The sequence below is a fragment of the Sturnus vulgaris genome, chromosome 29, assembly GCF_052056855.1.
Source record: "Sturnus vulgaris isolate bStuVul1 chromosome 29, bStuVul1.hap1, whole genome shotgun sequence".
Classification (NCBI taxonomy): domain Eukaryota; kingdom Metazoa; phylum Chordata; class Aves; order Passeriformes; family Sturnidae; genus Sturnus; species Sturnus vulgaris.
In genome coordinates, this window is record NC_142271.1 from 377910 (window position 1) to 639341 (window position 261432).

Sequence of the window (261432 nt, forward strand, 5' to 3'; positions counted from 1 at the left end):
GGCCTTCGCCAGCTCGCAGAGGTGGTGGATGCTTCCAAAATTTATCCCCACCAGGACACGTGCCTCTGATTCAACCAGAATGCTGCCTCCTCATCCGGGTTATCAGGGAATTGCTAGTCCAGGAGTAATTTTTCTGGCTAATTTTGAGTGGGTGAGAAAGCATTTGTGCTTCTCGGAGGAGAGGACAGTGTGTTTGTTTGCGCACAGGGCTTGTTCCCAGGACAAATTTCCTCTTGGCACAAAGGAAAAGGGGTTTTCCCCTCGAGTTTAGAGGAACACGCTTGCTTCCTGAAAATTTGCGCCACCTTAGGAAAACAGCTGCTGCTTTCAGCCTGAAGAAAATCCCCGAAATTCTTTGATTTTATGCTCATAAACACAATTTCCCCCCGGCTTTCTCCCTTTAAGGCAAGTCTCTGACTGCTATCCCGCCTCGATAACGCCGTGATTCCGCCCAGGCGGCTTCTGTGCGGGAGTGAAAGCGCCGTGTTCCAGCCACAAAACCTCCCGCTCCCGAGGAAACACTGTCCCTTTGTGCCATCGCACAATCCAGCAAACCTTGCGTTGCTGAGAGAGGTTGAACTTTTGAATATTCCCACTGAAAGCTTCTTTCTGCGGGAATCCGACCGCCCATGGGGACAACAAATGGGCGCATTGTGGGGATCCTGGGGGCCACTGACCATCGCGCTTCCCCCGCTCTCCGTCATGCTGCTCTGTGGCCGCTGCCAAAGTCATTTCGCTTCCCTGACCAGCCCCAGGGAGTTTTGTGTTTGGCTGTTTTGCCCTCCTTGATGTCCCGGTACTGCTGAAATACGCGCTGGAATTCGGCTTTCTGCAGGCACGGTGTGCTCAGATTGCAAACATCCCGTGGATATTTGGAGCGGGAGGGGAGCGTCGGGAATGTCCCCTCATCGCCCTGGGACCGGGGTGTCCTCATCGCTGGGACCCTGCTTGCATCTCATCTTCCTCCTCCTCCTCCAGGCTTGCAGCCCTCGCCTGACCCCGGTGCATCTTCCCTCCTTCCCCATCCCCTCGCTGGGTACCGGGGAGCTCAGGTGCCGTGTGAGCTGTTCCCGTCCTGCCCGTCGCACCCAGGCTGGGACCGGGGCTTACGAACGGAGGATGGAGTGCAGTCACAGCATCCCTGGCAGGGAGGCCACCGAGGGCAGCCCGAGGATGGTGGGGAGCACAACGCCCTCTTTTTAGCCTTTCCCGTGTCGGGGAGTTTCTCCCACTGGATGGCGGCATTAGAGCAAAGAAATCTCTCCGGGAGAGGGGACCTCCACTGGAGAGACTTTATCCTCCTGGTTTTCTGGCTCCCGAGAGGTCTGTGCTCGGGCTGAGGATGTGTGGGTTCAGCACGCTCCTGTTTGCACCGTTCCTGCTACTGATGCTTAGCTCTCTGCCCTGTTCTGTTCTCCATGGTCCCTCCCAGCACCCCAAAACAGGGTGCCATGGAACATCTTTCCCTGTGGGTGCAGAAGGACCTGCTGGGGGCTCAGCTGGGACACTCTGAGCCACGACCAAGAGCAAAGCAGACCCAGGGGGCAAGGAAAAGAGATGTCAGCCCTCATGGTACACCAGAATCACAGCTTCTTAGCAAGGCACATCCCTTATTAGCCCAAAGTCCTCCATGTTCCAATTGCTGGGGTGCAGAGACCCTCCATGTCAAAGTCACACCCAAAAATGGCCCATTTTTGCATGGAAAAAGATTTGGGCCCAAGTATTCCATAGTGGTTGAAGAGGAGGGTCCAAAGCTCCCAAGCACTGGAAAACAAAGCAAATCTGGCGACTTTTCCTTGCACCTCATGGTTTTAACCCCAAATATTTCAATCCACCTTTGGGTTTTCGTTGGGCAGAGGGGCCTGCGTGGTGCTGGGTGGGCAGGGAAGGTTCGTGCTGGTCTGCAGCCCCTTTGTAAATACAGTGCAGGGCAAGTGCTCTGAGGCTGTTTTCTGGCCAGGGGACATCTCAGCTTACAGGCTGCCAGCTGGGCTGGCATTGCTGTTGGCACATGGGCAACCACACATCACAGAATCACAAGAACCGCTGAGCTGGGAGGCACTCTCAGGGATCATCCAGTCCAACCCCTGTCCTGCACAGACACCCCAACAATCCCACCCTGTGCCTGAGGGTGTTGTCCAAACACTCCTGGAGCTCTGGCAGCCTCGGGGCCGTGTTCATTTCCTGGGGAGCCTGGGCAGTGCCCAGCACCCTCTGGGGGAAAAACCTTTTCCTGGTTTCAAACCTAACCCTTCCCTGACACAGCTTCATGTTGCTTTTGCTGAATTATTTTCCCTGCACTGTGAGGACAGTCCCATACAGCATCACAGGTGGGAGCTGTCCCACAATGCCAATAAGCAGGAACATTTTTAGTATCAGCCTGTGTTGCTTTTGCACTTGACCTTGGCAGCTTTATATTTTGTAGTATTTCCATAGGGAACAGGAGCTCAGCTACATGGACACTGTCCTTCTGACAAGAAATTTTTTCTGCTCTCCCTGATACAAACAGTAATGACCTTCTGTGACCAACACAAATCTTTCTGAGAACTCGGTGGCAGAAGCTCTAAGCCTGAAATAAATCAGGGTGTTCACTCAAACAGCACAGATGGAAGAACAGCAGCAATCAGGGTTTCAGTCCTACATTCCACCAGAACTTTGGTGAAATACTGCTCTGGACTGAACTGGTTTCCTCTGTGGCATTCTCAACAGAAACAGCTGCATCCAAACTACAAAATGGCCTGGAGAGAGTTGAGCCACAGAACTCTCAGGTGTAGCATGGGATTTTCCCTAGGACCTCCTGTGATGACCCAGTGATTTATCCTGGCTTAAAATACCATCTCCAGGATATTTTGTTCTTGGGAAGGTATTTCAGGGGTTGATCACCTGCAGGATGCAGAGCCTGTGGTGATTTTCCATTGGAATGCACCTGGTTGGGGCTCCCAGATACTTGATGCCCCTTTTCCTGCTCATTTCCAAGGGCTTCTCCCTTCTCTTTGTCTCACAGGCTGAATGAACCCTCAGCTGAGCTTGAGAAATCTGTGGCATATCTGGAAGCACCAGGATTCCACCTCATGGGTAACTTTTAAATCCTGGGCATTCTTAACCTGAAGCACTGTGGAAAGCCCAGTGCTGGGGACACTGGGGACTCTGGGGACTCTAGGGACACTGGGGAGGAAGGGGTGGGGTGATGGTGCTGCAGGTCATGGTGACTTGTCCCAGAGAGCACAGGATGATGCTGGAAAGGGTTGGGGCAACTGGTGGGAGATGGGTTTGATAAAGTAAGGGAGGAAACTGGGAATTTTCCAAGGTAGTCTGGAAAGGGAAAGGCAAAGAAATCAGAGGGTCAGTCCTGCTCTTTGGGAGTACAGGGTGAGAATCCATAGGAATGGGTTGCAGGACCCCACAACCACTGCTGGCCACGGACCTTATCCCATCTTCTTCAAAAAGCAAGGATTTGCAGCTTGGTGCAATCCCTGGGAGCTGGAGGGTGTGAGGTGAGGAAGACTCCCCCAGTTACACTGGCAGGGTTCCAACCCACGACCCCAAAGCAAGCTTTAAGATTTGCTAATCTCAAAATATTGTTGGCACTCAGAGCAGTGATTTACTGCGTGTTTTGCCACAGCAAGTACTTTCCAAAAGGCCATGCTAAGTTTACACTGAAGCTGCTGGGATCAGATAACTGGTCCTGGCAGCTCCCTCCTTGTCCCCCCCCCATCCCTCCTGGTTGCTGTGCTGGGGTGCAAAAGGACAGCACAGCTTCTCCTGCACCCCACAAGAAGAGCAGGCACAAGCAGCATTTAAAAAAGGACCAGCAAAGGTGTTTTTCCTTGTGCAGGTGGTGGGATGGGACTGGGTCATACCCCTGGCTTGCAGTAAGATGTGAACTTTTGGAGAGTCCTAATGCTTTACTTTGAAGTTGCTGTGCCAGGGACAGAAAAGAGCCATCCCTGGTGCCCAGCCTGGCCACGTCCACCTCCCCAAGGCTTTGAAGGTTGTGAAAATAAATCAGCTTCTCACCTTCAGCACCAGCCAGGGCAGGCAAAAGCCCTGCACGTCGCTTGGCATTCCTGTAACGTTTGAGCACCCCAAGAGATCCCAAGGGCTTTACAGGTGCTGGGCTGCAATGACACCTCCGGCCAGCACTGCCCAGTGGGATCCTGGGGCATTTCCAGCCTGCACAAAGGATGGGCTCCCTCAGTGTGTCAGCTGTGTCACAGAGCAAGGGGTGGGTCCCTGCATTCAGCTCACTGTGCCATGGAATCCCAGACTGGTTTGGGTGGGAAAGGACCTAGCCCAGGTTGCTCCAAGCCCTGTCCAACCTGGCCTTGGACACTGCCAGGGATGGGGCAGCCACAGCTGCTCTGGGCAACCTGGGCCAGGCCTCAGCACCCTCGCAGGGAACAATTCCTTCCCAATATCCCATCTAACCCTGCCTTCTGGCAGCAGGAAACCATTCCCTCTTGTCCTGTCAGACCCTTGTCCAAAGTCCCTCTCCAGCTCTGTTGGAGCTCCTTTAGGCTCTGGAAGGGGCTCTAGGGCTCTTCCCAGAGCCTTCACTTCTCCAAGCTGAACACCCCCATCTCTCCCGGCCTGGCTCCAGAGCAGAGGGGCTCCAGACCCTGGAGCAGCTCCGTGACCTCCTCTGGACTCGCTCCAGCAGCTCCACATCCTTCCTGTGCTGGAAGCCCAGGGCTGGAGGCAGCTCTGCAATCAGGGGAGGTCTCACCTGAATGGGGCAGAGGGGCAGAATTCCCCTTCCCCTGCTACCCATGCTGGGGCAGATCAGCCCAGTTGGCTCAGGGCATTTCTGAGACCCAGCACACACGGCTGGGGCACATTGAGCACCAACACTCCAAGCCCTTCTCCCAGGGCTGCTCTCAGATCTTGTGTGACTGAGAATTTCTCATCCTTTTTAAGAGTCAGCACTTGGGAGGCAGAAGAATCCTCATCTCTTCCTTTTGTCTCTGGATCCCTTGGGATCCTTGCCACCTCCTAACCCCCAGGAGATAGGTAATAGCCAAAGCCACCTCCAGCCTCATTCCTGGCTCTCACTGTCCGTGGTCATGTCCAACGGGAGGTTTTGGCCTTTCCCTGCAAATATCCAAGTGTCTCTTTGGCGTTGACTTGCTCATGGATAAGGAGGATGAGATTAGAGCATATTCCATGGCAGATTATTGGATCAACAGATCAACCCCCTTTTGTTCTCTGAGCATGTCTTGGCCCAGCTGCTCTGGAGGTGCTTTGGGGAAAAGCCTCCCCCAGGGATGGCACAGGGCTGTCACACTGTGCTGAATGGGGACAGGGCAGGGAGCAGCTCCTTGGTGACCTGACTGTGGCACTCAAACTCCTGCATCTAAAACAGGACTGGGCCACAGATGGCTCTGGGGACACCAGGGTCTCCAAGGACCAGGTATTTCCAAAGCTTGGCTGAGAGGATTTCACTATCTGGAGGATTTTGGCAGGACCCAGCATGGATTGAGTGTCCTCATGATGCTCCCTGGTGGCAGCAAGGAAAGAATGCAGCTGGGCCCTGTTGGACAACCCGAACTGGTGTGTATTACAAATTTACTGGGACCTGGTAGAAGTCACTGGGATTTGGGGATGCTCCAAACCTTCTCATAGCCCCTCTGACCCAGCAAACTCTCCAGGGAGGGGTACACTGTGGGGAAGTCCTCAAATAAAGGTGTTTGGATTAGAGAGGGTTGTGGAGTGGGCCCAGGACATGCTGTCCCAGCAAGGGAGCAGATCCTATTTCCTTCCAAGAATCCTGGGAAGTGACAGCCCTTCCCAAGCACCCTGGACACAGCAAGGTGCAGGCAGCCCTTGTGGCCACCACCACACTGGCCTCAAGGACTTCCTTGTGATATCACTGCCCCATCTAAAACATGGCTGGTCCCAGTAGCACCAGCGTCCCTGGGGCTGGGGCAGGTATGGCTGCAGGACATCCTGTTGGTCCTACCTGCTCTCAGGGTACCAGCTGAACAGGGATACTCCAGGATGGAGCTTGGCAGAGTCCTGCAAGGACCAGGAGTGGGTTGAAGAGAGCAGGGGGGAAGAGGGGATGGGGAGAGCACGGGGAAGGTGAGGGTGCCAGTGAAAACATGTAAGGCAAGTAAAGGAGGTGTTGGATGTGACAAAATATGGGAAGAGCTGGGAGGGGAAGTGGGAATACCAGTATTGGTCCTACAAGAGGGACTAGGTGGGAGCAATGGCCTTGAAGACACTCAAGGTGGCCTTAAGTTCTTGATGGAGGTACGAGTACCTGATGAAGGGGATGCTGAAGGTAAAATGAGACCAGGAGTGTCTAACCCTGGGCTGTTACTGGCCAATGTCATGGCCTGGCAGGGGTTTCAGTCCCTCAAAGTCTTTAGGGCAGGGCTGGACACCCTCCTGAGGACTGGCAGTGCCTGGTCCTGCCTGGGACTGCAGGTGAGGAAATGAGCAAAGCAGGCTCTGAGAAGCGGTGCCTCTCCTTGTTCAGAGCAAACACTGAGCTCCCTGCTGGTCCTAATCCATACTGAAATTTGCCCTTGGTGCTGGTGGAACCTGGGGCTGAGCTGTTCCCCTGCTTTCTCCCAGCTCCTTGCTCAGTAGAGAGAAGCAGCTGGTGTGGCTTTGGCCTCTGTATGCAAATGTTCAGAATAAACTAGCAAAGGAGCTTTGAAAGAATTCAGGCCTTCCTGAGCTCCTGGTTTTAATGAAGAAGGAAAACCCGAGTTGCTAATTGCAGCTTCTCCCTGCCACAGAGCAGGGCCAGACAGGGCAGGTGGTGACAGAGCCTTATTGGCGCCTCCAGCTGCTGTCCCCGAGGCTTGCTAGAGGTGACCCTGGGCAGACTGAAGAGACTGGGGCTGACACAGCCCTGTCCCTGCGGGCTCTCTGTCCTAGGTGAGCTCCTGCTGGCAGCCCCAGAAGTAGGGCAGGGCTGGAAAAAACCCATCCCCAGGCAGAGCAGTGGCCCAGGACTGGCATTGCTCCTGGGCACACGGGAGATGACAGCTGTGGTGCCAAGGTGCGTGAGGGTTCCTGCTGGCCCGGCACGCTCAGCCCCAGCTGGCCCTGGGTGCAGCTGCTGTAGGTCATTGCCCTGGAGCTCCTGCCCTGCAGCTCCAGCTCAGGCTGTGCTGTCCCCTCTTACTGTGACTGTAATTGTGGTGGCCCCACAGGTGGCCTTGGGGAAACCATTTTGGCTGTGGGCAGCAGCTGGTGTCTCTCTGTGATGGTTTTTCCACTGCAGTGCTCTTGCAGGCTGGAGGGAACACGGAGCTCCCAGCAAGTCATGGGGCAAAATCAGGACATCTCTGCATGGGTTTTCCTATTTTTCTACCCCATCCATCTTGGAGGAGAATTATTCCATTACAGCCCCAAAATAACCGCCCAAAAGTTGGTTCTGGGTGTTTGCATCGCCTGCCTGCATCTGGCAGCTCCTGATCCTAGCAGAGAGAGTGCAGGTCTGGGCACTCACCCTGCTGCTCTGTAAGCTGATGTTGGGGGACCTGGAATTGGGTGAACCCTGACTGATCGTGGAATTAGACAATCAATTAGGTTGGAAAAGACCCTTAAGATCATCGAATCCAACCCTTAACCCAGGACTGCCCAAGGCCACCACTAACCCGTGTCCTCATGTGCAGCATCCACATGGCTCTTACATCTTTCCGGGGCTGGGGACTCCACCACTGCCCTAGGCAGCTTGTGTCAGGGCTGGACAACTCTTTCCCTGAAGAAGGGGTTACTGGAGAGTCAGTGAATCAAACTGGTGCTGCTGAGTGCTTCTGGGGTGAACTGGGCTGCACCCAGTGACAGGGATAACTCTGGAGCCCGTGGCTGTTAGGACCGTGTACCAGTGCCCACCAAGGGATGTTCTCCAGGCAAGAGATGCTCGTCAGCACCTCAGAGATGCTCCTGTTGATGTCTCTTTATTACCTGGTTGTGTTTTCTGGACCAGACAAAGATATTTTAAAATAATACTTGCTTAGAATTCCTGCCCTGGGTTACACCTGGACAGGCCCTTTCCTGGGGGGCTTTGGGAGGGGGAGTTGGGGCCATGTTCCAGCTCAGGCCTGGAGCCCTTGCTTGCAGTCATTGCTTTGGGATGAAGTAAGTGTCTGCTTGTGTGTGACAGACAAATGGAAATCTTGCCTGGTCCCAGCCCACCTGCTGCCTGCCCCGGCTGCTTGACTCAGTGCTCTGCGAATATCACAGTGACAGCAAGGCTGGAAATGCTGCTGGGAGCCAGAGCTGGAGTCAGGAGCAGGGATGTGGGATATGGGATACGGGATATGGGAGGTGGTAGGTAGGGCATTGCTTACCTAAATGCCCTGCTGCTGTTTGTGGTTGACCACTGTGTGCTTTCCAGACGAGCTTCCTGGCTTTCTGGAGATCTGAGTTAACCCTGGAAAGGGGACAGGCAAGGGCAGGAACACCAGTTGAATGGAGGGCACAGACTCACACAGGAATCAGCTCCAGTAACCACCAGCAAGAGCCCCCCTGAAGGGGCTTGGGTACCTCCTTTCTGCTGAAATCCAGGGCATTTGGGCATTTTTCTGGCCTTCTGTGATGTCTCCCAAGGAGTCACAGTCCACACGATGTATGCAGGGCTGTATGTGGCCAAAGGGTGATGGGGATGGTTACTTCTCTGTCCTGTTGGGTGATTTTGAATTTATCTCACTGGGGTTGGCAGTGGGGACCGTGTCACTCCTGGGTATCCCCTGGTACAGACTGTGGGTGACTCTCCTTGTTGACACCCATGCTGACCCCCTGGCGCTCTCTCTGCCCTAGCCAAACCCATGGTTGTGCCAAGGACCAGATGACACCATTCCCAGATTCTGCATGGCCCAGGTGTGGATTCCACCTGCTGCTTTCACAGTCCTGCTGGGGTGCAAAGACCCCACCACGATCTCCAGAGATGTTCATGGGGACAGAGACAAGAGGGGATGAGCACAGAGGTTGTGGCAGGTTCAGGGAGCCCTTCCCACCCTGATGACAGGAGCTCCTTGTTTATTCCAGGCCTTTGGCATCTCCCCTTTGCTTTATGATGCACAAGTGGGAAGGTCTCACCACCTCCTGTCTAATCCTGGAGCCCTGGTTAGGGGTTTCTCCTAATCTCTGGAAGCCTCCAGGATTTGCCCCAGCTGTCAGAGGCATCTTCCATCTCCCCGCACTGACACATCAGCTGTCGTGGTGGGGAAGGTTCCCGAGGCTTCTCCCATTCCCCCTGGCAAGGGGTCTGCTTTCCTGAACTGGGAGTTTGGGTGGATGGGCTGATCTGATGGCTCGGGGGAATAAATTCATGTTTTTGCAATGGGATCCTGTCAAACAAACACAGCTGGAAAATGATCGACCAATGATCGATGCATCATCAGGGGGATTTGGAATAACAGTGGCATGAGGAGGATCTGATCCTTTTAGGCATGAACGATACTCCCCTTATTTAGACCTTTACTCACTTGCAAAATAAGTAAGGAAATGTATCAGTGACTCGGTGGGCTGAAATGTGGGTCAAAACCAATTTATGAAAATATCAGCTTTTTGTAAGAAGAGATTTTTTTCTCACTGGAAAACAGGGATAACCTGAATTTCAGGTAAATCCTGAAATACTTATAGTTTCAGGCAAAAATGTGCTGATATTTAAATTATCACTAAAGTTTTAATATTTAACCCTCCCAGCTGCCTGCAGGAACAGCCCCCTCCATGTGAGTTTCATTGCCATCACCAGACTAGTTTGAGCTCCTTCACTCAAAACTGCGGGCTGTCCTGTCCTGGCTGGTGAAATCACCCCCTGGCAGCAGTTTCTCTGTCCCCGTTGCGAATCCACAAGTGAAGCCATAGTGGTGGGTAAGGAAACATCGACTCCTGCCTCTGGAGCCTGTGGGAAACCCCCCAGAACAGGGACAGCTTCCCGTGGTGTCTTTGCCATCGACAGAGCAGCTCCTCAGTGTTTCCCTGCTGGGGTTTGCTCAACACTCACAGCATGCCCAATGTGTGAATAAACAAGATGCCAATAAACTCTAGTAATGTGTCCCAGATACCAGTGGGTGATAAACCACATTGATTCAATTGCTCGTCACCTATTAGTCACCCCTGAGTCAACAGAGCAAAAGCATCCAAACGTCATGGAGCAGGTTGACAGACCCAAGTCTCTTTCAGATTGAGAACTACAAGTGAAATTATTGCATCAATGTTCTTTATTTTTCCTGGGAAAAGTATTTCATTTTCAGCTGCACTTCCCCAAACTGAAATCAGAGAGAAACCTGAGTGCTCATTTCCCTCTGAACTGGAGTTTTGGTGTTGAGTTATTTTTCTATCTGAGCTCTTTAAATTGCTTTTCTTAACATATAATCAAAACAAGCCCATTTTTTTGCAATGAAGTGGGTTTTTTTTGGTTCAGATTAGACATCATGATTGAGAAAGACATAAGGAAGATGCCTGAGCAGATGTTTGTGGGAATCTGGAACTGACCACCTGTGAGCTGATGGAAAGAGTCATCAAGGCAAGGCCATCTGAAGGGGTCAAGTGGAGGAGTCAAGGAAGGGCCAAGGTTATCCAGGGCAGGATGAAATCCTGGTGGGATAAGGTGTGGAGAAACCAGAGCTTCTCCAGTTGGCCCCTGGGAGCCAAAGACAGCTGGAGCAGGATGGACGGATGATCCTCTCCAGCCCTTCCTTGCCATGCAGGACTTGTCCTCTCTCTAGCTGGAGCAGCTGCAAGGAATTTTCTGGTTCATGTCTGGCTTGGCAATTGTGAGCCACTCCAAGGTACTCAGGGCAGGAAAGGAACTGCCAGCACCCATCCATGCAGGCAGCAGAAATGCCTCGGAGCCCCATATCACTGTCTCCTGCCTCAAGGGCCTCATGCCTCAGGTATTCCGAGGATATTTTGGGTAAGGTGGAACTTTTATTAGTCACATTCCTCCTCACTGAGGAAGTAATCAAGGAACACCTGGGTTATCATATCGTTTGGAGCAAACATCAACATCATGTCATGGTATCCTGGCTTTGTCCAGCTGCCAAATAACCAGGAGAGAAAAAATATCCCTCCTGGAGCAGGAGGGTCATGCTGCTCCAGCTGGGGTGCATCCCTCAGGCTCTTTTTTGGGATGTCACCATCCATTTAAAGACCAGCCTGGCAATGGGGTTTTGCTCCTTCTTCTCTCCCTCCCATTCCTGGGTGACCACAGCTCCCCCTACCTGGAAAACCAGCCCCTTGTTAGCAAAGCTGGGATCATCTGGCCCTGGAAGAGAACATGCCTCATGCTCTGGAGGTCTCGGAGATGCCTCTTGACCCTGATACCCACGTCTGGATGTGTTTCCTGGGGACCACAGAACTGTGTGGCAGTGGACCAGCAGGCAGAAGAGCCAGGCTTGCTTGGCTGCTCCATAGCAGCATCCCTGGAGACAGAGATTAACTGGGAAATGAGGCAAACACTCCCTCAACCCAAATTGCATGGAGATTAGGGATACAGAGACACTTCTAGTAGTGTCTCATGCACAGCATGAGGGCAAGCAAGGGAACAGGAGCAAGCAGGGGCGAGTGGTTTATGACCCATAGGATTTATGGGGTTTTCCTGGGTCAGTGGGGGGATTTGGGGTGAATCTGAGTTTGGGGGTAACAGTAGGGTGGCTGGTCATGAGTTCTGGAGTGAACATGGATGGTTGATTGGGAAAAACAGAGGCTGGAGAATATGGCAAGGGGCTGGCAAGTGATTTGTCTTCCCCAGAAATGTGGGTTAGAGGTATGGGCAGCTGAGTTGACCCAGATGAGCCCAAAGGTTATCTTCCAACCTCTTCCACCCAAGTGGGATTGAGGATGAGGCTGAGGAAGGGCAGAGGGACCCGAGGGGCCTGGGGTTACAGGGACTGTGGGAGGACATGAGGAGGAGCAGGTGGGTTGGGGGGTCAATGCAGGATTAACAGGGAGGGCTGGGCTGGGGTGGGGTGTTAATGCAGGGGCTAAGGAAGGCAAGGGGGATGAGGGGGTCCAGGGAGAGTCTGTGGTAACTGGGAAGCAGTGGGTGGCTGAGGAGGTGACAGTGGGGGTGGGGAAGCCCTTAGCCAGAGGGGTGCTGGTGCTGGACACAGGAGCCAAGTCCCCAAAGAAAGGTGACCTGGCCCTGGCCTACTCAGTTCTGAGTGAGCCCAGGGGGGCTGCTAGGGGGGCCGGGCCCATATGCTGCCATCCCATAGGAGGGGGCAGCTGGGGCTGCTGAATGTGCAGGTCCCGGGTGGCTATTCCTGGCAGTCCCGCCTGCGCAGGCAGATTGGTTTGCACGGAGGTGACAAGTGCCAGCGAAAACCTATAAAAGTCACCCAGCCCCTGCTTTGGCTCAGTGACCTGGTTCCCCCCTCCCAGCACGGCCGTCTCGGAGCAGAGACCATTGATCCAGAGTGGAGACACCTGGTCCTGAGCCGGGACCTCAACCTCAGAGTCCAGACCCCAGATCCTGAGGAGAAATCTTTTGTCTGGAGCAGGAACCCCAAAACAGAGCAGAGACCCCGGAGCAGAGACGCCAGAACATCCCCTTGTGCAGCCCCTAGGCTTTGCAGTGATGACTGGCAAAACTGCACCTCCAGCCAAAAAAACGGCTCCGGCAGCAGCCAAGAAAAAGGCAGTGCCAGCCCCGAAGGAAGAAGCAGCCCCGAAGGAAGAAGCAGCCCCGAAGAAAGAAGCAGCCCCGAAGGAAGAAGCAGCCCCGAAGGAAGAAGCAGCCCCAGCCCCAGTTACTAAAGAACCCCCAGCCCCTGAGCATCCTCTGGAGCAGTCCCCAGCCCCCACAGACGAATCTGCTCCTGTCCCCACAGAAGCTGGATCAGAAGTGGCTCCAGTGCCTGCAGAAGGTTCCCCAGCTGTCCCAGCTGAACCCCCAGCCCCCGAGCCTGAACCGGAGAAACCAAAGGAAGGTGAGTGGGGAACTCACCTTGGAGTGGGGAGGGGACATAAGCAAGGCTTGGAGGGGGGCATGTGCCAGGGAGAAGGGATAGGGGATGAAGTCATCAAGGATATTTTTGCAGTTGGATAGGGCTGGGGATTAGGTGGGCTAAAGACAGACCTGGAGGTTGAGTGATCCACCGGTGTGCTCTTGGAGTGATCTCCAAGAGCACTCGAGCCCTGCCCTCACCACTGCGGGTTTGTTACAGAGCCACCCAGCTGCCCCTTGTCCTTGGCCGTGGAAGAAGTGAGTGAAAGCTCATTCACACTGACCTGGAAAGCCCCGGAGCAGACAGGCCGGGCAGGCCTGGATGGATATGTGGTGGAGATCTGCAAAGATGGAAGTAGGTTTGGTCTGTCCTGCCTCGCGAGTATGGAGAGATGGTGTATGGCTGTGGGATGGGATGGAGCTGTCTGGAACCCAGCAGAGCATTTCCCCCAGCAACAACTCCCTTTCTTTGCCCAAAGAGATGTATTTTGAATGGTTATTTTTATTTCCATGAAGGAACAGGGCATCCCATTGTCTTCAGACAGTAGTGATGTCTTTAGCAGGGGCTTGGAGCAGGTTTTGAGTCACTGCTATGTCCAGCTCTAGTGTGGAGCAGAGACCAACACACCCTCTGGGGATGGTCTCTGATGAACTCCAGATCTGCAGAGACCTGGGGCTGGGATGGTAAACCAAAAGAACAGGAGGGAAAATATTTGCCCAAAATGAAGCATGGAAGGAATGGGGATAAAATGGGAGGATGAGGAAGGGAAGGGTCCTGAGCATGTATCAGCAGACTTGATTATGTCTGGAAGGAGGGTGGCCCTGGTGGATGGAGGTGGCAGCAATTGCCCAGCAATTGTCCATGGTTCTCCAGTTGTGTTGCTGGATGGTGGAATGGGGTGGGTGGATAAGATTCGTGTTTTGGGCACTCTCTAGAAGCCCTGCTGGGCTTTGGGGTGAGAGTGAAGGGTCTGTGTGGCTGGGAGGATCTGCAAGGGGAGGCTGGGCTGGAGTGGTTTGGGAGACCCAGGTGGCCCATGGACCTCAGGGAACTTGATCCTCAGCTGTTTAGCTTGTGGCACACACGATGGACACATTCTTGGCTGGGAGAGGCTTCCATGGTTGGGCTGGGAGTGGAGAGGTTACCACGACTGGGTGGGATGTGTGAGGAGGCCCCTGCATGGGACAAGGAAAGATGCTGCCATTCCTGGAGGGATTTGTCTGGCAGCCACCCAAAGGGCCCAGTCTGGATGCTCTCCTGGCTTGCTTTGGGTCTGCTGGAGGACAGGAGAACTCCAGCCCCTCTGTCATCACCCAGGGGCCATGGGACTGCTGTATTTGGACTGAAATATGATGAGATTTGAGTGAGGGCTGATTCGAGTAATTCCAGTGGGGAAGGGAAAGAGGATCTGGTGGGATTTGGCTGCTCCAATGCCATCAACAAGAAAACTTTCTTGTTCTGGAGATGCACATGAGAGCTTGGCACCTGGTCACTTTCAGTGCCCGCCTGGGACACCCAGTCCTTGGGGGACTGGAGTGGTTTATTTTCTAAGTGAGAAACACCTTGAGAGGTTTGGCACATGGCAAGGCTATGTTAGCTGGGGCTGGGGGAGGGCCGATCTCTGGGTTGAGTTTGAGACTCTGGGTTGATCTTGAGTGCCTTACAAGCACGAAGAACACTTGGAGACGTCCATCCGGCCAGGGGCAGGTCCTGAGCAGACCTTGCCCAGTGTGGAGGGGTTTGTGGAGACCATGGTGAGCCCCAGTGTTGTCCAGAGGCAGTGAGAGGAGCAGAGTGGCTGGCAGGGAGCTCCAAGGATCTTTCCTTTCAGAAATGCACCTGGTCAGCAGGGAAGTGTTGGCTGGCCCAATGCCTTTTCTTGCTTGCAAATGCCCTCGTGCTCCAGTGCTGAGCTCCTGCCAGCACTTCATACCCCACACTCCTTGGCAGGGGTGGCCAACCTCCCCTCCAAAGTCCCTTTTTCTGCTGGTGCCCCAAATCATTCCATATTTCCAAGGAAGGGATTCTTTGCCTCTGGGTCTCACCTTCTGGGCCTTGATCCTGCTGCTCGGGGTGTGTCTGTCTGTCCATGGCACATCCAGAGTGCTGTGCTGGGTCTGTTGCAGGTTCAGACTGGAAAGCTGTGAACCAGGAGCCCTTTCTTTCCACCCGCTACACGATCCCAAATCTCAGCTCTGGGGACAAGATCCACGTGCGGGTGGTGGCTGTCAGTGCCAGCGGAGCCAGCGTCCCGGCCACCCTGGAGCAGCCAGTGCTCATCAGGGAGATCCTCCGTGAGTACTGCTCCTAGGGCAGAGCTCCTGTGTGAAATCTGTCCCTCCCTGCAGCACGAGCAGCCTCTCACAGGTCACATCCAGCCTTTGACTGATGTTATTCTCAGTGACTGTGTGCAATTCCCTTGGGAAAAGGTTCCTGACCTCACCAATCTTGCTGATGTTGGAGCTTTGGGGGTGAAGGACTCAAAAGGCAGAGCCACATTTTCCCATTTCATGACAAGAGCTCAGAATCCACCTCCCTCTGAGCACGTCTCCTCCCCTTGACCGTGTCACATCCCGAATATGCCACAGCACACATTGGACAGCTTTGTTTATTTAGCTCAGGGAAGTCAAGAGCTGGTTGTCTGGAGCATGGGAACTTTAATCATGCTGAACTCGCTAATGAATGAGTTGCTCCCATACTCAACAAGATTCGCATTCCTCTCGGGGTGCTGCCAATGTGCAGAGGCTGATGCAGAAGGGCAGGGTCAGTTTACACTCAGAAAACAGCAAATACAGACTAATTTTCTCTCTAAAAGGAATTATTAATGCTCAAGTTTTCTTGTTACTTAACACATCAGATTTTTCAGCTGCTTAAAAATAGTAATACTAACAAAAGTTATTTCAGGAACCACCAGCTTTTCATAGGAAAAGGCTTGGAGAAGACTATCAGTCTGTAGAAAGGGTTCTGCAGGGTCCATCTTCTCAGCGTGCTTGGAGGATGTGAATGTGGCTTAGAGGTGGTGGCTGCACCTGTTCACCTCTAACCTCAAAACCATCCCACCAAACCTCATAGAACTGGGAAAACTGGGCTGTGAGGGACTGGCATGAGATGCCAAATGCATAGCTCGTGCTTTCTACAGCCTGTCCCAGGTGTCTGAGCTTTGTCCCAGGCACATGTACAGGTGGAAAACCCGAAGAATGGACAGATGCACACACAACTTGATTCTCTCTCCTCTCCTCTCCTCTCCTCTCCTCTCCTCTCCTCTCCTCTCCTCTCCTCTCCTCTCCTCTCCTCTCCTCTCCTCTCCTCTCCTCTCCTCTCCTCTCCTCTCCTCTCCTCTCCTCTCCTCTCCTCTCCTCTCCTCTCCTCTCCTCTCCTCTCCTCTCCTCTCCTCTCCTCTCCTCTCCTCTCCTCTCCTCTCCTCTCCTCTCCTCTCCTCTCCTCTCCTCTCCTCTCCTCTCCTCTCCTCTCCTCTCCTCTCCTCTCCTCTCCTCTCCCTTGTCCTCCCCTCCCCATCTGTTGCCTCCTGGCCTTCACATTTTCTCTAGCCCTCTATTTTGTACATCACACCAGTTCATTTATAGCACCCCAGAGGATTTTAAATAGCAGCAATCAGACAGCACAGAGCTTAACAACAGGTGGGATGAGTGGGCTTGGGAGGTGGAGAGAGACAAGGAGAAACCAGATGAAGGATCAGTATGTGGGTCATATTTTGCAGGGAACAAGGGCAGGAAAAAGACCTTCCCACCATGGCTTTTTGTCACTGGGGCTTTGTCACTTTGTCTCTGATTTTGGCCAGCCCCGTCTCTCTGAGCGAGGTATGGGGAGCTGGGAAAAACACCCATGAATTAACATAATTAACATTCCTCCCCTGAGGTCAGGTTTCCCTGCCCTGCTGAGACTGATGAGCCCAAGGGGAAGCACCGGGAATGGATCCCTGCAGAAATCGCAGCACGAGCAGAGCAGGGACTGTCTCAGCTGTCAGGAAGGGCCATCTGGGACTGCCAGGCCCATCCCTGCACTCCCCAGCCCTCACAGCTGTTTGGCTCAGGCCTGGTTTATTCTGGCCAGGGCCCCACCCCAGGGTTAAGCTCGTGCACATTTAACCTGGACAGAGACTCCCAGCTCCTTCACAAGGGGCTCCAGAGGGATCCCTGGGTACCACTGAGCTGGCAGAGTTGTATGGCTTCTATTCCTCCCTGGGAAGGGGACATGCTCCTTGGGTATTCTCCAGTGGGGTTTTTGCTTGTCTTTGTTTTGTTTCCTTGGGGATGTTTGCCTTTGTCACAAGCCTTAGGCTTCCACATCTCTGGTATGACCAGGCACCTCCTTGGTATCTCAGTGGCCTGGGCTGCACAGGGAAGGTGGAGGTCAAGCCTTATCCTTGCTGGAAGTTGGGCTGTGTGCCTCTGGAAAGTCAGGGGGAGAAATATTTCCCAACTGGGAGATGCTGTTCCCTGCCTTGTTACCATGTAGGTTGTGTTGTGGCTCTTTTGGTTGAGGCCAGGTTGTCTCCATGGCCTGGCTGTAATCAAGAGGGGTGAATGATCCATTGGGATGCTGCCCTTGGGTTGGTGACTTGGGATCTCAGAGATGGATATCACTGGGTACAGGCAGTGGGATAGTCTAGCACAGCCCTGCAGGGGAGCAGCACTGTCCAGGAGATGAGAGGGAGAAGGTGGCAGTGTTGGGGTGGATTTTCTTGGTGGCCAAGCAGAGGTGTGTATGGGGAGGGTCAGCCAGCTGAGGAATGGGAGTTCCTTTTCTCACAACGTGAACTTCTGGTCCCCAGAGCTCCCGAAAATCCGCATGCCGCGGCACCTGCGGGAGACTTACATCAGGCGTGTGGGGGATGCTGTGAACATCATGATCCCCTTTCAGGTAGGTGGGTGATTTGGGCTTTAATCCACTGGGCATTTCACTCCAGGTTAGCTCCTGAAGATTAGCTTATGGCTCTAGCTGTGCTCCAACATGGCCTGGTCCCTGTGTCTGATGAGCCAAGGGTGGGTGATGGGGTGGGAATCTCTCTCCTGTTCCTGCCCAGATCCCATTTTTCCCCTGCTACATCTTTGTTGATGATGCTGCTGTGGGACAACCCCAAACACATCAGGACATGGGCTGGCTGTTGCTGCTGTCTCAGCCAACAAGTCCAGTTCAGCCCGTGCTCCTGGCCAGGATCTGGCCACATCCCTTGGGACCTCACAGCACAGCACTGGGGTCCCTTGAGGGGACCAGCTGCCTTTGGAAGAGGGCAGCCCTCGGGCTGTGTGATGGCATAGCAATGCTGACACTGCTGGGCTAGGCTGGAGGTTGTCTCCTCAGCCATCTCTGTCATCCTGTCTGGGACATCACCAGAGCATCTCCACCATGGCAGCTGGCTCTGAAACACGTTAAGGGAATGAGATGCCCCTGAGCTGAGGGGCTTGTCCATGCCATGTCTCACAGACAGTTTGGACTCTGTGCTGGCAATGCTCCAGACATGAATTTTCCCCATATGCTGAGTTCAAGCCCTGTTGCTAAGCTGGAGCCTGAGCTCAGCACCTGGGCCATGAGAGCACAGCTCTGCCTTGGCACGTAAAGCTGGGCTTGCTCCATGAGGACCTTGGAGAGCCAGCATATTTCAGCCTCATCCCTGGAGCCTGATGGGTTCCCATTAGTGAGTGTGACAGGAATCAGCTGTAGCTTCTTTCCTGGGGACTGCTGGTTGGGAGAGGTGGCACCGGGGCTGCTGCTGCCAGGACACATTGGGACGCCTCTGCTGGGACCATGTGCCCAATGGCTCCTGACCTGCTTGTTGCTCCAGGGAAAGCCACAGCCTGAGGTGAGCTGGACCAAGGGAGGACAGCCCCTGGACACCAACCGCATCAACATCCGCAACACGGCTCGGGACACCATCTTCTACATCCGCCAGGCCCAGCGCAGCGACTCGGGCAAGTACGAGCTCACTGTGCAGATCAATGGGGCCGAGGACAAGGCTACCCTGGACATCCAGGTGGTTGGTAAGCTGAGCATGTGATCCTGCAGGATCACTCTGGGGCTCATTTCTCCTCCTTGGTTGCGTAGGTCTTGTTTCTGGGTGGGATGTGATGCAACAGCAGCAAGGCAAGGGACTCTGGAATCCCTGTCCCAGGGGGATCCTCAACAGGATCATGCATGTGAACTTCTCTGGTTGGGGATGCAGAGTTTCTTGCCCCTTGCATCTTCTCATCCCTTGTGTGCTGCACCAGGGTGAGAAGAGATTAAAAGCAAGGTCAAAGGATGGTCAAGGTACAGAATATGGAGGGAGCAAACTGGGATGTCACGTGAGGGTGCTTGTGTTTGCAGAGCCACCCGGCCCTCCCCAGAACCTGAAGCTGGTGGATGTGTGGGGCTTTAATGTGGCCCTGGAATGGACCCCCCCCGTGGACAATGGAAACTCTGAGATCAAGGGCTACAGGGTGCAGAAGTCAGACAAGAAGAGTGGGGTGAGCCTGGGCACTCCTGCTGGTGGTGATGCCCTGATGGGAGAGGGACAGCTGCACACCCTGCCTCACCCTACACCTTCTCCATCCTTGTCACAGCCTGCCTTTCCTCACTGCTCTCTTTTTTCCTCCTTTTTTCCTTCCAGAAATGGTTCACGGTGCTGGAGCGCTGCACCCGCACCAGCTGCACCATCTCTGACCTCATCATTGGTAACACGTACTCCTTCCGAGTGTTCTCCGAGAACATCTGTGGGCTCAGTGACAGCGCTGCCGTGGCCTCTGGGGTGGCCTCCATCGAGAAGACAAGTGGGGACACGTCCCTGGCTGAGGGGCTGGGGAGGGTGGTAGCCAAGAGTTGTCCTGATCAGTGGGGCTTCCTTGGAGTTGTGCTGATGCTCCTGGTCCCCAGGACAAGACCAGCAGGGGTGAGGCTGAACACCCCCAAGGCCCAGAGGTCCCCTGTCCCCCACTCTGCACCTCATTTCTCCTTTAGAGAAAGCTTGTCTATGCTCAGCTTTCTAAGAGGAACAAGGCATGGACATCCTTGGGATGAGATGGAAGCAGGAGCTGGGAAGGGTCAGACCAGCCCTGGCTTTGGCCCCACAGCTCAGGGCCAAATCTCAACACCAGCCCTGCCCTCCTTCCATCTGTTTCCATCCTGCTCTCTGGTAGGACAGCGACCTAAGGTCTCTGCCATCCGCAGAGCTTCCCTCTAAGTCATTTCTATGGACTGAGATTTGGGGCTAGAGTGGGAGATCCAGAGTATGCCTGGCCTGGGCCTGACCTGCTGCACACAGGATGTGTCACAGTGGGTTTGGGGTTTGGCATCCTCCCTGTTCCTTGCTACCATGTCGTGACTGGATGAAGAAACAGGGCTGCTCTGAGCTGAGGGCCAGGTCCTTGGGTCAGGCCTGGTGACATCTGGCTTCTTATAAGAGGGAACAGAAGTGGTTTTGGGTACCTTGTGCTGAATTCCTGTGTGGTCAGCCCAGGCTAGAGGTCTGCCTCAGGCTAGAATTAATTATTTCCTTAGAAACCACTTACCAGCCAGAGAAGATCCCCCAGCGAGACATGATGGAGCCTCCAAAGTTCACACAACCCCTGACAGACCGAACGACCACACGGGGCTACAGCACTCACCTCTTCTGCTCTGTCAGGGGCTTCCCCCAGGTCGGTGGCTCCTCCGTGGACAGCATTACCTTGGCCTGGGGACACCAGGGGGTTTTTGCAAGGTGGCTGGAGGTGTCTGGGAGATGGTTGGTGCCATTGGATTAAGGTTGGGTGAGGTTAAGAGGCTGCAGCTGCCATTTGAGTCAAACTGGGGCATGTTTGGGGTGTTTCTGCATGGAGATGGGAGACTGGTCTTAAATCAAGCCATGCCCTGTTCCTTCTGTGCTGGGGGATGAAGGGTGGAGCAGTGGTTAGGGCTCACAAGTGGGAGATTTGGATCTTCAAAATATGTCTGATTGTGAATCCCATCATGGCCACAAACTTCAGTCAGGGCCAAGGCAAAGGCAGAGAGAGGTGGCTGCACTTTGGGGCCAGTTAGATTTCTCATTTCTCTCCCTGCTTTAAACTTTCAGCCTAAAATCATCTGGTTGAAAAATCAGATGGAGATCCGGGAAGATCCCAAATACATAGCACTGATTGACCAGGGTGTGTGCTCCCTGGAAATCCGCAAGCCTGGCCCTTTTGATGGGGGTGTCTACACCTGCAAGGCTGTGAACCCTCTGGGGGAAGCCTCAGTAGACTGCAGACTGGATGTGAAAGGTGAGATTGGTTGAGGGGAAGGAGGAGCAGGAACCTTGTCTGCCTTTTCCAGGTCTCACTTTCCCTGTGCTGTGGTTTGTCCCTGTTTTGTGTTGATCCTGGTTGTGAGGGAGTCTGAGGACACTGGGCAGCCCTGTGGAACTGCACTTGTGGGCTTCTTGGGTTTTATGGTCTTGAAGCATCTTGAAATCACCTTTCCTTATTCATGGGAAATATGGGAAATGGGGAAAAAAAATGGGGAGGAAACCAGAAATGGCAGAGCCAGAGGAGCTGCTGGAGGCCTGGCCCAGCACTGGCTGCCCCTGCTCTTGTCCCAAGCGTGGGGTGTGTGTGTGAACCTCCTCCCCTGCCCCTGGGCTGCTCTGATTTATGTCTCAGGTTCCTGCCCACACTTTCCACTCACATTTCCCTTCCTCAGAAAAGCATGTGGAACAGATCTGCCCTGTGTTGCTCCCCACAGCCCCTCCTCAGCCCCTGGGAGGATCACTGTCTGCACACTGTGTGTGTTCCTATGCTGGCCACGTGTCCTTCAACACTTCTCTTTCCCTTCGTGTTGCTTCTCAGCACACTGGTGCCCCCAGACACGCTCTGCCCCACTTCGCACGTAGGCAGGGTTCCAACCTGGCAACCCCAGCACCCCAGTCTTTGTGGAAGCTCCAGGGTTGTTCGTTTGGCACAGGGTCAGTGCTCAGCTCCATGGGAGCTGCTGCTGGACCCTCCAGCTGGCCCTGGTCCCGTGGCCCCACAGGCACATCCTCAGTGCAGATAGCAGGGGCTTTGTGGAGTCACAGAACAATGGTCTGGGTGGGAAGGGACCTTAGAGCTCATCCAGTCCCACCTCCTGCCATGGGCAGGGACACCTTCCACCAGCCCAGGCTGCTCCAAGCCCCGTCCAGCCTGGCCTTGGACTCTTCCAGGGATGGGGCAGCCACAGTGTCCCTGTGCCAAGGCCTCAACACCCTCACAGGTGAGGAACAATTTCTTCCCAATATCCCATCTAACCCTGCCCTCTGGCAGTGGGAAGCCATTCCCCCTTGTCCTGTCAGTCCCTCTCCAGCTCTCCTGGAGCCCCTTTAGGCTCTGGAAGGGGCTCTGAGGTCTCCCCCAGAGCCTTCTTTTCTCCAGGCTGAATACCCCCATCTCTCCCAGCCTGGCTCCAGAGGGGCTCCAGGCCTTGGGGCAGCTCCGTGGCCTCCTCTGGACTCGCTCCAGCAGCTCCAGGTCCTTCCTGTGCTGGAAGCCCAGGGCTGGAGGCAGCTCTGCAGATGGGGTCTCACCTGAGATGGGCAGAGGGGCAGAATCCCCCCCCGCCCTGCTGCCCACGCTGGGGGATCAGCCCAGTTGGCCATGAAGGATAAGCTGGGCATCGTGCTGGGGACAACAGAGCACCTGGGAGTCACCCAGGCTGGGATCTCAGGGGACACTGGCCAGGAGCATGCAGTGAGGGTGGTGTGTGGGATTGCTTGGAGCCGGTGTGTACAGGGTTGGGATGTGCAGGTGCACATTGGGGTGTGCACAGCGGCACTTTGGGGAGTCAAAAGAGGAGTCAGACAAGGGCAGTTCAGGATGTTTTTGTCTCCTGTGCTCTCCTGCAGTGCCCAAGTGAGGACAGATTGGAGGACAAAACAAAAAGCAAGGTAGGTCTGGGTTGGGACACCAGGATGGAGGGAAGGTGGATCACTTAAGGGGGCTGGAGTGCGCTGAGTGTCCTGGATTAGCCCTTCTCACCTGCTGATGGAGTCCCAGCTCGGGTCTTCCTTGTCTCATGGCTGGAGATGCATGGGTGGGGTGGGATGATGAACCTGAGGGAAACCTCTCCCTTGGTGAGGTGGAGGGAGGGCTGTAAATATGACTGGGTTTGTCTTGCATTAGAACTGTGTCAGGGACATGTTTCTCACCCATCCCTGACCACGGCTCTCTTGGTGCCCTTGCAGGACTCGCATCTTGTTCCTTTTCCCACGTGGATCCTGCAGGTGCCAGGCAGTGGCGGGGCAGGTGCTGATGTCCCTGGCCATGGTCTCTGCTGCCTGCTGGGCTGCCCCTCCTCGGTGCTTTGGGGGGCTGCACCTCAGCCTGCCATGGCATGGCCCTCTCTGAACCTGTCATTACCTGTGACAATGAAACAAACCCAGCGGAGGGGCTTTGGTCCTAATAAAAGCCACCAAACCCTTCTGTATTGTGGGGTTGGCTTGGATGGGGGGATGTGGAGAGGTGCCAGAACTGCTGTGGGGTCACATAAGATCCCACACAACCAAGGGTGGAGGAGGTGGGTTTTGAGCTTGGAAAGGAAGGACCAGCTTTATGAAACACACAGAGAGATTATTGAACCAGAAGGAGCCCAACAAGGAGAAAGAGAATGCAGAAAGATTTCCTCATGGACCAGGGAAACAATTCTGGCTAGGAAAATAGAAAACATCAGTGTTGTGGCATCTTAATGCCTCTTTATTGAAGCACAGATTTTTTATCCACACCAGTGAGGCAGTGATCCAGCCAGGAGCTGTCACCTCCCCACGGTGGGTACAGGGCATGCTGATGTGTTATCCAGAGGAGGGGACTTGTCCCTGTGAGCTGGTGGCTCATGTGCAGGGTCAGTTATCACTTGAGCTCTGGGCCAGCTCCAGGCAAACACTGGGTGTTACCAGAGCCCAGAGGGACCGATGGAACACATGGTTACCCTGGTGGGGTAATCTCTCCACCAGCACTGCCTTCCACTGCCTCCGCCTTGGTCTAGGGGCAGGAGGGTAGGAGCTCTCCCAGCTGCGTGGCAGCTCTGTCATGGGGCCAGATCCACATCCTGCCCATGTCCTGGCTGGCCCTGGCATTGCCAGTGCAGATGCAAATCCAGCCTGGCATCCACAGATCGGAGCCCATCCAACCCTTGGTATCACAAAGAGCAAAGCTGGGCAGTGCCTGTGATTAATCAGACCCCTCTGCACTATCTCTCCTACAGCCCCTCTGCTTTGTCCCCATCTGTCCCCAGGCACCTTCAGCCCAAATTGAAGTCCAGGGAATGTTGCTGTTCCCAGGAGCTCAGCACCATCCACACCAGGGTTGTTTCTACCATCAGAGTGCATTGCTGGATTAATTTTATCCCACTGCTGGTCAGGATGGATTTTTGAGGTGGTTGGTACTGGTGGTAATGCCAGGGAGTAGAGGTTGCAGTCTCAGCTGGCAAGTGGAGAGTTTGTTTTCCTTGACGTACTCATACCCAGCCCGCAACACTGCTGGGGGTGTCCTGTCCCTCTTGGTGTCCCTGGCACCTGGGCACGTGGCCTTGGCCAGTGGGATTCTTTCACAGACAGAGTCTGGAAGCAGGCTGTGAGCTGATCTCCAGGACTCTGTCACGCTGCATACTGTGTCCTTTCCAGGCCCTTATTTCAGTCCTACAGAGCACTGACTGCATTTGTAACCCCACAGGGGACCGAGGTGGGTGACAACCGCTTTTAGTGAGGGCTCCCCAGGAAAGGTCTGGAGAGCACAGAGTGGAAAAATCCTGGATATTATTTTTAATGAAGAAACCATTCGCGTGCCCTTTAATTTATGAGCATCCCAGTCACCAGGTTCCTGGGTAACTTAGCAAGGATCAGGCCAAAGCTTCAGTTCCAGAAAAGCAGCAGAAATAAGATGCAAGTGGGAGTCAGAGCTGGGCAAACAGCAGCACTAATCTGAAGGCAAGGTGCCTCAGCCTAGGGCATCCTCTCTGCTCTAACCTGGGGCTGCAGCATCTTCAGACACCACTGATGTTGGTGCTCCATGAGACCTGAAGCACTTCCCTCTGCCCTGTTCAAGAGATGCTGGCTCTGGCCAGAGCTGGCACAGGACATGGTAAGGTGGGGGCACAGGAGTCACTGCACTGGGCAGAGGAGCCATTGGGCAGATATGGGATGAACCAAAGCCTCACCCTCATGTGAGAGGTTCAGTGCTGGCCCCAGGGCACCTGGTGATGCCTGGGAAGGGGGTAGGGGCTGAAGTCCACGGGGAATTGCTGTTCCCAAATGCTCAGCACCAGCACAGAACCATCTACACCATGGGAAGGTTGGGAGGGTATTCAGGACCCCTCTACTGTGATGAGGACTAAGGGAAGGATTTTCTCCTGTCCCTGCCATTGTTTTTCCGCTCTGCTCCCATTATTCCCAGTGTGGTCTGAGCCAGGAGCCTGGAAATACATCAAGGCCCCTGCAAAATGTGGTTGGCTGAGCCTTTCATCTCCTCTCTTCCTTTCTGCCTTCCTCATCCCTCTGAGCTGAACAGAGCTGGCTGCAGCAGTGGGAGGAAGGGACTCTGGCTGTCCCAATGCCTGTGCTGCACCCTCCCAAAATTGCCAAAAATCACCCATAAATCTCACCCATCCAAGGTCCTTTTCCTCTCTCCACCCCCAGTCTCTGTGGGAACTTGCTGCAGTCACTTTGCCCATTGCTGACGTCCCCTCTGAGGAGCATGACCCTGCTGGGGCAGGGCCAGGGTCACAGAACCTGTGTTTGCAATGGGAGCCTGGTGAACAAGGGATGCTGATAAGAAAAGAATCACAATCCACTCAAATTAACTTTTCCCACCACTGCTTCAGCCCTGGAGGAGATCTTGCTGCAGAGCAGGAACTGGCACTTCCAGCATCCAGAGGGACCAGAGCTGGATGAGGGACAGTCCATCTCCAGCCACCCACTCCTCAAATCTACCCACAGCTGAACTTCAGGGGTGGCAAAGTGCCCTGTGCCAGCATCAGCATCCACATGGTGGATTGTAGCTGTCCCCTACTTGCTCCCAGAGCGGTCCAGGTTCCCCTCTGTCCCCTGGGCTGTGGAGGTGGTTGCATTAACCCACAATATTTGGGTCAAAAGAGTTTGCACAGGGAGGGTGGGAGGGAGCAACATGGGAGGTGTGAGATGAACAGCCTGGGAGAGATTTGCTACTGCTTTTCACAGAAAACAGTCAGGAGAAAGGAGGGAAAATGACTCAAAACCAGAGTAAAGGGAGAGAGAAGACAAGTGGAGAGGACACACTCCCTTGGTGCAGCTCACAAGGGAAGTGGGTGCTGCTGGGACTCATGGGGAGCCATCAGGGAAGCAAAAGCTGTTTCTGCAGAGTTCTCTGGGATTATGCTGAAGGGTTTCACCAATACCTACCTCTGCCTACCTCTCTGGTAGTGCTGAGAGCTGGAGACTGACCCTCTGCTCTGTGAGGTGATGGGTTCACCACCCTGTGGATGCTGGCAATGCCATGGGAAAACATTTCCTATCTGTTCTCATGTCTCACCCCAGCTCACCTCTCCCTGGTTACAGAGGGGAAAGAAAGGGCTTTTAAACTTATTTTCTTCAGAAATCCCACTGCCCTGGACTCTCCTGGTTCTCAGCATCTTCAATCCCACTTTGTCCCACTGCCCAGGTACTCCCATGGCTCCATGGACATGGGGCCAGAGCATGAGGTGCCCCCAGCACCACCAACACCACGGAGCTGAGGGTCTCCATCAATGGCAGGGCACCTCCTGGGTGGTTTGGATCACTGGACTTTATTTGCATGAAGATAAACTCGGAGCTTGTCTGTACAATTTCTCCTTAAGTACTTGTCAATGCTTAAAAAAATGAAAACCAAAAACAAACAGGGAGGAAAAGAAATCCTAAACCAGAAAGGAACAGTGCAGGCTACAATATCCAAACAGTACAATGCTTGTGAATAAATAACCCCCCTGGGTGGCTGTGGGGACTGCAGGGGGCTGCTGAACTCAGAACCCCTCAGGTCCTGGCTACCCCTTCCTGAGACAGCAGGAACAGTGTCTGGGTGGGGACTGGGTGGGCACAGATGCCCCTTTCTGCCCTCTCCCAGTTCCTAGGTGCCTGTCTCGGCTGTGGTGGTGCTGGTGGCGTTTTTGTTGGTTTTGCAGCAGAAGTATTGGTTCCAGATCTGCAGGAAGGCTGTCCGGAACTTTTTGATGCGGAAGGCGTAGACGATGGGGTTCATGGCCGAGTTGCCATGGGTGAGGAAGATGGCGATGTAGGTGAGGATGGGCGGGGTCTGGCAGGACGGGCAGAACAGGGTGATGCAGTTGAGGACGTGCAGAGGCAGCCAGCTGAGTGCAAACAGGAAGAGAACCAGCGCCAAGGACTTGGCGATCTTCAGCTCCTTGCCGTAGTACTTCTGGGGGTCATTGGAACTGGAGGACACCTTCTTGTTGAGCTGCTTGCGGATGAGGTTGAAGACCTCCAGGTAGATGAGCAACATCAGCAGCAGAGGAGGCAGGACCCAGACGAAGAAGTTGAAGTACACCATGTACTCCATGCTGATGACTGTCTCAAACTGGCATGTGATGATAAACTCCATGTGGCTGCTGTTCAGCTCCTGAGTCCTCTGCATCTTGTTGAGGTTGTTCCAGCCAAACAAGGGGGTAAGTCCCACCAGAAAAGAGACTATCCAACAGCAGGTGATGGCCACGCCTGCCCGCCGCGGCGTCACCACGCTCTTGTACCTGTGGGAGAGACAACAGCCACAGGAAGGAGTTAGACATGGGTGGGATGCTCTGCTTGGAGGTTGTGTGGCTCCAGGTGGAGTGGCAGTGGTGGGGTCGCAGCGCCCGTGCTGAGACAGGAGGATGTTCCTCCTTCCCTCCCCTGGAAGTGGGTAACAGCCTGTTCTGAAAATTGTGTTCACAGACTGGTTTCTCTGCCTGTGTCCTGGGATGGCAGAGACCCCAGACACAACCCGTGAGCTCTGGCGGATTGATGTCAAGCCATTAGCACCTGGAATGTGCCTGAGTGTCCAACCCTCATGTCTTGGAAGGAGTTCATATGCTCTGGAGCCCAGCTCCCATCCAAGCACCTGCACCCAGAGCAGCAGGTCACCCTCTCCTCCAGCCACGCACCAACCCTGCCAGCTCACTGTCCCAGACAATTGCCTTGTGCCTGGGGAGGAAATCGCCAGGAAAAGCATCCCATAGGATGTGCTGGGGTGGAGGAAGGATCTGCGGGTGCTAATGGAGCCCTGGGGAAGCTTTGGGCACAGGCTGTTCCTCTCCTAATGTGCTCGGACTGACGAAACCTTCTTTCCTGATGGGCTGATGCCAGGGGCGGGAGCAGGAGGAGGAGGAGGAGAGCTATGTTCTGGCTAGGCTCGGCTCCCTCCCTGATGCCCCTGGGGAGCCACTGGGGCTGGGCTCATCTCTCCAGAGCTCTCCAAGCGGGAAGTGCAGTCTGCTGGATTGATTTTTTTCCCCTGGCCCTCCAAAAAGCTTTTATTTGGAGGCTGAGAAGATTCACAGTCCCAGAGTTATTGCTTTCCACCAATGGGGATTGAACAAATAATGTTTTCCTGACTGTTTGCTGGGTCTCTCAGTGCTTCTGGTGTTAACACAACCATGGGGACCATCTGGAGGTGGCTGGCAAACCTGGATTCCCAATCCTGCTGCTCGGAGGTCCCTGCTGCAGGTCTATAGCCTTTACCTCTGATGGAAATTGAGCATTTTGGGCCTTTTTTATACAGCCAAAGACCCAAACCCACTGTCCCTTCTCAAGACCCCTCTCACGGGCAAGGCATCAAGGTGGGAGCTTGGAGTGGCACAGGCTGGAGGAGAGGACATCAGTCCCTGTGAGTCCAGAGGGTCCAGAGCCATTGGTCCCTGACAGCTTTCCTGAACAGACCTCCTGTGCTCTGGGAAAAGCTCCACATCCTGGTGGCAGCCAGGTCCCGTGGGAAAGAGGTGACAACGTGGGCAGCTGTTTCCGCTGAGATCCAAGGCTGGCTTTGGAGGGTGATTTATTCCTTGTGGAAAGGAGAGAGGGCAGGAGACCCTGAGAAAGGCACAGGGCAGGGAAAACTGGGGCATGGGCTGGGCAAGGGTCAGTGGGAAAGAACCAGCACTGGGGTCAAGTGAAGGGAATGGTGAGGAGGGCCCCAGAGAGCGGAGGATGGCAGAGAGATGCCAGAGACTCCCGTGGGAGTCTCAGGTCCTTGAGGAGGCTGATGTGCCCTCCAGCTCTGACACCCCACTGCCACCTCCCCAGGCTTTAACAGCTTGGGGAGTGACACCAGAAATAGTAACACCAACCCCTTCCCCAGCTCCTTCCTTCTTTGCAACCCCTGCAAGCTGTGTCCCATTTCTCACTCCTGGGAGTTTTCGGGGTCTTCTACTGACTTTGCTGGATGTGCTCCCACTCCAGGTGCTCCCGACCTGCAGAGCTGTGTGGGAGACATTGCCCAACACATAAAGCTGCTGAGCAGCAGTGGTGTCACCGCGGTCCCCAAACATGGTCCCAGACACAGGCTGCACCCCGTCTCACTGCACACCCATCTCTCTCCATGGTCTATATCCATCTTTGCCCCTTGCTGCAGTGGCGCCGTCTGGGAGCAGAACCTGGATCTCCCTGCTCCTCCCATCTCTTTGTCCCACAAGATTTGAGGGGGCACCTGCAGAAGCAGCCAGGGCAAACCTGGACATCATCCTCCACCCTGTGTGTGACATGGTCACAGAAAACTGGGAGAACCAAAAAACCCATAGAAAACAGCCATATCTGGAGCTTGTTACTCCTTCAAGCAACAAGACAAGGGCAGAGGCAGCTGCAGGAAATGTGCTCCCAGGGACCTGTGTCCACTGTCTCCATCAGCCCCACATGGAGAATGACAAAAGCTATAAAATTGCTCCAAGTTCCTTCTCCCTCCAGCCCACCAAGTCCATCCATCCGCTGGGTCTGACCATGGAGCTCTCATGGGGCTCAGCTGCTCCAAAGACCACAATCAAACTTCAATTCCTTTTACACTTTATTTTCCTTGGAGGTGTCCAAGGAATGCCTGCTGTGGCACTCAGTGCTCTGGGCTGGGTGACAAGGTGGAATATTACAGGTTGGAACTGATGTCTCAGAGGCCTTTTCCAAACTAATTGATTCTGTGATTCTGTAAACAGTGGAAGTGCAAGATCCCACCTAATTCTCAACCCTTGCCACATGGTGGGAGGACAGTTAGCAGAGGGACAAGGATAGACCTTGCTGTTCCCTATATTATTCATGGTTATGCCATAAAGAAAAATATTTTCTCATTTGTTTCATTTTGCATTAATATAATAGCGCTGGAGTTTGGGACAGTCTGGGAGGCAGAAGCACTAGAAAATGCTGATAATGGCTCATAGTTAATAAATAATCTTATTATTCTCATCAGCACCAGAGCAATTACCAGCATCATTGCAATTTTATTACTGCTGTTATTTTTATTAACAGCTTCGACTAAAGCATCCATGGTAATCATCACCCCCATTCTCATCCACTTTGGGTTTGTTTCCTCTGCCTGTGGGGGTTTGAGCCTGACTATAATTGGTAGATGTTCCCCTGGCCCTCCCTGAGTGGTGGTTTTTGCACCATCCCTTCCCCACAGAGATGGGCATTGACCCAAGCCCTCCTGGGTGCCAAGTCTAGGAGAAAGGACCAACAACCATCCAGCTTCATCGTGAGATGGGATGGGCAGGAACTGCGGTTGGGAACAAAATTGCCTTTGAGGGTTTGGAAGATAATGCCAAGAGGCAAAATGGCAATTATTGATAGAGCTGTTTGCTCCCCAGGGGAAGGGAGGAGGTGATGGGTGGAGATGGAGGCCAACAAATTGTCCCCAGGGGCTGCACAGAGCTGACAGGGAGACAGGGAACAGCTCTGCAGGGCAAGATGCTGTCTCCAGGAGAGTCTGAGGATGGAGCAGACACTGAGTAGCTTTTTCTCATGGAGATCATAGGATCCAAGAATGGTTTAGTAGGGAAGGGATTTAAATCCCATCTCCTTCCACCTCTGCCATGGGCTGGGGCACCTTCCACTAGCCCAGGTTGCTCCAAGCCCCATCCAACCTGGCCTTGGACATTTTCAGGCAGCCACAGCTGCTCTGGGCACCCTGTGCCAGGGCCTCAGCACCCTCACAGGGAGGAATTTCTTCCCAATATGCCATCTAACCCTGCCTCTGGCAGTGGGAAGCCATTCCCTGTGTCCTGTCCCTCCAGACCTTTATAATGGCCCCTGGCCATCACTCTGAAGACACCATCCACCCTCTTTTCTCTTTGGTCCTCATTCCCAGACTAAATTCAACTTCTCCTGCCACATCTTGATGTGTTCAGACCTCTGCATCCTCTGTGCTGCAGCCCAGGGAGCCCAGCTCAGCCCAGGTCCTGCTCTGGCCCCACCAGCCCTGGGCAGGCAAAGGCCCTGTGACCATTTCTGATATTAGGGCATATCAGATATTAGGTCTGAAAGCACCTGGGGAATAGAGCATTCATTGCTTTCATGGATTTCACCTTTGCCTTGGGGCCTGTTCCTGAGAGAGATGAGGGCTCGTATCCAAGATCCTGACCCAGAGGTCAATCCAAACCAAACGCTCCTCAAACATCTCTTGTTTTGTTTGAAAAAGCTTCAAAGACTCTAGGCCTGGTTTGAATAAAATGTGGAGGTTTTTAGCAGTTCTCTGATTAGTTTTTCTGTCCACAAAACACTTGCTGTTGTCCAGACAGTGCCAAGATGTGGCTTTGCTGGTCTTTGCTCTGGAGAGTTTATTGCAGTGCAATTCCTGGGGAATTAATTCACTAATGAAGACAGACCATTACTAATGAAAAGAAGCTGGAGCCAACGTGGCAGGGGGAAAGGAGGCCAAGCTGACATGAAGCTCATCTGCACAATGAACACAGCAAGACAAAGCAGCCAGACCATGTCTTGATCTAATTGAAAGTCTCTAGACAAAAGTGCTTTGATCTCAGAGGATTTAGATTCCTGCTCCTTCCTCCTGGCTGTATCTTCCCTTCAGATCTTTCAGTGTCTTGGAGGATGCTGGGTGGGAAAACTCAGATTGTTGGTGTTCAAAGCTGCTCAGAAATGAGAGAAATGCAAAGTGCTGTCTGGGATCTGCAAGGGTGAGGTCAGCCACAGCTCAGGGCTGGGAAAAGGGGGTCCCTGGGTACTCACAGAAAGTGCTGCAGAAGGAACTCTGATGGTAGAGCCTTTGTCACCTCTGATCCTGGAAGTGAAAGGTTGGTTCCTTCTTCATAGAATCACAGAATGGTAGCAAATGTGGGTTTGTGGCCACTGGTGGGTGTGTCACCATGTGAGTGGTGGCCTTGGGAGGGACAGAGGTCAACCAACATCAGTCAAAGTTGGTATTTGGATGGGCATTACAGCTTCTTCTTACAAATGCTTGGAATGGAGAGACTGATCCTATCAGCACCTCCTTGGGATACGTGGGGGATTGTCCTGATCCCCAAACCCCAGAATAATAGCTTGACAAAAGCCAGCTGGCAAGTAAAGGCATAAAAAACGAGTCTGGTCTTTGAGGCGAGCCAGAAGAGCACATCCAGCAAGGACATTGGTATTTGTTGGTGCTGGAGCCCCTGTCCTGCACCAAAGTAGCCCAGCAGTCTCCATCAGCACAGCATTTCCAGCCTGACATCTTCATCCTACCACAGAGCCACTTCCCAGTGCTCCAAAGAGACCTGGAGGACCCTGTGTGTGACCCTTCCCAGCACCTCTAGCTGGTTGGTCTGCAAGAGATTTGAGCTGTGGGAGAAAACTGAGAAGTGCCCTGGGACAAGAGGGAGTGGGAAATATGGTGGGAGGGGACAGGCCAGGTGGCTGTGACATGGAATCCTGGCCTCAGGCTCTGCCTTGGGGACCTGATTTAAAAGGAGCTGAGGAGGAAAATCTCTTCCTGGTACCTCACCCATGCCTGTCTGCTCGGGGTGAGGGACAGCTGGATGAGGACAACAGTGGCTTTTCTACAGGTGTCACTTTTGGAGGGTTCCCAGGGCAGGAGAGGCACCAATGGCAAGAGCACCTTTAACCCACCACTCACATGGGTGGGGCTGCATCCCAAATCTCTACCTGGAACCTCTCTGGCAACCACTGAGCCCAGCTCAGGGCTGCCCTGTTCCCATTTACCACCAGTCCAGAGCTGGCACTGGGACAGCCCAGTGGGCTGTGGGTGCCTGCTGCTCCCTGGGCTGTGCTGTGAGGAGAGGAGGGCACAGGACGTCTAAAGCTGAGAAGGAGTCCAGGTCTCTGAGCTGTGATTCCAGAGGTCTCATTGCATGGCTCTCACTGCAGCACTCCTGTTACTCTGCCCTGCAGAGCACTCAAGCACAGCTAGGACCACCCCACTGAGAGAAAGGGAAGGATTTTCTCATCGTGTGGTGTCTTTGCTGTTTGGCCCAGCTCTGAGAGCAGCTGGCACCTTCCTAACCTGGCAGCTCAGCCCACACGTGGTGACCTGGAGCTGCAGACACTCCTGCCTCCCCAGAGAGGACCTGGGCATGAGAAGCCTCTTCTTTGAGGATCTCTGCTCCCTAAACACTTCGGGTTTCCTCCACCGTAGCACAACAAGATGGTTCCACACCAGGAGGTTTCTTCACGCAAACCTCCCCCAAAGCCACCAGGAGAAACCCCAAAAGCATGGGGGAGGGTGGATGTGTGCATCGCACTGCTGACCATTCTGGTCTGCCTGTGTTTAGGGTTTTGGTTTTACCATCCCAAAATGGTGACTCTGTAGGAATCATTCTGCAATGAGTGCCTGCAAAACACAAACAACTCTGGCCAGGCAAAGCATCTGGCAAGACCTCTGGATGTTTGCAATCACCTCTAATAGTCAGAAATTCTCTAATGGATGCTGGTGAGGGTGATTGAGGAGAACAAACTGAGGGTGACTGAGGAGAACAAATTCATGCTGCCAAAATTGACTGGACTTCCCATATACCAAAACCCTGAAGTCCCTAGGGCTTTGATGAGGGCTTCATTCAGTGGTGGGAGAAGCTGGAGCTGGTCACAGTTCCAGCAAATGGCAAGAGAAAAACATAAAAATGGGGCTCTGTGCTTTGGGCTTTGTCAGAGAAGGTTGTGGAGGGACCTGGAGCATTTGCAGGTGTCCTGGGGTCCAAACAGGGAATGCTGCTGCCTTGGTGTGGGTTCAGCTTGCCCCAACACATTTCTCAGGACCTTGGAGGCATCCTGAAATCCTTGAGGACTACGGAGGGATGTGAGCACATCCAAAAGCAGCCCTAGGGACACAAACATCCCCACAAGAAGCTGAAGAAATAAGGCAGAAAAGAGTTTTATGTGCTAAAATGGTTGGAAGGGGGAATGATGCCTCCATGGGGCAGCCTGGCCATTCCAGCTTATCTTCAGCCCAGACTGGCAGTACCAAAATGAGGATCCATCAGGGATGTCCATTCAGATGGCAATTACAGATGTGGGAAAAGGTGACCCCCAGCTCCAGCCGGGGTCAACCCAGAGCCTGGCCACATCTCCCCAACTCTGCCACTGTCCTGATGCCACCAGTCCCAATAGGACCAAACCTCAAAGCACAGCACACACAGAGATCAGCCCATCCTGAGCTTGGCACCTCCTGTGTGGACATCACTCTCAGCGGGTTTTCCTGCTCAGAGCCTCAGGAGGTTTCTCTGCTCACCCATGTCCCCACAGTGCCCAGCTTGTTCTGAGCTAAACCTGCTGTATTTCAGGTTCCAGTGACAGGATTACATCTTTTCCTGCAGAGCCAAGGAGACTTGTCCTATCCCACCTTTGGTCCCTGGAGCCGGGAGCAGCCACAACATCCCACCAGGCTGGCTGAGCTCCCCACACCCCTCCTAGAGCTGGATCCATGCCTCCCTCTGGGTGTCTGTGCCGCTGCACTGCCCCGGCTCTGGCAATGAATCACAGCCTTTGGGAACAAACCGCAGGCTTCCAGTAAGTGCAGAGTTTCTTTCAGATCACTTGCCCAGCTGTCCTCAGCTCAGAGGTGGGGGGTGAGCAACCACAGCAGCTCCACCAAGAACCAGGACCGAGAGCTCCCCTGGAGTATCCGAGAGGCTCCCACCGTGACCAAGTGCTGCAGGGCAAGGGGGAGCACGGGAGGGAAATCTCGGGGAGAGAGGATGGAAAGCACAGACACCTCACACTGACGGATCCTTCCTTCACCCGGTGTGGAGGAGATGTGGCTGCTGTTCAAGGAAGGTGAAGGAGTGCGAGTTACCCACTCTGCTCAGAGAGGATTTTCCTCCATCCTCCAGCAGCATCCCTCACCCCAACAGCCAATATCAATCCTTTCTGCTCAGAAAACTAATCTTGTTCCCAAACTGAGCTTGGTTTTCAGTCTGAGACTGCATCCTGACATGGACTCTATTGCTGCACAAGCAGATTCTCAGCAAGGACCATTCACCCTGTGCTCAGCCCCTCATCCCAAATGTGTGTGTGCAGGTTAAGCAGGGAGCTGGGATGCCCAGGCCATCCAATGCCTGAGGGAAATGACAATTTAGTTTGTGTCTATCAGTGAGCACTGCCCTCCAAACCCAGACAGACCCTCCCAAAAGGAGCTGTGAGACCCCGATGCCATGGGCAGCACCAAGTCCATCCAAGGGTGCCGAGTGGGTGGCTCTGCTCTGGACACACCAGCCTCCTGCTGCCATGTGACAGTGTGAGGGTGCACCCAATGGCCCTGGACAGTGGGGCACAAGTCCCACTGAGCCATAGTTTTGCACCCAGGCAGTTCCCGAGCTCCTGCCCACCTCTACCATGTGTGGTCAGGACCCTCCAGGACCCCTGAATTTTCCTGAACCTCTGGCTTCTTCCTCTAGGATCCTGAGGTAGGTAGGAGGGAAGTGATTTAACACTATTGGCAATGGCTGCAAAATCATGAAACAACTGCAGAATCTCAGAACTGGTGATGTTCTCTAAAAAAATGTGATGCTCTCGTCTTTTGGCTGCTGCTTTCAGGCAACAACATTCTGAGCAAAGCAAAGTGTGAGAAATGCTGCTTTAAAAAAAAAAAAAAAAAGAAGCAGAAGCTGAGATTATTTTATAGCCTCAGGACTTTGGGAATTAGGACACAGAGAGAAGGACAGCTTGGTCCCCAAGAGATGGGGGTGAGGTGAAATCTGCAGAACAGTGTGATGAGCACCATGGACTTGTCTCCAGTGCTGCCCCTGTGCAATATATTTCCTGGACATTTTTAGTGTCTAAACAGTTTTGTTGTCAAAAAGAGGAATTTGCTGTGTGAGCTTCTCCTTAGAGAGGGGTCTGAATCCGAGGGTGGCTCCCACACATCACAGGGATGAGTCGACTGTGTTGTGGGAGCAGCCCCACCTCCAGCAGAAGACAATTTCAGGCAGAGCCACTCAACCCCATGTGCCTCTCTCTCTGGCCAGGTTGGATGGGGCTTGGAGCAACCTGGTCTAGGGAAGGTGTCCCTGCCATGGCAGGGTGTGGAATAGGACGAGCTTTTAGGCCCCTTCCCACCCAAACAATCCCATCATTCTGTGGCAGTGCTGGAGGTGTTTCTCACCCAGTGCTGTAGTAGGATATCAACCTGCTTGGCCAGGAGCCTCAGGTCATCTTCCCTTGCTGTGCTGGGCCATCACTTGTGGATTTGGCCACCTCCAGGGGTGTCACATAACAGCTCTGCCCCTGCCATAGCAATTAGCCAGGAGCTGATTGTCCAGACCCAATTCAGCAGAGTATCTGTGTGATCAGATAAGTGAGGATGAGGTATTGCCTGAGTACAAAGGAGACGGGATAAACAGCAGCTTTTGGCAATCTTCAGTGCAAATCCAGGGCTTGGCTGGATAAAAGTGGCGGGTTTATAATTATTGCTTGTATTGCACTTGATTTTCATATGCATTGCATATTTTGGTTCTTTATGCAAAAGAACCTCTTTGAAATGAGGACTCTGAAAGTCAGCCCTCGAAATTTAGAAGGGAGAGGGAAGAAGGGAGAACGAAGAAAGAAAGTAGCTCTAAAACCCACTTAAAATCCCAAATGTGACAAATGTGGCTCTGAGAAATGGAAATGGGACAGCAGATATAAAGTGCCTGATATGACTGGGCTCCTAGAGCCTCTGTCGCTCAAAGTCCATCCCACAAAACACTGAGCTGCAGAGGGAAACTGGCTGTGCTGGGAGGGAGGTGCCAGCTGAGGAAGTGCCCAGTGCCACCACCCTTCCCTGCTGGTCACCACCACAGTGCCCAGCAAAGGCCAGCTGGGGCTCCAGGGGAGGCTTCCAGCCAGGAGAGTCTGGAAAACATCAAGAACCATTAAAAGGTAGGAGCAGGTCTGGGACCCCAAGGAAAAGGGAAATGAAGAGGGGTCTTGAGAGCTGCTGTTGTTGTTGTATCTGCATTCAAAGAAACATCAAGATCTGCTCCCCAGATAAATGGGAGGCAGGAAACTGGAGATAGAATCTCAATTAAGAGGCACCAAGTAAGCCTCAGAGCAGGGCTGAGGTGGGTCTTTATCTCTCCAATGCAGAAGGACTCATCAGTAAAAAAAGAGATATCCTAAATTACAGTTGGAACAAAATTTTGGTATTGGCTGCCTTTTCATTTCTTGGGTTTTACACTTCTCTTGCTAACCTGACTCCTGATTTTGCAGTCAACAACTAAAATCCTCAGTTTTTTAGGCTGCAACTGCAACTTGTTATTGGATCATAGCACAATTTGTCACTGCAAAGGGAACATTTCCTTTCTTGCACTTAACCCAGTTCAAAGATTAGGACATTCAAGACTGAAAAGTTGGCCAGAGGTTCCCAAAACGAAGGGGGTTTTTTCTCCACCCAATGCCTAGAGGAGAATTAGCTGTGCTGATGAGATCTACTGTTTCAAAACCTCACAGGACACAGTAACCCAAAACAACCAGTCCAGCACCTTCTGTCCAATGCATATTTCCCCTGATGAAAAGATCAATTTCAAATGCAAAAGCAGCTGGATTCATTTAAGTTTTTTGGTTGTTTTTATTTGTGGGTTTTGTTTTTTGGGGGTTTTTTTGTTTTTTTTTTTTGTTTGTTTGTTTGTTTTTGTTTTGGTTTTTTTTTTTTTTTTGGTTGTTGTTGTTGTTTTGGGTTTTTTTTGTTTGTTTGGTTTTTTTGTTTGGTTGGGTTTTTTTGTTTTTGTTTTGTTTTTGGTTTTTTGTTTTTTTTTTTTAATTAATTGGTTATATGTAGTTTCAACTGGTGGAAATAATTTTGGAGGTACCAATTTGGGCTACGGTTTGCTTCAAAACACAAGTCTCCACAAAGCTTAAGTAAAACCTGTGTAATTACCCCCTCCATACATCATAAAGATGGAAGAAGTAACAGTCAGAGGACATGTGTGTAAAGCCATTGGGTTGTTTATCTTGGAATGAATCTGAACAGTAAATCTATATCTCAGTCAGTCAAATGAAATGCCAAATTGGAAGAAAAGGCTCCAGTTAAGACCACAATTAAATGTTCCCTCACCTCTGAGAATCTGTCACCAGGAAAACAAATTAAAAGTGCAAATGCAAAGAAAATCGGAGGTTTATTTGCACTCTGTTTTCTCATTTAGATTAAAAGATTGTTTATTTCCTTGGAAGAAAACTGGGAGGCCTTGTTCCCTGGGAGGAAGCAGCTCTGTATTTCCATCAGGATGGTGGAGAGATCTGAGACCCAAGATCAGGTGTTGCAGTGAAATGCCTCAGTTGGGCCTAATTTACAGCCTGTGCATGTTCCTAATTACTCTGGTCTTAATTCTAGGCAAGGAACAATGGGCAGACACAGGCTAAGGCTGCCCAGGTAGCCTGGCTGGCTCAGGCCATGGAGATGAGGGACATATGGACCAGGATGGAGGTCACGGAGCTGCTCCAAGGGCTGGAGCTCCCTCTGCTTTGGAGCCAGGCTGGGGATGTTCACTTGGAGAAGAGAAGGCTCAGGGGAGACCTCAGAGCCCCTTCCAGTGCCTAGAGGGGCTCCAAGAGAGCTGAAGAGGGACTTCAGACAATGCATAGAGGGAGAGGACAAGAGGAAATGGTTTCCCACTGCCAGAGGGCAAGGCTGGATGGGATATTGGGAAGGAATTGTTCCCTGTGAGGGTGGTGAGGTCCTGGCACAGGCTGCCCAGAGAAGGTGTGGCTGCCCCATGCCTGGAAGTGTCCAAGATCGGGTTGGACAGGGCTTGGAGTAACCTGGGCTAGTGGAAGGTGTCCCTGCCCATGGTAGGGGGCAGAACAGGGTGAGCTCTGAGGTCCCTTCCCACCCAAACCAGTCTGGGATTCTGGGATTCTGTGGAATGCATTTCCCTCTCCCTGAGCCTCAGCAGAGCCAGGGCTGCCTGTGGGTGGGGAGCAGGGCTGGGATGGGGGGGGATCCCCACAAGACCCCCTCATATGTGGGTCACAGAGAGTGGAATGAGATGATCTTTAAGGACCCTTGCAATTCTAACCATTCTAGGATTCCATGATCCCCTGGAAAAAAGGGGTGTCAATGACTGCCCCATCCTCAACCCAAGAAACTTTAACTACAGCATCTCCTGGATTCTGGGATTCCAGGTCTTCTGCTATTGGAGCACTTTGAGCTCCCTCAGAGCAAACAAACCTCCTTGAGCCCATAAAGATCCTGTGTCTCAGCAGTGCTGAATGTGGGGAATGAGCTCTCTGAAATTAGACCCATCTGAGCTACACCCATGCTGGCTCTGCTCAGGCTTTGCCAGGTCCATCTGGACCCAGACCTGAGCCCTTGGCTCTCCCAGTTGGGACCACTCAGTGGAGAATGGAGCCTTCACACCAAGAGAAATGAATGTATTCCACAGGTAAAGGCACTAAGTGTTGTTATCAGAGCAGAAAAGAAAGAGGAATAATTTAATCTGTAGGATTGTGCTAATTCTGGTGATGTCTGAGGCAGCATTTCTCAGCATCAGCCCCTTGCTGTTGTCAGAGAGAGCATCACTCCCTCTGTGAACAGATGGAGAGACTGAGTCGCAGAGGGGATCTGTGATCTGCCAAGATGGACCAAGCTGAATGAGAAAACATCCCTGGTGCCAGGAGCTGGCACTTCACTTCTTTGAAGGAGGCCAAAGAAAATCATCCCCATCTCTGGTTGCAGGGAGAGAAATGGCCTGGAGAAGATGGATAGACAGCCATGGCAGCAGTGTCCCAGCTTTCTGTGCCCTCCATAGGGGAATGATGGAGGGGTGATTTTGCCACCTCAGGCAGGGGTGGGACAGGGGGATGTCACCTCTGTGTCCCCACAGTCCTGCTGGGCATGGCTGATACCTGAGGTCTGTGTGCACAAGCACCAGAGCTGGTGCCAGAACAGCACAGAGGGAGGCTGGGAGGGACACACAGGAAAAGCTGGCGAAGAAATCTCTTGTCCTCCTCCAGCTCCTTTTTGTGATCAGATACTTTGGTACCTGACAAAAACCCAACAAAGCCATCCAAGATTGTAACAGCTGCTGGTCATAGTTGCCTGCTCAGTGCCAGGGGGGCAAAGCCCAGGGAAGGAAGGGATGGGGTAACAATGGGAAATGCAGTGAGAAGGAGGGTGAGGGTGCAAGGGGGAGGTGTTGGGTCCCACAGTGGAGAGAAAGGCAAACCCAGATGCCCCAAATCTTTCCAGTGTCTGATCCTGCTCTGTTCTTTCCTACATCACCAAACATGGCCCTTCCTCCCCTATTTGCCCCCATCACCCATCAGCCCTTAGCCCACAGGACTCTGTAAGGAGGAGGATCTCAGTTTTTCAGGGTTATTTCATCCTCTCTTGCTGGTAGCATCACCAGTGATGTCACCCCTTCCCCCTGCCCTGCCCATCCGGCCACCCTAGGGAACAGCATCTCCATGCAGGGCTAGAGGTGTAGTGGGGGTGGCCAGAGTCCTCAGCTCATTGCTATTCTGCAAGACAACCCGCTGGCTCGGGGGTTTTTGTGGCTGCATTAGAGAGCATCCATTGTTTTTTTCTTGCCACTGGCCACCCTATGCAAGAGCCCCAGCAGCTGAGTGGCTGCACTTCCAGAGCAGGAACTCCCTGCCATGAGCCCAGGAAGTCTTTGGGACAGCACCTTTCCCATTCCATGCCTTGAAAGTTCAGGTCACCTTGGGTGAGAGGTGTCCCAAAAGTGCCACCTTGGGACACTCCTCCCAACCCCCTGGCAGCCCCAGCACTGGGCTCTGCCAGCTCGGCTGCTGTGTCCATCCCTGCTGCTTTTGGCAGGATCACTGTGAAAAATCATTCATTTGTCTTCAGGATAATCTAATGCAGTTGCTTTTAGCTCAGCTGTGCTGGCTGTCATTTCCCCAGGCTGAGACAGTGCTGTTGTCCCCCAGGGGATGAGCCTCTCGAGCTGTCCCCACCCCTCCCAGGAGTCTCTCACTCCTGTGGTCCCCTCCATGCTCCATGTCCTGCTGTTTGCAGAGACCACAGCCCTCCCCACGCTGTGCCTGGGCTTTCCTCACAACCCTGTGGGCAACATCCTTCAGGGGTTTTCCCTGTCCTTCCAGACAGAGGTTTTCTTCCAGCCCATCAGTTCCTCTCAGTCTGAAATTACTCTGGTGTGTGTCACAATGAAACTCATCTCCCAGGTTCTTTCACTGTGGTGCATCTCACACATTTTCCTCTTTTTTCCCCATCCTTCTTTGTTTTGCTATGACCTTTCTCCCCTCTGCCTCCACCTCAGGACACAGACATGCCAATGCACCACTCCAATCCCTTGGATGAGCCATTCCCTGTTGTCAGGCCGATTTTCAAGCACAGTCATTTGGATGCAGGAGCTTCACTGTTCCCATCCCTGATCCTTTGTCCAGCCCTGCCTCTTCTGCCTTGGAGACCCATGGACCTGCATGTCCCAGGCCATGCTGGGACAGGTCTCCTCTGAGCAGATCCCCATGTCCAACAGTCCCTGGTGTTTGGTACAAGCTGCTCTGAGGTATCCCAGACAGGGTCTCACAGAATCAATCTCCCAGATTGGGTCCAGCCTCCCAGGGGTCCCTCCAGATCCGAGTTTGGAAGTGGAGGCTGGTGGGCTTTGTCCCAGCTGTCTCCCACCTGACGTCATGGCCAAAGTTCTATTCCTGGTCAACAGAGCCAATCTGGCTTTTTAGGACACAGTTAAGCTTATTCTGACACCACAAATAGACTAAAAAACCTGGTGTGATTGACCTGGGGGTGTTAGAGGAGCTGAGGCTGGTTTGGCTGTTGGTGGCCACAGGGCACATATCCAACAAGAGCAGGACAGAGGCCACATGCCTGTGCCTTGTCTGGGCAAGGACACAGAGACCAGCCCAGGCCCCAGATCCAGTCAACGGGAAAGGCTCCAAAGTCAAGAGGAGCATCTGAGTCCAGCCTGCACCCCAGAGCAGTTTCTGAGCCCCTCTACACCCCAGAGTGGTGTCTGAGCTCCTCTGCACCTCCATGAGTCACTTATTCCTGCTCCATCACCTGCTCTGGATGATGTGGAGCGAAGGTGAGACCAGAGGTGGGACTGTCTCAGTAAAGGTCAGGCACCTCCCCTGGTTGGAGTCACATTCCTACATCAAATGGATGTAGGAATCATCATCATCATCCATCAAAGGGCTCCTGCATGCTCGGAGCCAGCTCAGCACAGACCATGGTGAGCTGGGCCTGACTCACCCCAACACCCAGCCTGCAGGGCCAGGCTGGGCTGGCAGGGGCTGGGACAGCTGAATCAGCAGCTTTTGCTTTGGCAGAGCCTCCTTCCTGGGGTGTTTTCCTTGTCTCTGTGCCAGCAGCTGCACAGGGCCCTTGTACATCCAGCCCAGAGGGGCATCACTGTCACCTCCACTAACCCAGTGCCCTGGGACACAGCCTGTCACTCCAGGAAAGGGAAATCCATGTCCTGGAAGTGTGGCAGTGTGTCTGGGTGTTCCCAGGCAGTTCTGGGGCCCTACAGCTCATCCATAGGTCTGTACCCCAGACACAGGAGCATCTCTCAGCTCCAGAGAGGGACCTGTCTGTCTGCCCCAGCATGTCTGGGTAGTCCTGGCTGTGGGTGCTCCTCACTTTCTGCTCGATGGGGACCTCATGGACCCTCTATGCTGGCATGGGATGAGGGAACACAGGCTGGTAGTGTAGACGGATTGATGGTACCACACCTGAACCGTGGCTATGGAGGTGGCAGAGATTTGCTGGGTTCCATCCAGACATCCCCACCTGGTTTGGTGTCTATTCCCTTCAGGATATGTTCCTGGGGAGCCACAGAATCACAGAATCCCAGAATGGTTTGGGTGGGAAGAGACCTCAAAACTCATCCCACTCCATCCCCTGCCATGGGCAGGGACACCTTCCACCATCCCAGATTGCTCCAAACCTCAGCCAATCTGGCTTTGGACACTTCCAGGCATAGGGCAGCCACAGCTTCTCTGGGCACCCTGTGCCAGAGCCTCACCACCCTGACAGGGAAGAATTCCTTCTCAGTATTGAACCTAAATTTCCATTCCTTTTCTGTTTGAACCCATTGCATCTTATTTCTGTCCTAAAGTTGAGCCAACCTGGCCTATTTAAGACACATTCTGCCTGTTTTAATACCACAAACGGCTACAAACCCACACTGTGATGCACCCTGGGCTGTGAAAGAATTTCACATGGAAATTCTTGGAATTCGTGGAATTTCATGGAATTACTGCAGGGATCACCAGGACTAGGACTGGATCCTGGAGGAGCCTGTCTCCAGAGCCCTGGGCACAGTCATGGCAGGACTGCAGTGCAGGAACAGAGGCCATGTTGTCCTGGCAAATCTCAGCTTCCACACCTTCCCTGTTCCCAGCCTCCATCCCTCACCCGTGGGATCAATCTGAGCCAGCCATGGTGCAGCTCAATGCCTCAGTTTCCCCATCTGCAGATGTGCTCTTGCTGGGAACACACCCTCAAATTTACTGGGGAAACATTGCCACGGGTCGATGTCCTACCCTGAAAATCAATAGAAATAGGTGAAAAGCACGATGCAAACATTCCCAGAGCAGGGTCTTGGAGTGCAGCAGCACCCAGGTAGTAGTAGTAGGTTTTCATTCATGGTCCTGAAGCACAGCCCTGGCAGACGTGAGCTCTGCTAAGGGACAGATGTGACATTGCTATTGGGGTCAGAGTGATTACAGAGCATGGGGACCACGCCTTGCCCACGCCTGGGATATGCAGGGACCGAGAGGGGGCAGGGTCCTGCTGCTCAGGAAGCCCATACAGGGTCTCTTGACGCCATTCATCTCCTCTTGCCCTTTAATTCAGAGAATTTGGGAGTCTGGAGCATCCCCGCACAGGATTCAGGGCTCTCATCTCCTTCCCTCTGCTCTGCCTGGGATGGAGCCTCCCACACTCAGCTCCTCACTGCATCCTAAACTGACACTCTCAAGCCCCAGCATTTTCCCTGCCATTCCAGGAGCTGGGAATGCTGCTGATATCCCCACTTGCCTCCCTGCAGCCGCATGGCAGAGTCTGGAGCTTTTGGGAGTGACCTGATTTTGTGTCTGCCAGCGAAGGTCTCGTGGCGCCGCTGCAGCAGCTGTGTGAGCTCCCAGCTCCTAATCCAGGCATTCCCTCGCCGAGGGAAGAGCCCTCATGGCTTTGATCCCTGACTTACACTATTCATGGCTGAAAATTATTCTGTGGATCAGAGAGTAGGGCTGAAAACCAGCTCACCTGGGTATTTACAGGTCTTTACCAGGATCTCAGACCAACAGAACCTGCTGGTAAATCCCTGCCCATCTCAAGGGCTCCGTGATTTTGGTGCTACTGGAATTGTGCTTCTGGCACAGCTTGTCTGTGCAGCCAGATCTGGTTGGAGCAGAGCTCGGTGGGAAATGTTGGCTCTGATGTAGCACCCACATGCTGAGCTGGTGCAGTCTGCTGGAAACTGTGGCTTGGAAACAGCCTCAAATCTGCAGACGCCTCCTTGGACTGTAATTCCTGCATTTTAATCTCCATCCTGGGTTCAGAGCTGTCTGTTCCATGGAATTAAGGTCTCCACATATCACTCTTACTTGCTAAAAATATACCTGGAGGAGTACAGCAAGGGATGAAAGAAGAGGTGGCTGCAGACCGACCAGTCCCCAAAATTCCTCCAGGTTAGGGAAAATGGGAGTGTTCTCCTTGGAAATGAAATGTGATCTCTCAGGGACGGGGCCTGTACAGATGGATGGCATCTTTTCACTGACTAATGGAGGTTGAAAGAAAATAGATGAGCTCCAGGGTGAGAGCTCTGAGTCACCTGGATGCTTTTGAAATTCCTCCGAATGTGAAACAGGCCTTGGAAGAGCTGTGGTTTGGCTTGCTCACTGGCCTGGCTGGACAGGAAAATTTCCTGGCACTAAATATTGGGAGTGCTGGAGAGATGTCCCATGGGCCCTTAGATGTTTTGGGAGCTTGGAACTTGGGCCTAACCATCCTAATGTTCTCTTCCTTGCTCATCCCATCGCAGCAGGTGCCCATCGCTCTCCTGCCAAGACCCTCCATGAAATCTTGGTCAAGGAATCATGGAATGGTTTGGTTGGAAGAGACCTCATCTCATTCCACACATGGGCAGGGACACCTTCCACTGTCCCAGGTTGCTCCAAGCCCTGTCCAACCCAGCCTTGGACACTTCTAGGGATGGTGCAGCCACAGCTTCCCTGGGACACCTGGAATGGGGAAAAGCCACCTCAGATGTGTCCAGCTCCACCACCCAGCTGGCTGAGGGCAACAAGACTTCCCAGGCTTCCCATGACTTAGCCCTAACTGGCCCCATGCATGTGGCTCTTGGCAGGACTGGAGAGGAGGTGAAAGAATGCTACAGTCCGGGGAAGAGCCTGAGCTCAGTTAGGAGCCTGGAAAACAGGGAGTCCAGGGGGGAAGTTTCCCCCTTCCCCCTTCCTGTCCACCCAGGAGCTCACATGTTGCCTGCACATCCCCCTCATTCACTGCAGTCCAGGGCTGAGGGATGTTCCTGCCACCCCTGAGCTGTTTTTTCTCACTCCAGATAGGGCACTCCTGAACCACCAAACAATGTCAGCGCTGTCCACAGAGCCACCCCCTAACACTGCTTTTACCTTGGGGTTTCCCCTTGCTGTGCGCCAGCCTCCTGCCCCCCATTTCCTAGAGAGTTCCAACCATTCTGATCTAACTTCCATGGCTCTGCAGCCTCACAGGTGTGCATTCCAAACCTTCAGCCACACCAAAGACTGCTCTCCCTGGTGGGATGCTCCTTGGGATGCTGCAGGGTGGGAAGGGCTGGGAGGATACCCAATGCCCAATACCTCAGGCACAGAGGGTGGAGGTCCTGGCTGTGGACAGAGAGACTCCAACACGAGGGCTCCTGCAAACATCAGATTCCTGCAGGTTTTCCCTTCCTGGCACGTTTTATAGTGTTTGAGGTGAGGTCACAAGGTGAGGACCCCCAGGGACATTCCAAGATAGGCTTGGGCTGCATCCACGCATTCAGCATCCCCAGCCAAGGGGTGGTTTGGCACATCCCAAGGACAGCAGCTCCTTTTGCTATGGCCCTTTCCAAAAGGCCTAAAACACATGTCAGAGCAGAGACAGGACCCCCGAGACAGCAGAGGCTGGTGCTGAAGGAGCTGCATTCCCCCAAAACATCCCTCCAGAACCATCTCCTCCAGCATCCTGCCTCCACCAGGATGCTGAGGGGCCGGTTCCTGCCGGACACCCCCAGCTGGCTGCTTCCCCTCCCTTTGAACTCGTTTCATCTTCCCCAAGCATGGCTGTGAGAGGGAAGTTTGGGCTGGGCTGGGGGACCCCGCTGTGCCCAGATGCGGGGGATCACAGGCTGGGGGTCCTGCTTGGCTGCCAGGCAGAGAGGAAGGATATGAGAGGCGAGGGGGAGTTTTCTACCAGCAAATCTATTTTAGGTGGTTTCCAGCTGTTCCTGTGGGGGCTGGGAAGTGGGGGACCCTCTGCTCTAGCCTGCTCAGTCCAAGTGATGCTCCTGCATCCCTCTAAAGTCAAGGAAAGGCCCCTTGGCGAGGAGGCAGCATCACTCAGGCCCCAGCAGCCAGGAGGGATCATATCCAGGAGTTGGAGCAAAGGGAGAGGGTTTGGTGGGATATCCCAGTCCCTTGACCATGCTGGGTGTGTGCTGGGTAGAGAAGGAAGAACAGGAGGTGCCAACTGAAATCCAAACAAGATCCCTCTCTATCTGATAAAATCTGCCTCCACCTTGCAGGAGGGGCCCGTGTCCCTCTGTGCTTCTGTGTCCACGGGAAGCGATGGATGCTGCTTTTGCATCTCCCACTGCCCTGGAGATACACCCCAAATATCTCAAGGCACCATTTCTTTCAGGAGAAACCCACCTCTGGGGCCACCATATTCCCAGCGTTCCCCCAGGACTCAGGTCTCCAGCAGTTGGGTCCATATGTTTTCTGGACCTGCAGGTTGTCCCCCAAACTCGCAGCCCAAGGGCCAGGGTGCCCATGGGGAGCCTGGAGCTGGAACCAGGCTGCCATGCACCATGTTCCCCATTTCCTGCCATTCTTCCCTGGAAGGAAGGAACAGGCTGCCCAGAGCAGCTGTGGCTGACCCATCGCTAAAAGAGTCCAAGGCCAGGCTGGAAGGAGCTCGGAGCAACCTGGGATAGTGGAAGGGGTCCCTGCCCATGGCAGGGGGTGTTTGTGTTCGCTCACAAACCTTTCAGGAATTCTGTGATTCTGTGAAATGCATTTCCCTCTCCCTGAGCCAGGGCTGCCTGTGGGTGGGGGGCAGGCTTGGAATGTGGGGGATCCCCACAGGACCCCCTCAGCCTCATGTGGGTCACGCTGGTGAGGATCCATCCTGTGCTTGTCTGAGGAATCCTGCTGGCACAGAAATGGGCTGCAGTGAGCACACTGTCCATGCCTGTGCCAGAGGGGATGTCCCTGCTCAGTGTCCTGGCTGCCCTAGGGATGAACCTGGGGCAGATATTCCCCACAACCCCCCCCACCAGCCTGCAAATCTCTGCCCAGATCTGGCTGCCATCACTGCCTGCAGCCCTCTGGGGATGCTTGGAGCTCTCCCAGGCACAGTGGCCACACATGGTCTTCCAGGGCCCTGAGTCCTGCCAGGGGCTTCAGGCTCTCAGCACCCACTTTGCCATTGCTGGATTCAGTGTCACAGTCAGGAAGGACTGTGAGAGCACTGCAAAAATGCTGTCACTGTCATCCTTAGCATCCTGCAACAGGCTGGCAGAAACTCAAGGCATTTCAGATTCGGGGAATATTCCTTAGTGGTGTTTCCTATCCTGTGTGCTATATACAGGGCACTACATCCTCTAAAATCACCACATGTACCAACTGCCAGAAATTCATGAAGTTGTAGGATCTTTAAGGTTGGGAAAGACCTCTGAGATACTTGAGTGCAACCATTAAGTTGATGAGGTTACAAAGCTTTTCAATATTAAAACAGGCTGTGAAAAGACAGAGGGAAATCTCCTGCTGCTGAGTGCTTGGGAACACAATAGGATCACAAAATTCAGGGTGGAAATTGCATGAGAAACGCCCATCCAAACTGTGAACAGTGTAATATTAATATTGCTCCCTGGGATCAGGACAGGAATCTCCCCTAAAAGGCCCATCTTATGCTCCGAGTCAGACAGGGAGTTAAAAATGGACTGGTTTGTTGGGAAAATGCCTGACAGGCTGCACTGCTCCTGTGGAGCCGCAGAACTCACACACCAGAGCCTTCCCTGCATGCAGGGGATGCGTGAAGCCCAAAAAAGCTCCAAGAGCAGTGACAGGGTGGGAATCACTCTGTGACACCAGCGGGCTGGGAGACAGTGACTGGGAAAATCACACCGAGGAAGTCGGGAACAGTCTGTGAAATCATGTGTGGCAGGCAGGGGGTGGGCAGGGATTGGATTTATCCTGCGCCCCCTCCTCTGTCTTGCACTCCTTCTCCAAGCAGCCTCTGCTGGTGGTGGTGGCTGAGGGAAAATCCCAAAGGAACACATCTCTGGCCTGATCCCATGGATCTAGGAACACCGAGCACTCTAGAGAAGCCAGGTGATCCCAACACAGGTGTCTCCTGTCCCTGTCTCCCTGTATGGGAAGGCAATTCCTGCCCCAGGAAGGGCCCTACACCCGCTGGGGTGTGGGCAGCACCAGCACAAGGGGGTTGGTGCCTTTCTGGGGTGTTGGTGCTGTAGAAGGGTCGGGGAACCCTCCAGCGAATTGCCTGAACTTCAAAAGGGTCAGTGGAGTGACACGAGTGCTCAGCTGGGCTGGGCTGCTTTCCAGCAATGCTCCCACATCCGGAACCTTGCGGGGCCCACGAGCCTGGCAAAGGTGTCCCCACAGAGCCAGGGGGTCTCACAGTGAGGGGCTGAGCCTGGCTGTGCTCGGGGGCACCGAGATCGGGTGTCACATCCCCTTCCAGCCCTGCTCACAGCCCCCGGTCCCACCGTGGCACCCAGAAATGCTTCCCCAGCCCAGCACGGCCCCGGCAGGGAGGGAGCAGGGCATAAAAAGGGTTAAATATCTCCTCCTGGAATGGAAGAGTTCGAATAAAGTGCTCAGATAAAGTGTTCCCCTCCTTTACGCCCCGAGGCACTTACCCTGAGCTTGGAATGGCAACAGATACAGAAGGGGAAAAACGGGGAAAGGAGTTAGTTATTTGAGGGGCACCCCATAGCAGGGGTCTCTCCTGGGTGAGGTTGCTCCATGAAACATGCCAGATTGTTACCTCTGGTTCCTCTGACAGAGCTGTGTCCCACAGCAAGCCACCCCTGTGCTCCCCATTGCAAGGGAAAAGCTGGGCTGAAAGCCAAATCTGTCGTCCCCTTTCCTCCTGGAGCACCCGGCTGGGGCTCTCCCATGTGTGGGGACACACTTTGTCCTGGCCACGGGGATCCCGTGAGGGACTGTCCCTCACTATCAGCTAACTGCCACAATGTGATCCCTGCCTGCACATCCAGCACCCCCTGAGCCCCCAAAAGAAGCTGCTGGAGGCTCCAGGACACCCTCCCCCCACATCCCCTCCGCCCAGCCTGCCTCGGTTGCTGCTGCGTGGAGGAAAGTCCTTTCTCCCATTGCTTCTCCTGGAATTTTAGGTTTCCTCACTCCCTCTTAACCTCCACAGCAGAGCTGGTTATGACGCCGTTTCCTACCTGACTGGGATCTTCACCCGCAGGTACCGATCCACGGCGATGGCCAGGAGCGCCAGGATGGAACTCTCCGTGAGGATGAGGACGGGACAGGCCACCATGAGGCAGGTGTAAAACTCGGTCTGGGGTCCGATGTTGATGATGATGGCCAGGGGGATGACCAGAGCCCCCACGGCCACGTCGGCCACCGCCAGCGAGACGATGAAGCAGAAGGTGGCATCCCGCAGTGCCTGGTTCATCTTCACAGCCCAGATGACCAGGATATTGCCCGGCACGGACACCAAAGCGATGAGCACTTCGATGGAGATGTAGGCAGCCTGAAAGGCTGAGATGGGGTGTGCCATGATGCTCCGGTCCGCCCTGCTCCCGTGTGGTTCCTCGGTCACCTGCAAATGCACAGGGAGGCGGTGAGAGAGTGGCATCGCTGACTGAGCTGCGAGCGGGATGGAGCGTGTGCGAGGGGGTGGGAAAAACCCCCTCCCTTCTGTGCCGTCCCCCGGGGCTCCGGGCCCCCCGCCCCTCCCGAGCTCATCCCGCACCCACCTCCATCCCGTAGCGCGACTGCTCCCGGCGCTGAAGAGGGAGCGGGAGCCGCCAGACAGTCCTGGGAGAGCGGCGGAGCCCCGGGAGCCTCTATCGGAGCCCTTCGGGGGAGGGTCTGCAGCGAGATCCCCGCTGGCCCCTGGCTGGATCCCCTCCCTGCAGCCGCCTGAGCCCCGAGCCCCAGCAGCCGCCGCCCGCCCCCTCCCGCCCCCGACCCCTCTCACCTTGTCCTGCAAACCCAGGGCTTGTTTTGGGGCGCCCTCACGGTCGGAGAGGCAGCGCTGTCCTCCCGCAGGGCAAGGCGGGGCTCATGCTGGGGGCGGCCGGGGGACCCCTGCGGGAACCGGGCTGACCGCGGCCGCCGGGGCTGCGCTCGGTCCCCGGTGCCCGGCACCGCTCGGCTCCCGCAGGCGCTGCCCCCCCCGCCAGAGCCGGAGCATCACATGGTGCCGCCTTCCAGCCTTTAAAGAGCGACTGACCCGATTCGGGGCTCGCCAGCACCGGGAAGAACCGGGGGAGAGGGTGGGAGGGGGCCGGGCGGAGGCAGCAGGACCGGGTGGAGCGGAGAGAGGCGACAGCGGAGGGAGCAGCGGAGCCGGTCCCAGCCCCAGCGCTGCCGACACGAGTCGGGCTCCGGTTTTAACGCTAAAACCGGTTTTTGAGGTCGGGTGTGAGCAGAGGATCGGGGCGGGGAGGAGAGGGCGGAGGCAGAGCCTAAGCTGGGGTGGGCGAGGACCCGGCCCGTCCCTGGCACGGGCAGCGCTGCTCGGGACTGTGCCCCAGGACGGCGTCGGGACCCCAAGGCAGACCCGAACGGCCCCAAAGAGCTCTGGTGCTCACCCGGGCTCTGCCTGGCACTGCCTCACCCAAAATCACTGCTGGGGTGGGCGGGGGGTGAGACCCCCAAAGCACTCTTCATCCTTCGAACTGCACTCCCCGGGCTGGGCAGGGGCTGTGTCCCTGGGACAGGGGAAGGGTCTGTCCACACAAGGCGTGGGGAGGAATGGTGGCCCCGAACTGCTGCTGAGACTGGACCAGACGCTCTTTAAGGTTCTAGGAGAAGTTTGGGGGAATATGGTCACCCTCTAATTCCCGTCCACCGGCCAGGCAGTACAGAGAAAATGGGTCTGGGGGCTCGATCTCACTAATGGAGTTCAACCACCCAATCCCTCCAGGGACCCCCGGATGTGCACCAGGCACCTACAAAGCTCATCTTACATAAATCACTTCTCAGGAGTGCGGCTGGTTTATCCAAATGCTTCAAGGAACAGGACCTCAGACATGGGGCAAGGGGACTCTCATGACCCCCATCTGCACCTCTCCCGGTCCTTTCTTCCTCTGGTGAGACTCGGGACTGGAGCTGTCCCTTGCTCTGCTCTGCCTCGTGAGAAATGTCCCAACCCTTGGATCTGCCCCTTGGGGCTGCCCCTCATCCCTCTCTTCATCAGATCCTGCACACTCCATGGCAGAGTGGGACCATCCCAACTCAGGGCTGATTTTCCATCAGCTGCTGTCCCATGGGGTGCCTGCGTTCCCCCTTGGGCAAGTGGCCAGCTAAGAGCTCGGGGTCCCAGCCTCCTAGGGTTGTCTGGAGATGTGGCATTGTGCTGTCTCTGGGCACTGGGCTGTGCCAGCAGCAGGGCGAGGTGAGCTTAGTTTGGTCTGAATGATCTGTTTGCTGTGCAGAGAAAAAAATAAACCGAGGCTCGTGGGCTCCTGTAAACACAGTGCTATTTATGGAGCGTTCACATCCTGCAGCATCTCCTCACACCTCCTCCACTGCAGGGAAAAGTGATGCTCCCTATGGCTGAGCCCCTAAATCCAGAGGTAGGGAGTGGGATGGGGGTGCTCAGGATGGGCTACTAAGAGTGGAAAGAGAATTCCCAGAGAACCCAAAACCCCTCACCCACCACCTTCCCAGGGTGAGTGTCCTTGCAATCAACCTCTGGCTGGGAGCAGGGCAGGAAAACCGGCAGGTTCCTCACAGGAGTGCAATGCGGAAGCAAACGCAGGCAAGGCCTGGCCTAATTGTATGCAAATCACCCAAACGGAGATTAAAACCACTCCTTTTCCTTTGTGGATTTGCAGTTTGTTCTCGCTCCCTGGATTTGTGTCCCTGAATGCTCAATTTTAGCAGCACCCCTAAAAACCCCCATGTTATGCCAAAAATGAGCTGCTGGCTGTGAGCCTGCCAGAGGGGGTTGGAGTTCTCTCACCAGCCCAAGCAAAGTGTCCCAGGACATGGGCAAAGGCTGCAGAGCTTGGATGACCAAATTGATGCAGGTGGTTGCACAGAGCCCATTCCTGACAGACAGGGATCATCTGTTCATTCTCCTGCCACCCAGCTGGGGATGTGTCCAAAGGGTGTCAGGGATTCCTTAGAAACCCATGTAAAAGAATTTTTTGGTGAGCATCAAACACTGGGAAAATTATTTGGGTCTTCCAGGCTCTTTGTGGGGTTTTTAAGGAGAAAATGTCCTGAGACCTGCAATGGGTTGTGAAGATCCCAAACTATTGGATGATGCTGCTATGGATAAATACCCTTGACACACAGGGAGAGATGGGATAAAGTGGGACAAAGAGGGGACATGGTGTGGCTTCCTGCACCAGCTCCTGTGAGCTGGGGACAGGAGCAGCCTGTGGCCATGGCAGGAGGAGATGGTTGGTGTCTGGCTTGATGCCAGCAGGATGCACCCGAGGCTGTGGCATGTCAGGGCTGGCTGATGAGACCAAACCCTGACTGAACCCCCAGGGTTTGGCAGCAGTCAAGAAATGCTTTTCCAGGGAGACAAGTCAGGGTGTGGGGAGTTCATTTCTGCCCATCTTTCTTCAGCTTTTCTCTGGGGTGTGGGTTTCCTCCTCCTGCCTCAGTTTCCCTACACAAAGAGCAGTTCTATGGTGCCATTCTGGGGGATCAGGCTGGAGAAGTTGAGGATTTCTTCCCCTCTTCCATCATGGTGACCATCTCACAGCACTTCTGGTCATGGAAAGGGGCCCCTGTGCTGGTGCCAGCAGCACAGGGATGTGTGCTTAGAGAGCTGATGGCTCGGAGACACATTAACTTGGATGAATGATCCCCTGAGTACCATGGTCTGGTGGGTCCACAAGCATAGCACAAGGCAAAGAAAGAAGCAGCAAACAAAGGGAAACCCTGGAGCTTTTCCAAGGAGGCCTCCACTGTGCTGAGATATTTTGGAGTGATGCTCACCCCATAGTGCAGAGGCCACCATTCTGTGTGTGCCAGTGACACAGAGCCCTGGGCACCTCGCTCAGGACACAGCTGCTCTATGACTTGTGCTCAGATGTCTCTCCCATTTAATGGGATACGTGGCCCTGGGAAGTCGTTTGGGGAGCAAGGAGCCCCAGACTTCTGCAGAGTGGTGCATCCCCATCTGGGCTTGGCAGGAGATGCTCAGCAGCAATGACACAGCACCGAAAATATCCCAGAAGATAATTTAAGTGGGCAAATCCTGGAGAGTGGATGAAGGAAAGGCTGTGGACTGCTTGTTCCCACTGAGCACATCCCACCCCTCTCACTCAGAGCAGGTTGGGAAGGGGGTTGGCAGCACTGCCCGTGTGCTGAGGGGGAAGCTGAGTCCTGGGAGGTGCCTGTGATCCCTCAGCCCTGTGCTGGCACAAGGCTCTGCCTCAGTTCCCTCCAGCCTGGGTAGATGCCACATCCGTGATGCTGCAGATTCTCACAGCAGTCAAATGGATCAGGCCCCACTTGGATCCCTGCCAGATGCCAGCCAGATGTTGCCCACAGGCAGCTGGGTCACTATGCCAGAGTCCTTGGCACAGCAGGATATTGCCAGGCTTTTGTGCTGCCCTGTCAGGGAGGGACTGCTGAGACGTCACTGGGTTGGAAGAGAAAACTGATCCAAGCCCAGGGAGTTCTGGCAGCGCCGTCCCTGGCAGTGCAAGCGGGGTAGGGCAGAGGTCTGTCCAGGGTCCGCGGCCACACCCCAACCCGGGCCCTGTGCCTCGGCACTGCTGCCTCTTCCACACCACTCCGGGGTTATTTTATTCCCCAGGGAGCCTCATGAGTGTTATTGGGCCAGGCTGAGGGCCGGGAGCTTTTTCTGCCGCCGCTTCCAGCCGGCTCTGTGGGGCAGAAGGGGGTTAAACCTCTCCAACCCTGCCAAGAAGTTTCTAGGATGGTTCAAACCCTTCGCCCCCTCTCCAGGGCCACCCCTGGAACAAACCCTGTACTGTTTGGCCTCTTGTTTCAGTTGCAGTAGCCCGTGGAAGGGCAAGATTGTGCCTGCTGCCTCCAGCCCCCCTGTGCCGGTGGGGAGGGAGCCCAGTGCTGTGAGGGCTCTGGAACACCCAGCAGTGATGACAGATTCTTCTGGGGCAAAGACTGGCATGAAACAGTGACTGCTCAGGAAAGAAAAAAAAAAAAAGGCTATGAGGAACGAAAATGTAAAAGGAAAAGTGTGAGTTCCAGTTTGCTACAAGGGCTGAATAGGGGAACCACTTTCCTTGATGGATCTCGGAGATGGTAAAATAATTTTCTGATTGATCTTTGGGGAAATACTGGGGAGGGGATGAAGAGCTGAGTGGGAGTTGTGGCTGGAAGAGCCCAGGGCCACCCCCAGACCAGGGGCTGTGATGGCCTGGGGACACCACAGGGGTGGCGGAAAATGAGGATTTGGGGTGAAGGAGAAAACCGGGATGAAAGAGCGACAGTGAGAAATGTCCAAGGAGGACTGGGCTGAGCTGGATCCGTGTCTCTGAGTGAGGAGGGAGAGGCAGCAAAAAAGAAACCATGGTTGCTGCTCCCCAAGCCCATATCTTTCACTTTAGGATTTTGTCCCATATTTCTATTTTTAAATTCCCTGCTTTTAGCTTCCAGCTGTCACTTACAGCTCTTGGGTTCGCTTTTCCCCCCGCTCAGACTCTTGCAGATTGTAACCATCTCACCACCCTCCAAGAGGAAAGCTCTTCTTCCACCCAGGCCCTGAAGCCTCTGAGCCCTGCTGCTGCCCAAATTATTGTCTTCCAAGCAATTTAAGGCGAATTCTTTTATATCCAGAAATTCATTCAGGACAGCAATTCACTGGGTAGGTTCCCCGTGTTGTAGGAAAAGCTGTTCAAACCCTTCCCACATGCCTAAACCTGCAGATTCCTATGGAAGACGTGGAAAATTCCTTATCGGCACAGGGGATCCACCTCCTGCCCTGTTCCACTTCTCTTCCATCTGGACTCGTTTCCCTCGTGGCCCCAGAGCAGCACAAACACGGAGCAGTCCGAGCGTCCCAGCGGCTCCCCGGGGAATGGCTTGTCCCTTGCAGGGCGGTGAGGCTGCAGGGGACATGTGACACTCCGCAGTGTCACAGCAGCCCCGGGCCGAGCGGGGACACGTTCCCAAAGCTCCGCGCCTTCCTCGGGGACGCGGGGCCAAAGTCCCTGCCACGAGCTCGGAGTGCATCAGCTCCGCTGGACGAGGAGGCTTCTGCTGCCTTTCCACCCCTTCCTGGCAAGGGCTGGGGGATCTGGGGGCAGGGGTCACCCAGCCTCACCCTGCGGAGCCCCGGAGGTCACGCCGTGATGCCCCGGAGCTGCTGCCACAGCGGTGCCGCACGGCCCCGGAGGCTGGAGAGGAGGGAGAAGGGGGATCCATCAGTGCGGCACAGGCCAGGGGGTGTCAGCTGGGCCGCTGCAGTTTTGGGGTGCTGACATCCCCCGTATTGTCTCCGAGCTCTGGGGGAGCAGAGTGGGGGCGAGGGGGAATGCAGGCACCGCATTCCCTTGCTGGGAAAGGCTGGGAAAAGCACGAGGCTGAAGGGCAGAGACCCCAGACAGGCGTTGTGAGGGCAGTAACACCGAATTTCCTCACCATAGAAGCAACCCTTTCCACGAAAAGCCTTGGCTGGAGCAGTGTTTGCCATCCATGCCCGTCTCCTCCATCCAGGTTGGGCACGTGGGGATGGAGCAGGGAAGGAGCCTCCCGATGTGTCCCCATGCGCACAACCTGCTCACCCTTCCCAAAATATTATAGTGGGGCAGGAGCTGGGATGTTGCACCTCTAGGGATCCCCTGGGATTAGAAGGTACCCAGGCACTGGAAACTGGGAAATTGGTAAAGAAGCACAGGGTCCCCTCCTGGGGACAAGGGACCTCCCCAGCCCCAGGGACAACTGGGGCTCCCAGTTTCACATTCCTAAATAAATGCTCTTGAAAGGGAAGAGACCTGCGTGAACTCCAGTGGCTGAGGGGCTCTCCCCTGTTTGTGCAATGGCTCCCCCCAGCCATTGCACTTCCCAAAAGCAATTAAATCCATGGAGCCAAAGGGACCGGGTGGAACATGGGCACTAGGAAAGAGCATCCTCCTCTGAGGGACAGAGGAGAAAGAGGATAAATAGAAAAAGATATTATAATACTACTACTATTACTACTATAACTACTACTACTACTACTAAATTGTTATATTAATAATTATTAATAATATATTGTTTATTATTAATATTGTTTATATTATTTTATATTTCTGCTGCAGAAGAAATAGAGAAGGGAACCCCTCAAATCACACTCCTGTCCCTCCCTATGGGATGAAAGCCAGCTGCTCCCCAAAACAGATTTGGGGGCAAATATGAATGTGTCTGCTACCACTGAGCACAAAAATTCCTTCTCCGGGACAATTTCATCTCCAAATGAGAAGGAGACTGCAAAATAAAGTGTTTCTAGGGAGTCCCCCCACTTCCCTGGAGCCTCCCCTTCCCGGATTAGGATGTTTTGGCCCAAAAGATGAATGAGGGAACTGGGACTGGAGCAGGAACCGCAGGAAGCCAAACCCTGGGAGCTATTTTGGGCCGTCAGGCAGGAAAAGCACCTGTTGGGGTCATTACACCACGGGAAAAAACAATCCTCGAGATTTTCTCCCATAGAGGGGTCGGAAATAAATAGCTGGGATCATCCCTGCTGGAGAACTGGGTCTGGATACAAGGGGAACACCCCACGGGTTTCCAGATCCTGATCCCACCTCTCAGTCCCCAGGGGCCCCACCCTGGATCCTGAGGGGAGAAGGGCGGGTTCCTCCTGAAAAAGGGGGATTCAAAGGGTCTGAGATGCTTTTGGGCTCCGACTCGTCGTGTGCATCCCTAAATCCGGACTCGGCTGTGGATAACCGGGCTGTTGGTGCCCTCTCCTGTCCAGCTGCGGTGGCTGATGGCTCCTGTATCCCTCCTGCCATCCCTCCTGCATCTCTCCTCTATCCCTCCTGCATCTCTCCTCTATCCCTCCTGCATCCCTCCTTCATCCCTTCTGCATCCCTCCTTCATCCCTCCTGCCATCCCTCTTGCCATCCCTCCTGCATCTCTCCTCTATCCCTCCTACATCCCTCCTTCCATCCCTCCTGCCATCCCTCCTGCATCCCTCCTTCATCCCTCCTGCCATCCCTCCTTTATCCCTCCTGCATCCCTCCTTCATCCCTCCTGCCATCCCTCCTTTATCCCTCCTACATTCCTCCTTCATCCCTCCTGCATCTCTCCTCTATCCCTCCTTCATCCCTCCTGCATCCCTCCTGCCATCCCTCCTTCATCCCTCCTTCATCCCTCCTCTATCCCTCCTCACTCCTTCTGCCACTACTCCTACACGGAGCTGGGGACGTTGACCCTCCCTGGTCTCATGGGTCTCTCGGACGACCTGACCAAGGAACGGAGGGTTTATCCTTGGTCACAGCCTCATGGCTTCACAAATTTGCCTTTCAAGGCATTTTTCCTCGCAGGCAGCCAGGGGTTGCATTTCCTCAACAGTGGATTTCATCTCAGCAGTGGCTGAGATGGGTTGGGAGGATTTTGTCCCCCTGAAATGGGGGACGGGGATCATGCCAAAAACACCTACCCCATTTCTAATGACTACACCAAAACCCACCAGGCCTTCTCACCCCTTCCTACTCCATTTCATCCTCCCGGCTCTCCTCACGCCTGCCTATACTCCAGCTCTTTGGGAGCAGGACATCCCCGGGCGGGGCTGGCCCAGGGACCCCCATGGGGTGCAGCTCTGCCCGGCCCCGGGCCGGGATTCTCCTCCACCCCCGGAGCGGTGCCGGCAGCGGTGCTGGAGCGGCGACAGCTGGGAATGCGAGTTTGCTGAGGCTCGGCCCCCGGACAGGGGGGAAATCAGAGGAGGGGGGGGACACGAAAAGGCTCTGCCCCTGCCAGGGGAATTTTCAGGGAGAGGCCCCTCCGGAAGGGCTGGGGCCCCCTCCCTGGGGACTGGCGCGTCCGGCATCACTGCTGGCATGTCAAGAGGGGGAGTCGACTGTCCCTTGTCCCCTGGGGAATCCCACACTGAAGCCACAAAATCGTCACAACTCTCCCTCCCTGTCTCTCTGAGTTACCATGGGGTGCCCTTCGTGAGGACAGAGGAGGGTGGGTGCCACCCCTCCGTGTGCCAAAATTTGCTGTCACTTGGGGTGGGAGTACCACGGGGATAAGCTGATGGTCACCCATCCAGGACACCTGGGCAGTCGCCCAGGTCCCTCCCCACCCTCCCTGATGGTTCTAGGCATCCCGTGTCAGGACTGTCCCGGCCGAGGGACACTCCTGTCCCTAGGTCCCATCCCCAGGCCTCACGCCCTCCTCTGCCTGGACAGCTGTCCCCTCTCAGGGTCAAACAGCCACCACATGTCACTACTGAAACCCTCACATTCATGGGTCTTCCTCTGAAACACCCACCTGTCGTGCGGCCTGCTCCTGCCACAGTGTCACACTCTGGGGAAAACAACCCCTTGTTGACAACCCAAGCCCCCCCGCTCCTCCCTCGGTGACACATGTGGGGACAGCCCAGCCCGTGCCACCACGCACAGAGCAGCAGGGATGCCCCTGGCATGGCACCAGGGGGGGCTCCAGAAGGGAAACCCCACTGTAGGATTCATTAGTGGGGGTCCTGCTGGCTGAATCCCTCCTCCAGCTGTAATTCGGGGCTAGAGACTGTGAAGGGGAAAGGTCACGTCCAGGCCATGGGATTATGGAGCAAGGGAGGCCATGGAGGGGCAGAAGCACAGGAGGTTTAGTGCTGCAGTGGGGAAGAGCATCCCCTGATCAGTGTGGGCAAGGAGGGAGGTCAGGGGACCTAGTGTGGTCCCTGGACTGGGAACCAGCAGACTTGTGGGTCAGGGTACCTGGTTTGGTGACCAAATGGGGATCCTGGTGGGTCAGGGCCCACAGGGTGATTGCAGCAGGGCACCCACTGAAATTCACAGACTGGGCCCAGTGGTTTGGTATGTTGGGGCACCCAGTATTGCCCCCAAACGGGGATCCAATGGACTGGCGACTATTCAGCCAGCAGCACCTCTCTGTCAATCCCTCACCTCCCTCCCACGTCAAACCTGCAAAGACAGTTAATAACCAAAATAAAGCTGCTCTCCAGACAGGTTTTAGACCTCCATCATGACCCCTGATTTCCTGATGGGGAAGCTGGGGCACCTAGATGGGAGTGAGGGGGCCTCAAGGGTGCTGAGCCCCATGGGAGCTCATGTGGGAACAGCCCTGTCCCTCCAGCCCACCAGGGAACTCAAACTGGACGAGTTGGCACTTATGGGTGAGGGAGGGGTTGTCTGCTGGTGCTGTCATCACTGCTGCCATCCCTGCAGGACAGACAGCAGGATATCATCCCCCATCGCTCTCCATGGGCTGGACCCCAAACTAACCCCAAATCCCCAGCAGGACGAGACGTGGATGTGCAAAGCCTCGGGCTGGGGCTGAACGGGGAGGCTCTGCCGAGCGCCATCCCGGCCGAGCAGCTGTCGCCGTCCCAAATCTCCTCGAGCAGGCACGTCGGAAATCCCGGGTGTCGCAGGAGAGGTCCGCTCCACATTCCTCGGCCGAGAGAGGGGACAGGGCCAAGCATCTCCCCGCCGCCTGCAGCTGCTCCCAAATATGTTACGACTTGTCACGGCGGTAGGAAGGGATGTCGGTGAGCCTGGAAAGCGAGAGGGGATATGGGACGGTGGGGTGACCCGTGGGGGTGGGAGGGTAGGTCTGGCTGGAAGTGGCATTTCGGTGATTCTCCTTTCGTGTGCTGAAATCCCAGAGAGAGGATATCTGCTGAGCCCTGGCTTTCCTCCCTTTCTCCCCATTAGTGGGACGGTCTCGGCATCCTGGGTCGTAGATGATGCTTGGGGAATCCAGATCTCTTCACCAGCCCCTAAACACAGGTTTTTCTGCCCTTCCCAGTGGGAGCCGGCCGGCACCATCCCCACCATCGCTTCTCCAGCGTGGGCGGAGAAGCCTGGGGTTCCATGGCCCAGGCAGGGATGTGCAACCCGCGTGTGCAGCTCGGGGCATGGAACAGGACAGGCACTGGTTAAGGCTCTGTGCAGTGAGAGGGAGACTCCTCAGGCTGCAACACTGTCACGTGTATCCCCAAAACTCAGCAAATCCAGGCCATCAGACGTGGTGGGAAAGCAAAACAGCCGAGGCAGCCCCTGGGTGTCTCTCTGTGACCCCGCTCCGTGGACCTGGCCACCGGCTTGCGAAGCTGCCCCGGAGGAGCAAGGACAAACCCTCCTAGCTGGGATTTTCTCAATGGATGGGTATTTTTAGCTCTGGGCTCGTGGCTGCCCTCCCCGCCAGCTGTGTCGGGGTGAGCCGTCCCCGCGAGGCCCCCGCCGGCCGGGGAAAGGTCACTCCGTGACGGATCGCAGCACGTTCTGCCCGCGGCTCACACAGCGTGGCTTTGTGCTGCCTCCCAGCCGCCACCATCCATCACGGCATAACCTGACAGCCGGCAGCAGAGCCCTAATCCCCCCTCGGCTCCCAATTACCCGGACGCAGCCTCGGCCGCCGTGGGCTCCCACGGGATCACGAAAAGCCACCCTCGCCCGTCCCCCACCAGGTGCCTCTGTGGGGCGGGGTGGCCATGGTGGGAGCCTCCCTGTAGCCCAGACACGGGGTCCTTTGATGATGGCTATTGTCACAATGGGATTCAATATCCTTGATTTGATATGCACCAGGATGAGCCTGCTGGACCCACAAACCCCAGACTCCGCCGTGTCCCTCCACCCTGCCTAGGAGGGATCATCCATGGCATGGAGGGGCTGAAGGAGCTGCAGAGCTGCAGTTGGGTGGGCACAGCGTTATCTCTGTTCCCACGTCACTGGATGCGACCCCCAAATGGAGCTGGAGCGAGTGCAGCTGCTGGGGCAGTGCAGCTGCCAGTGGGATCCCTCTTCCCAGTGCCCACCCGACCCTGGCACTGAGTGTCATTTCCTCCCCACCCCCGTGAGCTGCCTTCTGTCTTCCCTGCCCATTCAGCTGTGGGGACACAGTGATCTTGGTGGCCTGTTGGAGCTGGCTTGTCCCACTTCTCCAGCTGGGGACAAGCAGCCAAAGCTGCCCCACCCGTGCTGCCTTTGTTTATGAACTGACAAATGCTTGACTGCTCTCCTGTGCAGGTCAGCCACACGGCCATGGAGCCTGTTATGCCTTCACTCCTGCCATGGGCACCTCTGCGCACCCGAGGGATGAATTCTGCGTCTTCCCAACCCTTTCTGTGCTTTTACTTCAGGCAAGGGCCAAGCTGATGCTCTGATTTCTTTCTTGAGTATGTTGGAGTTTGACTTACTGTAGGGAGCACAGGGGTAATGCTGAGGGTGAACCTCAAGGCTATAGGTCCTGCTTTCCTTAGTGTAGATTTTCACAGATGTTAAAACCATCAGCAAATCCACAGGGCTGGGACCCTGGGAGGGCAGGAATTGGGGTGAGGAGGTGTTGGAAAGCTCCTGGCTCCAAAGAAATCACAAGTAGAAAAGAGCATCATGACAGGTTCCAACAAGGCCAGAAATCAATCCCAAGTGAGCGAGGGTGCTGCTAGCGAGCACAGGGAATGTGCCACAGCACAGCCTCTTCGAGGAGGGGGAATTTGAGGAAGGAAAATCCCTGCAGGGTTGGCCCTGCACTTTGCTGACATTCTTTCCACTGACCGATCCCTCAGCTGGAATCTGGCCTGGAGCAGGAATAGGAGGAGATGGAAGATGGTTTCTGGTGTTCCAGATAGGAAAAAAAACCCCTCTGAATTAAAGACAAAGCAGGAGAGATGTACCCAAGCCATTGGAGTCAGCAGGGAAGGGCTGGGGATGAGTTAAAATCACACTGTTGCTACTGGGTGTGCCTGGGTTTCCCTATCGGGAATGCGTGAGCAGTGTGTCTTTTCTGGGAGAGGCGTGCATCAGGATGGTTTTGGGGCTTTGGTTATCCACAGGTACAGAGGCCAGCACAGGAGAGCAGGTGGGATGAGGCAGTGCCAGCTGGGAGAAGGTCGAGCCCAGCCTGCTGGAACCTGGAGACACATGGGAGAAGGTGTTCTTTGGGTTTGGTGCGTGGGAGAAGCCACGAACATGGATTTTGTAACAAAAATGTAATAAGGGACTTGGCTGGGCACCTTCAAGAAGCCCACTGCAGAGGGAAGTTTGGGCTTGGCTCTGTCCTGCCTGGTCCTACCTGCTCCATTCCTGCGGGACAGGCAGCAGGATCAGCAGCTGGAACCGGGGCTGACGAGCACGGGGACGGGTGTCCACAGAGATGGGACTGGAGCCCGGGGTGCTCCCTGCGTTGGCATATCCCTGTCAGGGCTGGATTCCGAGGCTTCTCCGAGGCTTCAGCACAAGTGGGATCAGTGTAACATGGACCGGCAGGATGGGGCCATGGGGAATAGGGGCGCAGAGCGGGATCGGGAGGCGGGAAGGGCTGGGAAGAGGGCGATGCTGTGCTGGTGTTGGGTCCCATCGCAGGGAAGGCACAGATTTGGGATGCCGTGGGATCCCGTGAGGCAGCGTGAAGGGATGGGGGTGTCCTGGACAGGCACACTGGCCACGAGGCCACCACGGCTCGGCCAAGCCAGCCACCAGCCATAACTGAAGGGACCAGATGACGCAGGAATGCCGGGGGGAAGCGGCACCTCGGGGCTCACACAAAGCCCTTGTTCGGGTCCAGCAGAGCTACCCCGCCGCCGTGCCAGCCCCTGCAGCCCAGCCGGGCCGGGCACTGTAATCCCCGTGGGGAGAGCACATGGAATCAGACGGACAAGTTTTGATGTGAGGCAGCAGCTTAGGGTGGGCTCAGGTTTCCTTTGGGTTTTCTATATTTATCTCCGTGATTTAATGCCAGCGCCGGGGTTTAAATGGCACCAAGCAGTTGGCGCGGGAAGAGGGAGCAGCCGTCCCCGAGCCGCGCACACGTCCCCGAGCCGCCCATGGAGCTCTTCGAGACCAACCCGTACTTCTTCCCGGAGCAGAGGTTTTACGATGGGGAAAACTTTCTGGGCTCCCGCTTGCAGGGCTACGAGCCCGCGGCGTTCCCCGAGCGCGCCGAGGCTGCCCTGTGTGCCGAGGCCAGGGGGGCCCCCGAGGACAAGGAGGCGCTGGCAGAGCACTGTCCTGGGCAGTGCCTGCCCTGGGCCTGCAAGGTGTGCAAGAGGAAATCCGTGTCCATGGACCGGCGGCGCGCCGCCACGCTGCGGGAGAAGCGGCGGCTCAAGAAGGTGAACGAGGCGTTCGAGGCTCTGAAGCGCAGCACGCTCCTGAACCCCAACCAGCGGCTGCCCAAGGTGGAGATCCTGCGCAGCGCCATCCAGTACATCGAGCGGCTCCAGAGCCTGCTCAGCTCACTCAACCAGCAGGAGCGGGACCAGCGGGACCTGCGCTTCCCTCCCCAGCTCGCCGTGAGTGCCCCCAGCTGGCCCCTGGGTACCCAGCCTGTCCCCCGGGTGCGGGGGGTTGGTGCCCCGTGGGGGGACGCTCTATGGGGCTGATGCCGTTTCGGGGTGACACTCTATGGGACAAGGGCCATATGAGACTGATGCTCTGTGGGGACAATGCCCTGTGGAGGTGACTTTCCATGGGGTGATACCTATGGACAATGCTCTGTAAGGGGATGACATTTAGGAGTGATGCTCTATGGGGGTGATGCCTGATGTGGGGTCACCTTGGGTACCATTCTACGGCAGAGATGCTCTATGGGGACAATGCCCTACGGAGGCTATGCCTTATGGGGGTGACACTCTACGGGGTTGATGCCATATGGGAATGACATTCTATGGGGGTGATGTCCTTTCGGGGTGCCATTCTATACGGGCAGCGCTCTACGGGATGATGCTTTAAGGGGTTGATGCCATTTCGGGGTGAAGGCCTTTTGGGGGTGATGCCATAGGGGAGTGATTCTCTATGGGGACATTGCTCTATGGAGGTGATACCCTGTGGGTGTAACCCTGAGCAGAGGCACTGCAGAAGCTTTGGGGCACTGAGTCCTGCTGAGGGAGAGGGCACAGGACCCCAGCTCTGGGGTGAGGCAGATGCTGCCATCTTAGGACACTGGTGGATGTGTGAGTGTGTTGTGCATGGCGGCACGGAGAAAGTGACCCAACCCTGCCGAGTGCTCACATCCCTGTGGGAAAGAGGGCACTGCCACTCTGTCCCTGTGAATGGGTGCCTTGGGGCCATGCATGTGGGTGATAAGCCTGGGCTGGGGAGGGCTGGGAATGGTGAAAAATAAGTAAACAGCATAGAACTAAACTAAATGGAAATATAACATAACATAATGTAACGTAACATAACATTTAACAAAATGTGCTGGTTACACCTGGGGAAGGGCAGAGTTAGAGAGGTTAACACAATATTAAATACTAAATACAAAAATAGAAATACAAATATGAAATATATAAAAAATATAAAGCATAAAATATAAAATAAAATTAACACTCCCTGCTCACACTCAGGCAAAGAAAGGGATGAGAGGGATAGCACAGGAACACCTCTGGTTTCTAGGACCTAAGGGTGGGCACTGGCTTTGGGCACTGGCTGAGGACACTCAGTTGTTGTGTCCTGCCACCACCCCCAGAGAGACAGGACCTGCCACTCCACAAGACTTTGGTCATTTAACCAAGTTTTTGAGAGGTATTTTCATCTGGCCCCTGGTTCCTGTGATGGCTGGGCAGGTGCTTCCCTGCTGCTCTGAGGTATGGATCTGGGAATGCACAGAGAGCTGGAACTACAGCTACAGGTGTAGGGGGAGATGATCAATACAGATGGAATACATAGCTATAGGGCATGTATTGGTATAGGCATTGATCATATTGGTTCTACAGATCTAGAGATCATATAGATAAATTAGATAGAGATGAAATTGATATGGATATGATAGCTCTAGAGATAGATACAAATTACAGATAGATTATATAAATACATATAGATAATATAGACAGTCATAAAGATTATACAGATTATAGATATATAAATGACATACAGGTATATCTTTAGATACAGATTATGGAGATATAGATAATGTAGATGTGGGTGATATAGGTACAGAAATATGTAATGTAGATATGGATATAAATATGACATATACATATGGAGATATAGATAGATATAGATATGGATATAGATATAGTTGCAGATAGATACAGATATATATATATAGGTAGATATAGATATAGATATAGATATAGATATAGATATAGATATAGATATAGATATAGATATAGATATAGATATATGCAGGTACAGACATGGAAGGACTTTATCAGAGGCCCAGAAGAGGGAATCATCCCACATCTCCTTCTGGACTAAAGGATTTAAGGGCTGAATCAGTAGGTATCCAGGTAGTCCAATTTAATGCTGAATAAAGGAATGATAAAAGTATTTAGGCTCCATCCTACATATCTGTGGGACTTCCTAGTATCCACTTTAATGCCAGAATCCACTTGGATACCAGAATCCAGTATCCACTTCCCAGAATCCACTTGGATTTGCAAATGTGCCCAAAACTGTGCTGAGCTGCCCCTTTGTCACTTCTGTTCTGAGCTGCGTCTTCTCCCAGCTGTAGCCAGGGGTTCACATATTGATGCACAAGCCATTATTTTGAGAGAAAAAAAGATCGTTTCTGTAAGAATTTCCTGCTTTAATGGGAAATATGTCCAAATGCTAATTAATTATCCCATACTGCCATGAGCTTGTAGAGCCAAAGTGCCATTCCAGTTTGCTATACAAAGAGTTGGGTTGCTCATATAAATCACGTTTGGGGTTTTACCTGAGCTGACACCCACTCCCAGATAAAGACACGGTCCAAAAAAAGTGAATTCTGAGCTTTGCTGAATAATGTTCTCATTTTTCATGCTGTCAGCTCTTTTCTCTAAAATAACAACTCAGCCCCAAATCCACAAATCAAACAGCCAAAAGCCTTTCCCAATCCCCCTCCTCGGGACTGCCTGAGGGCATCCAGCCCGTGTATTATTTTTAATGAGCCTGGTTAGGGTGATTCTCAACGAAAAGGTGTTTTGCCCAAGGACATTTGCTTGTCTCAGCCCTTTTTCAAAATCAGTGGGGAAAGAGGCACCTTTTTACCTGCAGTGAGCGGGGAGCCCCATTTCTCTGTGGCCAGTGTCCCAAGTAAAGGAGATTTTTCAGCCTTTATGGTAAAGGAAGCACCTGGGCCTGATGGGTCCTGGGGACCTTTGCATGCTGTAGGCTCCTCCAGGTAGGGAGGGGCGTGCTCCCCTCCACAGGGGTGTCATGATGTGGGATGGGTGTTTTGGGGGTGACAGTGGGGTTCGGTGGAGGTGACACACGGTTGCTCGGGGCTCCTGCAGGCAGCCAGCGAGTGCGGATCCGGCAGCTCCTCCTGCAGCCCCGAGTGGAGCAGCCAGCTGGAGTTCGGCACCAACCCCGCAGGTACCTCCCTCCCCTGGGCATCCTCTTCCTCCTCGCCTCCCTGGGGTATCCCAGGCCTCGCTGGGCTCTGCAGGGAGCAGGAACAGCGGGAACACCGCAGCTCCAGAGCAGAGCATCACTGAGCCAACCCCCGCTTCCCCCTGGGCAGGAGATACTTGGAGCAAAGGACAGAAGGAACCTTGTCCTTCTCTCCCCGTCCCACTGCTGCAGAGTGAGGAGCTCAAAAATTACAGCACCTCCTTGGCTCAATGCTCAGCAATTCAGGGTTCTCCCAGCCCTGATTTCACCAAAACACCAACCCTTGGGAGCTGAGAAATTTGGCTGCAGCAGCCGGGGCCGGGGTGCCTTCATCCCCATCAAGGCTTTCATCTGCTGCCATCCCTCGGCTTGACTTTGCTGTCTGTGCTGCTGGGCGTGGCTGGGCAGTGCTGTCCCAGCCCCCCTTCCCTCCCTGCAAGCCCTCGGCAGCTGCTGGTCTTTTTTTCCATGCTTGCCATTATCCCCACCCCTGCCAAATCCACCTGTTATTTTCCCCACAAGACAGAAACTTAAATCTCATTTTCCAGTGGAGATTAAAACCTATAAAGGGTCCAAAAGTTCCATTCCCTGTTGCTCTCTCATCCTTCCCCAGGGTGGGGGCTGGCAGCAAGGTCCCTAGGTCACTCTGGCCATATGGGGGATCATGAGGGTCACAGAATCGTAGAAAAGAATCAACAAATTGTTAGGGGTGCAAAGGATCATCAAATCCAGCCCTCAGCCAGGCTCACCATTAACCTACAACCCGCTGAGAAGAACCAGGAGCCATCTCCAGCACACAGTCCCCATTCCCAGCAATGTCCCTATCCTTGCTCCCCCAGATCCCATTCCCAGCAGTGTCCTCACCCCTCTGTCTCCCCAGATCACCTCCTGGCTGATGAGGCAGCTGAGGAGCGCAACCTGCACTCGCTGTCCTCCATCGTGGAGAACATTGCCGTGGAGGACGTGGCCGTGACATTCCCAGAGGAGCGGGGTCAAAACTGAGCTGGCACAAACCCCAGCAGCTCCTTGAGATGGTAACGGGGTGGGAACGAGATGCCAGAAGGGTCCAGCCACTGGAAATCACATCCACCCCTCCCTCCAGTGTCATGGGCTGACACCACTCGGCTCCCTTCCCACTCCTTGCGGAGCTCCTGCTGGGCTGGAAGAACAGGCAGAGGTGGGATGGGGCAGCACCAGAGTGGCTGCAGGTCCTGGAGGGGCTGCCTGGGGCCAGGTCCTGCTCCCCTGCCCCGCCGGTCATGGGCGGGTTTGGGGCCAATGTGTGTGCTGCCTTCGCTTTGCTGAGTTTTCCAGATGTTCCTTGACCAAGGCCTCTCTCCGGCCGGTGTCCGGTGGTGCCAACCTGGAGCCCGCCTGTCTTTTCTACTGAACGCTGTGTGCAGTTGCCATTTAGGGTTTTTTTTAATTATTATTTTTGCTAACTTATTTGGATTCTTTTTTAAATAAAGGCATTCTTGTTTGGACAGCTTGGGGTTTCTTTTACAGTTGTCCTGCTCTGTGTAGATCTCCCCAGTTCCACAATCCCCAAATCCAGGTTGCAGATTTTCCTATCAGTTAATCCAGCTGGACCTCAGCATAGTCACTCAGCTGGGAACTGGATGTGTCACACTACACTACACTGGTCAGCCCTACGCCGACCAGTGATTTCACTGGTGTTTAACTGGGGTTGAGCCTTGTGCCCCAAAGATCTTGAGGAAGCTAGAGATTAATGATATTTTTAATTTGGGCTCTACAAAGAAGGCTCAAAGCCAGCACTGTTTTAAAATCCTGTTTATTGGAACACACATACATCCTTTCCTGACCCGATCCAGGGTTTGGAGTCCATGCAGTACCAATAATATGACGAAAGAAATAGGGCATCGATATAAAGGGCTCACTGACTCTTCAAATTAAAAAAATATTTAATACTGTATTAGGCAAATGATACACCGAAAAGACGTTGTGACTGTAGAGTCTCTCAGATATTGCACTTCCAGACAGCACATGATAAGTATAAGGTCATTCCAGCCATCAATAAATATCACATCAGAAATAGGGGCCACACAAGGCAAACGTGGCATGAGGAGACGAAGAGATCCTACCCTACGGGGAAGAAATGGGAAGAGTTAAGAGTCTCCTGGACTGACCCCTGCTAGGAGGCAGGAGGGGAGAGCATCTCCTCTGCACCTGGAGGGGAAGGGTGGGCACGTCCTGGGGGCAGAGGGGGGCTCCTGTTGTCACCCCAGGCACCCAAGGAGGGTCCCCTCTCCCGTGGGTGCTGGGCACCATCCCCGTGATCCGTGTGGGGAAGTCCCAGGCACAGTCCCCCCGAACAGGGCACCTGGCAGCACCAAAATCAGCACCTTGCCCGCCCAGCCCTGGGTAAACATTGCCCTCCTCACCTCACACTGGGCCCCCTTTGTCCCACCCAGCACCATCCCTGGCACTGCCCCGGCCCCCCCAAGGGCAGCTCCTTGCCCGGCCTCCCTAGAGGGAGGATTTTCACGAGCCTGAATCTTCCTTGGCTTCAAGTCCTGTGGGCAGCAGCATCCCTGATGCTCAGGGCTTGGGCGAGTCAGTGCAGCCCCGTGGCAGATTGGCAAAATGAACCAGGCAGGAGAGAGGCTTCCAAACTTTGCAGACATTTTGGGGGTGTATGTGCTGCTCCCCAAATTGCACCACGCCAGGATGGCACCCGGAGCACATCCACAGCCCAGCCAGTGTGGGAGAAGTGGGGGACAGGCCACAGCGGGAGCCACAGGAGCCAGGGAAAGCGGGGGGTGCACGAGCAGGAGGGACTGATCCTGTCGGTCCGCAGCAGTGACAGTCTGTGGGTCTGGGCGAAGGAACAGGCAGAGGCTGGGCTCTCGTCCTGGAAGGCAGCCAGCACGTGGTGTACGGACATGGAGATTGCTGAGGAGCAAAGTGGGAAAGGCCCCGTGAGGATGCTGGCTCAGCTCCACCCGTGTATCCACTGGCCCACAAACCCAGATGGAATCAGCACTGGATCCTCCTGGCATAGGGCACAGCAGGATCCCAGGAGCCTCCCTGAAGTGCTTGACTATCCTTCCCTCACCCAAGTGGGAGCCCCATGGGATGGCATCCTGGGGTCCCCAGTGGAGCCATCTGTCCAAGAGTGGACAAACCACAGGTGGTGGGATGCTGAGCATCCCTCCTGCACCATCTCTGTGAGCCTCAGGCAGCAGCAGCTTCCCCACCACTGAGGTCTCCCTAGCCCTCCATGGCCAGGCAAATCTTGGTGAGGGCAGCCCCCTGCCTGGGGGCTGCTGGGACTCCTGCTCTGCCCTCCGTCCCCAGCCAGCTCCAGGGCCTCACACTCACCCAGGGCCTGGCTCCCATCTCACTGACCCTCAGCACGAGTACGTTCGGACCGTGGAGGTCTCCAGCCTTGGGGACCCGGAGGCACCGACTGGAAGGGAACCAAAGAGCAAAGCAATTATTGACTGCTCCAATTAGCCCCCTGCTTTCCCAAATCCTGTGTATTGAGCAGCATCTGTGCACCACAGCCACGTGAAGATAAGGGTCAGTGGAAGAGCCACGTTTGGCCAGCTCGGATGCTCCTGAGGCTCCAGGGTATTTAGGGAATTGCCACTTGCCATCCCTGCTCCTGGGCAGCGAGCACCCTGCTCCCCATCTGGGTGGGATTCTGTCCCAGGTTTCACTGTCCTCAGCCAGGTGGGAACTGCAGCTTCTGGGAATGGGGTGGAAAAGGTCAAACAGAAGCTTGACCCAAACTGCTGTATGGAAAGCTGGGACATTTGAGCAAACTGGAGTCATGAGAAGAGCTGAGCCTGAGGTTTGGAGTTGGAAGGTGAGTGCACAGCTTTTTAATTCTCATTCCACCCTCATTTCTGAGCCTGCTGAAGCCAGGAGCAGCTGCTGCCTTGGGACAGTGAGACCAGGGTGCCTGGTCCAGGGGACAAATTGGGATGACCTGGCTGGAGCTTCTGCCTCCCTACAGCTTTGGAAGGGACCAATACACCTTGAAGAAAGGAGTTACGTGGAGGGGGCAGATCCTGGGACATAAGACAGGACAGTCAGCAGCATGGGCAGCATGGGTGTCCCAGCAGGGCCTGTCAGCCCTGGGAGAGCTCAGGCAAATGGAGCCATTTAATATATCCCTTTGGGGGTGGTTACCAATAGGGAGATTGGAGAAAACTAGCCCAGACTGGGCTCCTGCATTCTGGCAGCCCATGGGTGACATATCTCACTTCATGCCCCAGTCTTGGCCCCTAACTTGTCCTTGTAGTTCATAACCAAGAACTAACAGGTCTGAAGTAACCCTCCCAGAAAAAACATTTCCAGCAGGCCACAACTCCAGGATTACATGGATTGAGCATCTTGGGTGACCAGCAAGCCTCTCCCTCTCCCTCTCCCTCTCCCTCTCCCTCTCCCTCTCCCTCTCCCTCTCCCTCTCCCTCTCCCTCTCCCTCTCCCTCTCCCTCTCCCTCTCCCTCTCCCTCTCCCTCTCCCCCTCCCCCTCCCTCTCCTTCTCCTTCTCTTTCTCCTTCTCCTTCTCCCTCCCTTTCCTCTCCTGGTGGCACATCCTTCCTCACATTCCAAGAATCTGAGCAGGGGTGGGAGAGGACCCTCTGAAGAAGGGCTGACCCACCTTCCGGGGGCATTTTCTTGGCTGGAGCAGCTGGAGGGGGCAGTGGCACGAGGCTGGTGACACGGAAGCCGGCAGGGAGGGTCTCAGCAGAGCCGCTGAGGAGGTTGATGCTGTGCACATCCCGCGGGCGGAAGCGCTTGCGCCAGGACGGCGTCCGACGGAAGGTTTTGTCATCACCCTGCAGGGAACAGCGTGTGACGGGCCTGGGGTCAGTGCCAGCAGCACCTCCTGCCCCTGTGAGACACCAGCTAACAGGGGTATGCCTGTCCTTGGTGGCCAGAGCTAGCGAAGTGTGGGATCAAACTGGGCCAAAGACAGAGGACAGCTTGCTGGGATCCCACGGCATTGGCTTTACCCTTTCCAGCTCATCTGTCTCTTCCCTACAGCCTGCCTGCAATGATGCCTTGGAGACATCAACACAAAAGTCCCAGTAAGACTCCAAGGGATGCTGGGCTCATGACAGAAGAGCTCCAGCCCTCAGAGCACCTCCTCTGGGCTCACTCCAGCAGCTCCAGGTCCTTCCTGTGCTGGAAGCCCAGGGCTGGAGGCAGCTCTGCAGGTGAGGTCTCACCTGAGTGGGGCACAGGGGCAGAATCCCCCCCTGCCCTGCTGCCCACGCTGGGGGATCAGCCCAGCACAGGGGGGTTCTGGGCTGCCAGAGCACGTGGCTGGGGCACGTTGAGCTTCTCATCCATCAACACCCCCATGTCCTTCCCCAGTTACACAGGACTTGGAGAGGTTTGGCACTCACATCATCCAGCCTCCGGTCCGTGCCCAAGGCGAGCAGGTTGTTGAACTCCCTCTCCAGCACTTGTCGAGCCTGCAATTAACCAAAAAATGATGATCCCACATCAATGGGGAACGTGCTTCCAGCCCAAACTTCCATCCCAGGAAAGCCTGAGTGTGACAGAAAGAGCCCCCGTGCCATAGGAGAGCTCTGCTTTGAAAGGCAGAGCTGAGTTGGTGACATTGGTGCAGTCACACCACAGCTACATCGCACACTGGCCACTCTTCTCCAAAATCCCCCAAGGATACTGCTCCTACCTGGGTGTTCTGGGTGGGGATCTGCAGCACAAGGGCCAGGCTGTTGTGGTCAAAGTTCTCATCGAGGGCCAGCAGGGCCCCGTGCACGCCACTCTCCACCAGGTTGTTCCCGTACTCGCGCAGCCCGATGGACTGGATCCAGTGAATGACCTGGTCGTTGGTCCACACCAACACATCTGCATGACAGCAAGGATATGGCTCAGGGCCACCTCACACCACACTCATGGCTCTGAGGAGGTCCGGGGATGTCCTGAGGCCCTTTCCCTTTGCCCCAGGATGATCCTGGGACTCTCCTTCCCAAGTCAGCAGCAAAACCAGGAACTCAAGTGCCACAAACAGCTCAGTTCAATTTACCAAGCTCAAAGCTGAAATAACAGACAGAAAACAACTGTGAAAATTAATCCTAAGAATCCACAGCTGCTGATGTAATTAGGGGCATTATCAATAATGAGATGTAATCCAAACAGCAACCAGATGCACAGGGAATCTCAGGACAGTGACGAGGAAGGGGAGGCTGAGCAAGCTGGAGATGTCCTCCGTAGTGAAAAGGGCAGAGAAGATCATGAGATACTCAGGTTGCATCTTTGTTTTCCCTTCCTCCCTCCTCATGCCTGCCTGGGACCTGCTGATAAAGGCACTTGGAAGAGTAGAAAGGTCCCTCAGGAGAACAGCCCTGTGGGCTCAGAAATAATGGGTTAAAAATAAGAGATACAAGAGAGACCAGCCCTGGGTATCTCCTGGGAGGTTTCTCTTCTCCTGTTCCGGAACTGGACAGGGGGTGCTGACCTTTGATTTCATGTTGCGTCTCCTCTCGCCTCCTCTCGAGTTCTTTGCGGTCGTAGTTGAGCCTCTTGAGGCACATGATGCCGTACTGGAGGCTGGTGCTGCAACAACACCAAGGGACACAAGGGGTCACCCAGCCCTCCAGGACACACAGCTGGGAGGGACCCGAGAAGGGACTCCCCTCTCTGCGTGCTCCCCACATGCCCAAAGGATGCTTCAGACCAGGGATGGGTAAGACACAACCCAAAGCTGGAAAAGGGGGAATGTCCCTCCCTTCCATGGCAATTCCCCACTGCATCAGTTTGAGCCTGCTCCAGCTGCCTGTGAGCACACAGATCCAAACAGTCCTCACGCTTGGGGGCTGCAGAGGGAAGAGGGAACCAGCCCATGGGGGCTGCTTCAGGATGAAGGGCTCATCCCTGGAGGTGACCCTGGCAGGCCCACTGGGCTGCTGGCAGACAGCAGTGGAGCACCAGCTGGGATGAACCTGAAATTTTGCCCATGGTTTGCTTCACAGCCTGGGGAAGGCCTGATCCTCTGCAATTCTGCAGCAAGGAGTGAGGTGAGGGAGAACTTCTGCCCCTAAGACCTGTCCCAGCTCAAGGTGGTGAGTCCAGCCCAGAAGAGCCGTCCAAGGCTGCCCAAGACAGGGGAGAATCCCTCAAATCCCCCCTTCTCTGCTCCATGTGCATGCTGGGGAGCTCCAGGGGCCAGGACTCACCGGTGGAAGCTGTCCACCATCTTCAGGTGCACCCGCAGGTCCTTCTTGGTGAGGTGGTCCAGCATCCGTGCGTCCACCAGGCATTCCATGAAGTAGCTCCGGTACTGGGGCAGGCCCAGGCTGGGCAGCCACTCGTTCCCAATCCACTCATGGTTCATGTCCCCATAGGCCAATGTCTGCACAGAAGCACATGGAGAAACTGGGGAGAACCCAGGGCTTGGTGGAGCTACAGAATCCCAGGGAATCAGTGAGAGCCCAGGAGGGTCACTGTGTCCTGAGGCTAAACCCAGGCCAGAGGACTCAGCCCTGGGTGATACTGAGGGAGCTGGAGGGAACAGTCCTGTTGGCCATGGTCTCATGTCCCCCCAGGAGACAAAGCAGTAGCCAAAAGTAATGGCAAGGGACAACTGGACTTTATGAGCAGCTGCCTCTGGAAAAAGCACGTTCATTGAAAGACAAAACAGCTGAGAAACAGGTTCCAGTGCATTCCCAACCGATTTTTAAGAATATCTACTTTAAGAATCTCTACTTTATGACTTCAAAACAAAACAAAACAAAGGATCACTTTTGGGAAAAAAAATCCATTCACTACCACTGCAAACTGATTTTGGGTCCAAAATGAATTAAAATCCACCAAAAGGAAAGTAAAACATTTGAGAGGGATAAAATCAGAAGAGATGGATCCAAGCAGGACTCTTTCCTCCCACCTTTTTCATAAAAATCATCTGCAGGGACTTGGGGCTACAAAATAGGTGAAAAGTAAATGTGCAGTTGGAATCCTGCCTGCATGCTAGGTGGTCACATAGGTGGGGGTTCTTAACACAGGCTCTGGATCTCACAGAGGAAAAGCCACTGCCTGGAGCAGAGAAGGGCCCAGGAGGACATCCTGTACCTGAGAGATGGCCCAGAGAAGCAGCCACGGGGTGCAGGTAAAGCCTGTAAGGCCTTGGCGAACATCAATGCCCCAAGATACCCTGGGGCGCCCAGCTCTCCCCCGACCACCCCATGCACCGCCCACGGACAAGGGTGGCACAGGGACCTCACCTGTGCCCAGCTGCCTTCCTCTGTGTCCTAGTGTGACACACGCAGCATGTCAACAGAAAGGACAGTGAAGTCAGTACCTGGTGGCCCTGCACTGGGCATGGACCTCACAGGACAGAGGGACACGTTGGAGACAGGGCTCACTCTTATGGCTTGGGGACCTCAGCCTTGTCCCCAGGGTGCTGGGACACCCCGACCCTGCTGGGCCTGGTTCCCACTCGAACTCTAACCAAAAATACAGGATGAAAAAAAGGAAGGAGAAGGAGAAGGAGAAGGAGAAGGAGAAGGAGAAGGAGAAGGAGAAGGAGAAGGAGAAGGAGAAGGAGAAGGAGAAGGAGAAGGAGAAGGAGAAGGAGAAGGAGAAGGAGAAGGAGAAGGAGAAGGAGAAGGAGAAGGAGAAGGAGAAGGAGAAGGAGAAGGAGAAGGAGAAGGAGAAGGAGAAGAAGATAGGATGAGGCTTGGGCTGGAGATGGCACCGACCCTGGAGCTCATTCATGCTCTCTGGGAAAGAGAGAGAGTTCTTAGGTCCCCTCAGGTCAGATGGGTGAAAGAGAATTAAGCTTCAGTACATCTGTCACAACCTGCAGGGGGCTGCCCAAGCCAATTTGCTGATTTTGTAGCTATTCCCTCCTTTGCCAACCTGTGCTGGTTTTCCTCAGTCTCACAGAACCTGCCAAGGTACAGTGGCACATCCCTGCTACTCAAAAAAAGCTTTAATAAAATGTCTATTTCAGAGAACCCCAAACTAGTTTGTACTGGAAGGGACCTTAGAGCTCATCCTATCCATCCATGGGCAGGGACAATTTCCACTATCCCAGTGAGTGCCAACCTGGCCTTGGACACACAATTCCCACACAAATCCAAAATGTTGCCCTGCTCTGACACAGATAGGGGGTGATTAGGTTGTAGAGAAGGGAGTGTGGCTCCATCTCTCCAAAGAAGCCAGAGCTTTTGGGAGCATGGACACACCCCTGCAAGGAACCCCAAGCTGTCAGCCAGTGGCAGGGACACACGGTGGGGACAATACTTGGGTGTGCTGATGTCAGTGGGAGAATTAGACCATGACTGGGTGCAGAATGACTTGGGGATCTCATGTGTCTTGAGATCACTCCTGGGTTTTGTCTTTAACTCCCAAACAGCCAGGCTGCTCTGGAAACCCAGTGAAATCCAGAAGGAAAAAAAATTGATGCAGTTTAAACTATTTTTAGAAATTGCTGGGACATTAAAGGTTGAAAGAAGGTTTCTAAAGAGCTGCAGGAAGCTGGCCAAGAACTAATATGTGAAGGATCCCCCTCACTCTGGGTTAACACACCTGGAGCTACTCGGACCCTGACACCCCGGGGGCTTCCCCCAGCGCCCTGGGGGCTGCCCAACCTCACCGTCTTGGTGGAAGTTGCCATGTTCTCCATCTCCTCATGGGTGACCCAGACATTTCCAGAGGACTGCAGGGAAAAGAGTAGAGGGGTCAGAGCAAACCACCACAGAAATATGGCCTCAGTTCACAACCACCATGGAGTCAAGGAATCACAGAATTATTAAGGTTGAAATATCAAGTCCAACCCTCAACCCAGCACCACCACCATGTCCTCAAGTGCAACATCCGCCATCTTCCAGGGATGGTGACCCCACATTGCCCTGGGCAGCTGTGCCAGGGTCTGACCACCCTTTCCATGAAGAAATTTCTCCTGATATCCAACCTGAACCTGGTACAGCTTGATGCCATTTCCTCCTGTCCTGTCCCTGTTCCCTGGGAGCAGACCCTGACCCCCCCCAGCTGTCAGGGAGTTGTACAGAGCCAGAAGAGCCCCCCTGAGCCTCCTTTTCTCCAGGCTGAGCTCCCCCAGCTCCCTCAGCCACTCCTGGTGCTCCAGACCCTTCCCCAGCTCTGTTCTCTTCCCTGGACATGTTCCAGCCTCTCCAGGTCTCTGTTGTCACAAAGTGCCCAGAACACCCCCAGGATTCCAGGTGTGACCCCAGCAGTGCTAGCACAGGGGATGGGACTGCCCTGGGCCTGCTGGGACAGCCCAGGTGCCCTTGGCTTTTTTGCCCACCTGAGCACACCTGGGCTCACCTGGGCTCCTGTCCAGCCTCTGTTAGCACCATGTTGGAACCAAGCTCAGTTCAGGCTGGCTGAGGATCAGACCACCCTGTCCTTGGAGCCATCCTGGGGACATCCTACATCCTTGCAGCTCAACCTGGTGACACCCCACTGCCTGAGAGGACCCTGGGCTGTCCATGCAACCACAGAGAACAGAGATGACCTTCATTCATCTCCCTTTCCACTTTAGTGTGATGCTCAAAGAGCCTGCAGGCCTGTCCCCATCAGCTATGACCCCAGACACAGTCAGCTGAGGGGGACATAGCAGTCTCCCTTCTGCCAGCTGCAAGTCCACAGATGTGTTTTGGCAGTACTTGGCCACCATTAACCCCTCGAGACCTTTGGGGATCAGCAAAAGACACAATCCCTCCATCCTACCAAAGACAGGCATCTAAGGTTGCTCTGAGCTGCCCCAGGAATTTTAGATGGAGAAGGCTTGTGTTGAAATGATTGGGAAAGAGGCTGTGTGTAACCAAGCTATCCCTGTACATCAGGAATGTTTGGATTTCTGCTCTTTGGATGGAGTTTTATCCTCTCCAGGGCAGCCAGGCCTTGAGTTCTGCTGTTTGCAGGGTTGGCCTCCTGCCCACAACCCCATGTGAGTCATGCCTCCAGCTGGGAATGACCTTTGTGCTGGGGGATGAATGTCCAGCGGTTTGAACACTCCATGAGGGGACACCACCCCTTCCAAGGCCACGATTGTCAAGGGGTCCCAAGGGAAAGGAGGGCAGGGAGCACAGTGCCTGGTCCATGGGGGTCTGGGGTGTGCAGGGAGCACAGTGCCTGGTCCATGGGGGTCTGGCGTGTGCAGGGAGCACAGTGCCTGGTCCACGGGGGTCTGGCGTGTGCAGGGAGCACAGTGCCTGGTCCATGGGGGTCTGGCGTGTGCAGGGAGCACTCACCGTGCGGGAGGTGGGCGGAGCTGAGGGGCTGGTCAGGGACACCATCTCCTGGATGGCCAGGCGCAGCTTGAGGCGGTGCAGGGCGTTGCTGATGCCGATCTCCCGCTGGATCTCGGTGTCCGACAGGGCTGACATGATGGCCCCGCTCTTGACGTTGGCCCGGCACGCGGCCACGTACCAGGCTGGCATCCCCACCCAGAGCTGGGGACAGGAACAGCGGTGACTGCCTGGCACTGCCAGCCTGGCTCCTGCGCCAGGGGCAAGGCCACCCTCTCTAGAGCCCAGTATCGAAGCGAATGTCCATGGGGGATTCTGGGCTTGGTTGTACCTTACAGAGGTGACCCAGCCTCCCTGTGCCTGATGGGCACAGCACAGGGAGGGAGCACCCACAGAGCTTTTCATAGAATCATATTAAGATTGGAAAAGCGCCCTCAGATGAGTTCCAACCACTCCCCCAGCACTGCTACATACACAACTTACCCAAGTCCCAAGTGCCACATCCACACGTTTTGAACACTTCCAGGGATGGTGACCCCACCACTGCCCTGGGCAGTTGCCCAGGGCATGACTATCCTCTCATTGAAAAACTTTTCCCCAATATCCAGCCTGAACCTCTCCTGGCACAGCTTGAGGCAATTTCCTCTCCTCCTGTCCCTTGTTCCTTCAAAGCAGAACCTGACCCCCCCCAGCTGTCCCCTCCTGTCAGGGAGTTGTGCAGAGCCAGAAGGTCCCCCCGAGCCTCCTTTTATCCAGGCTGAGCCCCCCAGCTCCCTCAGCCAGTCCTCATCACACTTGTGCTCAAACCCAAAGCTCTACTAAAACCACAACTCCACAGGCTCTATGAGGGATCCAGGGATCTCCTTTGCTCTCCCAGGATTTGCAGCCATGTGCACGGGCCAAGCATGGTGGGGCATGGTGCTGTGGGGACAGCACGGGGGCAATCCATGTGCACGCACCTCCAGCCAGGACACAACAGTGGGGCCGTCCCAGTGGGCAAAGGGCAACCCTTTCCTCCGAGCCTCTTCCAGGAGCTCGTGCCTGCAGGAACAGAAGCAGGAGAGTGATTTATGGGGGGCTTGTGTGGAAGGGAAAGTTCTTGTTAGGGAACAGACCCTGACAGTAGGAAGCAGCTGGAGACAAAGCTGTGAAGGAAGTAACAAGGCCCAAGGGAGGGTGAAGAAGAGAAGATTTCCCAGCAATTCCTAGTCCTGTGCCATGGCTTCTCAGCAGATCAGTTTCTTGCTGGGGTAGGGAAGGAAGTTCACTCACTTCTTCCGCAGGCGCCGATCCTTCTCAGCCTGAGCCCCCAGCTTGCCCAGTCCCAGGGGGTCCTGGATGCCCCCTTCCACGTCAGTCAGCAGCACTGTTGGGCAAGCAAGACACCCTCAGGTCCATGTGATGTCCCTGGGTCAGCATGACATCCCCCAGGGCCCGTGTGGGCATTTTCACCATCCCCACACAGTGACAGCACAGGAGCTGACAGTGTCCCTTTGCAACCCACCCCTATGGCCCCCCGCATCCCTGGGAAGCCCAAGCAGACCCCCTTCTGCCATCCCTCCTATTTCCAAATCCCAGAATCCCAAAATCACAGAATAGTCCCTTCTGCAGGGGACCCAGAGAGATCATTGAGTCCAACAATGCTCAACATGGAAGCAGTAAAGGACATAGGAATGGAAAACCAGCTCCTACCAAAGGGTTCTGCAAAATCCACGGGGAGGGAAGTACATTTGGGGATATTAAAGATGAGATACATTGACAGGAGGTCACTATCCACACCCCAGCTTTGACAGAGCATTAAGGTGACACCATGCTCAGGCCAGAGAGGCCAAGGGGAGAAAACACCAAGCTCCAACTTCCCTGAGGCTGCCATGGCCCCAACATCCCCAAACCAGCAGGGGTGTCCCTGCCCTCCCAGTCACCCCAAAAGCACCGCAGTGGCAGACAGAGCCAGAGGGTGTGGCACAGACAGGCACAGGGCTGCACACGGACCCTGCCCCGTGGCCCCTTCTCTGCTCAGCTGGATCAAGCGACCCTTCTCTTTCTTCCCAAACAGACGCCCGATGGAGGATTTGATCCCCTTCCTCTTGGAGCCCTTGTGCAAGGAGTCCTGGCTGCTGCTGGGATTGCTGGCCTGGTCCTCCAGTGAACTGGGGATGAAGGAGGGAGAGGAAGAGCTAAGCCTTTAGGTTATTCTTGAGCCTGGCACAAGCCATGGCAAACCCCAGCCTACCTATTCCAGGTAGGCCTCAGGTAAATCCCCAAACGAGACACCAAGGGTCTCCACATACCTCTTGCCATCCTCCTGACTCAGGGCAGGGTGGCCCAGCTTCTCCAGCCGCAGTGTCCTGGGTGAAGACGGTGGAGACGTCTCACACTTGATGGTGGTTTTGTCCTCCCGGCTCTCGTCCCGAGCTGCAGGCGACTGAACAAGCGGAGAGGTCATGAGGGTGGGACGCCAGAGCCCAGCTCCATCCTTGCCCTGCTGCCTGCCTCTCTCTTGCTCCATGGAGGCATGGCCAAAAGAGCCACCAGAGCTCTGGGGCTTTGCCATGCTCCAGGAATGGCCTGAATGAGAGCTCTGGAAATGGTTCCAGATGCCCAAGCGGATGGGGAGGATGTGGCACTATGGCTGAGATCCTGGGAATGGGGGGTGAGAGGATGCACCTCCATGGTCCAGGACAGGGTGTGGGGACAGAAGCTGCTGGCCCTCATCAGAGGGCTCTGAGGAGCACAGATGGGAATGTCCCAAGGACACCCTGTTGCCAGAGGGGACACAATGTTTGAAGACCCGGTGGCTTTCTGAACCTCCCCATGTCCTGCCAGACCCCCCAGGCTGCCGGCGGGAAGAGGTCCAAGCACCTTTTGGGATCCCCATGATCCTCCAGCTGAATCCCTGGGGTCCCCAGCTCCATCCCGCGCCTGCTGCACCCTGACCTGGTATGGACAAAGCCAGGAGCAGGCTGGAAAAAGGGCTTGGACAAAAACCAACGGGATGGGAGCCACTCACTAGCAGTTTCCTCCGGTGCTTCCTCAAGTCGCTGGGCTGATTGCAAGGGGGAAAGCGAGAGAGACACAGAAAGGGGGGCAGTTAATGGAGCACCCCCCCAGAGCAGTCCCGGGGCCAGGCTGCCAGGCTGGAGACAGCAAACACGGGCACCCCGTTGTCCCACACCTCCCCAGGCCTGTGCAGACACCGGGCATCGCTCCCACCTCACAGCCAGCCCCCGCCAGCCCCTCCTGGCTCCTCACCAACGTCATGATCCCCATGCGGTCCAGGTCCTGTGCGGCACTGCGGGAGCTGAGCTTGGGTGTGGAGCGGCCGCTGAGCGGTGGGGACGAGCTGGCCAGGGACAGGGCTGTCAGCGAGGTGGGGATGGAGGCCCTCTTGCACAGCTGGGTGAGGTTCAGGCCCTCCATGCTGCCACTCGTGACCCGCGTCTCCAGCTCCTCTGCGCGGAGCTCCGTGGACTCCTTCTCCTCCTGGATCATCCTGGAGGAGCAGCGGGGCTCAGGGCTCCTGGCTCCCCACCTTCCCACGGACACAGGACTTCTGTCCTGGGGAAAGGCACCTTGGTGCTGTGCCTCAACCCCCGATTTCCAGGAATGGCAGCAAGACTCGTCAGGATCCATAAAAACCAGAGCTGAGACACACCCTGATTCCTCTTAATATCCATGGAGGACTTTTTATAAAATAATGATAGTTTGAAATAATGACCCTCTGAGCCAGCACTGGTGCAGCTGAGCGACAGGGAGACATGGCAGGAAGGACCAAGCCCTGTGGCTGGATGTCCTGGAGCCATTTCCCTGGCTGAAGACACACCAAGACCCCAATTTTAGGCCAGCAGAGCCTCCTGGCTATTTGTTGTCTCCCTGGAGCCATTTCTGCACAAGGCAGTGGTGAGTTTTGGCCATGGTCATACCTGATCTCTTCATTGATGGCATCCAGCTGCTCCTGAAGCATCATGGCCAGTGTCTGGGCATCTGAGTGCCCACCAGGAGAGAGCACATCCATGGAGCTGAACAATGTCTCACGGTCATCCTCGTCCACATCAGAGATGTCGGGGTCGCTGTCAAAGGCGTGAGGCCCCGTGGCCAGGACCCCACTTGCCTGGGCCTGCTCCCAGTCCTGGGGGAACAAGGGCGACAGTCCTAACACAGCATTCCCACATCTCCAAACGCCAGGCTGGTGACCTCCATGCAGGAATCCCATCTCAACATGACCCCAACAGGAAACCTTTCCAATGTTCTCCCATCAATGCACCAAGGGAAGGAAACTGCCCCGTGTCTCCGGATCTGACCCTAATCCCGGGATGCAATGCTGCGGTGCACAGCACTTACCTTGGCTGGCTCCTCTCTCCGGGCACCAAATCGTCCCTTCTGTGCCCGGGCCAACCCTGGAGCTGCCCCGAAGGGCTCGGCTGGGGCATGGACCACAGCTCCCAGCGGGAAGCGCAGGTCGGTGGCACTGCCCATGTGGGACCTGGGAAGAGAGAGCCCTGTGGGGGACTTTGCTCTGTGCAGGACACCCTCAACCCTCAGGCTGCTCCCCTTGTAGCCCAGGCTTCGTGGGACAGAAGAGGAGGAGCTGGAGGAGAAGAGCACTGTGGAATGCCCATCCCAGCGATGTCTGCCTGCTCAGCATGAAAGGATGCAAAACCAGGCTCTGGAAAAAAGTGTCCCATTTCCCTACAGGGGACCTGCAAATGCACTCACAGAATCACTCACAGTATCATTGAATCACAGAACATCCTGAGCTGGAAGGGATCCACAGCAATCGAGTCCAACCCCTGGCCCTGCACAGACACCCCAACAATCCCACCCTGTCCATCCCTGGCAGTGGTGTCCAAACACTCCTGGAGCTCTGGCAGCCTCGGGGCTGTGCCCATTCCCTGGGGAGCCTGGGCAGCGCCCAGCACCCTCTGGGGGAAGAACCTTTCCCTGAGCTCCAGCCTGAGCCTCCCCTGGCACAGCTGCTCCCTGAGTCCTGTCCCTGCTCAGAGAGCAGAGATTGGAGCTGCCCCTTCTGAGGAATCTGCAGCCTCTGGAGACCTTTGACCTCAGGAGACTCCAAATTTTCCCAGAATGTCAGAAGTTCAGCCCTGGGCCCTGCTGGGCTCTCTCCTGCTGCTCCCTCCCCTTCTCTGTGCACCCATGGGGGCACCCAGCCAGTTCTGCCCAAAGCCCCTGCACTGGGGGGCTGCTGTGCAGCCAGGGCAGGACAGTCCCCTCCTGCCCCTCCCTCTCCAGAGCAGCTGGAATCTCTCAACATAACTTGTGTCCTCTCCATCCCCACGTATCCAGCCGGAGCCAGCCAGGGAGCTCTTCTCCTTTTTATGTTTATTCCAACATTTTCATGAGAAAATACCCTGATGAGAATCTCTTCTCCCAGGCAGTGAGTGAGAGGATGAGGGCAAATGGCCTCAAGGGGAGATTCAGGTTGGGTATTGGGAAAACTTTCTTAATGGAAAGGGTGGTCAGGACCCAGCACAGGCTGCCCAGGGCAGTGGTGGAAGTGTTCAAAAAATGGTAGATGTGGCACTTTGTGATGTGATTTAGTGGGAACGTTGGTATTTGCGTGAAGGTTGGACTTGATGACCTTGGAGGACTTTTCCAACCTTAATGACTCTGTGATTTCAATGAATAAAATTCCACTTGAAACATCTCCCAGGTGTGAGGACAGGAGTTGGGATCTCCCAGCAGGAACCAGCTGGGATTTCTTCACCCTCCTCCTCCCTGCCTGCGCTGGTGCTCAGGATCAGGACCTGGTGAGTCCCATACCAGGCAGAGCAGGGCAGCAGCAGGACACGAGGACACTTTGAGCCACTCGTGGTACTCATTCCATGTCTCCACTTTGCCTGGTTCTTCCTCTTGGCCTTGAAAACCCAACCAGGGAGCTGAGCAAAGGGCACAGGGCACAGGGTGATTACTCCCCGCATACAGTGCATTGGAGACTCGAGGTTTGTTTAGTTTAAGGTGAATTTAAGATGACAAAAGCAGCAGCCCCAGGCAGATTGTGGTTTTCCACCATGGTAGGCAGTTTGCAAGGCAGATACAGGCCTGCAGATAAAGCAGCAAGGCAGCAGCATGGCTGGGCCAGCCTGGTGTGTCAAAGGCACAACCCAAATTCCAGGGATTTCAGAGCTGCTGCCAAGCTGCTGCCCAGCTAAAACCAGATAAAAACACCTTAGACAAAAGCTGACATTTCAGCTGGGGGATCATTCTGCAACTCAAGATTTCTGCTGATTTTTCATCTGAGAAATAGAAAAGATCACCAAACTGTCCATCCTGCTCTTACAGACCCATGCAAAGAGGTCCCACACATGCTCCGACGCTGCTCCAGCACTCAGCTCTCTTTGATCCTCACAGGCTCTTCCTCACCCTCCCCATTTCTTCTCTCCATGACAGACACAGGGTCTCCAGGCCTTCTCCTCTCTGCTGACAGACCCAAAGATGGTTACACCAGCTCCTCCCCATCTTTTCCAGCCTTGCTGAGAGGGGAATTTTCTTCACTGGTTGCTCCCACTGATCCCTTGTTGCCTTGAACCCACACTGGAAGAGCTCAGGGCAGGGTGGGATATCCCAGGTGGCTGCAGCAGCAGAACAGGATTGTTGTGCTGTCACCCTCCTTTTCCACTCCTATTTTCCTGGAGCAGCTCTGGGTATCCTGGTCAGTGCCAGAGGCTGTGACTCACCTCTGCTCCTGGTGTCCTGGGCTGGGATGTCCCCATGTCCCAGTGACTTTAAAGGAAAGGGTGTGGGAGGATCATTGCACTGGAGAAAGAAGGGCTTCATTCTCCTTTGCCTGCAACAGCTCCAAAGCAATTCCTCCTTCTGCACCAGCTCATCCCCTGTACTCCACAGGGGAAGTCCTTTGGTGAATATCCAGCCTTCAGAGCAAAGTAAGTCCTAAGCCACTTGTACAGAAAAAGAAACAATTCCCAGTGGTTTCTCACCCTCACAAGAACAAATCTGGGGCCATTCAGTTGGACTGGGCTATTCTCAAGAGTCTTGTGTCCCACCCCAGGACAGATCCATGGTGGGAGAGCACGGCTGGAGCTGACCCTGCTGAAGGGACCCTGCAGCCCAGCACTGAAGCTTAGGGGCACCAGAAACACCCAAAGCCAGCAACACTTTGGGGTCCCCAAAGCCAGGGGTACAGGGGCTTGCCCTGGCACTTACCTGGTGTGCACACTCTCCACAAAGGTCCCACTCCTGGTCTTGAGTTGATCCACCTCCAGCCTCAGCTTGTCGATCTCGTCAGACAAACGCCGCTGTTTGGGGGGATGAGACAGGCAGGTGTTGGGTTTGCTCTGGAGAGCTGCCAGGTTTGGGGTAATCCGCATCCTTGGCTATTGCCACGTTCACATTCCCTTTACAGACCCCCACCCCAGGTTTAAAGCATCTGGGACACATCAGTAAAGAAACAGTTCATGCAGGCGCAGGGATTGAGGGCTCTGGGGAGGGAGGATCAGGACAGACAGACACTGGTGCTCAAGGAATGCTTCTTTGAGAGATGAAGGAAAACAGGTCCCACTTGGTTGTTCTGGTTCTGCTCCAGACTGCACGTGTGTGTTCCCTTGACAAGGGATCAGTAGGGAGGAACCCCCCCAGCCAACCTTGCTGCTGGCCCTGTCCCTCCTGCTCCCAGCCCCATTCCCATGGGGAAGCTGTGCCCACGCCCAGGGCTGGGAGAGGCCAGGGGGAGGCTGCAAATGGACAGGGAGGGAGGGAAGAAGGGATCTTCTGGGCACAGCAGGATCCAGTCTGGGGACAAACAGACTGAGCCAGGGTGGGCAAAGTGTCATGCGAGTCCCTGAGCTCTGCCCTGCCCAGACCTGAGCAGCCACGGCTGGGAAGCACAAGGAATAAGCACACATCCTCCCTGCAGGCAGGGGAAAAGCAGCACCCCGATCCCCCAAACCATGCATGAGACATGCAGCACATTCCAAAAGCTCCCACTGCTCCAAACAGCCACGTCCCTCCAGCCTTCTAGCAAGACCACTAGGGGTTCATGCAGATGATACTGAGATGCTTTATCTGAGAGCAGAGTGTGAAGACCTACGGGGCCTCTTCAAGCTGGGCACGGGGCAGATCTCCCCCCATAGTCTGAGAAAGCCTCAGGGGCCAAGGGGACGTGGCTGCCTGAGCTCTCCTCTATGCACGATTGAAGTCACCCTGGCCTTGCCACTGTCCCCAGTGGGCTCAGGCACGGATGAGTGTGACACGGAGATGGGACCCAACAGGGACCTGACAGGGAACTGACCCGGGGCTCTCGGGGGAGGGGAGTGGCAGCTTCCATCCAGCTACTGCATGGATGAGTGTGTGGCCTCCTGCTGCTGGGTGCTCTGGGATCCCAGCTCCTCCCAAACTTGGGCATTTCAGGAGAAGCAAGTGCCTCTAGCCAGGGGCTGGGAGTGAGGCAATGCCATCACTGGGGAAGGTCCCTGCAGCCACATTTACCTTGTCATGCTGGTGTTCCTCTATCTGTTTTTGGGTATTTTCCAGCTCTTGTAATAATGTATTCTTTAAGAAAAAACAAAGAAAATAAAAGGGAACAAAAACAGGAAAGAAAAAGAGAGACCATTTAGGAAACGGCCGTGTGGGCTACCAGGAATGGCCAGTGTGGAATCCCTGTGTAGTGAACACCTGGAAAAAGCTCCCTGGGCTATTCCTCACCTGCCTGTGCACAGGTCTCCCCTGCAAAGCTCCTGCCTCTCAAGCAGGATGGCCACAGCTCAACTCCTGCCCCACTCTGGGGCTGAACATGGCCATGGAGGGTGATGGGGGATTTGATGTACAGGGCTTGAAGATTAGGAAATACGTCTGAGAGGAGAAAACTCCTCAAGCAGCTGGATCAAGGGAAAAATGTCCCTTACATCTAAGCTGGGAAGTAGGCAGGAGGAAAAGGAGATGTGCTTATAGAATCACAGAATCATGGGACTGTTAAGATTGGAAAAGCCCTTGAAGATTGAGCCCAACCATTTCTCCCAGCACTGGTGTGTTCATAGCTAAACCATGACCCCAAGCATCACATCCACGTTTTTGGAACACTTCCAGGGATGGTGACTCCACCACTGTACTGGGCAGTCTATTCCAGTGCCGTAATTCTTTCCCTGAAATTTTTTTTCCTAATATCTATCAAAACTCTCCCCTGGAGAGTTTGTAACTGCCTGAACCAGTGCTCATTTTTGCTAAGTGCTGGCAGCCAAACAGGATCATTTTTGTGCATGAAAGACTTGGATAAACTCTCAGGGTGGGCCAGTGCTGGCACCAGACTGGGGAACAGGCAATGCTCTTCACAACATGTCACCACTCTGGTCCCTGTTGCTCGCAGGAGTGGGATTTGGACTCGTCCCTGCAGGTTGGGTCCTGGTTTTTATCCAGACAAATCTGCTGACAACTGGACACGCTGGCACAGCCACATTTGGTTGGGGACAGGAGGAGCAGAGCAGTGGGGGAACAGAGCCAGCCCAGGAGGCATCAGCTGGGGGATGCACCTGTGTGCTCCAACTTGCTGAGGGCAGGAACCTCGAGAGAGCTGAATCAGCAAGGCTTGACCTCCCACTGGCACTGTGGGTGGATCTTTGCCTGGAGCCAACTGCTCCCAGTTAATTCCATTCACACCGAGGCAGCCACAGCGTCAGCAGGCTCCTCCAAGGAAACCCAGCTCCCCAGGAGTCAGGTGGGAGATGTTCATGGACACTGCCCTGGCTTGGAGAAGGGAAATCAGTCTGCGCCTGGGGACAGGAAGGTTTTAAGGCAGCACGTGGAGGGATGGGCACTGGGACAAGATGAACACTGCATTTTTTCCTGTAAAATGCAGTCGGGATTTGCTCTGACAGCTGAGCACAGGTGGCATCGGAGCTGCACCAGCGGAGACACAGGAGGTGAGGGGATGGAGCAGGACAAATCCTGCTGCTGCGGGAGGTGGTGGGGAGGGGTCTTCGTGGGTGAGGTGACCGGAGCAGCTCCCTGTGTTCCACCAGCACAGTTGTGTCCTGCATGTTACCATTTCTCCAGCTCTGCACAGGCACTTCCAGCCCTGGGCCGTGGCTGGACGAGGCACAGGGGGCTCTGCCCCGGGCACTACCTTCTCCTCCAAGGCTGCCATCCTCTCCTTGAGGTGCAGCTGCAGCCGCTCGTTGCTCTCGCTCAGCAGCCGGTCCACGGTGTCTGAGAGCCGCTTGTTGTGCTCCTCGTTCATCTTCTCCCGCTGCCGGGCCTGGGACAAACACAGTGACATCAGTGACATCAGTGACATTCGTGTCACACCCAGAGGGGCTCAGTGCCCTCCTGCCATCCTGTGCCTGCTGTGGTGTCAGAGGTGGCACACCAGGCCCAGCTTTTGGGACAAATACACCTCTTACAACACTGATTGGACCCTTTGTTGTGGCTCTGCTGCTCTCTGCTACCTTCCAGCTAGGAATGAACAGGAGAGAAATGGATTTAGGGAGATCATGCCTGCTTGCCCCTGAAGAAAGCTTCTCTTGTGTACCTGCCAGGAATATCCACATTGGGGGCACTTTTCAGACCCCAATGGATACTGAACCTCTGGATTTTCAAATATCTGTCTTAAGGCAAAACATATGGGGGCTTCCCCAGGGGCACATCTGTAATGTCACCTAGATGACCTGAGAAATAGGCATCACAACCTCCTGCATGGACAGCCCAGCCCCTGGCTGAGAAGCACAGAAGCTGAAGAAGGGACTGTGCTGCCCAGCACACAGCAGCTCAGCTTCCCTGCCCTTTTCATCCTGCTGATCCAGGCTCAGGGGAGGAGCTGCTTCCACCTTGCATTTGGTGCCCCAGCTTGCCCCAAGGGGTGATGCTGGGAGGGGAGTGGGTTTGGAATATTAACAGCAAGTCTTGGATGCCTGGGAGAGGGGAAATCACAGCAGAGAGTGCCATGAGCTCCTGTGTGGCTCAAGTTTAAGTGATCCTGGATGGGAAAGGATTAACCAGGCTGTTCTCCCAACCTGCTCCTGAACTGCAATCCAGGTGTGCCCAGGCACCAAGGCAAGGATCAGGACTTACCCTGGCCAGCTCCTGGTTCTTCTCCTCCAGCTGAGTCTCCAGCTGCCGGAGGTGCTCCTCAATGCTCCCGTGCCTCTCTTCTGCCTGGGAAAAGCAGAGCAGCCTTCTCGGATGATGCTCCCAAAGCCATGAGGGCCCTGCTGCATCCTGGTGTCCATCTCGCATCTGAGTTCTTCCTGGGATGCAGGGCTCTCTCCCACTGCCTGCATCCCTGCCAGGGCTCCCTGTGAGCCCAAACCAGCCCTGCTGGCACGGTGACAGGAGCTGGAGGTGCTCTGTGAGGGACTAAACAGCATTCCAGAACCCAGGAAGGGCAGACATGGCCGCATCCATCTCTCCCTTCGGGCCTGTACCCTCCAAAATCCAGCTTGGTGCTTCCTCTTTCTCCTCATCCTAGAGTGGCCTCACCCAAGCCAAAGGGCATCCACACCAACAGGGCCACCCCCGCCTTGGAGAAAGGAGCCGAGGGAAGGGAGCAAACCCCACATGTGCAGGACACATTGAGGTGTCCTTTAAAGGCAGTGTCTTGTCCCTGCCGCAGTGGGGACAGCAGCGAAAGAGAGGTCACAGCTGGGAAGGAGAGTGGGATGCCTCGGGCTGCCAGGGGACAGCCAGACCCAGCTCCTCGCCTGGTCCCAGCACTGCCCTCTGGCTCCAATCCCTGCCCTCCTTCTCCAATCCCTTCCCTTCCGGTCCCTCCGGTCTCGGACATCCCCTCCAGCCCCGGCCCCACCCCTGGCACTTGCCTTGGTGAGCGCAGCAATGCGCTGGGCCAGCTCCGCTTCCACCTCGGGCAACGTCTCTGCCTTTCTCATTGTCTGCTGCAGCTTCTGCTCCGCCAGCTCCAGCAGCTCCTGCAGGTGCCGAGCCTTCTCCTCGCACTGTGGGACAGCAGTGTGACTGCCCGCCATAGCCCACCCCAGCCCCCCCCTTCTGCCCCCCACGTCCCCAGGCCAGGGGGACGCTTTGGGTGCAGTTTCAGTACCTGGCGGTGCAGGGACTCCTTGTTGGCCAACTCATTCTCCAGTTTGTCATTGAGGTCGTGGATGGAAGTGGCCTCTCGCTGGGCTGCCAGATACCGCTTCTCCAGCGTGGTGATCCTCTCCTCCATGTCCTCCTTCTGTGCCAGGGCCTGAGGAAGTGATGGGGCTGTCATATCCTGCTCTGTGACAGCATTTTGGGAATAGCAGGGCTGCCCAGCTCCTTCAAGTCTGGGACACCCCGAGTGCAAGGTGTGTAAAAATGCCCCTTGACATGGGGATGAGGGACAGCAGAATGGGACAGTGGTAGAGTCAAAGAATCACAGGAAAACCTTGTAGAGAGGACACAGGTCACTGCCCCAGGTGTGCAGCACACCTGAGAGCCTGTCTGTAACCTCAGGGAAGTCCTGCTGGTGGACTTGGGGACAATTTCCCAAAGGCAGTGGCCTCCTTTGGAGAATGCCCTGCACGCAACAGGAGTTCCAATCCCTTCCCAGCCCAGTGGAAGCAGCTGTGAGGTCCCTGCCCCAGGCTGGGCAGTCAGGGGGACAGGGACTCACCTCTCGGAGGTCCCTCTGGTACTTGCTGCTCATCTCCTCAGATTTGATCAGATCCTTCCTGGCGGTGCCCAGATCCTCCTCCAGCTCAGCCACGCTGGCAGCCAAGGCAGAGATTCGCTCCTTGGCCTGGACCACTTCAAAATTCTGCTTCTCCAGGAGCTCCTGCAGCTCCACCACCCGCCCGGCCTCATCATCTGGGTGGACAGAGCCATTGGAGAGACGCTGCAAGGCACCAGAGAGGGAGGTGGGTATTGGGATGCTCCAAAGCTCTCAGGCTGTGGCATTGCTTGCAACCACTGAAAGGGGGAAATGTGGCCCTGCAGGGACTCAGTGAGGGAGTGGAAGTGTAGACAAGAGGCTCTGGGACCTCCATCAACAGCCTCCACAAGCCAGGGATGGGGCTTCTTACAGGAATGTTGGAATAGGGATGGTTGAGGGCTTCCCAGAACATCTGGTGGAAGGTGTGCCTGCCCATGGTGGGCGTTGGAACAAGATGGCCTTTAAGGTCTCTTCCCATACAAACCATTCTGTGATCTCTGGGAAGCAGAACCCCTTGGAGCACCCGAGCACTAATTCTTCCCACACAAAAATGGCCTGTATCCACCAGGAAGGGCATTTCCCATGGGGTTGGACCAGGGGAGAGGAAAAGTTTTCAGCACCCTGGAGCCAGCACCAGAGAGGTGGCAGAAATGACAGCCTCAGTGAGCATGGTCAGGGCAGGGGTTTCCAGGCCTCTCACCTTCCAGGGAAGCTTCGGGGCTGTTTCCTTGGGCTCTCTCTCCTCACCCGCCGCTGGCTCCCGGCTGGAGCCTTGCTGCAGAGCTGCCACCTGCATGGGAACAGGGACTCAGCACTGGGACACAGCAGGAGCTGAGGCCAGTCCTGCTGCACCCGGGGCTGCACCAGCTGCCTGCCAGAGTCCTGCTTCAGGCTGGGGGGCACTGGAGGGAGCGGGTGAGGAATAGCTCTGAGCTGGCACTGCTGGGGTCACACCTGGGGGCAACTCTGGGCCCCTCAGTTCGGGAAGGACATGGAGCATGTTCAGGGAAGGGAACAGAGCTGGGGGAGGGTCTGGAGCACCAGGAGCAGCTGAGGAACCTGGTGGGGCTCAGCCTGGAGAAAAGGAGGCTCGGGGGGACCTGGCTCTGCACAACTCCCTGACAGGAGGGGACAGCCAGGGGAGGTTGGGCTCTGCTCCCAGGGAACAGGAACAGGACAAGAAGAAATGGCCTCAAGCTGTGCCAGGGGAGGGTCAAGTTGGACATCAGGAAAAAAATTTTCTCTGAAAGGGTGGTCAGGCCCTGACACAACTACCCGGAGTAGTGATGGAGTCACCATCACTAGAAGTGTTCAAAAAACAAGTGGGCGTGGAACTTCACAATATTGTTCAGGGGACATGGAGGTGTTTGATCAAAGGCTTTTCCAGCCTTGAAAGATTCCATGATTCTAAGAGAGAGGAAGTCAGAGGTGCTGGGAAGGCTCAGCACTGAGGGATGTTTTCCTGGTGAGCCCTGTATCCCAGGGCTCCCTCCCAGCTCATTTCACTGGTTTGCAGCCAGACAGATTCTGAACCCAGTGCAGCAGGAGCAGGGGATAAACACTGGCACTGTGTCCTGCTCTGATAGGGGAGGATGAGAAATGGTCCCTGCAGGAGGAGGGTCCTGTGAGCCTGGGAAATACCTGAGACTTATCCAGGGAACTGGAAAGAGGAGCAAATTTTGGCTGGCAGATGCTGTAGGAATGGCTCCTTCCTTTTGGAAGAAGTGGCTGGGCACAAACTCCAGGAAGGAAAACAGAGTTCATGTCTCTTCAAGAACATTTTATCCCTGAAAGTGTCCAAGGCCAGGTTGGACAGAGCTTGGGGTAATCTGGGATAGTGGAAGGTGTACCTGCCCATGGGAGGGGGTGGAGGGAGATGAGCTTTAGGGTTCCTTCCCACCCAAATGAGTCTGGGATTCTGAGATGACCATGACTGGAGGTTGGGGACAGTGAAGTCCCAACCCCAGGACTCCAGCAGGGAAGAAGATGGGGGATGCAAGATGAGGTACTTGAAGCAGTGTGGTTTGAGTCTCTGCCAAATCAGGACAAATACAAGTCACTCTCAGCCCCCTGGAATGATTCAGATTCAGACTGTTTTTGTCAGTGACATGAATTCCAAACAGCAAACCACAGGGAAATGTCACCTGTGAGACAAATGCTTTTCAGAATCTTTACAAGGTTTCCTTAAATACAGACAAACCTTGAAGTAAACAGCAATTTCAGAACAAAAGCTTTACATCAAACCTGACTGAAAGCAAATACCACAGGAACTCCCAAAGGTAATGGAGAGCATTCCCAGCCCAGCAGGTGTCCAGGTACCTCTTACCTGCCGATGGGCATCCACCAGCTGCTCCTCCAAGGTGGCCACTCGCTCCAAGGCTGCTCGCAGGCGTTCCCTTACCTGCAGGTGAGTGAAACAATGGGAAAGGCTGTTATTTATCCAGGATGAGGATGTCCAGGATTTAGGCATGCTCCCAGGCCTGTTTGTTGGGCTGACAGCCAGGCTCAGGTGGATTCACAGGTTTCGGATCATCCAGCCCATCACAGGTGAAGTGAAATTGTGTTGGAGACAACAGGCTGGGCCAATTCTTAGAGATCTATGGCCAGAATAGCCTGGAGAGGTCTCCTAGCAGAGGAAGGAGATGCCCGTAGTGAATGAATGAGGAGAATAGTGAAGACTGACCCAGGGTGTCAATTGCCACCACCCCGAGAGTGACTGGGGGGAGTTCTCTGTCCCCAACATCCTCAAACCCAGAGGATGCACTGGGCAGCTCCAGCAGTTCCCCAATGCAGCTTTGGGATATCCAAGACTTTCCTGCTGAGGGCCCCCACGTCACCTTAACAACACAAAGTTAAGAAGGGAGGGAGTGGAGGGTCGGGAGAAGGAGCTCTGAGTAGGAGAGGCCCCAGCAGCTTTCCCACCTTTTCATCCAGCGCCTTGTGATGCTCAAAAAGTGACTTGAGTGCCTTGAGCACCTCAACCTCACTGGACACCCCGGATGGCGACTGGGCCTGGCGCTTGACCACGGTCATCCTGAGGGAGCGCTCATGCCGTGACACCAGGCACTCCAGGTGCTCCAGCAGCAGCTGCAGGGAGATCAAAGTGGGGCTGTCACTGCCAGGATGGGCCCAGCAGCCCCTTGTGTCCCATAATGCCAGGACTGAGGGCTGCCAGCAGGGTCTCCAGGCTCACCCGGGTGTTGTTGCGCTCTGCTTTCAGCTCAGAGATCTCCTCCTCCCTCTCCAGGAGCTGCTCCCGGCAGGCGCTGAGCTCCCGTGTCAGCGTGGCAAACTCCTGCAGAGAGCGGGGCAGGCAGTGAGCAGCGACACGGATGGGATGAGCCAGCATTCCAGCCCCACTGCTGGAACTCCAGCACAGCATTTCCCATTCAAACCCAACCAGGGTAATGCTGTGGAGAATGGGGAGAAACCGGTGGAGAGGCACAGCCAGGCCAGGAGGGGATTTTTTCCTGTCTTCCCTCATGCTTTGGACAAGGAGAACACAGCAGCTCAAGATTTCTCCCACTTGGTTTGATGTCCAATGACACAAGAAACTGCTCTACAGCTGCAGAGGTGGTCGATGGCATTTAAAGTATCCCAGTTAAGACCACCAGCATGTTTCTATTCCCACCTTGGAGCATCACGTCAGGCTAAAACTCACCACAAAGCCACAGCCAGTCAGGATGAGTCCCCTGGCCCTCAGCCAGCCTCTGCCGTGGCCTCAGGACTTGGAATCATCCAAAACTTCCTTCCAAAAGAAAAAGGTTGCTGCCTCAGTCCAGCATGTGGAGCCCCAGTGAGCTGCATATGGGGCACCCCCAGGTCCTGAGTCCCAGCTGAGAGAAATGGGGCACAGCAGGAGATATGCCAGCTGCCACCAGCTCTTGCTGCTGCCACCACTCCCTCCAAGGATGTGACAGCCAGCAAGAAAAAGCCATGCCCAGAGCAATGCCAAAGGAGGAATGCTGCACACCCAGTGCATCGCTTGACAGGGGAAAACAGGATGAAAACTAAATCACACTTGTGGCTGTGCGAGAGGGGAAGGGAAACTCGCTTTGAAGTCCCTTGGATGCAGGAGTGTTTCCTTACCCCTAAGAAAAAAACCCAGGCACCTGGGTGAGCCCAGGAGCACCTCCCATTGCTCCCAGTTGCTCTTCAGTAGTGCCAGGCCCAAGTGAGGTTTGGCAGCTGGGATTTCTTAGGGTGAGAAATGCAAATGCGGGAATGCGCCATGAATTCACACCAGATTCAGTGTTGTTGGAAAGAATTTTAAAAGGCAAAGGATTTCAGAAGAAGCTGAGGATTTGATGGAGCATTAACAAACCAAATTTCAAGAGAGGGCTGAGAGCTGTTTTACAGCATGAAGTTCTTTTTCACTTTAATTTTCAGGTTTAGCAAATAAAACCCTTTCAAACCGAAGCAAAGCACTGAGGCTTAGGTTGAACCAAATGCTCTCCTCAGCTCCAAGTGAAACCTACAACAGCTGAAGCTCTGAGAAATCCACAGCTTTTTCATGTTTGCCCCAGTCAGGTTTTCTCCCTCCCCACCCCAAACCTGTCCCACTGGTGGGGTTTGTAGCCTGGGATTTGTGGGGATGGTGGTGGCACTGGTGCAGTTGAGATCCCACAGGGACAGGACCTGAGCAGGTTGCAGTAAGGGGAGTCACTGTCCCCATAAACAGCTGCTTTCCTGCCTGCCACCTGCCTCAGGCCACTGCCACACCGCTGCCCCATATTCCTGCTCCACATCCCTGCTCAGACATCCCTGCTCTAAAATCCCTGCTCTGGCATTGGCCCAGGGCCTGAGGTCTCCAGTTCCTCCCCAGAGCCCCTCCTGCCCCATCTATTCCCCAGGTACCACTCCAGTCCTGCAGTTTTCCCTCTTCCCGTCCCTTCTTAGGGACCACTCCAATCTGGGATCATCCCTGGCCTCATCCCTTCCCCAAGGATCCCTCCAGCACTGGGATCACTCTTCTCCCCACCAGTTCTCCCCCAAATCTGTCAAAACACCCCAAACCTCGTCACCAACCTCTGCCATGCCCCATCCCACACTTGCTCTGGGACCATCCTACAGCCCCCAAAGCACAGGGAACCCCCGGCAGATCCAGCTCCACCGGGACCCAGCTGTGCCAGCCCAGCCCTCCCCAAAGCCGTGCTGTCTCTGGCACTGGGATCCCGCTGGGATGGGGCTGGGGAGGGGGCTGGGGCTGGGGATGGGTTTGGGCGCAGCCCAGCTCAGGCACACACACGTGCCCATTCCGCGGGTTATGCAAGCGCTACCAGCAGCTCCAGAGCATCCCTGCGGATTAGAGCCGGGCTGGGAATGCCTGCGAGCAGAAAGCAGCAGGGAGATGTGCCAGAAAGGTGCCTGTGCATCGCCTCAGATTTAGGGATGTCACTCTCCCAGTCCCTCAACACGCCAGGAGACAGGCGGCACGGCTCCAGGAGCTCGGGAAATGCATCGGGGCAGCCGGGATGGTCCCGGAATATCTTCCAGCAGCCCAAGCTGGAAACGTGGGGGACACATCAGCTCTGGGCTTTTCCAGCACCAGGGCAGGACCCTGCGGATCCAAAGCCTCTGGATCGGCAAAGGTGAAAACTTCTTGCTCTTCCCCGTGGCTGGCAGGGGACAGCGGCTGTGGACAGGGATGCTCTTCCCACTGGAGAGAACAGGGCAGGGCAACGCGGGATGGGTGGGACGAGGCATTAGAGGCAGCAAGAGGACAGGGATGGCCAGTGCTGGGGACAGAAATCACCACTGTGGGGACAGTGATGGCCAGCACTGGGGACAGTGACCACCAGCGGCCAGCCTCATCTCCCCGCATGCCCTCGCTGCGGTGGCCAGGCTGTACAGATGCACTTGCATTCAGGATTTCATCCTGAAAGAGGGGATTAAAAGGGAGCAAATCCTCTGGAGAGAGAGGCAGCCCCTGCTGCGGTCAGCGGGTCACAGCCAGGGGTGGGCACAGCACAGAGCTCCTGCCAGCCCTTCCCTGGGGGTGCTCCTCTCTGAGCCCTCCATCCTGACAGGAACCTGGTTGCATCCTGTGCTCTGTTTCCCACATCCTTTGCCAGGCCTGGAGCACCCCAAGTCAAAAAGCCCTTGATAACTGTACCCCATTGGGGAAAGGCTGCAAAAATGAACATTTACACCAAAAATAGCAACCACCCTGTGGTGAGCCAGGCCAGTAGTGAGGTCAGCCGAGTACACAGGGCCTGAGTATGATGCCGTGGGAATAAAAAATAGGAATAAATCACTCCAGCACCCGCTTGTAGCCACCTCCCCCTCAGCCCTGGCTCTGCCAGATGCCGACTTTGCCACCTTGCTCTGGGTCACTGGCGGGCACCAGGCAAGTTGGGGACCATGACAAGCTGTCCCCAGCTCATGGCTGCAGTGTCACACTGTGGAGTGCAGCCTCCACCCCCACCCACAGGTGTGCAGTGGCCCTCCATCCCAGAGAAGTGGAGATAAAGAGGATCCAGATGATTTTCGTCTGCCCTGGCCATGGCTGGGAGTCTCCCAGGCGAGGCAGAGGCGCCTGCCCAGCTCTGATAAGCTCTGGGACTAAGCAGGGACACCTATAAACAGATTAGAAAGTGAAGGAGAGATGCCTGATCTCCAATCCAATCCTGGGAGTCCCTGGGAGCCCTGCATGAAGCCCAGCAGTTCAGGAATGGGCCAGTTTGGATTAAAACCTCCACCATGCAACTGACTGGGCTCGGCCTCAAGTCCTGGGGTGAGAGGGAGCAGGATGGAGGGAAGGAGCAGGATGGAGGGATGGAGCAGGATGGAGGGAAGGAGCAGGATGGAGGGATAGAGCAGGATGGAGGGATGGGGCAGGATGGAGGGTTGGAGCAGGATGGAGGGATGGAGCAGGATGGAGTGAAGGAGCAGATGGAGGGAAGGAGCAGGATGGAGAGATGCTCTTTTCACTGTCAGAGCAGTGAGGGAGGCCTGGAGCACTATACAAGGTGTTGAAGTGGGAAGCTGTGGACTGGGACTCGAATCTTCAGTCAGCACCAGGCATGTTGAGGGTTTGGGGCTTTCCTCCTTGGCTGCATCAGAGGGAAGGCACAGGGACGAGCTGGGAGGTCAGGAATCAGCAGCATGAAGATGGCTGGAAAAGCATGGAGAGGTTTTAGAAGCTCAGGGGGAGAAGGCTCCAAGGCTGTAGCATGGAAAAGCTGAAATGCCCAAGTCCTCAGCCCAGGGCCTTCTCGTGTCTCTCCCAGTGTCGTCTGCAGCACAGACAGGGGTGCAGCAGGATCACACCACAGCCAGCAGAATTCCCTGTTTGTGGCAGGAGCATGGCTGCTGCTCCAATGCACCCGAGCCTGGGGACAAACTGGCTCCAGCTATAGGATTAACTGCATGTTAAAGCCCCTAATTGGAGTGATTGCTCCTGACAGAAGTGGCAGGGGATGTGTGGGAGGATGCCCATGCCAAGAAATCACCACTGCTGACTCAGCACAAGAGGAGGAGTCCCACCCATCATCTGACACCATCACCCCACTTCCCCTTCTGTCCCAGGAGTGGAGCAGAATGAAGAGAAAGCCCCAAATCAGAGACGAGGGGATAAACATAACCCCAGCAGTTGTAGCATGGGATTACACTGATTAAACCCTGCCGGGTAAACCCAGGGCTTCAACCATCACCCACCCCCAGCACTGGGCACCAGCACCTCTTGGACCTCCTGGATACCACACTGGGGCTCTGTGAGACCATCCATGGGGAATCAGTGTCCTCCCTTCATCAGGATGTGTATTTCCACCTGGGGTTGCTCAGGGAGGATCATTGTGCAGCCAGTCAAGCAGGAATCCAACATCTCAGTGTCCCAGTCTTGTAGGAGCACAACTAACTCCAATGGTTCTACACAGCTGTCAGATCCCTCCATCCTTCCCAAACTCTGGAGATGCTTTAAGGGTCTTACCTGGTGGGTGTTTTCCCCCACCTGGGGCTCCTGAGGTTCCCATTTACCTGCTGGTCTTTGCAAGTTAACTTAAGATACACTTTGAAGTTAAATGGGACTGTTTGATGTCAGGACCTGGGGGACCCCTAGGGAGTTTGGGGGGTCTTAGAGGGTCTGCTCACCCCAAAAAGGTGAGCTCAGCTCTCCAGGCAGCCCAAGAGGCAGCAAAGGTGCAGAAGAGCTTCAAGGAGGAAGGAACTGCAGGAGGTTTCTGTGGCCATTGGCAGCCCACAGCCCTCAGCCCTGTTGAAATCTGGGAGGGTGTTCTCCCCCTGACACAGCTGGGGACAGGGACTCCTGCCAAACCCCCAAGCCATGGCAGGACAGGGAGGAGCTCCATCCCACACAGGACCCTGCACTGGCAACACATCTGGATGCACCAGGAGCCCTGAGTGTCACATCTCCTGGTGGCACCTGCCCCTAGGAGAAACTGAGCTGGGAGCTGGGCAGGAGGGACCTGGGAGCAAAGCCAGGGCCTTGGCAAACTGCTGAGAGCACCCAGATACTGCTCAGGGCTCGGTCCTTGGCCACGAATTCCCTGCAGAACAGGGGGCTGAAGCTGGAGCTTTCAGCACGATTAAGTCGCATTCAGCACTCCCACATGAATAAATAAATCATGTAAGAAGAATTAAGGCAGCTTAGTCTCCCCAGGAAATCGCCCTGGAGTTCTGCCTTTTGGGGGCTGAGGGATGCCCCCATGGATTGGGGGTGGCTCAGCCATGCAGCACAGGCAAGGGGGAATGGGAGCTACAGGCAGAAGCATCCCTGCCAAGGGGTTTGCCCTGGACAGGCACATCCCCTGCCTGCCCCATGCCTGGGTCTGCACCAGATGCACATTCCCAGCCTGTCCCTTTGGATCTCGTGCCGACACAGCAGCATCCAGCTGCCACTGTGTCCTGAGAGGGTTCAGAATGCCATGTCCCCAGCTGCCATCCATCCCAGCCTCACCAGGCACTGCATCCCCCAGCCTGGCTGCACCCAGGGGACACTACTGAGGAGCCTGGGTGCCCAATCCTGTCCTCAAAGAAGGGGTTGTTCCAGAAATCCAGCTTGCATCCCATTCCCAATGGGGTCTGACACACTGCAGGAAGCTCCTGGGCAAAAGAGCTCACAGAGAAAGGAGGAAGAGGATGGGACAGACCTATGGGATGTGCCCTGGGGAGAGAACCACGCGTCCCAGTCCCGCTTACCTGGTACATGCACATGCTGGGATCAATCCCATTGGGCAGGTGAGCGCCTTTGGATTTGCTTCCCGTGTTCATGCCGAGCCCTCATGTCCGGGGGCGAGCACGGGGGGCACCGGGGGCCACCATGCCCGGGCGCAGAGCTCCATGCCCGCACAGGGAGCGCGGGAGGCAGCGGGAGCTGCGGGGAATGGAATTCCCCATGGGATCCGCCCCAGTCACATCCCGGGCACGGAGGGGCCAGAGGCGGCCCCGGGCAGGCACCCGTGGGTAGCGGGCACAGCGCTGGCACTGAGTCCCTGTGTGATGACCCAGATTGCTCCGAGCACAGCCCGAGGCTCCCAGGGCCCGTCCCTGGAGCAGCAGCGGAGGCTAAATCCGCGCATCCCTTAATCCGGGAGGCTGTGGTGGGGCGGGCAGAGCGTCAGGGTGACCTGGCTTGCTCTCTCCAGAGCAGGGAGCAGAGGGAGCAAGACCCCAGCACAGGGAGCTGGTGGTGAGACTGGATGCACCCAACACCCGGGTACATCTCAGCAAATCTCTCAGGGAGGTAGAAGCTCATCTCAGGTCTCAGCACTGCAGTTAAAAAAGATGCAAACATTCGAAGCCTTCTGCTACGCTTGGCTGTTGGGCTCCTCCCACACCATACCCACAATGGAACACAGGATCACAAAATCCCTGTTCCACCAGATCTGAGCCTGAGACACTGTGCTGTCCCACAAGACCCCACAGGAATGGTGGGCAGCTCAGGCTCATTCTGCACAGCCCTGTGACACTGGGCTCACCCACCTCACCCTCTTCTAGCCTGAACATCTTTGCGGAAATCAACTCCAGTCCTCTGGAGTACCTGAAGAGGCTCCTGCAGGTGGAGCAGAACACCAGCAGAAGCCCCAAGGCAAGGCCTAATTTCCCAAGCCCTGGGATGCTCAGTGAGCATGGACCTCTGCCAGCCTTGCTGTCCTCTGCCCCTCTGCTCCCTGAGATGTCCCAGTCCCCACCCTGCAGCAGCTCTGCCTCCAGTGTCCCCTCTCAAGACCAAGATTGAGATATAGAAGTCCCATTGCCCCCCTGGGAATGGAGCTGATGGAAAGGAGCCCTCCTGGCGAGGGAAGGGGCAGCAGTGGGGTTGCTGTGCACAGTGAGGATGGAGAGTGATGAATGGTTAATGTCCCCATTTAAAGTGACAGTGCCTCAGCACTTCCTGACATCCCAAGAAGTTGACTGGAGGCAGCAAGCCAGATTTGCTGCCCAAAATGAGCAATCTGCTCCCCAGGTGCTGTCCCCCAAGGCACTGACTGTCCCCCTGGGAAGGGAAGGCTCTGCATCTGCCTTGCTCTCACCCTGGGGTGTCACTGGGGAGGTTTCATTTCCATTTCCCCGTGGACAGGGACGATTGCACTCTTACCCCTCCTCACAGACCAGCGAGGGTGTACAGAGGAGAAGGAGAGATGTCCTTGGTTGTGGCTTGGCCTGAGAGAACCTGGAGGATTTTCTGCTGACATGAGGTGCAACACTCGCAGCAGCATCACCACTGTCACACCAAGCCACCCCTCCCACAGCCATGAGCTAAACCCCACATCCAATGCCCCGTGTGTGCCCCAGGGCAGGCTCTGCTGTGCCAGGGGCAGGTGCTCACCTGTGGGAGTGCCGAGTTCAGCTGCCTCTGGAGCTGGTCCCGCTCCCGGAGCGTCTCCTGCAGGCGGCTCTGGGTGACCGCCAGCGTCTCGCGCGTCTCCCGCAGGGTGTCCAGCAGCTTGTCCCTCTCGTCCAGCATGTTCACCATCAGCTGCTCGAAGTCAGCGTCCGCCTCCGAGCCCTGGGGGGGGCCCAGCGGGTCCCCCTCGCTGATGGTGGGCATCACCTCGCACATCATGGCTGGGCTGGCTGGGAGAGAGTCCCGATGGGGCTGGGGCTGTGCTGAGCACAGCTCACATCACTGCGGGCTCCTGGGGGCCAGGGGAGCCAGCACGAGAGGGGATAATGGAGTGCTCAAGGAGGGGGACTCCCCATCCCTTCCTCCTGGGTGCTAAGCAGCAGCTGGCATCACTCCAGCAGGGTGCAGGGATGTCCTGGGCACCAACAGGGTCCTCGCAGTCACCAGTGCCCCACTCGCTGCTCGTCACTGCCAGCTCCCTCTGTCACCTCTCCTGGGTCCTGTTGTCACCTCTCCTGGGTCCCGTATGTCACCTCCCTGATGCCTTTCCGAGGGGCTGCAGCATCTGTGACCCACGGGCTGTTCAGAGGGGGACAAAACAACCCTCAAGGATTTGTCCCAGTGGAGAGCCCAAGCCAAGAGCAGCACAGCGAGGATCCAGGGAATGTTTGGGTTGCCTAGGCATGCTGAGAGGGGCTCTGCTGAGGATGGGCTGCTGTCCCTCAAGCTGGATGAGGTGTCACTGCTGATGTGGAAATGTCTCTCCGTTGGGCATCACCGTTCTTCAGACACCCAGCAGTGACCTGTGGCAGAGGGGACAGAGATCAGATCCCTCCTGCTATCCCCAAAAATGCCCAGATACTTGCCCAACCCCCTCTGCTCCCCATCAAACCCTTGAGAGCTGCACCAGGTGGGCTCAGCACTCCCATGAATGGACTGTGACAGGCTGTACCTCCTGTGCCCACTACACTGAATCCAGGATGGTACCAAGCTGCAGGGAACAGCAACCCTGGCACCCAAAATCCTGCAACTCTCTTTGGCATTCACATGTCCTGGGCCAGGATCGCATGCCCTCTGTGGAACTCCTGGCTGCCCAGGGCCCCTGTGGCCCCACTGTTCCCCAGCCCCAGGGAATTTGCAGAAAATCAGGCTCCAACCTGAGTTTGGCCCAAACCTGGCAGGAAGTCACAGCAACAAATGAGTCAAATGATTAGATTAATGCTTCCCCCTTCTCTAGACAGGTGTGGTGGGCCCAGCTGTTCAGTGACAACTGAACTCCAGCACATCCTCCCTCGGTCAAACCTCTCCCCGGGCATGGAGGCACCAGCATCTCCAAATTCCTGCACAAGCACCAGGGATGAGAGGCTGGAGAGGTGAGGCAGAGCTGACATTTGGGCAGTATCGAGGTTGGATTAAAGCATGGCTGGACCTGAGGACCCAGCCCAGGGGTGATGCTGGAACCCACAGCCCCACCTTCCCTTCTGCAGCCTCAAACCATCCCAAACAAGGTGCCAGGTGGGGATTCACAGTTCTGTGAGGGAACTTCATCCCTCTGCAGCTGGGTGAGGGTCTCTAGCAGCAAGAGTGAGTGTGGCACTGCCACCCCAGTCGCTGTGGGGATCTGCCCAACCTGGTCACCATCTGTGCCAGGGGACAAACCATGGCCAGAGCTCGAGCTGAGCAGCAAAACCCAGCATGGCAGGCCCAGGGTGAGAAGTGCTGGTCTAGTGCTGCTTCCGGGGCAGGCCCCCTCCAGTTTTAAACTTTCCCGAGGAAACACTCAAGGATAGGTCTGCATATTCTGTGGGTGCATCTGAGACAGTGACTGTCCCATCCCTAGAAATGTCTAAGCCCAGGCTGAACAGGGCTTGGAGCAACCTGGGATAGTGGAAGATGTCCCTGCCCATGGCAGGGGGTGGGACTGGATGGGCTTTAAGGTCTCTTCCATCCCAAAGCAACTGGGATTCTGTGTCACTTCCCCTTCAAACTCCCTCCCACACACATGGATTAAAAAGACCTGCATACAGGCCTGGGCCAGAGCAGCCTGTTCTGGCCCTTTGGGCTGGGATGAAAGTTCGTGTATCCCAGAGCTCAATGGCACAGCAGGGACGTGCCCTGATGAAAGGTGACTCTTGTGAGGAAGTGCCTTTGTCACACCAGCCACTGTCAGGATGGGGGGATCAGAACTCTGCTCTTTGGATGACATTGGCTCATCAGCTGAGGGGAAGTCTGACACAAAAAATTCTCTAAAAATAGAGAAGCTCTGCCAAAAGCAACAGCCCCTCACTGTGCATCCTGTGTGATGCTGAGAGGTCAGCTCCAGCATACAGGGACATAGGACAGGGCTGTCCCACAGGTGGTGTCCTCCCCTCCCTTCACAGACTGGATCCTCAAGTGGGATAAAACCTGTTGTGGACACATAACACTGTCCTGAAGCTTTGAGGGCTGTTCATGCTCCACCCTGGCTGTTGGGATGTGGATGACCAGGATAACTGCACTGAGGACATCTCATCTCTGCAGCATCCCACAAAAACAAGGCTGGTGGAGGAAAAGGCAGGAGTGAGGGACCATTCCAGCCCCTGCTCTCCTTGCGTTGAGTTGGACATGAGCCTCATCCCTGTATTAAGCAGGGAAAATGCTTTCCACTTCTCCTGCCCCTAATGAACAGCCCATGGGGTACCCACAGGTATGTGGCTCCCTGCCTGCTTTCCTGGGGATAAAATGTCCCAGACTCCAGGGAGATCCAGGGCCAAGAAGAGCAAAACCCATTCCTACTCCAGGGCTAAGCCCTGTTAATTTGGGTGCAAAGCCTAAACGAGGTGACTTTCATGCCCCCTCCTCTGCTGTGCCTCCTCTTGAGGGATGGACATGGAGAAGGAACATCCAGGCTGGGGAAAGCCCAGCAGCTCCTGAGCACCACTTGAATGGCAAAGTGAGCCACATGGGCATGGCTCCAGCCAGCTGCTGGAGGGGAACTGGGAGAAATTAGCAGATGAATTAAGAGATATTAATCAAGGCACGGAGGGAAGAGCCCTGCAAACCCTCAGGGAAGGGGAATGCTGCAGGGCATGACCAAAACATAAATCTGACCAGAGCGATAATGGGATAGAAATTCATCCCAGCTGCAAAGGAGAGACACCCTTACCATGAGGAGACTCTGCAGATGCCAATTCCAGCAGGGCCATGGCAGCTTCCCACAACCCACAGAGGTCATCCAAGGAGCTGGACCCACACAGTGCAGGAGGAGGCACAGATTTACAGCCAAGACCTGATTTTCCTTCTGCTTCCCCCATGGTTGAGCTTGTGCACGGGTGGTTCTGGGAGGGGGGGGGGGGGGGGGGGGGGTTGTTTCACTGCAAACCTGCTCCTGCCCACAGTCACATCCCGTTATTCTTGTGTGCTTGTGCAGGGAGATGAGCACAGCGGGTCCCTCAGCCTGGGGAGGTTGATCACAGAATCACAGGAATCTTACACAGCACTGATGCTGGTCCAGGATGGACTCATCCCATTCCCTGCTCCCAAAAGCCACTGTGCCCTGTCCCTGAGGATGCTCAGTGAAGCATCATCCTGTCCTGAACAAGGCAACGTTGGTGACCCAAAGCTCCTCTGTGCCCAGGTTTGGGGGTGTCTCCACTGAGGGAGGTCACATTCCCCCTCATCCCAGGCCACCCAGGACACACACAGAGGTATAAAGCTACAACCTCCTGGAGCTGGGGCAGCCCTATGAGCAGGGTGAGACCTCCCACCCCCATGGAGAGCCAAAGCCCCTCTGGCCTGGCCTGAAACCCCCAGGCAGGTGGGGACAGCCAGTCCAGGGCTCTTGAGGTTCTCTGTGCCTCCCAGGACACTGTTGCACCGTGAGAATCCCTCTGCCAGAGGGTCCCTGGCAGGGAAATCCAGGGGGATGCTCTGCCACCGAGTGTGGCTCTGGACACAATCCAGCCCTGGGTACCCATTCTGGCTGGAACCATGAGTCCAAGAGTGGAAAATTCCCTGCATTGCAGTGGGACCAGCCACATCCATGGACACTGAGCTGCCTCCAGCATCCCCATCACGGATCCATTCCTCCAACAACCACAGGAACTCTCCTACCCCATAGATTTGTGAGTGATTATTTCTGGATTCAAACTCTGCAGTTTTAACAGCAACACCGTGAGTCCCAGGAGTAGCCCAGGCTCTGGGAAGGGCCAATACTCAGAGTCAGGGCAGCTGCAAAGGGTTTATTTTGGGATGGCATGTGAGGGAGCCAGGACCAGGCTGGGTTTGATTCCTGCTGTCTTCAAGGCCTGTGGAGCAGGAAGTGTGTTCAGTAAGCAACAGGAACAGGCGAGTGTGCAGAGACATGCACACAGGAACAGGGATACAGCAACATCCACACATCCAGGGATGTGCACACGAGCAGGAATGTGCAGAAAGTTCCTTTCCAGGGTCAACTCCCCTCATTTCTGTCCCACCTCAAACCTTGGGCTTTTCTCCATTCTCCAAAAGCAAGAGAATCTCGCCCATTCCCAGGTGCCTCTCCCAGGAAGCCCAGCTAGAGGGGGCACACGCAGGGTCTGTCCCTGCCCAGCAAAGCTGTGCAGTTCCCAGGCAAACCCACACATGCCAGCGGTCATTTTGAAGGACCTTGGGGACATCCTTGTGGGTGACAGCCCAGACACCCCCCACACTCTGCTGCGACTGCAGCAGCAGCGAGGGCACAGCCAGAGCAGCTCTTTGCTGCTGGAGGTCAGAGGGGCCTGAGCTTGCTCCCAATTAGTGCCTGCAAATCTCAACCTTTCACAGGTCTCTGGGAGAACTCCCTAAATGCTCCTGCCTGGCTTTAGAGGGCCTTAAGTGCTGGGATAATCACTGGGTAGAGTCATGAGGTGCAAGGAGACATCTGGGAGCTGAGCAGACACTGCACAGCTCCAGCCCTTGCTGGGTATTTTTAGCCCCATGGGGCTGCCAGGCACAGGCTTGCTGGGAGCAGGTTTCTTGCCAGGGAAAACATGCTTGCTTTACTATCCCTCCCCCCTCCACCCCAAAACGATGCTTTCTCCCCTTTTTGGGATGGAAAACAGCTCAGTCACATGCTGCCTGCTCAGAGAGGCCACTTCCCCACAGTGGTGCCCAGACGTGGAGCAGCTGATGGGGGGCAGAAGGGGTTTTTGCCCTGGAGCTGCTGATTTGCTCAGCATAGCTCAGCTGTGAGTCAGGCTGCCCGTGGGATGCTGGGTCCCAGGGAGCACCCTGGCTTTCCCTTCCCAACGAGGGCGAGAAGCACCCACAGCTTTACCCACACACAAAGGGCAGAGACAACCCCGTGTTTCCTCTCTGAACACCTCCACTCCCATCCTAGCCCTTCCAAAAGGAAGAGAAAAGGTTCGGTGGCTCTGTCAGCAAGACCATCACCCAGTAGGCAGCTGCAAAGAGGCTTTAACGCACTCCTTGGAGGCAACAATCTCAGAGATTGATCATCCCATAAAAACGTCACTCTGATCTTTTCTGCTCCTGGAAAATCCTCCTCAGCTGCCCAGCTTGGCCTCGGAAGCGCAGAGTTGGGGTGGCAGAGCCCACACCAGCACCCCTCACTCCCAGTTCCCTGGCACAGGAACAGCCTCCCCTCCATCCCGCTGGCCAAACTCGGGGTGCAGCACCCACAGTGATCTCCCTCACTGACCCCTCCCTGCCAGATCCAGGAGGGACCAGAGTCTGATGTCCTTTTGCTGTTAGTTTTACCTTTCAGGAACTCTTTTAATGCATGATACTGCATTAAACGTGACTCCAGGACAGGCTGCAAATGTATCCTGGCATTCCCAGCAAGCTCATCCCAAACACTGCCCGTGCAGACAGAGTCACATCCCAGCACAAGTCCTGCCCAACTCACTGAAGTCAGACACCACTTGGAAGCAGCCAGGACATGTTGAGCCACCAATCCTACCCCAGGGAAGGTCAGCAGTGACCTGCTGAGCAGTGGGACAGCAGAGTGGGAACATCCTCACCATCTTTACCAAGCCACCATCTCTCCTACCCTCAGTGAGAGATGTGGTAATTAAAGGTTAGGAAAAGGGAGATTATTTTGCACACAAGACAAAGGGGATGCTGAAGAGCCCTGGCTTGACAGTAGAAATCACTGATTCAAGTGTTGGACCTGGAATGTTCGCCTGCTGCAAGTCTTGGAGCAGCCTTTACCACATGCTCCTGTGGGTCATGGGCTGGGATTTCCCCTCCCAGGTGCCCTGAGACCTCAGGAGAGGTGCTGTTCATGCTACAATGTCCAAAACAATGTCCAGCTGAGTTCCACATGTGCCAGGAGCTACCTGGATCCCTCTGGACAGTCCCACAGCCTCCAAGGGCCCCTCTCCATCCTGCCTTCCCTCCTTCTATCCCTGTGCCCAGGCACAGACCCCTTTCCACACACTTCACAGGTTTCTTAGAGTTTTACAAGCCTGGATAGGAGCAGTCCTGTTGTGAGGTGAAGCATCCTGACTTCTCCATCCTGGGTGATACTTGGGGCAAAAGCTTCTTGTCATGAAGAAAACCAATCAACAGACACTGCCTCATGCCAGCTTTTCTCCCAAGTGCCCTCATATATTCCCAGGATACACTGTGGCCTCTTGGCATCTCCATACCTCTGGGAGGGACAAGGAAGATGCAGTTCTCCGTGGGGCCCATATGGTGACAGTGCTCCCACATTCCCTAACGCTGCCCCGCCGCCAGCAGGGAACTGCACAGATGGTCCCTGCCTGGTGCCAGGGACTGCCCGTGGCCAGGACACCCAGGGATAACAAGGGAAATGAGGCATTCTGGCTGGAAATAAGGTGCCAGTTTTTAGCAGCAAAGGATTGGATTCCCATTCCAAAAGGTGAGATGGATTTGCTGAGATGGGGGCTGGGAATGTGGTGGAGACCTGAGAAAAGATGCAGCGGTGCCTCCTCTCTCATCCAGGTCTGGGAGGTCTCCTGGGGTCCCCTTGTCCCTTGTTGGAGATGCAGCAGTGGCAGAACAGGACATTTGGGCAGCTCTCCAGGCTTTGAGGCTGTCTCAGGTGTTGGGAAGCCCTGGGTGCCCAAAGGGTGAGGACAGGGCACACTGCAAGCAATCAAAGGCAACTACTCCCAATATCTTACTTTACAGAACACACTTCTTCCCCAAACACTGGCTCCAATCCCATGAAGCAGTTCTCACCTCAACCCTTGCTCACTCCAAGTTGCTAAACCAGAGGAGAATCTGCGAGGAAAAATGTCCAGATCTGACAGTTTCTTTGCAGGGAGCAGTGAACGCTAGCACTGCACTGGTATTTATACTTCCCAGTGGGAGGGGAGGCATTACACACCACTTCCAGAGGGTATTTTCAGACAGCCACCTGCTCCTCATTGTGCAGAGACACAATTGTTCCTCAGCAAAACCTTGTCAGACAATGAGCTGAAATCTGCTCTGGGCCCTGGGGGGGGAGGATGGAGCTGAACCCCCCAGGGCTGGCACCCAAACGGGGTCACACAGACATCTACAGGAATCTACAGGACTCTGTCACCCTGGGATGTGCTGTGGGGATCCTGACTCAGTTTCCCTGTTTCCAAAGTGGGCCACCTGTCCTGCCCTGACCCCAGAGAAAGGTGGGACCTCAGGATATTCCAAGGAGGAATGTGGCAGGGACAGAACTGCCAGGGTAAAGCCACACCAACCTCCTGCCCTTGCACTTCGGGGTGATGTGACAGACAGAAATGGACCTTGGAGGGCCTTCAGCCTGGATGATCCCTCTGACAAGTGGGATCCCCAAGCCTGGCCAAGAGATTTAGCAAGCCCAGGCTCACCTTGAGACTTCATCTCTGGGTCTGCAACAGCCAAAGACACCGCTGGGAGGAGAGATGACCATAGGTCTGAGGATGCTGCTGAAGCCCTGAGTATCCCAGGAGTCCGTGTGGAAGCACAGGGAGTGCTCTGGAGGAGCAGGGGAATGTGATTGCTGGAACATGAGCTGGATTTCACTCTGTGGCACAGCTGCCCCAGTTGGCATGAGGTGTTCACCTGAACCAGCAAAAACACAAACTAAACCCCGAAATCCTGTAATCATACCCCACTCCAGTCCTGCACTCAGCAGCATCACTGAAACCCCGGACTGTGGAAATCCTGGGGAAATCCCAATTCCTTTGGTGCATGAGAGGTTGGAAAACCACCATGTGCCCTGGAAGAGAGGAGATGGATGCACCTGATCCATGAAACCAAGCTCACATCCCTCTTACAGGATGTGGTATGCACTCAGATCCATCCACAGGCACAAGGAGGGGTTTCAGCAGCCACCAAACAAACACACAAAAGGCACAATTCTGGTTACAGCCATTTCCTTTTCCAGTTGCTTTTCTGCTGTGTGTACACATGGTTCATCCATCCTTTTGTTCCATAACTTCGAACCAAACCCCCTGTCTTTTTCTCTGTTAGCCTGAAGTCACAGAGTCCCAGAAGCTCAGAATAGTGGGGGTTGGAAGGGACCTCTGAAGATCATCTAGCCCAATGCCCTCTCAAAGCAGGGTAAAACCCCAAGCAGATGACAAAGGGACACATGCAGGTGAGTTTGGAATGCCTCCAGAGAGGGAAGCTCCACGCCCTCCCCAGGCAGCTGTTCTGGTGCTCTGCCCTCCTCCATGGAAAGAAGTCCTTCCTCATGTTGAGGTATTGAGAGTCTTTGATTTCTCTCTCAAGGATGGTTACTTTGAACAGCAGCAGAAGGAAATGCAATCCCTACAGAAGCAGCAGGTGAACCAGCCCCTGGGTGACTCTGCCAGGGAAGGTAGCACTGGGATCCATCCCAGCAACTGGGCTGGTTTCCAGCCCAAGGTGGATGCAGACTCCCCTGACAGGGAACAAGGCACAGGGAAGTGATCCACAACCATTGGGAGAAAATCCTGTGCTTGTCACAGCAGGGGTATCACTGCAAAGTTCCCTTACCTTTGGGAAAGTGAGGCTTTGTGCCTCAGTTTCCCCACGAGCAGGGCACAACTTCAATCCTTGCTGAGGCACAGAGGAATGGCTGGTGATTTTCCATGATTTCACTCGAGGCTTTGCCATGGGTACATCCCTCCCGCCCCCATGGCACTTCTGCTGAGGAGTTATCTCATCTGGGAGCCTGCTGGGCTGGAGCTGGGGGCCTCCCCCTCGCTGCCAAACCAGCGCCTGCCCTGCTTTAGTCACACCCTGTGAGCACTTGTGTTAATTTATTCAGCGACGAGGGAAGAGTCACCAGCTCCAAGGGGGGCTGAGGAAATCTGTGCCACGGGTGCACCCGAGCCCTGCCAAATGCTGCAGAGGTGCCTCTCACTCACCCGGGCCCTGGCACCCACAGCAGCCCATGCCAAGCCCAGGGCTCAGGGGAGGCTGCTGCTTGTAGAGAAACCCCGGGCAAACCCCACGTGCACCTGAGGAGCTTCCAGCCTGGTCTGCCCAAGATCCAGGGTTCCCCCTGCACCACCCATCCCACTGGAATCTCTTCCACACCCTCAGCCGACCCCCCCTGCCACAGCCCCAGCAGTGATAACCATTCCCACACATCAGCTGCACATCTGCCCAGCTCCCAGTGTAAAATTCGGCCACCAACTCCATGGCTGCTGGAGAGGGAAAATGGCTCAGTGAGCGCCTCAGGGCCCAAAGTGTCCCTGTCCTGCTCGGGCATGTCTCCAGCATTCTGCCACCACAGAACCATGTGGTGAACCCTGCCTTCCTGCCAGGCACTGTGTCCCTTTGCTTTGGAAAGGACCTTGAAAGCTCAACCGGTTCTACCCCCTGCCATGGGCAGGGACATCTTCCATGAGACTAGGATGCTTCAAGCCCTGGCCATCCTGGCCAACCATCCTTCACTAGATTCTAAATTAAGAGTGGGGTTGAGGAAAAGCCCAGGGAGGGAGTCTGAAGTCAGGGAAGAGGCAAATGGGACTTCCCGTGAAATCTGGGAAGTGTTAGAGGGTGTTCAGAGCCACAGTGGACAGAGCAGAGATGTGGCCAGTGCTGCTGGCTTCAGGCTGGGCCACAGCAGGCTCAGGAACACATCCCTGCATCACACTTCGGAGTTTTGCAGGCACCACAACCTGCAAGGGAACACCAATGTCCTGGAGCATGACCCTGGCCCTGGGGAGGCCTCTAGAGTTCAGCAATTCACCACTAACCAACCCAGCACATAGAGACAACAGCAGCGAGATTGTGCCCCAAGTTCCCCTTGTGCTCCCCATCCCACCCGCAGACAATCCAGGTAAGGCTCCCCTTTCCTCCATCCTCCCAAAGCACAGAAGGTTTTAGTTGTTCCTGTTCCAGAAGAGTGGTGACATCATGGCTTGGGCACTGGCCGACCCCAACCAGAGGTAACTGGGATGGTTTCAGTAACTCAGGTGATGGAGGCTGGGGAAGATTCCCCCTTATTTTCATCCCTTCTGTTGTTCCTTGACTGTGCTAAGGGACTTCAGCAATTACTTAATCCCTTTGCTGATAGCACAGCTAGTTCCTAAAGAGCTTTTGCCCAGACACAGTGGTGGGCAGTGGGACATCAGTGGGATTTTCAGTTCTGGACACTCAGGCTTTGAAGATGAGCAGATCCAGCACCAGTACAGCTCTGCAAAGGCTGGCAAGGAAACCTCACAGGATTTACCACAAGCATCTCCTCCCCTATTAAGACATGTGGGTGCTCAGCTCCATGTAGGACAAGGCAGAACCATGGGGTTAAATCCCTTCCTGACTGAAAGCTGCTCTTCCTCCCAAGCACCCTCACACCACGGACAACCACAGCCCTGCCTTGCCAAGCTGGGCTCCTCTGGCACCTTGGCTGTCCCCCACTGGTCTGGAAGGGGTGGGTGAATTCCACCAAGGAGCAGGCAGAGATGGAGACGAGCAGCCCCGTGTACCCCCAGTCCAGGCTAGTATGATCCTGGTGCCATTCCCATGGTGCCCATGGCAGTGTGCCCTTGTGCAGGGCCCAGGGCAGTGTCAGCTCCTGACACTCCTCATCCCTGACAGCCACAGGACGTGGCAGGAGCAGCCGTGTGGGAACAGCTGAGGACAGTGACATTGCAGGGGGGCTGGGGGCAAGGCTCAGGCAGCCCTGTCTGCTCTGTCTAAATCCACATGGAGCAGGGTCACATCTTCAACCCACACCCTTCAGGTGAAAAGTGAGCGCCCAAAATGAGCCCCAGCCAAAGCCCACCTGGCACACTCGCACACCCGGCACACTCAGTACACCTGGCATAGCCAAAGCCACAGTGCTGCAGGAAGGACTCATCCTACTCCTGTCTGGCCTTTTAAGCCTTGTTTCATGCAAGAAGGACTTTCTGGTGGAGTCTCTGCCCTGCACATCCCAAATCCTGAGGCAGGGGAGGATGTGCCCACTCACCACATCAGTGAAGCAGAGGGCCTGGAGGTACTGTGCTTTAGAAGGGAAATCCAAGTTGTTCCTCTTTAGGAGAATTGTGGGATTAGCTCAACCCTTATTAAGCATCAGAGGAACCACAGAAAGCACCTCAAAAATAGCCTGCCATGGAAAAACTCCATCTGGAGCTCATTCCTTCTGGATATAGGCCACAAGGAAGATACAAAGCATATAAAAGTTCAGTTCCCTCCAGAAATCCCAAGTACTGAAAAAGATCAGGAAGAATAAATCAAGGTTTGCATGAATGTGACAAATGTGTTGGATCCATCAGGGAGCTCTAAGCAGAGCCCCTGAGGGCTTCACCCAGCATGGCATGAGCAGAGGGACCAGAGGAAACACCATGTACCACCACTGCTCCCCTCATTTGAGGATTGAAGAAAACAGAGAAAGCTTCAAATTGAGGGAAGCAACACCAAATTGCTCCAGAAAGTGTAGGGAGTGTGGTGGTTTGCAGAGGGGTGGCAGCCCTCCCCCATGGCAGCAGAACTCTAATCTGGGTATGTAGCATCTCAAAATCCAGCACTGGGCATTAGCTCAACTCAGTTTCTAACTTGGTCGCTCTCAGAATGTCAGCTCCATGCATCCTCGGTGTCCCCAGGCACAGCCCTGCCTGGCACAGGAGCTCCAGGAGCTCTGCCCTTATCCTCACTGTGCTACCCACAGGTTTCCAGCTCACCCAAGGGGGAGCCCCAACCATGGCATATCGAGCCTGACCCCTGCTTCTGTCCATCACCCCCAAAGAGCACCCAAAAACACTGAACCCGTTTCACCCTTGGCCCAAACCCCTGGGAACAGCAGTCTGCCACTCCCAGTAATCTGGGGACTCCTGCATATGCTGAGTTCACAGGATCCCAGACTTGTTTGGGTTGGAAGGGACCTTTAAGACTACCCTATTCCACCCCTTGCCAAGGGACACCTTCCAATATCCCAGGTTGCTCCAAGCCCTGTCCAGCCTACCACCAGGAACAATCCCCTGAACCACTCCAGAAGGTTAGAAAAGGATTTAGCCAATCCATGAGACATCACCAGGAGAGGAGGGACATATCTGCAGCTCAGCAGGCTTTCAAAGGAATTAAATGTGGCTAATTACACTGGTGCACTGGTGGGAAGAGTTGCTGGTGCAGTGGTTTCTTACCTGGTCCTCCTGTTTGCTCCTGTGGACACTCAAAAATGTAGGGGCCGGGACACCTTAAACTCCCTTGGGGAGGAATGAAGGAAAGGGGCTATCCCAATGCCTTGGAAAACATCTGCTGCCTGAGCTGAGGATGGTGTGTGCTCTCTATAAAAAGCCAAAGCTCACATGGCAAAAAGACTCGTCTGGGGCTGGAAATCTCTCTCCACACATGACCCAAGCACAGCAGCTGAGCCAACGCTTTCCAGAGCGTTTAGTGACCATTTCTGCAGACTGCTTTACATTTTTGGCTCTTTTACAACACAGTTTTGGGCCCTGTGAACCCCCCAAGGTCTGTTCCTGCAGATGTGGGAGCAGGCAGAGCCCAGCTCTGCAGCACTGGACGAGGCAGAGGGTTCAGGCCATCCCTGAGCCCCAGTACCCAGCACTGCCAGCTGTGCTGCTGCAGAGCTGCAGCCCCTGCAGGGCAGCAGAGGCAGAAAACCCAGCACATGTCATGACTGGTGGGATGCTCACCCGAGCAGAAGTGGCTCCTGCCCAGCCTCCTGTGCCCTCCTCCTACCTCCCCAAGTTCAGAGCTGCCTGCAGGCACCAGCCCACCTGAGGTGACCTTCACCTGTCATGCTGATGTGGGGACATTCACTGAGTGATGCTCACATGTGAACCTGATAGATAGAGCTCCCTGACCTTGTATCCTCCGGGTAAATGCACCAATTTATCTTCACCAGCTCTGGAAGGTGCCTGGTTTGGACAGCTACAATCGCTTCCCTGATGAAATAAAGTGATTCCAGGCCAGCTCATCTGAGTGATGATTGCTGCTGGATTCCACCTTGCCACAACCACAAGAGACCTTCAGCCCATGCAGACACAGCAGCAACACCTCCTTGGTGCAGGAATGCACCCAGTGCAGGCACTCAGAAGGATGGAATTTATCCTGCATCCAAATAGTATGTAACTGGAGGTGGGATTTTTGTGCCATGCCCTTTGCAAAGTGCTTGGCCCTGCTGAAGAACATGCTGGACCCTGAAAATGTGGTGACTCTGAAGAAGGTGATGGGCTCCGGGCTTGATAAGCAAAGCAGTAATTCCCAGAAGCTCTGGGAATGTACATTAACACCCACCCTGCAGCTCTCCTACCCTCATGGCACAGCATGAGGTGCTGTACAAAGGCCCTTTCTCCCCTCCAACATCACAACCACAGTTGTTGGTCACCATCTTTCAGCTCAGTTTAACCTTCCAGAGCCACCTTCACTTGCCTGGACCTACTCAGAGCTGATAGGGAGCTCCAGGGCTCACATTCAGCAGTGCTCTGCATCCTTACAGGCCATACAGCCTCTCCAGGGTGTCCCCACCCCAGCTATGGAGTGAACCTGAACAGGATTCATCTCTCCCTACAGCCAAAGCCACCTTCCTCCCAGGCACTGGTCCCTTTGGCACCTTTGCATGTCCAAATCCTTCCAGGCATAGAGCAGGGATGGATCCAAGCCCAACTTGCTCCTTGCTCTCAGGGATTTCTGAAGAGCATCAGCCAGTTCTGATGGCTGAAACGAGATCCAGAGATTCCAGGTGGAATCTAGTTACTGAAGCTCAAGAACCACCCTCCCAAACTGGGTCCCACCATCTCCTCTGCCCTTTGCAAAGTATGTGGCCTGCTCCAGCTGTATCTGGTCTAGGGAACATGGGACAGGGCAAGGCAAGAGGGTTTCTGGGTCAATCCAAGTCTCCTGAGGCAAAACAGATGGGTTTGCTGGTGGGGACTGATGTTCTGAAAAGCAATTACACATGAAAACATCCCCAACAGACTCTGCTCTGCTCTGGCCCAAAGCCCAAGTCATCCTGGGCTTGGATTTTAATTAGCCCCGTTTTGGTATCTGCTTTCTCTTCCCTCCAGATAATGATTTAATTATTACAGACATATCTTTGAATTAGCAGCTTCCTCAGTGGATTATTCAGATCTCCTCAATTACAGAGCCTAACTCACCACCATCACAGGAAAGGCTGGAGAGAACAAAGGAAGCCCGCAATGCTTCCTGGAAAGAGGAACCACGCAAGCACCCATACAGGCAGGGGCCACTGCCAAGCCCCTCTCCTCCATTTATCCAGGTGTCTCTCACAGCTGGACAGGAAACCTCGCTCCAAACCACACCCAAAGAGTTGCATCATATGTGACCACAGCCCTGTCTTCCCAGCAGGCCTTTGCATGCAGCAGAACACAAGCCAAGTGAAAAGGACACGGGATGAGCTGGGACACGGAGCCGCCTCTGTGCATCTCTCTCCAACGGGATCACAAGTCTGGGGATCTCCCAGCAGAACGGACCCTGTGGGGACCTGGTGAGGACCCACTGCCAGACTACAAGTGCCCTTGTGCTGGGTGTCACCCCAGTAAGCTCCTCACAAGGGAGGTGGGATGAGGCAGGGAACAGGGACCAAGAGGTGGGAATGGCAAGTCCAATCTCCTCCAGCAGTGGGACTGGGTAAGGGCCTGGGGCTCAGCCAGGCCCCAAGCCTGAGGGATGCTTGTTGAAGAGAAATCAGCAGAACAGGCTGCCAAAATAAACACCAGAGGTAAATGCAAAGCCAAGGAAGGGGAAAGCCTTCAGAGTGCAGCTCTAGGGCAGATCTGGTGCCAAGGAGCAGGCACATCTGCACAGGAGGGAAGTCCCAGCTGAACTGCCAGGCAGACACGTTGCTCCCTCACTGTAAGGTGTGGGTAGGGCATCTCCAGGCTGCACAAATTCCCAGCAAACTCTCCTCCCCATCCTGGCACAGACTCACAGAATATTCTGAGCTGGAAGGGGTGATCCCTCTCCCCAGGCTGGGCTGGGACACGAGGGGACACACTCAAGAGGTGCCCCATCTCTTGCTGCAAAGGGTAGCAAGTTCCAAGGACACCCCAGGAAGCACCTTGGTCCTTTTCCACTGACACACTCGAGATCCTGACTCCACATTGTGCTTCACCCAGGACCCCCAAGATTTTCCTCGCCAGCACTGCTACAATCCCCACATTACTATCAAAGGAACCAGATTTTGCAGCAGCCACTGGGAAAGCTCTACTGCCTCTCCCTGCTGTAGCACGGGCCGGAGCAGAAAATCTCCTCTGGCTCCCCTGTCACTGCAGTTTACACTCCAGGAGATCAGCTTAAAGCAGCTGCAGCTCCTGCTGCTGCAGGAAAAGCCCTCGAGCACAGCTACATGTGAGTCTGCACCTGCAAACAGAGCCCAAGCCTCCCAAATCCCAGGCTAACCCTGCATTTGTGAGGCTGGATCCTCCTCTGGATCCCTTCCTGAGCTCAGGAAAAGCAGCTATGCATCACAAATACCAGTGCTGTGGCTTGCTATCCCAGTTCATGGGCTGGGGGGATACAGCCCTGCTGTCCCTGATATTCCTGGTGGCATTCACAGCCCTGTTCTCTGGGCAATGAGCCCCAGCCCTGCACCACTGGCCCCATACCCCACGTCCCTCCAGGGTGTCCCCTGGTTCTGTCTTCTCCAACAGCCATCACAAACCTTTGAGCATTCCAAGTTCTCCACCCCATCAGAGACCAACACAATCAAGAGCAAGCAGGGGGAGAGAAAAGGCCAAGGTGCAACAAAGGCTTTTGGTTTAATTTCCTTAAGAAACCAGGCAAAAGAAGATGGGAGTGGAAGCGACACACAAAAAAACCAGAAAGATTTTCATTAACCCGATCAAACCTCCTGGAATATGATAACAGAGGCAGTAACAGACACCTCCCATCTGGCCACGGACAAAGAAAGGCTTCCTAGTTATGAAGAAGATGAAAATTGGAGTAGAAGAAAGGAAATTATTAAAAAATGGCTGAAATGTGAGCTGTTATTAAAAAGCCTTCACCTGGAGAGAAATAATGAATGATGAGAACAGGAATATATGATGGGGGAAGCTGAACAGACAGAGAACAAATGGGGGAGCAACCATCTGAGAATAGCTCTGAAAGCCACGCTGGTGACTCCAGGGGTGGGCTGACCTCCAGAGCTGTGCCTCGGTTACCTGTGAGGAATTTGGGATCCTGAGAGGCCATGCCCTTCAGGAGGGTGATAGCACTGCAGGTGACAGCAGCCCTGGGATATCCCTAACCCCCGAGGAGCAAGTCCCAAAGAGACATAGGTAAATGCGCCCGGATTTTGGAACATCCTTCCAGAGGCGCTGATCCCGCCCTCCTGTCACCCCTTCCACGCCGTCCCTGCTGTGCCCGCTCGAGGAGAGGGACAGGGACAGGGAGGGACAGGGACAGGGACGCTCCAGTTTCCCCGGGGTACCTGCAGCAGCAGCAGCAGCAGCACGGCCGGGAATGCAGCGGCCAGAATCCCGAGTGGAAAAGCAGCTGGCACCACCCGGGGCGGGGGGGAAACCCACCCATCCCTGTGAGACCCCGAGACCGCCCGAGCCGGGGCGGCCGCGGCCTCGCACGGCCCCGGCGCTGCCGGGAGGGAGGGGAGTGTCGGGGCCGTGTCACTGTCACTGTCACGGTCACTGTCGCTATCACGGTCACTGTCACGCAGCACTGCGAGCCCGCCCGCTCCCGCTCACAGCCGCGACAGCTCCATCCCTGCCGGCAGCCCGGGCCGGAGCCGCGCTGGCCCTGCTCCCATCCCGGGGATCCATTCCTCCGGCCCTGCTCCCATCCCGGGGATCCTTTCCTCCGGCCCTGCTCCCATCCCGGGGATCCATTCCTCCGGCCCTGCTCCCATGCCGGGGATCCATTCCTCCGGCCCTGCTCCCATCCCGGGGATCCTTTCCTCCGGCCCTGCTCCCATGCCGGGGATCCATCCCTCCGGCCCTGCTCCCATGCCGGGGATCCATCCCTCCGGCCCTGCTCCCATCCCGGGGATCCATCCCTCCGGCCCTGCTCCCATGCCGGGGATCCATCCCTCCGGCCCTGCCCCAGCTGCTGCGCCAGGAATTCTGCGGCAGCAGCCACTCGCATTCCCCGAGGAATCCTCCTCTCTTGGCATCTCCCTCCAACGCCTCCCAAAAGCTGCGTCTGGGGACACATGACTGGAGCCCCGGACACGGCCCCGCTCCCCCACCCCAGCCTTGCTCTGGCCCACGTTCACACCGACACAGTGATCAGAGTCCTCCGATTCTGACAGGATTCACTTTTTGGGAAGCAAAAAGTGAGAGTCAAACCTCACACATTTACTGCCAGAGTAAGGTCGAGGGCAGCAGGGAGTTGGGAGCTGTGCCTGCACAGAGGTTGGATTTTTCCAAACCCAGACCATCACCTTTAGAGGAGAATACAGAGGCAGTAAAGCCATCCCAGTAGCCACCATCACCTTCTGCATCCTACTCCCACCACCAGTCTGGACCAACTCTTCCCTGCCAGCCTGCTCTGGTTACTGGTGCCATCAGTACTTGTCCTGGGCCTGTAAGTCCTCTCATATTTACAGAAGTTTTGGGTACCACCAAGTGCACTCAGCAGCTGCATCAGAGTGATCAGCCTCAGTTCATGCCGGGGGGGTAGACAGAGGCAAAAGGAAACCACAAAGGTCCCAGCTGCCCCAGAGACTAGTTAAACTGGGTGTTTATAAGCAGCTTCTGATCATGGTGTAGTGGCCATGGTGGTATTAAGTCAAAAGTTGGACTTGATGATCTTGGAAGTCTTTTCCAACCTTAATGATTCTATGACTCTTTGATTCTATGATTTGGGGATAAATCCTGCAAATTCTCACACTTTTGGGAGACCACACTCATAGAAATGCCCAGCTCACAAGTGATCACACAGGAGCTGACCAATGTCACTCTCCTGGCGTGCACTCTCCACCTGCACCAAGAGAAAAGAGATAAAGTTCCAGGTGCAGGCAACAGCCTGGGAAGATCCTTCTGCTCCCTTCCCCACCCCAGGGCAGACCATGAGGAGTCGAGTCCTTGGAAGGAGAAAGTCCAGGTACTGACTGATGGAGGACCTGACACACCTTGGTCTGACAGAGCAGGGTGCTCTTTCTGATGGGTCATACATTAGTCCCCAGGCCAGGGAAGTGACAGCCCCTCCCTGACATCTCCAGTGGTTGGATTTCCTTCGAGTTGCAGTGGGCAAAGGGGGAAATCAAGCAGCCAGTGTCTGCCAGCTGGTGGGGCTGGTGACTGGTTTCCTCACCTTTCCAGCCTTGAAAATAAACATCATTTTCTTTGAGGGAACTATCAGTGCTTGTGTCCATGGCCTGACCATGTTGCAGCAGGGTGTAGGCCTCCCAGGGGGCAGCCAGCCTTGTGAGTGTGTTCCTCAAGCCCTTGCTCCTACACTGCCACATTCCAGCCCTCTCATGAACTTCCCAGCAGCAAAGATGGCAATCATATGGAGATGGAGACAGGAAAATCCAAATACCTTCAATCCAAGGTCTCCTATAGAAACATATCCCTTTAGAGCATCACTCCTGTTTTACAGCTCAGCACCTCCCAGCTGTGCTGAACTTCAGTTTGCACATCCGTCACACCCAGCTCTGCTCCTGAATCCCTGTCGGTGCCACAGAGCCAGTTTGTCACTGTCCCCCCAAGATCACAGGATGTGACATCAGCCCTTGGCTTCATTCATAGTTCAAGTGATGAGCTCTCCCTGCTCTACCACAAGCCAGTGGCGTCAGGAGGCTGAAAGCTGCTGGAGACAAGAGCCTGCTGCCTGCACACCAGTCTGCCCAGTGCCCTGTGTGAACTGGAAACACCAGCAAGCGCTCTGCATTCACCCACTCAAGAGACTTAGCTCTCAAAGCAAAACAATTGCCACCTTTTCTGTATCCCACATCTCAAAGCCAGATGTGAAAAGGTAAATTGTGTATTTACAAAGAGGATGGAACAGACTCCCAGGACACACACACACAGAGTTAACAGAGGGTTTTGAGGGTATTTTCCTTGATTCTACATTAAATCCCCAAAACTCATCCTTTCCTCAATGAGATGGGCCCTCAGTGGCCACCAGAGAAGATGCCATCATTTCTCTCCTGGACCCCACAGCCCTGATTATGAACACACCTCACAGCACAGAGAGTAAAGGTAATAAATGTTCAGTTACCCCCAAAGTGATGCAGCTGCTGTGTTACCTAGAGGCCAGATCTGGAGGGCAGAGTGTGAACCTTGGGAGTGCAGCAGATGTCCTGCACCAGCCATGAGCAGCATCTCAGGCAGGAATGGAGGCTGTGCAATAGCCAAGTCATTGGAGAATTCAAGCATTGGTATTTTTAGGCAGCAGGAGGACGTGTGGGAGAGCTCTCCCCATGCAGGCTGATGCCATTTGCTGCAGGGCACTCGGAATGAGATTTATTGACAACGTGTGATTTGAAAGCGACACCAGCACTCCCAGAGAGCCAGGCACTGATCAGCAGTGCTGGGGCTCATGGCAGCCTCAGTTTAGGAGTCAAGATTTCTCTATAAACATGAAGGACACATGTAACAAAAGCCGTTTCTGCTTTCAGGGACGCTCTGGCTGCCAACTCCAAAAATGGCCACTGTTAAAGTCTGCTAACTAAACTAACTAGAAGCAGATGATCAAAAGCAGGAAAAAATGCTCTTTTTTTAATATGGTAGCCCAAAGTGTTGGCTCTAATTGAGTGATTATCATCCAGGTTTTGATGCTAGGGAGAAGATTCTCTCTCTATCAAACACAAGCTGCTCTCTGGGTGGCACATCTGGATGTCAGACAGATAGCAGCAAAGCAAACCCTTTCTGGATCTGGGATCAAAAGAAAGACAGCTCAGGTCAGGAGAGATGAGCCTTCTGGCTCTAATTAAAACGTGATGAGTTAAAAAATTAGTAAAGCTGTGTTATTGAGCACATGGTGCATGGAGAGCCCAAGCCCCTGAAAGAGTTCTGAGAGGAGGTTCTCACTGGCAGTGACCTGAGACTCCATCCCATGTCCCAGTAAAGGCACATCTGCTTCCAGATGCTGTGATGCTGGGAGGAACACGGACAGCAGCTCTCCACAGGCACATGGGAATCCCCAGAACTTCCACCCATCCACTCTCTAGCACAGACAGGTTTTCCAAGCAGCAAAACCCGAAAATTTGGGTTGGTCAACACCCCCATGGATCCTTCAGAGGCTTCAGTTTGCAACTTCTCTACCCCTACATGGCCTTCTCACCCCTCCCCAGCCTGCCTTAGCCCAAATTGCTGGCAGACACAGCCCTGGCTGGAGGAGTTTTGGGGATCGGCTCCCCTTTGCCCATCCAGGCTGGACATTGCTTCCACTGACGCTCCAGGCCCACAGCAACCTAGAGGGATGGAATCTCTGCTGCTTCCAGCATCCCTGCACAGGGACACAGCCAACAGTGATTCCATCCTCAGCCAGGTGGGAGACATGTCACCAGCACGCTGGGATGGCAAAGGCTCCAGCAGCACTATTTCCCAGTGATTCCCACCCTGGCAGATCCCAGTCATGGCCAGAAACCAGCTGTGGCCACACCAGAATGCCCCAGGGAAACATTCCCTGCTGCAGATACAGGAGAAAAGCAGGATTTGGCTGTGCCACCCTCACACTTCACTCCTACCACCCCTTCCCAAGAGCAGGAGCTCAGCTTCACAGCATGCCAGGGAAAGCAAACATAGGAGAGAAAACTCCAGGAGCATCAGAGCCACTACATCCTGCAGAGAAATCATCCCAGGCACCACAGCCCTTCTTGAGCCTTGAAACAACACCATGCCCAAAAGAGCCCTGAAACAGCTCCCTGCACTCCCCAAATCCAGGTGTCAACCAAGGAGACCCCAACCAAGCTGGGTACTCCCTGGGATGGAGGAGGAAGGCACAGAGACTTCCACCACCTCAGGACACAGGGCTCAGGTCTATCCCCAGGGACAGAGGATGAGAGGGCACAGAGCCCATGCCCCCTGGCTCTGGCCTTGTTTGAGGACCCCAAGTGGGCTCATGGAGCTTTCAAGGTGGTTCCTGAGAGCTCCATCTGCAAACAGGAGCATCATCCCCCAATGTCTCCCAGGGAAACCACACCTACACACAGCACTTCGTGTTATGTGGGGCAGTGTGGGGCCAGAATAACTCCTCTCCTGGTTGATCAGTGCGTGAATAAATCAGCCACAGCCAAAAATAACCTCTGGACATTTTTTGACTCCTTCCTGGAAAACAGTTTGGAGGAGATGCTTGAAAGAAGCCCAGATCTACTTAATTACAGCTGCCAGACACTGAATTGCAGGGAAGATTAAGTGGATTATGGATTTTGTACAAGCCCATCTTTCCCCTCTGTGCCTGCAGCCCCTGGCACTGGGAATGTCTACATGGGGAGCAGTTCTAGGCACCACTACCAAGCCTATTTAACTCAGGATCAAGAGCCTGAGATCAGGTTTATGACACCTGTGTTAATGCCACAGTGAGGCTATAAACACCTTCCAAATTCTGGGACCAGAAAGGCCAGGCTTTGGCAGGAGAAAATCCATGTGAGGATGCTCTGCACTAATGAGACTCTGGAAAGGTGAGAGCTGGGCTGGGGCCAGACATCCCCTTCTCCCAGGCTCCAGCCATCCCATGTTCAGCCCAGCTCCTATCTCTGGGCTATGGATCCCCGAGGCACCCTATGGCTGCAGAGCGTTTTTCCTGTCCCAGCACATCACATCACGACGTGGCCAGGAGGAAACCTGGAACTGCAGAGAAAATTCCGCCAGGAAAGGGTGGAAATGCTAAGTTTAAATGCATGCACCCGGCGCACAGGCAGCAATTCCGGGAGGGGGCCCGTGTTATCCCTGCCGTGTTACCCTGCCCTGGCGAGGGATGCTGCCCTCTCCGGAGGGCGGGATGTGCATCCAGGCAGGAGGAGCCTCCTTCCTTCCGTCCGTCCCTGCCGCACATCCCCTGCGCGCTGCTGTTGAAAGCACCCGGCCACACTGAAAGCGCCTCGCATCCCCACGGAGGAGCCCCCTGTTCCCCCCTGTTCCCTGTTCCTCCCCGTTCCTTGGCACGGCTCTGCCTCCGCGACCACCGGCACGGGGGGCTCAGCACGGCAGGAGCTGCAGGGAAGACGCACTATGCAGCAAAACCCCCCCCAGAACTGCCCTCTCCTGGAAACCGCTCGACACGGACAGGAGGATGGGGAAACGAGCTCTCATCTGCCACTTGTTTTCTTCTTTTTTTAATTTTTGGATGCAATTAAAGGCAGCCACCCAGCCGGCACCTCCTCGCGCTTGTTAAGAGAAGCGTGGCAGGCACTGAAAACCAGGAGCAGAAAAAAAATAATCTGCATTTCAGATAAATTCCAGGCTTGTCAGTCCTGCAGGATTACAGAACTGGAGACAGCGAACCACGAGCTGCTTAAAACATCAGGGTGAAGATTCAGCTAAGGAAGGGCAACGTGCAGGACACAGGGTCAGTCCCCTCCTCGCCAGTGGCTTTTGGAGAAGGTTTGACACCAGCTCCCAGATACTCCTCTGGGATGGGAATCACTGCCCTGCCAGTGCTGCCTAGGGCTGAGGGACAGCAAGGCTGCTCAAGGCACAGTTTTGCACAAAAATGAGAGAGAGAGATGAGCAGCCACTTCATTCATAAAACCACAGAATCACAGCATGGCTTGAACTGGAAGGGACCTTAAAGCTCAGCTCATTCCAACCCCCTGCCCTGGGCAGGGACACCTCCTGCTAATCCCAGGTTGCTCCAAGCTCCGTCCAACCTGGCCTTGAACACTTCCAGGGAATCAGGGGCAGCCACAGCTGCTCTGGGCATCCTGGGCCGGGTCCTCACCACCCTCACAGGGAGGAATTCCTTCCCAATAGCAAATCTAAATCTCTCTTCTTTCAGTGTGAGCCCTCTTGTCCTGTCACTCCATTCGCTTATGCAGACTCTCTCTCCAGCTTCCTTGTAGCCCCTTCACACCCTGGAGGGGGCTGTGGGATCTCCACAGAACCTCCTCTTCTCCAGACTGAACTGTGCCAGCTTTCTCAGCTTGATTCCTCAGTATATCCTCACCCTACAAATGAACTCAAGGCTTTTACCCTGTCCCCACAAGGGTTTCAACCTGCTTGACCACACAACAAACAGAAATAAAATCCAATTATATCAGCACAACTTTTTTTAGCAAAGAGCTTTGAATCATTTTCCACAACTTCTGCTCCAGATGGGCCCAAGCAGACCTGTCCCCCAACACTGCAGTTGTTCCATGTGATAGTTTCCCTCCTCCCTCCCAAATGCCAGCCCGTGTGAGCACACCCACACAAGCACCCACCTCCAAGCCTTTCATCTGCTCACAGAGGAGGCCTTTAAGCACTAAAAACTCCCAGCCACATCCCCCAGGAGCCTGGCCAAGGCTTGGACCCACCTGCAGGGCCTACGGCAGAGCCCTCAGCCTGGATCAGGTCTGTCACCCCACACCTGGTGCTTGGCACATCCCAGAAATCATCCCTAAGGAGGGTGCTGTCATTCACACCTCTCTGGGAGGGAAGCTGGGCAATGAATCCAAAAGCTTTCTCCTCCAGTTAATATTCAGAAACCTCACAGCTCAGTTTTGGGAGCCATCTGGGAAACCTCTGGCTCACCAAAGCATTCTTTAGGAGGAAATTAATTGTGAATGCAGGTTTCAAGGTTAGAAAAAGAATACAGTATCTTTCTGCTTTGCTGGAAACCCTGAAATGGCACTCCCCAGCCAGAGGGTGGACGCTCATGTCAACATCTTTCCATGTGCCCAGAGTGGAGTCCTCCAGAGGTATTCCCAGTTTGGCCCCAGTTTGAGTTCAGCTCCCTCTGACGCTCCAAGGATGTCCCTCCCAGCTCCAGTGTGAACTTCCAGCTCCAGCACGGTGTCAGGCTCTTTCCCAGCACTGACTCAGGGCCCCCACATCCTCTCCCAGCACAGTGGGACCTACCAACTCACACTCACTCAGCCTCCTCATCCTTGTCCTCATTCCCAGCCCTCAGTGGGAGGTGCCCCAAAGGACAAGACTTGCAAAAAGGTCCCTCCAAAGATCCAGATGAAAAGAGTTTCAGCGGGGGTTTTATCCCTGGTGTCTTCTGAGACAGCTAAGGCAGGCAGGAACCCAAATCTCCAGCGTGTCCAGTCCCTCCACACCTGCACTAGAGCTGCTGCCAAGCACAGCTGGACCAAGCCACTGGTGCAGAGCAAGACTCGCTCACCACAAAGGCACAAAGCTGCACAGGGATGACATGTTTAATCCCACATCTGCCAAACTGGCCACTCCAGAAAGCTGGATCTGTCCATCAGTCCCACCACTGGTGTCTCAGGAACCTGCCAGTTCAGAGGCACCCTTGCCCTCCTGCTGGTGACACTGGTCCCAGACAGCCTCCTGGGAAAGGGCTGCAGGAGGAACAAGCACTGAAGCTGAGAAGGCACCTGAGCACCACAGGGTGCCAGGGGGAAGTCCCTAGAGATCAGTGCTGTTCCCCAGCCAGCACATGCAGGGAGCAGCACACCATGATGGCCCCAAGAGCACAGATACCTGAGACTCTCAGACCATCAGAGACACAAAGACACCAATTTTCCATCTCCTGCTGCATGGGCAGCACAATCAAGAAACTCCCAAACCACACAGGCACATTCATCCAGGTCCCAAACTCTAGCTCACACTTGCATCTGGACCAGCTCCTGCTCACAGTGGCTTGGTGGTATCAAACCCACCAGGAGAACCTCATTCCAATTTCCAGCAGATGGTGGCAAACGAGCTAAAATGAACACTTTGCCAACCCTGACTTGGCCAAAACCAGGGCCTCCCCAGAAGGGTTTGCACAGCTTTAACAAAACCCAGCTCCCTAAGCCAATTGCTGCTCTAATGATGCAATTTAGAGGATAAACAAGCCCTTCAAGGCTGGTTATTCAGGAGCAAATAGTGCTGTCTGGAGGCAGCTTGCAGCAGCAATGATGACACCAGCTAACAGAGAATGGGAACCAGTTTGGGCACAGTTGGAGCTAGTCAGGCTGCCCGGATGCTCTGCTGGTTTGGCCCCGAGCACACAGGCCAATGTTCAGGCTGAACCAGGTCCGTGAGCATCCTCCCAGTTCCGACCTGGCCCAGCTTGACAGGCATTTACCTGGTGCTGAGCTCCAGGAGCATCTGTGTAACAGCATCCCCACGAGCCAGTCCAGACCAGAGCTCGGAGCCAGGCAGATGCTCAGTGGGGCTGACACAGAGCTCAGCACTGGGTGGATGCTCCAGGGCTGGAGGCAGCACTGAGGAAGGCGGGAGAAGACAGCGCTCGGAAATCAGAGGAGCCGGAGAAGGCCATGGTAGGACCAGGCTCACCAGCATTCCTGCCCGCCCCTCAGTGTAAGGTAGAAGCTGGGGGAGGGGATGCAAAGGGACAGCTTGGGAGCATATGGGGGGCTGCCAGGGGCAGAGACCAGCTGAAAATCACGGCCCCCGCTCCTGCATTAAGGAATCACTGCTCCTCCCTGTCCCCCCATACCATGCAGCCTGGGGGATGTGCCCACCCCTCACCCCACTGCCTGCACACCCCATGGGGATGGAGAAGCACCCCCCCGTCCAACCCAGCTCAGGGTGAGAATAACACCCCCAGCTCAGACTCAACCCAAGGGAAACGGGGGAGCTCAGCACACCCTGACTCAGACACCCCCTCCAAGGGGTGGGAGATGAAACCCCCTCGGGGCAGAGCATCCCCCGGGGCACGGCAGGCTGAGCATCCCCACTGCAGCCCCGCCCGGAGAGCAATGGGGATCATCCCCAGTGGGGGGGGGGGGGGGGGGGGGGGGGGGGAGGGGGAGAACAGAGCCGAGCATCCCCGGGAGGAGGCAAAAAGGGCAGACGCCTCCGAGTCCAGCCCCACCGGGGGAGCTGAGCATCCCCACGGGGGGAGGGGGGCCGAGCATCCTCTCGGGGGGCAGCAGAGCATCCCCAGGGGAGGCAATACGGGTACAGCACTCCGGGTCTGGCCCCACCGGGGAGGCTGAGCCCCTCTCGGGCAGCCCCACGGGGGTGACGGGGGCAGAGCTCCCCCCAGGCGGCCCCGCTCGGGGCTGAGCATCCCCCGTAGGCAGCGCGGCCCCACCCGCACTCACCGCCCGCCGAAGTCGCTGGAAGCCGCCGCTGCCGCCGCTGCCGCCCCGCCCTGCCCCGCCCACTGCGTCACCGTCCCCGCCTGGACACGCCCTGACCACGCCCCCACAGACCACGCCCCCGGGGTCGGGGGGTCGGGGGTCAGGGTGGGACCTGAGACCGGGGGTCCTCCCGGGGGCGGGAACGTCCATGGAGGCAGAATCCCCCTGGAAAGGGGAGGAACCCCCCCATGGAGGGGCTTAAAAGACTCAGGAGCGACAGGAATTCCCCCAGGGGAGCTCTCCTTGAGGGCAAAAACCTCCTTGGGGGGCAGGAATCTCCCCGGGAGGACAGAAGACTCTGAGGTGGGGCAGACATGCCCCTGTGGGAGCAGGAAACTCTCTTGTGAGGAAGGTACAAGAATCCTCCTGGCATGGGCAGAGAACTCTACTGGGGGCAGGAACCTCTTCGGGGCTTAAAAGTCCCCATCGGGCCAGGACTCCCCCGGGATCTTGTCCAGACCCAGAGGAAGGGAGGCAGGAGCAGACCTGGGCTGCGGGGTGTCCCAAGCCCTGGGTGCCCTGTTCCCTCCACCATGTGGAGAGCAGCGATGGGGCCAGGCAGTGACCCCCTGCCACAGCTTCCTCCTCACCCTGCAAGGCTCAGTTCTGAACCCTGGGGGGATGAGATGTGTCACCCGGATTGCCCTCAAGGATAGTCTTCAGCATCATAAATGGGATTTGGGACAGAGGGCGCCCATGAACTTCAGCGGGAGCAGCCAAAAGACCAATCTGCTCCATCCTGCCCTGCACAGGGGTATCCTTAACAATTAATTTGGTGGCCTTGGAAGCACAGCCCCTGGCACAGCCTTTGAGATCCCTCAGCAGTCTTCACCCAGCCTACCAACGAGGAGCTCCTTTCTGTAACCCCACTGGGAACAACTGGGATCACTAGCAGCATCACAGAGCAGCACCTTCACGTCGCCAGGAAGGACATTGAGCTCATCCTCAGGATTTTTGCTGGAGGACCCTGGGGAGGTCTCACATAAACGCCTCCAACCCACTGGAGGAGGGAGTGTGCTAGATCCACCCGCCAGCCAGACTCAGGAACAACTGCCTTCAATCCCAAGAACATTTAATCTCTTCTCCACATGCCAGAGTTTTCCAAGCCAAGACAAGCTTCACTTTTTAAAAATAATACAGTGATACAGTTCTCAAATAACAAGGATGAATAGGATAATCCAAGGAAAACATTTTCAAGTAAAGAGGTGGGTACAGCCAGCAGCACCAGGATCTGTTTTATTGACTGCCATCCACATTAATTCATATCTGTTGCCTTAAGAACATATGGATTAGGAATAGTGTTTCTGTCAAGGAATGGCCTTTCCTGCCTGGGATGATCAGAAGTTTTCTCAATCAAATGTGTTACTTGCTGATAAAATGTTCTTTGTGTATTTAAGAAATGCTGAGAGAAATAGGGTCAGGCAGGGAGGTTATGGACATACCAGCACCTGGCCATGCCTGGGAAGCAGAAAGAATGTGGATTTCTTGGATTTGTCCATATTCCATGCTTTATCCTGCTCTGGGGAGGCCCAAGAGCTGACACCACAGCTGTGGAAACATGTCACTGTCATTCCAATCCTCTCCTGGAGTTTTATAGGAAAGGGACACAAGTGGGAATGCAGCACTCTGGAGTGCTCAAAACCACTGAGGTGGAATGGGGCAGGGCTGGGCTCTTTGGTCACTGTGTAAACTCCAAAGGAGGGGAGCAGGATTCCACCAGCCTGCCCAGTTTACTCCAGGACTGGGCAGGACTCCCAGCCAGCTCCTGGCAGTGCCCAAATTCCCATGTGAGTAGGGCAGGACGCAGGGGGACACAGGCCCCGAAATCACCATCAGACCCTGGGATGCCAGTCACCATTTCCCTTTGCAGATCCCCTGGAAGCAATTCCTCCCCCATGGGGTGGCACCACTCCTTCAGCAAGCTCTGAGCACTCCTTTCAGCCCTAAAAAATAGCAAATACAGTTTACAGCTGGTGGCCACCCATCACTGCTCCCACCACAGAGGTGTGGGTGGCACTGGGAGCTCGTGCTGTGGGCTGTGCTTGGGCACTGCTCAGTGAGTGTCTCCTGGGAGTGTTCCAAATCCTCTGATCATCAGGATAAACCCCTCCAACACTGTCTTCTTAGTGTCAATGGCATTACTTTATCCTTGGCCAGGGTGTGTGTGGCCAACAGAGTTGCCTCCACACAGACAAAAATATAAAACTTTTTCACCTGCTTACATGATTTTAGAAAAAAAAAAAGTTTATTTGTTCTAAATTCCATAATTCTCTTTCATTTAATACTATTCTATCATCTATTGGTCACTGATTTCTCACTTATGTTGATTAGTCCATCTTTTTAGTCTTTTTAGTATCTTTGGAAAGTAGGAACTTTTGACACATAGATGGAGTCTTTGTTCGTCTCTGTCTTCAGGTTTCTGCAGAATGTCCTTGCCGTTCATAAATTCAACATTCCAGATGTCCAACCTCACCAATACATTATTCTCTCACAGGCTTTGGTCATTGAAGCATATCAGACTTAGTTTATCACAACTTTAATTTCAGTAGTTTTTCCACCCTGTGTTCCTACAGAAGTTGCTCATGGCAACTTTGCTAAATGCTGGCAAAGCGTAATTAAAAAATAACACACTATTTATAATATATATATAGGTTATGATTAATTAAAGCAGTTTATTTAAAAGTTACTTAAAACCATTAACTAAAATTATTATTTAAAAGTTCCATTGTTTCCAATAGGGGGTGTGTCAGGACAGCCATCTCAGAGTTCCTTCTTACTGGGAGCACTGGGGGGGCCCTGCAATCACCTCAGAACCCTTTTTACTGGGAGGCCAATTGCCTCAGAGCCCCTCCTTACTGAGAGGATGGGGGAAATCCCTTCAGAGCCTCTCCTTACCTGGATGAGTGGGAAGGGCAATTATCTCAGAGCCTCCTCATTACTGGCAGGACTGGAGGGGGAAGGGGGCACAGTTACCTCAGGGGCTCTGAGGACTTGGGGGCAATTCTCTCAGAGATCCATGTTCCTGGGAGAATGGGGGACCCACTTATGCAGAGGCCCTCATTACTGGGAGCACTGGGGAGCTGGCGTCCTTAAAGGCCTTTGTGACTGGAAGGACGGGGGTGCAGTTCACCTCAGGGACCCTGAGTAGCGGGAGGACTGCTGTGTGTGGGGTATCCCCTCCAGCGCCCTGCTTACTGGGAGGGGACAGTTAGTTCACAGACCTCAGAACTGGAGGGAATCCCCTTAGGAGCCCCCATCACTTGGAGGACTGGGGCAGGGGGGAAGTCCCTCAGGGCCCCCGTCAATGGGGTAACAGGGAGGTGGCAATCCCTCAAACACTCCCATTACTGGGAGGGGGCAATTACTTCACAGATCTTCATTAGTAGAGTGACATCTCCTCAGGGATCCCCGTAGGGGAGGACTTAAACGGGGGGAATCTCCTGAAGCGCTCCTGTTACTGGGAAGACTGTGGGGGAGGGAGAAACCCTCAGTACTGGGAGGCCTGGGAGGGGGAATCACCTCAGGGGTTCCCGTTCGTGGGAGCACTGCGGGCGGATCCCCTCAGTACTAGAAGGAACCGCCGCAAAGGTTCCCGTTCGTGGGAGCACTGCGGAGGGATGTCCCCAGGACTGGCGGTTATGTCACAGCCCCCCTCCCTCCGCCCCGGTGACGCCAGAGCGGCGCGCGGCGTCGCGGCGCTGACGCGGGCGGGGCGGGCGCTGTGGCGCTGTCCCCGCTGTCCCCGCGGGGTCCGGCCGGACATGGCCCCGCGCGGCCGCCCCGCCGCCGCCGCCATGCCCCGCAGGGGCGCCCGCAAACGCCTCAAGTTTCGCGCCGATGACGTGTGCTCCGAGCGGGGTGAGAGCCGGGCCGGGCTGAGCCGGGAGAGCGGGGCCAGGCCTGGGTCGCGGCTGAGGGGGGTGGGGGCCGATGAGCGGGGGCCGATGAGGGGGGCCAGGACTGATGAGGGAGTGGGGACTGTGAGGGGAGCGGCGCCTGATGAGGGGAGCTGGGCTTGAGGTGAGCCGGGCCGAGCTCGGCCCTGCTGGTGCAGGCCGGAGAGGCGGCCTGGGCCTGGATTAGGGCCCGAGGGAGGAGGTAGTTGAAGGGGCTGGGCTTGGCCTGGGTGAGGGGGATGAGGGGATGAGGACGGCCCAGTCTCGCTGAGGGGTGAGGCGGGCAGAGAGCTGCGTCCAGGAGGAATCCCCCATCGAGGTTTTGGACGGATGTATGGAAATGAGACCTCTTTGCCTGTGGAGGAGGGCCAAAGGATCAGCCAGGCTCGAGTTGGGTTGTGTGGGGGAGAATGGGATTATCCTTGGGTGAGGTGGTGGGAGAAGCAGAATTGCACTGGGCTGGGCAGGGGCGTGGGTCCCCTGAGTCTGGTAGGCCGATGGTCTGGAGTAGAGACTTGCTGGGGACTCCTGGCCTGCACCTCTGCTGAGGCTCATTTTCCTACTTGTGTGTCTCCTTCTCGAGCCTCTGCTTCTCTGGTGACTGTTCCCTTTCTACATCATGAGTCTTAGCCCGTCTGTTCCCCTCCCCATAATCCCTAATCCCTCTGACCCCTGTTTCCCCCTCTTTGCAGTGACGGTGGCAGATTATGCCAACTCGGACCCAGCTGTCGTGAAGTCTGGACGGGTGAAGAAAGCTGTGGCCAACGCAGTGCAGCAGGAGGGTGAGTCTGCCCTGGGGCCCCAGCCTTCCCCACACTACCTTCATGTTTTGCTGGTCTGTACATGATATGGGAAACTCCTCTTCCCTAAACTGAGAAAATATATTTTAGTGCTGAAAATGAGCCCGTTTTGCAGAAAGCTTGCTGCAAGAATTGCTGAGTCTTTGTTAATGCCTGAGATGGAAAGGCTTGGGTGTCATCTCCTGCTTGAAGCAGAAAATAACATGATAAAAGTCTTTATTACTTTATTGCCACATGTAAAACTGTAGATAACTTTATTAGCAGGTTAAGTTTTTTGCAGAAGAAGTAAAGTTATGATAGTTCTGACGAACGTGTTGGAAGGAGGTCTTGGGAGGGTGTTGCTGTTTTTTTGGTGAACTCTGTAAACAAGGAGTTTTCCTGGAAAGGTAGTGCAGTATTTTGTTATCTACTTCTTCCTCCTCTGGGAGCTTTCTGAACTAACACACCCCACTCGCCTGAGAAATGCTGATGTTTAGGCCTTTTAAATGTAGCTGGTCACACATATTGGGGGTGGATGTTGTTGTGTTTACAGTGATGACTGAACTTTTCATAAAGGGAAACTTTTGGTTTGCTGCATTGTTGGAGACAGTATGCACTTGGTATGAGTCCCTGTCAGGGGCAGTGGTGTTTGTGAACATCCTCTTCAGCTGCTACTTCTCAAGATTTTAAGATCAGGGCACTTCCCTCTTTTGTGTCCTCCTTTGTTTGGGGCTTCCCTGCTGCCATTCCCACTCCTGTTCCCCTGTCTGTGTTCTGTCTCCTTGAGGCAAAGTCCAGCACTTCAGCATCATGCTGGCAAACTGCTGGTGTTCTTTGCTCCCTGCCCCATCCAGCTTATTCCCTTTCCTGCTATGTTTCTGGCTCACCTCCACCTCATCCTGGTGACTCCAGGTCACAGCAGTTCCCTGCCCACCCCTTTCTCAGGCCTTTGCAGTGCAGTGTCAGGGGTTTCCCCTCTGGATTCAGGGATCCTCCGGATCTCTGCTCCCCAGCCCCAGGGCTATGCTCCAGTCTTATCTGGTCCAGCCATAACCCTGCTGCAGCCTTCTCTGGCCCAGCCTTATCTGTACGTCATGGGGTGCCACACATGGGGACAGGAGCTCCAACCTTTGGCCTTGCTGCCCTCCAGAAGCTTGTCTCAGAGTAAATCCTGTGCTGGGTGTGACTGCAGCAAGCAGGCTGCTTTCCACAGCTAGCATCCCATGGGAGCTTCACCGGCAGGGGAGCCACGGCCAAGAGGAATTTTTCTGGGCTTTTTTCCTCCCCGTTCTAATGCCTAGGATCTACTTCAGTGAGATGAAGAGAGGGTGCCTCTGCAGGACTGCAGTGCAGCCATTCACTGTTCAGTGCAATCGTACTATTGACTCAGAGGTTGACTTTTCCTTAGCAGAGTGAGGTGGACTCTTCTAAACCTCACTCTGAGTCTCTGTCAGTTTTGTCCTCTCTTGCTTGGCTTTATTTGATGTCTTAACTCACTGTCATTTGTGTTGCCACCTATTTCACTCTCTTTTTACCTGTAAAAGGTAAAAATGTGGAGAGGGCAGTAGAATTTGGCAGTGGGGGAAACGACTGCCATGAATACATCCAGGTGCCAGGAAATCATCCAGTTAACAGAACAAACTGCAAAGCAAGGTAGAACTGGTTTAGCAAAGCACTGAGGTGTGTCTAGCCAGTGGGTAGAGTCAAGCCCTGTCTGAAGACTGTCTTTTCATTTTAAAACCTTGTTTGGTGGCTAGAAATGAGGATATTTTTCACCTGAGTTTATGTTCAGTTTCTTCTTGTTGTTATTGTTTGTTTTTCTGCTACTCTGTCTCTGTGATTCAAGCAGCACATTTTGCTCTTCAGTGACTGCATTGACTGGAACTGGAATGTATAAAACTTTCCTGGGCTTCAGTTTGTGCTGGGTAGAAAAGCTTGAACACAGTAAGCATCCTCTGACCTCATGGTCATGTTCTATTCTTCACCCAGCGTATTGGGTTGAAATTCAGCTCTTGAATGAATTTCACAGCCTGTTTGAAAGCCGTTGTGCTGCTGTGGCAGTGCTGTCTCTGTGGCAGTGCCTCACACAGTTGTAATATGGGACCACACCTTTCTTTTGCCAAGACTGTCATTACTGACTCACTTGTGGATTTTTCTGCCCTAATGAGCTCTCAGTTTACAGATCGAGTTTTAAAAACAGTATTTCTGAATGGGGGTATGTCTAAACATGTCCCCAGATACAGAAAAAAAAACAACCCCAAACCGCAGCTGACTCAACTGGATGTTTGCTTCACTAGGCCAGAGTCTTTCCCTTCACTAAATTCCAGGGTAAGTGGAACTCCTGTGCACTTGACACTGAGTTTCAGCCCCGGTAGATTGCATCATCAGCCACAGGATGATTGTCCTGCTGCAAAGGCTCAGAAAACAGCTCCAGTGCAGGTGCTGACTCCAGGTTGAACATGGCCATGCATGGCAACTTTGCTGTTTAGGGAAACCAGTTACCCCTTAGTAAGAGCCTGTTGTTTTATTTGGAGTTGTAAATAGCTTCAGCGGAACCAGTGGGATCTGCATAATGTGCTGGTAATCATCCTCATTGTTCATTCTTTAAAACAAGCAGCTGAATAATTATATTTCCCATTCACTCACCCCTGCTAATCTTTCCCTGGCAAGGTAATCCTTGAGCTCAGGATTTACTTGCTTGTGTCACTCACCAGAAAGCTTTAAGACAGTGGTTCCACTGAAGCATCTCCTGAACTTGGATCACCTTTTCCTCTCTGCTGCTGTATTTACTGTTGTTTTTCATTCCAGTAAAATCCCTGTGTGGCTTGGAAGCTTCCTGTGTCCCTACTGAGGAAGTTCTCTCTGTGTCGGGAGAGTCCTGTGACAGCAGCGATGAGATGGATACCAAGGAGAGCATCAATGGGAGGGCTGCCTCGAGGAAAAAGAAGAGCAAAAGGCACAAAGGTGTGTGAGGGCTCCTGCTGCATGTCCTGCATGAAGGATCCTCATGCTGGGGATTTACAGGATGGTCATGGGGCTCTTGGAGGGTTCTGGAATTTGTGTGTGTGCAAAGAAATGCCGAGGGTTTAGTCCCTTGTAAATCTGCTGGTACTCGGTCACAGGAGCTGTATTTGCACAAAGGCAGAGCCTGGGGCCTGAAATCAGAACCTGAGAGCTCCTTGCTTTTAGCAAATACCCCTCAGTCTTGGAAAACAAACACTGCTACTCCAGAGTTGTGCAACTTTGCCACTGGCTGTGTTGCTTCACTGAAAGTGAGGTGGTGGCAGCAGGTTTGCTTTGGGGTTGAAGTGCTGCTGTCCATGATGCAGTTGTTGGCAAAACACAAGCTCTGTTTTCAGTATATTTCCAAGGCTGTGGTTTGTTGCAAATGGGTTTAAAGGGCTCCTTTTCCAGGAAGGAAGTGTATTTGATCCTAGTGGCATCATAATACATTAATTCAAGGGAGATGTATCCTTCTGCATTTACACTGTGCAACTCCATAGAAATCCATTAACAACACAGTGTAAGCAGCAAACAGCTCTGCTGGACTGGGGAACCCTGCAGAAGTTTCTAGTAACAGATTGCTTTCAGGTTGAGAAACAAATTTTAACTAGTTTTCTTGAGCTTAGTAGCAATTTATGTAGCATGTGATCATCCACCACAGACTGATGGTGGACAGCACTTCCTCTGGGAAGGGAGTTAAAAGAGTTTAACCTCTTTTATTAAGGCATCCTTCAGAATCCTGGCGAAATAATATCTGAGTGGCTACAGCTATGAGTCTGGGAAGACAATATCCTGTTCTACCACAGCCTTGTCTTATATCTGCTACATGTTTATGGAGGAAAAAATGGTGATAGTACAGTGATGCTTCTGGCTACCCTCTGAGTTCAGCAGTGTGGAGTTTGATGGCTTCTTGAGCCAGAGCTGAACCAGCAGAGTGGGTGTAGCAGCCCATTGTGGGTGTGCCTGCCATAAATATGAAGTGCTGTGAGAAGTGATCCAGAACTTTCTTTAGCAAGTATCACATGAGGATAAAGAACTGCCCTTTGTATTAACCTGCTGTCTCAGCGTTAGATCGGGCACTGTCAAGTTCCTGAACACCTCTTCTATGCCAGAGACCTCACAGCAGCTTTTCCTATTAGCACTGTGCACAAGCTGGGTTTTCCTTCTCTGTTCTTAACCTTCCTAATGCTCAGTATTGTTCACCTACTTACAGTTTTTAAAAGTATTTTTTACTCCTAAAGTTGGAGCAGTATCTGTGGAAAAATATGTGGTGTGAGCTACAGAACACTCAGAGAATGAAAGGAGTGTGAGCTTTTGGTTCTGAGTGAGCAGTTCTGACGCCTCTGAGAGTGGTCGTAGGCCATTCTCTCCATCTGCATTGCATTAAAAGTTCCCATCCAAGAAGCTTTAATGAAATTAAGAGATTTAAAAAAGCAGCTGATTGCCAGATGCAGAACAAAATTTCCCTCCCTTGACAGAGCTCCTACCAAAATACTGTGACCACTGGAACAAAGAATTGACAAGTCTGACAGTATCAATGATCAGGGTCTTCAAGTGTGAAGCAATTTTAGTGACCTGTTGAATGTGCCCTTTTGATTAAAAATGCAAGAGCTTGACCGTCCTTTACATAAAGTTGCCTCTTTATTTGACATCCAATTTTTATTTCTCAGCTTCAGTGTGGTATTTCAGCTGTGATAGGATCAGGCATTGAAACAAGGTCCAGAAAGGCTTTGTGATTTTCATCCTTGCACACAGAAGTCACTTGGACAAGATGCTGAACAAAATGACCTAATTCTGTGTGCTTTGAACTGAGCTGCTGGATTAGAAACCTTCAGAGAACCCTTTCAGCCTGAATTCCTTTATGAATGTACTGCTTTGCCCACTTGTGCAGCAGGGAAACAGTGGCAGGTGTCCAGCGCAGGGGAGGTGTCGTGGCTGTGTGGACACTGATGGGGACAGGGAGCAGGGCCACTGAGGTTGTGCAGAGGCTTGGGCAGCCTCTGTGTGCGCAAGTAAGCGGCCTAACTGTGCTGCCAGGTGTGCAGCACATGTCTTATGGTGGGAATTGGTGCAGATGTGCTGTCCTGCACCAATACACCTTCATTGCCTTTAGAAGACACCGAAGGGGGAGGAGGAGAGGAATATCCCATCGACATCTGGCTCCTCCTGGCTTCCTACATCCGCCCTGAGGACATCGTCCGGTTCTCTCTGATCTGCAAGAAAGCCTGGACTGTCACTTGCACTGCTGCCTTTTGGACCAGGCTCTACAGAAGGTGAGACTCTAGAGGGTTTTTAAACTGGTTGGGGGAGGTTTCAGTAGAGAGCAGTTCTCTGCAGAGCTGGAACTAAGGGAATATATTCCCTTTAGGCCTGGGCTTTGTGTTTGCACATTGACACGGTGATGTGGGCCTCTCTTGGCAAGGGGCTGTAGAATATTCTTCTCCCTCAAAAATGAGCTGGGAGAGCTGGGGTTCTTCATCCTGGAGAAGAGAAGGCTTGGGGAAGACCTCCCTGTGGCCTTCCAGTACCTTAAGGGGGCTTATAAAAGGGAAGCAGAGGGACTTTTCATATGGATGGGTGGTTACAGGAGCAATGGTTTTAAACTGAGGGCAGGGTTAGATTGGATGTTAGGAAAACATTCTTGGCTGTGAAGGCAGTGAGGTCGTGACATAGATTGCCCAGAGAAACTGTGGCTGTCCCATCCCTGGAAGTGTCTGAGGCCAGGTTGGAGCACCCTGGGATAGTGGAAGGTGTCCCTGCCCATGGCAGGGGATGGAATGAGCTGAGCTTTAAGGTCTCTTCCAACCCAAACCATTATAAAATTCTAATATTACATCTGCTTTGGGTCTGGAAATGGATCTTTGTGGTGTATTCCTGTATGTTCCTTGTAAAATCTCAGAGCTTTGTGTCCTTTTCTGCTTGTCATGGCCCAACACTTTTGTATATCAGTCTCTCCAAGTGTTTATGACATGGTCAGTGCTGAAAGGCAGACACCACTGATGGACAACTTGCCTTGCCTCAAGCTCTGATCACAGCCACCTCCCTGTAATTGGGGCATTTTGGAGCTGTACAGTGAAATCAAGGAGGGCAAAGGGGTTGTCAACACTTGATACAAATCCTTCTGTCTCAGTGCATGCCACTGGGATATTCCTTCAGGAGAGAACATTTTCTTTACACAGCTCTACCTGTTGCCCAGGAGGAGCAAGCAACACGGGCAGAGTAGAGAGCAGCTGCGGTCATTCTCACCCCTGGTTTTTAGTGTGACATTCCTTAGCAAAAGCCCCTTTGGAAACTGATCAAGGAGTAGCCCTTGAGTGCAGGCATTCAGGCTGCCCAGGCAGTGCTGAGGGCTGCAGTCAGCTCAGCTAGGAGTCCCTGCAGGCCTTTGTGCAGCCTGCAGCTACATCTCCAGCTGGTCTCTGGATGAACTAGAAGTTACTGGGAATTGCAGCAGGGTGTGTGGACTGGAAGCGTGCCTGGTGCGGGTCAGGGCTTTGAGGCCACCATGCAGTGTCCTGTCGGCAGCACAACCCCCTGGCAACCCTCAGGGTTGCCCAGAGTCCTGTGGTCATTGAGATGTGGAGTTTTCCTGTGGCATGGCTGTGTCCCTGGCTGTGGCCTGGAGCTGACAGCACTGCTGCGGGTTCTGCAGGCACTACAGTCTGGACGCGTACCTGCCGCTGCGCCTGCGGCCCGAGTCCATGGAGAAGCTGCACTGCCTGCGCGCCTGCGTCATCCGCTCCCTGTTCCACATGTACGAGCCCTTCGCCGCCCGCCTCTCCAGGAACCCCGCCATCCCTGACAGTACTCCCAGCACTTTAAAGAATTCCAGAGTAAGTGGCATCACTCAGGAACTGGGATTTATCTGAGGTGTTGCTGTTTGTGTTTGGTTTGTTTTTTCCTTTCTAGAAGAAAAACAGATGATGAGGAGATGGTCACCAGTGAAGCTGAGGTGTAGGATGGTCACTAACTGGGTATTCTCAGTGGGATTTGTAAAAGTGGGCTGGTTACTTGTACTTGTAGAGTTACTCTTTGGAGTAACTTCTGCCTAATTCTGCGCTGCACTGTTTTAACCAGCAAAAGGGCCTTGGTTTCACTGGATGTCAGAACTGCCAGGGATGTTTGCAGCTCTCCCCTCCTCTGAACGAGGCTCCATAGGATCAGCTTTTATCTGTTTTTCTTTATTCTGATGCTGTCTGCCAGAGTACATCTTCGTTCTGTAACGGCCTCTGGAGAGCTCAGGAGTGACACTGATGGCGGGAGTAGTGTCACCCTGCTTTCCTGCAGGTCATCCATGGTCTGGTGTGTGGATGAGGAGGGGTGGTGACACTGGGGTGAGCATGGCAAAAGTGCAGAGCCAGTGTCTGCTTTGGGACTGGGCTGCACTTGTGTTGGGCTGTGAAGGGTTTGTCTGTGGTGTGGGCAGGTAATTGCTATCTGTGCTGTCCCAGCTTGGAGCATTTGCATATCATTCCTCTTTAATTGCTGTTGACCATTAACTCTGAAATGCCTTTGTGTCTCTTGTTTGGTTTTAACTTGCAACTGGCCAGTACTCTGTGAGCAGCAATGTGCATTCTCCACTCTCCAAATCCAAGGTCAAAAACCTGTTGAAATGAGGTTTTTGGAGCCAAACTGAAGTGGGTTTCACTGAGGAGTTATTCTTTCTTTTCTATTCAAAATAGAGGAGCCTCATCTATTTGTACGTGACATCCCACCTTTCTTCCTTCTCCCTGTCAGACTGTCATAGGCTCAGGGAGCATCCAGCAGCACACAGGAGATGGTGCTGCAGCACAGGGAAAAAGCACATGGCTCTTGTGCGCAGTCTTATCTCTGCATCCAGAGCTCCTCGTTCTTTTCCTGAGTTCCCAGGCTGGGGATCTTCATTCTTACCAAATGAAAAAACAAGACACTTTGAGGAAATTCCAGTAGTCCTGAGCCCAAGCTCCCACTGCTCGTGGTTGTAGGAGCTGGAACCCCGAGGTGGTGCGGGCAGGGTCGGCATTTCGGGAGGATTCCTGATGACATCATAACGGCTTTGGTGCCCACTGCTAGTGTTTCTCCTGTATAAACAGTTGGAGGAGCAGTCTTTCATTATTCAGCTTTTAAAAAAGGAAATTAAATGGGTATGAGACTTTGTCAGAGCAGTAGAGGTTTGACCTAACCCCTTGCAGCATGAAAGAGCCATCCTGAGCCTGGTCTTGCTGTACTACTGCACTGCAGGACTCTGAGCTCCACTTGTGTGACTGTGCACAGAAATTCCTCAGCACAGAGGGTTTGGAAGAGGACCTGGCATTGCCTCCCCATGTTCTGGCTTTCCTGGGCTTTGGTCGTTCCTTAATGGGTTGCTGACACTAACGGCAACACCTACCTTAACTGCATGTGGCTAGAGAGCCCAGCCCCGGGTGTGATCCAACGTAGCTTTTCCTCTTTAATTTCCTTTTTTCTTTCCCTAGCCTAGCTTGTGTGGGACACTGGAGCCGTTATGGTGTCAGCAGAGGTGTTTGCCCTTTAAAGACACCCCATTATTTTGGGCGGAGCGGCAGCCGCACGGCGCGTGTGAAGGGCAGGACGGCTGACCCGAGGACGACATCCTCTGCCCCTTAGGAGGTACTGACCTTTTGTGCTTCACTACTTGCCATGACCAAACAGGTTGCTAGACCAGGCTGTCTCTGCAGGTGAACTACAAATGCCACTGATGGTGGAGTTAAACTCAGCAGCATGTGCTGCTCATCTGAGTTAAAAGATCTGGAGAATGTTTTTATTGGAAAAAGCCTGAGGGCTACTTCCTCATAGGTGGAGGTTATTCCATGCATGTTTCTGAGCTTTACTCTACAGAGCTTTGTTGTTCACCTCATGAAGACTGTGGAAAAAAAAGGTCCTTTAAGGACTCTTGTTTCTGGGTATGACTCAGAGTTGAAGTAGAGGGTCTTCTATCCCCTTTGGCCTCTTCAGAGCCCCTGTGGTGCAGGCTGGCTCTGGCTTTATTAGGATCACTCCATCCTGGAATGAAGTTAAATGTGTGCTTTGCTTGCAACCCAGTCAGGCCTTCTCTCTTCAGGAGAGACTGTGTATGGATCACAGGGACTTCTCTTTACCTACATTATTCCTCCTTTTCCTGCTGACACTGATGAAAGATGAGGCCAGCTGTGGTGGGCTGGCATCTGTACTGTGAAAAAGCTTTGAGGGATGGCTGGACTGACTTGCCAGGTACTTTCCTTGGCTGTTGAAGGTTGGTTACTTGTATTGTGACTGGTAGGCACGGTTTTCCCTCCTACAGGAGTTCTTCTGAGCCTCCTGCTCTAGCGAGCTCCTGGGCAGGAGCCTGCGGCCCACACAGTGAGAACCAAGTGAAATTGGAGCAGTCATGGTGTCCGTCTGTGTGGGAGGGCAGTGCTGGTGACTTCTGAGGCTGTTTGAGGCTGGTTTCTCATTTTCTTTTGAAAAGACACAGAAGGTTGGTCAGACTGTGCTGTCCTGGCAGTGGTTCTGGAATCTAAACAATTGACAGTCAGTGCTGGTAATGGCAAGGTCAAGGTCTCCATTTGACTCCACAGTGGCTTAGGAACTTCTTCATCCATCACCTCAAAGCTCATGTCATGGTCTTTGTATTTCCCTCTGGATCCTTTCCTTCTCAATCCTTATTCTGTTCTCTGTTGTTCCTCGCTTTAACCTTGTTTGGACCCCAGTTTAATGGGAGCTGCTGGTGGGTGGAGGGAATGGGTGAATCTGCACTATTCATTCCTACCCTAGGAAAGGGACAAATGGTACAACAGGATTTTGCTGTTTGGCGCATCAGTGACTACATGTTGCATGAGGAGTTGGCCAGCTTGAAACTGGGAGATCTACACTGCTGAGAGGGCTCTTTGAACATAATTAATTTGAATAAGCGGCTCCTAATTGCTCCTATGTAATTGTGTTTGCAATTGGAAGCCTTTATGATCTGTTAAAACTTACTTAAAGTGGTGCTTCTAAGGGTTTCATAATTTTGTGTTTCTTTTTTCCACTTCAGTGTCTGCTTTTCTGGTGTAAAAAGATTGTAGGGAACAGACAAGAAGCAATGTGGGAATTCAACTTCAAGTTCAAAAAGCAGGTATGAAGGAACCAGATCAACTGTGACTTTTGTTTGAAGTAGAAATTATTTATCTGGGGGGATAGGGAAGTGGAAACTTTTTGTCCATTCAGGCAATAAATGCAAACTGATTCCCATGGTAAACTAAAACATGTTGAAACTAAAGCATGTTGTGGAACTACACTCAGTTTTCAGTCTGTGGTATGAAGACATTTAGAATCCCACATTTTTATTTTCTCCTTTGGTATCCTTACCCTGCTATAAGATATGGATCATTTTTTACACCAGTTAATCTCACCTTTGAGTCATTACTGCTGATTGTTACCAAAATCCAGACTGCCCGACTGCGGTGGTCAAAATGTTGACCAAAATCTGAAACTTCTTGTTATGCCATTGCCAAGATTTCTCAGAGAAGTGAAGACAACCAGCACTGCCAGGGAAAGCCTCCAGTAGTGGGTCTTGGGAGAAGCCAGTAATTTCAGGCAATCTTGGGAATTGTGCAGCTTTCCCCTCTAAAGGAGTGGCCCTCAAAATTGCCCATCCTGAGTGATGGCATTTTGTTGTTAATGTGACACTTCGCCCAAGCACCTGGGGAGGAGGAGAGACCCTGCCAGGCCGCACAAGGGAGGAGCAGCCAAACCCAGCAGAGGCTCCTGCTTTGCTAAACCGGCCTCTCTTTCTTTTAAGTCTCCTAGATTTAAGAGCAAGTGTTGCAAAGGTCTCCAGCCCCCAATCCAGTATGAGGAAGTGCACACAAACCCAGATCAGGATTGCTGCCTGCTGCAGATCACCACCTTCAACTTCATCTTCGTGCCAATCGTCATGGGCATGACCTTCACTTTGGTGAGTGGGAGAAAGCTGCCAGGCTTTGCAGATGACGTTCCTGTAAGGACATGAAGAGGGCATCTGGAATCTTCTGTGTTATAAGGGACCCACAGGGATCATGAAGCCCAACTCCTGGCTCTGCACAGGACAACCCCAAGAATCCCACCCAGTGCCTCTTTTGGGCTGTGTAAATAAATCCTATTGCTCTGTCAGTTCTGGGAATTGTATGGTTAACGAAGAGAGGAAATGCTCAGAATCTGTTTAACTTCTCCATTCCATTGGCTGTTCCCTGTTTGGTGTGGTGAATAGAAAGAATGTAGATAATCTGCCAGGAGATCTGTTTGTGCAGTGTCTGGGGGCCAGTCAGTTACCAGAACTGCAGCAGGTACAGGAGACAGGGAGCAACACAAGTGGAGGAGTGCCCCTCACAGTAAAATATCTTTTTATGGCAATAAATTCTGAGAGGAAAATCCCACATGAGCAAACTCTTTGAATATGTGTTTGGTCCCTGATTGGGAGTCAGGGTTTCAGAAGTGACAAGTGCTCAGGAGAAGTTCAGTCTGGCCTCACAGGAGTTGGGCAGTGAGTTCCAGACTTCTGACAACCGTTTGCTTCCAGGTTCACTTAAAATCAGACTCATAAAATTACTCAGATTGGAAAAGACCTTTAAGAGTCCTAGCACTGCTGTATTCACCCCTAACTCATGTCCCAAGTGCCACATCAGCAGGCCTTTTGAACACTGCAAGGGATGGTGACTCCACCACTGCTCAGGCAGTTCCAGTATTCTTTTACAACCCTTACATGATTATTTGGGGCTGCCAGCCAGAGTGCCTGTTTGGATCCAGTGCTGTAGCCTTGAAAGTGTGACTGTGAAGCACCTTAAACTTGTACAATTTGGAGGAATGTATAAAGTCTAAAAGTGTTGTGTTGAGAGATCTCTTGGCTACTGTGACTTTCTGAAGCAGCTCTGGTCTCCTCTCTTGCAGTTCTCCATCTCGGTGAGCACGGACATGCGGCACCACCGCGTGCGCCTGGTGTTCCAGGACACGCCCGTGCGCAACGGGAAGAAGCCACGCGTGGAGCAGGGGGTGCAGGTGGTACTGGACCCTGTGCACAGTGTCAGGCTCCTGGATTGGTGGCACCCACAGTACCCCTTCTCCCCAAAGGCTTAGTGCTCTCCTGAGGCTGCAGGAGCCTGAATCTGGCAGGCTGAAGAGAATTTCTAGGAACCAGGAAATCCTATTTTTATTTCTGAAATAAATTCTGCAGTCTCCTTGTAAGTGGTTGAAGCTGCTGAGCTAGTTTGTATGTATATAACTTCTGGTCAGTAATGAGCAGAGCTGAGTGTAAAGCAGAAACTATTTGTAAACACACTTTTATGTAAAATTGACATTTTATGATTTGAAAGGAGCTCCCTGGAACTGTTCATTTAAAATCCTTTTGGTGCTAATCAAAGTGGTCCTGTGTTCTCTTGTTCGGGAAGAAGCAGGAGGTTTTACTTTCCAAGAACTTTCCCTTTTGCTTTCCGGGAACAATTGAAAAACAAAATCCGTGTTTGTTTTACTGCAGGAGGATTGTGTTCATGCACAGTGTGATATTTCAGTGTCTGAGAAGCAGTGAGTGAGATAGCAGTGATCAACAATAATCTTAATTCCCAGCCCAGCATATCTGAGTTTAAGGAAAGAAAAGGGCATAAATGATCAAACAAAGGAATTACTTCAAAGAGGAATTGTAAGGCAAAAGTCTCACTTAAATGTAAAGGTACTCAAGTTCTCACACTGGTGTTTTTCTTTGAAAAGAAGATTTAAACTTTTAAAACCAGAAGCTGCTTTTCAGAGAACATAAACAGGGAGTGAGAGGAGGGGATAAACTAAAATAACTGAAGCAGTGATGAAGGACTCAACTCTGTGTCTTTTCAAAGAGCAGTGTGGAAATCTTTTCTGTTGAAAGCCCCCAAGCAGCCACTGATCTGGCTTTTGACTAAACAAATGGATTTCTGTGAGGAAGAAGCAACCCTGAAACTTCCTGTGGCTCTGGGCTGACTGAGAAGTGAGGGGTGCAGGGGCTGGGCCTCAGGAGTGTGATCTGACCAGAATGAACCTGGCTGGAGGTTTAATTGAACACGTGGCTCCCTGGGGAGGTGCAGAGGAGGCGCTGCAGGGCAGGGGAAGCTGCCGTGCAGATACAGACCCTGGACTGAGCTTTGCTGCTTATCAGATACCAGCTCTTCAGTCCTACTGCACATCACATCTGGTCCCAAGCAGGAGGAACAGCACTTGTCCATGTAGAATGTTCAGTGAAGCTCCTGAAGGAGAGGGAGTTCTGCCATCTCGGTTTGGACTCTGTGGTCTTCTTGGGTCCCTTCCAGCTCAGAATATCCAGTGATTCTGTGACCCCACATGACCCTGGTGTAGCTGCCCAGGAGGGGTTTCTTGCATGTGCCTCTGCCACTTTAAATCACCACTAAGGACTGCTGCCCCAACTTTGGATCTTTGTTGGAGGCTCTTCCTGTTGACTTCAAACACATCTGGGACAGCCCCTGCCTCACAGTTCCCCTTTCCACCACTGCTGAACTTCTGTTGATGCCACCAGGTAAGTTTCAAGGTTAAATTGGTTTAGTAGAGATAAAGGGCAAGAAAAATGTGTTGTTCCTGTGCTCATGGGGCTGCTATTACAGCAGAGCCCGGGCTAAGGTGTGGTTGTGGTGCAGGAGAGGCAGGACAGGGTTGGGGCTGGAGCTGTGTGTAAGGGCTGCAGGGACTCCATCCCCACGGAGGCTGCTACAGGGCAGTGCTTCCTTTTGCTGTGGGATTAAACACTGCTGAACTCGGGGCCAGGCTCAGACAGTGAAACGTGGTCAGGCTGCAGTTCCCAGTTGTCTTGAGGGAGGTGGCTGGTCAGCCTGATTCTGATTGTGCTTCAGGCTGTTTCCCTAAAAACTCCCTCATGATGATGCCAGGGATATGTGCCTGGTGATTGTTGTTTGTGCAGGGTCTGGAGAGTGGGAGCAGAGGGCTTTGATTCCTGGCTCAGGCTGATGGCAGGAACATGGAGCAGGCTGGTGTCTGTGAGGCTGTGCCCTTGCCTGTGGGGATCTGCTGTGGCTGAGTGGGGCTGGGAGCGACAGCCCGGGCCCTGCTCTGGCTCCTGTGCAGAGCTACAGGACAGCTCCTAGGGCTGTGTGTTCCCGCCATCTGGAAAAGCAGGAACACCTTCTGGTCAGGCATATGGCAAATCCAGGGGGCAGAGGTGCTTGGCAACTCCCAGAACTCCCTGGCTGAACCCGGGCAGTGCAGCTGGAATGGGCAGCACAGGCTCTGACAGCAGGAAGCAGGTAGATGGGATGTTTCCTGCTACCAACAGACTTGCTAGATTCAAATATGGATATTAGATAGATGCTCCTACACCAGAGGTGCCCCTCCCAGGCCAGGCTTTTTCTAGGCTGAAATGTATAAAATATACAAGAACAATTCTTAGTCTTTTCCTTTACAAATCTCCTGGTGATCCTGGTGATCCACAGCTGGAGCTGTGCTGATCGGCAGTGCTGGCAGGGATTGGAAACCTCTTGTGATCCATGTTGAGAGGCTGGGGAGTGGCAGGGGATGCTGTGGAGGGGGGATTCTGCCTCTGTGTAGAGGTGCAGCAGGGTGCAGGTGTTCCCCTTGGTCCTTACCGAGAGCATCAGACCCTGAACCATGGGCTGAGGAGTGACACTGAAGCTCAGTCCCCCGAGCAAGGGATTTCCACCCTCGCCCCCGAGCCCAGCCTCTCATGAAGCTTGATTGCCAAAAAAGTCCTCGTCAGTGTCCTCCAGGGTGGGATGCAGTGAGTGCACCAGCAGGAGTGGCTGTGGTTTGGTGTCACCCGTTTCTGTAGGACACGGCTCAGAGGGGTCCTTGGTGGTGTGGACACGGAGCCCCAGATCAGCATCACGATGGCTCTCCCTGTGCTCTCCCTGCTGCGTGAGGCCCCGTTCTACCTTTGCTTTGTCATGCTCCTGAATAATGGAAGGGTTGTAAACAGATCCTGCCTGGCTCTCTCGTTTCCTAGGGGAGACAGGAAGACTTGGCCACTACCCTCACCCTGCTCCTGTCCTTGTCAGGGATCCGGTGTCCAACAGGAGCTGAGCTGGGTAAGGGGAGGCCTGGAGGCTTGGGGAAAGGGGCTGGGCCGTGCTGTGCGTCCCCTTGTGCTTGTCCCATCCCAGTCCCTCTGCTCTGGCCCCAACTGGGGGAACAGGTCCTCCCTGGCCCCCTGAGCTAGGTGTGCCTGTGCTGCCACAGGGCCCTCTCAGAGCAGCTTTTGCACCTGGGGCTTCTCTTCCTTCTTCAGCTTATTTTAAAACCAAGCAAAAATGTGCATTTTAGCCTCATTTTAGCCACCTCTCTGTTTCCCCTGGTCAAATATTTTGGTGAGCAGAGTGTGTTTGGGTTTGGGGACCAAAGCTGCTAGGCTCTGGTTGATTTCCTGGGCACTGGGGCTATGCTGCCCCCCCTCACAGAGGGGCAGGTGGAGGGACCCTTTTTCGGCACCCAAACACCATTTGGGACTCGCTCCATAGCATAAAGGGATGGCTGGATGAACTGGCTCAGGGTGGGCTTGTGGTGCCTGCTTTGAGGGCAAAAGGAGCCAGGAGCTGTGTCCTTACTGTGGATTCTTTTCCTGCTCTAGGCAGGCTTGTGGGTGTGCCTGGAGAGGGTCAAATCCTGCCCTAGCACCGCACCCTGAAGTTGACTATGAGGACTAACGGGGAATTTGGTGGCTCTGCTGCTCCCCTTGGCAGTGCTGGCTGTTCCTATGGCAGGGCTGCTGCACCCTGAGCATTGGAGACCCACGGCTGTGCTGGGTGTCACAGCCTCTTCCTCTTCCTTTCTGTGTGGACAGGAAGGACCAGGTTTCCTTCCTGTGCAGGGTGGGGGTCAGGGGCAGCTGTCGTGAGAAAAGCCCTCCCCCTCCTGCAGCTGCTGCCAAACCCCAGAGTCCTTCCCACTTTGGGCCACTGAGCAGCAGAGCTGGGCTGGGCTGTACCATCCCGGCTCCCTTGGCCTCCTGGAGTCCTCCAGCCCCTGTCCAGGTGGGAATCCCGGACTGCCTCTGCTCCAGTGCAGGTGGGGTGTCCCCACTGAGCCCTTGGGACTCCACTGGGGCAGAGCTACTGCCATCCCACCATAGCAATGTAAGGATTTAAACCCAAAAGATGTAGGAAAAGTGGAAGCCAGCAGATGCAGGAGCCTGGGCATGTCTCTTTTGCCTTCCCAGCACTATCAGCTGCTTCCTGCCCTACCGGATCTCTCTCTCACAGAGGTGTCCCAGGCTCCATGTGCTCCCATGGGGAGCAGCCAGGGCTGGAAGTCGTCATGGGGGATTTGTAGAAGATGGAGCTTGGCAAGAGACATGAAGCGTCCCTGAAGGTAGGAGAAGTCCAGGCCAGCAAGGAGAGAAGGAGAGTGGGATCCACACTTCTGTGTGAATCAATAGGGTGGGTGGAATGGAAGGGAAGAGGCTTTCTCTCCTGTGAGATGCTGTGGCTGAGTTCCTGTGTGGGAAGGAGCTGATCTGGTTGGGAGCTGGGGACAAGCAATGCAGTTGGGGACTCGTGGATTCTCCAGAGCCATGTTCCTGCTCTGAGTCTGGAGGAGGGAAGCAGTGTGAGAAAAGGGTGGAGGGGTTGGGAACAAACTGGACCATGGAAGAGCCCTTTGTGGCCCACATTGGTTCATTGGGATCAGAAGGGGCTTCATTCCCAGCCCAGCTGCGATGCCCAATGCTCTGGTGAGGAGCTGGAGTGTGTGGGGAAGCTGTGGTGTCCTAGGGCTACATCCCAGGTAGGATCCAGGTTCCGGATCCCAGGGTGCCAGGTGTGCAGTTCTGGCTCTGCAGCCCCAGAGATTTTTGCCACCTCTGCAGAAGAACTGGAAAATAAATGGGCAAAAAGCTGTGCCAGCTCCATGTCACCAGCTCCTGACTTGGTGAAGTGGCAGGTTTGTGCCAGAGTTTGGGATGTTTGGGCTGGGCAAGATCCCCCGGCGGGGTTTGGTGCTGCCCGGGGGATGGGAGCTGCCTGCAAGGATGGGGTGGGACACAGCTGCTGCCATCCTAGGATGCCAGTCCGTGAGGCTGCCGCAGTTCCCACCGTGGGCTGGGGACCCTTGGCCCGTCCCGTGGTTCCCGCCAGCCTGCCCGGTTCTCCGAAGCTCCCGGGGGCAGAGGCCGCCGGCGAACGCTCCTCCTCTGCGGGAGGCAGGCAAGGACTCGGGGTGGGGCTTTGTCGAGCGAGAATCCAGAGTCCGGCCAGCCCGGGGAAGTTGCCAGGGCCGAGCACCCCGGAGAGGCGAGGCTGCTGCCCACCCGTGAGTGTCTGCCCTCGGCGGGTGCGTCCAGAGTGGGGCTGGCCAGGAGCCATCTCCTGCTGCCGTGGGCGGGGGTGCCTGGGACCCGGGGCTGAGGGCAGGGAGCTGGGCTGAGGATTCCCCAGCTGTCAACGGTGGGGACAGGATCTGTGTAAGTGTCCCTCCCTACAAGGACCCCGTGTTCTATGGGACACCTGAGTTGACCGAAAGTTTTGGCCCCCTGACCCGTGTGCTACTGGAACAGGGCAACCCCTGGAGCAGACACCCACAGACAGTGTGGCCAGACCCTGGCCTGACTCCCAGGGGGCCCAGGAGCCCCCATCCCACACAGCCCCGAATGGCCACAATTTGCAGTGTCCCCCACCCATTTCTGGTGCTGGGTTCCATCCCACCCCTTTCCATCCCGGGGGCCCGCAGGGCGGGGCACTGAGCTGTGCTGCAGGAGAGGTGGTGTTTACCCTACTGGGTGACACAGCTGAGTCTGTGCCTCGATTTCCCCCAGCATGGAAAGGCTTTCCTGGCAGTGGGAAGGTAGCCCTGGCTGTTCCCTTCTTCTTGTGCAACCAGCCCTGCTGTCCCCAGTGCTGGCGGAAGCAGCTGGAGCTGCCTGCACACCGGGAGCTTCCTCGAAACCTCGTGGGACTGAGGCTGGGGAATGGCGTGTTCTTCCCCTGCCCTGGACTGAGGCTGGGGAGGAGTTTGGTTCTAAGCAAGTGGCTCTCAGCTCCTCCTTTGCGATGTCCCCACAGCGGAGTGGCTTTTGGGGACATCTGCAGTGGGGTGCTGAGCTGTGGGGGAGGTGCATGAGGTGCTTGGAGCAGAGTGTGGGGGCAGGAATACTCTGTGGAGGCACTTTGAGCTGGAGCAAGAGGATGCGGCACCCCTGGTTGTGCCCACTAACCTGGGCTGCTTTATTCCTCCATGGAGGTGAAATCCAGCTAGTGGGCTAATTCTGAGGCTTTGCTCGTTACCTTCTGTTCTGTGTCTGTGACCCCTGTGCCCCATGGGCTGCCTGCTCCTTGGGTGAAACTGGTGCCTGTGCATAGCAGCATCTTGTTTTCAATGCAGGATGGGCCGTTGGCAGCCAGACATTCCCCAGCATTCCCCAGCAGCCAGAAAAACCATTGGCCACCCAGAGTGGCCAAACGCCCGGCCTTGGCATGTGGCCAAGCCTCGCCCCGTGGTCCTGGCTGTAGATCCCAGACGTCCAGGCTTGGAAATCCACGTCCAGGGTGGCGTCACTATGATGTCTCCGTGTCTCAGACAGATCCCTTGTGCTGCTCCCCCCTGAGCTGGTGAGGTCTCCCACGTCTCCAGAGCTGTAAGGGACGGTAAGGCCCCACTCTGTGCTGGGAGCTGGGCAGAGACTTTGAGCAGCTCCAGGAGCTGCTGTTGTCTCTGCCGGCAGTCAGTCCTGCCCCGCCCGGGAGCGCGGCTCTCTGGCTCCGAGTGTTTATCTCCAAGGAGCAGCCGTGTCCCTGGGCGGGGTCAGTGCTCCAAGGACGGAGTGGCTGCGGATCGGATCCGGGGCACCTGCTCGGCACCAGCCTCTTGAGGAGCTGATAACCCCTCCAAAGGACTCCTGGGCACAAAAACTGGAGAGTTCTCCTTAAAATAAGCCCAGCACACGCTCCAGGGCAGCGGCCCCAGAGGTGCTGTGCTCCAATCTGTGGGGCCCGTGAGTGGGCTCAGAGCATCCTCTGCACAGGGATGGTTGGGGCAGGAAAGTGTTTAGAGCGCGGTCCTGGGAAGCTCAGCCTTGGTTTGGGAAGGCTTTGACCGAGCCAAGCCAAGGCACTGTAAGCAGTTTAGATGGGGCTGAGGGTGTTTGCCCTGTCAGGCTGGGCAGTCACCCGGGCTCAGCTGCCTCTCTTTCAGGGCAGCACTGTCATATTTATAATGGAATATAATATTTATAATAAAACATATTTATAATGGAAAAAAATGCAGGAGCATTTTAGGCTCCTGCCACACCCCTGCTACAAGGTAAAATATCTCAAGTTCACTGCAACTTCCTCAAAGGTGACACTGTCTCCTCAGGGACACCTTTCTTGTCCTACCAAGCAGGGGATGAGGCTGGGACAGTGTGCGCTGGTGCCTGCCTGGAGGAAGCTGGCAAGCTGCTTCCTCCTCACAGTTCTGGAAAGGCAGCCTGGGCCCATTTGAGACCTGAGTGTTTCCCAGGGCTTGGTGACAAGTCCTGGGGTGTTGGTGACTGATCCTGGGGTGTCCCCATGACTCGAAAGTTTTTCGTGAGACACTATCACCTGCATTTCTTCTGCCTCCAGCTCCAGGGTGCTGCTTGAGGTATCCCTGGGCAGCTGAGGTGTCCTGGTACTGGTTTGGGGGGATTTTGTACCTGGTTGATTTTGTCCTGGTCAGGTTGGGGTGTCCCTGTCCCTGCCTACCCAATGGGGACAGTGCACGGGTGTCCCCTGTTGCCCCATGGCTGCCCTTGGGTGTGCACCTGTGGGTGCTCAGGGCAGGGGGGCAGTCCCAGGGGTGTATCCAGATGCTGTCCCACTGTCCCATCCAGAGGGTGGTGGCTTTCCCCAGGCTGTGCCCTGACATGTCCCCTCTCCCCAGGCCTCAGCCAGCAGGGGCCATGCGATGCTCCCTGAAACGCTCCCTCACAGCTCTGCTTGCTGCCTCCTTCGTCGTCCTCCTCCTCTTGCTCCTCCATGGGGACAGCCAGCAGGAACAGGATCCCCTGGAGGTGAGTCCCCAACCAGTGATGTCCCACTGGAGAGGCCACTGGAGCATCCTCTATCCCTTCCTGCCCCACATAGACCCCAACCTCAGCTCTGCTTTCTTCCCTGCCCCATGTCACCCGAACCCCCTGCTCTGCCTTCTTCTCTCCCTGGGGTTGCCTGGGCAGCTGGACCCCCCCTGAATCCAGGAGTTGGGAGGGCAGGACAGGGGCTCCCCTTCACTTCTTGGTCCCCCTATTGTCATCCCCCCCTTGCTGCAGGGTGCTCTGGGTGTGACCTGGTTGCCTTTGGCTCCCATGCAGGTGGAGCTCAGGGGCCTGGCTCCCGACATGATCCTGCTGCAGCCGGAGGGAGCCCAGCACATCCTCAGGGACACAGCTGAGCTCTCTGCACTCCACAACGTCTCCTACCAGCTCCTTGCTGGCTCCCTGACTCCCCGAAAAAGTGAGTGGTCCTGGACTTTCTAGATGTGCACATCTGGGTGTGCACAGCTGCACATCCCAGCATGGACTTTCCCCCTCACTGCTGCTGGGGCAGGGAGGGGCTGTGTCCAGCCTTTTTGGGTGGGGACCTGCCCACAACCTCCTCCAAAACCTCCACAGCCTTCACTGCTAGCTCTGGGGATGGAGGAATTGGGGAAACTCCACGTGCTCCTTGCAGGATCCAAGTTTCTGCACCTTGGGACTGGTGTGAGCACAGGTGTTTTGGGCTTCCCAGACCTCTCTGGGGAGGGTTACAGAGATCCCGTCTCCCCGGGGTTGAGCTTCCAGGGGAGATGGTGAGCTGGACCACTGGGACAGCCCCATAGTGTGGGAGAAGTGGGCCAAGCTCTTGGACAGGTGCACAAGAAGCAATTCCCATGCAAACCCCGTGGGAAGAAGCTCAGGGCAACCTGTGAGGCTGTGCTGGAACCAGCACAGGAATGGTGCTCTCCTGACCAGCAGCAAGAGAAGCTGAACCGAAGCAGCCACTGCTGGGCCATGGGGGGGACAGAAGGTGCCTGATCCCAGTGTGGGTGCATCTCTATGAGGTGTGGAGTGGGGAATGCTTCCAGGATGTGCAGTGTCTTGGTCTGAAAAGATAGGCGTCTGCTAAGGAAGTCAGGAGCCTCTCTTGAAATGGAAAATGTAAACCCCCTCCCTCTGAATTATTACAATTTTGAAATTAAGGGGCTCTCAGGCAAAGATATGGGAATTGGAATAACAGTTCTTTATTAGGAAAATTAAAATAAAAATACAGTAATACCAAAAGAACCACTGACAGAGTCAAAAAACAACCCGACATCCTGTCAGTTAGGGTGTTGGTAGCAGTCCCATTAAATGGTGGCTGCATCCTCCTGCAGTGACAGATGTGGTTCTGTTGGAGCAGTGCTCCTATGGAAGGTGCAGTTTTCCTCTGAAGGTCCAGTGGTGGTGTAGATGTGCCTGGTCTTCCTCTGGAAACCAGTGGGTAAGGGCTGCTCTGATGTTCCAAATCTCAGATTTGATCTGGGTAGGAAATGCTTGGCTCCTCCCCCCGGGTGGGGCATCTCCCAATGGGATGATGGAATTTTATCAGTCATGCCCTGGGACTGCATGGCCATTAACAGGAGATATCTCCTGGAGGGAGGATGGGTTGTGGAAAAGATAAAGAACACTACGCCACCTGGTTTTAACAGCTGGCCCAATAACACAGAATATCCCCCCTGGAGTTATGAGGAATGGGTCATGGAAGAGATAAAGAACACTGCTCTACCTGGTTTCAACAGATGGTGATAGAATACATACCGCTGGTTGCATCTTGCATTTCAACCTAAGACATGCAGCCATACCAATAAGCCATTCCTGCTTATAGACTCTCTCTGCACTGTTACTTGCCTGGGTTTAGCTTCCTCAGCCTGTCTCTTGCTGCCATTTGGGCCAATTTTGGGCCCCTCCTGAGACACTGAAGGCTTCAGCTTCAGGAAGGACCCACCTACCTTAGACATGGGTTACAAACAGCACTGACCCTGCAGGCTGGCCATGGGAAGAGGTTTTTGGAGCCTTTTCATTACATCTTGCAGGGAAGTACATCATGTAGTGATCCCAGGTCACCCCTCTGCCTGCTCATGCCTTGCAGAATTCCTGGCTGTGGGAATGGCGTCCGTGCAGAGGCCACGTGGTTTCTACCTCCTGGCCACGCTCCAGTCCCTCTTCAGCCAGTCCACGGAGGAGGAGCTGCAGGAGATGGTGGTGGTGGTGCACCTGGCTGACACTGATCCTGGCTGGAACGTGCGCGTTGCCGCCACTGTCGCCCAGAAGTTTGCTCGCCACATCCTCCTGGGCCAGCTCCTGCTGATCCACGCTCCCCCTGAGTTCTACCCCACCCTGGAAGGCCTGAAGAGAAACTTCAATGATGCAGAGGAGCGGGTGAGGTTCCGCTCAAAGCAGAATGTGGACTATGCCTTCCTGCTTGCCTTCGCTGCCAACCTCTCCTCCTACTACCTGATGATCGAGGACGACGTGTGGAGCGCCAAGTCCTTCCTGACGGCCATCCGCAAGGCACTGGCTTCCCAGGAGGGCTCCAACTGGGCCACCCTCGAATTCTCCAAGCTGGGCTACATCGGAAAGCTCTACCACTCCAGTGACCTTCCTCGTCTGGCTCACTTCCTCCTCCTCTTCTACCAGGAAATGCCCTGTGACTGGCTGTTGGTCCACTTCCGCCAACTGCTCACCCAGAAGGACGTGATCCGCTTCAAGCCATCCCTCTTCCAGCACATGGGCCTCTACTCTTCCTTCCAGGGCACTGTCAACCGGCTGGAGGACGAGGATTTCCAGGCCAATGCCTTGGACGTCCCAGACAACCCGCCGGCATCCCTGTACACCAGCATGTCTATCTTCGAGAACTATGAGCCCCTCAAGGCCTACAGCTCGGCACAGGGGTACTTTTGGGGCAAAGACCCAGCAGCTGGCAGTACCTTTTCCATTGTGTTCCAGCAGCCAGCTCGAGTCAGCCGTGTCCGAGTGCGCACGGGTTCCGTGGAGCGCCCAGGCGATTTCCTGCACGCAGGACTGCTGGAGCTGGGCCAGCATCGGGACCGCAGGCAGGACTGCTCCTCCTATGTCCCTGTGGGTTCCTTCAAGAAGGGGACCCTGGAGCAGCAAGGCCTGGAGAGGGTCCTGCCCGGGCCCGTGGAGTGTGTGAGGATCCGGGTGACTCAGGACCAGAGCGAGTGGCTCATCATCCAGAGCATCGATATCTGGACCACAGCAGGCATTTGAGCACAACACCTGTGGGAGGATGTCAAAGCAGTTGGATTTGGTTCTAAGAAGTCATTTATTTTTCACATTCCCTTTCTGGATAAAAATTTAAGTTATTGACTCCCACTGCCCTGTGTCTGGAGAGATGGGAAAAACTGCTGTGGGCTGTGGATAGGTCTAGGAGTAGGGCCCATCAGGATCTGCCTCCTGGGGGATGGCCCAGTGAGCCAGAGAGGGGACACAGGAAGGGGAAGGAGCTCAGGAATTCAAGGCTGGGCAGTACAAAACCTTTCCTCCCAAGGAGGATGATATATAAGGCAAAGCTGATCAGCTGATTAACTATCCAAGTAATTAGTCAGGCAGTAGTACTTTTTGCAGCCTCTCCACACTTTACCTGCTGTAAGTTTTCTAACTTTTTCCAAAACTCTTGATTTTTATCTCCCTCCCCTCTGATCCCATTTCCTAGCTGCTCCTGGAGGCGTCAGGGCAAGGTCTAGGGCTGCTGCTCACCAAACCCCTCATCCAGCAGGCTCAGCAGGTTGGTGGCAGCAGCAAGCTCCCAGTGGTGCTCCGCCGTTTCCCGGTGCCGATTGGGAGCCACGACCACCAGATGGACCCATTAGCCTGGCCCTGGGCAGTGCCTCCCGCCATCGCTGCTTGTTCCTGTCCTCAAAGGGAATAAATCAGTTCCCAGGGACCTCATCTCGTGTTCATGCGGGATTCACACGGAGAAAGAAGGACAGGCAAGATAGGGCTTCTACAAAGGGGAGGAAGGCCCAGAATTGAGCACCAGGGAACACAGATGAGTCAAAGAGAACATGACCTTGGTATAATATGAAGTTCTGGGTCCTGTTTAGCCCAGTGAGGTGCTGAAGGGTAGTTGGAGTACACACAGGCTCCCAAAAGCTGCTGTTTGGGTTTGTCTGGCTGGGCCAACTTGGAGGGCTGGATGCTGCTGGCCCCAGCATGCACGGTAGTGACTGGTACCTCTCCCAGTTAGGCTTTTAGCAACAATTTCTCAGCTTCCTGCAAAGGGAGGAATTCCAGTCTGCTCAGCTTTCCCATGGGATAGGCCAGAGTTTAAGTGACTAACCTGTGCCAAGCAGGACTCTGGTCTGCCCATGTTCCAAGCCTGGCTCTCCTGGAGCAGGACAGTCGCTGCCAGCAGGGACCAGTGCCAGGAACACTCCTGCAGTGCCATAACCCCAGCTCTGGCTTGAGGTGGCATCAGCTCACCTGCTAGGCACTGGGAGGCAGATGGAGAGCCCCAGACCTGGTGTGATGGGGTTTTTCCCCTAAAGAAAAAGCCATTCAGGTAGTAGATCTGCATTTAATACACATGTGTAGAGAGCCTGATGCAGGAATAGCTGGAAGAAAAAGGCCATAGTCAGATCAACTTAGTAAAGCTAGCAAAGTGGGCCTCAGTCTCACGGATACAGTGTCCTTGAGATAGGGAAGGCACGCAGAATTGAGAAAAACATGAATGCCGAAGTGCTTAGCTAAGCCGCACAGCTAGACCAATGATGAGCTCAGATTTTGCACTATGCATGAGCTAATTAAGCATTGTATTTAATCGCCACTCTGCGTATCAATAAACGAGACTTTGCTGATGACCGAATTGGTGTCCGCGTCTCCCTTCTCCGACAAATGGTGACCCCGACGTGCCTCCGTCGCTGAAAAGAAAACGGTTTCAGAAAACGGGGGAGAACGCGCCACGGTCGGTGAAGTAGAGTTGGGGCCTGCTGCAACCGGGTCGGTGTCAAACGACGTAGGGAAGACACCCCCAGGAGCCATAAAGGTGGTCCTGGGCCATACGTGCTGCCGAAGCCGGAGAGTTGCAACAGCGCTGACGACGAAAAATGGACAGGCAAGCAGCATATGATTTATTTATAATACATATACATATACTACATATATACATATATATATACTATATAGTACATATAGATAAGTTAGGGCTGAAAGAAATCAATCCCAGGAAGGACATACCGGGGTTGTTAGTCTGGGGTTATGCTAAAGGTTTATTCTCTAATCCTCACACCGTGCATGATTTAAATGAGTGGCGTAAGTTAGGGGATGCACTGTGGGAGGCGGTATTAGAGGATGATAAAACAGCAAAAAAGCTGGGAAAGATCTGGCAGGTAGTTCACAACGCACTGCTAAAGCAGCAGGCGGAGAGAAGGGCGGCTCGGGAGGCAGTAAAGGCATATAAAAGAAATGATCAGTATGGCGATAATGAGCCCCGAGCACCCAGCACGACCAGAGTTGAAATACCTATCTCTGGGGGGGCGGCAGGAATGACGGACATGGCCAGCTGCGCTTGGCCCTCGGCACCCCCCTTAAAAGAGCTTGAGGAGGATTCCGCCGCGGCGGCGGAGACAATTGCAGAAGGCGGAGTAACCCCGCCTTCCGAGGGCGAAGGGCCCCAGACCGGCGGCGAAAAATCCCCTTACCGGTCTGAGCCTACCGCCCCTAAGCCCACCGTGGAGCCAGCTCCGGTCCCTAGGGCGGAAAGCGACCTGTGGGAGGAGATGGCAAGACGGCGGGGGGAGGCGTGGAGTATGCTAGCCAGACACGGCTTGGAGATTGGGGACGAAAGCGCTGTTGACGCAGCGAAAACCTGGGTTTTCCCCGTCACGTATACACAAGGGATAAATCAGCAAGGACAAGCCGTCCAAGTGGGAGCATATTCGCCTCTCGACTGGAAGCTGCTAGCCCAGCTAAGACAGACAGTGAGTCAGTTTGGTTTCCGGAGTGAGCCAGCTAAGCAGATGCTAGATTTCTTGTTTGATACATACCTGCTGTTGCCAAATGATATGAGAAGTATAGTGAAACTAATTTTCACGCAACATCAGCAGTTGCTATTTAACGCCCACTGGCAAGCTCTTGTTCAGGAGTCAGTTGCAACACAGAGGGGCCCGGGAAATCCGTTAGCTGGAATTACCATAGACAAACTAATGGGGTTAAGACAATACCGCAGGACAGAGGCTCAAATGATTTCGGGACCCGACAAAGTTAGGGAAGCCATGCGTCTAGTAAGGAATGCCATCAATCAAGTCAAAGATAGCTCAGGCATACCCATGTATATGGGGATAAAACAGAGAAGAAATAAATCCTTTGGGGACTTTGTAGATAAGGCTGCTGCTGCTATTGAAAAGGCAGGAGTCCCAGAGTATATGAGAGGGGCGCAGGTTTTCTTGGTTAATGCACTAAAAGAATTAGGCTTAGGGCTGCAGAAACAAGCCGAGTCCACACAGTCACAGGTGTTAGCCGCTCTTGCTCCGCTCCGTGCTTCTACGGCGGCCCCAGCCACATCGAACGACCACCGGCCTCCCTCGGCGCACTGCTACAGATGCAGGTGGATGCGGCGCGGCCCGACGGGCGCCGCCGATCAGCCCCCGGCGGCCGCCGCCATATTGGCCCCGGTCACAAGTAGCCGCCGTGACACCAGCGCCATCTCCTGTCTACAACCAGCCACAACAGGGAGCCTGAGACTCGACCTAACAGCCGCAGTAAAAACATCTTTGATAACAGCTCGCTCCGTCAAAGTCCCAACGGGAGTTTATGGCCCGATAAATATCAAAGGACAAGCTCTTGGAGGACTAATAGTGGGACGCTCGTCAAGCTCCATTGTAGGACTGTTTGTGCTACCAAGTGTCATCGATGCAGACTACACCGAGGAAATACAAATAATGGTATATACTCCTTTCCCTCCTATTACAATTGAAAAGGGCCAGCGTGTTGCTCAATTTATTCCACTTCCACAATGGAGCCGGGGTGTTCAACCACAAAGACAAACCCCACGTGGAGACCAAGGATTCGGATCATCAGGTATTGCTATGCTCACAATGGATCTCCATACCAGACCCAAAAAGAAGGTGAAACTAACTTATGCAGGAGAGACAATAGAAATGATGGGACTCCTAGACACTGGGGCAGATACCAGCATTGTCTCACCAGAAAAATGGCCCCACAACTGGCCATCGCTGCAGACCACGGATACCGTGACGGGCGTCGGAGGATTCACCCTTGCCAGAAAAACTCCTCCAGTAAGGGTCACTATAGATGGACAAGATTTGGTGACTGTGTTGTCCGTAGTTGCATTACCACCATCGGTACATTGCCTAATTGGAAGGGACATCTTGGCTCAGATGGGGGTCGTTTTATCCAACGAGCACCCTTTGGGGTAATTGCCATTGCTTGGACTTTCCCGATCCCAATCACCTGGACTACCAATGAACCGGTAATGGTTAAGCAATGGCCTCTAAAAAGGAAAAGTCTAATACAAGCACATCAACTCGTAAAGGAACAATTCCAACAAGGACATTTAAAACTCTCAACAAGCCCATGGAACACGCCAATTTTTGTGATCAAAAAGAAGTCAGGAAAATATCGTCTTCTACACGATTTAAGAGCAGTAAATGATCAAATAGAGGCGATGGAGGCATTACAGCCAGGCCTCCCCAACCCAGCAATGCTCCCACAGCATTGGCCTCTTCTAATCATTGATCTAAAGGACTGCTTCTTCACTATTGCCTTACACCCTCAAGATACTAAAAGATTTGCGTTCACCCTACCAGCAATAAACAGAGAAGAACCTGATAAACGGTATGAATGGACTGTTCTTCCACAAGGAATGAAAAACTCGCCTACCTTGTGCCAGCTGTATGTTGATGCCGCATTACAACCATTGAGGATACAGTGGCCCAACACAATTATTTATCATTATATGGATGATATCCTCTTTGCTCAAGAATCAGCATTTACAGACACTCAGATGCAGGAGATTCAAAGTGCCCTAGCAAAGGCATCCCTCATAATAGCTCAAGAAAAAATACAGCGATCCACACCATGGAGGTACTTGGGGTGGTCTATCACAAGCCAAATCGTATGGCCACAGAAGCTCCAGCTTGCAACAAAGATCACCACTCTAAATGAGGCACAGCAACTGCTAGGAGATCTGCAATGGCTCAAGCCGATTGTTAGGATACCCAACTCCTTGCTAGACTCCCACAGGCCACTACTTAAAGGAACTAACCCAACCGCACCCGTAACCGTAACCCCGCAACAACAGGAAGCCCTCAAGGGTATTATACGCTGCATCGATGAGGGGTTTGTCTCCCGCCGAAATATCTCCTCGCCCATCGATCTTACCATCTGGAGTACTGCCAACCACCTACTCGGTGCACTCACACAGCTACAAAAAAAAACACGGGAGACACGGGTACTAGAAAGAACAGCCTCTCAGCAGCCGTCCTTGTTGTGCGTGTGGGGGGTCATGGTGTGAAGCCTGGGTAGCCCTAAAGTGCGGGGGCTGTGGGGACTGCTCGTGGGTGAAACAAAGAGCAGTGTTTAATTTGTGGTGCTGGAGGTGTCAAAGTGACGACCTAAGAAATTCTAATTGGGGTCGGGCCCTAGAAAAAGAAGCAGGAGTGCCATATGCCCAGGTACGAAACCTATACGAGACACCAGAACAGCTCCTGTTAGCTTGGGCCCGGTGGGAACTTACCAACTGGATTAAGAGGCAGCACATCTATGCAAATTCGCACATTATCGCTGCAAGATGCAGACATAAAGTCCCACACCTGCCTTGGCCTCGGGTAGGACCAGTTAAGCCCGGTACAGACCCAGAGGAAGTATTAAATCAAAGTATAGAAGAGGTGAAACAACTGCAGATAACAGGGAGCAATACAGGGCGTAAAAAGAATAGGCCGCCAAAGAAATCAAAATGATGATCATTGCACTGCTTATGCTTGCTAACTTTGCTCGCACAAAATCTTTTCCAATGCAGCATGCGCCTCGGGAGAACGTATGGGTAACATTCGCTAACATAACAAAACAAGAATCAATCTACTTAAGTCTAGGGGAAGTACAAAATCCTTTTAAAACCTGCCTAGTAAGGTTGCCAGTATAGTTACAAGGAGTTCAAGGGAATGTGCTGCATGAATTTATCTAACCACTCTGAGTCCATCCACAAAAAGATACAAAACATGCAGCAGAAATTACACAACCTAAAAGAAGAAGATGGTTGGGGCATTGACGAGTGGTTAAAAAGCCTAGGTCTTGGGGGATGGATTCGAACCGTTATTAAGTATGCTATTATGGTGTTAGATATATTCTTGTGCTTAGCTTTATTGCTACCTTGCTTGATAACTTGCTTACAAAATTTTATTCAAAAGACTATTAGCAAAGCTTGGCATGCCACTCTTCTAGCTCAAAAAGAAAACGGGGGAAGTGTAGAGAGCCTGATGCAGGAATAGCTGGAAGAAAAAGGCCATAGTCAGATCAACTTAGTAAAGCTAGCAAAGTGGGCCTCAGTCTCACGGATACAGTGTCCTTGAGATAGGGAAGGCACGCAGAATTGAGAAAAACATGAATGCCGAAGTGCTTAGCTAAGCCGCACAGCTAGACCAATGATGAGCTCAGATTTTGCACTATGCATGAGCTAATTAAGCATTGTATTTAATCGCCACTCTGCGTATCAATAAACGAGACTTTGCTGATGACCGAATTGGTGTCCGCGTCTCCCTTCTCCGACACACATGTGCTACACCATAAACTCCAAATGTTCTCAGTGGGATCAATACATATGGCAGAACCACTGCTGCTTCGTCCACACAGCCCAAGTCCTGTCAGAGCTCTTGGAGTGTTCTGAGTGGCACAAGTGTTCACTTCCCAGGGCCCTGACAGGTGTTTCCAGTGCTCCAGGAGAGCCTTTGCCCCAGTTCTCTTGGACAAAAATGCTGCTGCCCACCCTGGGAGAACACCAAGGGTCACCAGTGTGTGTACAAATGGAGAGGTTTCACCCCTGGAGGTTTTTGTCTACTGGTAGAGCACAAAAAGATAGAAATATAAACCAGCTTTTTGCCTGTTGAACTCTTACAGATGTAGGTACTAACAGGTTTTGTGATATTCACCTGCCCAGAAGCAAGCTGCAGTCTCAGTTATGCTGGTGTAAACCTGGATAGATTCCATTTACATCAGGATAAGCGGAAGCAGCAGTGCCCCCTGGCAGAAACCCCCTCCCCTTGGATCCTGTGCTGCACACGTGGCTCAGCACCACAATGCCCAGGGACCATCAGTGCACACTGTAGGAGGAGTGGCTGCTGCATCCTGGAGAAACAACACATAATTTATGCCACATTAAAATTCTCCCACTATTTTTATCCCAGGAAGACTCAGCCAGTTCCCAGTGCTCTGTTCCCAGCCCCTGTCCCTGCTGGGGTGGGCTGATGGAGTCCTGTGTTCAGCCGAGCTCCACACGGCAGCCATAGCCCAGGGGCCAGCACAGCTGGGCAGGGGAAGGACAGGGGACACAATCAGAGAAGCCTTTGGGGCTGCTGCTCCCTCTGGAGACGGTGAATCTGGGAGGGTTGGAGGTTCCATTCCAACGCTGGGGCGTCCTGATAGGGCAGAGCCCAGCAGAACCTAACTCAGCATCTTGTGCCGGTCGAACACCGTCTTCCTCTGCTCCTGCACCTGCCGCTTCCAGCGCTGCTGCGCCCCTTCCACTCGCTCCAGCACCGTGTTTGCCCTGGCACCAGCCAGGGTAGGCACTCCGGCCAGGGAGCGAGTGTCCTGCAAGGAAAGGAATGGGGCTGGAGACCAGGCAACGCCCAGCCCGAGCACATAGGGAGGAGGGACTTGGGAAGAAACTGCACCTGAAAGAGCAGTTCAAGGTTTGAGTTGTTTTGATGAAAAACCTCCTTTTCAGAGCTCCTCAACACCAGCCCCCAAGTCATTGCTCTTGGGAATCACCCACGACTCCAGAGAAAAGTCCCCAAGAGAGGAATCACAGAAAGCACAGAGCTCTGCTAGAAATCCACTCTTGGGAGTCTGCAAGGAGCTACAGTGCCAAACTGAACAACATACCCCCACTAAAACCAGGCTGACGATGGATGGAGATCCATCATGGCACAGGAACAAGGCCTATCCCAGAGGACTTAGTCCAGCAGACTAGAGTGAGACAAACCTCACCTAACACCAGGCATTTACCATGCACACCTGGATCTAGAACTGAATTACTGCTTCAGAGCAGGGTGCAAACCCATGACTTTGGGATACAATCTCCTCCTGCAGGACCTCCTTTTCAGAAGAGGGAGGCAATGGATGGACTGTTAACACTGGAGCAGCTGCTCCTCACATTAGGGTATTAAGGAATTGGGCCAAACAGTTTATACTCACAAGGTATAAATATGAAAATCCAACCTAGGACTGCAACTGCATGAATGTTATGCAGCAAGAAATTTGTCCTCCCCCAGAACTGGTGTGTGTCAAAGAGAGAAAGAGGGAGATAGTGGCTTTCTTTGTTACTGGGTCCTTATAATTTTGCCCATGGTTTGTATGCCAGTGTTCCACAAAAGATGGGGTTTGAATGAAGTTGTGCTGTGGGGAGAAGCACAAGGAGCAACAGCCTGGGTATAACCCAGGGCCCAGCCTGAGAGCAGGATCAAACAGCATCTCATAGGCAGGTGTTTCAAGTGTCTAAAAGATGTTTCAGCCAACACAAGCTCATCCTTCCTGGAAGCTCAGCACCACAAAATTCCACCTGGGACACTGCACAAACAGGATCTGTCTTTTTGTTCCCTCTAGACAGACAAAACAAATTCAGGCCACTTGCTACAAAGCCCCCTCTGCCTCTGAGGGCAGGGCTTGCCTTGGGTTCATTACACAGAGCTTTAAATATCCCTTGTGTTTCTGCACAACCTGCAGAGATCTGAGTCTAAATGTTCACCTGTGTAGGTGCCCCCAAAGCAGCAGTGCTGGTCCCTCACTGGATCAGAGGAGACAAGCAGGAGGTCACTGTTTCCCTGTCCCCCATTCTCCTGCCCCCTTGTGTGCACCCCCTGCCCCCTCACCTCACTGTCCTCGTTATGCAGGGGCTGGGTGTAGGGGTCTGGCTTGCGGATCAGGGGGTCCACGAGCACCAGGAATGCCATGTAGAGCAGCAGAGCGCCCACCACCGACAGGTAGATGATGATGATCACCTGCAGTTGAGGACAGCACAGGGGGAAAGGATAAGCAGTGTAGATAAGAAGCACCGCAGAGATCAGGAAGGTCCTTTGCAGCTGCCTCTGATGTGTGATCTCTTGTTCTCATTTTACTCACAAGAGTCTCTTGCTCTTGCCAGGAGGCCGAGGTGGTGCCATCACTGCACAAAGTGTGCTGATGCTCTCACTGTGCCAACTGAGGGCATGTTCTGCACATAAGGGACAACGAGATGGGGCCCTGGTCAGAGAGGCTTGGCACTGTCACACATCCCCAATAAGACTGGGCTCCCACACAGCTCCTCACTACCAGGAATGCCCCTGGCTTGGACACACAGAAATCACAGAATCCCTGAATTACTGAGGTTGGAGAAGATGTCTGAGATCATAGAGTCCAATCTGTGACCAATCTCCACCTTGTCACCCTGCCCAAAGCACTCAGTGCCACATCCAGTTGTTCCTTGAACACCACCAGGGCCGTTGACTCCACCACCTCCCTGGGCAGCCCCTTCCAGTATCCAACACCCTTTTTGTGAAGAAATTCTTCCTCATGTCCAACCTAAACTCCCCCGGTGCAGCTTAAGACCACGTTTTCTTGTCCTATCACTGGCTGCCTGGGAGAAGAGGTCAACCCCCACCTGGCTAAAGCCTCCTTTCAGAGTTGTAGAGAATGAGCCCCTGGCACTGCCACCATCGACTTGCTGTGACAGTTTTCTCTTTCTGGGCTCTTCACCAGGAACCTACCAGTGTGGCAGTGCCTGGGCTGCTGTGGCACTGCAGGGGGCAGGGCACAGGCAGGGCACTGAGCTCAGGTACCTTGATGGTGGTGGTGCTGCGCTCCTCGTACTTGCACTCGCAGAGCAGGCAATAGGCCTCCACGTCATTCCCGGGCACTGGCATGGGCTCCACCACGTGCAGACAGTTGCTGCAGCACAAACAAACCACAATCAGCAGCAGCACAAGGTGAAAACAGTGCTCTGTGCAAGGACACTGGGGTGACTTTGTCTGTGCCTCAGCTTTCTTGTCAGGGTGATAACACTGATCTGGTGTTAAGAGCTCCCCTCACAGCCTAGCACAGACTGTCCCAGGGCCTTTTACAGGGATCCAGTCCAGGTGGAAGGGACTGGACGGCACACCCTACATCTGCCAAGACCAGTGGGTTAACGTATCATCCCAGATTCCTCAATTCCTGTTTAAAAAATGCCCCTGGCCTGGGTTGAATATCACCCACCAAAGCAGCTCCCTCCACAAATATACAGGCAGAGAATCTCTTCCTCAGCAGCAGCTGGGAACTCCAGAGCTTGGCTGTCATGGACAGACCCCTGAGGCTGCCCCCACTCACTCACCAGTCCTTCTGGGATACATTCTTGTTGTAAATGTGCCCACTGATGTTACGGTACGGGGGGCAGATGCACTTGCAGCGAATGTCCTCGGAGCTCTGCAGGGCACAGGAGCCATGTGAAGGAGGGGACACGGCTCTGTCCCCTCACACCCCACCTCTGCTGTGCCCCACACACGGCTCAGTGTCACCCACCTTGCTGGCCTGTGCTGAGGGACACAGGACGCAGCCCAGCAGCATCAGCAGCAGCACGGGGCTCGCAGAGTTCCGGGAGCTTTGGGCAAACATCCTGGGAGCCTGAAGGAACAAAACTCACATCCAGGATAGAGCATGTCAGCTGAAAGCAGCCACAACAAGGTAGTCAGAGATTTTTTTTTGGCCCACTTGCCCCTGTTTTTCCCAGGAAGAATAAATTTGTTCCTGAATCACCAAGCCAGAAACTCTTGGAAACAACACAGATACCAAGAACACGCCTGTCAGAAGAGCTTCTACCCTGTACAACCACACATCCAGACTACCCCAGCCCTGCAAAAATATTGCTGCTTTCCTTACAACTGGACTTGCACAAAACCTCCTGTTCCTCTCACTATCCTGCAGCCCAGGTACAGATATTTTGGTGCTGACAGTTTTGCTCAGTAAAAGACACAGAACTACGAAAACCATGGAGCAAGTGACCTAAAGCAGTACACTGGGGCCTCTCTGCTGCACTGTCATGAATGGTAAATCATTCATCTTCTGACATTCAAAGTCTTGCTGCTGAAGGAAAGGATGTATTTTCCTGTCATGAGCTATGGGAGAGGGATGGAATATTCCTAAGTACTCTATACCAATTCCTAAACCTACTTTATCTTAAGATACCTGTTCAATAAATCCTGATTTTAAAACTACTTCAAGCTGGTAGCTTAGTGAATTCATTAACACCTTTTGCTACACATTACAGAATAGTTTGGGCTGGAAGGGACCCTGAAGATCATCTTCTTCCAACACCCATGTATATGGATAAAGTTGTTCCAGAGACGTGTGCTTCCACAAATCCATAAGAATGTAATTTATCCCCTGTGCCGCAAAAGGCAAGTTGGCCTTGGCCAGGCTGGTGTTCACCCTCAGAGGGAAAAGGTGGAGCAGGTGTTGGGGACCTTGGGACAGCACACAAGAGCTGTTTCAGCAGAGGAAGAGGAATGGAATTTACACCTTCATTAATCAGCTCTCAGGTAATCCCAGAGTTTACTCCAGGTACTTGTACTCTATCACCTGACCTGATTGCACTGGGATTTAATCACTGCTATATTCCATCACCCTTTGCTTTACCTTATGTCAACACCTTAAATTGACATAATGGATTACAAACACCAAGTTCCTTTCTTCTTTATCTAAACAAAACACCAGCAACTTCTAACAAGCTGCAAGACTGCCAAAATGCATCTCAGTCCTATCACTTCATCTCATAATTTATTAAGGTTTGGCACCACAGTTTCAAAAATCTCTTCCAACAATGATGCTTTCCAGGGAGATTCCCCTGTACATCAGGGGTTCAGATCACCATCACAGATGTGGGGAACAGGACTGATCTGAGCTGCCCAGTGCACATTCCCCATTTTAAGTGGGTCTGGACTTTTGTCTGAATTTTTTCTGAATGGGGCATATACCTAGAATTCAGTTTTAGCCTCTCAGCTGAGTTCAGAATATCTGAACAGCTCATAAATGTCACTTTTAATAATAGTAGGGGAAAACAAGTGATCTATTATATCATAAACAAAAACTTGGAACCTGGGCAGAGTTCACGCACCATGAACTGCAGAACACCCTCAGTCACACAAAGGATAATTAAGGCATATTTATCCCCAAGTTTGACAACGAAGGGACACGTGCACATATGCCTTAGAGCTATTTTTTCCAGACCATCAGCCCAGCCCACGGCAGCCAAGTGGCCAAAGGCAGCTGCATATGGACCAAAACCCACCAGCGCAGTAAGCACAGCACAGGATACATGTTTGAGGTGAAGTTCTCAGGGGGCTCTGAGTGTGGCAGCTCCCAGGATGAGCCCCCACAAAAGGTTGTCCAGAGCAGCGGTGCACACAAACCACCCCGTGCTCCTTCTCCCTGGGAGAGCCCAAATAATCACCTCATCTTTAACCTCTCTATCCCTGGAAGTGTCCAAGGCCAGGCTGCACGGGGCTTGGAGCAGCCTGGTCTCGTGGAAGGAGTCTTTGCCCATAGCAGGGGTTGGGACTGGATGAGCTTTACGGTCCCTTCCCACCCAAACCATTCCGGGATTGATTCTGTGAACATCACCTGGAGCCCTTCGAAGACTCCGGCCCATTTCCCTTCCCGGATCTGTGGTCGAACCACTCCTGACATCGACCCGGACCCAGGGCAGGGCCGGACCCCTCAATTCCCGCCGAAGGCCCGGATGCTCTCTCCGCCCTCCAGGGGCTTCCCCCGCCCCGGCCCACCCGGCTTCCCGGGATGCCTCCGGCAGTGCAGGCCGCCGAGCCCCGGGTCCCGCACCGCTCCGCACAGTCCTGCTCCGGGTGCGGGGAGCGGAGCGGAACAGGGTCAGGGCGCACCACCCCCCCGGCCGCCGCCCAGATCGCTACCCCACACCCGCCCCTTACCTGCCCCTCGCTCCGGCTCGAGCGCAGCCCCGCCCTGCAGGCCCCACCCCGGCCCTGCTCGCGCACCCATTGGCTATGGGGCGTGACGCGCAGTGACAGACACCACCGCTGGCCAATCGGAGGGCAGGCAGCACAGCCTGGTGCTGAGGGTGGGCCCGCGTCCCGCAGAGCTGAGGGGACGCGGTGGCTGCAGCGCGGGTGGGAGCGTCAGCGGTGCCGGGAATTGCCGCTGCCGGAGGTGCCTTCGGCGGACACGGCCCGGGCAGCTCCCGCCTGGCTCCCTACGCGGGGCAGCGCCGCCCCGTCCTGGGGCTGAGCCGCGGGATAGCCCCGCTCCTTCTCCGCCCCTTCTCACCTCCCTCACATCCCCGTTTTCCCCTTACAGCCCCTTCTCCCCTCACACCTAGCTCTCCTCTCATGGTCCCACTCCCCCCTAATGGCCCCCCTCTTCCCTCACGGACCCCGCTCTCCCGTCATGGCCCCTCTCTTCTCTCCCTGTCTCCGTTCCCCTCTCACACCGCATTCTCCCGTCATGGCCCTGCTCTCCCCTCACACCGACGGTGGTCCTGTGTTTATGAGAGGGAAAAACCCGGGCCGCAGTGGTGCCCTTGCTTCTGTTTTTGGCCGATGTATGGCTATAGATGATATCAGTGATCGTTCAGGTTCAAATGCTTCAGTCTTGCTACGAACCCTTTGTATTTGAGACTTGTGACTCATTTTAAAAGTCTTGTCCTTACGCCAAGAGGAACATTGTGTCTTTCCAAGGCCACAGGGTCTGGCGTTTGCCCAGAGAACATTCCCGAGATGTGGTTCTTGTAGTACCTAGGGTTTGCTCCACTTTCTGTGTCTTGCACCCTTCAGGTGTGCAAATATCCCGAAGCCTCGGCTTTTCTCTGTTGCCAGCTCCCACCATTCACAGCTGGAGGGATTGAGGATGTCAAGAAAATTCCACAAACGCCAGAGATTTATGTCCAAAAAGGAGACAGGACAGGCCTACAACTTTATTCATATAATGGGAAAGTCCACCAGAGCACATGCCCGTGGAGCTTTATCTCTCGAAGTTTCGGAGAGCACAGCCTCTTTTGATTCCAAACTCATACGTTGCCCTCTTCCCCATTGCTGAGGTACTGGGAAGGTACAGCCTTCCCAAACCGCCTACTGCATGTCTCCCCTTGAACCTTATTTTACCCCAAAGTTCAGGCTTGTGCTGTCCTTCGTCTGTTTCTGGACTCATGCTGCCTGGGCTCTGCAACAAACCTGCTGCCTAAGGTTAGTAGAGACAGTAAGACACATTTCAAGGACGTTAACACCCATACCTTCACCCATCAAATTGTTTGTAAAGACATTAGTTTTCCTTTCAAGGGTCTTACCTGCTTCTCTGGCACTTTGCTGCTTTACCTGGTGCAGATTTATCTGGTCTGTGCTGCTGGATAAAGTCAGGACTTAATTTTTTTCAGGTAAAAAATCCATTGATGGAAAAAAAAAGAGACCCAAACCCCTGGTTTAACTTCTAGAAATAGAATCACAAAATCAAATAGGTTGGAAAAGACCTCTGAGATCATCGACTCCAACCTGTGCCTGACCCTCACCTTGGCATCCAGTCCAGAGCACTCAGTGCCATGTGCAGGTGTTCCTTGGACACCTCCAGGAATGGGGACTGCACCACCTGGAGTCCCTGGGCAGCCCCTTCCAATGCCCAACCACCCTTTCCATTGAGAAATTCCCCTGGATGTCCAACCTGAACCTTTCCTGATACAGCTTGATGCTGTTTCCTCTTGTCCTGGCCCTTGTTCCTTGGGACCAGAGCCCACCTCCACTGGCTGTCCCCTCCTGTCAGGGAGTTGTCAGAGCCAGAAGGGCCCCCCTGAGCCTCCTTTTCTCCAGGCTGAGCCCCTCCTGCTCCCTCAGCTGCTCCTGGGGCTCCAGACCCTTCCACAGCTCCATGCCCAGCTCTGGACTCTCTCCAGCCCCTCAATGTCCTTTCTGAACCCACCTGCCATGGACCCCTCGTGGGAGAGTGTTTCTAGTCCTGACAGAGTTTGCTCCTTTGATGAAAATAATAAGGTGAGATACATTCAGCCAAAAATGGGTGTAGATCAGAGGGGAAATGTCTGTTTGGCAGATAGTTCTGTCTCTCTGATAGTTTTAACTTTCCAGAAACTAGTAAATAATTGAGACTGCTTTTTTTTAGGGCTTGTAGAATGTATAGGTTGCAGAGAGTGCCAGGTTTTAAAATGTCCCACATTGCTCCATGCCCTTGGCATAGGAATTACTGATGTAAAAGTGCTTGAATAAAGTCATAAAGTTATGGAGTGGTTTTGGTTGGGAGGGACCTCAAAACTCATCCCATTCCACCCCCTGCCAAGGGCAGGGAAATCTGCCACTATCCCAGGTTGCTCCAAGCCCCATCCAGCCTGGCCTTGGACACCTCCAAGGACGGGGCAACCAAAGTTTCTCTGGGCAGCCTGTACCAGAGCTTCACCACGCTCACATAGAAGATTTTTTTTTTTCTAATACTTCATCTAAATCTACTCTGTTTCATTTTGAAGCTGTTCACCCTTGTCCTGTCATTGCATGTTCTTGGATATAGTTTCGTAAATAATATTCTAAAGAGTTTTCTCACCTCATTGCTGTAATATTTAAAATCCTGGCCCTGCCATGGCTGCATTCCACCCCCACTCACTGGAGTCTGTATAGGATAATGATCTCAGCCAGCTGGACTGATCCAAGGAAATATTCCATGAGAATAATCCTGGGTATCAGATGCACAAAGGACTTCTAATTCCTTCCTCCTACCCCAGTGTTGCGGAATGGCAGAAGATCTTTGGTTCTAAATCAGAGCTCTCCCTTCAGAGCAGAACCCTGGGCCTGCCTGCAGGACACTCAGTGCTGTGACACAGCTGAGTTTGTGCAGGTTTAAAAGCCCATGGCCACAGTGACTGACTTTCCTCAGGCTGGTGAGGTAGTGTTTTTATCTCTGACATTCTTGTTGTCACAGCAATCTGTTCTTCTGTGTCTTTTGCAGCCCAAACGTCCATACCACTGCTTCTTGTGGGACTACAGAAGACTGCATTGACACATGGAGGAAGCAGCCTGGACTGGTGACAAGACACTGGAAATGCCCTTGGAGGAAGTAAAGGAATGGCTTAGGCAGCTGAGAGACCACATCCAAGGATCAGGTTTTTTGGGTGAGTGCCTCAGAAACAGACTGACCCAATACAGGATGAGTTTGAAAGTTGCATTGCAGTTCAAGTGCCTTTTCCAAGAGGCTGGCTTCAGAATTCTTGGATGGGAGAGTGAGTTGCATGTACAGCTCCTGCAGTGATGAGTGGGAGATCTCACACACACTTCCAGGAGACTGTTTCCTGTTCCCTTCCCTGCTGACCTTCCTCCTAGCAAAGCTGTCTTTTTGTCTGTCTCAGATAACTGGGGTGCAGCAGGCTCAGTTATCTCCTGGATGTCATCCCTGTGGCTGTTTTTAAAACCGAGCAGCAGTGGGAAAAGTGAGACTTTGCCTGGAGGTAGCAGGATTTGCTGCTTTATTTCTTCCCACCTGTTGCTCAACCTTGCCCTCATTCCTAAGTGCTCCACTGCACACACCCAACAGATGTGGTCATGTTTCCTGAATTTCTGTGTGTGCTGATTGCAGGTCCCTTCAAAAATCTCTCCAGGGATGGGTTCTGAACCCTATAGAAATCTTGTCCTGAATTCCCAGTAATTTGGGTTGATTTTAGCCACTGACACCACCCTGTAGTGATCTGTGACTTGCACTGGGTCTGAGAAGGGGCTTTGGAGACCTTGGGACTGGCAGTGATGCCGTGGGGCTCTTCATTCCTGAATTCTGCCTCTCACTTTGCTAGCAGCAGAAAGGGTGAGAGGTGCCTCAGAGGAGCTTTCCATGCACAGTGCACTGGGAATAGAGGCCAAACACAATTCATGTGGCATGGAGGGAGAGGGAATAGAAGATGGAAAACAAAGAAACTCAAATGTGTAAGAGAGGAAATGCATCAGGTGTTAATACCCTGCCCTGTTCCTGTCTCCTGACCCAAGTAATTAGGCCTTGCTGGCACTTGTGGTGTCAATCTGAAGGACACGTGGCATTTTTGTTAACAAGAGCAGTGGCTGAGGACTCGCAGGAACAGCTTGTCCTTGTCCTCTCTGGACACAGGTGCTGGTGACAACACTGCAAACGTTCTTCCAGCCCAGCATCGTGGTCACAGCAGCTGGCACATATTTAAAGGGCAATTTTTAAAATTGTGAACAGACACATTGACTTGTAAATATTCTAGAAATATATCCTGCCATTATAAAAAGCATCTGCCTGCCAGCTGTGATAGTAACTGCACCAAAGGAAAAAGTGCCCATGGTCAAGAGGACTGGAACTGGGTTCCTGTTCTGTTTGTTGTTAATTCCATAGCTGTTGTTTTATTTACCTTGTTATATATACTAGTAAAGAACTCTTATTCTTACCCCTACATCTTTGCCTGAAAACTCCTTAATTTTAAAATTATACTAATTCAGAAGAAGAAGATTTACTTTCTCGATTTAAGAAATACCCCTGGTTTCCCTAACGAACACCTGTCTTTCAAACCAAAACAGCATCCTGTAATTCAAGGGGAAGAAATTTCATTTTTCACCTTCAACAAGATGATTTGGTCTTTCTGTTGCCTATGAAATGAAATGCTTTTGGAATTGGAAGCTGACAGGAGAAGACTCCAGGGCATCTGGACATTGGGCCAACGTCCAGGGCTCTCTTCCTCATTCAGGATGGGTGGTTAGACCAAATAATGACAATTCTCATTCTCTTTATCCTGTCAGCTCCCTTCCAGTTCCAAGGAAGCGGTTTGTGGTGCCATGACTCAGTTTCTTTAGTCAAATGGTACCAAAGCACTGGGAGGGGTTCTGTGAGGGTGGCTGAAGAGCTTGTGAGAGTCACAAGAGCTGCTTGTGATAGTCAGTTCTTGAGGGCTTCTCTCACCTTGAAAGACCTGATGGTCTTAAGAAGCCTCATGGAGATTTGAGAGCACACATTAATGAACAAACAGTGTCAGTCCCAGGCAGGAGCAGCTGCTCTGTGTGTGGGAGCTGACAGAAGACGTGGCTGCCCAGCAGGCTGGGCTCTGATAACCCAGGAGATCCAGTGTCAGTGTGTGCCCTTGGGCCATGCACACACAGGCTGGGGTTGTGCAGGGCCCTGTGTCCAGTGTGACTTCCCATGGCATGGACAGGCAGAGAACAGCCATTCCTGTCCAGCCATGAAGGATAACTCTGGACAATGGAATTTGGAGCTGGTTCTCGTGGGTCACAGCTGTGCAGCCATGAAGGTGTGATGGGGAGGACACTCACAGTGTTGGTGATGGGATGGCTCTGGGGTGGTGAGGGGGAACCAATCTACACATGGCTGACCCCCAAAGGGGGGACTCCTGCTTCACCTGTGCTGTGTTTAATCATTTCTGCCCCTAGACAGGAGACTGCTGCCAGTCACAAACCAGTGCCAGGGAAGGCTCAGACTGGACATTAGGAAGAATTTCTTCACAGAAAGGGTGATTAGATATTGGAATGGGGTGCCTAGGGAGGTGGTGGAGTTCACCATGCCTGGAGGTATTTCAGGAAAACCTGGAGTGATACTCAGTGCCATGGTCTGATTAACAAGGTGGGCGTTGGTCACAGGTTAGACTCAATGATCTCAAGAGTCTTTTCCAGCCTCAGTGATTCTGTGGTTCTGTGATTCTGTGAAACATGATGGCTCATGGAGCAGGGCCTCCTCTGAGTTCAGCCAAGCCTCCTGCAGTGCTGAGACTAAAGGAGAGAGTGACTGTACCCCAGAGCAGTGCTCTGGCCCACACTGCTTCCCTCTGCCTGATTTCACTGTGCTTTCCCAAAGAAACAGAGGGAAAAGGGAATTCTCTGTGGCCTGAGGTATATTTCAAGAGCCAATGCTCTGTCCTGGAGCCTGGGATCCTGTGTGGTGGTCCAGTCCTGCTGTGAGCCAAACAAGAGCTCCCTCCTGGGAGGGAGCTGCCATGGGAAAGGGTAGGGAATTGTGCTCTGATGGAACTGAGGCAGGTGGAGACTTGGCAAAGCCAGACCCAAAATACTTTCATCTTCCAAGCCAGGGGTGTAGAGCACTGCCTACAGCAGGGGCACTTCAGCTCCTTGGCTGTAGAGATGTCTGTGAAGCTCCAGTACCACCCTCCCTGCTGTCCTTCCCCTGCCACGTGTGTGATGTGAGGGAAGAGGGGAAGAAATAGAATCAGGATGGCTGTGATGGATCCTATTTGTGAGGCTGAGTGGCTGCAGCCTCTGGGGACTGCTCCCATTCTCCCGTTCTGCACCCATTCCTGTTCTGTGTGGGTGTCCTGGGAAGTCTGGCTCCTCACTTGGCAGAGAATCACTGCCATTGACACCCTGTTCTATAACACTTGATTCAGCCAAAAATAAGTTTCTCCAAGACTTTTGATGGAATTGCATGAACAATTATGCCTAAGTGTATTTTTGTCATCAGGCCTTCTGGGGCTTGGTTTTGCTTCCTAAGTTTGTGCAGGGGGGCTGCAGTGACCGCAGTACATCTCATGCTGTGACTGCTCCTTAAACCTGGCCAGCTTGGAGCTGTTGGGCTGGGCTGATGGTCAGGGACCCCTCCTACCTCCCAGTGGGTGTCCTGGTTTAACCCAGCTGCCAAGTCAGCCCCACACCCGTGATGGGTGGAGAGTCAGAGGAGTGAAAGCAAGACATCTTGTGGTTGAGATGAATAAGTTAATAAGTAAAGCAAAAGCCATGCACACAAACAAAGGAAAACAAGAGATTCATTCACACATCCCAACAGCAGGAACAATGGTGGAAAATTCTACACGTGAAGGAAGTCTTTGTTAATAGAGGTCACTGCCTTTGGGGCAGTTTGGAACCTATTGTTTGGAAGGGTTGCTCTTCCAGTTTGCATAATTGGGGTTTTGTTTCCCTAAAAATTCCCAGGTGGATACAGAATTCATCAACTTCTGACCTGCCATGCTGAGTTGCTGAGTTGCTGCCATGCTGAGTGAAACAGCTGCTCTTTTTCGGAAAGGATAAAAGAATTCTTGGGGACACCCCTGGGCAGGATGAATTTCTCTGTTTGGTGAGACTGGGAGAGCATTGTGGTTATAGGATCCCCCTGTATTTGCCCCCCTTGGAGCAGGATGCTTTCTAGAAACCTTAGTAGACACTTGGAGAAGTGACTCAGTTGTGTTTGGAGGAAGAGAGCACAAAATATTAATAGGTGGGCAGGTTGCCTCAGTATAACTAAATGTTGTGCTTTCTCAGCTCTGCCATCAGCCTTTAATTTGGGGGCCCCAGACAGGTCATTCCTGTGGACCCAGCAGTGTGGGTGGGAGCTTTGTCTCTCCCTGCAGGGCCGACCTCAGGGAGGAGGAGAGCCAGGGAAGCTCCAGCTACAGTAACTGGTTATCTCCTGTACGGCTCAGCCCAGAGAGGGCTGGGAGTTTGTCAGGGGCTTTTGCAGCCCTTGGAAAAGGGATAAGGAATGAGCACAAGCCTTTCATTTCTGTATTGCTTGGATGAAATAAAATGTAAACCCGATAAGCAAACACAGACATACATGCAGGTGGGAAGCTGCTGAAGGCTCCCAGTAATACACTGGTCATCTTTATCTCCACACCTTTTGTTGCCAGCTGTAGTGACGAAGATATATTTATGTTAAAGTGATATGTTACACTCTTCTGACATCATCAACAGTTACCCACCTGTGCTGAACTACCCCAAACTGTTGTGTTTCCAGCTGTGGGACTCCTAACCCTGAGGGATTCTGTGGTGTGGGGTTTCCCTGGACATGATCTTTTCAGGTCAGACGTCTTCCCCAGAAGGCAGTGACACTTTCATTAAAAATTATTCTCTCCTGTCTAAATCAATCTTTTTGCTGCTAATTTGGGAAGTAACAAGATAGTGGCATGGCAGGCAGTGCTCTCAGCACACATGTAGGTTGTATTAAAAATAGACATGAAAATATAATTTCTTGGGTCTTTTTAAAATGACCTGGACCTTTGTCAAGAGAGGTCCATGCTTTCTCTCCCCCAGCTTTCCCCTCTCCTTGGAATGCTGCTTCCCTCACGATTTTTTGATTAGCATTGCTTGCTGCCATAGGTTTTATTTCTCATATCATATTTCGCCCTCCCCTTCTCCATGTCCCACTGCAGCCACTGACCAGGACAATCCCTGGCCAGTCTGTGCAGGGGCAGGATGGGATAATGTTGCTGACAGAAGACTTCAAGAGGCAGTTAACAGCTTCTCCAGCATGCAGGCTCTGATTGAACAGAGGTTATTCCCTACTTGTCAAAGAGCCTTCTCCTTGGAAGGGAAGACAAAGGAGGTCCTGGTCGCAGAACCTACTCTACACTTCTGCTGTACTAGTTTTCTCTTTGGGCAGGATTATTTCAAGAGTTGGTTCCAAGTAGTGTTTTTTGTCAGGAATGACCTATAAGAATGGGATACAGCACCAGTGAGGGCTCCCACATCACTGATGCTGTGCTGGATGGTTCTGGACTTCTGGCCCTGTGGAACAGATGGGCTCAGGAGCAGTGGGAGTGAGCCAAAAGTCTCATTTCCTTCCACTGCTGTTTGGGGCTCAGTGACAGAGGGCTGGGAGGGGGTGTGTAATGCAGAGCAAGATTCAGCCCATGGCTGTAGGATAGAAGAACATCTGTGGAGGGCTGTGCTTGCCCTTTCTGTGGAAACATGGGGGACCTACAGTGCTGGGAATCACAAACCCCTGAGAGCAGCCTTTGTGCTGGGAAAGGGGGCAGCAGCTGCTGTGCAAGCAGCACAAAAGGCATCTGGTGCAGCACTGAAAGGTACTGGGAGGTTATGGGAAGGTGCTGGCAGGAGTGGTCATGTCCTGCTTCAGAATGCTTTGGCAGGGATGGAAAGACTGACACCAACGTCAGCAAGCTCTGTACTGGATGTTCTGAGCATGTCCTGAACCACAACCTGCTGCAGGGATGTGGAGTCTCCATTGGAGTCTTGCTGCAGGTGTTGGAGCAGTGCAGAGGTGCTGTGAGAGCACAGAAATGCCTAGAGCCAGCCTGCTCCAGAGGGAGCTCTGGATTGCTCAGTGATCCACCAGGCTGCCCCAGCACTGGGGCCAGGCCTCTCCTGCCTGGTGCTGTGCTCTTTACTTACCCTGAGCTCCCTCCAAGCGTCTGTCTTGGCCTCACAGGTATCTCGTGGGTGGCAGTGCACATCCCAGCTCCCCTCCCAGTTGGTCCTATTTATGGAGTTCCAATGTTGGCAGGTAGGGAAGTGAGACATTTGAAGCATGAGGGCCTGTCCTGGTGAGGCAGGGATATTTATTTGAGCTGATGAAACTTCTTGTCGTTGCCTAGGGTTAGGAACTCTGCACATGTGTTCTGAACCATCATTTCCAGGACATGAGTGGGCTCATTATTCTGGACAAAGCAAACAAAACGTTGTTAGAGTGGGAAGAGGGATTTCTACCCATATAAATTATACCCTGTTATCACCACATAGAGGGCAGTCACATGTCAGAACATTTCTCCTGAGGGCTAAGATGACTTCACTCCCTTTTTACTTCAACAGTCTGATTTCCCAGAGCTGTGTAATTTGTCTTTTCCATGTAAGGAAAAGCCGGGGTGAGAATCCACTCAGCCACAGGTCAGATGGGCAGAAATGTCTCCTGTGGAAAGATTTAAAGACAGTGGAGAGAGTCACCATTTTACTGTCCCCATTCCTGTCAGATAATAGGGGAAATTCTCCTGAAAATAGATCTTGCTGCAAAAGACAGATTTCACAGCCTCTTCCCAGGCTTTCCTTGTTGGGGAATGCTCATGATGGGTAATACAGGAATGACCAGATAGTCACTAGGAGTGGCCCCAGCTCTGCAGAGTGTCCTAGGAGCAGGGATCACCATTATGTTCACAATACCCAGCTCTTACTGGTGCAGAGAGCTGTGCTCCTACAAACCACTGCTGTTTTTAATGTTTGCTCTCACAAGAACCAAAAATGCCTGAGCAGGTAGAGCTCTTGAAGAGTTTAGGCTTGGATTAGAGACTTCAAATGTGTCTCTGCCAACTCACCTCCTGTTTGCCCAAAACAATCCCAGCCCTCGCAGCCCTTGTCAGACAGGGACAAGGTAAATCTGCACACCTTGAGGACCCCCCACCCAGGTAACCCACAGCCCAAATGGTGCTGCCACCATCACCATCCATCACAGCTGCTGAAAACACCTCAGATACTTCTGCTGGCTGATGGTTCTCTTGCTTCCTGAGACCCAGGAAGCCTCTGACACAGTTCAGAGAGCCAGGGGTGGAGCACCAGAGCTTCTGGAAAAGAAAGGGACTTCATTTGATTGCTTTATCTTCTCCTTTGACAAGTATTTCCGTGCAGATGCTGAAAACCTTTCAATTCACTAAAATCTACCCATGTGTGCTATTTCTTCCAAAGTCAGTCCCTTTTCTGGGAGTCTCTCTACACGGCTGATGAGCCACATTCTGTGTGTGTCCAGTCCTGTTCTGAGGTAGAAGAATCAATTTAGTCACCCTTCTGAAAGTGCTGACAAAATCCCTTGGTGCTGGTCACTCCTATGAGTGTGACGAGGAGCTGGAAGAGACCGGCTGGCAGGATATTAATGGCAGCTTGTTAGTACTCTGAGCAGGCTTCCCTGGCCCTCAAGCTCTTCTTTTCTTTGGGTAAGTCCTGCAGGGCAGTAGTGCCCACCTACCCCCCTGTGGAGGGAGCAGAAACCTCAGCAAGGCCTCCTTGGAGAGTTATCCCTTAGATAAGAATTGCTTAGCCACAGTGACTAGGCTAAAAAACCCTTTCCCCTCTTCAGACTCCTGCTCCTTGTAAAACCATTGGTCACATTTCCAAAACCCCAAACTATTGGTCACTATATCAGGGCACACTGACCCTATAAAAACCCCCACTTTTACCCAGTTCAGTGGAACCCCACTTTTACCTAGTTCAGTGGAATGCTGCTGTCCCTGGACTCTCCTTTGCAGAAGAAGACAATAAAGAACTCTGCAGAATTTCTATAGAGCCATTCTTGGCATCATTTCTCTGTGTTGGCTAAAGGTACCTTGCAAGCTGAGCTGAAATCACTGTGAGCTGAAATCACTATAAAGAGCTGATGGCCTGAAAACCAGGCCTTGCAGCTGAGACTGCCAGGAGACACCAGGAGAGGCTGTTCCTAACAGGACTCCCTATCCGGGAACATCTGCAGCAGGAAGGGGTTAATAGACCCCAAGCACCCTGATTAGTGCCAGCCCTTTGGAGATCCTGCTCAGGTCACCCAAACAGCCAAGCCACAGCTGTGAAGGCTGAGGGCAGTGCCAAGGAGTATTCCAGCAAGGAAGGTGGGTTCATGCTTCCCCTGAGACTGAATCACAGAATCATTTAGGCTGAAAAAGACCTTTGAGATTGAGTCCAAGCTATGCCCGACCCCCACTTTGTCACCCAGCCCAGAGCATGGAGTGCCACATCCAGTTATTCCTTAGGTACCGCTAGGGCTGGGGACTCCAAAGCTCCCTCAGCAGCCCCTTGCTATGTTTAATAACCCTTTCTGTGAAGGGTTATTAACACACACAGTGTTGTTTCCTGAATCCCTCTCTGGCAGGGCAATGTTTGACTAACCCAAGCAGTCCCTCTCTGTGTAATCGTTCAGGCCCTGTCAGCAGAGGCAGGGCAGTGCTGCAGCCAGGCTGAGCTTTCCTGCTGCAAACCAGAGGCTGTGACAGTGATGATGGACAGAGAGAAAGGGACAAGAGGGAGCAGAGGGGAGGGTGTGAGCGCCCCTTCTCCGCAGCTTCTCCCACTCGGAAGGTGTTTATCCTAGTGACAAGTGCTGTGGGCCTTTCATAACTGCTGCATTAGCAGAGGATCAAGTGGCACTTAATGGGACCATACTGCCTCATAAAGTGTGATGGGAAAGGTCGCCAAGGTCGAAGGGGAAACATTTTCAGCAGGCTGACACAAGCCCTGGCTTCTGCCTGACAACAGGTGCCAGTTTGCTGGGCTGCCCTCCCCTCCAGCGCTGCTGCTGCCCCGTCCCCTCCCATGTGCTGGCTCCAGAATCTGCAGCGGCGCCAGGGAGTGTCTGGGAGCTCCGTGAGTGGCACACAGGGAATAAACCCCCTGCAGAATACAGGGGAAAGGAGATCTGAAGCCACCGGTTGGCTTCTGAACTAGAGGAAAAAGAGAGTCAAGGGGGTGACACTTCTTATGAAGCTGCTCTCAGCCAAGTGGGTAGGTTGAGCACTTCACTTTGAAAGGAATGAGAGAGATCTGTCTTTACAAACAAACTGGGTAAAGCTAGATACTGAGAGATGAAAGAAGCAATGAGAGGAACCATAAATCCCATAGGAAAAGAAAATGGCAGGCGGGGGTGTACTTTAGAAGGGGGTCTGTATGAGGCAATTCAGGAAGTCTGTACCTCTCAAGTACCTCAGGCAATGGAGAAAGAGAGAGGAAAATGTGCCCGGGAAATTAGGAGGCTGTGTCCCTTAAAAATTTGAGAGACCCCAGGGGAAATGCCCCTTTATTCAAATAAGGTTACAGGACTCCTCTGTCTCCTTTTTGGACATAAGCCTCTGGTGTTTATGGATTAATTTTCCTGGCAGCTTCGATTCCACAATAAACAGCTTCGCTCCTTAAGGCCACTGGTTTTGCTGGGGTTTGCTGAAATGAGATTGCTGGGTCTCAGCCAATCTACAGTTTTAACACCCTCAGTTTGCCCAAGCCAGATGAAATCTTTCTGCTGCCCCTGGCAAGCCTGTCCCTACAGTCAAACACATATTGATGGCTTTGCAACTCTTCCTGCCTTCCTCTCTTGCTGCTTTGGTGTCTCATCTGTCTTACACAGTTTCATTTAGGACAATGCAGGGTATTCAGTCCAGGCCAAGTTGCTGATGACAAGCTAATTAAAGACCAAGCAAGGGAGGAGCAGCCTAATGAGGGAGAAGTGGGAGGAAGGGCAGTTTGCCAGGACTGTGATTGGAGACTCTGGCTCAGGGGAACGAATTGTGTGCCGTAATTGATGGTTCAGGGGAGGCCCTCCTCACACAGACTGTCGGCCAGAGGAACAGAGACCTGCTTCTATGGCCTGTTCTGGGAGACTGGGATGGGATCACACCTTCCCAGCTCCAGGGTTTCCTCTACAGGGTCAATTCTTACCTTTAACATGGAGTTAACTGTCCTGCACTGTTGGAAATAGGAGACATGGAGGGCACAGTACAGCCATGTCAGTGCAAACAAAAAGCCAGGAGCAGGAGTGGAATCTTTTCAGCACCAGCAGTACTCAGGCTGGAGGTCCTGTGCTCCCAACAGCCCTGACCATGAGCCACAGGATCACAGAATCATTTATGCCAAAAAGATCTCCAAGAGCATCCAGTCCAACCATTAACCCAGCTCTGCACAAGCCACCACTAATCTGCATCCCTAAGCTCCACATTCACTTATTTTCTGGATACTTCCAGGGATGGTGACTCTACCACTGCCTTGGGCAGCTGTGCCTGGGCTTGAGCACCCTCTCAGTGAATAATTTTTTCCTAATATTCAATTTAAGCAGGCCCTGGCCAGCTCCCTTCCTGCAGTCCTCTGAAGGGAATGGGGCATGAAAGAGCAGTGAATTCTGGCACGGGTGGGAATAGAGGAGTAGAGGCTCTGCTGGATCATTTCATTTGGAATGTGTGTGCTGGGAGCTCTGGGGTTACCCCAAGTACTCACAGGGAGTCAGCACAAACAGCCAAGTGCTGCAAGTGGTGATGGGACTGTGCCAGAGCTGTGTTAGCACAGCCCTGGGTCCCCTTTACCCACTTCATCCAGAATAATCAAAGCAAGGCAATTCCTCACCTCTGGGAATGATGGAGTGTGAGAAAACATCATTTATGAGTATGAAGAGACTTTTGTTTGACTTGCTTTCTGCTGTTTCCATGCTGAATTTTCTTTTTGAATGGTGGCACTGAGACTTCTTTGATTCACAACCAAATTATTCAGTGCATCTCACCAAACATGAGGAAACAACTGAGAGCTTCTGCCTACTCTCTGTAGCTCCAAAAGGGATTGTGGACTGTAGAATGATTGTGTCTTGTGTATTTTGTTCTGAAATCTGGAGAAGGAGTTTTCTACCCTTTGCCTCAGGAATGCTCATTAATCAAGTGAAAAGATGTAAGAGCTTTGCATTTCCCACCTCCTCAGGAGAGTCAGGGGATTTCTGCTGCAGCAGACTATTCCTAACCATAAGACATAGCCCAAAGGCTGTTGCAGCAGTTGTGTTTGGCACAGGCTCTGCTAGGATCTGTTTGCAGGGAGAGCTCTGTCCTTGAGGCCAAGTGCCCAGGGCAGTCAGTGGGTGCAGCCACCTGCACAGCTCTCCCTGTGCCTTCCATCTCTCCTCACAGCTTCTAAAATTCCTCTCACCACGGGGGGGCATTTCCTTATTATCAACACCTGCTTGGACAGGCAGAGGCACTGACCCCTTCCAGAGCCACTGGGACCGAAAGCTTTGGGGCATAACTCTGTGGAGGTGTTAAAGCTGGCTGTGGGTAATTTATGGTCTGCAGCAGGGACACAGCCCCAGGTGCAGGATGCTGGGGCAGGAGCTCTGCTGTTGGCTCTGCTGAGTGTACAGGAGGGAGGAGGGAATGCTCCTTGGTCACAGCTTCCCATATTCTCCATCACAAGTCAGCAGAGTCATGAACCCCAGGAAACTGTGGTGATTCTGAGGCCCCAGAGCCCCCAGCAAGTGCCATGAAATGAACCTGCACACAAATGATGGAAGAACCATCAGAGCAGAGAACAGACACACACAAAAGGTGTATTTCTGTTTGGATGAAACACCCATGTGGGATTTCTGTCTAAAGGATGTGGAGGTCTTACAGTGGGTAAGAATCGGTACCTTCCTGGGGCTTTTCTGGCAGGGTGTTGGCAGCCTGTAAACCTGCTGTGACACTGCCTTGTTCACCCAAATGAGTGCCCTGGGGTAACCAGAGCTCTCCCCATGGCCCTGCTGCTGGGGTGGGACATGGGGGCCATCATGCTGTGCACAGACGTCACTGTAGGCTGGCAATTGAAAGAGAATGTCCAAGGGTCAGGACAACAAATTGCCAAAATAGTTATATAGCAAGTCAGCCCCAACTGGCATTTACTGTAGCCAAGAGTTTCTGAGCTCAGTGTCTCCTGGCCATTTGTCCTCCCAGATCTCCTGACCTTAGAAAAGGCCTCTGAACTTGAGTGGCAGGAAGCTGTGACACTGAGTTCTCATTATAAAAGAAATCTATGGTAACTCTGTCAGACACTCCACTTTGTTATTCCAACCACGAGGCTGGTCTAACCACGTCTGGTGGTTAAAAGTCTCCTGATATTCCTCTTTATGAGCAGTTATTTTCTTTGTCCTTCTTTCACCTTGTCTCCCTTTTTGGTATTTACCTTTGTAAGATATTTAATATTTTTTATCACCCATCTCTCTTTTGTTGGGCTGAACAAAGTAACCTTACCCTCTCTATTTTAATACAACTTGCCCTCCACTACCTGAGCAGCCAACGGTGCTACCTCCACACATCATTCTGCTTGAGAAACTTGGTTTTCAACATGGACAAACAGCCATGTTTCCTGGATTGTGGTGGAGGCCTCAAAAATTTGAAACAAAAGGTGGCGCTGATGTTTCCCTAACAGCTATATTTACTGGCTCGTGATGGAATTGCACATGGAGTTTTCCCTCTGCACTTTCATGGTGATTTCCATTCCTGTGTCCTCTGTTCTCCAGTCAGCTTTGTCATCACCATTTTTGCCATCATTATGATTTAAAATGGGGGCTTCAGATATTCTCACCCTCTCAGTGCTGCAGAGTCAACCCATTTAATCTTTTTTTGGTGTAGATTTTTTCACTTCTTGTCTTAAGGAATTTGTACTGTCCTACCTAGGTTGATATTTGTCAATTCTTAGTCACTTAACCAGGCTTTGCAAACAGACCAGCTTGGAAAAGGCATAAAAGCTGGCAAAATATCCCTTCTCAGACTCGTCAGGACAAGAAAGGTGACAGAATCTGTAGGTGTGAGGAAGATGTGAAGGAAGTACCTTGGAGAATCAAGGTCATAGTAGAAATAAAAAGAACCTATTCTTTTTTCATCTGTGTTTGGTCCGGAGGTCCCTATGCTTGGGTCTCATGTGTGAGTGTCTCCACTTAAGTCAGTCTCAGACTGAAGCCTCAGGAAACTATGGAACATAGAAATGAAGGAAACCAGGAGATTTCAACAGGGAGATGAAAATGGACCAGAGAGATGAAAATCTGCCCCAGTGCAGGGATGAAACAGCTGAACTGTGTTCTTATACTTAAAATTGACTTCGTACTGTGACAAAAAACTTGAGGGTCAGAGTCAGGCCCCTGAGTGTAGCAGCAGACCTAATTCCCTGGCAGGAATGGCATCTTCAGAGCACCTGTACAAGGTCAAAGGAACCTGATCACTCATGGTTTCTTTCCCACTGAACGCAGATGAAACAACATGGATCTTCTCTGAGCACACCCAAATGTATTCCTTTCATAAGCCAGGACTCCCCAGTTATTAATAATAGCTGATATCAGTCTGCAACATGACAGCAATTCCTCACAGGGTCTTAATGACAGACTTTCTGGTAAGCAAAATCATTAGAAGAGAAATGTTGCCAGGAATCCTAAATCCCTGACTCTGGCATGCTGAGGTTTGGAAGCTTCCACCTCCAAACTGCCTTATGAGAGATGATTTGTCAGGATGGTTTTCAGCTCAGGAGTTCTCCTTTCTGCAGTTCTTGCCCTTCTTCATGTCATGCCTTTGCTGACAGGCACTGTCAGTCCAACCTTCACCTTGAGCTCTCTTGTATTAATTTTTGTTGCCTCCTTTTAGCCCTTTATACATTTCCACATTTAACAAAGCAAGTTTCTGCAGTTTTGCCCGGGTACTTGTACACAGAAACTTCTCTATCATCTCATGTTCACTGCTCAAAGTTAGCACAACTATTCCACCTGGAGACGAGGTGTTCTTGTGTGGGTGTCAACTTGAAGATGGACCAGATCTGTGTGCCCATCATAAAGCGCTGCACCCTGGGCTGAATCCAGAGACGTGGCCAGCAGAGCAAGGCTGGTCACAGAAGGGACAGAAGGAGAAACTCTTCTTTGTGCTTCTAAATTATGACAGGCAATGGCCACAAGTTCTATCTCAGGAGGTTCAGGTTGGGCACTAGGAAAAGGCCTCTCCAGGAAGCTGGTACAGCCTGGGACAGGTTACAAGAGAGGGGGTATCTCCATCCTTGTGAGAGTTTGGGGTATTTGCTGAGACTCAGTGGAAAAGCCTTGGCTGCTCCAATCTGGTGTTCCAGGTAGTTCTGCCCTGAGTAGGAGGATGGACTGGGGACCTCCAGAGCCCCTGTTCATTGCCACCTCCATGGTTCAGTGACTATCAGTGACCCAGCTGCACTCCTCTGTCACCTGCCAGGCCAGGTGTCTCTCAGGTTCACCAGACCTGAACAGGCTGCCCAGGGCAATGGTAGGGTCACCATCTCTGGAATTATCCAAAAAATGTGTACACACTTGGGGGTAGGGCCTAGTGGTGAAGATGTCAGTGCTGGGGGAATGGTGGACTCAATGATCTTTGTGGGCTTTTCAAACCTAAATGACTCCATGATTTTGTAACTGTGTGACTTTGCTTGACCCTGAGCCTTGTAGGAGTGCTCTGCCCTTGCATCTCTGGAAACAATGCTTAAGGCAATGTGAAGTGGCAAATAATAAACCCTTTTCAAGAATTACAGCAGATAAATATATCCTACAGGCCTCAGCTGCTCTGTGGAGACTCCCAGCTTTCCTGCCACCTTCTGACCAGCTCTGGGTCCTGTGGATGGTTTGACTGATACACCACAGAGCTGAGGGTTAAAGAACCTTTCCTGGGTGAAACATGTAGGAATTGCTAAAACCAATTGGCTTGAAAGGGGTCCCAATTCCTTGAGACTTTTAAAGTTAAACTGGAGCCATTCTTCTTCTTTCCCCCTCTGGTTGAGCTCAGCAATCAGCTGACATAGTTAAGCTGACAGTCATTAGATTTATATGTCCTTTGCTTCTGGCATTCTGTCCTGTCTGCCAGGGCAGTTTGGGGCTGGTGACCTTTGTGGCATGTGGCAAGGCCAGTGAGTCTTGGCTTCTGCCGCAGACGGCTGTGGCTTGTTGTTTAAGGAAGTTTATTTCTCAAGGCTGTGGTCAGCAGTGAGCGATGCACTTGTGCTATTTTTGCAGGCATACCTAGAGAGTCAGGAAGAAGGCCAGAACCATTCCAGAGAAGACAAACTGCAGATCTCGATGCCCTTATCAATGAGGTGTACGTTCATAGGCTACAAAGGAGATACAAATTGTCCAGCAGGATAAATAAAGAAGGAGAACAGGGACAAGAAAGGCACCTGGAATATCAGATAACCACTTACAAGTTGACAGATAGATGGGAAAATACTACACCGGGAAGACAAAGCTTCAGTATTTTTAGTGTAGATGTATGGGACAGAGAGCTAAAACTGTTCTTTGAAAAACAAACATGCACAAAGCCCAGAAATTATGTCTTCATATTTCTTCTTGCAGAAGGTGAGCAGCAGCAGTTAATGGTTTATTGGATTGCTCCCTGCTTTTTAAAGCTTCTTAGAATTTTCCTCTGGGCTGCTGAGAATCTTGTTCTCTCTGCTGGTTTGACCCTCCTGCATCAGCAGCTCGCTCTCTGTTCCACTGCCAGTTTGGAGTGGGATCCAAGTCTCTCAATATTGCCATGAAAGGGGTGGGAAGGATGGCCAGGAGAGCATCTCACCAGTGCATTCCTGCTTCCAGCAAGGATTGGGCAACTGTCAGTGTGACCCAGCTGGCCTGAGGAGCCAGAGGGAGTAGTTGAACGGAGGAGGACAGGTCAGCTGGTTTGAATGATAAGCATGTGAGACTTCTCCCCTTCTCCTCTCCACTGAGGGCTGCCCAGACAGCTCAGCTCTTCTGTAGTCACTGTGGGTAAAGAAACTTTGCTCTGATTAGATAGACCTTCAAACTGGAACTCGCTGGGTGCAAAGGGAGGAGTGAGTTGTGAGTGTAAAATGAGAGCTGCCTGAAAAATAAGCTGAATTAAGCTGAAGAGCACATGAATGAGAGCATGACCCATTCACTGTCATGGTCACACACAGCCCTGAACCACCTGGAACACTCAGTCTGTCAGTCCAAGAGATTGACAAGGGCATGCTGGATTTGGAAATGCACAAACTATGAGCAATTTGCTTGCCCTTCAGTTTGCCCCAGAGCAGCAGCCCAGGTCTGTCTCAATGCAGGGTTAATCAGGGCCTTTGCCTGGGTCTGGTTTCCTCCTGCTCAGCTCCTGGCACTGGCATTGTCTGCCCCAGCCACCCTTCCCAGAACATAGATCTCACTCATCCTTCACAGTTCTGACAGAGGATCTCTCTCTGATACCCAACCCTCCTTTCTTCCTTCTCCCAGTCTGACCAGGATGGATCAGCACCCCTGACATTATCCTGCTCCTTTCAATGATCCATCCATCCATCCATCCATCCATCCATCCATCCATCCATCCATCCATCCATCCATCCATCCATCCATCCATCTCCCTGTTCACTGTGTCCCTCCCCAGCCCAGAGCCTGCCTGGCTGTCTGGCTGGGAACAGCAGGACGTGCCTGGGAGTGGAAAACACAGAGTGTGTTTGACTGTGGGTCACCAAAGCAATCCAGGAAAACCAACTCCTGGAAACTGCCAGAGACAGTTTGTAAACTGGGCTGCAGATACCAGATCATCAGCCTGTTCCTATTCAGAGGCTCTGCTTTTCCCAGGCAGTTGCAAACTCAGCTGTGTTGAAGGGAATAACATTACAACGAGGTGACAAAGGTCAGTGTGAAATGTTAAAGGAGAGGAAGGTGATTTATTTTAACACAGAATGTTTTCATTCACTCAGAATGAAATATGGGTACCCCTTAGCACCAAGATGTATCCCAGTGGTTTTCCCAACATGCAGGCACCAAGAGATGTGCACCCAGATGATTCCAGTGATGTCAGGGAAGGCTCCAGGTACTCAGTACCTCTTTGGTCTGGATGCTTCAAACAGAGATGCCTTGGAAAATGAAGTTTTTCATCTTCAGGAGCCTTGAAGTGGCTTCATTTTCTCCCACTGCCTGGGCCAGGCCAAATGGCCATCTGACCATGATCTTCCTGAGCATCTCCAGTTCTGGGCTTGGCTCATCCCTGGGACAGAGAAATAACTGGCAAAAGGATACTTCTGTGGTTGGCTTCGCAGCCTGGTTCAGCTTCACAGAACAGCCCTAGCAAGGAACTACTTTGTCAGAGACTTCTGAGATCTTCCTTGCTGCAACTTTGATCCTAAACAAAAGGATTGCTGCCTGTGATACTCAGCATTAGTGCGAAAGCAGGGCAATAGCTGCATGTGCAGGGATGAACCGGAATGAGGACTTTTGTGCTGGACAGCATTGATCAATTCACTGCATATGCACAGAAATCAAATTAAATTCCTTGGGAAAAGTCTTGCAACAGTTTTGAAAGTTAAGACAGTGGGATCTCATAGATTCTTTCTAGAGACTGAGAGAGCATGGAAGGGAGCAACATCTCAGTTTGGATATCTCAGAAAAACAGAAATTTCCAACAAAAAAGGACTTTCTTCTTCAGTTCCAAAGTAGAGAGCTGTGGGAGCTGAGACAGAGAGTACTGTGAATTTAATTAGCATATGCAGTTTGATAACCAAGATGCCTTGTCAAGAGCAAACAGAGCTTTGAAGACGATTGAACTAAGTAGAAATGTAAAGTTGGTCTGTGTGATGTTTAACCCAATGAATGTAGTAAAAAAATTACTAGCCTTCCTAAAAATGGTATATAAGCACATGTTGCTCACAGTAAATTGGGATTATGATCACCAGTCAGTGTCCCCATCTTTCTCAATCGTTGATAATTGGTGCCTCATGTGAGGATTAGAACTGGCCTGCCTGGCGGCAATCACTGAGCCCCCAGAATTGATCAGTGCCAGTGACAGAACCACGCCTGGGCCAGCAATCACCTGTCCTGCTGTGCCGTGACAGGTGAGCCAGGGCAACTGAACTGTGGGACAGGACATGTCTGAGGAGAGACATGATGATTAAAACATGATTGCTCTTCTGGACATGCACGGCTTCCCCATCCTAAAGCACGACTTTAAGTCACTTTTACGGTGGGTGTCACACATGTTTCCTGATACCACCCCTTCTTCTATTTTTACCCTCCACTACCAGGACAAGGTCGGCATTAAGCTCTATGATCTGGTTACTACAGGACACGAGCAGGCAAAGCATGTGCTCCCGGCCTGGAGGGTGATTTTTTAAACATTTAAAAAGCAAGAACAATCTCAGGCCGAATCCTCTGCGGATGCCGCCTGCCCCCTGCCCCGCTCTGACTCTCCCTGCCTGCTTGAACCTGGCGCTCCTGGTACTGGAGAGCGGCCGCAGCCATCAACCCCCCTGTGCCCAGACAACGGAGGGGCAGGCATTCTGTCTCACGGGCCTTAGCAGCCTGTATTGCCGACTGAGGCTCCAGCAGTGAGCAGGAGGGGGTCCCCTTCGACCCAGGACCAACAGATCCAGATTCAGAGCCTGATCTATTCCCCTCCTGACCCCCATGAAAACTGGGTGTGCATAAAGAAAAAGGCTCTGAAGGAGGGGGATTTTGATATTGCAGCAAAAATAGTTGCCCCAGTCATGTTTCATGGCGCCAGGGGAAATACCTCACGGTGGGAACCCCTTGGTTATTTGGAAATTAAAGAACTACTCTGCATGGCTACAGAACACAGGCAGGGATCTCCCTACTTTGCTAATCTTTTACGGTCTACATTGTCAACTCATCTTATGACCCCTCATGATTTAAAGGGACTGGAGAAATTACTATTAACCCCCACTCAGTATGCCACTTTTGATGCTCAGTGGAAAAAAGGGTTAGAAGCTTTTCTTGTGAAATTTGTGGGGCTTGCAAACCAGAGCGGACCGCAGCAAGCCCCAGCCCAGTTCAGCCACCAGCAGCAGCCTTGGCCAGACCATCGCTGATCTCCAACCCGCCCCAGCAGGGAGCGCTGGGCTGGACCTGGCCACCCCCGACACAGAAACCTTACTTGATTCCTCTGCTTGTTTGCTTCCCACAGGAGCTGTCAGACCATCAGGGCAATGTTTCTGTAACACCCCAAATATGCTGGGTACAGCCTATGTTAGAACAATGCCCCACACGCCAATGTACCCTGACATTAAAAGGACCAAGGATGCCACTTGTCAATCTCATAGACCCAAGGGCTGAGTTCCTGTTATCTCCCAAGCCCAATGGCCCTCACAATGGGCCCTTGCTGAAGTGCCACAGACACTTTCAGGCACTGGGGGAAGCAGCCTTAGCTGTCAAAGCCACCACTCGATACAAAATCAATGGCCCCGAGGGACACCTTGCCTCAGTCACTTTGTATTACCAGTTGCTTGCCTTTTACTCCATAGTTTAAACAAGTTTTTTATTGTGAAACTTTCTGTACAGCTATTGAGTAATTCAAGTGTAATTATTCTCCTTTGCCAAGTTTAAGTATATTGATGGACCACCAATACAGTAAACAGTAGCTTACTCTTTAGAATAAATGGAACCATTAGCTTTGTAACTGTTCGTATGCAAGGATCAGTCTTACACACCCACTAACCTGATCATGTTACTTGTGTAAAACCCATTCTTATTGTTTTAGCCTTCAGTATTGATATCCCATTACTTTTATTAGGCCAAACTCAAATCTGTCTTACAAGCATTCTTTAAAAAGCTGCAGTAGTTGAATTCCTACAGTAAATTCATGTTGCTACTATCTCAATACAGTTGTTTACTTGCATGTTTAACTGCTGTATGACAAATTTTCAGTAACTTTTTGCAATGATAGAATCAGAATGAATTAAGATTCTGTTGAGGTTAAGTACTGTTAAATTAATCTCTGTTAAGATTAAGTATTAAATTTGCTATTCAATTTAAGTGCTATTATTTTAAGTTCTGTTCAGTGCTATTAAGATCAATTCAGTAATGTTAACTTTAAGTTCTCTTAGGTGTACTTTTATTATATCTAAGTAATATTAAGTTTCAGTGAAATTAGTTTTAAGTTCTGTTAAAATGTTTATTTAAATTATAAGATGCAATTCTTTTGATACAGACATGAGTAATGTGAAGTTTGCGTGGAGCTAACTTCTGTTAAAATATGTTCATTTAAACTACAAGATAGTTATTTTATTGTAAGGATAAGACAGAACCAATTAGTTAAGCTATTTAGTGCTTTCTTTTTTACTTTTTTTTGCTTTAATGTTATATATGCATAAATGTCTAAGAAAATATTACCTCATTTTCTTAAGACGGTTACTACTAATATATTAATAATTCTGATTATGTTGTTAATCTCATGATATGAATTCACTGACTTTTTATAACAGGCATTATCCATAAGATATTATACTTTACTTATTTGCTATTTGTCTATGGTACCATTGACTATTTAACTGAAGATAAATGACAAAGCCAGCTGCTTTACAGACTTTAGTACATCCTTGTAGAGCTACCTACAAGACGTGTATCATTTTAGGAACCTTTCCTAACTACTTCCTACTACTATTACTATTATTTGAATATATTAGGGAGACTCTTCCAGTTAAGGCCTGGGCCCTGGCCAATCCTAGCCTCACGTGGTTGGGAGATATGCCAACAACCCAGGTGTTTTCTACCTCAAAATTATACTCAACTCATTCTGACTTGCTGAATTTGGACCTATAATAACTGGAACTCTTTTTGGATTGAACTTGGAAAATCTTACCCAGGAATACTTCTTCAGGCTCTCACTCTAAAATGAGGCTTGCCAGTTACTGCAGACTCAGGGTGATGGTACAGTATTTAGGGAATTGATAATGCATTGTTTTAAATCACTATTCTATCTTTCGTGTATTATGAAATCGCCTGTGTTATCTAATTTATTTTTGCCTAATGTGAATTTGTTTTGCCACATGTTTTTTTTTTTCTTTTTATGTTGCCTTCATGTTCAATACTGAGAGACACATGTTAAAAACCAAAAGAAGGGGGATATATGGCCCCTCAGGAACATTTAAATAATGCAATATTGATACTAAAATTTTTGAAATGAAATGAAATTTAATTCCTGACAGAGCGATATTGCTTTGAAGATTTACATGTGCAGAAGCAATTTCTAAAAGTTTCTACATAAGGATCTTTAACTGAGTGTACAGTGATGAAGCCTAACTGATTTACTAACCTAGGGAGAAGATATGCATGTGTTTTATCACCAGCAGGTCTGAAGTAGTTACCTGCTCGTCTGAACAAACATCTCAAAAGGAATGAGGCCCAGAGAAAAGAAAAAATTAGGTAATTGCCATCCAGCCCTGACACTGACCTGTGAAGATTCATGATTTCACCCTCTGGGGATGCCTGTGAGAAGAACCTCATCAGTACCTGTTTGACCTCTAACAGGTTTATGGACTTAGTAGATGGATTAGAAATTTAGCTAAAATAGGCTTATGTGTATTAGGCATTATATTATGTATTGTTATAATTATTCCTTGTATTTTACATTATGTGAAAAAATTAATAGACAAATTGGTCTGTGTGATGTTTAACCCAATTAATGTCGTAAAAAATTACTGCCTTCCTAAAATTGGTGTATAAGCATATGTAGCTCACAGTAAATTGGGATTGTGATCACGAGTCAGTGTCGTCTCTCAACCATCGATAGGGAGTGGCACATTGATGAAATGGTGCAATTTACCTGTCACATGCTGGGGAGTGAGAGGACAGGGAGGTAAATCTGTGTTTGCTTGACTGTCTGTCCATTGCTGGGTGCCTTCCCTGCCTACTCCCTGCCTCTTCCCAGGGCTCTGTTCCTGCCCTTCCCTTCAGCCATGGACAGGGAGGGCACATGGGCACACCAGTGCTCCTGAGGGCACAGACTGGCAGAGGGGCAGAGAGACCATCCAGGCCTGGAAACCAGCAGGAGAGCAGAACCACCACAGGGGCAGCAGAGTGGGAGGGGAAGGAGCTGAGTTTGAAGTGTGGTGCTGAGAACCCCAGTTGTGCAAGACTTGGGTGAGCTGATGTGTCACAGAAATGTTCTCCTGGGATCCAGGGATAGGGCTGTGAGGACACTAATTAGGGCCTAATTGCCCTGAGCAACCTCACTTGTGATCCCTTCCTGCACCTCTGCCCATGGCCAAGGGGCTCTGCTTAAACTCAGGCCTGAGCCTCCATCCCCTTCCTGTACTTTGCTGCAGTTGCATCAGTTTTCTGGTTTTCCTGAATTGTTGTTTGGCCTTCCCAGGTTGACCTTGGACCTGACTTCTTCCCTGGCCTTTGATGATCACAGGACTGTTGATGGGGACAGCTGATGGAGCCTGTCACCATCCCCTCTCTGCTCACCCACTTAAGGTGCAGGGTTGAGTTTACCTGGTCAGTAAGGTTCCTGTCCTGCCTCTGCTGGGGCTGCCCCTTCCACCAGGGAACAGCTCCCCAACACCCAGCTCTTGCAGGCTCTTCCCTGCTGAGGTTCCTGGCCCTGTGCCTGGCACTGAGTGCTCACATTGGGTCCCTGTCACATGGCACAACAGGTCATACCTGGCTGCCATGGGCTGTGTGGGGACAAAACGCTAGGCTGCCTTCATGACGTGGTCAAAGCCCTCCCAAGACCATCAGGGACCCTGCAAGTGCCAGAGGGGCAGGGTGATGCCAGACTTGGGCCAGGGCCCAAGGCAGCATTTGTAGGCTGGGCACTGCTGGGTGTCATTTGGGCTGGTTTGTGCTGGGGTGGGAGCTCAGGTTACCCCAAGAGCAGTCAGGGCTCCCAAGATAGGGCAGGCTCCTCTGGCTCTGGGACTGGCTCAGGTGAGCTTAGGAATCTCCTTTGGCATGGACTAATTCCACCTGAAGGAGCCTGAAAGAGGGGAATTAAAAATCCAGTTTGGTTCTCCTAGTTTGGTTGTCCCTGCTGTTTAGGTATTGGTTCATCTTAAAGTGTCTGAATTCCTGGAGCATTCCCATGTGCCCCTGCTGCTGTTCAGAAGGTGTGATTATTGATCTGGTGGGATGTGTTGGTTTGAAAGCAAAACCAGTGCGAGACTCCAAGTCAGTAATACAATTTAACGGGAGAAAAGAGAAAAAATAAAATACATGCAATAATACAAAAGAAAAAACCACCGACAAAGTCAGAAAAACAACCTGACACCCTGTCAGTCAGGGTGTTGGTACCAGTCCGTGTAAATGGTGGCTGCAGTCCTCCTGGATGACAGATGTGGTTCTGTTGAAGCAGTGCTCCTGTAGAAGGTGCAGTTTTCCTCTGAAGGTCCAGCGATGATGTGGAAAAGGTCTGACTTCCCTCTGGGATCCAGTGCAAAGGGCTGCCTTTGCGTCCCAAACCCCAGTTTTTTATCTAGGTAGGAAAGGCTTGGCTCCTGCCCCTGGCTGGAGCATCTCCCAATGGGATGATGTAATCTTATCAGTCACACAATAGGACTTAATGGTCCATGAACAGAATATATCTTCTGGAGGAATGATGGGTTGTGAATAGATAACGATGATCATCCCCCGATCTTATCAGATGGCACATCAGCAGAGGATATCTCCCACAGAGATAAGGATCACCACCCCTCCCACATTTCAACAGATGGTGATAGAATACACATTTTTGCATTGTACCCCAGGACATGGGAGTAGATGGCTGAGGGGTGGGGGAAAGGGACAAAATAGTTGATAAAGAAGCTCTGGTGACAATGACTCTGCAGCAGAACCTTGTGAAAGTCTCCCAGTATTTTTGGATGCTGCAGTAACTTTGCCTCACAGGTGCTCCCAGCCCTTTGGTCCAAGGCTGTAGGACAGCTGGGAGGGGAGTTTGCCTTTCCTCCCTGGGAGAGGGTAATGGAGGGGATGGATCCACTGCACTTTCCCTGGCAGAATTTCTGTATTTCTCTATTTCTGTATCTTTCACTTCATGTTGTCAGGAAAATTAATCCACAAACACTAGAGGTTTATGTCCCAAAAGGAGACAGAGGAGTCCTTTTTGCTTTATTCGAATAAAGGGAGAGGCCATGGGACATTCCCCTGGGATCTCTCAAATTTTTGGAGGACGCAGCCTCCTTTTTATCCTATTTTCCTGGCTGCATTTCCTTTTCTCTTTCCCCATTGGCTGAGGTACTTGAGAGGCACAGACTTCCCGGAACGCCTGATACCTGAAATTCCCCTCTAATGTATAACCCTCTCTTTTAATTTTTAATTCTTATAGAATTCATAGTTTTCCCCCCGTTGCTTCTTTCATCTTTCGATATCCAATTTCATTTATCAGCAGCCTTACAGTTTGTTTGTAAAGGCAAATATCTTTTTCCATTCATCAATCAATGGAATCCATCCCATTGTTTCTTTTATCTCTCAGTGCTAGTCTTATCTACAAGCAGATCCACAGCTCATTTGTAAAGACAAATTCAACATTCCTCTCAATGTCCAGGTATGTGCTGAGCTCCTGGCTATGGACAAGTCACTCAGCAGCTGGGCTGGTTCTCCACAGCCAAGACTTCCAGTGCTCCCTGCAGAAGTGTGGCCTTTAAAGGTGACAGTGAATTGTGCAAGCTCAGGTGTCCAAAAAGACTGGGATGTGTCACACTGGATGGCTGCTGGAGGGGTGGCAAATGTCATCAAAAATAGATCTTTGTCCCATCAGAGAGGTGCTCTGCCACGAGCTGCATGCTAGGTTGGTATGGAGCTGGTGCTTGGATCTCAAACAGTGCTGTGGTGTCTGAGTGTAGGACACTCCTGTCAACACAGTCTGCTGAGGTCAGAAGGCTGTCTGGGATGTGACAGTTTTGACAATGTGTACAACTGTCTCTGGTGTCCATGGCCACTTCTTTGGGACTCCATATTGAGCACGAAGCTTGAGAAGAAGGGGATTTGAGTTTAGTCTGTCACAGCAAACGCTGAGTTCTCAGACTTCATTCACTAGTGGGTCATTTCTGTGTTTTGTCCTCGTTTGATGGAGAAGTGAGGGGGTTTTGAGCTCTCAGTACGACTTCTAAGAGACAATTTAATGGCTGCATTCAAATGTAAAAGGGGAAAGGCTGAGTCAACAGTGTTTAAGCATAATTCCCTACAGGAGAGTTACAGAATCTGTCTATGTTGTAAATAATACTGAATGGCTTATTTGGCAAAGAATTTTCATTACTGACAAATGCCATTTGGAGACAGCCAATAACCATCTGCTGATTTGGGATGAAATTAGAATTGGAATGCTCAGGTCAGCTCAGATGCAGTGTTTGGTGGGTTTCCAGTGAAGTCTCTCATATGTCTGATAGGAAATAATCTTTATGAGGCTGTCAGAGGCAAGGGAATACCCAGGCTTACAAATCCTTGCACTGTTTTATTGGGAAGGCCCATGTCAGAGGATTGCTAAGTAAAGCACATTACATAAGGCTGCCCTTTGGGGTGCTAAGGTCTCATAACTGGGACATATTTTCAAGTCTATCAAAATGATTTCAGCATCTCCTGAGTTGTCAGTACTCGTGTTTTTTGAAGCAGACATTTTTTCTCTTCTACCGCATCAAATGGGACCTTCTGTGTTTTGCTGACTGTAAAGGTACATAAAGGTGTGTAAATGTGATCCTTTGGGATGCGTCACCTGCACTTTCTGGCTTAAATCTGTTACAGTACAAGCTCAGCAATTTGTGCCCCAGCTCTCTCCTCCACAGGAAGGATGTTTAGCTTTGGAGAGGCAAGGTAGGAAACCCTGAGCAGATTTCAGCTGGCTTTTGTGGTATCAAGGGACTGAGAATCTGAACTCAAAAATTTGGTTAATTTAAAGTAAAAATTAGGGAATTCTATTCCTTCCCATTTCTCCCATTGAGAATTTATCCAGACAGGGCAACCTGCTGTCCTCCTGCTGGTTCATCTTCCTGCCTTTGCTGTTCCTTTGTACAATGAATGCTTTTGAAGGTGTGGTGCACCTGAGGTACAGATTTATTCAGGGCACAACAGGCCCATTGCCTAGTGTGGGGGGATTGCTTTCACTGGATAGGAGCAGAACCTTTGGAAATCATGTTTGCTTTAGATTCTTGCCTCTCGTTTGGGCTGAGGCTGGTGTGGTTCCAGGCAGGTCTCATGCTGGGACAGGGGGCTTGACCACCTTCCAGGCTGGAAGAGCTCCAGGTACAGTGTCTCCCACAGGCACATTGGCTTCCTTGAAGAGGACAAGACAGAGAAAGCTGAACTTTATCCTGATCTACTTCTTAGAAGCACTCGTGTCTATCTGGAAATATGGGCCTCTGAAATGACTGTGACTGGCATTCCCCCATCATATGACTGTCCCTGAGCTGGGCAATGGGGGTAAGGAAACACCTGAAATGTCTGCAACCTGCAGCCCTTTGGGTGACCCTTGGGTGCCCACTGCCCTCTGCAAGGTGAGGAAACTGTGCCTATAACGTCTTCATTCCCTGCCTGGGGTCTTTTGCTTTGAGCCTCTTTCTTGTTTTTCTCAAGACTTGTCTCCATCACTCTAGATGACTCTGGATAAATTCTCACAGCAAAGGAAGCCCTTACATAATACAAGTCTGCTGAGGTGTCTAATCTCCATTTCCACCCTGACGTTTTTGTTCCTAATTCCCTGTTAAAGCTGTTTTTTCCAAAGGTGTACAAAGGACTGTAGGTAACAGCAGCTGCTCTTGGCTGTGTCCTAGGAGTGTAGGCTCAGACTCAGTGGACGCTACAAATTCACACTAACACTGAGATAAATTCACATGAACACTGTGAACTGCAGCTCTGAAGGGCTCTATCCATCCCTTACAAATCTGATTTTTCAAGCAGTTATTTTTAAAAAGGAGTATGTGAAGAAGCCTCATCTTTAAGCATGCTTGGCCAAACACTTTTATCTGAAGTTCAATTTATCTATTCTGTTAGGGACCCTAACTGAATTCTTGGAATAGGATTCAAACCAGTTGAACTCCGGATTCCTTTAAAACATCGAGAGCCCTGCAGTTGTGTCAAAGTTTGTAACAAGTTGCTGTGAAGAGGAAACCCAATCCACAGACAAAGCACCATCCCACTGACTTGTGAAATGCTGAAGAATTATGTTCATCTCAAATTTGCTCAGCACCATTACTGGAATGGACTGAAATAATAACGAATAGGAGGCAGGTGCCCGGGTGCCCATAAAAATCCCAATCCTCTGGATGTCCGGCAGGCTAACAGCCCTGTGACAGGCAGCCCCGCCCGCGGTGACACCGCGCCGGGACAGCGGCGGGACGGAGGCGGCGCGGAGAGAGAGCCAGGGGAGCTGGAGGCTGGCCCGGCCCAGAGGGACCCGCACTGAGCCCAGCCCTGAGCCCGGCACTGAACCCAGCCCTGAGCCCGGCCCTGAGCCCGGCACTGAACCCAGCCCTGCCTTGTCTGCGGCTGCCACAGCGCTCGGCTGGAGAGGACAGCAGGGTGACAGCGCAGGTGAGTGTGCGTGCCTGCTCCGCACCTGGAGCCGCATTTGTGCGAGCTCTGTTGCGTTTGAGTTCCGTGTGATCACCTGCACAAGGCAGGAGAGATGGAGGGACAGACCCTGCAGGGGGACAGATCTTGTAAAGAGACAGACCCCGTAAAGGGACAGACTCTGTAAAGGGACAGACCCTGTAAAGGAACAGACCCTGCATAAGGACAGAACCCACGAAGAGACAGATCCTAAAGAGGTACAGATCCTGGGAGCTTCGTTCCTGCAGAAGGGGGAGCTCAGTGACCCTTCTGTGAAACCACAGGATTCATAGAACAAGTGGGGGTAAAAGGAGAGAGAAAGCCTCTCTTTCTCTGGTTTTCTCTATGTTTTTCTGTATTTCCGGTTTTTTTTCTATATTTCTGTTTTCTGGAGGGGGTTCTAAGCAACCTGATGTTCGCTGCCTTGGTGGGGAGTGGAACAAGCTGAGATTTAAGGTTCCTTCCAGCCAAAACATTCTATAATTTTATAATTCTATGGTTTTGATTATTTCTCCATCAGATACTGGCATAATTTTCTGGCTCAAGACGACACCTATTTTATTCTGATACTGTAGTGCTGGATAGAGTGTGACAGTGAACAAACTTCAGAAGGAATGGGGCAGCATTCCCAGAAATGGGAGTCCCCTGTCACCTCTGTCAGTGTCAGACATTCACTGGTGCCAGCACAGGTCCGGCACTACCAGGACAGTGTTGAGATTAATTCTGGGGTACCACACAGACATGGAAGGTGGCACATGGTGTGGCCTCTTGAGGTTCCAGAGAGAATTTCTTACCATTTATTTCAGTGTCAAACTTCCCAGCACATCAGGGAATGAAACACTAAAGCAGCTGGTCAGGCCAGGATGGGACTTGTTTCATCTCTTGCCACTGGCAGGTTGGGGCACAATAAATCCTGTGCCAACATAAAGAACTCAGAACTGGGGGGGTTTGCTGTGCCTCTGTTTGAGGCAGAGAGGGGGATTGAGATAAAGCCTTCAATCTCTGGTTGCATTTTATTGTTTAAGATGCTGCATGCAGTGAGCTTTATTAACCCTCTGCATGCCTGAGGAGTGGTGTCTGTGAAGTGCTCCCAACACACAATTTTAGCTGGAGAGGGACATTTAGCAAAGCTCAATGACCATGTTGGGTCAAATGGAAGAGGTGTAAGCACCCCTTGTTCTCTGCATTCATTAAAGCCCAGAGGGGCTTAAACTCTTTTTCTCTTTAGTGTCTCAAGGGGGGTGGAAAATCCTGGTGGAGGGATATGTCTGGTAATAGGTTGATGTTTAATCACATCTTTGGTTTTAGTCTTTATTAAATGTTCGTTGCCCACTATTTTGTTTTATGGATGGAAAATGGGAAGGAAATCCCAGCCTCGAGATTGGAACATGCAAGGAAGATAGTCATGGGAGCAGTATTACCAGGAAAAGGGGCAATATTGGGTTTATAGGCAGCCAGGCTCCAACTAAATCTTAGACTGTGCTAGCAAACCCCTTTAGTCAGCCATGGATGCAAACACTAAACGAGTGAGAAGAGAACTGAGCAAGAGAACAGAAGGAATTCTCTGTAGTGTGGGAATGAGGAAGCTGATTTGCACTGTGAAAGCAGAGCACTGGTGCCTCTTGCATTCATTCCCTTGGTTCTAATCCTTTGTGCTCTGAAAGTCCAGTGAACTGCAGTGGGTCAGACCCTGGCTCTGTGTGCACAGTGACAGCAGCCCTCAGCTTGCAGGTGACAGAGGGACGCATTGGCACCTCAGGTGAGAAGGGAAAATAACCACAGATGTGAGCCTGAAACGAGTCCCTTCAATTTCTTCTGGACTGTGCGACGTGGATGAACTGGTGTTGAGTGATTGGAATGGGAATGAGCATCTCCCACTGAAAAGAGCAGCAAGTACTCAGTAATTGGAACATCACATTTACTTAAATCCAAATGTTGTGGGTATGGAAGGGTCATTGGGGCACTCGGATGGTGTGACTGTTCCCCATCCTGGTGCAGGGCATTCTCCTGGGGAAACCAAAATGCTCTTCTGTCACCTAGCTGGCCCCTGGCCTGAGCTGAATGATGTCCATGTACTTACACCTGACCAGCATGACCAGACTCACCTGATTTGGTTGTAGTGTGTTGGGTGGTTGGAAGACTCTGCAGGCACCTCTAATTTTCACTGAATTTGGGCCTTTATACCATATTCCATGCCCATTTTCTTGTATAGTATTTATGGGATTCTCATTGCTGTTATGTCAAGATGGACTTGGAACACGACCACTGAGCTTTGCACATCTTAACCCATTTCATATGTGAATATTTCTGCCCCAAAGAAGCCTCCCTGCCACCACCTCCACCCTTAGCACAGTCAGGACTGTCCACCAGGCTGCAGGGAAATGGGGTGTCTTGGCCTGGTTCTTGATCTCGGTCATTTCTTTATGTACTGAAAATCTAGACAGGGTTTTGGACCTACCAGGTCTTGCTTTCTTGAGTTCTTGGCCTTTCTGAGCCATGTGGGTGCCAAAGCTTGTAGGAAGATGTGCCAGCTGTCACTGGCTGGAAGCAGGAAGACTTGACACCAATATTCCAAGAAGGGAATTACAGAGAAAACAGAATGTTGGAAGAGTCTTGTTTCCAGTTAAAACAAGAGTTTTTAAATTCAATCTGAAATAATTGTCCTTCAGCTGTTCCCTCTTGGCATTTCTTCACTACCCTTCCTTAGGCGAATTGACTTTCTTCCAGGGAAAAACGTGTCTGCCCTACAGGGAGAGCAGTGCCCACTGAGCATCTCAGCCTCACTGGGACATTCTGCAGCTTCCCAGGGGCAGCTCAGCCCTGGCACACAGGGGTTAACAGGGCCTTGGGTGGGTGGGTGGAAAACAAGCTGTGAAATGGAAGAAGGTCAAGCTCTTGGAGGCGGTTGCTCTGTTGCAGATGGTTTTGAATTATCAGTCCCTCTGGAGGAGAGGCCCCAAGAAAACTGTAAAACCAGGGCTTGAAATGAGGCAAAGCACGATCAGGTTTGTGGGATCAGTGGAAAAGCAGCAGTTGTGGCTCTCCTGGGACTTGTTAGATCCCACTATCTTTCTGATTAGGAATTCCTCAGTTATTGAGACCCAACCGCGCTAAATGTGATTGGAGACTAAAGACCATTAGCACTTTTCTGTGGGGAGCAAATGCCTGGAAAGGGAGAGTACATGGGAAGAGGAGCAGCAGAAATCCCTGTGGCTGTGGGTAACTCAGGTCCTCTGGGATTACTCTGTTCCTGCTGCAGCTGAGGAAAGCTGAATTCAGGTTTCAGTAGAGGCAGGTAAATGCTTCCTGTGGGAGCATTCCTAGTGCTTACCCAGTCTTACTCTCTTTACAGACTTGTCTGGCAATGGGGTTTATTAAAGGTGCTGTACCAGTCAGCAAAGCCACAAACTGCTGTCCTGGAGCAGCAGGACTGATGTCTGAGGGAGCATCTTTGGGATGATCATTGTCCAAAGCAGGTGAAAATGCTGTTGGAGTCCCACATTGCTAGAAAACAGTGGCTGCTACTGAGAGGATTTTCCAGCAGCAGTCTGGATTTCCCAGATCCTTGTCATCTTCTTTTCTTGGCTTGTCAAGTTTCAAATGGTTTATATTTGACTTTGTAATTAGTTCTACTTTCTGCTTTTATATCACTGCAAAGGTAACAGGGGAATAGAACTGAAGGCTCTTTGCTCAGGTATCAGTTTGAGCAATTCCATTTTCCTCTGTTGTCATGCTGTTATCATGAACTGGGAAGGTTTAATCACTGTCACCAGCAACAATGGTTGAAAAGAAAGAAGGAATGAAGAAAATTACTCCAGAATTTAATTTTCATATTTATCTTTTAAATTGTTGGTTGAAACGGTGGTTTCCAGCCCTGCAAGGGAGAAGTTTTTGATACCTGGATGGTAATCTTCTTCCTCAGACTAGTGGAAATGGTGCTCTGTGGTTTCTCTGTCTTGATGCAATTAAACAGGAGTTTAAGCTGTGGCATCAAGGGTTTTCTGTGTGTTCTCTTCCCATTAGCCTCAGATTTTGAAATTATTATCTTCTCATAGGAACCAGAGGAAAACCTCCTTCTGGTTCTGCCAGCCCAAACAGCCTGTGAACCATGGCCATCACAGTAAAAACACTTCTCTTGCCACCTTCTGGAGCCAGCCATTCCTCTCCAATGGAACATGCGATTTAATATGAATTTATTCACCCAATGCCAAGGAAAGCAATGGCTGTCGGCTCTCAGGCTGAAGTGAGTGAAAGCAGCCTTCAGGCTAGTCAGGTTTTGTTGCCTGCAGGTCAAGCTGCAGTCCCAGACTGGCCATCTCTCTGAAATCAGGAACTAAGCAAAGGTGCCTCTGCTTTAGGGGAGCTTTCTGAGCAGAAGAAGGAAGGTTTACAAGGTCTACAAGGGCAGACCACAAGCAAAAGATTTGGGGACACAATGCACTGAAGTTGTACTTCTGGGGTAAACCTGTCCATGGAAATCAGAGACCTCAGAGTGCTTTGTGTTGGAAGAGAACTTTAAGACCATCTAATTCCAACTCCCTGCCATGGGCAGGGAACCTTCCAGTGGTGGAATAAGTGGCCTTGTTTGCTGCCCATGGGAAAGGGATCAGCCTGTGTGTGTGTTGGAAGGAAAGGAGCAAATTGAGGTGTGTCTTCTGGCTGTAGCAGTGAAGCTCTTCTAGAGAAACTGGATTTCTTTCAGGCCTCTTGGAATAGAACAGACTGAGGGACTCTTCTGCTGAGGGCCAAGCCCAGGCATGGTTGACCACACAGAGATGTAATAATTCACTGGTTTTAGTTCTCTGCTAAGGAATTGTGAGATTTCCTAAGATTCTGAGTAGGACACACCCATCTGCTGGTGTGTTCTACACAACCTGGTGTAGAGCCTGTCCTCTCCTTGGATCTGCACAAGTGTTTGTCCTTCTTTGAGGCACAAGGTCTTGCATTGGAGATGCAGCGTGGCCTTGACTGATGGTCGCATCTGGCCAGGCTGGCCCTGGCCCTTGCCAAGGGCTCCAGGGCACCTCCCCTGGGCTGGGGGACTGTGGGGCTATAATGAGCCCCCAGGGCTGCTTCAGCTCAGTGTGGACACACCCAGCAGCTCCTGGGCACAGCTTCACCTTCTGCCAGAGTGGAGAGGTGTGAGGGGTACAACAGTTGGCTGTTTCTTTTGCCATTTAGTGACATTTACACCAGGGCTTATAAGGGGCTTATCTTCCTTCCCACAGGTCACTGATATCTGGGACCAGGGGCCCTGCTGGACAGCTATGAAGAGCTCTGTGCTCTGAGTGAACAAAGGCACTGTGGGCCTGGAGTCGCACAAGTGACTTCCAGAGGATCATCTCAGGAGCTCAGCCTGTAGAGAGTGGTGAGTTTGGCCATGTCACCACTGATTTGTGTGGGGTGATGCAGAGCTGGCAGTTTGTTGTCACAGTGAAGGTGGCTTTGCGTTGCAGTAAATGGAAATGGTTGTAACTGTTCTGGGAGCAGTGGGCTCCTGTAGTGTTTGGCTCCTGTAGGGTACACTGATTTCCTTGGATTTCCCTGGGAAGATGCCAGGCTGTTGAACATCTGCTGTCATTGTCCCTTGGAGCTGACAGGAGACTTGTGGCACAGGTACACTGGGGTTTCTGAGGGTTTTCATCCTGGACAGTGAGTATGGATACGTTATCTTTCCTTCGTGGCAGTGAGACATTTGTGTTTGCTCTGTGATACTTGCTGTAAATCTATTGTATCAAAGCCTGTTTCTGTTATGAAAAATCTATGGGAGTATTGTGGCCAGGAAAGGCACAGACTGACTGGTTCTCATGTTGCCATCCCATCTCTGCTGGTCCCAAGGGACATGGATTCACTGTCCTGCTCTGTAGGGTTGTTTGTTTTCTTTAAAAGAGCTGAGCAGTTATTAGTTGCTATAAAGTTGTTTATTGTAAAGGCACATCAGTCTCGAAAGGCAAAGAGTCACATGTGATTACTCCGCTGCAAAGAGAGAGAAAGGACAGCAACACACACGGACTTCTTTGGGGAAAAAAGGCCAACTTTATTGTACAGACAGCCCGGATTTAAAGTGTGTTACGTGCAGCTAGGACAGGACAGTAGTTCATTGGACGATTGGGAAAAACATCTTTGGGACAGCACTTCAGGATGTATCCCACGGGAAAGACACCAGGTGTTAATTTTTATTATGAATTCTACTATATTTTTCACTATGTTATTACTTTGAGAGATTTTTTTTTTTACTGAAGCTGTAGTCAGCTTGTCAGCTTGGGAATGGATTTGAGAGTTAGGAGAAATCCAGGCCTGAAAAGAATTTCCAAGCTGTAATTCCCTAGTTCTCTAAATGTGTGTGTCCACAGTCACAATGCTAAAAGCTTTTGGCATAGAGTCCCAAATAGCAGTGAAGTTCCCATCAGAAGCAGAAGCTGCTCCTGCCTGGGTCCTGGCAGGGTCGATGTTGCTGCTGCAGCTCCTCTCTTCTTCTGGGTGAGGATGATGGCAGTGAGGTGAGAAGAAAGAGAGTAAGAGACCAGGAGTGAATCTCTCCCCAGTGCATAGATTCTTATACACAAATTACCCAATGAGCTAAAAACATGAACCCCAACCATTTCTTCGTAGCCTATTAGAATTCTAGTTTCTTGGCATGCCAGGTTACGTATAAACTACGCTTGTGGTTTATCTTGTTCCATCTAAAAAATGTAAGCAATATTTTTACTATAGTTCTATTATGTCTAAAACCATGTTCCTGGAGCCTCCGTGGAAATTTTTTTCAACACTGGTATCTAGGACTGTATTTCTCAGCCTTCACTAGAACTTGTTCTTCTACACTGGCGTCTAAGACCTTTGTTCTTTAAAGCACTTAAAACATATTCTTACTTACTTAAACTTATCTAAAACTTAAACTTACACCTCTACTTCATGTATGAGTGGCTTAATATACTTCAATCCATCCAAAGGTTTTGATTCAATCCCTGCACTCTGATTCTCTCTAAAGAATTCAGAGACGCCTCTGATTTACAAACTCCAACACTGCTCAGTGGTGGGGCTTAATGGCTTTTGCTCCCTTAGAAAATAGGGATGGTGTGTCTCCTCTTGGCCTTTGGTGTCAGTACCACTTTCATACATAAATGGGTATGGGGTATCTGGTTTGTGTATCTATGGATCCTGAGCAAGCACTTAGCTTGTATTCATAATCCCTAGGGCAGAGAGAAGATCAAGTCAGGTATAGATTTACCGAAGGGATAAGTCACACAAAATCTGATCCTTGGGCATTCCTCCCCACTCTGCACAAGACCTCCATTCATCACTGGAGAGCTTGTGACGTTCCCCCTCTGTGACCTGCTCAGAAGTTTTCATGAAGTTTCCCTTCTGCAGTTCATTGGCCTTCAGTTCTGTGGTTCTAACCAGAGCATTTGAAATTTTCCTTTAAAATTCATCTGAAATGGGAAGTCTCAAGCTCCAAAGATTATTTCAAGTTAACAAAAAAGCCACAGAAAGCCAACCCAAAGCTAAAAGAGAAATTTTAGGTGAAATTTCTTTTTCAGATACTCCACTGAGTATCTGGATCTCTGGGGTAAAGCACAGCTAAAATTTGACTGAGCTCACAACAATTAGGTATTTTGTTTAGAACATTTTCTGTGCCAGGACTGCCCTGATTTTCATGATTTACAAAAAGAAATTCAAAAAGAATCACAAGAAGAAAAGTTTTGTCAGGAGAAGGTTGGGTTGGCTGCTGGGGAAAGGCTCTTCTCCCAGAGGGTGCTAGGCACTGTCCAGGCTCCCCGGGGAATGGGCACAGCCCTGAGGCTGCCAGAGCTCCAGGAGAGTTTGGACAGAGCTGCAGGGATGCCCAGGGTGGGATTTTTGGGGTGTCTGTGCAGGGCATGGATGATCCCTGTGGGTCCCTTCCTGCTCACAATATTCCGTGATGCTCCTATGAAAGAGAATTCTGTCTCTGTTGCTGTTTACTTTATTATAACTTGTTTAAGTCCATGCTAATGGCTTTGTCCCCACTGTGTCTGTGCTTGTGCAATGCCTGTGGCACATCCTGAGCCTCTGCACCCATCCCCTCCCCACGAACCACTCATTGAGTGTCACTTCCCTACATGTTTGGCTAATTTTGCTCACCAGTCTGCCAGCAATTAGGTCACATCTTGTCTGTGTATTGCACTGTCTGAAGCCCATAAATAACTCCCTGTGACACCCCCAACACCTACAGATCCTCTGACTCTCAAGTGTTTTGCTTCTTCACTCAGCTGATTTATGGCCCCAGGACTGGTGTCCAGTCAGGCTCACAGGGAATGGTCTCTTGCTCTGTCTCATCCAGACAGATTGATGAACACACAGGATGAAGGGCACCATCCCACCCTGCCAGGCTTGATGCTTTATTTTGGGACATTAAAAATGTTGTCAGTAGCCAAGGGCTTGCTCCAGCTCTACGCTCAAAGCCATGGAAGCTTTCCCTCTGTCTCCAGTGGGGATGTCCCTTCAGCTGCAAAGCAGACTTCTGCCTGGAATGAGGAATGGCCAACTGGATAGCTGAACAAGGCTAATGCATCACAGGGATGTGTTTTACAGAGGAGTGAGAGTGTTCAGCTGCTTCCAGTGTCACCCTGTTGTGCTGGGGGTTTAGCAGCATTCACCTGGGGAGGGGGGACTCTCTCTTGGAAGCATTTATTCCATTGAATAAATCATCCTCAGTGGACACAATGTTTCAAACACCTGTGAGTGAAGACATGAATTACACTATGACAATTTTTGGAAGGCTTTTGCTGTCTCATTTTAACAATTCTGTGATTTCTTTTCCTAGATTGAACTGGAGTCAGAACAAAACCATGGTCATTCATGTAAAAAGGGAGTAAAAATTTTAAAAGTAAGCAGGGGTAGGGTTTAATGACTGTGCCAACCAGGGTGTTATTTTCTGGTCCTTATTTAATATACAAGACACTGGAAAATGCAACGTGATTGGATTCATTACACTGAAGGAATGTTCCCTTCATATCCAGCACTGTTATTTTAACCCTGCAATCAACGTGTGGCATTAACATGCTTCCTTCTCATTCTGCAGAAGTCAGGAATTCACAGGAGTTTAAGGACTCACAGGAGCTTATTTTTAATCCAAGTGAATGTCTGAAATCTTTAAGACTCTCTAAACTCAGCAATTTATACACAGTGCATGTTGTGCACTGAGAGATGGGGCCTGTTACTGCCTTTGCAAATATTGTCAGTATTTGGGGGTTTTACTAAACTAGATTTGAATTTAGCCCTCTCTCAGCAGTTTCTGGTTATGGTAACACATATCCACTGTCAAACCAGGCTGAGAATGAAACATTCTGACCTGAAACATCTGGAGATGTAAGGAAAGGCTTTGGAGCTGAGTTTGGACCACGTTGCTGTTCCAGGGTACCTGCTCCTCACCACTGCCCAGCGTGGAGGAAGGGGAGTCAGGAGCAGCAAAGAATAAATGCAAGTGTAACATAAACAGAGCTTAGGGGAAAGCTGCTGTGAGCTGGTGTCAGGTCATCCTGTTTGGTGAGTGTTGTAAGCATCAGGCATACCAGCTCCAGGAGTGGTGACATGTTTAGGAAGATACAAGAGGCAATAGGGGATTATGTTTGTTGTTAATATGGCTCAGTCTGTGGAGGACAAATTAAATCCATAAGAGGGTGATCAAGAGCCTCTCAAAATCTCAACCATTTACTGTGCAATTCCCTGCCTGGGGCAGGACAGAGTGTCCTGGAATAAGCTTCTTTTCAGTTCAGTTTTGTGTCTTTTCCTTCCCACAAGCTCCTCATTCCCTTCATGCCCAAGTTTTAAGACATCCCCCAAGGGTTTATAGGAGGAACTGTGATGTGCCAGACTAGCAGCACATAGATGAAATACAAACCCCTTGTGGTGGGAGCAGCAGAGGCCACCCAGATCAGGCCAGGAGGGCACAGGAGAGAGGGCTTGGCTGGTGCTCACACAGCCCTCTGCCATTTCTCAGTGCTGTTGTCTCAGTGCATTTCCACTGAGCCCAGGAGACTCACAGAAATGTCAATTATTGCTGAGATTTGTAGAGCATGCAGAGCCCCAAAGCGAGAATTGTGGTAAGAACAAATTGGAGGCATTGTTTGGTTTTTTTTTAGGGAGGTGTCTGTGGCTCTTTCCAGCTGCTGAGTAATGGCAAAACACATTTTGGTTCAGAAGCTGACCCAGAGGTACTGTGAGTGACACTCTCTTTGGCCTGGCTATGGGATATCCAGCACAAATTATTTTTGCTCACTAAGTTGTCTTACCTTTAGCTGAAACTAACTCTCACCCAGACAATGCAGCTCGGAGTTGAATGTGTGACAAGGAGATGTTGGGGTCATCCCCTGAGTTTTCATCAGGTGCCAGAGCTCAGCTGGATGAATGCTTGGTGTAGGTGTGCTCCCAAAGTCCCTGTGCCTTTCAAAACTGATGGAAGTTGCTTGTTCCTGTGTTTCTCTGTTGACTGAAGGAGTGCAGAGGGTAAACAGAGATGCAGCACTAATGCCACAGGCAATCCAATCTAATTGCTCTTTCAGAGCTGCAGTAACTCTATAGTTCCTGAACATCTCTCACATGACAGAGAATCTGCTTTCCCAGCTTGCTGCAAGGCAGGGATATGTTACATTACACATTGTCCAATTTAAAATACAGGGAAGGAGCCTCCTTTGGCAGAAGGTCCCCTGAGTGATCCATAACAATAACTCCTTAATGCCAAGCTCATACTTCACCATTCCCTTCTAAAGACTTCTTGTCTGCTCTCAGGTCTGTTGCTAATTTAACCAAGCTAAATGAGATCAGGATGTACCTCTGCTCCATGCCCCAGTTTAGACATCCATCTCTGTGGTTTTCTTCTCAGCAACTGCTCTTGCCATCCATCAGAACCCACCACGTGAGTGCCATGTGGTGAATGCTTGCCTGAAACACGAGAGGAGGTCTTTAGAGGAAAGCCAGGTGACAGAGGGATGCCTCTGGATGTGTACATTTTCCACTCAGCCCTGCTAATCATCCTCATAGCCAGGTTGGGCATGACAGGCTGATTGGCAGGTCTGTCTCTACTTGGCTGCAAGGATGTGGCAAGTGAAGAAGGGCAAACTGTGTCACTAAAGGGAGCAGTGTTAAGGTCTGTCCTTTCCCTTGCGAACTGTAAATAATGAAATTATTTGTCTTTTTCAAAGGAGTACTTGTATCTGTTTGTGCTGACCCCAGAAAGCTGAGCAAAGCATCATGAGCAGCCAACAGACAGGTGAGAGAACAGACACAGCTCTGGGGAACCCCTGGGAATAATCCCAGCTTGCTTCTCTAGCTCTGACTTTGCAGTGGGGCCTTTCTCATCCCAGATTTTGTATTTGGAACAAGAGCTGATGCAAAGCTTTCCCTGTCCAAACCATCGCTGGAACTATGAGCCCAGGTGGTCCTGGATTAGGACTTTGATTGCAGAATTTTCCACTTGGACACAGCTTTGGCAAAGCCACCACAAAATCCCAGACCTTAATGCCCAAGCCTTGGGACACATTTGTAGCCTGTGGCACTGGAATGGGTGGGACCTTTGTGGTCCAGGAGGAGCTGAGCAGGAGCAGTTACTGCTCTGCAGGAGGAAATACAGACTGAGAGATTCTTTCTGAAGGACAAATACATTAATTGAATGTACCTTTTCTTGCCTTTCTAGTAAAAATCTTCAAGAAATCTGCTATCCCAGGAGTTGTTATCACTCAGTTCGTGAATGATGTTCCACAGGGATGCAGTACACCTGATTTTGAGAAGAAACCACTCACCCTGACACTGCAGGAAGGTGAGACTCTTGATAAACAGGCAAAGCCACAGATCTGGAGATTTGACTCCATGTCCCACCTACATGAAAAAATTATCAAGATTAAATCAAGCGAGTTTCTAAAGTGATTTGACGTGACCACAAAAAAAGTGTTGTATGGCCAAAGTCTTTGTTACACTGATGACAATTCCATCAGTACTCACAAAGGTCTCCTGAGTTGTCACTATGTGTATGCAAGACCAACATCTGGCTTTTATGTGTGCAGAAAATCTGGTGAATTCTGCAGGAAGCTCTCACAGTATGGATTTTGCAGCAAAAGATTAAGCACATGGAAAAAGCTGTTGTTTTCTTTTTATTTTCCTGTTGAAAGAGCTTGTGTTCAGCACTTTTATTAGCTGCTTTTTAAAGTAGGATACACTGGCTGCAGGTGCTATTTAGGCTATAGCAGCCTTCCTGTGTCTAAAAGGATAGATGGACAAGGGCCTGGAGTGCCAGGACAAGGGGAATGGCTTCCCACTGCCAGAGAGCAGAGTTCGATGGGATATTGGGAAGGAATTCTTCCCTGTGAGGGTGGTGAGGCCCTGGCACAGGGTGCCCAGAGAAGCTGAGGCTGCCCCTGGAAGTGTCCAAGGCCAGGTTGGATGGAGCTTGGAGCAGCCTGGGCTGGTGGAAGGTATCCCTGCCCAGGGCAGGGGTGGAATGAGATGGGCTTTGAGATCCCTCCTACCCATTCCATGGCTCTGTGATAATTCTGTAAGGAACAACATAAGGATCTTGCATAGAGCAGGCAGCTGATGAGCCAGGAACTGTAATCAGTGAAGAGCCTCCCAGAGGTCTCTCTGAACCTGCAGAGTCCTTTTGTTTTTTCCTTTTTGTTGGTGTGGAGTAGCCTGAGAACATCATGTAGCTCCTCTTCCCTGCAAGGGCTGAACCAGCAGCTTGGATTTCAGTGTTCCACACTCACCTGGATTTCCAGGACCCACAGGTTTTAAGAAGGAGCACAGTGGAACCTGTTCCTCTTCCTCCACCTGCACGTTTCAGGCAGTTTCCAAGGCCACTGGCTAGGTTTTCACCTGTCTAAATTTTCACCTGTGTAAAATTTCCAAGTTAATTCATTTTCAGCAGGTCCTTTGCAGTTCCCATACAAACTTTTTGTGCATTCAGGTTGGTCTCTGCAATTCTGTGTCTGTGCAGAAGCACCATGGGCCTTTAATTCTATCATCATCACCCCACTGTGTTCAGTGGCTGAGCTGATTCTCCTGTGACAGATGGCAAACATGGGAAGTGAAGTCAAAGTGGTTAAAATGTAACACAGGGATAACCAATTGGAATCAGACTTCAATAAGAGATAGTACTGCAATCTCAAAGGCTGGCAAAGGCTTTTTGATAAGGATCTGTTGACAGGAACTTGTTCCATCAAATAAATTTGGTGGTGCTGACTGCAGAAAAGTGTGTGAAATATTGCCAGACTTTCCAGGGAGAATCTTTAACAATATTGGTTGCCTGAAGACCAAGAATATTAAAAAATAAGAGAGAGTGATCATTTCCGCCCTGAGGTGTTTCCATGGATAACTCATCTCCATTTCTATTCCCATTCACCCACACAAGTCACTTCTCTGACTTGTTTCCCAGTATTTTCTGTAGTTTTGGAGCCTTTTGGAGAAGAGGTTTCTACTGGGTAGTGGGAAAGCTGTTGGAGATTTCTGTGGTGGGCTGCAGGGTACACAGATTCCTGGGGAGCAGGGATGAAGGAGAGTAACCCCCTTCTCTTCTCCCTCCCTTGTCTGTTCAGGCAGAGCCTGGTGGGTTTGGAGTGCAAGGTGGTGCCAGTTTAAAGACTGGAGAAACAGTGGGATTTGATAGAGAATCTGTGTGATGAAAAGGGATTTGGACATTTTATGGGTAAAAAGCAAGCTTGGGTTGAACGTGCAGTCAGGCTTCTGATTTCAGTGATGGTCAGAGATGTCAGCAGCCGTGGCTGGCAGGTTAATGCCAGATTTTAAAGGCCTTTTATGATTGAATACAGACAAAACCTGAATTATTGATGTGCAAAAGAAGATGTTATTGGTATTTTTGAAGAATGTTTCTGCATAAAATAACAGAAATTGCTCACTCTGGGGATCACTCTTGATAAAATAAGAGGCCAAGCCTGAGAGTCCTCATGTTCAAGCCTGTCTTATATCACTAAATTCTTGTCTCTTTTCAAAGGTAAAAATGCCATTTTCAGAGCTGTGGTCAAAGGTGTCCCAGCTCCTGAGGTGAAATGGTCGCGTATGCGGAAAGGAATGGATGATCCTGCCAAATATGAAATGTCCTTCAATAGTGCTACAAATGAATTCATTCTGCAGGTAAAGATCAAATATATCAGAAAGGACTTCTGGAACTGAGAGAAATGGACAGGAAAAACCTGCAGTGGGATGAGGAGAAGCAGAGGGGAAGCTCCAATCTCTGCTCTCTGTGACAGTGACAGGACCCCAGGGAAGGGCTGGAGCTGTGTCAGGGCAGGCTCAGGCTGGGTATCAGGGAAAGGTTCTTCCCCCAGAGGGTGCTGGGCACTGCGCAGACTCCCCAGGGAATGGGCATGGCCCCGGAGCTCCAGGGGAGTTTGGACGGAGCTCCAGGGATGCACAGGGTGGGATTGCTGGAGTGTCCTATCCAGGAGCTGGACTGGATTATCCTATGGGTGCCTTCAAACTCAGGGTTTGCCATGATTCTACACATCCCCAGCTCTGAGATAACTCTAAGATAAGCAAACAAAGCCTTTAGAGCCAGCGAACAAAGCCTTTAGAGCCCCTTGTGGGAACAGAAGAAGCCTCTGAGGTGCCATTGAGTAGCTGCTTTATGAGAAGCTGAAGGTGAGCTGAGCCTCAGCCCTTTCTGTGAGCAGTTTCTGTGCTCTCCCTTTGAAGATCAAGAGCCTGGTTCTGGATGACAGTGATTTGTATCGCTGCTGTGCTGTCAATGCCTACGGAGAGGCCTCGTGCTGTGCTGGCCTCAGGATCCTCCAAGGTAGGACTGGCAGCTCTGGGACTCTCCACAGGCCCCTGTGGTCCCAGGCAGTGGCTGTGCTGCTCCCTGGGTTGGGTGTCCAGGACTTTGTCTGGGTATTCTTGCTGTGAAGGTTTGGTATTCCCCTCCTTGAGGACTGGAGATCTTTTAGTGCCTCACATTGTGAGCTTTAAGGCAAGGGGGAAGAAAGTGGAATTGTGTTCACTGCACTGATCCAATATCAAATGCCCTGGATTTAGTGCTGAACTGCCTCCATCCTTTCTTTATGTTGTTGAATGAATCAGTCCTTTGGGAGGGATCCATCCCTCTGTGGCTGTCTCTGGACCTCGTTCCTGCTTCCCTTTATAGTCAGTTCAGAGAAATGGGCACTTTGTTGGTTAGATATAACTGATATTCTTGGAATCCACTCGAGCAGAAGATATTGCAAGTGTCCATGTCACCTCTGTGCCTTTCAAGTGAATTTAGAAGGTGCCTATCTGCAGTTGCCATTTCCACCTTGGCTCCCCATCCCTAAAACAAGATGTTGATATTTCCTCCCATTGCTTAGACCATAAAAGTGGTAGGGCAAAAATGCTCTCCTCCTCTGTGTGCAGTCTCCAGCAAGCACAGAGTCAATGGCAATAGAACTATCACCTTTATAGATGGAGATTACTGGAGCAAATGTTGGATTGACAAGAAAATTCAAACAAAGGGATTCCTTCTTGCACTGGTAACAGATACAATGATTTCATGGCTCATTGGTTCACTGCTGTTAATCTAATCTTGTTCATCCTATGGCTTGTTTTCCTTCTTTTTCTCTTGTAAATGATCAGTTGGCTTTAAGAGGAAGGCGAAATATGTTCCTGTTCATGCTGCTGATGGTAAGTTAAAGATCTATATATGTATTATATTACCGGGGGGGGGGGCAGAGTGAATAATACTCTGTCTGCCACACTATTGCTACCCCAAACTTGTAAAGACTGGAGTAAGAGAAGGATTAATGAGCCTCTAATGTTCTGTCATCTCTGTTTGCTTGATCTTTTGCTAAAGTGATGATTTTAGACGGTTTTGGGCTGTTCTAATTAGTGATTGTGGAATCATTAGGAAAGGAAAAAGCGATTTGGGGATGTTAAACACATGTGGATCAAACTTGTTAACATGGCTGAAAACAGTGGGTCTCTAGAGAGAAGCCCCTTGGGAGAGATGAACTTCATTGGCACTCAAAGGATGAGCATGGCAGTGAGAACTGACTAAGTTTCATCACAGTTTTTTGGTAAAGTGTGAAAAAAACACCAGAGGAAAAGAACTCTTGAGCAGAATGACCTGTTGTCAGTGGTTATTCTGCATTGTCTTCTTCGGGAGGATGTATTTCACAATGCTGGGCATGTGACCGTTTGTTGTTTCCACCACTCTTGTAACAGAGCTCAAGAAGACACTCCTGGACTCCAAGAAACTGCTGAGGAAGAGGTAAGGCTCTGGACTGAGGGCTGTGCTCCCACTTCTGGATGTTTCTTGGTGGTAGGTGACGGCAGTAACAAAGAGACTGTATTTCTACAGTAGGGGACAGCTCCAGAGACCTTTAGGACAACATTTCTTGTGTCCAAAGTTATGTGGTGAGATTCCCTATGGAGAGACAGGCCATAGCAGCTTGGCACTGCCCACTGGACTGAGAAAAACACAAGGTTCCCACCTCATTTTGAGGGGTATTTCCTCAGCACCACGGGGAAACAGCTGTGTTTCTCTGCTTCCCTGGGTTTAGCTCAGCTTCCTGTGCAAAGGACAACTCTCCATGTACTGCTGGCTCTGGCTGCCCAGGGGATCAGCTCTGGCTCCCAGCCCAGCTGCACTGCCAGATGCACAGGGCAGGATCCTTCCCTTCCCAGGTGGGAAGCTCTAAGGATTGCCTGCTGTCAGTGATCTCTGTGCAGAATCCTGAACAGTGCTATGCTATTACCTGGCCTGGGCCAAACTGCGCCAGAGCCTCTGGTGATAATTCAGCAGTGTGGGAACTGTTCCCTGCACCATTTAATTTGTAGTATAGATACAGAAAACCTGCTCTGGGAGAATCCCAGTCTTTCCTGCCTGCACCTACAGGGCCAAGTGAACTACAGGAATGATGGAGAGAGATGAAAGTGAATTAGGGAGAGAAAAGCAGGACATCTTGTTGTCCATAAAAATGTCTGAATGTTTCCCCCCCCGGTTCTCAGGGTTGCAGCACCAAAACCAAAGCCCCTGGACAAAGAAGCTGTGTGGCAGCTGTTGCTGCATGCAGATAAGAGAGATTATGAGAAAATCTGTATGAAATACGGAATTGTGGACTTCCGTGGGATGCTAAGGAAGCTGCAGGAGATGAGGAAGGACACAGAGACTGAACAAGACAAGGTAAAATAAACTGAAACAACTCATTTTTAACAAATTGCAGCTTCTGTAAACAGGCTAAATCTTCCTGAATTGCTTTGGAGATGAAAATTTTGTTGTATGACAGTGATTTATGACAATATTTTAAAGAAGTTCCACTTCTTTACTCATGCAGGTGAAAATGCTGGTGAATTTTTTGAAGCTCAGTTCACAGATTTTAGGAGATACTGACTACGGGGTGTTCAGTTGCCTCTGATAAGAATTTGGACCCCAAATTAAAACTGTATGTCCAAGAATAAAAATTGGCCTTCATATACAGGGGCATATAGAGGCCTGGATGGGAGCTGTGGGAGTGACCAGGAGGCAACACATAAAAAATAATTTATATACAGAAGGAAACCGTGGTAACTTACACTGCAACTCACTGTACCAGAACTGTGACTTACAGATACTTCTACTACATAATGCTAGCGGTAGCTCTTTAAAGTAGATTTCACATTAATTCAACAACATAAGAACTTCTGTCATGGCAGCTTTATAATTTACTAGGTTCTTCGATATTTCTTTGCAGTTAATTCACAATCTCAAAAACTTTGAACACATCAAAGTCAATAAGGAGGGAAATGCTACGTTCAGCCTGGAGATGGAGCTGAAAAACAGCAACAGCAACGTTTACCTGCTCAAGGTGAGGGGGATGAGTTGGGCAGCAGCAGCTCAGAGCAGCCCCTCAAACGTTCTACAGAAAAGTCTTCATCTCCTAGGTCGTGGCTGAGAGTAAATAAATGCCTTAAAGTTGTCTGTCTTTTGCAGATCCCTGCTTGGTTAGGGAGCAGTGTGGGTGTGGGGTGATCTTTGGTGGTAAATATCCCTGGGGATTTGTAGGTCCAAGTACAGAGCATGCAGTCAGTTACTGACATCCTTGTGTCTTCAGGAAATTCATAGAACAGTTGAGTTGGAAAGGACCTTAAAACTTATCCCATCCCACCCCTGCCATGGGCAGGGACACCTTCCACTGTCCCAGGTTGCTCCAAGCCCTGTCCAACCTGGCCTTGGACACTGCCAGGGATGGGGCAGCCACAGCTGCTCTGGGCACTCTGTGCCAGGGTCTCCCCACACTCAAGGGGCAAAAGCTACTTTCTTATATTTAACCTGACCATCCTTCAGTTTAAGACCAGCACGCCAACAGTGTCTTTCAGGTTGCAGAAATTCTACAGTTTCATATGAATTTTATTCACTTTCTCAAGTGTGTCGTTGCACTATAATGTCCTCTATGAAAGAAGATCTCTAAGATGTAAAACATTTCCTCTAGATCCAGAGTCCCACAGATGGGATCCGTAGGTGCTCAGTGCTGGGTGTGTTTTTCCTGAAAGATACTTTTTAGTCAAATTGTGGTTAGAGGCTTTAATCCAGTGGAAATCAGAATGCCCTGAAGACTATGAATCTTCTGGATCAAATGTATGACATTAAGTCTATGAGCCACAATTTGGCCAATGTAACCCAATGGTGAACTCTCCTGCTCATCCAGCTATGAAGCTGCTGAAATCTAAGCCAAGAAAGTGCTTTTTCTTTGTAGCTGCAAGAACTGTGTATTAATTAAGCTTCAGACCCTTATGTGGGTAGCAAAGAGCTGCTGTTTTGCTGAGTTTCAGGGCCTGGTGCCCTGCTCTGTGCAGGATTCACTGCCCAGACAGTGCCTGTGTGCTGCAAAGAGCCCTGGGCACTGTGAGGTTCCTCATTTATATCAACAAGGGGATTGCAGCACCAGGCTGTCCCGATGTGTTTGAATGCCTGGCACTGTTTGAGCCTTTGTGAGGACACTCCTGCCCTCCCCAGGATGGCGAGCGGCTCCGCTACGGGACAGGGGACGAGTACAGGAAGCACTGCCTGAGGAGAGTTGGCAGGAGGTACTACTTCACTGTCAATGATGTGCAGCCAGAGGATGCAGGGGTGTACCAGGTCAGGGTGGAGGACGTCCCTATCTTCTCAACTGAACTGGATGCTCAAGGTAAGGAATTCAGTTTGATGGATGTGATGTGCAACTGTGACAAAAGTTTATTTTTTTCTTCTGGAAAATTGTGTCTAGGAGCAAGTGCAAAGCTCAGTAACTCCTGACCACCACAGAGGACTGTTTTTGTGCTGCCCAGTAAGGGCTTCTTGTTGGGCACAGGTGAAAAGGAGCAGGAGGGTGATTAAGAGCTTTAGGTGCTACATTTGTAGTCCAAGGGAGCAGCCTAAGCTTTAGTACCAGTCTGGCTGTGGGTGGCAGTGAGCACACTCCTTAACCTACCCCATATTACAGTTTGCTTCTCTAGGCTCAAGATAATAACAATAAATTCAATCCGAGTATCTTGCTGCAGGAACACATCAGTGACTGCAAACCGGCAGCACATCAGTGCTGTGAGGTACTAATGTCTCAGAAGATAATAAAGACAAAAATCTACTCTTCTGCTTTTCTGCAGAATTGGACACCGAAGCACATCTGCGTTTTTCCTTTTTCTCAGTAACCCAATGCTCAGAGGCACCACAACTTCCTGTTCTTTCCCCCTTCGCTGTAACAGTTTGATTTGGAGCACAGGAGCAGCTGTTTCTTGCTTTCCCTGCAGCCATCCCGGTGCGGTTCCGGCAGCCGCTCTCAGACGTGCGTTGTGCCGAGGCCGCGGACGCCGAGTTCCAGTGTGAGCTGTGCACGCCCTGCCACGAGCCCATGTGGCTGCACAAGAGCCACCCCCTCCAGGCCAGTGACAAGCACCAGATGTCTGTGACTCCTGATGGCCTGACCCACAAGCTGACTGTCAGGAACGTGGGGCCCTCGGACAGCGGGCTGTACACGCTCGATGCGGGACAGGGCTCCTCCAGCGCATGGCTCCTCGTGGAGTGTGAGTGCTTGGCAGCGGGCTGTTCCCCTGGTGTGTTGGCACAAAACCTTCTTCTCACTGCCTCGTGGCTCAGGGAGATGTTGCTCTGCTGGGAAATGAATTGCTGAGCCTCTAATTCCGAAATTATGGCTGAGAAAACTGGGTGTGTTCAATGTGGAGGAGACAAGAGACCCTGGACCTTTCCAGTGCCTAAAGGGGCTCCAGGAGAGCTGCAGAGGGACTTTGGACAAGGGATGGAGGGACAGGACAAGGGCAGGGTTAGGTGAGATATTGGGAAGGAGTTCTTCTCTGTGAGGGTAGTGAGGCCCTGGCACAGGGTGCCCAGAGAAGCTGAGGTTGCCCCATTCCAGGAAGTGTCCAAGGCCAGGTTAGAAGGGCTTGGAGCAACCTAGGATAGTGGAAAATGTCCCTGCCCATGGCAGGGGATAGAATAAGATGAGTCTTAAGGTCCCTTCCCATCCAGACCATTTTGTGAATCCATGATTCTAAATTCTGTTTTGAAAAATGGAGGTCTTGTTTAGACTTTCTTTCCTCTTCAAATGAGACCAATTTTTCCTCTTTTAATTAGTCCTGACAAACCCTACTGGCTTGTTTGCTCTACAGCTATGATGAAGTAGCACGTTCTCCATCAGTTATCAGAAAAAGGCTCCCTATCTCCCCACATGTTTTTGAGGAACCTGTCCCAGTGATCACAGTGCAGCAGGCAGGGGCTCAGGGAGCTTTTGATACTCTCAGTTCTACACTGTCAATGCCATTCTTCTTGCTAGATAATATTTTTCATTCCCAATTAGAGTTAAATATGCTGGAAGGAGCTCAGAGGAAGCTGGGAAGGTGGGAACATTCAGTGCAGGCACATTGACAGTCACTTGGCTTATATTTGTTTGCTTATGAAAAGTGGTTCCTTTGGTTCCCTTTGACTCTGGTTTCCTTTGGGATCCTCCTGCAGCAGCAGAAGGGGTCTCTCTCATAAAGGCCTCTCCAAAGCAATGTAGGTTTCTGAAACAAAGAAACTCCTGTGAATTTCAGGGAGCTGTGGGCTCTGATAAATTATATCTAACCTGGAAAGCAAAACAGTGAGTGACCTGCTCTCAGAACAGCCTGAATTTCAGATTAAACCAATGCTATTCACAGATCTGAAAGCTTTAGTCCTCAAGTTGGGCATCCCTAAACCAGCCATTATCCAGGTGTGCAAGCTGCCTCCAAAGCAGTGAAATCCCCGTTCCAGGGTGGGAACTGATGGCTCGTCTGTACATGGAATATTCTGTAACTCCTCCATACCTGGAGGGTGAAGGCAGATGGAATTAATGAATCCCACATGCAATCTCAGCCCCTCTAACTCAGACCTGCCATGCTGGAAATTTCTTTTTCTGTTATTTTTGGTTTGTTTGTTTGTTTGTTTTAATGAGCATGTTTACATTAAAAACCAATGCATCTTAACTAAAAATAATTGTCTTTAATTAACATTTCATTGTCTGAATGTGGCATTGAAAAATTCAGGATCTGAAACTATTTTAAATTTATTTAAATGTATTATGTGTGCGTGTCCTAAAATGAAATTCAAAAAGTGCTAATACATTTTCTTTGGTTGTTGATGCAGTGCATGTTCTATTGACTTTCTGTTATTTTGTTTCCCTCTTTTTCTATAAATTGTAAATCTGCTCCCATGAAACAATGCAATTTCAGATGCCAAAGGAAAGAGGAGACAGGATGAAGGAGAAAAGATTGAAAGGGAAACATCTGAGTGGCTGAAAGAAACAATGGCAGACAACGAAAGGGCGAGGAAGCTTCGGCGCCAAGAACAAGCTGCTGCTGAAGATCATTCTTCCTTTTCCACATCCTCTGGTGTGCAGAAAAGTGGCTGGTACAGAACTGGTCAAGGCAGCAGCCAAGACAGGGGCCAAGGACACTCCATTGGTTCTGATGATGGAAGCCAAAGATTTTTGGGGAAAGAGGGGCTACGCAAAACCCACATAAATGGAGAGGTAGGGTCTGGGCAGTTTTCTGGAGCAGGTCTAGATAGAGACTCAGCAGCCAATGATGGCAGCATCTTTGGACTAAAAGGCTTAGAAGGCAAAAGGTTAAGGCCTGTCCATAGTGTGGACTCTGTGTCAGGCAGAGCAGGTCCTGGTGTGGCAGGAGAGGCAGGCGAATGGAATTCTGTGGATGGCAGAGGTGAAGGTGTGCTGGGTGTTGCTAACATTGACATGGATGATGGAGAAGGTTTGGGCTCTCAGCGTGACAAGGATGGGAATTTAGGTGATGCCAGTTACAGAGCTGGTTTTGGGGATGCTGGGAGGTTGGGTGGTGGAAGATCTGTGCCAAGTGGGTTTGGTCCTGATTCAACTGCAGTGGGAGCCAGTGTGAGTGATCTGTTCAGCAGGACTGTTCCAGGAACTGGAGCTGGAGGGAATGCTACAAGTGCTGGAATGGAAGGAAGAATGAGGTCCCACCACAGCAAGGATGGACATCCCAGTGTGGGTGATGTGAACGGAGCAGATATAAACAGAGAGGGACAAACAGGGACTCCCTATGGCAAAGATGGCCTGACACCTCATGCCAGTGGTCAGTTAGGGCAGACAGGAAGATATGGCTCACTATATGGGCCAGGAGGCCTTCCAGGTGGAGATGGAGCTATACCTGGTGCTGGTGGCAGTTCCACAGGAGAAATGGTGGCTTTGTATGGTCCAGATGGTCAGGCACTGGGAGCAGGTGCTGGCGCTGCTGGTGGAGCTGGTGCAGGGGGATTTGGACCTCCCTATGGAAAGGATGGTGTCCCAGCTGGGGCTGGTGATGCTGGTGCAGGAGGATCTGGAGAGGCTTTGTATGGTCCAGATGGTCGGCCACTTAGAGCAGGTGTTGGTGGTGCTGGTACAGGGGCATTTGGAGTTCCCTATGGAAAGGATGGTCTCCCAGCTGGGGCTGGTTTTGGTGGTGTTGGTGCAGGGGGATTTGGGTATCCATGTGGAAAAGATGGTCTCCCTGCTAAATCAGGTGTTGGTGGAGCTGCAGGTGGTGGTTTTGGAGGTTCAGGATCTCCTTATGGAATGGATGGTTCCCCAGCTGGAGCAGGTGCTGGTGGGTCTGGTGGTACAGGGGGACTTGGATCTCCCTATGAAAAGGATGGTCTCCCAGCTGAAGCAGGTGCTGGTGGTGCAGGAGGATTTAGGGAGGCATTATATGATGGTCAACCACTTGGAGCAGGTGTTGCTGGTAGTGCTGGTGCAGGGGGATTTGGATCTCCATATGGAAAGGATGGTCTCCCAGTTGGAGCAGGTGCAGGGAGAGTTGGGGGCCCCTATGGAAAGGATGGTCTCCCAGCTGGGGCAGGTGCAGGGGGATTTGGATCTCCCTATGGAAAGGATGGTCTCCCAGCCGGGGCTGGTTTTGATGGTGTTGGTGCACGGGGATTTGGAGCGCCCTATGGGAAGGATGGTTTTCCCATTGGAGCAGGTGTTGGTGGGGCTGGTGGAACAGGGGGACTTGGATCTCCCTATGGAAAGGATGGTCTCCCAGTTGGGGCTGGTGGTGCTGGTGCAGGAGGACTTGGAGAAGCTTTGTATGGTCCAGATGGTCGGCCACTGGGAGCAGGTGGTGGTGCTGGTGTAGGGGGATTTGGAGTTCCCTATGGAAAGGATGGTCTCCCAGTTGGAGCTGGTGCAGGGGGAGTTGGGGGTCCCTATGGAAAGGATGGTCTCCCAGTTGGAGCTGGTGCAGGGGGAGTTGGGGGTCCCTATGGAAAGGATGGTCTCCCAGTTGGAGCAGGTGTAGGAGGAGTTGGGGCTCCCTATGGAAAGGATGGTCTCCCAGTTGGAGCTGGTGCAGGGGGAGTTGGGGCTCCCTATGGAAAGGATGGTCTCCCAATTGGAGCTGGTGCAGGAGGAGTTGGGGCTCCCTATGGAAAGGATGGTCTCCCAGTTGGAGCTGGTGCAGGGGGAGTTGGGGCTCCCTATGGAAAGGATGGTCTCCCAGTTGGAGCTGGTGCAGGAGGAGTTGGGGGTCCCTATGGAAAGGATGGTCTCCCAGTTGGAGCAGGTGTAGGGGGAGTTGGGGGTCCCTATGGAAAGGATGGTCTCCCAGTTGGAGCTGGTGCAGGGGGAGTTGGAGCTCCCTATGGAAAGGATGGTCTCCCAGTTGGAGCTGGTGCAGGGGGAATTGGGGGTCCCTATGGAAAGGATGGTCTCCCAGTTGGAGCTGGTGCAGGGGGAGTTGGGGGTCCCTATGGAAAGGATGGTCTCCCAGTTGGAGCTGGTGCAGGGGGAGTTGGGGGTCCCTATGGAAAGGATGGTCTCCCAGTTGGAGCTGGTGCAGGAGGAGTTGGGGGTCCCTATGGAAAGGATGGTCTCCCAGTTGGAGCTGGTGCAGGGGGAGTTGGGGCTCCCTATGGAAAGGATGGTCTCCCAGTTGGAGCTGGTGCAGGGGGAATTGGGGGTCCCTATGGAAAGGATGGTCTCCCAGTTGGAGCTGGTGCAGGGGGAGTTGGGGCTCCCTATGGAAAGGATGGTCTCCCAGTTGGAGCAGGTGTAGGAGGAGTTGGGGGTCCCTATGGAAAGGATGGTCTCCCAGTTGGAGCAGGTGTAGGAGGAGTTGGGGGTCCCTATGGAAAGGATGGTCTCCCAGTTGGAGCTGGTGCAGGGGGAGTTGGGGGTCCCTATGGAAAGGATGGTCTCCCAGTTGGAGCAGGTGTAGGAGGAGTTGGGGGTCCCTATGGAAAGGATGGTCTCCCAGTTGGAGCAGGTGTAGGAGGAGTTGGGGCTCCCTATGGAAAGGATGGTCTCCCAGTTGGAGCTGGTGCAGGGGGTGCTGGGGGTCCCTATGGAAAGGATGGTCTCCCAGTTGGAGCAGGTGTAGGAGGAGTTGGGGCTCCCTATGGAAAGGATGGTCTCCCAGTTGGAGCAGGTGTAGGAGGAGTTGGGGCTCCCTATGGAAAGGATGGTCTCCCAGTTGGAGCTGGTGCAGGGGGTGCTGGTGGTGAAGGGAAAGTTGGAGCTCCCTTTGGAAAGGATGGTCTGTCAACAGGGACTGATGGTGGTGGGGCAGCGGAAGTTGGGGGACCCTACAGAAGAGATGGCCTCCCAGTTGGAGCTGGTGTTAGTGGTACAGGGGGACTTGCATCTCCCTATGGAGAGGATGGTCTCCCAGCTGGGGCTGGTGGTGCTGGTGCAGGAGGACTTGGAGAGGCTTTGTATGGTCCAGATGGTCGTCCACTTGGAGCAGGTGTTGATGGGGCTGGTTCTGCAAGTGCTGGGGGAATTGGAGGTCCCTATGGAAAGGATGGTCTCCCAGTTGGAGCAGGTGTAGGAGGAGTTGGGGGTCCCTATGGAAAGGATGGTCTCCCAGTTGGGGCTGTGGCAGGAGCTGCTCATTTTCCTCTTGGAGCTGAGGAAGTGATGGGATCTGGCCATGGCATGGATGCCATGCTGAGCAGAGCTCCAGGATATGCAGGAGGAGAGGGCTTTTCTGGGGAAGGCCCTGCACTGTGGAGTGCAGGGTCTCCCTATGGCAAGGACAGAGGGTCAGCTGTAGCCATGGCTGGTACAGGTGGGGTTGGGAGGTTGGGAGGGGATGAATGGGGCTCAGTCAGTGGTAAAGGAGGTGTGGGAGGTGCTGGTGGACTACATGGTGAATATGGGCTGGATGCACATCTTGGCAGATCTTTGAGAGGTGAAACTGGAAAGGGCACTGCCGGTGATGTCAGAGGTTCAGCTGGTGACGCAGGGTCTCTGTCAGGTCCAGGAGGAGCCAGGGGAGAGGGCAGAGATTTCAGACAGTTGGGCTCCATTTATGGCACAAATTCTGCCTTTGGAGAGGCAGGGATTAAATCCCATGACAGATCTGTTGATGGGAGTAGTTCAAGTGGGTTTGGCCAAGGTCCACTAAGTTATGGCCAGATGTCAGGTCCTTGTGGTGGACCTCCATCAGAAAACCAGAAAAACCAGGAACCTGACCTGGATCTTAAAGCAAATGATTCCCTGAAGAACACAGAAAGCACAGGACAAAAGAGACGGAGTGTCCTGGATGATCTCAAAGGTACGTGGTTAACTGATGACTCCTGGTCTTTGCATTTGGATACTTACATTCCTAATCCTGCAAAGAAATGGGATGTTGTGATTTAGATAAACAGAACTCTGTGCAGAAATTTGCTTGTCCCATGATCTGTTCCTAATCCTCCCACTGATTGGCAGTTTGATCTTATACAGTTTGCTCTGATCAAACTGCCTTAAAGGTCTAAATTATTTTCTTTGTCTAAATGATCTAAGCCAGGTCTCACCTCTTCATTTGTGTTTCACATATCATGGAACAGACCAGTTCACAAACATATCAGTTCCCATAAAGTTTCAAAGAATATCATCATGTTTCTTTGATACTGTTCCAATTCAAAACTGAAGGTTTCACTTTATTTTTCAAACACCTACTGCAGGAAACTGTGTTTTCCAAGTTCTGGGAACAATTCTGTGTCTGCTTATATGGGATTATATAATGTAAAGAGCTCTTTTCTCTTGTAACATCAGGAATAATAAGGTATTGCACAGAGTAAGAGGGAAGTAATGTGTTTGCAGCCATTTGAGTAAGACCTGTGGCTCTACCAGTAAGCTGATGATGTGAAAATTGTAGGAATGAGAAATTTCAGGTGTATAATCAGAGGGAAATATTCACCTATTGGGATTGTTCACAAGTTAGGAATTGTCATTGCTAAACCATAAATATAAACAAAGAAGTAAAATCATCAAAACTGGGGTTCAGGGGAAAGAGGTGGGGTATATATTAGAGAGGAGATGATGATGGTAATGGAGAAGAACTTGGGAAGGGAAAGAGGAATACAGGGGTGGAGAACAGTGTGCCTGGGGCTGTTTAGGGGGATGTGTTGGGCAGCCCCATGTGTGGTCAGTGCAGAGGAAGAGGAGGATGAAGCGGTTTATCCACACCTTGGAGCAACCTGTTTTTTTCCACTGGCAATTTTCCACAAGACAATTAGCATAGACATAAACTAGCAAATCCACAGCTGGATAATGTGATTTGTGATGAATCCATTGCCCATGAGGTGGATGTTGGCATGCAGTGGATGTTGGGATGGCTGTGCATCCCTCAGGGCATTGAGTGTACCCAGCTAGCCCACAGTGAGGTGCCACAAAAGCCTCCCCTAACCAGAGGACTATTTTTTTTTTAAGCTCCTTTCCCCTCACATGCACGTGACTTTTCAGCTCTAGGTGTCTCTCTGTAACACAGACTTAGCTTCTGTCCCTTCCTTTGTGCCTGTTCAGTCCCACGCTGTTACCTCAACAAGCAGCTGGCAACTGTGCGAGTGCTGAAGGGAGACCCAGCTGAGCTGTCCTGCACTGTCAGCAAGGACAACGTGACAGGAACCTGGTTTAAGGATGGCCTAAAGGTGGGTTCCTTGAGCTTCCTGTTGCCTTTTGGTAGCAATGCTCTCTGCTCTCTGGCTCTACTTCCTCAGAGTGGTGTCAAGGTGTCCTTCCCCCAACAGTCACCTGCAGCCTGAGTGGGGCCCTGGAAAGCTTCACAGAATCCCAGAATCCCAGAGTGGTTTGGGTTGGAAGGGACCTGAAGGATCATCCAGTCCCTAGGCAGAGACACCTTCCACTAGACCTGTCCAACCTGGCCTTGGACACTTCCAGGGATAGGGCAGCCACAGCTGCTCTGGGCAACAGAATGCCACAATATTGTCATTAGACGTGCATGACGTTCATAAGTCTTTTCAACTGCATTTCCAATTGTAGTCTGTCCAGTTTTAGTTTGGATTGCAGTTTTTCCTTTTTTCAAAAAGGATAAGTCTCTGTCCTTTACTTTGTAGTTAACAAGCATGGATGGAGTTGTCTTTGAAAAGAAAGGTCTTGTCCACAAACTGATAATTAACAAAGCAGAAGATATTCATGCTGGGAAATACAGGTTTGAAGGTGGAGATGTAAAAACTGAAGCTTCAATTTTTGTTGAAGGTGAGTCTAGTCAAACCACCAAAGCATCATGAGATGGGCTTTAAATGTAATACATTTACTCAGAGACATGTAATTGGTTTTTGAGATAACTTTATTATAAAGAGTTACAAGATAAATGGGAAATGTTTTTTGTACAGGTTGGTTCATTTTGCATTTGCAAATTTAACTAGGGACTCTTCTGCCAACAACTCAAAGATTTTGGGGTGCACAAAACACTTTATCAGGGCAGATCCTTCATTCTTGTGTTTAGTGTGTTGCCTAGGAGAAATTTTCTCTAGTGAAAGGACAGTGTGATACCACAACATTTTGTGATAATTATGCTGTAGCAAAGTACAACTAAAGGTTCAGATCCACGTGTTGTGAGCTTCTAAGCATTGCTGGCAGCACCATGAGGGCATCCCTTCCCTCCAAGGTGAGCATTATCCTCCTTGAATTGTGGTTTTTAATGACCTTGTATCACCTGCTTAGATCCTCCCCAGGTGGACAAAGTCCTCCTCAAGAACTTGACCAGTGTCCCCACGGTAGCCAAGGCTGGGGAGTGTGTGAAGCTGCGGATCCCGTTTGAGGGCCGGGGCCCCATCAGGGCAGCATGGCTGAAGGACGGGATGGAGCTGGGGAATGACACCAGGATCCGTGTGGACAAGACAGACACCTGCACCACTCTGTCCATCTCCAGCTGTGACAGGAAGGACTGTGGGGATTACAAAGTCAGGCTCAAGAACGACAGTGGTGTCCTGGAGATCAACCTAAAGCTCATGGTGATAGGTAAGATCCCATAACATTCACTGTGGTTTTCGCTGTAAAGCTTAGGCAGGGAATCCATTGGCACTGGTGACAACTTTATTTGCAGTGACTGGGTATTTCAAGAGGAACAAGACTCTATATTGCCCCAAAATCAGAGTGCAATGAAAGATTGCTGAACATGCCTCTTGCCCTTTAGTACAAGGGAACACAAACCTAATTTGGTTTTTCATGGCCTAAGCAGCTGAGTTTTGAATGTTCAGATACTGTGGGAGATGTGGCTGCACATAATATGCAAATCTTAAACAGGATATCAAGGTCCAATTCAGCCCTCCCATAAACGTCTGGGTTCCTTTGGGAGACCAGAAACTGTTTTGCCTGTATTAGCAAGCTGAACTGGTGCAATGCTTAGGAGAACAGTTGACCCAGGGAGAGCAAGGGCCTGGCTTTCCATCCTCTCCATCAAAATTAGAGGAATGCAAGTTTGGAAGAGGCAATTCACATTCCCAGCCCTCATCCTACAACTGTGCCTGCATTTCATCAGGAACAGTCTTCCAGCTGGTGTGCAAGGGACAGTGTCTGCTCCAAACTCAGGAGCAGGTCTGGGTCTGGAGCCAACTGTGTCTTTGTTCATCTTCCCAGACAAGCCACAGCCCCCAGCAGGACCCATCAAAATTGTAGAAAGGTCTGCCAACAATATCACAATCCAGTGGAAGCCCCCAAAGGACGATGGGGGCAAACCAGTGCAAAGGTACCTTATAGAGAGGCAGCAGATGGGCAGGAACGACTGGGAGACTTTGGGAGAAACCCCCAGGAGCTGCACCAGCTTCACCACAAGCAAAGTGGAGGAAGAGATGAGCTACTACTTCAGGGTGAGGGCCGTGAATGCCGAGGGAGTGAGCGACGCACTGGAGTCAGAGGAAGTGAAGGCTGCCAGTAAAGGTGAGGAGAACTCATGATTCATAATTCAAACTGGGAAATTCATTATTGAAGCTGACATTTAAGGAAAGTCACTGCATTGGGGATGTTGCTACAGATCTTAACTTCAGTCTTCACACAAAGCTGTGGAGGTTGCCCACCAAGGGCAGCAGTTTGCTGTAGGCTCTGCTGATGCTGAGTGAGATGTGATTATTCATTGGTCATGCTCCATTCTGTATTGGAAAGGAAGTTTGATGGGGGAAATACAAAATGCATCAAGATCAAAGGAGATTTTTCCCAGTGTGGCTGCAAAGGAAACGTGAGGCCTTTTCTTAACTCCACAGGAAAAGGAGTGTCTCTGTATGTGCAGCACTTCTCAGCATGACCACTCCATTCCCCTGATCTCCAAACAACTGAATATTGTCTTTGTCCTTCAAGGACTTTAAGTACTAGAACAGGTTTGCCATGAACACTAGAGAGAGCAATGTTCAGTTCTAATTATCTTCTTTCTCCATTCTCATTCCCATGATTCTGTATCTTGAAAACTTTAGCAGAGGGCAAAGAAATCAATTTTGTTACCAGTTTCTGTTGTTGAAAGTGAGAATGATGCTGACTGTTCATATCATGTAGGAATGACACACCCCACTGGCAGAGGAATTGTTAGTCCTGATGACAGAGGGTCTTTTGTGAAATCCAAACTCAGGAACAGGGTCCATGCTGGATCCAGTTTGTGTGGGGAACATGCTTCAGATCTCAGCCACGTTTTCAAAGCACATCCACAGGAATGCCTGGGGGAATCTGGAAGAAGAAATTGCACACAACACCATTTTATCTTGCGATAAAAACATATCTGCTGTTAATGAAGCCCTCATCTCTTTGTAGCATCCCCTGGTGCCCCAGATCCTCCGGAGATCATCAGTACCAGCAGGGACACCATCACCATATCCTGGAAAGCTCCCCGTAAAACCGGCGCTTCCCAAATTCTGGGATACATTGTTCAGAAACGTAAGAAGGGCACCGTGACCTGGCTGCCAGTCACCAATGTGCCTGTCAAAGGTGGGTATTCTGACTCCTGGAACAGCCTGGTGGATTTGAAAAGGCAAAAATGTCAGCTGGGTTTAGAAGCTGCTTAGGATCTTACACCTTTCACATGAAGGTGATGATGGGTGGCCTTGGAGGTCTTTTTCAACTAAATGATTCTATGATTAAAGGGCTGTTTGATTTTGAAAGGAATACAATGAACACATCCCAGAAGATCACATGCACTTGGCTAGGGAATGGCAGGGGAATCGGTGACAGTTTTTATGGCTCGTGAGAATTTTTCAGTCCATAATTCTGCCTGCAGTAAGGCACAACTTTGTTGTGTCACCTTTCTTGATGAGGAACAGCTCCCCTGAGGCAACACACTCCTCTCCTCTCCTCTGTGCAGACAAGAAGCTGAAGGTGCCCAGCCTCAAGAAGGGTGTGCAGTACGAGTTCCGTGTGGCAGCTGTCAATGCTGCTGGTACAGGACAGCCCAGTGACCCCTCTGAGCCCGCCTTTGCCCGGGACCCCACCAGTAAGTGCCCTGCCCTGTGCTCTGCTTTTGGGGTATTCATGGACAGGAGATGCTCTTCAATCCTCTGTAAAAGTGTGTGGATCAGTAATTGGGGAATGTTTCATGGCTGAGAATCAGCTGGAGGAAGGAATGGAAGGATTTCCTGTAGGATGTCCAAGTTAAGATTTGGCAGATCCCAATATGGGGTAATGTGCAGTGTGGAGGAACACTCAGGATGGGCTGCAGGGTGTTTTGGAATGTTGTGGATTTACTGCAGGGCCGGTAGGAGCAAGGACTCAGATCCAGCTCTAAAGAACTGGGACAAAGTGAGGCAAAACAACAAGGTGGAAATCCAGAGTGCTGCAAGAATGCTGGGGAATGTCAGGCAGTGACTGAAAAGAGAGAAGAGAAATCCTACAAAAATAGTTTAAATAAAATTTCTCCGTCTAGAATCTCCAGGCCAAGTGCAAGATCTTAAAGTGAGCACCAGTGACGGCACCAGTGTCACCTTGACATGGAACAAACCTGAAGTACAAAATGGGAATGAAGTGAAAGGCTACGAGGTGGAGATGAGGCCCTGTAACAGCCTGAGCTGGACCAAGTGCTTCACCCTCCCTGCAGAGAGCACCTCGTGCAGGGTCCAGGGCCTCCAGCCCAGGGAGAAGCTGTTCCTGCGTGTCAGGGCCCTCGGCGACAGCGGCCCCGGGGAGCCCTCAGAGCTCGAGGCTTGTGCTGGAGCTGCTGCTGCTGTGGGTGAGTGGGGGGCTCTGTGCTGGGAATGGGCACTCGGGGAACAGGAGAGCCAGGAATGTGGGATACTGGGATGAGCTAACACAGGGCTAACACACTGCTCCTCCTCACCTCGGAGTTATTTGCTCACCACAGCAGGACAGTCTCAATATTAACCGATATAAGATATGCATTGCACAGTGCACAGCTCATTTAGAGATTCCTTTTGATAAAACAACTCTCAGAACTCTCTTTTTTTTCCTTGGACTTACATTTTGCCCCCTGTGCAAAATGTACAGACCACAGTCACCAGACAGAACCCAGATGTACCTTACCCTTGCTTGCACTCTTCCAAGGGAAAAATAGAGCTTTCACTCCATTTTTAGACAGTCTTCTGAAAGGAAAAATTTTATTTCATTCTCTTAAATCACAATTTTTATACTGTTTTTGGATACTTTATTTTACTTTTGAATTGTTAAGCTCGAAAGTTTTCACCATTTTCACTTTTCTATCTTTATTTACAATCTGCAGTTCTGATTTTTTCCTGCTCTTTGGGAACAATGCAGAATTACAGACATAAGAGAGAATTCTGTGAGAGGTTCATCTTCCTTAACTTGGCTCCTAAGTGAAAATGTCTACTTTGGCATATGCGTGGAGACCCCCTTTATTATGAAAAAATATCCATCTAAAGCACGTGTTCAGTTCTATACTGGAAACACTAAATACAATTTAGCACTACTGTATTTGGTATTCTTAGAAAAATACTAAATGCTGTCGTATATTGATGAAAAGAGAAAATATTTTAAATGATAAAAAATTTAGATAAACTGTCAGCTTTCCTGTGGATGTTCTCTGCTCTGTATTGCCTGTATATTTTATAAGTACCCATTGGAATTTCCTTTCTCGAGTCAGCATTAAACACAAAAGATGATCCCTGTGATGGGATAAAATGTGTCAAAGAGCCACTTTCTCTGTGACTGAGACATCACATCAATAGAGAGATTGTTGTGAATGTATTTTTACATAATTTCCCCTTGTTTAGTCATAAATAGTAGTAATGACATTTGAAAAGTGTAAAGTCTGGGACTGAATCAGGGAGATTTTTCCCACTGTGAATTCCTCACCCAGCTGGGAGAGGCACCAGAGGATGGAACACCATGATTGTCACCAGTGACTGTACCAACATCCACCTTTTGAGAGTAATCTTTGTCTTTTCCAGTCTCTCCCAGGTTACTGATAGATGACACAGTGAAAAGCTTCCTGCTTATAAAAGCAGGGAATCCCATCCGGGTGAAGATTCCCTTTGAGGTGGGTATTCAGGGCTTTGGATGAATTCCCTGCCTGATTTTATGATGCACTCAGTAGCAGACAGGAAAACTGAGCCACTGTTTTTATATCATGGAATTTTGTCTACAAGTCACTGGGCAAATAATTTAGCCTGCCTGTGCTGTGTTGACTTTCAGGGTGAGGAAATCATGAGCCAGAACTCACCTGTCAGTGTTGGCATTGGTGTTTTATGACATTGTGGTCATTCCTTAACCTCTGCAAACAAGGCTCAGTGCTGTCCACCTCGCTTTATCAATGTTACCATCATCGGGTACTGCTGTCAGACCTCCCAAATCAGTGATTTCCCTGTGACTCCCTTAGAAGGCCTTGGGGCACCATTTCCAGCAACACCTTCACTGTGCTTGTCTCACCAGGCAGCAGCACTTGAGCTCTGTGACTTGACAACTTGGCAGGCACTGACAGAAACCTCAGTGCTATGGTGTAAGCTTGGAACAACACAGGCTTTTCCTCATGGAAAGTGTGGTCAGGCTTTGGAAGGGGCTGCCCAGGGAGGTTGGGAGTCCCCATCCTTGAAGGTGTCCAAGGAACACCTGTATGTGGCACTCGGGGCTTTTAAGGTGGGGATGGGGCATGGGTTGGACTCGATAGTCTTGGAGGTATTTTCCAGCCTTGATGATTCCATGATCCTGTGAAGTCTGGGATACCAGAGGAGAATGATGGTGTGTGTGTATTTGCTGGCCTTTCTCCTGATCTGCAGATGATCTCAAGGAGAAGAGACCAAAGATGGCACAATGTAAATAAATATTTAGAGGATGTTTTTTCTTTCCAAAACCAACAGATCTTTTTTTTAAAGCATAAATTATTAACTCCTGACGTTATCTGACCTTGATCTGGCATAGCTTGTTTGACACAGTTCTGAACACTTATACTGCCATAACATCCTTAAAGGACAAAAAGGAAAAAATTTGTAAAGAAACTTTAGAGCAGATTAGGGCCCTCAGATCCATCATGGATCCATATTTTTAACATTATTGTGTTGTGGAGGTGCATATTTGGGGTAAGATAATGAAACTAAAGATATAAGACAAAGTCTGGAGGTGAAACAGGTATCTGTGACTCATTGTTGTTTCCAGGGATCTCCTGAGCCGGTGGTGACCTGGTTAAAGGATGGGCTCCCCCTTCCCAGCCAGGCTGTTGTGAGCACCGAGGATGGGAGCACCCAGCTGCTGCTCAGGGCAGCCGAGTTCAGTGACAGCGGCACCTACACTGTGCAGCTTGGGGACGAGCTGGGGAAAAGGGAAACCTTCAGCTTCCAGGTTCAGATTGCAGGTAACACACTGCCATCCATACAAATCTACCAGCAACTCCCAGTCAATCCAGGCTGCAAGCAGCCCTGGGAGAAGGATTTGGGTGTGCTGGTGGGTGAGAGCTGGACATGCCCTGGGCTGGTCCCTCAGTGTGAGAAGCAAGGCAGGGAGGGATTCTGCCCCTCTGCCCCCTCAGGTGACATCCCACCTGCAGACCTGCCTCCAGCCTTGGGGGCCCCCGACAGCAGAAGGATATTGAGGTGCTGGAGCAATTCCAGGGGAGGCCATGGAGATGCTCCAAGGACTGGAACCCCTCTGCTCTGGAGCCAGGCTAGGAGAGCAGGGGATGTTCACCTGGAGAAAAGAAGGCTCTGGGGAGAATCTTAGAACCCCTTCCAGTGCCTAGAGGGGCTCCAAGGGAGCTGGAGAGGGACTGGGGACAAGAGCCTGGAGGGACAGGACAAGAGGGAATGGCTTTCCATTGCCAGAGGGCAGGGTTGCATGAAATATTGGGAAGGAATTCCTCCCTGTGAGGATGGCACAGGCTGCCCAGAGAAGCTGTGGCTGCCCCATCCCTGGAAGTGTCTAAGGCCAGGTTGGACAGGGCTTGGAGCAGTCTGGGATAGTGGAAGGTGTCCATGGCAGGAGGTGGGACTGGATAGTAGGCTTTAAGACCCCTTCCCACCCAAACCAGTCTGGGATTCCATTATTTACTGTGAATAGGCAGAAGGCCGCAAAATGGGTGAACTCTGATGCAGTTTGGCTGTGCAGGCACAGGGAGAACCAGGGTACCAGTTTTCTATGAGATTTCTGGGCACTTTATGATTTCACTTGTCTGCACGACAGAGCAATCCGCTGACTAAAACTATCCTTCCAGAGTGAATGAGAGAGGTCAGCACAAGCTGTGGGACTGAGCACAGCTCTCCCAGCTGTGACCTCAGGAGGGGAAGCAGCTCAGCTGTACCACCTTCCTCTCGCTGCTCAGCAAGTGAAGATGTTGTATAGCAGCAGCTCAGTTCATAGCAAATGCATTTGTGTGCCTTGAGAAGGAATGGAATTTTGTCCCTTCCAGTGACCAGGATCGTCACTGAGCCCCAGACAAGCAACAGACTTCAGGTTTTAGGGTTCTGTGCAAACGTCCCTACAGCTGTGACATTGTGTGCCCTCTTCTGGCAGATATCCCTCAGCCCCCTGGAGCCATCTGGCTAGAGGAGAATGTTCCCAACACAGTCACAGTGACCTGGGACCCCTCAGCATCCGAGCAGTGGGACAAGAACCTGTACTACACAGTCCTGAAACGGGAATCCTCAAAGGGTCTGTGGCACGTGCTAGGGGACCTGATCTACAACAACAAGTTCACCTTCACCAGGGTGCTCCCAGGCAGGGATTATTACTTCAGGGTTGTGGCAAAAAATGACCTGGGAGCCAGTGATCCATCAGATACTGTGCAGCCTTGGAGGATCTGGAAAAAAAAGGGTAAAACATTTTCAAATATTTCTCTGTGTTGTGTTTTGTTTCTTACATTGCTTCTAACACCCCACCCTGAAATGGGTCTCTCCTGGGAATATTCAGTTGTCCAGAACAGGAATGGACAGAGATGTCCTGAGGAATTCCAGCTGGGCAAGGAAGGCTTGTCCTTTCTTCAGGGACATTGTGCAGACACACCCTTCATTCCCAGCCATTATGACATGCCCCAAATTTGTCTCAAAAATTAATTCCCAGCAAAAATCTAAGGCTTTAGTATTGTAGAAACCAAAGTCTCTGACTTCAAAGTTAAATATTGGGTAATTCTGAGGAGCAGCAGAAGTTACAATCCATAGGTGCATGGGATCTCTTTTTGCAGAATTCCAGACACTGCAAAAACAAACCCCTTCAAACCTTGCAGTGTTGGGAGCAGTACGTGAGTGTGTCTTTGGTGCTGTTTATTTTTCACAGTTGAATTTCGAGTGAAAGCACAGAAATACAGGGGAGTTAACCAGAACCAGCCCCCGAGGTTCCTGGTGCCACTTAGGTCCCACGTGGTGGTGACAGGCAGTGAGTGCCACATGAGCTGCGCCGTTGGAGGCCATCCCTCCCCAAAAATCACATGGTACAAGGACAGCAGAGACCTCTCCAGAGATCCCAACTACTTCTGCACCAACGACTTCGGAGTGTGCTCCCTAGTGGTGCTGGGGGTCACCAAGCAGGATGAGGGGGAGTACATGGTGGAGGCCAGCAATGAAGTGGGTCGTGCCTACAGCAAAGCCTTCCTCGCCATCAAAGGTAACTCTGCACTGCTGTTTCCCTGGTGGATCCAGGGGTGCCACTGCTGCCCAGGGCCTCACAAATGGTCCCCAGCCAGCTCCAGCTGCTGACAAAGCAATGGTACATTTGGGCTGTTTTACTGAATTCCTGATCGTGGCACTCGTGATCAGGTACCAAACAGAACCAGAAATAAAAAGGCAGACGGGAAAAACCACTTGATTTCTACACGAGCCAGAGGTTTTGGCTGAGCTTGAGCTAATTTTTTAGAAAGAACAATCCCATCATCATTAGGTAGGATAATATCAAGGTTAGATTTCTCTCTAGTGCAGGAGCTGCAGAATAAAGACCTTGGCAAATGTGCCAGATGAGGGGAGCTTTAAGAGAACATCTGATATTTGGCCAAAGCCAACACAAAGAGAGGAAAGAGATGGACATGGTCAGAGGCATTGTAATCCTGATGTGTATGGACAGGCAGTGGGATTTGCTGAGGATAGACTCTTGGATATACTTATGGATAAATATTGTTGGCGACTGTACCTGGTGAAATATCTTTACCTGGAGTCAAATATTTTTCTTTAAATGCAAAATACCTTGCTGGGATTACGGGAGTGGCAAAATGGGTCAGTTAAACCCCTGTCACCCTCTTGCAGACTTTTAGGCCCTGTAACATTTCAACTCCCCCTTCCAGGAAGCCTTTCAGACTGTTTCTGATCTCCCTCACTACAACCCTGAGGTGTTTCTCTCTTACTCTCACTTTCAGACTCCTCCCTGTAGCGTGGCCCTGCTGAGAACATCCCTCCATGGCTCCGAGGATGAGAAGGTTTTGGTGAGGACTCATCCATATGAAGGCTGTGCAATTATTGTCAGATGTTCTTCACAGTCTGAGGGCGTTATTTTTCAGATTCAGTAATTACACTTTGGACATAGTGCTGCATTGTCATCAATACCGGGGGGAAAAGCTTTAAAAGCACTGTATTTTTTTTTTTAATGATCAGGCTTTCCATGAGACCTTTAAAACACAGCTTAGAAGCTTCAGGAACACAGAAGACGAGAGGAAAAATTACTGGCCAAAATGAAATTTTCTGTGGAGAACACACTTGGGAGAGACCATCCTGCCACACCACTCATCTAAAACAAGGACATTTCTGGACATCATGGATCTCTGGTCCTTTCACCATGCTTTTTCAAGCCAAAACAATCACTTTGGATTCCATGTGATTCTCTGCAGGTTTCTCAAATCTGGCAGAAGCAGTTCCACATGTGTTCTACTACCAGTAGCAGTTAAGTAGATTATCTTCCCTAACCCCCAAGTTAAAAAGAGCAGCTGCTTGTTCATTTTGTCTGGGCAGGAGATGAAATCTCAGACCAGCCTGGCATGGGGCAGGTGAAACTCCCAGTGCAAATGCACTGGTGGGAAGGGCTGGAAGTCTACAGGCAGTGTGTGAGCAGAGCAAGTCCCAAAACCCACAGCATGTGCTGTACAAAGGCTGTGCCAGTCCTGAACCATCTCCAGCATCACCCGTGCATCCCAACTGCCCCTTGTCATGGCACTGCTGGGAGCCTTTTGCCTTGTGCAGAAAGAGATGAAAAATCCTTCCTGTCTGACCAGAAATAGGAGGGACCCTCAGGGACCTCCTGCCATGGCCAGGGGTTCCCATCATTTGGCCTGGACAGCAAAATGTTCTGGTGGCTGTGGGAGGGTGTCACAGCCAGAGCACCAAGGGTGCTTAGTGACAGGAGAGCAGAGCCAAGCAGGCTGTGGGGCTGGAATGTTCCTTGGGATTACATTTTGTACAATGTTGTACAGATGTAGCAGCAGTAGATAATGAAATTAAACCAAAATTCACTGAAATCTACCCCGAGTCCGTGTTTATTCTGGAGAAGGAATCCCAGTCAGTTCCTGGATCCCTCTCTGCTGCAGTTTCACATCTGATTGATGCACATTCATCCCTCATGGAATTGCTCCAGCAGCTCCTCCTCCTCCTGCAGGGCTGGAGGCAGGGGTTATCCCACCTGCAGAGCACATTTTCTTCTTGACTGATGAACACAAGAGCCAAGATCGATGTGTTAAAAATGAGAGACAAAAGTCTCGATATTCAGCAAAATTTAGATTGTTTTATTTGATATAGAAAGAGCAAGCAACGCGCTGGGGAACGCGAGGGGTCACCGCCCACTCCACGCTGCACCCAACCTCGGTTTGCAGCCTCTTCTCATACTGTGGGTTCTCGTTGTTCACAAATTCACAGAGCCTTTGGGCGATAATCAGTCACAGATTGCCATCCGGTCCTTGTAGATGACCACCAGGGAAGTTCTGGAGGTCTGGTCTTTGTAGATAACTACCAGAGAAGTTCTGGGAGTCTGGTTTTTGGGATAGGCAGTATTGATTAGACAAAGGCAGGAAGGGCTTTTTGGGAAGTCCGATTTTGCAAGCTGGCAGCCGATACAACTTATTTGAAAAACATAACATAACATATTATAATGTAACATAATACAACATAATATAACATAACAAGGTGATTTTAAACAGAATTATTTTATCATATAATTTCCTTTATCTAGTGTCCATGGTTCAGTTCAGAGCTTAGTATTCTGGTTTATACAAACCCCAATGCTTTTGTGATTAACATGAATCTTTTATCAATTTTCACAATTTCCCCACTTTTCTTTTTTTATCCCATTGATTCGTGTTCTGGTTTCAAATTTTGTCAGTACCTCTTGTACTAGATTTAATACATCTACTGCCATTAATTTTGTTGCCTTCTCAGGGTCTATTGGTATTGTAGCAACTTGTATTCCTTGAACCACGGACTGGATTAGTCGAATGAAGCATGGAACAAGACAAGGGATGAACAGTAGTCTTAATAATGCACATGTTAACATAAACCCTAATTTTTTTCCACTAAGCTCCCCCCAACAGGTTATTCCAGTAATAATCATTAAGCATAGAGTTCCAGGTTTGTACAGGTACATGGGCTATTCGTTTTATTTTTTTCTGCAATTTTAGTAATTACCATTATCATCAATTTCTAAGCAGCATTCAGAATTATTAAACTTCCCACACATTCCCCTTCGATATTTTTGTTTGATTCCACTGTAACAACTGTTTTGGCCTTAATCCTTTCCCCCCCCTCCTTGGCCATTGTTCAGTCATCTGTATTCCTTTACAGATCTAACAGTGAGTTAAGTTCAGTAGTAATTTCTTTTATTAATTTTACAAATAAATTTTTTCCCAAGGTGGGTAAGTCCCGTTCGCTGAGTTGTTGTTTTATTTTCTCATACAAGTTAAAATTTCCCCCACGGTTTGTCCTTGTTCCTTTGAATATTTTAGTTATAATTTTTTTATTAATTCCTCCTTGTAGTGATCTTGCACTCCTCCCTGATCTGAATATCCCCACATACTTTCTTTTGTGAAGCAGAGGTGTGTCTCTCTTACTGGACAACCTTGGTATGCTGATGGAGCCCACCCTCCTTTTCCCAAATTGGTGGCTACCCAGTAACTTCTTCCCATAATAGTGCAAGTTTCTAAGTTGTATTTATTATAGCAGGCCGAATTGATATGTGTATGGAAGGCAAGGGTGGATACCATGTGTCTGCCATACCTAATTGTCTGGTGACACTTGGAACAAGCATCAGCACTATTTCCTTTTATCATCATTAGCAATAGGATGACTCCCATGACCATTTTCATCCCTCTGCCTCCCTCAAGGCCTACGGGGTTGCTGCCAGTAGCTGAGGTTTGTTTGATCTTCTCAGCAGCAGGGAATATGTCCTGGGGTCTCCCACTTTGTCTTTCTCTTTTGGTAGTTGTCTTGAGTTTGAGTTGCCAATTTGAATAAACTTATTTTTCTTGTTGTGAGACAGAACCAGGAGCAAAAGAGCAAGGCAGGCCTAAAACTTGAGAGAGTATAAAAGAAAATTTATTAACTACAGAAACAAAAGGAGAAGGAAAAAAAAAATTCAGAATAAGATTTCTTTAGATCACTCCTTCCCTCCCTCTCCCAATCTTCATAACAACAAAACAAACATATAACAAATACTTCGGTCAGTGCCTAATTTAGTCTTTCTCAGTTCACTCCTGGAGAGAGAAGCTTCTTCTTGTTGAAGTTGTAGGGATTTTTCCCACAAGAAGGAAAAAGACAGTTCTCTTGTGGTTTTATCTTTCACGATTTGCATCCGCCCGGGAACCTGCAACCGTGACGCTCCTCCCAACTCTACAGCCGTCCCAAAGCTGTAGATGTGGGCCATGTCTGTCTCATGGGGTATTACTTTTAAGAATGAAATGTTCAACCACAAAGATTCTCTCTGTCTCCTTTTTCTCTGCTCAGGCTTTATCTTCAGAAAACCAAAATCCCCTTCTTTTCTCAGGACAGAAATTCTCAACACGGGTGCTCTTTAGTCAAATAATCTATTAAATGGAACATTTCCATCCCCCCATGTCTCTTTCCGTGGTTTATAGGAATATTCAGTACATCAGTTCATTCCTACAATTTCACAAAAAGATTTTCAGCCATTTCAGCATCTTCTCATTCTCTTTCCATCTTAAAAACTTAGCTCTTACATCACTGACTTCAGAAATCTTCTTATTCCCTTTCATATTCAAAGGAAAGGCTGGAGGCTTTGCAAACCTTATCTGAACACTAAAGAGTTAAAGTTTAACACAACTACAAGAGTTGGGCCAGGCTCAGGCCGTGCTGGGGGGTGGCTGAGGTGTCAATCAGCCTTTCTGGGGCTGGGCTGCAGCCCCCACACTGCTCATGGCCACCCGGGCAGGCCAGGCCCGGCCGGCAGCAGCAAGAGTCGGCCTCCCCCCCACGCCAGAGCCGCAGGCCCGTGGAGGAGGAAGCCGTGAAGGTCTTAGCACACAACTTTTTCTCCCCCTGGCCATCGGGTCCCCCTCGTTGGCAAACGGGGCCCAAGCGGCCTCCCGAGCCTCCCCCCCCACAGGGGAGAGGGGGAAGCTCGGGTTGATGTTACCTGCTCAGCCGCCGGAAGACAAAGAGGGTCAGTTCTGGATTACCTTCCTCAAAATGTGTGTTCGCGGAGCGAACTAACTTTCTCTAATTGGCTGTTGCAGGTATCCCAACCCCCACAGAGGAAATTCCCTTAGGAAGAATCTCTTCTGAGTTTCTTCTTCCTAAGTCAACCTATCACAGTAGTGTTTCTTAATTTTGTTCCAGCTTTTAGCTTTAACATTCCAGTACGAGGTATAGCAGTAACAGCACGGTATACACAACTCTTTCCAGCACTTTCTTGCCAATACCTCTGCTCTGGCTCTCTTCTTTTTCCTCATTTCATTCTCAAATAACTCCCACCAGGTATGATCATCAATTTCAATTTCTCCTTGTGCTGATAGGGTATTAAGTACCTTAATAGTTTCTTACATTAATTTCTTTTACACTGGACACATAATGTGAATGGGGGATACCCACCATAGGAATGACACCACCACAACTTAGTACAATATGGACTTTTTTTTTTTTTTTTTTTTTAATGAACAGGCTATAATCACACCCCTTCTGGTGACTCAAAAGACTGCATTAATTCTTTTAGGGCTTGTCCAAAGAGATTAGGGGATTCTGTAAAGCCCTGAGGCAATACTGTCCAACGAAGTTGTTGTTTTCTGCCCTTATCAGGATCTTTCCATTCAAAGGCAAAGTAATCTCTACTTTTTTCCTCTAATGGGCATGCCCAGAAGGCATCTTTAGATCTATTACACTATACCAAGTGTAGTCAGGGGACAACTGGGTAAGAGAGTGTAAGGGTTTGCTACTACGGGAAATGTGGTAACAGTTGGCTGATTTATAGCCCTCAAATCCTGTACCAATCTGTAATTCCCGTCTGTCTTTTTGACAGGCAGAATAGGAGTATTATGTGGGGACATACATGGTTCTAAAGCCCTTTGTTGCAAAAGGTTTTCGATGAGAGGCTTAAGGCCCCGTCTCCCTTCTAGAGATATTGGATATTGATGAACTCGGATAGGTAAATCGGGATTAGTGATTTGCACTTTGATAGGTTTAATTTTTAACTTCCCTATTTCTCCAGGGGTGTACCACACCTCAGGACATATTTGCTCCTCGTCCTTTTGGGTTAAAGCAGAAATTTTAAGCTGCTTTTGGGATACTTTAATTTTCAAATCCAATGCTATTATTAAATCCTTCCACAATAAATTATTTTCTGCCTCTGGCAGTAACAGCAGATCTTTTAATTCAATTTTGGTTTGGGTCTCAATTTGCACATTTTTAATAATAGAGACCTGAAATGGTTCACTTCTTGCTCCAACCACGAGTGCTGTTTTTCTACTAGGTTTACACCCTTTTGGTAGGTGTTTAATTATGGATTTTTCGGCTCCTGTATTTACTAAAAATTCCACCTCTTCTCCCTGGGGACCAATCCTTAATTTTATCAAGGGCTCTTTGGATGGTATGGTCCCCAGTACATACAGCCCCTGACACCCCTATTCATCCTCCTGGAACTTTTTTTTTCATCCCGTATCCATTCTTTACAATTTTTCTTTATATGATCTTTCTTGTTACAATAAAAGCAGGTTCGCTTTGGTGAATTATTTCCTGTTTCATTTCCTTGTTTTGGTGGGGGTTTTCGTGGTTTCCCTCCTCTCTGGTGATACTATCTCTCCTGGTATTCCTTTGACTGGAGCGAGTTCTTAGAGCTATGGGAGTACCAGGAGGAGAAGTGGGTGCGTGGGGGGGGTCTCCTCTATTTTCTGTATTATACGGAGGTGGGAGATTATCGAGGGGTTCCTAGGTAACCTTTTTTTTTAATCTTCATCCTCCTTTTCTTTTAAAGTATACATCAAGGATGGCTTGGACTGTTTTGCCCACAGGGCAGCATACTTACATTCCTCTTTGTTAAATGGCTCTTTACGAGCCACATATGTGTTTAATGCCCGACAAATCCAACTCTCAAATGATCCCAACATGGGCCAGTATAGGTTATCTGTACGGATCATTTCTCTGATCCATTCCAGCATGCAATATTGAATCAATTTTTCTTTACTTTTTCATTTGTATACCACCCTGTATCCCAAAATCTTAATATTACTCCCAAAGGGCTTCCTGGTGGTATTTCTGGCAACCTACTTGTTTTGTCTTTATTTTTCCGGTCTCCTTGTGGACCAAATGAACTTGAATCTTTTCGTGGGTCCCTGGGACTCAGAATTTTACTCCCATTTTTACCTCAAGGGACTGTCTTGAGGTGTTTGCACTCCCCGATGTGTTCCGCCCGAACCCCTGCCTCTCCTTGGGTCAGGATGGACTGGAACCCGCCTCTACCTGGGCTGGGATAAGCAGCTTTTCCCTTCTCCCTCCGTGACTGGTGTGTTGCAATCTGCTTTTCTTTTCCTGCCCCTTCCCCCCCCCTCCCCCTTCCCGGGTCCTGCCTTTGCCTGGACTAGGATGGGAAGGACCCAGCCTCTACCTGGGCTAGGATGGGAAGGACCTAGCCTCTACCTGGGCTAGGATGGGAAGGACCCAGCCTCTACCTGGGCTAGGACAAGAAAAGCAGTCTCTCCCTTTGTGCTCACTCGCTTTGTCCGGTCACCGGCCAGGTCCCTCGCGGGATGCTGGAAACGCGGATAGAAGGACTCCACTCTCGCTCCGCAGCAAAGGCCACGTCTCATTCAGGCAAGCACACAGTCATCCCCACCAAACCACACAGATACTCACAGTCCCATGCTCCTGTCTGGCTCTTCGTGCACGAGAATTACAGGTGATTTTGCCGCGGTCTTCCGGGGAGATTTTCCTTGCTCAGTCTCTATGGTGCCGTACATCAATGGGTCCCAAGAATCACTGACGAACCGGGGCCACAGCAGTGGGGCGCCTCCCCGAAATCGCAGTGCCTCTCAGGGCTCCAAGGACGTCCCGGGTTTCGGCACCAAATTGTTAAAAATGAGAGACAAAAGTCTCGATATTCAGCAAAATTTAGATTGTTTTATTTGATACAGAAAGAGCAAGCAATGCGCTGGGGAACGCGAGGGGTCACTGCCCACTCCACGCTGCACCCAACCTTGGTTTGCAGCCTCTTCTCATACTGTGGGTTCTCGTTGTTCACAAATTCACAGAGCCTTTGGGCGATAATCAGTCACAGATTGCCATCCGGTCCTTGTAGATGACCACCAGGGAAGTTCTGGAGGTCTGGTCTTTGTAGATAACTACCAGAGAAGTTCTGGGAGTCTGGTTTTTGGGGTAGGCAGCATTGATCAGACAAAGGCAGGAAGGGCTTTTTGGGAAGTCCGGTTTTGCAAGCTGGCAGCCGATACAACTTATTTGAAAAACATAACATAACATATTATAATGTAACATAATACAACATAATATAACAAGGTGATTTTAAACAGAATTATTTTATCATATAATTTCCTTTATCTAGTGTCCATGGTTCAGTTCAGAGCTTAGTATTCTGGTTTATACAAACCCTAATGCTTTTGTGATTAACACGAATCTTTTATCAATTGTCACAGATGGAAATTGGAATCGGAGCTGACACCTCGGGAAGGCCCAGCACAGCAGGAGCAGGAGATTGCTGCAAGTCTTGCTGAGCAAATCCTCTGCTGCTGCTTTACCCTGTGAGCTTCGATGCCAGCCGAGGGGGGATGCCGGGAATCACCGGGCTGGACGGGGCTGGGAGCACCCTGGTGTACGGACCCATGGCAGGGGTCACTGCGATGGGACTTTGGGTCCTTGGCCCCAGCCCGGCCGCGGCTCTGGAGCTGGGAGCGAGGCCCAAGGTCGGAGCCGCCGCTCCAGATCGGCCCGGCCCCTGCGCGCAGAGCAATGGGCTCTCCCGGGCCTGGAGCGGGGTTTCCCCCAGCGCCCCCCGCACCGTCCGTAGATGGTCTCTCCCGCCCCGCTAGAGCAGCAGGTCCCGCCTCCGCACGTCCATCACGCCAATGCTGCCGGTGATTGGTCGATCCTCAGGGCCCTCCCCGACCCAGCCAAGGGCGGTGCTCCCCGGCCTGAACTAAGATGGCGCCGTCCAGGAGCAGGCACGGTGGTCCCAGGCAGCGGCGGGCTCCGAGCCCTGGGTTTCTGCCTCCGCGGCGTCCCTCGGCTCTGGGTTTGCCTCCGGAGCGTCCCGAGGCTCTGCCCGAGGCTGCTCAGACAGCGAGCGCTGCTCTGGCCCCGGGAAGGGCGTGGGCACCGGCCTCAATCTGAGGGAGCGGCGGCAGCGTGGGACGAGGCGGGCCCGAGGGATCCGAGCACCGCTGGGGAGGGATGAGAGGGCGGGAAAAAATCCTAAAAAAACAAACAACAACAACAAAACAGTAAAGAGAAGAAGAGACGGGCAAAGGTGGCGGTTCGGACATGGGGCGGTAGCGAGAGGAACTCCGTGACCGCGGGATCACCGGAGACCGGAGCTTCCAGGGCTGGGAATGCCCAGCACTGCCGGGAATGCCCACGGCTGGGCCGGGCACGGGGCACCGGGGATCCCCTGGGGGGAGAACCGCCCTCGAGATCCCCCCACCGGCTCCATGTGGCCCTGGGGCTGGTGCCGCTCCTCGGGGCGTTTTCCTGGGGCTGCTGAGGCCTCTCCCAGCGCCAGGAGCCGTCCGAGCTCCGAGCTGCGGCTGGAGCGGCCGGAGTACCCTCGGGATCTCCTGGAATTCATCGTGGAGCGGGAATTCCTGCCTCGGGAGAAGAGCAGGGGCTGTTCCGCGGGTGCTACAGCATCCCTCGGGCCAGGGCACCGGCGCAGCTCCTTGGCTTCTGTTCCCGCACAGTTGTCCAGAACCTGCTGCTCACTCAGTTTATGGATAAATCCTGGCGATGCTCCCAGGGTTCAGCCTGGGCGGCAGCAGAGATTCCCCCTTTGCTGGGGGAAAGGGATGAAGTTTTTGGCCAGTGCAGAGGGAAACAGATTTAGGATTTTCCCCACCTGCGCGTGGGTCCATTCCTCACCCAGAGAGGTCAGGCCTTCCCCAGGGTCCTGCTGTCCTCCTCCTACACCGGCAGCTTCATTTTCCAGCCGGGCGTTTGTAAACCAGGCAGATGTGGGGAGAAGGCAGGGGGGTCACAGCAGGGCAGCTCCCACATCCCAGGGTGATGGGGTGAGGCCCTGGGAGCACTCACGTGTAGCCCACGGGGACAGGGGTGTGTGTCCCATCAAAGAGGATCCACTTCCAGCGCTGCCTCAGGCAAGCAGGTACAGTCTGTGTGTCCCCTGCATATACGGCTGTGGGGAACCCCCCCCTTGGAGCAGGACTAGGACATGGCTGGGACCAGCTCCTCTTCAGCAGCACATCCTGAGCACTGGTGCCCAGCTTCATGGCAGGGCTAGGATAATGTGTTTGGGGTGGGCACAGGAACATCCTGCCCTGGCAGCTGCTGAGGGGCTTCGTCTGCCATGCTTGGTGGGCGAAGGTGGCACCTGTGCTGCCATCCTGCTTTTCCAGAGAAGGGATGGGAAGCATGGGCACAGCTCGGAGCACACCCATGGCCTGGGCACTGCCAAGGGTGGGACAGGGTGGATAGGACCCTTTTCCCACTGGCTACCAGGTTCTGGTTTCTCTCCACGAGTGCCAGCATCTCCTCAGCTGCTCTTTGTCCACCTGTTTTATTCACTGTCAAAACAACTGGAAGACCTCAGTGTGTTGGGTCCAGTCCAGCAGCTCCTGCTGTTACTTCAGTTTAGCAGTTATTAACAACAACAAATAAATAAGTAAATTTTTTTTAAAATAAGAATGTTTCTCTCATCCTTTCCCCCCAGTCTAGTGGAAGGTATTTCTTTTTGGCAGCGGGGTGGTTCGTCTTTAAGATCATCTCCAGTCCAAATCTTTTTAAGATTCTGTGACTCCGGGGGGCTCCTCCTCCTCCTTCCAGGAACTATTTATAACGGCCAAAGGATGTCCTAGAGGGACCCTGAACCTGTGGCTCCCGTCACCAAGGTTCCAGTGGTGCTGCTGGGGTGTGGCACTGCTACAGGCTCTGCTGCCACTCGGAGTCCTTGGGAGCCCCTCCCCAAGATTCCCATCCCATGAGAGAGCAGCAGTGCCCCATTAGTGGAGTTCGTGAGCACCGAGGAGAGAAATGCTCCCGAGTTGGGAGGGAGGGAGGGAGGGATGAGCTGTCCCTGAGCTGGGAGGGATGAGCTGAGCTTGGGACTCCCACCCTGTGCAGAACAGGGTGTGCTGTGATGTGCTAAGCTGTGCCTCTGCCAGCACTGGGATTTATCCCCGTGTTCCTGGGCTGGGTTTGGTGTCACTGCTGAGGTCAGTGACTGTGCCAGCTTGGCATGGACAAGCTGGGGAACAGGTTCCAGCAGCGTTACAGCAAAATCCCCTCTCAGCCCCTGAGTAGTGAGGGTGGATCCTGCTGGGGCAGTAAGTAGCTCCTCACACAGGAGCCTCCTGGACAGGAGATAGCTTGGGGTATTTGGCTGGTTTGCACCAACCCTCCTCCCACCCTCTCCAAATTCTTTTATTTGGACTCCATCTGATCTTTGGTGACTTGGAGAGCAAGATCAAGTCTGCCCATGAATCAGCAGGATTTTCCAGGCTGTTTTCTGAGTGCTGAAATCTCACTCAGGAATGCACTGGACCTTCTTTCCTTGTCGATTTTCCCTTCTTAGGCTTAGGAAAAGCTTTTCTCCATCCAGCACAGTCTCCTCACCCTCTGCAGGTTCCTGGGGTCTCCATGTGCTGGCAATGTTCACGTCCATGTGTTTGTCCTGTTCAGTTGTGTGTTCCAGTCCCTTCCCTCCAGGACAGAGCTGCTCAGGGCTGTGGGACTCAGCTCTTGGTGGAGCCCCTCTGGAAGGAGCTGCTGCTGCGTCCAGGAAGAGTTTGGATCCTGGTCTGGTTCTACTGGGAGCAGGATTGGGGGTGGGAGTTGTGCTCATGTCTTCGGGGAGTCTTTTATCCCAGAGAGCTTCAATGCATCCCGCAGTGTGGAGTCCTTCCCTGGCAGGACCTGGCTGTGTTGGTGTCACTCCCCAAGCAGCCCCTGAGGGTAAATTTGGGTCATTTTCCCTTTGGGAAGGGTAGCTCCTCTGTGGCTGCAGGAATCCACAGCCCAAGCTCCTGGCAGAGTGAGATGGGTCTGGATTGACCCTGGGCAGTGTTTGGAGCAATGGCAGCCGAGTTTTGCACCCATCTCCTCGATCTAGGTGCTGCAGGAGGGGACCCTGGTGCTTCTGCATCTCGCAGAGCTCAGCAGGGAGCGCAGCCTTTGGAGCGGCTCCTCCCTGGCCGCACAGCCTGTCCCATCCCTTCCTCTCCAGGGGATGGTGCTGGAGGACTGCGCAGCTCCCTGGGTCTTCCTGAGAGGGTTTTTCCGTGCGGGAGGCTCTGCAATTCAGCTCCTTCAGAGCCTGGAGACACTTGAGCCCTCGTGAGCCGCGTTTAAGAGCTGCCATTGGCATCACTCACCTGGAGTCTTCTTTCCTGGCTGAGGAGATTCGGGCAGGAGCAGCTGGAAACTTGAGGGTGCCCTGGCATCTGCAAACCTGCTGAGGGATCCTTCCTGTGGCGTTGGTGAAGACATTAAATACCACTGGTCCCAGCAGGGCCCCTGAGCAGTCCTGGGGCAGCTTCTTAGGCCTAATGAGAGGGACTAATTTGGCACTGATTGTACAGCACTGTCTGTTCCTTAGGGAGGTGATCCCAGCCCCAGTGTCCTCTAACACCCACACTGGAAATGTCTGGCCAGGGAGGGATGCTTTATGCTGAGAAGGCTGGTTTGGGATGTGGCCCTCCTGGGGAGGAAGAATGGGAGCCCAGTGGGGTCCTGGATTGCTCCATGGCTTGCTGGGGGCAGGGTTTGGAGCACCCCCTCTGCAGGGTCACGCCTGCTTGGTTTGTTCATGGGAAGTGACAGGAAATGGGTCTGCTTTCTCCAGCACACCTGGACAGGATGGGCAGGGGATAAGATGGGGACACAATGGAGCCTCTTTCTGACCCTTGGCGCTGGATCTGCACTGGCTGCCATTCCCTCCCTGGAGCCCTCCATGCAGGGATGATGCTCTCAAGGGGGGAAGTTTTACTGTCACCAGATTCCAAGTCCTTGTTCTCTGTTCCTGTGGGTTTGGATGCCATGGGGGTGTGGCCCTGTGCCCCCCTGGCTGGGAGTCCTGGTGTGAACCCTCAGAGCTGGGCTGTCTTTCCTGCACAGGACAGGGGTTCTGTGGAGGCTGGTGGGGGACACTGACAGCTCACATTCCCTGGCTGACTCATCCCAAAGGCTCCAGCTGGAAGTGCTGCCATTGTCACTGCAGGGAAAGAGACCTGGACAAGTGTGCTCCAGAACTCTCTGCAGTGTCCCAGCAGTGGCTCAGCTGTGGTGGGAGCCCAGCAGGGCCCAACTCAGCTGAACCTCTCCAGATCCGGACAGTGGGTGCAGAGCTGCAGCTCCCAGGGCACTTCCCACACAAGGCACTTTTCCTGCAGGGAGCATGTCTGGATGCAGGAGATTGTCCAGCCTGAAGTCAGGACCTGTCAGCCACGAGTGGTGCTGCATGGAGGTGTCCACCAGCCCACGATTTCCTGCCTAATCTTAATTCTGGGGCTGGTGACATGAAAGGCAAACCAATGCCACGCAGCAGGATGGTGTCAGCCCCGCCCTGCCCTGCCCTGCTGAGGGCAGGTCTGGGGAATGCACTGGGGGCTGGATCCCCCATGTGTGGATCCTCATGGAACACGGCCTGGGGGCCACAGGGTGGGATTAGACCAAAACCCTGCTGTGCCTGGTGGAGCCCATGGTGTCCAAGGAGTTCTCTTTGAAGCCAGGATGCAGCAGGGCAGCACCAGTTCAGTGAAAGGTGATGCTGTGTGTGCTGCTCTGACAGCAGCCTTGATCCTTGGTAAAGATCCTGTTACACCACAAGAAGCTTTTTGATAAGGAAACCATCTCCACATCTGGCCAATTCATCTGCCGTTTTATCCGTATAAAAGATATAATGACTTTTGAGGTTTCTCCTTGGTCTGTGCCCAACCTGGCACTGGCAGAGGTCTGGGGGTCTGCCCAGGGGGCCCAGAGGTATCCAAAAACTCAGAGAGAAAGGAGCATGCTGAAATTGGAGCTATCCAGCCTGGAGAAGGGAAGGCTCTGGGGAGAACCTTAGAGCCTCTTCCAGTGCCTAAAGGGGTTCCAGGAGAGCTGGAGAGAGACTTGGGACAAGGGATGGAGTGCCAGTACAAAGGGGAATGGCTTCCCACTGCTAGAGGACAGGGCTAGATGGGATATTGGGAAATAATTCCTCCCTGTGAGGGTGGTGAGGCTCTGGCACAGGTTGTCCAGGGAAGCTGTGGCTGCCCCATGCTTGGAAGTGTCCAAGGCCAGGTTGGATGGGGCCTGGAGCAAACTGGATGGTGGATAGTGGAAGGTGCCCATGGCAGGGGATGGAATAGGATGAGCTTTAAGGTCCCTTCCAACCCAAACCATTCTGGGAGTCTATGAAATGAAATATGAACAAAACCACTGTGAGCAGCAAACTGCCATTGCTTGCAGTGGCTCACACTGGTTTCCCTCAGCCTTCCAGTGACTCGGGCTCCTCCTCAGCCTGAGCAGGCTCAGCCTCTGCAGCACATGCAGATTTGCATGACAGACCCAGAGGCTCTGACCTGGGAAGTTCTCTTACCCTGCACATGACATTTCCTCTCATTTCTTCGCTCCTGTGCAGGGAAGGCTTGCTCTGACCTGGCCCAAAGCTCCAGTCTGGGCAATTCCCTTCCCTCCAGGATGGCCTTGTATTAGTTGGAGATTCCAGATATGGTGACTTGTGCAGCACTTTTTGTCCCTGTGCCCACAGCTCTGCCTTTCTCCCCTTTTTGTGTTCAGCCACCTGCCCTCTGTGTGGTCCTTTTGATGGGATGGTGCTGCTCAGAGAATCACAGAATCTCCTGAATTGGAATTGATCCACAAGGATCACGTCTAACCTCTGGCCCTGCACAGACACCCCAACAATTCCACCCTATGCATCCCTGGGAGCGATGTCCAAACACTCCTGGAGCTCGGGGGCTGTGCCCATTCCTTGGGGAGCCTGGGCAGTGCCCAGCACCCTCTGGGGGAAGAACCTTTCCCTGATACCCAGCCTGAGCCTGCCCTGACACAGCTCCAGCCCTTCCCTGGGGTCCTGTCACTGTCACAGAGAGCAGAGATCAGAGCTGCAGTTCCTTCTGAGGTTTGACCTCAGCTTTTTCTCCAGCTGAACAAACCAAGTGCCCTCAGTCACTCCTCATGTGATTTCCGCTCCAGACCCTTCCCCATCTTCTCCTCCCTCTTTCCTGGTGCTGGTGCTGTTCCTGCTGCTGTCACTGCTCAGGGAACCCCAGGCTTCTGTGCTGTCGTTGTCCCCCAGAGCTCAGTCCCTTCGCTGGCTGCAGCAGCCCCTTCCCCCCGTGTGCTGCAGTGCTGGCCGGGGCTAAGGGGGTTCTGCTCCCCCAGCCTCTCCTGCCTCTCCCCTGCCCACGCCCTGCTCCTCTGCCCTGGCGTGGCCTCTGCCCCCGCCCGCTGCTTGGGGAGCAGATGAAAGCCGAGCGTGGTGCCTAATTTATAACCAGCTTGGAACTCAGCTTTGGCAGGGCAGAGCACGCCAGGAGATGTGGCAATGCCCAGGGAGCTGTGCTCACACTGCTTATCAAAGGATGCTTGAAAGGCTCAGCAATGCAAGGGGAGGGTTGAGTTGCTTCATTCCAGCAGAGGATCAACTCCTCTGTTACGGGGACACGTGTTTGGGAGGAGCTGAGAGCTGGATTTTAAACTCGTCCACAACTCCTGGAGCTCACAGCTCCTGGAGCCTTCTCCAAAGGGACACAGGCCGAGGAGAGGGCACCTGGCTCAGCAGGGCTGCACCACCTCCCTGTGCCACCTTCTGGAAAAGTGCTCAGAGAGCAGCTCATTGCCTTTAGCACAATCCCAAATGTGACTCAGTCCCAGGCCAATGGCCCCAGGACCTGTGGGCAGCAGGAATTGTGACCAGCACTGACCTGCTGCTGCCCGGGCAGCCTGGCAGTGCTGACCTGACCATTCCTCCCTGCCCTGAGTCCTGGGCACATGTGAGGAGCCAGCAGGGACCACAGACATGGTTGGTCACAGCCAAACTGGTCACAAGGCAATGTCCAGAGCTTCCCTGTTACCCCCCCTGTCTCTGCTATGAGGTGCCACTGTCCTGGCTACTGGCCCTTTGTGCTGGAGGGAATCTCATTCTGTGTGCCTTGGAGAAAACTGTCCCACACTGGATCCTCGAGTGTGTGACACCCCTGTCCTGGTGTCCTTGTGCTGCAGGGAGGGTCCAGGGAGCAGCTTCAGCCTAGCCCAGGCTCCTCCACCATCACCTCCCTCTCCAGCTTTTTCTGAGCTGTTCACCCACCTCCCTCCAGGACAAAGCCTGGAGCTTGTGCTATAAAAAACCCACCTCACCTTCCTTCCAGTTATTTCTGACACAGGAAAAAGCCCTCTGAGAACAAAAATTATGTCACAGGACACTACAAGAGTCTGAGAGCAGGATCTGTGGACACAAGCTGCTCTGAGGAGGGATGTTCCAAGGCAGGATGGCTGGGAGCCCATCCATGGATGGATGATGGATGACCCAAGGACCCCAGATCAGTCTCTGTGCCTCTTGTTGTGATGACTCATGACACCAACGTTGCTGAGCAGGGCAGACCCTCAGAACACCCATGGCTGGGTGAGAGTCCCCTTGGCCAGTGTTTCCTTGTCCCAGCCACTGGCCAATGTTGAAAAAGTGTCCTAGTTGCAAATTTGCTCTCTTTGCCTTTCCACAGCCAGGGCAAATATTTTGGATGCCATGTGCTGTGCCAAGAACAAGAAGTTTCTCTTCCCAAGGAGGTTCCCTCCTCCCAAGGCTGCTGCTGAGCTGCAGCAAGGGGCTCTTTCCTCTCTTGTTCAGTTCCCCATAAGGGAAATTCCCAGGACATGAGGCCTCAAGTGGAATATGGAGTAGAAGTGTCTGAAAAACTTTTGTTAAACTCCATTTCTGCCCAGAAGGCTCTAAATTTTATTGTATTTTGTCAAATCAAGTTAAAACCCATTCAGGACTGCTGCTATTCAATCACTTCTGAAACCACCTCCCTGGTTCTCCAGAGCAAATATTGGACAAATGTCAGCCTGGTGTGATTCCAGGAGGAGCATAAGGCACTTTGGTCTACAGAAGAAATGTAAGATTTCCTTTTCAGCCACCTCTAAGCAGCCGAGCAGTCCCTAATGAGGTAATTTTATTGGAATTACCTGTGTATTCCAGCCTTAGCAGCTGCAGTGTCTGTAAAGCACAGAGAAATTGCTTCTTGGTGGCACAGAAGGGGTGAACCTCCTCTGCAGCCTTGGCAGCTTCCACTGTCCAGCAGGAGCCTTGAGTTTGCAGAAATGGCAAAAGAACACAAAAAGCCCCTGAATCAGCTGTGTTTTGCTGTCAGACCCCTCAATCCCCCCCTCACAGGGGGTTTTCAGTCCCCTGGATGTTGTGAGTTTGGAGTTGAAAATGGCTCTTCATGGCCGGTTTTGGTTGCATAATGTTCACTCCTTATCTGGGTATAGAAACTCTCTCTAAGTCCATGGAGTTGTTGTGTAATTTGCTTAAACTCCCACTTTTCCCTTCTCAGGGAAGACCTTTGGTGCCAGAGGAAAACAAACCCAGGGCTGAGTGAGGAGGTGACTCCAGCCTGGAGAAGCAGAGGTTCCCCAGAAGCTCCTCAGAGATTCCCCAGAGGTTTCCTTGTTCCTCTGGGGAAGGCCCAGAGCCCTGCAGCGTGCTCTGGAAAAGTGACACAGTGGAGCAGCTGCAACAAGGATAATTCCAACTGTCCATAAGGAAAAAGCTTTTCCCATGAGGGCTGTGCAGCCTTGGGATGGGATCTTCTCTGAGAACTCACTAGGGCAAGGACTGAACTCACTTGAGCTGGCCATGCACTGAGCCTTGCTTTGAACATAACCTAGGGCTCAGGACCTCCCAGTCCTTCCAACCTTTCCTGATTTCCCTGAGCTGAAGGGCACTGACAGCTCCCACACGTGGAGCTCGTGGCATCCTGCAGGAGACACAAGAGAGGGAGATATCTCCTGACAGTGACTATTCTTCCTTGGCTTTGGCAGCCTGGAAGCTGAGTGTGGCCCAAGCACCACCTGCTTTCTCTACCCCAGGACAAGGCTGTGTGGGACATTCCTGCACAGATGACTTGATCAATCTTCTCCATCCCAAGCAGAGATGTGTGGCAGGAGGGCAGGGATGCACTCTGGAGCATAAATCTCCTCTTCTCCTTGGCTTTGTGCCATGGTCAAACATCAGACCCTGCCTGAGGATTTCTGTTTCTTACTCCCCTTTGGATTTGCCAGTGAGTGTCACCAGCTCTCTCTGCAGTGCCTGGGGCTGCTGGGATGTGGAGCAGGAGCTCAGCCAAGTACCTGGGAGGTGGAATAAATCCCTAAAGCAAGGCTGAGGGTTTGGAGCCCAGTCAGGCTGTCCCAGCCTGGGGTATCCGTGCTCATTCCCTGGAATGTGGAGCCACAGGGAGAGGGGCTGTACTGGCAGTGCTCAACTTCCCAGAGCAGCCCAATCTCCCCTCACATACAGAAACAGGACTGCAGAAGTTCAGCCTGGTGCTTCAGCACATTTCCAATCCAGAGGGGATTTTGCAAGGACAGACCTGGCAAAAGGGACTTGGAAAATCAGCACCAACTGTGCAGGAATGACTTGGATGCTTGGATGTCTCCTTGGATGTAGGGGAAGCTCCTTGCTCATCTCTCTAGCACTGTTCCCTGATGATGGTTCAGGTGCCAGGTCATAAATTCTCTTGGAAAATCTGTGTTTCCCTGTTCAGTCTGACAGTGAACATGTGGATACTTGTCCACCTTGCAAAGCCAATCCAGGATGGACTGTTCCTGGAAAGCAGGAATGAAACAGAGAACCTCTGCAGGCTCTGCTGATTGGCCTCAAATGTGATCTCTAATCTCTGGTGCTGGGTCTGAGTGTTAAAATAAAAGATACCCTTCAGTAATGGTGTCAGTAATATGATTTGTATAATCCTATGGAGTTGTTCAGAGTAGTTTTTATTTAACAGGATTTCAGTGGTTATTTAGAAAACAGAATGAGCTTTCAGGTTATCCTGTTCATTCTTTCCTGCTGGAATTGTTATCACCAAAGTCCTTCCCTGTAGCCCCCAGTGGGTGCCAAGGGAATAAATAAAACCTAGGAGAAGCAGCTCTGCCCCACACTTGGCATCCAGTGCTGTCTTCATCCCCTCCTCCTTGGGTTTGCCCCCAGCACCAGAGGACCCCTGGGCCTCTGGAGTAGGGTGGGATGGAGGATGAGACCCATGGGTCAGCCTTGCTCTGTGTGCCTTGTGAGTGACCCCAGAGTGGTGCTGCCACAGCTCTTGGCATCCAGAGCCCTCCTTGGTGGAAGTCTGGTGCTGCTCAGTTGGTCCTGGGAGTAACTTGGGAACCTGTCTGTGCTCTCTTCTCAACCATCTTCTCTTCTCCTCATTTTTCCAGGGCTCCTCATAGCAGCAGAGGCTCCTGATTGCAGTGGGATGCCACAGGATGCATGTAGGGGGAGGAAGGTCCCTGGTGCATAGCCTGGTGCATCCCACCCCAGGGAGGAATCAGGTGCTGTGCAGGAATTGGAGCCTTCCCAGTGCAGACAGCAAGGAGGGTGGAGAGGTAGTGCTGGAGCAGCTGCTTTTCCAGAGAAGGGGATAGTCATGGGTTCAGTGATCCTCTTCTGCCATGGCAGGTTCCTGGTGGGCAGCAGTGCTGGGGCCAGGGCACCTTGGGCAGGGGGTCAGCCCAATGTTTTCATCTGGCAAGGACTGACCTGTGTTGGCAGTGACAGAAAAATCTTCCTGGAATTTGGGAGGGCAGGAAGCCAGGCCTGGAGATGGCATCACTGCAAAGCTGTGATCCCAATGCTCTGTTCCTCCTCCTGACAGGACAAATATGGCAGTGCCACTTGATAGCCTGTGATGGAGACACAACCCTGCTGAGGGGCTGGCACATTCCCATAGCCCCAGGAGACCCCAGGCCTGAGGGGGGACCAGCACAGGGCACTTGTCTGACCCAGACACTCAGAGCAGCCTCCCACACTGACCTCCCAGCAGGGCCCCCTTTCAAGTGAAGGGGGAAGGCTCAAGCCTTCAAGGGAAGGCTCTTGCAGCAATCCCAGGTAATGGGGCCCCAAGAACAGACTGCAACCCCTGACTGTGCCACGAGCAGAAGGAGCTCCTCCTTGCATCATATCCACTCCAAGGATGTCACACGGGGGTGTCACTACACCAAGGAAGTCTCTGGGGCAGGGCCAGCTCTGTGCAGTGTCCTGGGGCTCAACCTGCGTCTTTGTTCCCAGACTCAAACTCCACCTCAGGCTTTGGGCTGCTAGGCTGGGTCTGTAGCAAGGAGGGGCTTTGCCAGCAGGGTCCCCGGGTGAGTCTGAGTGTGCAGAATCTGCCCCCAGTGCAACTCCTTCCCAGAAATGGGACAGGAGACAGACCAGGGAGCTCCCCCTGACCAGGGCACAGCCCGGGCAGAGAGGACTGCAAAGAGATGGGAGAGAGCAGCAGCTCCTTGGCCTGTTCTGGAGAGGCTCCTCCAGTGAGATGGGGACACAAGGAGATGAAAACTGGATGGGTTGGCCTTGTCCTGGAGGGGAAGCAGAGATCCCTTCTGCTCCATCACCATTTTTCCCTCCCAGGGCACCTCCCTGGGGCCTGCCCTTCCCTGGCAGTTGCACGACCAGTCCTGGTGCCTGTTTCCAGAGTGACCTGCTGACCATGTGCCTTTTTCCCTGCTGACCATGTGCCTTTTTCCCTGCTGACCACATCCCTTTTTCCCTGCTGTCAGGCCTGCACAGCCCTTGGAGCTTTCAGCAGTCCAGAGTTGTGATGCTGTTGCTCATCAGAGGTGGGACCTGTTTGTCAGGGGATGTCCAAGCATAGGGAGGGGCAGAAGGGACAATCTATGTCCCCAGCCATGATGTTGCTGACTGTGGAGCTGCGTCAGACCCTGCACTGAGCTCTAAGGGTGCTCTCCAACCCAGAACAGCCTTGTCCTGCCTGGTGTCCCCGTGTCCCCTACATGTGCCTTTTGCCACCAATATGGGCAGCAAAGGCAGGGAACCTGGAACGTTAGCTCATGGAGGTCCAGCTGACAAGGACAAGGGCTTGGCCAGCCCTTCAGCCCCAAGGTGGTCAGGACTGGAGAACAGGAGACAAAGGAAAGGCTGGGAGAGCTGAGTTTGCTCAGATTGGAGAAGGGAAAGTTTGGAGAGATCTTTCAGCTCTCTGCAATCAATTAACAGGAATTAACAGAAAGGATGGAGCAAGTCCAGAGGCCATGGAGATACCCCAAGGGCTGGAGCCCTTCTGCTCTGGAGCCAGGCTGGGAGAACTGGGGATGTAGATCTGGAGAAGAGAAGGCTCCACCTTAAAGCTCCTTCCTCAGTGCCTAAAGGGTCTCCAAGAGAGTTGGAGAGGGATGTGGGACAAAGTTCTGGAGGAATAAGACCATTCCCAAGGGGCAATGGCTTTCCACTGCTAGAGGGCAAGGTTAGATAGGATAGTGGGAAGGAATTTTTCCCTGTGAGGGTAGGGAGGCCCTGGCACAGGGTGCCCAGAGCAGCTGTGGCTGCCCCATCCCTGGCAGAGGCCAAGGCCAGGTTTGATGGGGCCTGGAGCAACCTGGGATAGTGGAAAGTGTCCCTGCCTGTGGCAAGGGATGGAACAGGATGAGCTTTGAGTTCAGTTCCAAGTCAATCAATCCATTCTGGGATTCTGTGAAGATGGAGTCACACTTTCTAAGATGCATGGGCAGAGGAGAGACATCTGGAACAAGCTGGGACATGGGAAATTCCTTTTAGATACCTGAAAAACAGTTCACCATGGGAACAGTCAAATACTGGGAGAGAGACGTGAGAGGTTGTATAATCTCCATCAAACCTCCACTGGACAACATCTGGAGCAACTGGGTCCTGACCTGGTTCAGCCTTACTTTGGGCAGAGGGGCAGCCCATTCCTAACTCACACATTCCGTGTTTCTGTCAGGGAACACCTCAGTGATGTTCCCAGGTCTTCTATCTCCCTTACCCATCCAGGCTGGATGGAGCTGCTCTGCCTGAGGCATCCTTTTGTTTTGGGGAGAAATCAGGGATTTCCTTACTTTCCAAGCTCCCATGCACACTGAGAGATCTCTGAGGCTGGAGAAGGGTCCCTGCTTTGCCAAAGGCCAGGCCCATGATCTGCCTGGCACTGTTGCGTTCTTGCCCTCCCACAGCACCACCCCAGAAACCTCTCAGTGCCACACGTGTGCAAGGAGTGGAGGGGGGTTTGCTCAAGAACAGCCTTGCCACAAGTCTCAGCAGGCTTCTGCCTGGCTTTCCTCACCGTGCCAGCTCCATGTTCCCTTCCAGCTGTATCCTGTGACTCTGTTCGATCTGAGCTCTCCATCTGCCCCCTTCCCATGGTGCTTTCTGGACCCACAAAAGAGACACTTTCAAGGCAGACAGAGTGAAACAAGGATGTGCAAGTCTGAAGAGCAGGTTCCCTCCTGCAGAAACCTTGTCAGGCTCTGCAAAGTCTCAGCTGTGCTGGGGCGAGGATGAGTCACTGCTCAGAAAACGGCATTATCCTGGGAAATACAAGAAATTCCCATTATCCACACCTCTGCCCCTCCTGGTGACCACCTCCCCGGAGGAAGGATCAACCCCTGGTGCTGAAGTGACCCCAACAGCTGGACTTCCTGACACCAGGGCTGGGGACGATTGCTCCCCCCAGCAGAATAGGAGCGCGCCGCAGACACTTCCAGCTCAGGAGCGCCCGACAAGTTTGAACAGGGAACCTGCGCCTCTCTGGGAGCAGCATTGGGCCAGCGAGCGCTTTGATTGCGATCAGGCATCTGGCAGGAATCCCAGGAACTCGCACAAAAATGCTTTGAAGATGCACAGGGCGTGTCCCGGAGTGGGTGCGGAGCGTGAGTCACAGCCTCGCCATGCGCTGCTCGCCGCGCTCGGGCAGCGCCGGGACCCCGAGCCCCCAGAGCACCGCTCGCCTCCTTAATGACACTGATTTCATTGACCCTCCGATCCCTGCCCATCGCACCCCCAATTCGGCAAGGGGTCTGTGTCCCTTTCAGCTTTGCCCGCTCTGCCCGTGAGCTCCAGACACAAAGGCAGACAGGGAATTGGCTCGGGACGCTCCTGGATGAAAGCTCTGCTGCTGCTGCCGCTGCTGCTGGGATGATGCTCCCCATGCCCCTCTCAGGGACACCCCCAGCCCGATACCAGAACCGCAGTTTGCACAGAACTGCAATAAAAACCTTTGTTTAAGAACCTTTTGCTCTTCCAGATACGGGTTTGGAATCTGTTGCAGAATTCGGGGAGATTCCCTCCCTTGGGCTAAACCGTGCGAACTCGCCGCAAGAAACCATTGTTTCCTGAAAGCCTCCCTAAGCTCCCTGTCCGCAGCTCCGCAGCTCCGCAGCCCAGCTCAGCAATTTGGGCGAGTTATGAAACCGGGAGATGCCGGAGAGCAGTGACGGGATGCGGTAAACACGCGGCTCTCCCGCGGGGACGGGGACAGGGCTGTTCCTCGCCCCGGGCCAAGTGACATTACAGGTTTGCGAGAGCTGGCACTTTGTTGTGCAGGAGCCACCTGACGCTGACAGCCTGTCATTGATTTGCGAAAACACCACTTGGCATCGATATCGAGCTTTCAGGAGAAACAAGTGGGGCAGGGGAAAAAAACAGCCGGGATTGCTGTGCTGCTCCTGCCTGCACCGGGACAGCACGGCCTGATCCTCACCAGCGAAATGCTCAACAGCAGCAGGAAAGGAGGGCACCCACTCACTGCACTCACTCCACTCACTCCACTCACTCCACTCATTCCACTCACTCCATCTGTTCCATCCCACTGGGCATCACCCACCCGGCCCTGGGCAGCACCCACCCTCCTCCAGGCTGGCCTTGCCTGGGCATGGTCTAAAAATCCCAGCAGGATGAGTGATGGAGCAGAAGTGAGGTGTCAGAAAGGTGGGGAGAGGAGACCAAAGGTAAATAAATACCCTCCAGTTGCTCTACTCCTGTGTTTTATTGACAATACCTGGCTTTCTACTCCTGGGTTTCATGGGAGGAGCATGGGAAAGGACAGTGCACAAAACTCATCTTTCCCATGAGCCTGCTTCGTGCTTTCTGATACTGCTCTTGTTCCTACAAAACTTGAAATGTGGACACAAACCACCAGGGAAACACAAAACCTGATGGATGGGAGTGAAAGCACCAGGTCGGACCCTGGGTACTGCTGATTCTCAGTGGGGAAAAACTCCACACATCCTTTCTCCCACAGCTGATCTGTCTGGCAGCACAAAGGGCTCTGCTCTGAGTGTTGGCAAAAGCACCCAGGTCCTAGAGCTCCCAGGAAGCCTCTGCCCTGGGCATCCTCTCCTCAGCCTCTCTTCTGATGGGGACTGCTCCTCTTCTGTATCAGCCTCCTGTGGCTTGGCAGGAGCTTTGTCAGCACTTGCTGTGACCTGAAACTGGTCACACCAGCAGCGAGGTGCTCAGTTCTCTGCAAACCAGTTGCAGTGTGGCTTGGCAGAGGGAGAACTCTCTGCTCCCGTTCATAGCCTGGCGTGTCATTTCTTGCACAGCCATTTTATCTCCTTGCTAAATGTCCTCTTTTCCTCCCTGTTACCCCGAGCTGTGTGCAAAGATTGCCCCAACTGTGCCCTGATTTCCCCATAGGCCTGTCACTCAGACAACTGGGACCCCTCGCCAGAGGGGAAAGTCCCTGACTTTCCAGGGGACCTTGTCAGGACTCCCCCCGACCCCTGGAGCTGGTGTTCTGCAGGAATTGTGCGTTCCTGGGTTTGGAGGGCTGGATTTGCAACCTATGCTGGCAGAGTTGGGATCTGAATGGGCGCTGTGGGCAATGTTGCTCCTACAGGCAGGGCTATCTCTTGGCACTGAGACCTGAGGTTGATGCAGTTCGGACCGAGGGAAATACTGGAACAAAAGAGGAGCCGTTTTTGGGGATTCTCCAGCCCCCTGGCAGCCGGGGAGCACCATTTCCTACCCAGACCCTTCTGAGTTGTCCATGCCCAGCCCTCGAGCCCCTCTCCTC

At 52.3% G+C, this 261432-nt stretch overlaps 8 protein-coding genes and 1 long non-coding RNA gene across 34 annotated transcripts; 5 read left to right on the forward strand and 4 right to left on the reverse strand.

The window, feature by feature from the left end:
* The first annotated feature begins 12451 nt into the window (after positions 1–12451).
* On the forward strand, positions 12452–22783 carry MYBPH (myosin binding protein H). The gene is made up of 10 exons (XM_014891966.2): positions 12452–12896; positions 13134–13268; positions 15041–15208; positions 17707–17795; positions 18718–18913; positions 19239–19378; positions 19522–19681; positions 20409–20545; positions 20959–21145; positions 22741–22783. Exons 1-10 carry the CDS (start codon positions 12545–12547, stop codon positions 22749–22751), a joined length of 1575 nt encoding a protein of 524 aa, XP_014747452.1. The 5' UTR covers positions 12452–12544; the 3' UTR covers positions 22752–22783.
* Positions 22784–26629: 3846 nt separating this feature from the next.
* On the reverse strand, positions 26630–50883 carry LOC106862788 (adenosine receptor A1). 2 transcript variants are annotated; one of them, XM_014892003.2, is made up of 3 exons: positions 50702–50883; positions 49938–50320; positions 26630–27602 (listed from the first exon to the last, which is right to left on the reverse strand). In XM_014892003.2, exons 2-3 carry the CDS (start codon positions 50276–50278, stop codon positions 26966–26968), a joined length of 978 nt encoding a protein of 325 aa, XP_014747489.1. In that variant the 5' UTR covers positions 50279–50320; positions 50702–50883; the 3' UTR covers positions 26630–26965. The 2 variants fall into 2 exon arrangements, with proteins under 2 accessions (XP_014747489.1, XP_088036714.1); XM_088180588.1 differs by lacking the exon at positions 50702–50883 and having other exon boundaries at positions 49938–50403.
* Positions 50884–63673: 12790 nt separating this feature from the next.
* MYOG (myogenin) lies at positions 63674–68168 on the forward strand. Of its 2 annotated transcripts, none has more exons than XM_088180317.1 (3): positions 63674–64145; positions 67071–67148; positions 68047–68168. In XM_088180317.1, the coding sequence occupies exons 1-3, from the start codon at positions 63674–63676 to the stop codon at positions 68166–68168; spliced, it is 672 nt and encodes a 223-aa protein (XP_088036443.1). The 2 variants fall into 2 exon arrangements, with proteins under 2 accessions (XP_088036443.1, XP_014747453.2); XM_014891967.2 differs by having other exon boundaries at positions 63674–64141; positions 67067–67148.
* Positions 68169–68942: 774 nt separating this feature from the next.
* On the reverse strand, positions 68943–128351 carry PPFIA4 (PPFI scaffold protein A4). Of its 5 annotated transcripts, none has more exons than XM_088180331.1 (31): positions 128297–128351; positions 101791–102611; positions 94195–94296; positions 93924–94088; positions 93328–93402; positions 91702–91791; positions 90963–91184; positions 90408–90554; positions 90165–90303; positions 89423–89502; positions 88479–88610; positions 86849–86911; positions 85568–85659; positions 82727–82868; positions 82309–82514; positions 81638–81878; positions 81396–81431; positions 80677–80810; positions 80378–80535; positions 79658–79751; positions 79345–79426; positions 78389–78589; positions 76768–76830; positions 75392–75418; positions 74348–74523; positions 73630–73727; positions 72844–73019; positions 72551–72619; positions 71800–71977; positions 70509–70596; positions 68943–70079 (listed from the first exon to the last, which is right to left on the reverse strand). In XM_088180331.1, exons 2-30 carry the CDS (start codon positions 102025–102027, stop codon positions 70538–70540), a joined length of 3684 nt encoding a protein of 1227 aa, XP_088036457.1. In that variant the 5' UTR covers positions 102028–102611; positions 128297–128351; the 3' UTR covers positions 68943–70079; positions 70509–70537. The 5 variants fall into 5 exon arrangements, with proteins under 5 accessions (XP_088036457.1, XP_088036458.1, XP_088036460.1 ...); XM_088180332.1 differs by lacking the exon at positions 128297–128351 and adding an exon at positions 109605–109783; XM_088180334.1 differs by lacking the exon at positions 86849–86911.
* A 3675-nt stretch (positions 128352–132026) lies between these two features.
* On the forward strand, positions 132027–145357 carry TMEM183A (transmembrane protein 183A). Of its 3 annotated transcripts, none has more exons than XM_014891995.2 (8): positions 132027–132193; positions 132924–133013; positions 135819–135974; positions 138127–138286; positions 139666–139846; positions 143023–143103; positions 143770–143925; positions 144894–145357. In XM_014891995.2, exons 1-8 carry the CDS (start codon positions 132097–132099, stop codon positions 145077–145079), a joined length of 1107 nt encoding a protein of 368 aa, XP_014747481.2. In that variant the 5' UTR covers positions 132027–132096; the 3' UTR covers positions 145080–145357. The 3 variants fall into 3 exon arrangements, with proteins under 3 accessions (XP_014747481.2, XP_088036475.1, XP_088036476.1); XM_088180349.1 differs by having other exon boundaries at positions 132030–132193; positions 138088–138286; XM_088180350.1 differs by having other exon boundaries at positions 132031–132193; positions 138130–138286.
* A 147-nt stretch (positions 145358–145504) lies between these two features.
* On the forward strand, positions 145505–156312 carry LOC106862780 (alpha-1,6-mannosyl-glycoprotein 4-beta-N-acetylglucosaminyltransferase-like). Of its 15 annotated transcripts, XM_088180340.1 has the most exons (6): positions 145505–146499; positions 147958–148039; positions 149167–149386; positions 152844–152973; positions 153271–153412; positions 155066–156312. In XM_088180340.1, exons 3-6 carry the CDS (start codon positions 149283–149285, stop codon positions 156205–156207), a joined length of 1518 nt encoding a protein of 505 aa, XP_088036466.1. In that variant the 5' UTR covers positions 145505–146499; positions 147958–148039; positions 149167–149282; the 3' UTR covers positions 156208–156312. The 15 variants fall into 15 exon arrangements, with proteins under 15 accessions (XP_088036466.1, XP_088036469.1, XP_014747476.1 ...); XM_088180343.1 differs by lacking the exon at positions 147958–148039; XM_088180341.1 differs by lacking the exons at positions 145505–146499; positions 147958–148039 and adding an exon at positions 148082–149083.
* Positions 156313–157502: 1190 nt separating this feature from the next.
* TMEM9 (transmembrane protein 9) lies at positions 157503–169196 on the reverse strand. Of its 4 annotated transcripts, none has more exons than XM_088180352.1 (6): positions 169128–169196; positions 166708–166823; positions 166520–166611; positions 165990–166098; positions 165045–165173; positions 157503–163764 (listed from the first exon to the last, which is right to left on the reverse strand). In XM_088180352.1, exons 2-6 carry the CDS (start codon positions 166798–166800, stop codon positions 163615–163617), a joined length of 573 nt encoding a protein of 190 aa, XP_088036478.1. In that variant the 5' UTR covers positions 166801–166823; positions 169128–169196; the 3' UTR covers positions 157503–163614. The 4 variants fall into 4 exon arrangements, with proteins under 4 accessions (XP_088036478.1, XP_014747482.1, XP_088036479.1 ...); XM_014891996.2 differs by having other exon boundaries at positions 166708–166849; positions 169128–169177; XM_088180353.1 differs by having other exon boundaries at positions 166708–166809; positions 169128–169169.
* A 41689-nt stretch (positions 169197–210885) lies between these two features.
* On the forward strand, positions 210886–238138 carry IGFN1 (immunoglobulin like and fibronectin type III domain containing 1). Its single transcript, XM_088180279.1, has 27 exons — positions 210886–210904; positions 211328–211450; positions 213638–213777; positions 214339–214438; positions 215251–215298; positions 215839–215884; positions 216625–216799; positions 217347–217460; positions 218609–218780; positions 219379–219651; positions 221335–222438; positions 222643–223863; positions 223906–224295; positions 224494–224679; positions 224944–225678; positions 226911–227035; positions 227462–227603; positions 228072–228368; positions 228987–229286; positions 230145–230318; positions 230692–230820; positions 231250–231552; positions 232748–232836; positions 233949–234144; positions 235299–235598; positions 236058–236384; positions 237127–238138. Exons 1-27 carry the CDS (start codon positions 210886–210888, stop codon positions 237138–237140), a joined length of 7242 nt encoding a protein of 2413 aa, XP_088036405.1. The 3' UTR covers positions 237141–238138.
* A 633-nt stretch (positions 238139–238771) lies between these two features.
* LOC148220919 (uncharacterized) lies at positions 238772–245723 on the reverse strand. Its single transcript, XR_015808731.1, has 2 exons — positions 244049–245723; positions 238772–240260 (listed from the first exon to the last, which is right to left on the reverse strand). It is a non-coding gene; the product is annotated as an uncharacterized LOC148220919 (long non-coding RNA).
* Positions 245724–261432: the final 15709 nt, after the last annotated feature.

Coding starts and splice junctions, on each gene's coding strand:
- LOC106862780 (XM_088180336.1), top strand. CDS start 149,856: ATGTCACCAGCTCCTGACTTGGTGAAGTGGCAGGTTTGTGCCAGAGTT. Junction 151,553..152,843: donor TGCTGCTCCCCCCTGAGCTG/GTGAGGTCTCCC, acceptor CCCTCTCCCCAG/GCCTCAGCCAGCAGGGGCCA. Junction 153,413..155,065: donor CTCCCTGACTCCCCGAAAAA/GTGAGTGGTCCT, acceptor CATGCCTTGCAG/AATTCCTGGCTGTGGGAATG.
- MYOG (XM_088180317.1), top strand. CDS start 63,674: ATGGAGCTCTTCGAGACCAACCCGTACTTCTTCCCGGAGCAGAGGTTT. Junction 64,146..67,070: donor CCCTCCCCAGCTCGCCGTGA/GTGCCCCCAGCT, acceptor TCCTGCAGGCAG/CCAGCGAGTGCGGATCCGGC. Junction 67,149..68,046: donor GTTCGGCACCAACCCCGCAG/GTACCTCCCTCC, acceptor CTGTCTCCCCAG/ATCACCTCCTGGCTGATGAG.
- PPFIA4 (XM_088180331.1), bottom strand. CDS start 102,027: ATGATGTGCGAGGTGATGCCCACCATCAGCGAGGGGGACCCGCTGGGC. Junction 80,536..80,676: donor AGTCAGGAGGATGGCAAGAG/GTATGTGGAGAC, acceptor CTTCATCCCCAG/TTCACTGGAGGACCAGGCCA. Junction 73,020..73,629: donor GACGCAACATGAAATCAAAG/GTCAGCACCCCC, acceptor GCTGTCATGCAG/ATGTGTTGGTGTGGACCAAC.
- TMEM183A (XM_088180349.1), top strand. CDS start 132,097: ATGGCCCCGCGCGGCCGCCCCGCCGCCGCCGCCATGCCCCGCAGGGGC. Junction 138,287..139,665: donor TGGACCAGGCTCTACAGAAG/GTGAGACTCTAG, acceptor CGGGTTCTGCAG/GCACTACAGTCTGGACGCGT. Junction 139,847..143,022: donor GCACTTTAAAGAATTCCAGA/GTAAGTGGCATC, acceptor TTTCCACTTCAG/TGTCTGCTTTTCTGGTGTAA.
- LOC106862788 (XM_088180588.1), bottom strand. CDS start 50,356: ATGCCACTCTCTCACCGCCTCCCTGTGCATTTGCAGGTGACCGAGGAA. Junction 27,603..49,937: donor CGGGTGAAGATCCCAGTCAG/GTAGGAAACGGC, acceptor TCTCTCCCACAG/GTACAAGAGCGTGGTGACGC.
- MYBPH (XM_014891966.2), top strand. CDS start 12,545: ATGACTGGCAAAACTGCACCTCCAGCCAAAAAAACGGCTCCGGCAGCA. Junction 19,682..20,408: donor GGCCTCCATCGAGAAGACAA/GTGGGGACACGT, acceptor TTATTTCCTTAG/AAACCACTTACCAGCCAGAG. Junction 20,546..20,958: donor CTGTCAGGGGCTTCCCCCAG/GTCGGTGGCTCC, acceptor TTAAACTTTCAG/CCTAAAATCATCTGGTTGAA.
- TMEM9 (XM_088180351.1), bottom strand. CDS start 168,870: ATGTCAGGAGTGGTTCGACCACAGATCCGGGAAGGGAAATGGGCCGGA. Junction 166,612..166,707: donor CCTCAGCACAGGCCAGCAAG/GTGGGTGACACT, acceptor TGTGCCCTGCAG/AGCTCCGAGGACATTCGCTG. Junction 166,099..166,519: donor AATGTATCCCAGAAGGACTG/GTGAGTGAGTGG, acceptor TTTGTGCTGCAG/CAACTGTCTGCACGTGGTGG.
- IGFN1 (XM_088180279.1), top strand. Junction 222,439..222,642: donor TGGTGTCCCAGCTGGGGCTG/GTGATGCTGGTG, acceptor CTGCTAAATCAG/GTGTTGGTGGAGCTGCAGGT. Junction 227,036..227,461: donor GGTTTAAGGATGGCCTAAAG/GTGGGTTCCTTG, acceptor TTTACTTTGTAG/TTAACAAGCATGGATGGAGT.